Source organism: Sebastes fasciatus, chromosome 19 (genome assembly GCF_043250625.1).
Source record: "Sebastes fasciatus isolate fSebFas1 chromosome 19, fSebFas1.pri, whole genome shotgun sequence".
Classification (NCBI taxonomy): Eukaryota; Metazoa; Chordata; class Actinopteri; order Perciformes; family Sebastidae; genus Sebastes; species Sebastes fasciatus.
The window spans coordinates 13812840-14040510 of record NC_133813.1 but is presented as its reverse complement, the minus strand read 5'-3'; the positions used below and the strand labels follow the sequence as shown (position 1 = coordinate 14040510).

General features: G+C 40.8%; 14 protein-coding genes, 3 long non-coding RNA genes and 2 other non-coding genes across 44 annotated transcripts; 13 read left to right on the top strand and 6 right to left on the bottom strand.

Moving 5' to 3' along the window:
• Window positions 1-7790: 7790 nt before the first annotated feature.
• Window positions 7791-27137, top strand: thbs4b (thrombospondin 4b). Its single transcript, XM_074617492.1, has 22 exons — window positions 7791-8090; window positions 12440-12637; window positions 13872-14122; window positions 14210-14312; window positions 14461-14543; window positions 14658-14709; window positions 14814-14965; window positions 16396-16533; window positions 16750-16827; window positions 16937-17089; window positions 17173-17277; window positions 17362-17469; window positions 18371-18530; window positions 20700-20818; window positions 21583-21635; window positions 21729-21922; window positions 23333-23511; window positions 24251-24299; window positions 24380-24576; window positions 24737-24909; window positions 25936-26075; window positions 26359-27137. Exons 1-22 carry the CDS (start codon window positions 8012-8014, stop codon window positions 26415-26417), a joined length of 2823 nt encoding a protein of 940 aa, XP_074473593.1. The 5' UTR covers window positions 7791-8011; the 3' UTR covers window positions 26418-27137.
• A 151-nt stretch (window positions 27138-27288) lies between these two features.
• Window positions 27289-35513, top strand: LOC141757180 (urea transporter 1-like). Of its 3 annotated transcripts, none has more exons than XM_074617495.1 (10): window positions 27289-27581; window positions 31180-31296; window positions 31397-31586; window positions 31757-31885; window positions 32849-32978; window positions 33063-33131; window positions 33251-33398; window positions 33629-33763; window positions 34391-34440; window positions 34546-35513. In XM_074617495.1, exons 2-10 carry the CDS (start codon window positions 31185-31187, stop codon window positions 34780-34782), a joined length of 1200 nt encoding a protein of 399 aa, XP_074473596.1. In that variant the 5' UTR covers window positions 27289-27581; window positions 31180-31184; the 3' UTR covers window positions 34783-35513. The 3 variants fall into 3 exon arrangements, with proteins under 3 accessions (XP_074473596.1, XP_074473595.1, XP_074473594.1); XM_074617494.1 differs by lacking the exon at window positions 27289-27581 and adding an exon at window positions 30068-30978; XM_074617493.1 differs by lacking the exon at window positions 27289-27581 and having other exon boundaries at window positions 31173-31296.
• Window positions 35514-42123: 6610 nt separating this feature from the next.
• LOC141757862 (dnaJ homolog subfamily B member 5) lies at window positions 42124-48559 on the top strand. The gene is made up of 4 exons (XM_074618741.1): window positions 42124-44980; window positions 45718-45976; window positions 46278-46825; window positions 47716-48559. The coding sequence occupies exons 1-4, from the start codon at window positions 44573-44575 to the stop codon at window positions 47947-47949; spliced, it is 1449 nt and encodes a 482-aa protein (XP_074474842.1). The 5' UTR covers window positions 42124-44572; the 3' UTR covers window positions 47950-48559.
• Window positions 48560-51230: 2671 nt separating this feature from the next.
• On the top strand, window positions 51231-53978 carry hwa (huluwa). 2 transcript variants are annotated; one of them, XM_074618740.1, is made up of 4 exons: window positions 51231-51362; window positions 51456-52062; window positions 53252-53447; window positions 53664-53978. In XM_074618740.1, exons 2-4 carry the CDS (start codon window positions 51526-51528, stop codon window positions 53828-53830), a joined length of 900 nt encoding a protein of 299 aa, XP_074474841.1. In that variant the 5' UTR covers window positions 51231-51362; window positions 51456-51525; the 3' UTR covers window positions 53831-53978. The 2 variants fall into 2 exon arrangements, with proteins under 2 accessions (XP_074474841.1, XP_074474840.1); XM_074618739.1 differs by lacking the exon at window positions 51231-51362 and having other exon boundaries at window positions 51383-52062.
• Window positions 53979-56044: 2066 nt separating this feature from the next.
• atp5fa1 (ATP synthase F1 subunit alpha) lies at window positions 56045-62302 on the bottom strand. Its single transcript, XM_074618738.1, has 11 exons — window positions 62144-62302; window positions 60180-60255; window positions 59897-60066; window positions 59054-59227; window positions 58733-58899; window positions 58217-58517; window positions 57849-58073; window positions 57662-57769; window positions 57429-57573; window positions 57173-57323; window positions 56045-56270 (listed from the first exon to the last, which is right to left on the bottom strand). The coding sequence occupies exons 1-11, from the start codon at window positions 62201-62203 to the stop codon at window positions 56192-56194; spliced, it is 1656 nt and encodes a 551-aa protein (XP_074474839.1). The 5' UTR covers window positions 62204-62302; the 3' UTR covers window positions 56045-56191.
• A 1119-nt stretch (window positions 62303-63421) lies between these two features.
• Window positions 63422-76875, top strand: ark2n (arkadia (rnf111) N-terminal like PKA signaling regulator 2n). Of its 6 annotated transcripts, XM_074616724.1 has the most exons (6): window positions 63988-64009; window positions 65249-66133; window positions 71864-72034; window positions 72509-72623; window positions 73424-74921; window positions 74997-76875. In XM_074616724.1, exons 2-5 carry the CDS (start codon window positions 65314-65316, stop codon window positions 73611-73613), a joined length of 1296 nt encoding a protein of 431 aa, XP_074472825.1. In that variant the 5' UTR covers window positions 63988-64009; window positions 65249-65313; the 3' UTR covers window positions 73614-74921; window positions 74997-76875. The 6 variants fall into 6 exon arrangements, with proteins under 6 accessions (XP_074472824.1, XP_074472827.1, XP_074472826.1 ...); XM_074616723.1 differs by lacking the exons at window positions 63988-64009; window positions 74997-76875 and adding an exon at window positions 63422-63625 and having other exon boundaries at window positions 73424-73913; XM_074616729.1 differs by lacking the exons at window positions 63988-64009; window positions 71864-72034; window positions 74997-76875 and adding an exon at window positions 63429-63625 and having other exon boundaries at window positions 65246-66133; window positions 73424-73743.
• Window positions 76876-81844: 4969 nt separating this feature from the next.
• On the top strand, window positions 81845-100481 carry ark2ca (arkadia (RNF111) C-terminal like ring finger ubiquitin ligase 2Ca). 3 transcript variants are annotated; one of them, XM_074617671.1, is made up of 8 exons: window positions 81845-82064; window positions 90854-91154; window positions 93026-93151; window positions 93296-93425; window positions 93704-93808; window positions 94319-94411; window positions 94510-94610; window positions 95743-100481. In XM_074617671.1, the coding sequence occupies exons 1-8, from the start codon at window positions 82004-82006 to the stop codon at window positions 95858-95860; spliced, it is 1035 nt and encodes a 344-aa protein (XP_074473772.1). In that variant the 5' UTR covers window positions 81845-82003; the 3' UTR covers window positions 95861-100481. The 3 variants fall into 3 exon arrangements, with proteins under 3 accessions (XP_074473772.1, XP_074473771.1, XP_074473773.1); XM_074617670.1 differs by having other exon boundaries at window positions 81846-82064; window positions 94316-94411; XM_074617672.1 differs by lacking the exon at window positions 81845-82064 and adding an exon at window positions 82884-85450 and having other exon boundaries at window positions 94316-94411.
• A 1342-nt stretch (window positions 100482-101823) lies between these two features.
• On the bottom strand, window positions 101824-136147 carry loxhd1a (lipoxygenase homology PLAT domains 1a). The gene is made up of 40 exons (XM_074618737.1): window positions 134494-136147; window positions 130712-130826; window positions 128566-128646; window positions 126531-126715; window positions 125100-125198; window positions 124324-124476; window positions 124124-124243; window positions 122831-123081; window positions 122617-122752; window positions 122314-122474; window positions 122133-122219; window positions 121798-121933; window positions 121544-121698; window positions 121297-121457; window positions 120178-120254; window positions 119129-119596; window positions 118871-119031; window positions 118445-118781; window positions 117191-117342; window positions 116621-116754; window positions 116002-116153; window positions 115444-115548; window positions 115237-115365; window positions 114980-115147; window positions 114697-114878; window positions 114442-114558; window positions 113433-113595; window positions 113001-113155; window positions 112666-112875; window positions 111972-112098; window positions 111628-111839; window positions 111321-111506; window positions 110759-110886; window positions 110548-110665; window positions 107888-108065; window positions 104687-104872; window positions 104120-104290; window positions 103167-103296; window positions 102756-102911; window positions 101824-102636 (listed from the first exon to the last, which is right to left on the bottom strand). Exons 1-40 carry the CDS (start codon window positions 135218-135220, stop codon window positions 102156-102158), a joined length of 7350 nt encoding a protein of 2449 aa, XP_074474838.1. The 5' UTR covers window positions 135221-136147; the 3' UTR covers window positions 101824-102155.
• Window positions 136148-138940: 2793 nt separating this feature from the next.
• Window positions 138941-154987, bottom strand: st8sia5 (ST8 alpha-N-acetyl-neuraminide alpha-2,8-sialyltransferase 5). Of its 6 annotated transcripts, none has more exons than XM_074618730.1 (9): window positions 154248-154987; window positions 148147-148254; window positions 147765-147851; window positions 144794-144886; window positions 143640-143798; window positions 142356-142500; window positions 142109-142221; window positions 141260-141352; window positions 138941-141155 (listed from the first exon to the last, which is right to left on the bottom strand). In XM_074618730.1, exons 1-9 carry the CDS (start codon window positions 154391-154393, stop codon window positions 140693-140695), a joined length of 1407 nt encoding a protein of 468 aa, XP_074474831.1. In that variant the 5' UTR covers window positions 154394-154987; the 3' UTR covers window positions 138941-140692. The 6 variants fall into 6 exon arrangements, with proteins under 6 accessions (XP_074474831.1, XP_074474833.1, XP_074474832.1 ...); XM_074618732.1 differs by having other exon boundaries at window positions 143640-143726; XM_074618731.1 differs by lacking the exon at window positions 147765-147851 and having other exon boundaries at window positions 154248-154986.
• A 3688-nt stretch (window positions 154988-158675) lies between these two features.
• Window positions 158676-162125, top strand: rpl37 (ribosomal protein L37). Its single transcript, XM_074618729.1, has 4 exons — window positions 158676-158818; window positions 160171-160306; window positions 160497-160581; window positions 162013-162125. The coding sequence occupies exons 1-4, from the start codon at window positions 158816-158818 to the stop codon at window positions 162080-162082; spliced, it is 294 nt and encodes a 97-aa protein (XP_074474830.1). The 5' UTR covers window positions 158676-158815; the 3' UTR covers window positions 162083-162125.
• Window positions 160013-160092, top strand: LOC141757946 (small nucleolar RNA SNORD72). The gene has a single exon (XR_012591797.1). It is a non-coding gene; the product is annotated as a small nucleolar RNA SNORD72 (small nucleolar RNA).
• On the top strand, window positions 161629-161707 carry LOC141757945 (small nucleolar RNA SNORD72). Its single transcript, XR_012591796.1, has one exon. It is a non-coding gene; the product is annotated as a small nucleolar RNA SNORD72 (small nucleolar RNA).
• A 3626-nt stretch (window positions 162126-165751) lies between the features above and the next one.
• pdcl (phosducin-like) lies at window positions 165752-181063 on the top strand. Of its 2 annotated transcripts, XM_074618727.1 has the most exons (15): window positions 165752-165963; window positions 166051-166134; window positions 167903-168019; window positions 169342-169482; window positions 169575-169718; window positions 170709-170890; window positions 171113-171196; window positions 172050-172296; window positions 172575-172861; window positions 174124-174271; window positions 174528-174863; window positions 176207-176213; window positions 178679-178794; window positions 179430-179485; window positions 179969-180659. In XM_074618727.1, exons 1-15 carry the CDS (start codon window positions 165957-165959, stop codon window positions 180533-180535), a joined length of 2523 nt encoding a protein of 840 aa, XP_074474828.1. In that variant the 5' UTR covers window positions 165752-165956; the 3' UTR covers window positions 180536-180659. The 2 variants fall into 2 exon arrangements, with proteins under 2 accessions (XP_074474828.1, XP_074474827.1); XM_074618726.1 differs by lacking the exons at window positions 165752-165963; window positions 166051-166134; window positions 167903-168019; ... (8 more) ...; window positions 176207-176213; window positions 179430-179485 and adding exons at window positions 176695-176804; window positions 178420-178607 and having other exon boundaries at window positions 178708-178889; window positions 179969-181063.
• A 998-nt stretch (window positions 181064-182061) lies between these two features.
• LOC141757656 (uncharacterized) lies at window positions 182062-184441 on the bottom strand. The gene is made up of 3 exons (XR_012591693.1): window positions 184190-184441; window positions 183150-183224; window positions 182062-182869 (listed from the first exon to the last, which is right to left on the bottom strand). It is a non-coding gene; the product is annotated as an uncharacterized LOC141757656 (long non-coding RNA).
• A 1114-nt stretch (window positions 184442-185555) lies between these two features.
• rpl28 (ribosomal protein L28) lies at window positions 185556-188534 on the bottom strand. 2 transcript variants are annotated; one of them, XM_074618724.1, is made up of 5 exons: window positions 188504-188534; window positions 187788-187875; window positions 186175-186298; window positions 185830-185948; window positions 185556-185693 (listed from the first exon to the last, which is right to left on the bottom strand). In XM_074618724.1, the coding sequence occupies exons 2-5, from the start codon at window positions 187866-187868 to the stop codon at window positions 185604-185606; spliced, it is 414 nt and encodes a 137-aa protein (XP_074474825.1). In that variant the 5' UTR covers window positions 187869-187875; window positions 188504-188534; the 3' UTR covers window positions 185556-185603. The 2 variants fall into 2 exon arrangements, with proteins under 2 accessions (XP_074474825.1, XP_074474826.1); XM_074618725.1 differs by lacking the exon at window positions 188504-188534 and adding an exon at window positions 188421-188445.
• A 276-nt stretch (window positions 188535-188810) lies between these two features.
• LOC141757850 (uncharacterized) lies at window positions 188811-194278 on the top strand. Of its 2 annotated transcripts, none has more exons than XM_074618723.1 (6): window positions 188811-189215; window positions 190867-190981; window positions 191726-191838; window positions 192395-192494; window positions 192761-192882; window positions 193036-194278. In XM_074618723.1, exons 1-6 carry the CDS (start codon window positions 189125-189127, stop codon window positions 193158-193160), a joined length of 666 nt encoding a protein of 221 aa, XP_074474824.1. In that variant the 5' UTR covers window positions 188811-189124; the 3' UTR covers window positions 193161-194278. The 2 variants fall into 2 exon arrangements, with proteins under 2 accessions (XP_074474824.1, XP_074474823.1); XM_074618722.1 differs by having other exon boundaries at window positions 188978-189215; window positions 190867-191020.
• Window positions 189308-190038, top strand: LOC141757853 (uncharacterized). The gene is made up of 3 exons (XR_012591765.1): window positions 189308-189432; window positions 189846-189875; window positions 189909-190038. It is a non-coding gene; the product is annotated as an uncharacterized LOC141757853 (long non-coding RNA).
• LOC141757852 (uncharacterized) lies at window positions 190032-190679 on the top strand. The gene is made up of 4 exons (XR_012591764.1): window positions 190032-190154; window positions 190185-190217; window positions 190425-190487; window positions 190578-190679. It is a non-coding gene; the product is annotated as an uncharacterized LOC141757852 (long non-coding RNA).
• Window positions 194168-213574, bottom strand: sec16a (SEC16 homolog A, endoplasmic reticulum export factor). Of its 8 annotated transcripts, none has more exons than XM_074618718.1 (32): window positions 213478-213574; window positions 207842-211305; window positions 207543-207694; window positions 207289-207383; window positions 206968-207109; window positions 206677-206875; window positions 205441-205624; window positions 205146-205288; window positions 204707-204768; window positions 204011-204149; window positions 203685-203927; window positions 203499-203596; window positions 203278-203359; window positions 203078-203195; window positions 202871-202982; window positions 202645-202750; window positions 202283-202423; window positions 202066-202179; window positions 201129-201330; window positions 200440-200601; window positions 200069-200409; window positions 199884-199940; window positions 199396-199560; window positions 199206-199298; window positions 199010-199066; window positions 198773-198896; window positions 198500-198643; window positions 198224-198306; window positions 197525-197596; window positions 197064-197123; window positions 196193-196285; window positions 194168-195650 (listed from the first exon to the last, which is right to left on the bottom strand). In XM_074618718.1, the coding sequence occupies exons 2-32, from the start codon at window positions 211229-211231 to the stop codon at window positions 195576-195578; spliced, it is 7248 nt and encodes a 2415-aa protein (XP_074474819.1). In that variant the 5' UTR covers window positions 211232-211305; window positions 213478-213574; the 3' UTR covers window positions 194168-195575. The 8 variants fall into 8 exon arrangements, with proteins under 8 accessions (XP_074474819.1, XP_074474821.1, XP_074474814.1 ...); XM_074618720.1 differs by having other exon boundaries at window positions 200069-200601; window positions 207842-208384; window positions 208994-211305; XM_074618713.1 differs by having other exon boundaries at window positions 200069-200601.
• Between the last annotated feature and the right edge of the window lie 14097 nt (window positions 213575-227671).

Below are 227671 nucleotides of genomic sequence, written 5' to 3'. Positions count from 1 at the left end.
AGCTGACGGTGCAATTACAAGTCTACGTTGGTAGAGCACACAAGCACCTGGTTTCCATTCAGACACATCAACACCTAACACACCCACGCGTAAACTATGCCTAGTTACTAGTGCATGTTTTGGCATCACCTTTACACAACAAGGAGTAGGTGAAATGTTAAGGAATAATGACAGAGGAAAAAGATGAGGCTGTTGGTAATATCAGCATTTTCCTCAGATATATTATACAATTATGAAGAAAAGCAATATACGACTAAAATTACAATATAGTCACTTATTACGTACCAAAAATGAACTTCCATGGCCTCCGCCATTTCTGACAAAGTCAACAAACACGTCACAACTCGTGAAATCTGAGCTTTCAGAAACTTTCCACTTACGAGGTTGTGAATACAACAAGAGGGGGGGCGTTCATATGGACTCTTCTGATGAACACGGTAAACACCAGCCCATTTGAAGGCACCAATGGCACCTTTAAGCTTTATCTCCAGCAGCCGCCTGTAACCATGGTAACTGTACACAAAGATGGTGACAGCTGTAGACGTTGTTGACTAAAAACAGACCAACAATAATCAACTGAATGTTCAATTGTTTCTTGCCCCGTCAGATGACATTATTGCTTTGTGGCTGTGTTCCCAGATCTCAGCGACTGCTTTGAAATTAAAGGAAAAGCTATGAAAGTAGACCTGAATTATTCTTTGAGCTGTGAATTTTGGCCTGTTGATTGTCCATGATTCAACCCCCCAAACCGTTATCCTCAGCTTGGGGCAAACAGGCAGTCACAGGTGGCACAGGCTGCTGTAAATCACCATGTTCTCACACACTTATTGCCCCTGTTGCTGTGAACCTGGTGATTACTTCACAGCAGGGGACTGTGTTAAGATCTGTTGACCCTGTAATGTTCTCCCTGAAAAAAAGGGCACAATTACTACAGCGCACAGACTTAAATGCCACATGTGATTTTTTCCAGTGAAACAGCAGACTTCCAGATACAGGAGGAATACGGTGGTCAGCAGGAGTCTGAGCATTTGGTGTTTACGAAAGAGTTTGTAACTGTTGAAGGTAGAGGACACTGATGCAAAATGCGGAATAACTCTGTTCATTTCCCGGACTCCACTCTCTCTGGGAAATGCATTATCTTCCTGCTCCTATACTGCTAGACAGGAAACAGAGTCCTGTTTCAAAGAGTTGGGATATAAGAAAAAAGTTCACTTAAGTTGGCACGGCGTCCGTGCTTTAACATTCAAACAAGGTCACTAATTTGAACCTCCATCTCAAGTAACTTCACTTTAACACATGTAAGCCCACTTCCCCCTCAGGGACCACTTATTATAAGGAATAGTATGTTATAAATCCACATAACAGAATGATGTACTCCCACTCAGACACATAATAACACCCCTACACAAGTAAAGAAACTTTTTTGTTCTTAAATAGTTGCACTCATGCCGAATAAATACATCCATCTCCAATATTTGATGTCTGCTTCAATGAATACAGAATTAATGTTTGAAGGAGGAGATCACCGAGTCTCCTCAGATGTGATTTGACATTCAGTATGAACAATGGATGCCCTGCCGGAAACATTTTCAGATGGAGATTCTTGCATTTTTCATACTCTGTGCCACTCTTGAGAACACTGCATCAATTAGACGCTGTCTGAACAAATGACCCAGTGTGCTCTCTCCCACTATGTGCTGTTTCCCACCGTATGGCGTCCCTTTCTAGCCCAGACACGCTGGGTCTCAACGTGCCAGAACTATGAAGGATTAATGAGAGCACCTGGAGTAAGACTCAATGGAGCACAATGCAGCGCTGTTCGTGCTGTGTAAATAAGATGCTCAGTATAGTGTAGGTGTGTTTTGTCCTCACATCCTGAAGCAATTGTTTGATACATGTTTTTCTATGTAGAATCCTTGTTGTTGTTGAGCCGAGTAAAATGGGAGGAGAGGAGAGGAAACGAGACTAATGCTGTCTGTATGCTTCCTCAGAGCTCCTTCCTCCTCCTCCTTCTGTCCAACGTCACAATTAGGGGGACTGTGTCCAACCATTTCTGTAACTTCCCGAAACCGACATTCACACCCACTTTACACCTTTAAAAAAAGAAGTTTGAGTTTTTAACTCTCTCTAGCTTGTTTTTTTTTCATTCTTGACACGACTATTTCTGCCACTTTTAATGTGACAACCCCTCTTTCTCTCTCTCTCTCTCTCTCTCTCTCTCGCTGTGTATGGCGGGCTGCTATTCACTCTGCCTTCAAATGTGGCTGCTCGGAACAACTATAAACACTTTCTAATGTGGTCAGACAACACATCGTACTAAATAGGTCTTATCATAACCTGTCCTTAAGAGTCTATAGCCATGCTGGCATGTTCCTTAAAGGTACAGTGTAGAATTTGGCGGCATCTAGTGGTGAAGTTGCAGATTGCAACCAACTGAAGCTTCTCCCGTGTGCCAAGCGTGTTGGAGAACTACGGTGGCCAATGCGAAAACTCAAAAGGCCCTATCAAGAGCCAGTGATTAGTCCGTGAAGAGGACCCACTCTGTATGTAACTATAAACTGCTCTTTCTTAGCGGCTCAGTTTTAACGAAAACAACGATTTTTATTTTCAGGTGATTATATACTAAAGAAAACATACTTCTTAATATTATATCCATTTCCATCTAGAGCCAGTTGTTTTAAGAGTAGCGTAGGTCATTTGGAGCAGAGACAGTGTGTGTGTGAACAATGGAAGTGAGTGGTGAAGCAAGAGAGAGCGAGCAGCGACGACGGAAGCGAGTAACCTTATCAAGCCGTTCTGGGCTACTTCAGAAACACGGCGGTGCACCATGGCGGACTCTGTGAAGACCCACTCCAGACATAAATGGCTCATTCTAAGGTAACGAAAACACAATGATTCTTATTTGCAGGTGATTATACACTAAAGAAAACATACTTATTAATATTATATTCCCTTTCTGCCAATAGATCCCCCTAAATGTTACACACTATTCCTATAAGGCAGTAATTGCTTTGAGCTAAAAGATACTGTTAGTATTGCTCGCATTCTCACTGGACAATGTATGCTTCTTAGTTTAGCAGGATTGCTAACATTGGCTAATTAGCACTAAACACAAAGTACAGCTGAGGCTGATGGGAATCTCATTAGTTTTGCCGGTTTTTAGTCATAAACCAAAGTATTGGAAGAATTGGAAAAACAAAGGATCACCAAAGTTATTACAATTCATCCTGAGAGAAAACACAAATGTCTGTCCCAAATTTAGTGGGAATCCATCCAAAACTTGTCAAGACCTTTCACACAAAACCTCATTCTCACGCTAGAGGAAAAGTCAGGGGATCACTAAAGCCATTAGGATTCAACCTCTGGGGAAGATGAATGTCTGTACACAATTTCACGGCAATCCATCCAACAGTTGTTGAGTTATTTCAGTCTGGATCCAAGAGGTGATCCGACATTGCCATCCCTAGAGCCATGCTGCTAGCGTGACTAAAAAAAAAAGTCAAAGGAGAGAAAGAGAAAGGTCAGAAAAATAGGAAAAGGTTGCATTGATGTGAAAAAAGAGAGCTGCATGGCTGACTAGGTGTCAAGTATCTAGAGTGATTTACAGCCGTCTCCATCTACAGTATGAGGTGTGTAGGTGTAGGTGAGACATGCATTGAGATTGACTGAGTGAGTGTGAACACATCCAGCTGGTGAGAGTGACTGAAGGAGCAGCTGGATCGTCTGAGACGGTCTGAGAGTGAACTCACAGTTTACACATGGCAAAACCATCAGTCGCAACTTCAACCGGCGGCTTTGCGGGGGCCTTCATTACGTAGCGAGACACTGAAACCACATTGTTGTTTTAGAAACGATACGTTCCCCCGATCGCACCGAGGCTATTCTGAGAATACCTTTGTGTGCCTATCATCAATCTTCTAGCGTAATAGCCATGTTTTTCCAAGAAGGGTGTCGGGGCTTATGTTACAGCCTCCACAACTGAGATCATTTTGAGTGATTTTACAGACAGATGTGAAGGCGGATGATTCGGTCAGGTAAATGGAATTGAAAGGCTTCATTCGTTTCCTGTTTCCAAAGTTGGTTTTCTGGGGCTTACAAAAATCCAGTTTTTTTATACACAAACCAGACTAAAGTACACATCGGGGGTGTGATGAATAAACACCACAAAAATGCAAGATATTCGCCAAATATTACATGTCTCTGGCTTTTATTGTGAAAGGTAAGAAAAGAAGAAGTGGATCTGGTACGCACCGCTTTTGTCAAGGTTGAAAGGAGTAATAAAGTTTGCCGTCTTTCTCGTAGACTTCTATACAATCAGACTTTTTGCAACCAGAGGAGTCGCCCCCTGCTGGCTTTTAGAAAGAATGCAAGTTTTAGGCACTTCAGCATTGGCTTCACTTTTCAGAAACGTAGTTGCTCATTGGTTCGGAGTACGGAGCCTCAGGGTGGTTGTTTTATAAATAAAAGGTGCAACTCAACCCGGTACGGAAGCTCAGAAAAATCAACCTTGTTACGGAAAAAAAATTGTGCCGCTTTTACGCCACATAATATTTACATTGTGTGAAAGTATTTCTAACAAAAACAACAGTTAAAAAATAAATATGGACGTGCAAATTAATCACACGGAAAAAAAAACGCCCTAAAGGTAAAAGGTCTTAATAGTTAAACTCACATTCAGCTTAAACAAATAAGTTTGCATCAATTTGGTTTGAATACCTCAAGGCCAATAAAAATCTCTAATTGTAATGAGCATTGCCTCATTTCTAAAGATTTTGTGTTCCGTATCAGTTCGGAATAAGTTTTCTGATTAATTTTGGATCTATAACGTTTTGATGTATAATTTGTATTCATGCCCTCTCTGCTGCGTCAGACGATTCCAGGAAACTCGACAGCTTTATCCACCATGACACACCAATTTGGCTCAAGAGTTTGCAGTCTAAATATGCTGCAGGATGTGGGTCCATTTATTAAGCCTCTGCCTTGAGTTCAGAGTCACAGACTGTCTAATACCAAAAATTCAGGCAATTTAATGCTGTAATTTGGGGTTTGGAGTGAGTCCCCTTCGACCAGACAGGGTGGAGGTTTTGATAGATGCTGCAGATTTAATGAGGTGTTGGATCAGACCTCTCTGACTTGCTGACTGGCCGCTGTTACATAACTTGATCAGGTAAGACAGTGCAGAGCTTGTAAGACACTGCGTCCCACAGCGTAATGAGCTCTTAAGCACTCAGCGCCGGAGCAAGGAGACTTATGGTCACCTCCAGCTGTGGTTAGCTGTGTTGTAAAAGCCTATCCATTCCTCAAACACGAGGGCACTGATGTAAGTCGCTTTATGAAAGAACTTCTTGTTAGGAGGAACCTTTATGTGGTGAATGTAATTATTGTCTTTAATACTGGGATATAAAACCTTTTTACTCACACATTCTACATCCGTAAATCATTTTTCAATTATGCCAGAAAATGTCATTGAAGAGACAAATTATATGTTGATGTGTACCATTTCTGTTATATATTTTATGTGTACCAAGAGAATAAAATGGTGTAGAAGTAAGAAAAGGCAAATCCTTTAAGTGACAGCGAGTAAAACTACTCTTAGTAGTATGCTAACATTTCTGCACAGTATACCATTGACAGTTTTGGCGACTGTCATCCTGCATCATCAGGACCCACGTAGGGAAATCAAATTCCAGTATTTGGTGTCACAAAGCTCATGAAGAAATAACTTATTACAAGCATTATTAGTATTATTAGACGGCAAAACGGCCGCATGTTATGAGTAATGACTAACAGGTAGAGATAGGAAGGTACAAAAGCCGCTTTGCGTGCTCCCAGATGATTGGTGCTAACGTCGGGGAGCATATGGACACTGCGTCTTGTACAGTAAATATTTTCTGCGTATTACTGTGGGATGGATAGATAGATATTTTATTTATTCCGAGGGAAATTTTAATGGCCTTAAAGAACTGACAAATCAGGGCTGGCCGATAAAACAATGTAAAAAAAAAATGTTTACTATAAAATCTTCCGCGATAACGATGATACATTTTAGAGATTTATTTTCCATAGAGTTAATTTTTAATCCGTTTACCTACAAAAACACTAGACGGACATCCAATACGTCCACCGTAGCACTACGAGCTGTACTAACGTGGCAAACGGACCTGAGTTCATTTTAACTGACTCAAACAGGTTTGGTGTGAAAGCGCCATAAGGAACTTGAACATGGGTAAGAAAGAAGACAAACACACACTGATGAGAATAAATATAATTGATAAAATATTTGTAGGTCATGTATGTTTCTCCTTTTTTTCTTCCTCGGATTACAACAAAACATCTTCCTTTGTGTAGCTATTAATGTGCCACATGCTTCCTATTATGCACCTTTAATCATTCTTGTTTCTGACCTTTATCTTGTTTTCTTTTTCGGTTCAAAGGTTTTGAAAAATGCTAACAGCCAGACCTCCGCTGAGAGCGCAAACAGCCCTTACTGTCTTTTTATGCTGCATGAAACCACTGCTTCAGGTCGGCCAATGCATATTACTCATTGGTAACACAGCACATTTAGTAGTCATTGTGGGTACAGCAATGCTATAATCTTTTGTGTCCGCTGCCAACGAAGCATACGAAGAGAAGCTGAGTTACGAGTGTGAACGTCAGAGTCTCAGGATTCGCTCATTCTGGTATCACGAATAAAAATAGTCCGGAGATGGTGTCAGAGACATTTGGGTTTTGGTTTTATCTCCCAGCCAGCTGCACCGTTCACTGTCTGACCTCATCAACCGCAGCATGATGTGACTCAGCCCAGGTCCTCCAGCAGACCCATGTGGTCTGGTCCTGACCGCAGCTGCCGACCATGCATGGAGGTCTGTGGGGCTTTCTTGTGATCCAGAACCCAAACGCCTGTAAAGGCTCACTCTGGAAACCAATCAGATGGCAGATAAAACTCTGGGTGTCCTGTTGCCGATTGGATGGAGTCCATATCGGTACACAAAAACATACCGGAGCAGCGGTGTGCAGACTAACCACAAGGAACACCTGCGGTAGACGTATGGAAACTATGACTCATTTGCTGCTGTTTGTTGCTATAGATACGGGTGTTTACACTTTTAAGTGGGAACATCATCTGGCAGCCACTGAAACTTGGCTTTTTATTGAATTAGTGCAACATCATTACAGATTCAGTTTGTTTTTTATGCTCAATCACGGAATAGGGCTTAAAAATGAGATGCAACACGCAAAGAGGAACGGAAAAACAAACATCATTAAGACTCAAGCCTCCTCGTCTCTGCCAAATGTGGCAACTCGCGTGGTGCCAGACTTGCTGACGACCTGGAGGACGTGTGAGCCAGTGGCCTGTCTGAAGCTCTGTTGGCCGGGTTAACGCGGCTTGTTAAGGCGCGGGCTCCAGAGCGCTCATTTCCTGACTTTGCCCGGGGACGGAGGGGGGAAACGAGGGCACGACGGGGAAGGTGTCACATCTGATCCCTGGGAGGAAAGTGAAAGAATCTCTCTGTGTCTCAGACGTGTGAAATTAATACTCAGAGTCTAATTACTGGAAGTGTTCAGTCTAAAAATATTCTGGGCTCAATTGGAGTCGAAACATGACTTCAGTGGCCAAACATGGGTTTCCTAAACTGCATCATTAGCTCCTCATGTACAGCACATTTGTGTAAGAGCCTGTGGGAATTGGTAGCAGCCAGTAGGAGCCAATGCAAAGAGTTCCTCCAGGTCACTCCTTCTCTGCATGGGGCCGTCTGAGGAAGCTTTTAAAAGCAGGTTCTGGACCTGATGCTCCTCCCTCAGTGTGCGATCTTCACATCCACACACCAAAATCAGACAGAAAAACAGTCAGCAGCTCCTACCATGACAGCCTTGTCTCACGTCTGATTCAAAAAGGAGGCACGGACGCAAACGCACCACTCACAGTAGGAGCAGACATACGGGAAACCGCTACTGTTTCACATACTGATAACAGAGAAACTGCTGATCTGGGACCAGCTGGAAGGACAAAATGGGTGTGTGGACGGCCCTGATTCTGGCCTCGCAGCTGCTATTAAAGCTGAGCTTACACGTGGAAGCCCAGGCTTTAGGTGAGTGTTATTTGAAGTGTTTTTAATTTGCTTTTCATATCAATTATTTAAATGTCATTGATTGGCAATAACAGCTATGGTTGCTGCTGGAGATGACAACAGTTCATGAAAGGAAATAATCTTTTTAGGTGTTTAAATTTTAACACACGCACAAAGAGAAGATGTCTTTGATTTCATTTGAATGCCGCCTCTTTCTGACATCCTGGCTGTGATGTAATCCTCCACTTTCATTATCTGTCAAGAAAGATTTAATGGCTCCACCACTGGGTATTTTAACACACTATGTATGAGTCCAATGCATAATGGATAAAGCAGACACTGTGAAAGAGAATATCATATGCATACCCAAAGAACACAAAGGATTAGACGCGGTGCATGATACTCACTGAGGTACGAATAAAATGCTAAATATCCCCGTCAGTTCCAGAAGGGATGAGGCAGGCGAATGCATTTGTGTGTTTGTGACAGGAGGTAGACAAAGATAAAGAATAAAAGTTGAAGTAAAGTCACCCTGCTTTTCATATCTATCCAGCTAGATCTGCTTGATTACTTCAGCCCCGGGAGGTTCAGCTTTCTGGCTCGTATTAATTCAAACAAAGTCCCAGCTAGGTCACACACATGGGAACAATCAGAGGCGATCTGGGCGCAATATTGAACTTCAAGTCACACATACGCACAAACTCTCCTCTCCCTCTCTCTCTCTCTCTCTCTCACAGTCACAAAAATGTGTTCAAGGTCACACACAAACCCGGCGCTGCAGACGACATGTAGAAATATTGATGTTGATAGTTTATCAGCTTCTTTACAAATCACTCCAGTGATAGATGGCATACCTTTCATGCACCCATTAATCCCCACAATCTTTGGGCCATAGCCGCCTGATGTTATGTATAAAACAAGTCCAGTTTAATGGAGTTCATCGTCTATCATTTCCCTTGCAAATGACTCATTGTCTGCATGACTGGAATTGTTCAAAAGCAGAGAGATCAATTTAAAGCTGTAAGACTTTAGTAGCACAAAGCAGCCGCGCTATCTCTGTAAAGGGTTATTGATCAATAAGAGTGTCTCAAGGATGACTTCACCGGGAGCTGAGATTACCGGAATTCGAAACTCACTTTCTACTCTGGGCACAAAGACTCCTTTCCCAGGGACAAAGCTTTAAAGCAGCTTTAATCGATATTTCTATAATAACAATGTATTAAATGACAATGTGAAAGGAGTCGCTCATTGTTGTTTTGAGCCCAACAGAGAATTATCAGCCAAATCTGCAGCTCCACTAGGCTTTACAGAGCTTTATAGTGAGTTTCTGCTCATTGTTTAGCTGTGCAGCTGCAATTTTACTGGTTTATTTCACTCTCACTGCTCTCATAGTGTTCTCATACAACAGTTCGTATGATATCTTGCGAAAAAGTTATTCCTCCTTTTTCAATAGTTTTCCTATGAATGTCCAGCAACACGTGTCAGCTAAAAGACAGGGAATATTGGGCCAACTCAGTCTGAGGACATGAGGACGCATTTCAGGCTTTTCGCGTGTCATTTGTATACCATGCAACAAAACTACCGTAACATCCACAGGTTTAGGCAACAAAACCACTTAGTTAGGTATAGGAAAAACATCATAGTTGGGCTTAAAAATAAGTACGTAAACTAAGTAAAATAGGGAAACGACGTAGCATAAGTATGGAAAACACGTCACAAACGTCACTAAAAACACATCACAAATGTCACTTACAAAACAAAATACTGATCTCGAACACCGGCCTCCTGGTTAAAAGTCCTGTGTTTGTTGCACCCATCCCCCCCCCCCCGCATGCCATAAGCGGTCTTTCTCACTATTTATTCTACGTCACTAACTCTGATCATAGCATATTTACGCAGAGCGTTTACATTGCAATCAGTACAGACTTCATGGCGTACAAATGACACGCCAAATGCAAGAAAGACGTTATTGCAAATGCCTTGCACATAATCTTGGCATGCATTCACTTTTTCACGCGAATGGCCTGATTGGACTTCATCATGTGATCAGAAACACAACTCCAAATGAATGATTACATTGCTCCGTGATGATATGTTTTCTTCACAACTTGTTTTTCGCTGCTCCTAATGCCGGGTACACACTACACGAGAATCAAGCTGACTTTGAGACCGATTTCCTTCCTCTGCACAACGGTCAACAAAGACCAGATGTTTTAGATGCTTCTAAAGATTATCTTTCCAGATATTCCTGTGGTGTGAGGTATTTTAAGAGTGTTTTAAGAGGTTTCAAATCGTAAATATTAAACACTTTTTAAAACCAAGGTGATGGAAGGACAACCACTGTCGTCATGGCGGCCGCGGCTAATGCATGAGCTAATGCAAAACATGAAACATTGAAGTAGTAGTAAGATGGAGCTCAGAAATGGAGGACCAACTGGTCGATGACAAGTGTTTATTAAACATGTCTCCATGACTTCTATTTGTTCAGTACAATGTAGTGCAAAAACTAACATCGTCAATTCTTTCTGTCCGTCGTCAGCCATGTTTGTTTACACTAAAGTAAAGTTTGTAAACTAAAGTTTGATCGCAAGTTATTTTGCGAGATTTCCGTTTTTTTTAGTCGGGACTCTTGTTCATGAATCAATCTCTCAGTGTGTGTGTGCTGTTTTGGACAAATCGCTGCTCTCCACACACAATAGGAACAAAACTGTTACATTTATCATAACATGTCATTATGTGTGAGCTCTCATATTTTCAACATCTGTTAAGATTTTAAAAATCTTCTAGTGTAGGGCAGCCTTTAGTGGCCAAAAAAATCAGTTAATGGAGGTTTAAGTGTTTCTGTCTCAAGTTAAATGGAACTGAGAGAATAATATTATTATTACAATATGTATTTACATGATCTTTAATGGATATGTGTTTATATTAGGCAGTTTACTCATGGCTAAATGTGGAAACGTGACTTCATTGTTTATGTTAATTGCATGCTGATGTTGATTATGTAATTCCGTCATCATTACTAATGGTTGACTACCTCTAAACAGGAAAGTACAATGAATCACAGCTTTCCGCATGCAAGGCCCTCCGATGTGAAGTATTTGTTAAGCAGTAAAATGAAGAATGCCGACCATTTGTACACTTTATAGCACCCTGTAGCCGTGATAGATTTATATGCTGGTGTTAAGGAGAGGACAAGACACCGGATTACTTTATGGCTTTCAGCTGAACTAGTTTTATGAAGCTTGAAATCGGAGGTTAATCGGGGGGTGAAATGAGGCACTTTCTCAGGATGGTGTACGACGACCCTGACCCCCACAAAGCCCTCTGTCCACAAGATTTATGAACAGCGGGGCCTGTGTGCTTTATGTGTGCCTTTGTAGTGTTACAGTAAAAACATGCACTGAGGTTCATTTGTTCTCTTTGTTGTTTTGTTCATTTTTGGACTTTTGTCAATTTAATGGACCGATGAGTCACATTGAGTCAAAAAGAGATCTATTTATTCAGGTGATCTTAGCAATCATGAATACAAAAGATTGGTGAAAGGGATGTTGACAACACTATGTAGCCTTAGCAGGCATTTTTCAGTGGCTGTAGTCACATTTAACTGCAACATTTCGTAAAGCCCCCGTGTTTTGCTTAAACGTGACGGAGGAAACACGAGGAGAGAGTTAAAAGAAGAAAAAAAAAGGAGAGACCTCATCTGGGGATCATGCTTTGCAATCTTGGCTGACGACGGCCAATCTCTGGGAGCATTTGGGAGCAATTTTGCTCCCTCATGACTGTGGGCCTTGCAGACTGCTTTCAGGGTGCTTGTGTATTCATGATGCGTGCAGATGGTGGACTAGAGATTCACCGCACATCCTCTCGTGGGCAGCCCAGCTCCCAAGTCACTTTATTAAAAGGAGGACTCTAACCATGAGTGTACAGCGTCCCTGTGGCTTTTTACACCCACTAAGTCAGTAGATATGTCTAAAGCCTGCCATACCTCTGACAGGGAGAACAATGTGGCTGAAAATGAGAGCTCACATTTTATCTGCCGAGCAGCTATTTGGTGTAGATCTAACAAAAAGAATAACACCATACATCTAACCGTCACAGCACATAACTCTGATTTGCTTCAAAATCCACATCTTTCTGATTTCTCTGAGCCAACTCAGCCTGCCAGGTTTGTGCTGACTGATTGACACAGCGCGTCTCGCAAGAGCAACAAACACTGGGACAACATCATCATCTTCTCCTCGTCGACTCAGGATGTGTTTACTCAGGGATCGGAGCGGCTGCTGGTTGTAAATATTCATATCTCATCATTCCATTACTCATGTGCATTACCGCCTCTCTCTCTCTCTCTCTCATCCCATCCCTGTCAACAGTCTATGATCTGCTCACCTCGCCTGATTGCCTGCCAGACCTGCTGCAGGGGGGTCTGGTGGAGCAAGGGGTGAAGGAGGCTTTCATCCTGACCTCCTTCAAGTTGCAGCCCAGGACCGGAACCAGTGTGTTTACCCTGTACAACCCCAGGGACAACAGCAAATACTTCGAGTTCACTGTGATGGGGAAGCTCAATAGAGGTAGGAGACCATGAAAGAGGCTCTGGTTCAGTTTCAAACTGCACTCATCAACAGGTTTATTTCACAACAATGACCCGCTAGCTGTACATTATCCCGCTTATGACACGGATACTTACTTAAGAAATCAATAATTTGACTCAAAAATGGTCCTCCAGAGTCCAACATCAGAACTGCGTCCATAGCAACGGTTTGCTATACATAGCAACGGTCATCTATAAAGAAATAACAGACTGTAGAACGCAGTGATTAACCAATCAGAATCAAAGCCGTGTAATAATAATGATGAACCCACAGAGAATCATCACAAGACTCTGTAGTTCCTCTCAATTCTGTGGAGCATTTTAGCATTTTTGAGGGTTTTACAGTATTACTTTGCAAATGTAAGCATGCTAACATGCTAAATTAAGTTGTCACTGTGGGGTCATTCCTATGATCCCCCAACCCCATTCTCATTCCCAACTCGTCACATACAGACGCTTGGTCAGGATCCCTTAGCGTTTCTTGGATTTTGGCAACAAAACTACTTGGTTAGGTTTAGGAAAAGATCGGGGTTTGAGTTAAAATAAGTATGTTTTTGACAACCTGGGAATGAGAACGGGCCGATTCCCCAGCTCTATATAGCCAACATGTTCTCATCCCAACTCGTCACATACTGACGCCTTGTCAGACCCTTCGGCGTCACTTTTCAGTCTCAGTAAACACATGCTTAATGTTGTGAATTAAACAAAAACACTTGCTTAGGAGTAGGGAACAAGACCATTTAGTTAGGTTTAGGAAAAAACAACGTGGTTGGGATTCAAATTACTACGTTTTTACAGTGCATATGTGATGAACGAACAGCTGATTGTAAAGTGAAACGTGATGCACGGGACATGAACAGCGGTCTCCTGGATGAAAGCCATGCGTTTGTTGGGCGTTGAACGTAGGGCCATGGGAAAATGAGTCCCTGACAGCATAAAACCTATTGAAAAGTTTACTTAATGTGTGTTAACAAAATATTGAACTGGGGAACATAGATACATGGATACACTCCCATCACTGTCACCGTGTTAGCATGCAGATGTTACCATTTTGCTCAAAGCAAAGCTGTGCATAAGTAGCAAGGCAGTAGACTTAGTCTTGTTGTAATTTGGATGAATCACCCGTTTACAGTAAATCCCTCCTCTTCTATTTCTCGCTATTATCTCTTCCTTGCTACCACTGCTTCCTCTTCCCCTGCTCTGTCCTCTCACAGCTGTGTTACGCTACCTGCGGAGTGACAAGAGGATGAGCTCAGTAACCTTCAACAACCTGGTGCTGGCAGACGGCCAACAACACCGACTGTTGTTCCACCTGAAGGGGATGCAGCAGCAGGGGCCGGGCGGGGTGGAGCTGCATCTGGACTGCAAACTGGTGGAGACGGTCAGGGATCTCCCTGCTGCCTTCCAGGGTCTGCCAGCAGGCTACGGTACGGTGGACCTGAAGACCATGCAAGCCAGAGACCAGGTGACCCACAGTATATCCATACAATAATGAATATGGATCTGGAGGTTTCCAAATGGCTTATTTGTCTTATTTGTTTTATTCCAACAGGAGAGTTTGGACGAGCTCAAACTGGTGGTTGGGGACACGTTTGAGAATGTTGCCTCATTACAAGACTGCCATTTCCAACAAAGAGACTCCGTCCAAACTCTGGGTAAGCAAACATCCACAGAGACGACCAAATGTGTCTCAGGAAAACAATCCTAGCGTTAGGAAAACAACAGTCAGTGTTTGTCAGAGCAGGCTCAGAGAATCCCCCACCTCTGCTTCAGTTTAACTAAATAACAGTCCCTTTCTCTTAGGGGTCAACACGAAGCAGCTGTCCAATCAAATGCTGGAGTTAACGAAGGTGATAAATGACCTGAAAGACGTCCTCATTCAGCAGGTGACTACCACTAACAGCTCCTCTGAGGCCACTTAATCCCTGCTTCCTCCTCCCTCACCTCCCCAACAGCACGCCTGACTGCATATAAACTTCTTTATGTTTGACCTTTTCCAGGTCAAAGAGACCTCATTTCTCAGAAACACCATCTCAGAGTGTCAGGCCTGCGGTAAGATCACGCCCTATAACAGTCATGATACTCCCCAGTTGATGCTTAATGAATACTATTAGATTGTTTAAAAATGAAATGTGTTTTTCTTCTGTTGTTTAAAGGTCTGGGTGGTACCGAGGTGGTGAAACCAAGGTGTGGCCGAGGTGTCTGTTTCCGTGATAATATGTGTATAGAGACAGCGGATGGTGTCGAGTGTGGACCGTGTCCGGATGGGTACACCGGGGATGGTTTCAACTGTGATGATGTGGACGAGGTAAGGCTCAGTGTGTTTCTTTATTTATACTCTTGTGAGAATCAATTGGAGTTGAATTTATAGGGCTATAAATGGTTAAGATTATAGGTTAAAACCTCTTGAACCCGAGTGTACCCGTATCACAACTAACACCAGATTAGGACATGTTAAACATGTAGCAACATATTCATCTTGCATACCCACATAACGGGAAGAAGCCACTTCCATTCTTACCACAACGAAACACAGTTCCAACAACAAGCAACCAAATGAGCACACAGCAAAAACATGCGGTGCATGGTGGTAGGGATTTTGCTACTTCATGCAACCGGAACAAACAATATGTAATTATGGAAGCTAAGACTCCACAGATACCAATGAAGTCGTATCACTCTACGGCCAAAACTCACTGAACCAGCAGCCGAAGAAGAGAAAAATAAACTTCACATTATACATCCAGATATGATTAAAAGTGTACAGCTTTGTTAGGCGTAAATTAAATCTTTCATTTATGCTGTGTTCCAATCTTCATTTACATATACCCAGCAACATATATACTGATGCTTAAATCTCACAAATGTTACCTTTATTATGATACTAAGATTATTCAGATAGACCTTGTAGTTGCAGAAATACACTCTATTCATTTTGAACATGTCGTTTTTGAACCTATACAGACAAAAAATCCTATGAACTCTATATTTATTGCATATTTTGTATTCTGGTTTTGGATCCAAATGAAACACATTGCAAACTAACTAGCTTGTTAAATCCACCCGCACCTCCAGTGTACACTTAAAGGTAGGTGGCAGATGGGGTTCAACAGCCAACATCCATTGTGTGTTCACCCAATTTGATACCAAAAAGATAATTAGCCATGTACAGTAATGGAAGGGTCGGTAATGTGCAAATTACGTTCAATTCCAATGAGGTAAGTGTGGGCCGGAGGCCGTTGTTATGTTCACAAGATGTGTATATTTCCAAACAAAAACTTTGCCATTGTGCAGACAAACAAGTAAACTGGGCCTGCGGTTCGTATTATTTGTTTTGGATGCTCTGTTTTAAATTATTTTGGGGTATTTCGCCTTTATTCAAACGTAGGCAGCAGAGAGCTGACAGGAAATTAGTAGATGAAACTTCAAAGAAGCTAATATGGTATGATGGGGTTCAGGAATAAAAGCCACAGGTAAAAAGGTACAAGTTTGGGAATTCAGTTAAAGTTATGGCATGACTGTTAATGAGGTCCTCATGAGGATGGAAGTACAAGGATGTGTGTGTGTCTTGTCATGTTTGCACTGACCCCTTTTTATGAGGACTGGCCCCTTCAGCATTCTCTTTTTTGCATGAGCAAAAGTGTCATCAAACCTAAAAGCTTTTTGGGGAGAAGCCCCGTGAGAGCCACATACATTTTTCAGCTTCAACAGAGCTCGTGTCCTCTTTCCTTCCTGCAGTGCCAGTTTAACCCCTGCTTCCCTGGAGTGAAGTGCGTGAACACCGCCCCGGGCTTCCGCTGTGACGTCTGTCCGCTGGGCTACAGCGGCCTGGCGGTGGAGGGCGTGGGCATTTTGTACGCCCAGACCAACAAACAGGTAAAAGAGTGGATAGAATATGGAGGACAAAATGAGACTAGAATAAAAAAAAGGCCCTGCTGACCCACATTTATGAGTCTTATAGACACTGATAACGTACATTTAATGGCCTGATAACAGATTAATCTAATTTGAAATCAGAAAAAAAGGAAATAATGTAAATTGTCATAAAAACAAAACTTTGGATGATTTCACATCTTACATTCATTAATTCAGGTCTGTGACGACGTTGACGAATGCAAAGCACCCGACAACGGAGGCTGCACTGCAAACTCAGCCTGTCACAACTCTGTGGTAAGTCCACTGTAGAATATCATCCCACATGGCTACACTCATGTAGGACAATTATTTCATTTGTGTGGCTGCCCAAAGAAACCAGATGTCCTCGTTCGTTCCGGCACAGGGCTCTTACCACTGCGGCAGCTGTAAGACAGGTTTCACAGGAGATCAGGTGAAGGGCTGTAAGCCGGTGTCGAGCTGCAGCAACAGCCTGACCAACCCCTGCGATATCAACGCCCTGTGTAACGTAGAGAGGGATGGGTCGGTCCATTGTCAGGTATTTCACACCTGCACACAAATGATACTGCACATAAGCACAACTCCATATACATGCCGTCTGAGTTTCCTTTGTCTCGTCAGTGTGGAATTGGCTGGGCCGGTAACGGATACCTATGTGGGAAGGACACCGACATCGACGGATACCCAGATGACAAACTCAAATGCAAAGATCTGATCTGTAAAAAGGTAACCGAGGTGTAAATTGTCAGCAAATGCAACTTAAATGCTGTGATAGTCTGGCCTTTTTTTTACTGTAACATCTCTTCACAGGATAACTGCATGTACGTTCCTAACTCCGGTCAAGAGGATGCCGACAGAGACGGTCATGGAGACGCCTGTGACGCCGACGCAGATGGTGACGGTATACCGAACGAGCAGGTCGGTGGAAATATTTTAACAAATGCATGCGAGCACACAACGGCTGCAACTGCTGATTGTTTCCAATCCCTATGTTCATCTGTTGATCATTTTCTAGATTAATCGTTTAGTCTATAAAAGTCAGAAGATAGTGAAACATGTACATCGCAGTTTCCTTAAAGGTGCAGTGTGTAGGATTTGGCAACATCTAGTGGTGAGGTTGCAGATTGCAACCAATTGACTCGTCTCCCGTGTGCCAAGCGTGTAGGAGAACTACGGCGGCCGACACAAAACTGTGAAAATGCGAATGTCCCTACGTAGAGCGAGTGTTTAGTTTGTCCATTCTGGGCTACTGTAGAAACATGGCACGTGAATGGAAAAATGGAGCCATAAAATGGATTTGAATTGAAAAATGGAGTGATAAATTATCGAGTGAGTTGTGATGAAAACAGAGCCATGTTCATTTTCTTACATCTTACATTCATCATTCACAACACAAAATTGCCGTTTTGTCATTTAAGGAAAGTGGCCTCAAGGGTGGAAGTAACAAAATGAATGTATGAATTAATAATGGAAGTGATGTAATGTATGTGAATTGAAAAATAGACGGATAAATTGTCAATTGATTATTAGATAAACCCCATGATGTCTTCAAATTGCTTGTTTTGTCCAACCACCAGCCTAAAACCCAAAGATGTTTAATTTACAATTAGGGTTGTAACGATATGAGATTTTTAGACTACGATAACCGTCTCAGAAAATATCACGGTTTCACAATATCACAGTATACGGTATTACACTATTATTATATTATTATTAGTAGTAGACAGTTTTTTAATCCATAAAAAAAACACATGGAGCCTACACACAAGCTTGTCCACTGAAAATAAATACACTAACATAAATACATGTGCTGTCTTAGGACAACTGCTGGTTGAAGCCCAACGTGGACCAGAAGAACAGCGATAAGGACAGCCACGGTGACGCCTGTGATAACTGCCGCATGGTGGAGAACCCCGACCAGAGGGACACCGACAGCGACGGAAGAGGGGACGCCTGTGACGATGACATGGACGGAGACGGTATGGAGATAAATTACATCACCAACACTGACGCTCAGGCTTATATAACCAGCACTGAAGGCTCTCACTGTTATGACTTATTACTCTGTTCTCTCCTTCACATTGCCACCCCTGCTCTTACATTAAATTACAGACACATTTTACAGTGCACGTCTCTCTAAATCATATTATAGGGGACTGTGTAGTAGTGTGGATGTTTTTATAAGCCACCTGAGGCATAAGAAACAGCACTGCAGAAAAAAAGAAAAGAAAAAGAAAGTGAAGGCCAACAGCAGTGTGACCCCTGAGCGAACACAAGCTTTGATCATTCACCAGCATGATTACACCTCAAAACCCCCACAGGAGAGAAGATAGTTTTCCCTCCGTCGCTGCTGCTTGCCCTTTATGTGTTTGTGGTGCTGCTGCTGCCTCCCTGCGATGAATAAAAAATAGAATCTGAACACTAACTGGTGGTCGCCTACATAGCAAATACAACAGTGCAACCCAGTGGTGGAGTTGAAAATAACAAGCCATATAATTATTCAATTTGATCAAACGGCAGTGTGCACGTCTCAGTTTCTCTATGCATTCATTAATCATATAGAAATTCACTGATTGACTGTGTGAGACATCTCTTTGATTGTTTTTAGAGATCAAAAATTCAAAATACATCAAATCGATTAGGTAAACATTCCATGATGTATCCATGTCATCATCATTCCATATTTGGTAATAATTTCATTGGGCAGTTACATGGTTTCTTTTTATATAAATTTATGTTTACATTACTTATTTTATATTTATGTATGTTAATTAGGGCTGTCAATTGATTAAAATACTAAATCACGCATGATTGTCCATAGTTGATCATGATTATGTGCAAATATGCTGCTTTATGCAAATGTATGTATATTTTTTATTATTGGAAATCAATTAACAACACAAAACAATGATAGATATTGTCCAGAAACCCTCACAGGTACTGCATTTAGCATTAAGAAATATGCTCAAATCATAACATCACAAACTCAAGTCCAACAGGCAACAACAGCTGTCAGTGTGTCAGTGTGCTGACATAACTATGACTTGCCCCAAACTGCATGTGATTATCATAAAGTGGGCATGTCTGTAAAGGGGAGACTCGTGGGTACCCATAGAACCCATTTTCATTCACATACCTTGAGGTCAGAGGTCAAGAGACCACTTTGCAAATGGCCATGCCAGTTGTTCCTTGCCAAAATGTAGCGTAAGTTTGGAGCATTATTTAGCCTCCTGACAAGCTAGTATGACATGGTACCACTGGATTCCTTAGGTTTTGTAGTTTCTAGTTTTCTAGTGAATGCCTTCACTCCAGCTTTAAAACTGAGCCAGCTACAACCTAAAAATCGCAAGTTACATTAATGCATTAAAGAAATTCGCTGCATTAAAACAAATTATTTGTGTTAACGCGTTATTATTGTGTTAACTTTGACAGCCCTAATGTCAATATTCAAGCCCCATATTTTAACGTGCATTATTTTATGTGTTTGATTCTCATTTTGCTTTAACTTGTGTGATTTTCTTTTTTCATATATACATTTTTAAATGAGCATTTTTGAAGGGAACCTGAGACCTAAGATTATCATGTCCAATGACTACTGGCAGAAATTGTTGTGCATATGAGGAATAAAGAAACTGCAGCTAACAATTCTTTTCACTAAAAACAATCTGCCGATTATTCTCTCCATTAATCAACTGGTCTATAAAATGACAAAGAAAATAGTGAAGAATGTCTTAAAGCCCAAGGTGATGTCTTCAAATAGCTTGTTTTTTCCAAAAGCCCAAATATATTCAATTTACTATCACATAAGAGAAAGAAATGAAGCAAATCTCCACAATTAAGAAGCTGGAACTAAAGATTTTTGGGCATTTATGGTGGAAAAATAATTGTGATTAATTATCAAAATTGTTGATCGACTAATTGTCGTAGCTCTAATTGAAAAGTCACTTTGTAATCATAAAAAATGTACTTATATTCTTTGTGAGAGTCCAGAATAAGTGACAATGAAAACCGTATTTATTCTACTACAGTAATTATTTGCTGTCTGTACCTGCACTCATACATGACGATGATCGATATTCACTGCTGAGAAGGAGTCAGACTGACTGCTGAATAACACCAACCATCTTCTCTTGTTGATTGGCGAGCAGGCCTGAAGAACTTTCTGGATAACTGTCAGCGTGTCCAGAACAGAGACCAGCTGGACCGGGACGGAGACGGAGTGGGAGACGCCTGCGACAGCTGCCCCGACACCCCCAACTCAAACCAGGTCAGTCAGAGCCAGACACATGGATGGATGGATGGATGGATGGAATTTTTGGCTACTTGTACTGTATTTGAGTATTTCCACTTTATTCTAACTTATACTTCTATTGCACTACATTTCAGAGGGTAATATTGTACGGCTGCAACTAATGATTATTTTCATTGTCTATTAATCTGTTGATTATTTTCTTGATTAGTCAATTAGTTTGGTCTATAAAGTGTCAGAAAATTGTGAAAAATGGTAAAAAGATGACGTCCTTAAATGTCTTGTTTTGTCCACAACTCAAAGATATTCAGTTTACTGTCATAGAGGAATAAAGAAACCAGGAAATATTCACATTTAAGAAGCTGCAATCAGAGAATTTAAACATTTTTCTTAAAAAAAAAAATACTCAGACCGATTAATCGTTGCAGCTCTAAAATATTGTACTTTTTACTCCACTACATTTATTTGGCAGCTAAAGTTACTAGTTACTTTTGAGATCAAGATTTTACATAAAGATATATGATAAGCTTAAGTAAAAGTATCCAATATTTAACAAAAAAGCAAATACTAGAGAAAAGTCTGGAAAATGAATACAAATTTGTGTAATTCATTTTCTTCTTTCCGCTCCTATTAGTCATCTCACGACCCCCTAGATTTACTGAAGAATGATTTTAAATGCTGGACCTTTACTTGTAATGGAGTTGTTAAATTGGTACTTTTACTACAGTAAAGGATCGGAGTACTTCATGGTGCTTTTAGTGAACTCTCTGCTCTTGTTTCAGTCTGATGTTGACAACGACCTGGTTGGAGACTCCTGCGACACAAACCAAGACAGGTAAATAATATTGTCAGTCTCTCTGTTGTGTTCTTCTACTGTTGTACTACAAGCCTTTATTCACGTCATGTGATCGTGTCACTTCCCCTGTAGTGACGGCGACGGTCACCAGGATACCAAGGATAATTGCCCGTTCGTGATAAACAGCTCCCAGCTGGACACTGACAAAGACGGTCTGGGTGACGAGTGTGACGACGACGACGACAATGATGGGATCCCTGACAGCATACCACCCGGACCAGACAACTGCCGGCTGGTACCAAACCCTGACCAGATTGACGACAACAGTGAGTCTCACAAATACAGAGCACCTCTTCATCTACCACTCACAGTTCACAGTAATGTTCAGATGTGATTGTTGAGATCTTTGGCTGGAAACCAGCAGATGAATTCATCATTTCATCTCCACATCCAACTGTTCCTGACCATTACATGCAATTTTGGGCCCCGGTTTCACACCCACACAGATCAAACTAAAGCAACCCCGAGCACATTAAGCGCCAGTTATGCTGGGTAAAAGTCTGCAGCCGATTGTGACTCATTGTCAGGTTAGTTGCGTAAAATAAAATGGGCTCTAAAGTCAATGGGACTGGAGTGTCAATTAAAATCAAGTGAGGCAAAGTTTTTGTTGACAGTTAAAGGGGACATATCACGCTCATTTCCAGGTTCATACTTGTATTTTGGGTTTCTACTAGAACATGTTTACCTGCTTTAATGCTCGAAAACACGTTATTTTTCTCATTGTGTGTCTAGATATAGTCCAGTCTGCTCTGAATGGCTTGCGAGAAAAATATGGTGCACCTTATATATATATTATATATATTATATATATTCTAATGAGCCTGCATGTGACATAAGAAGGGGAGCCAAATCTGAATGGCTTGTTGAATCATATATTTTCTGATCTAGGCAGCCCACAAAAAAAACAATGATATGTCCCCTTTAAATGATACAAAGTGGAGCCAACAGTTTGGAATATACCAAAAAAAAATGTATTTACCTGTTTTAAAATGTAATCAAGATGCCCACAAGACAGTCACGCATTTGCCAAATTGAGCATAAATAGCACAACATCAAGCTTTTATGCTTAGAACCACAGTCTGTGACCTTTTTGATGTTTTTTGTTGACATTCACAGTCTTAATAGTGTATCATTATGCGTATCAACGTTTTTCCTTCCATTTAATAATCCATATCTTCAGACAGATTCAGAGCTGCACTTGACATACTACAAGAAACAAACACTAGCGAATGTGCTCAAGAAACTACCATACAAATACAGCATTTGTGATTCTGAAAGCGCACTCACACAGCAGGGTGCAGACTAGAGTGAGCTTCAATATAATCCATCTGAATTAAACAAATGCAACATGCCGCCTTGTTCTTTTGCTAAAATGTGAATAGCCTCTTAAGAAAAAGACAGATATGGGATGTTTTATATTCAGGCCTTGCAGCTCTGCAGGGCTTTTTGACATTTTTGTGAAAAGCCGGTCTAAAATCTCCTCATTGTGACAAAGCAGGAAACATGCTGGTTTTAAAAAAGGGACTGAAAGGAGCTGATCACTTTGCATAATTGATGCGACACAATCTTTGCTAGTGTGTGTGTAATCCAAACACCTGTACCTTGATCATGAAGCAATAATTCACCGTCCTTCTTACTTTAATTTAAGTATAAATCCCCTCACCGTTGTCCCTCAGATGATGGAGTTGGAGACGTGTGTGAGTCTGACTTCGACCAGGACAAAATCATTGACAGGATTGACAACTGTCCCGAGAATGCTGAGGTGACCTTGACTGACTTCAGGGCCTATCAGACGGTGGTGCTGGACCCTGAAGGTGACGCACAGATTGACCCCAACTGGGTTGTTTTGAACCAGGTGAGATTACTGAGTGCTGAAACTTCCCTCTTCATGTACAGTGGCTACAAGTTAAAGGTCCCATATCATGCTCATTTTGAGGTTCATACTTGTATTTTGTGTTTCTACTAGAACATGTTTACATGCTTTAATGTTAAAAAAAAACGTTTTTTCCTCATACTGTCTGCTTGAATATACCTGTATTCACCCTCTGTCTGAAACGCTCCGTTTTAGCGCACTTTGACGGAATTGCAACAGAATTGCGTTGCTAGGCAACAGCTTGGGTCCATGTGTACTTCCTGTCAGCCGATGGCATTCACATACACTGCAACAGGAAATGAACTGGGACACATTTAGAGTATTTACGTTTAAAATTGTGTCAAGGGTCTAAATATTGTATATTCGTGACATCACGAATGGGCAGAAATCCTGACAGATGGTTTCAAATGCACAGTGTCTGAATACGGGCTGTGTGTATTTCCCTGTGGATTGAGTGTTTCGATACATTCACAGTATTTATATAGGACTTAAGTCTGCTTTATAATAAAAAAACATGAAAATCTCACTTTTTTATAATATGGGACCTTTAAAGCAGCTATAAGCAATATTTTGTATAATAGCAATGGATCAAATGACAACCGTAGACTGTATAGAAGAAGTGGACGTGGTCATTGGTTTGTGGACTGCCATTTCGAAGCCTCGAGTAATGAATTAGTTTGATCAGACTTCCTTCATTAACAACTCTCTCTTTGTCACACAGGGAATGGAAATTGTTCAGACCATGAATAGTGACCCAGGACTCGCCGTTGGTAAGACGCATTTCCTACAGTCACTAAAATAAACAATGTTCTCGAGAAAAACCGTCACCGATTAAACTTTCTGTTGTCAGGTTACACTGCTTTCAGCGGAGTGGACTTTGAGGGCACGTTTCACGTAAATACAGTGACAGACGACGACTACGCCGGCTTCATCTTTGGCTACCAGGACTCGTCCTCCTTCTACGTGGTGATGTGGAAGCAGACTGAACAGACCTACTGGCAGGCGACACCCTTCAGAGCCGTGGCCGAGCCCGGCATCCAGCTTAAGGTGAAAAGCACAAGTCATGTCTCAGATCCCCAGGCAGCAGATTCACGCTCATCCTATTTTTATCCCTCAACATATTTTCCACATTTCTGCCTTTTCTCTTGTCTGTCTACTTCCACATCCCCCTCATCACTTCTCTCTGTTATCTGTCGCTCTTCATCAGGCTGTGAAGTCTAGAACGGGCCCCGGGGAGCACTTGAGAAACTCGCTGTGGCACACGGGAGACACCAACGACCAGGTGCGTCTGCTGTGGAAGGACCCCAGAAATGTGGGCTGGAAGGACAAGGTGTCCTACCGTTGGTACCTGCAGCACCGCCCACAGGTTGGATACATCAGGTACGACAAAACGTTTCCTAGATATTCAGCATATTGTATATAATATTTGTCTGTTCAATGTGAAGCTACAGCAAACTGGAAACCGAGGGAACCAGTTAGCCTGGCTCTATCTGACGATAACAAAATACAGCTACTAAAGCTCAATAATTAACATGCATCTTGTTTATTGTAACTTATTGTATCTTGTTTAAGAATGTCACGAGAACGGATACTTCAGTACCAAGTCAATGCCAAAATTCTGAAAACGTAAAAGAAATCGTTTTTCTACAGTAGGTTACCGTAGTTACCGTCAGGGCTCGAGTCTAACAGTGTCCCATCATTGATAGAAAACGTGTTTGGGACGCAGTGAACTCACTATCGACGCATCCAGCAACAAATCTGTGTTGAAATCGGCAGGACGAGAGCTAGTTAACGCTATCCGTTAGCACCGTGCAAGACTGTGCTGCTTACCGGCTGCTGAAAGCTTAAAAGTTAACTCGCTCTTCGTGCTGCCGACTTCAACATGGAGGTACCAATGATTTACATTATGATGCATTCAGGCTCTATTCAGTAAAAATAGTATTGGGCCAAGGTAAATTCTAACTTTATGATGATGTGTTCAAATGCAATCTTGTAAAAATTTAATTTCTTGTACAGAATTGGTATATAAAAACAACAATTTACGGGGGATTATGTGCAGGATTTATTTCTCCAATAACTTCCTGGAATCTCGACGGTGACAATAAAACTCCAGGAAGGTCATTTTTACCCTTTATCTTATGTTAAGTTTAAAGAAACTAAATGTTAGGGAGATTTAGAGGTTCTGATGGCCATTTTTTCAACCTTTGGACGGAGTCAGGCTAGCTATTTCCCCGTTTCCACTCATTATGCTAAGCTAAGCTAACTGCCTGCTGGCTTCAAGTACATTAGAGTGGCATCAATCTTCTCATTTAACTCTCGGTAAGAAAGTGAATAAGCGTATTTCCCCAAAGTGTCCCGAGTGGAACACACAATAGAGATTTTAAACAAATCTTGTGTTTTGTTTAGGGCGCGGTTTTATGAAGGAACTGAGCTGGTGGCAGACTCCGGTGTGACTATTGACACGACCATGAGAGGAGGACGACTCGGCGTGTTCTGTTTCTCTCAAGAAAACATCATCTGGTCCAATTTGAAATACCGATGCAATGGTAAGGAGGGAACACTTAATCAAAAATCCACATATTTCATTTTTTTTTTTTATATATTTTGAATTAATGTAATTGCATGCACTTGGAACACTTGTTTGTTTTTAACTGTTGGTTTTTAATACACATCTTCTTTATGCCCTATATAACTCTGAAATCTGAAAAGTGGGACAGTAATACTAACTTAGATTTGATGTTGCTGTTGCATAAACAAGACTACAGCTGTGAACAGAGTTGGTTTAGATTCTGAGCTCGTCTCATGATACCTGACTTCTCACTTCCACAGACACCATCCCAGAGGACTTCCAGGAGTTCAGCACTCAGCACGGTGTTGACTCGCTCTAAAGTTGAGATGAAAACACGACTAAAGACTGCTTCTGTGTGAATGTGTGTGTGTGTGTGTGTGTGTGTGTGTGTGTGTGTGTGTGTGTGTGTGTGTATTTGTCTGTCTGTATATCTGTGTATTGATGTGTACAGTTTCAGTGCATATATGACCACAATCTTCGTACTGTATGTGCATATTATCATGCCTGTTTCCTTTTCCCAATCATGTCTTCCTGTTTATCTCTTAAAGACTCCAGGGGAGCATTTTTTGCTGAACATTATAAGTTATGTTGATTTTTACTGAACATGATGCATCGTGACATAAGAATAAAAGCAATATAAGTAACATAAGATAACAGAATGCAACATAGCATATGGTTTATAATGGATAGTTTCTCAAATATTTTCAAAATAAAGGGACCATCGTTATAAAAACTGTATTTTTTAGCTTATAGAACATGTTCAAACAACTGGAAGGAAAGTTATTGCTTTGGATCAACCTCATACTGATGTTTCCAACATTTTGATCACAAACAGGTTGTATTTGTTTAACTATCAGTGTGGTATTTTTACTCCTTTTGTGGAGAGGAGACCAAGTTTTGTGTGACTCCAATTTCAGACTGTGCCTTGTCTCACCAGCGTAACCATGTTTTCTCTTTCCATCATTTGGTCCTTAACACCTTGATCATTTCATATCTATGTAGTCACGAACCTGGTCAAAATAAAGGGCTTTAAAGTACATTGATGTTTACATGTTTTGATGATAAGCTGTGATCATAAAGCCACACATACTGTGCATGCATAACAAAAACAAACCACTTGAATACATGGAAATGACCTCTCGTAACAATCCCCTACTTCCACATTAGATTTGCTCAGAGGGTGATACTCTAGAAACAAAGGCCTCTGTTTAGCTCGAGCAGGAAATACTTCCCTAATAAGAACATTCTTATCCCTGATTAGCTGCGGAGATGAAAAGAGAGAGACTTTGGTCTGCTTCAGGCAGGGGTCCTCCGCTAAAGAGCCAACAATGAGAGTTTTTTAAGGTTTTAATATAGACAAGAAAAGGCTACGGAACATCATGCAGACTCCTTTACATGTGGCTTTTTTAATCAAGTATGTATGCCTTCTTATGAACTAAGCTGGTAGATAACAGAGCTGTGATTTATCTTCAACTCAGAGAAGGTAAGACATTTATTGTAATATGTATTATATAAGAAGTTAAAGGGGACACATCATGCTCATTTTCAGGTTCATACTTGTATTTTGGGTTTCTAATAGAACATGTTTACATGCTTTAATGTTAAAAAAAAATGTTCATACTGTCTGTCTGAATATACCTGTATTCGCCCTCTGTCTGAAACGCTCTGTTTTAGTGCCTGTCTCTTTAAGACCCCTTCCTGAAAAAGCCCAATCTGCTCTAATTGGCTTGCGAGAAAAATATGGTTGCGCCTTTGCAAAGGTAGTTCTCAAACATATGCTGCGTCTTAATTTGCATACTTCCGTACTTACACTTGCTATCTTGAGTGCATAAGTGTGTTCACACTGAGAAGTATGGCAAAATGCAGCACTGATTTTTAACTTAAATTACCTACTGGTTGATGGATGTATTGGTTGATTGATTTGATATGAAGATGGATGTTCTCGTTTTATCTTTTATTGGAGAATTAAACCCAGAGTTTGGCTGGACTTTGTAAAACTCAGACCATTAGCCAAGGTGCTGCCATCACTCAACAAGCTATCCTAATGAATAAGCACCGACCCTGCACCTGATATTAAAGAGGGAAGTGAGTGACAATCTGCAGTACTGAGAGAGAAAGAAATAAACTCCCAAGGGCCTTATCAAAATGCAAAAAGCAGAGGAAACAACACAAAACAATAATCAAGAAATACAGATTTGCAAGGCCATAACAACCTGATGGTTTGAAGATAACAGTTTCCTGGTCTGAACTACCTCTGGACACGGTTAGATAACAGGTGATTGTTTTATATTTGATCGCACATTCAATCACAAAAGTTACTGCAGAGTTGAGTTCAGCAGCTTCCATATTTGTTGATTCTTAAGAAGTATTGTGGCACAGAGAGAAAGAGGCTCCAGACAGAGCTGAGAGATCAAGAGGTTCAGCGCTCACTCACAAACAGAAACACAGCCTGGCTTTCATGCCGAGAACTTGGACCGGGGATGTTGACGGTAACGGTGGGAAGCTCTCCGGGAAATCTGCTTTGATCGCTCCTTCAAAAAATATATATTTAAATTGAAAGTATAGAAAACGATGCGGCGAACTGACAGTGAAGTTTAGAGTTTAGCTCACACTTCTCTGTTGGAATTGTTTCCACCCGAGGGAGGAAAAGGAATCATGTTCACTTGGTTTGTGTGCAGGGAGGCGACAATAAGATCGGGGAAGAGTGGTTAACATTAATTGACAATATTAGTTTACTGAAAAACCTGTTTTGTATAATTTCCTGTGCTAAAATGCAGAGATGAAAAGAGTACTAGAATACACAAGTAAAAGTAAAATTACTACTAATTAAGTAGAATGTCCAAAATGTCCTCACTTCATCATTTTATCCTGTTAGACATTTGTGAAATTGGCATAATTGGCATAAGAAATCTTTAAAGTTGTAAGACGAAAACACGGACAACTCCCAGACCGGACAACGCCGTGGTAGCGACCTGTCAATCACAAGGTAGCTCCGCCCTAAAGCATCCCCTGCTTTATGGTCTATTTGACTCTAAATTGGACCATAATTTACTAAATGAACATCATGCTGTATTGAAGAAGACTTGAAACTAGCGATTGAGACCATAAACTCATGTTTACAATGTTTACTGAGGTAATAAATCTAGTGAGAAGTAGGGTCCTTTTCTCATAGACTTCTATACAATCAGACTTCTTTTTGCAACCAGAGGAGTCGCCCCCTGCTGGCTATTAGAAAGAATGCAAGTTAAAGGCACTTCAGCATTGGCTTCACTTTTTCAGACCACTGGTTACGTCCACTAAAAGTTCTTGTTTTTGCCACCGACAAGCTCAGATTGTTATTTTAAGTGTCTTAACAACATTATGGAAAGGAAAACCCTACAGAGAAATAAAACATGTGTCTTACCTTCTACTTGATCCGGTCTGTTTGTTATTGTGTCCAAGTCCAAGAAGAAGTGAAATCTGAATATCCGTATACTTCGGCTCAAGGGCGGCCATCTAATTCCAAGAGCTCATCCACATTGTCGAAATCATCTAAATATTCAGCCACGACACTGAAAATAACCAGTGGACAACTCAGCGTCTCTGTCCCAGTATAACCAGTCCAATACGCTTCTCTGTCCCACTGCGCTCCTCAAAGTTTTCAAACATTTCTTTGAGCTGAAGGAGGTCTCTTTAGTCAGAACAGGCCTCTCTCTAACAGCAGACATTTTTGACTAACAATGGCTCTGTTCAATTCAAGTGTTCCAGGTGAGAGTGACAGTGAGTAAACATGCACCAGGTAACCTGAAACATCCAGCAGCTAAATGGAATCCAGCCATCATTCATTTATTATTTACACCTGGTGCTTTTCCTACTGCTTTTCCTACTGTTCTGCTGTTTAGGCCTCACTGAAGGTAAGAGCTCCTCGGTGAACGCAGAGCCGTGAGACACACACTGTTACAGCCTCTGTCTGCTCTCATATGAAGGCTCATCTGTCGCCATATCATGCCATATGCCGGTTTTACGCACGACGCAGTGTGTTCCTGGCGCATACCTGGGAATAACGTCATGTAGTCTCGCGCGTCTTGCTGACTATCTCATATTTGCAGCTCATTCAGGGAACACAGGGAGAGAGGGAGGAGGTGAAGACAGCAGGGCAGCAGGCAGTAACAAAGTCTGCTGCTGCATTCAATAGAGAGAACTCTGATTGCTCTATAAGATATACAGTAGGGGAGACCGGGGATGGTTTAAAGTGATGGGAAATCCGGCTCTTTTTAGTGAGCCAGATCATTTGGCTCAGCTCACCAAGAAGAGCCGGCTCTTTCGGCTCCCAAACGGCTCTTCGTTTTACTACTTCTGCCTTTTATAATTCAGCCAAATTTAGCGCAGTTTTAACCTATGATTACTATGTGTGCACATGTATCACTTAAATTATTCAATATAATTATACTAAACCTTATAATTTCCAGAATACCATAATTTTACATGCTGCTTCGTTTCCGACTGTCACTCATCTTGTCTGCTATTCGCGCACCGCACTCCTCTCTCTCTTTCTCTCCTCCTCTCCCTCCTGCTCTGTACCTGTACACCGTCAGCGCAGTCACAGTCAGTGCATGGAGTGCCCGTGCGGCGGAGAAGATCATCCTATCATTCGGCCTTGAATTAATATTTTTTTTAAAAACGGCTCTCGGACGGGAGCCGGCTCCCATTGTTCACTTAAAAGGGCCGGCTCTTTGAAGATTGCCGGATGATCCGGGTACTTTATCACTCGGCAGTCGAGCCATTTTGGCATCATGCGCCACTGAGCAACTCATAGGAATGAACGGGGGCTGCCTCCAACGCTGTATCCAGTTCTTTTTATACATCCATGCTGTGCACCTGTTGGTGACGCACAAACTTGGGTGCGTTTGATTTGGGTCACTCAGCGTGCCGGATGGTGCATCAACAATAGATCACTGCTTAATTATGCAAACTTTTTTGCAAACAACTTTTTCGTGTGACTTAGTACAATTTATGATAAAAAAAAATACACTTTTTTACAGTTATGAGAGTAAATGCAATACCGCTGCTAAAATGACAACTGTGATCAACTCTAATGACAGAAAGTATGGACAACAGCTACCAGCCTCCACACGAAGAACCTCCAGCTCGTTCCTTTCTCGTCAGAGGTGTTGGGCTTTTCACCGGGGACATGCATCTCTGTGGACAGTGGGTGAAAAGTAGGTGATGAGCTTATAGAATTTCACATGGGTTCAGTTTAAGCCTTTTTTTTTGTAATTTAGACGATGAGAAATCAAAAACACTACGCTTCAATGACAGGACAGGCTGTGGTAATCCAGCTGCTGGACTGGATTTTCCGAGGGGTGGCCCAGGTCATGTTCGTCAACAACCCTCTCAGTGGGCTCCTCATCACGGCCGGCCTCTTCCTGCAGAACCCTTGGTGGGCTCTGAACGGTCTGCTGGGTACCTTTGTCTCCACTGGGTCCGCCATATTGCTGGGACAAAACAGGTTAGATAGCATCTCCTTATCTGACTTCATCTTTAAAAAAAACTTCCTGCCATTAAGCCATTATCCACTTCTATTCCCTGGGGCTACACTTGCTTTAGCTCTCACACTGAGCTATTTTCATTCTGTTTCTTGTTTAAGTGTGTTTTGCACATCTGTCACATTCACTGCAGGGAGGCCATATCAGCGGGTTTATATGGCTACAATGGAACGTTGGTCGGCATACTGATGGCTGTTTTCTCCGCCAGAGGAAGCTGGTACTGGTGGCTGTTATTGCCAAATATGTTCATGTCCATGTTGTGGTAAGTGTTCCCTTGAAATGCATTTGATTGCACACACTTTACCACCTGGGCTGAAATGACAACTGACTAATTAAAGGAACAGTGTGTAGCATTTTGGGGGATCTGTTGGCAGAAATGGAACATAATATTAACAAGTATGTTTTCTTTGTTGTATATAATCAGCAAAAAATATGAGTCGTTGTTTTTGTTACCTTAGAATGAGTCGTTTATATCTACACACGGAGCCGGCAGCCATGTTTCTACAGTAGCCCAGAACGGACAAACCAAACACTGGCTCTAGATAGGGACATTCGCGTTTTCACGTTTTTGCGTCGGCCACCGTACTTCTCCTACACCAATCCGGTCTCACTCCCAACTCGTCAAATACCGTCGCTTGGTCATGTATCGGAGACCGATGCATGGGGAACCCCTCTTGCGTTACTTTTTGACAGACCAGGGACGGCGTGTCAATATACGCTTGTTACATGCATAGTATCCTTCAAAATAAACTTCTGTTTTCACAGGAAGTTAGGTTTAGGCAACACAACCACTTAGGTAGGGTTATGAAACAGTCAAAATAAGTTACTTTTAATAACTTAAATTACTTTTAGTTTCACACGCGACACGAACAGCGGTATCCTGGTTGAAAGTCGGCAGTATTTGACGAGTTAGGATTGTTGCAATCTGCAACCTCACTGTCGTCAGATCCTACACACTGCACCTTTTTTTTACGAGTTGGTTGAAAACGTCATTTCCGACTGACTCATTTTAAAACCAGAATCCTGAATTTCCAGACATTTTGTCTCGTAAAAAGACAATTTTTCCAGTAGAAATGGATCGTTTCATGAGCCATAAACTAGCTTATTAAGCTGCACAAGAGTTCAAGTTCTAAACATGATCAATCTAGGTGGGATCATAATGTCAGCATGTTACAGTTCTGCCTTTCCGCCCAATCAGTAATTCATTTCCTGCTTCTGTTCACAGCCCGGTGGTCTCAAGTGCTTTGTCCTCAGTTGCCAGTAAATGGGACGTGCCGATCTTCACCCTGCCTTTTAATATTTTGGTGTGTCTACATGTTGCAGCTACAGGAGCCAATCACCCTTACTTTCCAGCGGTACGGTACAGCCCTGCTATACAAACAAATGTGCACATACACAGTGATTAATGAAAATGTAACCTACTTTTTCTTCAATTTCAGGTGGACATGCGGCCAAATGACCATCTGCACCCTCCTAATGGCTCCATGGAAAGCCTCGATATCTCTCAAGTATAACAGGATTTTTTTTAATTTTTAAATCTACACACAATAAAGTAGCTATATTTCACTTATGTCATCATTTTTTAAATTGTTTAAAATGTAAGTAAATGGAGGTTTTCCATTTGCAGCTATTCCTGTCAGTGCCGGTTGGTGTTGGCCAGGTGTATGGCTGCGACAGTCCTTGGACAGGAGGTCTCATCCTTCTGGCCCTGCTGCTTTCCTCACCAACTATCTGTTTCCATGCCATGTGGGGCTCTGCTGCTGGCATGCTGTCTGGTAAAAAGATTCTCCCATTTGCATAGAAATACGCATAATGTGTCTGCTGAGGCTACAGCAGGAGCTGTGGCTCTTCAAAGGGCACCAGAATGAGTCATGTTTTCTCAAATAATGCTGTATAGTCTGTCTGTGTGTTGACTTTGAGTTTTCAAATCTGACACAATTGTTTGCTGTTAAATAATGAATCTCATGGTGAATATTGAGCTCGTCTCTGATGTGTGGTGGTGCAGGATTTGCTCTCGCAGCTCCTCACAAGGACATTTACTCGGGGCTGTGGGGATATAACAGCGCTCTTTCCTGCATTGCCATCGGAGGGGTCTTCTATGTCCTAACATGGCAAACCCATCTACTGGCTCTAATATGTGGTAAGATTGACCAACAGCATTATTACTGTCCTCCTTCAGGTAGCCGCACAGAAAATGCTTTTCATTAAAAAATTAGGGCTGTCAATCAATTAAAATATTTAATTGCGATTAATCGCATGATGGTCCATAGTTAATCGTGATTAATTGCAAATGAATCACATTTTTATCTGTTCAAAATGTACCTTAAAGGGAGATTTGTCAAGTATTTAATACTCTTATCAGCATGGGAGTGGGCAAATATGCCCAACAGGCAACAACAGCTGTCAGTGTGTCAGTGTGCTGACTTGTCTATGACTTGCCCCAAACTGCATGTGGTTATCATAAAGTGGGCGTGTCTGTAAAGGGGAGACTCGTGGGTACCCATAGAACCCATTTTCATTCACATATCTTGAGGTCAGAGGTCAAGGGACCCCTTTGAAAATGGCCATGCCAGTTTTTCCTCGCCAAAATTTAGCATAGGTTTGGGGCGTAATTTAGCCACCTTCCCGACTAGTACTAGAAGCTAGTATGACATGGTCGGTACCAACAAATTCCTGAGGTTTTTCTAGTTTCATATGATGCCAGGATCTTCACTCTAGCTTTATTATCACGCGTTATTATCATTAACTTTGAAATGTTTCCTTCCAGCACTTTTCTGCGCATACATGACTGCAGCGATCTCCAAACTGATGTCTGTGGTAAGTAAGAAACTTTCCTCGCAAGTCAAACTCTATAATCTGAACACCCAAATATCCCTCATATCATGTGTCACGCTCCCCCTCTCCTATGACATCCCCTTTCAGCTCGCATTACCGGCCTGCACGTGGCCTTTCTGCCTGTCCACTCTCATCTTCCTCCTCATTTCCACTGAGATCACAGCCATCTGCAGACTGCCTCTGTCTGCGGTCTCCTACCCCGAGGAGAACCGGCGCTACCGGAGACAATTAAAGGCCTCGGAGGAAGCTCAGCATAGTCAGCAGAGCAGTGGCCAAGAAGAGGCCATGCTGAAGGATGGAGGGCCAGTCGGTAGTGGATCATAGGGGGGCTGCAGTGGATCTGAGATGCTCTAACCTCTCCGAGTGTTAAATATAAGTATGTTTATATACAGTCTTGGTATTCTTATATAGAATGGCTGGCATTGTAGTGAGAAATATTTTCTAAATGGCAAACATTTTTTATGCAGTGTAGCTCTTCTAAACAGCAGAGGGCAGCACTTCCCAAGGAAACACTGACTTTTCATTGTACCTGTTTACAGTATCTTTACTGTTATGATGTTTCACAGTTTTTCTGTGATTGTGCTTTACAGTGCAATACTGCAACTGTGTTTTAAATGTAAATATACTATGTATAGCCTACTATTATACACTGTAAGAGCCATGTTGTATTATTTACAGTTTTTTGTATTTGATTCTCATTGCAGAAGTACATTGTGTTGTGCCATTGCAAATGTTTAATAAGCATTAGAAGGTAATTAGTCATGTCGTAGAATGGGCTTTAATGCATTTTATGTGTGTTTTGCCGTATTGAGACTTGTGCTCTTCCAGTCTAGTCCTGCTGTTGGACAGTTTGGACGTGTCCCTTTAAGTTTGATTAGTGCAAGTTGGGCTTCGATGGAGCAGGATGGGGAGCAACTGTTTTTCTGACCGCAGATTATAGACTGTATTTCAGTTATTTTCAGCAGAATTGGTCAGTGTTTGATAGTCCATCGTTGCATATGGATATAGTTTTGTTTATTTTTCCCGTTACAGAATAAACTACTTTTCGCTCACAATACGAGCCTCATAATTGGATAGCTGAACAAGGAGAGTGAGTATCTGCAGAAGGCACGTGGAAGCTGCACATGGTAGTCTACATGAGTCAGAACCCTTTACATCCTGCAAGAAGTGGCGAGGACGGTTCATAACAAGCTGCCACTGCTATACATTCACTAATAATGATTACTGCATGTTTAAACACAGGTTTACTGTATTTAATATATACGAATATTTTACTATATGCCATTTCATAAAAGAGGTATTAGTTTGAGTACAGTGAATAAAACAGCTATGTATTGTCAACAAATTTGTACAGATTAAATAAACGTAGTCACAAAAAACGCATTTAAGACAGTGGCTTTAAGGAATAACCACACATACACCAACATGAGCACATGTGCATCATTTAAATGCCATAAACTAGCAAAAACAAACATTAATCTCCATCCAAGGTGGTATGATAATGGGATTCATCTTGTGGTAGCTAAGCGGTAAAAATATAGAGGGACAATGTGAGAATGTGAGATGATCAGGGGGTTATGTTTAAATCAACAGGTATAGGGTAACAAATTAAAAGGACTGATATATGTAATGTATCTACTGTAATAAATGATAAAATGACCAAGATACTGTATGTCATCATAGATTAAGGAAACAAGCTAAATTGAAATACAGACAACAATGCTACAGCCAGTATGTTCTCCTTTAAAATTTCCATTACGGTCCGGAACGTCTGTTTTTGTTTTGGTCGGTTCGATCCTGTCCACTGCCCATTTCGACCATGGCCATATATGAAACAAATCGGCGTACAAACAGCCACGGAAGCAAGCTAACGAACTGGACCAACACAGATGACAACATTAGATTCTACCAGACCTAAAAAGCCTCAACACATCTCTCTGTGGTCCGTGTGCAGCTGGTTATCAAGGCAGCGAGTATTTGAGACACACAGCCGGTGAAGTGATTCTGACTACTGCTGGCCAGAGGTTGTGTCTAGAAGGTAACCCTCAAATTGTGAAAACTAGATTATTTTTTTAAAGCCTGAAAACAGAGCCGTAAGGAGGTGCAGAAGTCTAGTTTTCCCTACATTAAAATATGCTGAAAGGTTATTATGGAATTTTTGCCCAATGATGCCAAAAATCATTCTGCTTACCGCAGCTTTAATGTGGTCCCCAGGTAGATTACCTGGTTGCTATGGCACCAACTAATGGGGATCATTAATAAAATAAAATCAGATGTCAGCATAACATTAAAATTAGCAAAAGCAGTAATGTCACTAATTATAGCAGTAGTGGTAATAGCACAAGTAACTACAGTATCAGTTAAAAACAATGCAAGTAGTAACAAGATTAGTGGTTTCAGTAGTCGCATGTAAATCTAATACTGAGGAAATACACAGCACATTTGAATGTAGGAATGTGATTATGTATATCAGCTTTGTCTGCAATAATATACATTAAATGTAATGTAGTCTTGTGTTACAAAGCAGAGAGGAACAGTCTTTCCTCCTGTCTAAACAGCACAGTTATAGTGGTTGCTGTGAGTTGATATAAAATGCGGCGGAGCATCTCATCAGTGCAGACAGCGAGCTGTAGGGGAGGTTTCATAAAGTGCTCCCCCAGCAAAAACACTCTTTTTCTCTGCCAGCCCATAATCCATCACTGCTGTCTGCACTACAATCGGTCCGATCGTTTTCTCTTATCGTTTTCTCTTTACCTCTCCTTTGGTGCTTCTCCCTCGGTCTGACATGTTTTTAAAAACCCCTTTCTGCTTATCTACTTCTTCTTGCCCTGTCCTCAGATGCCCTCTGCTGCCATTATCTGTCCCCTGTCCTCATTTCCCCTTTTGAGGACAACCTTTCTGCTCTTTCCCCCTCAAGCAAGAAGATTTCTTTGTGAAAAGAAGCCACCAGCTGATATAAGGAGCTCTGTCTGGGTCTCTGTCTGCATCGTTCATGAGTAAACCTTTCTGGGTATTTATTGCCATCTGCCTGTCTGTGTATCTGGTGCACCAACATGGCTTCAGTCTAGCCGACGCCACACGTAAGAGACAGTCATACTCCCAGACATGTGTGGGTGTGCGGTACATCGGGGGAGAAGGTGCGAGACGAGGGCAGGGGGAGAAAGTGAAAATGAGAACATCTCATTTTCTTGGCTGGTGATAAAATATGACTTGTTATGACAGTTTCTTGAATGTCTAATGTGCATTTTTTCTCTCTCTCGCTCTGCATTTGAACCCACTAACTCCTCAAATCAAACCGTTTAATATTCTAAAAGTCATTACAGAGGGAAACTTTCCTCTGTATATTTTCTCTAATGCACCGCGCCTGTAGGTCAGAGTGACCTTAGTCAGTGGATTTCTCTGTGGCCTTTTACACAACGTTGATTCATCCGGCAACCTTTGAAGGACAGGATAAGTGCTGGCAGTGGGATGGTGTGAGATGAGGTTGGTGTCACTTCCCCCGTGTTCACAGCAGAGTGATTCACCTTCCAGAGTCCCCTGCAGGCAAGCAGCTCCTCTACTGCTCCCACAAAACATCACAGAGAAGAGAGAGACGGGGTTGAAACCTCAACACACGGTCACGTACAAGATGCAGAGAAAAGAAATAGCATCTGTGTCTCTGTACTGGCTGCTTGTCTGCTCCGGTGTCTGTCAGTTAAGGACAGCAAGTCTCACATAACAAGGTAGGCCAAAGTGTTTTATAAGTGTTGTTGAAAACGGTTCATTATCAACAGAATAACAACAGCATGAGTGGCACAAGAACAGGGTGAGAAGACCTAGAGTTTATACTAACAATATGGGGATGTCCAACCTCTGAATACAGACTATTTCAACCATTGCTAGTAAATTAAATCCCTTACTTTCACAAGTTCCGTTACTAAATGAGTGTACCAATGTGGGACTATGCCTATAAGAAAAAATAATGATTGTAGTTTTACTGCTATATTTAATGATGGCACATCAAACCACACATTATCCAAGTGAGAATAGCAGCTGTCATATTTAGATCTAGTTTCTCTGGGAGGCTCTATACAGCCAACGCGCTGTCATCCCAGCTCATCATATACTGACAATGCACTGAAGCACAGCGGCGCTTTGAGCTACGTGCTAAAGCATACTAACATGTTCACAATGACAACACTAATGTACACTATCGATGAAAAAACAGGGGATCACAAAAATCAGTATCCTCTGGGCTCCGTGAATATCTGCACCAAATTTCACGGCAATCACTCCAATAGTTGTTGGGATATTTCGGTCTGAGTGACAGACCGACACTGTCATCCCTAAAGTCATGCCACTCACAAGGCTAAAAATCCATATATTTAATACATAGGTCTGCTTGGAACTTCCTAAACTTCCTAAAATCATGGCTAAAGCTTGTCTCTTTCTGGAGGCTTTTCATTTATTTACTTATTTATATTTCTTTTAGTTGGCATGCATGCATCCATGTAGGTGAGTCTGCATGTATTTGATTTTGATTTGATAGGGACGATTCAATTTAACATAGTTCCAATGCAGGGCATGAAACTGATGAGTGACTGACTGAGAGTTTAGAGCTAGTTTTCAACTCTTGTCCCTAGTTGGGCTTTACATTGTAATTAACATATACAGCGTTCTATATGATAAAACCACAATACACTGCAAATATGGAAATACAATAAAATACATATCATACAATACACATAGTCTACCACAATGCACTACAGTATACACCAATACACCTTGGTTATTTACAGTACAATTTGTTAAAAATGGATACAGCTCTGTTTTTCTTTTAGCCAGCACTTTATATCTGGAATTAATCTGATTTCAATGTGTTCCAGAGTTGACAGCCCTTTATGGAGAAAGCTGATTGTCCAAATGTAGTTCTACGATGTGGTATTTTACAGTTGCCATTCACCATGCTCCTATAGTTTCTCTATTACTATCTTGTCTTTGGATATATCTGGGGGCAAAAAAGGCTCTGGGGCTGGACTGTTAACACATTTTAAAACTAATTTGAGGAAACGAAATTGAGTGGGTATGTAATGCCTGATTAATTTGAAACAATTAAGGTTGATCTTAACCGTTTTCATATCAAATCTGAGCTCCGGATCCAAAAGCACTAAAAAGTTGAATTCACTGACCTCCTTTATTTCTTCATTCAGTATCTTAATTTGAATGGATTTGTGTTTTCACACCTCCCTGTTGCTGTTGTATATATGGGCATAGTATGCATCGGGATAAGCAGACAATAAGGGGAATATCCTACTGACTTGTGTTCCATATTATTTTAAAAAAAGATTGCTCTTGCTCACTACCACAATTTATTGATCATACTAAAGTTTCGGTTCCTCTAACATTTTACACAATTCATACAACACTGATCTTAAATATATAATGTTCCGCCCACTCTGTGTGCACAGGTTTGGGACAATTATACTCTCAGTGATTGACAGCAACATGTATATAACCTGCCACATTATGTTCCACATAAAAGAAAAGAAAACATGTTTCTATGAAGCCCATAATGCTTTATAAATACACTTATAATGTGTTAAAGTCTGCCCATAGCACTGTATAATTATAGTTAAAAGCACTCATAAATATTCATTTGAGTATTAGCATAACCACCGATAATGTCAGCTGCACAGCGATAGTGGCTGTTCATTGCATCTACTACTGAGTATGTGAGAAGACCAAGCAACACCAAGAGAACAGTAGGCTGCATGTCAGCGGCCCACCATCTCGCCGCCTAACAATAACAGTGTCGGTGCTGCTCGCCACTTTAATTGGTATAATTTTCTCTGAGACTGACAGGCAACTTTGTAGATGTGTTTCTACGAGAGGGAGACAGCGTGAATGTGTGAAAATCAGGCCAAACACACAGACTGTTCCCGTGGGCAGGGAGAGAATGAGCGCTGTGAAAGAGGCTGTTGTGATTCACTCTCTAGCTCGCTCAATCTGTGAATAGTATGTAAGAGCTGCTATCTCCTGCATGACGCTCCGGGCTCAACATGTTCAAACCAAATTTGTCTGCCGTTTCCTGTAAGACGAAAGGAGAATCCCCAGGAAACTCCATCATCTATTGGATGTGTGAAGCATCACAGAGGAGGAAGCACACCATGTATGTACGCTCCCTGTGATGGCTACACTGCCGGCTGTAGATTCCACTCTGTGTCATAATCCTGGTAGTATGATCTCTAAATAGAAATATTTTTGACACTCCTTTTCAAGCGGCATTCAAGTAGATGACTTCATTTCATCAAAAGCGTGGCTTTCATGTGTAGTGATGAGTAGTCAATGTGGGTCTGTGAGATATTTTTAGATTTGTTTGATCACAGGAGCCCCGATAAAAAAGACTTTCCAAAATTTCTTCTCTTATCTTTACAAAGTGTCTTCCTCGTTAGGGACTGTACATAAATTATTAGGGGGGGAGGGGGGGTAAAAAAAAGGGGAGGGATTATGTAATTTTTCTTTGGCTGAAAGGAGGGTTTTCTGTTGGTTTTGGGAGCACTGGGAAGGGTCTATAGTTGTTGTTGTTTTTTTTACTTGCCCTAAATTATATCTTATTCCATCGTTTTCTTGTGAGTTTTACTGAAAAAAAGGCATCAAATTATTTAAGTCCAAAAAATGCGTTTTGTGTGCACCATGGACATCGTTCATGGTTATAACTACGAAACTTAATGCACTGTAATTCATATATATATATATATATAACTACGAAACGTAATGCACTGTAATTCATATGAATTACAGTGCATTACGTTTCGTAGTTATAACTATTACATGTATTTTTAAGGCCAACCATATAACTATATAACTATATATATATATATATATATATATTATATGAATAGATTACGTGGGATATATACATATGTATATATCCCACGTAATCTATTCATATATAATCCATGTAATCGTGAACCAGGAAGTTTAAAGAGCGACAAATGCCACGTAGGGAAGTGGTCGGGGTGGATGGGTGGGTCAAAAAATACCGGACTTTCCAGCCCATTCTCATTTCAAGGGCGTCAAATACTGAGGCTTTGTCATGGCCTTTGTCAATGTTCCACCGGCGGCGTTCCATTAACTATAATGTAAACCCATCCGCAGCAACAGTAAACGCTGCGAGAAAGGGCGCCGGGAATGTGGTGACGTAGTTAAAGAGAGAAAAGACACACTAAGGGTGGGGAGGTGGATGGGTCCAACAAACACAAGGCTTTCATCAAGGAGACCGCTGTTCGTGACCCGTTCATAACGTTACAATTAGCTGTTCTTTCGGGTCCCGTTCAGTTTCATTTTCACTTTACAAATGTTGTATTTTTAAGGCCAACCATGCAGTTTTTTCCTAAACCTAACAAAGTAGTTTTGTTGCCTAAATCTAACCAAGTTGATCTTTTGGTAAACCTAACTAAGTAGTTTTATTTTGAAAACACTGGGGCAGAAATTGACACATGTTGCTGGACATAGTATCGTAGGAAAACATACAAAAAATGAGGAATAACTTTTCGTAAGAAATCCTACGAACCGTTGTATGAGGATACATTGAACTATACCGTATAACTGCTAGTAGAACAATCTTAATAACTAATAGGGATTAAACATTATCTATATACCAACAGTTCACTTCACTTCATTCTGCATCATAACAGAACTCCGGTAAAGTTCAATGTATCATAAAGTGTTATCCTATGATATAACAACCCAACCTATTCTACTGATGGCTGAGGCCCTGCTCACTTATTCAGTGGTAACTGTTCATTTAGTAGCTGTTGAATTGTTCAATGTTCTGCCAACAGGAAGAAAATTTGTTATGTTTTTGCCAATTGCTAATTCCGCCCCTAGAGTGTTATTCGCGCTTTGTAAAGAGCATTGTTCCATTAACATATTTTACTTTAAAACAGGGCCAAGTTATTAGCTTTTAAAAAAAAGTCAAATATAAGGTTCAACCCATCTCCCTACCCCAATCATTTCTGTACAATCTCGTATTATTATGGACTCCGAAAATGTTAGTTATTGTTTCTGGCAAGGCAATCAGCCTCCAGTCAGTCCTCCTGTCAGTCAACACGATTTTAAGGTGATATCTTGATTTTTCACAGGAGCAAGATGTGTGAACACTCACCAAACAGCACAAGGTTTTTAACACATTCCAATTACATAACGCGAAGCTGCCCTTCTTTCCACCGCTGTTGGCTATTAACTGGCTCATTTGCATTTGGCTCGCATTCATTGTCTGTGGCACTAAACATAATTGCTATGCAGAACTACGGGGGCGGACGCAGTTACATGCACACCTGCACAATCTAATGGACAATAAATACAGCCTGTGCAAAGCTTTTTGACATTTTCAGTGAGAACAGTTTGGCTCCAATTTAAATTCGAACACATTTAGAGTGTCAATCAATGGAAACTTTTAAAGTTGTTATTTGCTGCACTTTTGTTTTGGATTATGCTTAATTATGAGGAACACTTTTATTTTCAACACCACCCCTTATTTATATTAGGGAAGTGGAAATACAATGCATCAAGGTCTTATCTTTTGCTGTGCTATTCAGTGGTTGTTAAGTACAATACTTTGGAGGTACTTGTACTTTTCTTGAGTATTTCATTTTGTTACTAATATATACTTCTATTCCACTACATTTCAGAGGGAAATGTTAATTTGACTCCACTACATTTAATTGACAGTTACTGGTCAGATTAAGATTTCACACTAAAAAAAACTGTGAAAAGCTTATAAAATACTAGTGAAACCAGGCATGAGTCAATAGCAGTTCTACCAAAGACAAAATTCTTCTCTCTCAAATAGTAAAGCAGAACTTTTCTTTGTTTTGTCATTCTTTCCTACAACATAATTAATCTCAGCCCTCAGACTTATCTTGTGAAACGTTACTTACACATCTGATACATCCCTATTAACAATCTAACAATGTCATACGTAATAATATATCAGTTACTGGGCTATTTATCAGCAGAATGACCACTTTTACTTTTGATACTTTAAAGGTATAGTGCGAAGGATTTGGCGGCAGCTAGTGGTGTGGTTGCATAATGCAACCAACTGAGTACCCCTCCACTATTTCCTCCCTTTCCAAGACTGCGGTAACGTGAGCCGCCGAGTGCAAAACTGTGGTAACGCCGTTCACCTCGCTCAGAGGCCATCCGTACCATAATAACACCACTTTAGGAGCAACGGAAGTTAGATGGCGGCTGGCGGTACCACGGTTTTGCACTCTCCGGCTCACGTTACAGCAGTTTCACAAGTGTGTCGGAGAACTACGGTGGCCTTCAGGTAACGTAAAAACGTGAAAGGCTCTCTCTAGAGCCAGTGTTTGGTTTGTCTGTTCTAGGCTACTGTAGAAACATGGCAGAGAAACATGGCGGACTACAAATAAATAAAAGGTACAACAAAATGTGGAATTCATAAAAATGCGTACAATTTCATAAGTTCCTAAATTTCACACACTTTCCTCATTGCATCTTCGCTGAAATACGAGAAGCAACACGACTGCATCACCTAAAAAACACATTCTCTCTCTGACTTATTTTGGACAAGACCTGGCCAAGACGGTCAGCAGCAAGAACACAAAGTTGCAGACACAAATAGAGACCAAATACAATTCACAAACACTAAAAGCACTCAAATTTGCATTAAAAAAGAACTATCTAAAGACAAACGGGGGACAAAAAGGAACTTTTCTGTGAGTCAGCTGTACAACAAGGGGGCTAAAAACATTGGCATGCCATAGAGTCTGTTTCTAAAGCCTTCATTTGAGATTTAAAAATGTTTAATGATACCAGCTCCTTGATTTGTAGGTCATTTTGGAGCAAATTCCAGGCTGAGGGTGCACAATATGCAAGTTCAGATGTAGGAAATGGACCTAAGGAGTCATTTGAGGACAAGGGGCTCCATCACTGAGCAGGTGACTGTTTGTCTACTCTGCAGGATATAATATTAGAGCTGCATCATGTCTGGTTTCTTCTCTCTCTTCAGTCTGTGTCGTGACTGCCTTTTCGGCTCTGCCTTCAAGATCTCCGGAAGCGAGTCTCAAGATGGAGAGAGAGGCTGTAACATCCGCATGGAGCACCAATGAGCTTCTCAGCGAGGACACCGGCATCCCCTGATGCGCATCGAGGAAATGGGCGGACCCGGGGAAAGCTCGGTCACGCTGCGTGGGAGGAGGAGAGAGAGAGGATAGTAGAGGAGCTGCCGCGGTGCTATTTAACAGAGAACCGGAGAGCAGCAAGACAACAGACAGTAGCAGCAGCAGCAGCAAGGAGCAACCGGAGCAGTTTCAGCACCAGGACAGCGACTAGTAGCCCAACAACACTCACTACTCTCTACTCTACTTCACTCTACTCTACTCTACCTACCAGCACCAGCAGCACCATGGTTCTCATCTGGACTCAGTTCGGTGTTAAGCACAAGAATGTTAATGTCAAGTGCAAAGTGCGAGTTATGCACAGAGGGGACAGCTCCGGATCAGCATCATCAGCTGTAAGTACACTTTTATATTTATTTATGTTTTATTTATGTTTGTATTTATTTGTATTTTTATTTTATATATATATATATTCTTTTTTTTTTCTTTTTTTTTATACTTGTTCTGTCCTTTGTTAAATCATCAAATACTCAAATTATTAAATACCACATACTGCTAGAATAATGTAAAATATTATATTATATAGTATATATATATATATTTTTATAAAATACAAATATATATACATACATTTTTTTTTACTTGTTCTGTCCTTTGTTAAATCATTAAATACTCAAATGATTAAATACCACATACTGCTAGAATAATTTATAATATAATAGTAGACAATCTGCTGTTGCTGTGGGTTCATTCAAAATGCCAAGAGTCGCTGATTCCCATTCAGCCAATCAGCTGCAGAGACTCTGGGTCGTTGGGGGGGAAATCGTTTCCCCCTCACGACTTGTGCACCAGCTTATAAAATACATAAGCTGCTGCACAGCAGCACTGAGATAGCCTACGGGTGTTTTCCCCTGGGGGGCTGATTTTCTGCATATTAATATAGATATTGATGTGCAGCAGGATGGCCAATACATGAGCCATCCTGTTTTGTATTCTAGGGGGGTGAATATTTAAATTTGCATGCTCATTAGTTATTCATCATCAGCCTTCTTGCAGCATGCACCATTGCCATATGCAAAAAAAAAAAAAGTACATTCTTTGACCAGGTTTTTTATTGTTCTTGTCTCTACAGGATAGCGCCAAGTCTGAGCAGGAAACGCCCTGCCTGGCCATCAAACCCACCGGCAAGGACTTCTACAAAGTCCTGGGCGTCTCCTCCGACTCCAACGAAGACGAGATCAAGAAGGCCTACAGGAAGATGGCTCTCAAGTTCCACCCGGACAAGAACAGCGACGCGGACGCAGAAGACAAGTTCAAAGAGATCGCAGAGGCCTACGAGATCCTGACTGACCCCAAAAAGAGGAGCATCTATGACCAGTTTGGAGAAGAAGGTGAGAGGAACTGACTGATCTGGTTAATTCCTGTAGGATAGGCTGGTGCATTAACTATTCATGCCTTCATTAAGGCTAAATACTGATGTGCACTATTAAACTAGATCAACATTTGCAGCTTAGACAGCTGTGGGGTTGATAAATTATTCAGCAATGTAGAGTTTTCCTGAAAACTCCTAAATAGCTGATGTTTAGTAAACCTTCTAGAGGGAGAATTTGCATGAAGAAGCACCAATATTAGAATAAGCAGCAGATTTGAATGCATTTTAATGAACTCTTTCTGTTTTCTTTGTTTTTATAGGTCTTAAAAATGGTATGTCAATGGCGGGCCAAGGCAACGCTTTCCGCAATAACTTCCACACCGACCCCCACGCCACCTTCTCCTCCTTCTTCCACGGCTCCGACCACTTTGACATCTTCTCCGGCAACGACGCCGACGTCGAAGAAGACCTCTTCAACCCCTTCAGGCGCTTCCCCTTCAGCCACGTGGGCGGGTTCTCCGAGGGCGGCTTGCGGAGGGGCCAGCGGCGGCTGCAGGGCGACGAGGTGGTGCACGACCTGCTGGTGACCCTGGAGGATGTGATGCAGGGCTGCACCAAGCACGTCAAAATCACCCGCAGCCGCCTCAACCCGGACAGCCGAAGCCTGCGCTCCGAGGAGAAGGTGCTGAACGTGGTGGTGAAGAAAGGCTGGAAAGCGGGGACCAAGATCACCTTCCCCAGGGAGGGAGACGAGACGCCCGACAACACCCCGGCGGACGTCACCTTCATTCTCAGGGACCAGGAGCACACGCAGTACAAGAGGGACGGCTCCAACATCGTCTTCACCGCCAAGATCACCCTCAAGGAGGTGAGTTTGGTGCATTTACTACGTTAAAGGTCTCCCACAGAGGCCATCATATCTATTATGAAACATATGGTGGGGCTATAAGTAGATATACTATGTAATTGCCAGCAGCTTACACCTACTCAGAGAAACGCCAACATCCACCCACCACTTATTATCCTTTACATAACGAGAATGATGCATTCTCTGTCATACCAGAGAGAATCGATTACTGAAAGGCATCAATGAGCCGGAAGGTATGAAATCTGCCAAATTCAGGGATATCTTTGCTTATAGTGTATAGGAGGGAACATGGCGTTCTGTTGGAACATCTGAGACCCCCAGATTACAATGAGCTGACAGACCCCCGCTAACAGAACAGCAGCAGCAGCCTGCCAACGCCTCCGTTACCTCATCAGCCCCTGTAGAGCGAGAGAAAGCAGCAGCTAAATATAGCCTCGGCGCTGACAGCCCCCACGAATCACACTTCACTCTTCCCTCTCAGCCACTATGTGTGTGCTGCAGACCTCTACGAGCTTTTCTGGCTCGCCCCGTCTCTGGCTCCCACTTCTAGCAGCCCACACACAGATTAGCAGGGTAGCAGTCACACAGAGTGGCATTTCAAAGAGCTCCCTCCATCTTCAGTCACTGAAGCACTTAACTCCCACACACGGCCTGTAAATAGAGCGGCGAATATAACGTCTGTAACACCGGTTTTTGTTGCATAACACAGAAAGACAGACGCTCCATATTTATCTGTTATGTAGCTTGACACTTTTAAAAGATCGGGCATTTAATTGATTTTTTCAAGTGTGCCTAATTCCAGTCATAAGCCACACCGGAAGCATTATGGAACTTGTTCTATTTATAACTGGTCCACAGAACTAATCTTTTTCTTCCTTTTTCTTCTCCAGGCTCTCTGCGGCTGCACAGTTAACGTCCCAACACTCGACAACCGGATGATGCCTCTACCATGCAGCGATGTTATCAAACCAGGTGCCGTGCGGCGGCTTCGTGGCGAAGGTCTGCCCATGCCCAAGAGCCCGTCCCAACGTGGCGACTTGGTGGTGGAGTTCCAGGTGCTCTTCCCCGACAGGATCCCGCCACAGTCCCGCGAGATCATCAAGCACAGCCTGGCCCAGTGCTAGCCTGCCTTTTCTGACTGACACAGCTTCACCATGTGTGTATGTTGTTATCAATTCACAAACACAGCCTTGCCCAAGGTGCTAATATCACAACCAATCACAACCTCTTATTGTGGTTGGAAATGGCAAGCTTAAGCGGGTTGTAGTTCGGCGAGGAGACGACTTTTCTGCAGGCATGACGCACAACAACCATAATGCCACCTGAGCAGAGAGTTTCAGAGCTGATGAATGGCGTCTTTAGTATCTGAGGGCGTCCATTGCCTTTCTCTTGAATGAAAAGGTTATCTGTACTGTTATACTTGCAAACCTACAGCAAGTTATCAGTGTGCTATTCAAGTCTGTATAGACTTTCTTAAACCTTAATGGTAGTGTGAAGAAACAACTTTCTCATAGTTATATGGTGCTCATATGACTGATCTTTTGCATTGATTTATTACAATAGCAAATTTTACTTGTGTACAAGGATCTACTTTGTGTACAAAATGCAACAATATTGTCTCTAAGAGAGATTCATCTGTCAAATGTTCTATTGAATTATTTGAAATGTTTGTATTATATTCTGCGACGAGCCAGCAGCTGATGTATTTATTACCTGCCATGTTTGGAAAGCATGAAAAATAAAGAAAAAAAAAACATACTTTGACTTCTCTTCTTTGTGATAAACATGTACATTGTAGGGGACCAACACCAAATAACCCTCCATTACTCACAGACTATTTGAACAGTAATGACAATAATTTGAACCATGAACAGATACAGGTGTCTGCTAACAATTTATCACATTTTTTTAGAGTCCATCCCAAACGCGAAAGCAATTTTGTTAAATGTACAAGGAGTGCATCTTCCTTAAATTCTGCCTACCATGGACAGTTGGGACACCTTGTTCTGTGCTCAAAAAAGGTCCCATATTGTAAAAAGTGAGGTTTTTTATTATTATTATAAAGCAGGTTTAAGTGCTATATAAATACTTTGAAAGTATCGAAATGCTCAATCCACGGAGAAATACAGACAGCCCGTATTCAGAAACTGTAACTTTGAAACAAGCCGTCAGGATTTCTGTCCATTTGTGATGTCACAAATATACAATATATAAACCATTTCACAGTTTTAAACATAAACATGCTAAATGTGTTTATTTCCAGTTGCAGTGTATGTGAATGACATCAGCTTACAGGAAGTTAACATGAACCCAAGCTGCTGCCTAGCAACGCAATTCCGTTGCAATTCCGTTGAAATGCGCTAAAACGGAGCGTTTCAGAAAGAGGGTAAATACAGGCATACTTCAGGCACACAGTGTGAGGAAAATAAAGGGTTTTCACAGCATGTAATCATGTTCTAAACACAAAATACAAGTATATGAACCTGGAAATGAGCATGATATGGGACCTTTAAATCTAAATTTAAACACTTTATAGCCTATTTACAATATCATGAAAAGAGAACATTTGTAAAAAATATGATATTTTCATAAATTACTGAGATATTGAATTTGGCAAAAAGGGACTGGCTGCCACTTGAGTAAACATTTACTCAGTGGGTCTTATTCAATTAGGAAAAGTGTTTGTCTTGATCTCGACTGCTTTTTGTTAATTTGTAAGAAGGTAGGAACTACAAGACTGTCCCAACCGTCCGAGAGAGAGCAGACACATTTTGGACTCATGCTAGCTACCAACAAAACTTCTGAGAGCTAACACTAGCATCAGTTGATCGGCCAGAAAATAGGCTTTCCAACAATGTGTTTTTGTGTGATAAAAATAACAAAAGAGCCCAAAGTTGAATTACACTCTGTAGATTTCAAACTGTATGGAAGACGGAAGCTGCCAAAAATAAAGTAATAAATTAATAAATATGTCATTAAATGTATTAAAGCTTCAGTAGGCAGAAGTTTTTGGCATCATTGGGCAAAAATTCCATAATAACCTTTCAGCATATTGTAATTCAAGTACAAAACTAGACTTCGGCACCTCCTCATGGCTCTGTTTTCAGGCTTTAAAAAAATCTAGCCTGTGATGGGAGACTTTGACCAATCACAGGTCATTTCAGAGAGAGAGAGCGTTCCTATTGGCTTTGCTGCGGCTGGTGGGCGGTGCTTGGTATTTCCTCAACAGATCTCAACATGGCTGCCAGGTCACAAACTTTCTCATTTTACAGCTAAACAGTACACTACAAGATGTTTCTGAAAACATTTGAGGAGAGAAATAGGCATTAAAGTAACAGAATATTGATTCATATTTGATTCAGATTGGTTGTTTTCCTCCGGTCTGTGAAATCCTACAGATGCCATTAGGAGCACCAGAGGACACAGAGGCACATGATTTTTTTCAGATTACCTCTCTCATGCACTACTGTCAGGATATAGTGACCGTTTTATAAAAAATAACTTTTTTAATCATATTTGCTCCACTGCTTTTTTTATGGTTTTATTGTTTATACTTATTTTATTTATCATCAACATTATGGTATTTATTATACTCTATTTTGTTTAATCAACATTTCATTCCTGATCATCATTATCTCTTTTATTCTATTTTATTTTTATTAAATTTCATTATTTTAATACAATCTCCTTATTTTGTGTAGTTTCATAATTTTTATTTATTTATTTTTATTGTTATTTTTATTTCCTTGTATTGTATTTATCTTTTATTATCTTCAATAGACATCTTTTATTGCCTTCTTATTCAATGAACTTTTATATTGGTTGTTTTGGTGTGCATTAGTCTTTAAATCCATTTTTAACACTCTACATTTTTGTCAATTGTCTGTACAGCACTTTGAATTGCATTTGACATGTTTGAAAGGTGCTATAAATAAAGTTTGATTGATTGCAGCTTAAATACATTTTAAAATTAATAAAAATAAATAAATGCATAAATAAATAAATAAATAAAGGAATTAACACAAAGATAAATAGATAACTAAAAGAGCAAATTATAACAGAAATATCAATTTATGTCACATTTTATCAATTAATTAATGGCTAAATTTATTTTTAATATTATTTATTTTTGCTACATTTAGAGACATATTTATTTATTTATTTATTAATTGAGTCATTTATTTATTTTATTGTATTTTGGCAGGTTCCATCCTCCATAAGTATGAGCATGGTGAATGGCATAGTTGCTTTCTAACTTGCTAAAAAAGGCTCTTATCACCACTGCAGGGCTGTAAGAGTCTGGCCACATGCTGCCATCCAGCGGTGATTGGCTGCAACTACATCACCAAACATCCTGCACATAATAGGACACACCTGTTGATCTGTAATCTATATGTGGCTGCCAGCTGAGTGCACCTATAGTTGCATGCATAGTGTGTCTCAGATCAAGCCTTTGCTTTGTTAACACTGACTGAGTCTAACATGATGAAGACAAGGGAGGTGAAAGACAACACATCCACTAGGAGACAGTGTGCATGTGAGGATCAGGCTGGCATGTTGCTATTAGATCAAAAAACACAAAGTATAGTCCACATTGATTGACTCACCTGTGCACTTGTGTGCTCTGCAGAGACGAGGTGAAATCTCAACTGAGATCAGCAATTCTCCAAAATCCTCCCATCCATGTCCTCTGGGATGAAATGTCTGGGATAAGTCAGAGCACACCATCCGGTGTGACTGAGGGTTATCCAGTGACCAGCCTGACTTTAGTGGTCCTGTTGCTGATCCCCTGTGTGGTCATCCTGCTCCTGCTCAACTGCCTGTTCCTGGGCTACAAGTTCCTGATCCTGTCCAAGAAGAGGGGCAACAAGAGGGAGGAGGACGCAGGACTGCAGAGAGAGGTCAGGAGGGGGTCAGACGTGGTTTTCCCCTCGCTGCAGGACGGAGACAGGAGGAGAGCCTACATGTCTCTGTCTGAGCCTGTCCTGCACCATCCTGTCACCTCCTCCAGGGCTTCATCCAGGGACGAGCTGGATCACAGGATCCGGCTCCTGAGGCCAGATGGTGCCACCGGATCAGGGTACCTGAGGGCACCGAGCACCATCCGGGTTGCCTCCTCCTCCTCTCCGAGACTCGACCTGCGCTCTGGGTGGTGCAAAAGCGCACCGGTTTTACCGCAGAGCAGTGATTCAGATGCTGAAACCAGAGTGAACCTAGTTCCGCCAAACTCTCCATGGGTGAGTGGTCCACAATAACTCAACAGAACCAGGTAGTGAGTCCAGGGAACAAGAACATATGCAGGAAACACAACCTAAACATGCATAACACAAAAATATTCACATTTTGTCAATGCTGCAGGCCAGTGATGCACAATTCTTGTTAATTGTATTCAAACAGCATGGCCGGATTAATATACTTGAGGGTCCTGGGGCAAAAATTAACTGCTGGGCTCCATATTAAAAAAATCAACAAAACAGTTTTAAGTGAAATTATAGAGAATAAATAAATACAGGCCTAGCGTATATTGCAGGAAGTTTGTGTAAAAATTAGAGATTTGGAGGAATTTTGAGCAGATTATTTCCTGAGAATATCACATCAGAGATGAGATTTCCTGGTATTTTTTTTAGAAACTTTTAATACAATTCACTGTATTTTTTTAGTTTTAACAATCAATCATATTTTTTTTATAAATTCAGTGTTTTCTTCTCCCTGTCGCTTGGCCATTGTTCTTTTCTAATGCGGGACGAGGCTGTGCTATTTTATATAATAATCCAAACTTTAAAAATAACAATTTAATTTAGTTTTCTTGACAGAAATGAATGAAATGCTGAGATGTGGGCAAATTGTATATTTTAAAAAGTGGTCTTACACTCCTTGAAATCAAGAAGGCCCGCGACCACCCGTGAATCCGGGATCCCCAGGTTGGGAACCACTGCTTTACACAACAACAGCAGCAGGAAAAAACAACTTTGAGTTCTGTCCGAGGCTATATGTTCTCAGTATATGAGGATATGTATTTGATTTGTGTCTTTTATTTTATTTTATTTTATTTTATTTATTTATTTTATTTTATTTATTTTGTATTTGATTTGTATGTTATGATTTTGTAGATATTGTTATTATTATTTTATATTTATTATTTTCCATATAGGAGTTATTTGATTTGTTGACGAAAATGTGAAAATGTTCATGTAAAAAATCAATAAAATACTAATTACAAAAAACAACAACAGGAAATGTAAAAGCTTTCATTAACTTGCAGCTTAAGTCAATATCATATTACGATAATCAGCAAGACACCTGTACAAAATTGTCCGATTATTACTTTAAAAATAACAAAAAACAAAATATCTAACCTCCAGTATGAAGCCTAAACTTCAATTTCAAAGTGTGAGGTCTAAAAAAAAATTATTTTGTTCACAACAGGAGACAGAACATGTGGGTCATCTTCATCGGAGCAGTACTTACGGGATGCAAACAGATGTGGATCCAGGTGTTGCGGTGCTTGTGTTTGACAAAGTGGACATGGAGTGCGACTTCACCAACCAGCCTTCAGAGGCGTCCTATCTCAACACGTCTGCAGTGGGTCCTGGACTGGACAGCGACTTTGGTGCAAGTGCAGGTAAACTTCAGTCTCCTTCAGACTTCTGCAAATCATTTTCATCTGCTTCTTTGTAGGCAAATAATTCTGGAAATGTCCACGTTAGACATTCATGCACACTTACATTTGTTATTATAGCACTGGATTAATAAAAAAAAACAGATCTAGTCAAGTACACTTATGTAGTATGTAGCTGCAATATTATATAAAGAAAATGTTGACATGGTTTGTGTTCAGGTGTCTCCCTGCGGATCCTGTCAGCAGACAGTGACGGTCTGTCCAACGGCGTCCTGGCTTCAGCCCTGGAGTGGGATTATTACGACCCCTGCTACGTCAGACAGAACAATGTACCCAAACAGAAACACCACAGACCTGCAGTGCACACCAAACAGTACTGGGTGTAACATGTTCCAGCTGTCAGTGGGATCTTTTTAATGTTTATTTATTTAATTAATTAATTATTTATTTTATTTAAATTAAATGTTTTAGTCTTCAGTTTATCTCACTAATAATCACTAAGTGAACACCTGTTTTTTGATAAGAATGTCACTCTGCCAATGAAATTGTTCAAGTTTTGAAATATTGACTATATACGCCTTCACTTTAGTTATTAGGAAATATTTACTTCTTCACTTGTGTAAATCTAAATTAGTCACCATTTCATGTTAACAGGGCTGTTCAGCCAGATTTCATAAACATTCACACTAAGATTTATATTCACTGCTATTGATTTAAATGTTTTGATTCACTCTGAGTAATAAAGACTAATTTAGAATTAAGTGCTTCTTCATGCAAATTACAGAGAATAGAAAAAAAACATTTATGGGGTTCAACTAGGGCTGTCAAAATATAATTTTCACTTCACGGTTATCGTGGCCACAAGAATTCACGATATTATTGTGATATCTATTGAAAATTTGAAAAAAACAAAATGCTATCAGTCAAATTCATCTTTAACTTTGTTTATTGTGCATTTTCTCTCTTTATTGGCAAATTTATTACACTGAAAATACGAGTATAGGGAGGTGGAAAGAGAGTCTGTAACCATAACTGTAAATATAAAATGATTTAAGAGGACCCGGATTATTTACTATTATACTGTTAACATATCAATTTAAATTTTAAATATCACGGTTATCGTTAATAAAAGTATATCGCAACACCCCTAGGTTCAAGCAATATTACTTTTTTTTTTTTTTTTAAACTGCCTGTTGGTACTGGCCTCTACCATCAAACATATTCATAAGTTAATCAATACATCTTAATAGGATTTCTTTTTTTATTTAGACACCTGCCATGTGCTACTCCTCACCAGCAGAGGATACTGTCGTTTCAGTGTTTGGTGGGTTTAAGCTTCTGCATTACATTTCTACCCTGTAAAATACACGGTATAAACAGACAAAGATGCAAGTAGATTCGGGGCTGCAACTACCACTTTCATTGTCGATTAGCTGTTTGGTTTATAGTATGTCAGAAAATGATGAAAAATATGTGGATCAGTGTTTCCCAAAGCCCAAGATGACGTCCTCAAATGTCTTGTTTTGTTCACAAATCAAAGATTTTCAGTTTACTGTCATAGAGGAGTAAAGAAACCAGAAAATATTCATATTCAAGAAGCTGGAATCAGAATTTTGACTTTTCTTTTTCTTAAACTACTCAAACTGATTAATCATCTATCAAAATAGTTGGCGATAAATTTAATAGTTGACAATCGATTAATCGTATCTGTAAAGTAGATAACTGATGATATTGAACCTTTACTGTAGGCTTGTGGCGTATTAAGAGAGGTAACCTGATTTAATGCTTGATGGTTGCTTGTCATAAATACAATATAGAGAAAAAGTAAGAATCAGGATGCCTTAGACAAGCCATTTTAAAATAATAAAAAAAAACACTAAGACAGTCTTCCTTTGATTTGTTGACCATCACAACTCACAAATTGGAACGTGGAAGAGTTTTGAGCCATAAAAGCAACTTATAGCAACCTCGGGAGAGGATGGGAGAGAACCCACTTAAAGATGGTGAGTCACTCCATCAGTTACATGCGTCACCTAAATGTGACTGATCTGTGGGATTAGCCAAGTATAATGACCCAAAGGCTCGTCATCTCTATCGTCATGCAGTACTGCAGCCATTCCTACATTTCAGTCCATTATGTAAATCAATTGGTAAAGACAAATAAGAGAATTAAGTCACCAGCTCTCAAACTGTGCACATGCTGCACTCTCATGCTGCATATAAAAACAAGTTACTTTGAAGATTTCAAGGATGATTTCATAGATTAGCACTTTAATAATGATGTTAAAGGCAAAGAATGCAGAGTTACAATCATCATAAAGGAATAGGATCTGATGATCTACATTGCTTTCATCAAAGGCAGAAAAGACACCAACTGAAACAGCAGCGCACATCTGCTTCTTAATTGCTCTGCTCAACAAATGAGAGGCAGGATTTTAAGAAACAAATAGTCTAGAGGTGTGGCTGTGCACTAGATCAGCATTTCTACTGTTATAGGATCAGTTGAACCTGTAAATTGTGACAACATAATAGTTGCCCCATCAAGGTAAACAGGAAGTGACCCAACAACAGCGCTCCGAACACAAAAAGAGGCGATCGAGTCAACTAGTTGGAATACTTTATTCTCTGTTATGAGATATCTGTACATTAAAGATCAAGTGCCACTTTTGTTTTTTGTAAGTTCATAGAAAGTATAACTGACGTTGCACTATGTGAACATGAAAACAACCAGAACAAGAAGCATCCCTTTACTCAAAGCTGGAGAGGAAATCCAACACTAATTTCTTGAGTGTAGCATCAGATGCTTCAGAGATTTGGCCATCAGTCCTGCAATCAAGAAGAGATCGGTTACAAAACGTATAGAACGTACATTATAATGCTGTTGGTCAGAATAGGGTTGGGTATCATTTGTTTTTCTTCCGATACCGGTGCTAAAACGATGCTTATAAAACCTGCCTGAACCGATATAAAAAATAATAATAATGCACAAAACTACGTTTGTTTGTTTTTTTCCAAGATATCAATTATTATAAATATGAAATAAATACAAAATTCACATAATAAATAACACCTAACCTAACTACAATAATTTAACACTGGATAACATTTAGAGTACTAATAACAGCAAAATAATTTGGTACTCTAGGAACTCCAAATTCAAACTTCAGCAACTCTTTTGCAGAAATATTATCATATTTGCTTCCTCCGACGAAATACGACACGTCTCCTGACTAATTACTAATTACAGAAAACCCTCTCAACCCTTTTGTGTGCGGCAAGACAGAGAGCAAACACAGTCAAAATGTTGTTTTTGAAAGGCTAAACGCCAACAGATATGGGCTGAAGCAGAATATTCCATTAGATAAAAACATGTGAATTAAGGAAATGATTACATCTATATTTTTACTTTCGAGTGAAATACAGTCTCACTTTTAGACCTTTTAGCTTTAGGCATTTTAACCATGTTTGAACTTTAAGATAGCTACAAGATGACTGAACGCTACCTGCTGTCGCTGCAAGCGAGTGCAATGTTGTTAACTAGCGATGGCACCTGATGTGCGGCAACGCTTCTGTTGCTTGTAATGTTCGTTTCGGAGAGCCAGATGGGGCTCAGGCATTTAAGTGGCACTGAAATGAGGCACCAAAATCCGCGTTGCCATTCGGTCCGGTAGATCAGTGGTCAAATAGGCTTCGGTACCCAACCCTAGTCAAGAAGCTCTTTAACTTACCTAATAGCCCCCAGCAGGTCTTGGTGCTGGCTCAGGACATGCTGCAGGAAGGCCTTCTCGAACCTGGTGATCTTGCTAGGCTCCATCTTGTCCAGGTGTCCCCTCACACCTGCATAAATGACTGTTACCTGTTCTTCAATAGCCATTGGACCTGAAACGTGAAAGCATACAATCACAATACATAAGGAAACTGTAGAATGGATACATTTTCTGAGAGAGATGCCTACTGAGGGGGGAATTTAACGTAAATACTCACAGTACTGTCCCTGTTTGAGGAGCTCGGTCAGACGAACACCACGGTTCAGCAGCTGCTGAGTGGCAGCGTCCAGATCAGAACCAAACTGAGCGAAGGCAGCCACCTCACGGTACTGGGCCAGCTCCAGCTTCATGGTACCAGCCACCTGGTGATGGGCAGAAATCAAGGAGTCAGAATCAAAGACATTCATTGTGATAAAAGCTGTGAGACGGGTGATTACAAGAAAGGCTAACCTGCTTCATGGCCTTGGTCTGGGCGGCAGATCCGACACGTGACACAGACAGACCGACGTTGATGGCAGGACGAATACCTTTGTAGAACAGCTCAGTCTCCAAGAAGATCTGAGAAGAGAAAGTAGCGTTTAATAACTGGGTTCATTCATAACTTGGGATGAAGCAAGTCAACGAGTCGCACAGTCACCTGTCCGTCTGTGATGGAGATGACATTAGTTGGAATGTAGGCCGACACGTCACCGGCCTGTGTCTCGATAACAGGAAGGGCTGTGAGGGAGCCGCCGCCAAAGTTGTCGTTCATCTTAGCGGCTCTCTCGAGCAGACGGGAATGCAAGTAGAAGACGTCTCCTGGGTAAGCCTCACGACCCGGGGGACGACGGAGCAGCAGGGACATCTGACGGTAGGCGACAGCCTGCAGAAAGAAAACACACAAGGTTGTTGTTTATCTGATGTATATATATACTGTACATGTAGCAGCGTCATCATGCAGAAACCAACGTCAGGTCACGTAACTGGCTTTCTCTGTGTTAAACAATCCGATTAAATGAAACTCACCTGCTTGGACAGATCGTCGTAGATGATGAGGGCGTGCTTGCCGTTGTCTCTGAAGTACTCTCCCATGGAGCAGCCGGAGTAGGGAGCCAGGTACTGCAGCGGAGCGGCATCAGAGGCGGTGGCAGACACCACGATGGTGTACTTCATGGCGTCGGCATCGGTCAGCCTCTTCACCAGCTGAGCCACCGTGGATCTCTTCTGGCCGATAGCGACGTAGATGCAGTACAGCTTCTTCTTCTCGTCGGTTCCTTCGTTGAAGCGCTTCTGGTTGATGATTGTGTCGATGGCAATTGCGGTTTTGCTGCAACACAAATTTAAAAGACTAAGTTCTTGTGCTCATGTGTTAATATTCAAACTTCTGCCCGACAACCGTTATCATGATGTATTGCAATACTGTATATTTGCCGCCCCTTGTCAGCACTTCCACTGCTGTAACAGCATTTCAATGGCACCAGTAGGAATAACATCAAATGCTGCCCTGTGTTCAAGTATTCACTTTGAGGAGAATCCTCTCACCCAGTCTGCCTGTCACCAATGATGAGCTCACGCTGTCCACGGCCGATGGGGACCAAACTGTCCACGGCTTTGATGCCAGTCTGCATTGGCTCCCTCACAGAGATACGGGGGATGATACCTGGGGCCTTCAGACCCACACGCCTGCGGATGCTGGAGCCAAGGGGGCCCTGTAGGGAAAATAGTGGATCAAAAAGTACTATCAACTAGTGCAACTGGTGGTGCTATCTTGTAAATAATGTGATTAATTGTGTTTAAGTAAAGCACTTTGTGTTAACGATAGAAATACTGATTATTATTATTATTATTATCATCATCATTTACCTTTCCATCGATAGCATTTCCCAGAGCATCAACGACGCGGCCCAGGAGCTCTAAACCAACAGGTACATCTACAATAGCACCTGTTCTCTTGACAATGTCGCCTTCCTTGATCAGCTTGTCGTTACCAAACACCACAACACCAACATTGTCAGGCTCCAAGTTCAGAGACATGCCCTGGATAAGAGAGGAAACAACTGTTACTTACAAATTATTTAGAGGCTGGTTAAAGTGAAATGCAAAGCAGCGTCTGCCTTTTTTGTAGCCCAAGCTAAGTTACTGTGAGGGATTAACGGTGCTGGAAATCCATTTATCTTTGTTTTGACTTTGCTAAATTACCTCAACTTCACTGTCGTCATTGCAGCGTGCAGGTTTTGGTTGCTTAGTAACGGTAGGCTCCGCCAGTAGCGCAACCTCCCAAGCACCTTGGATAAAAGGATGAAAGCGGCACAGCTGCCGGTTTCCACAAGTTTTTTTGACTCGGCGTCTGTACGGTCCATTACGCAGTCTAATATGTCTAGCGCTTTTATTGTGAAAGGTAAGAATGGAAGGAGTGGATCAGCCTGCGCTGCCTTTGTCAAGGTTGAAAGGAGTAATAAAGTTTGCGGTTCGGACTACGGAGCCTCCGTGTTGTTGTGCCTTAGTGTATGTCTTGAATATGTCCATTCCGCACAATGTGATTGGTTGATGCCTTTATTCACAGTGCGAAAGCTCAGAAAATCGGCCTTGTTCCGAACAGAATTGTCTCTTTTTCGCCTCTTTAAAGTGAAAGTATTCATGACAACAGTTCAAAAAAATATATTAGTGTGCAAATTAATCGCAAGAAAAAAACATCATCAGTCTTACCTTCAGACCGGAGGAGAACTCCACCATCTCCTCAGCCTGCACGTTCCTCAGACCGTACACTCTGGCAATACCGTCACCGATGGACAGCACGCGACCAGTCTCCTCCAGGTCAGCTCTGATGTCAGCTCCCATGATCTTCTCCTCCAGAATGGAGGACACCTCGGCTGTGCCTTTAATGTTAGTAAAGATGCACTAATTAACAACTTTGGAAACACTGTTGGGTATTAATTTATTTATTTTAAACTCACGCAGAAGGCCAATACAGGTTTCCTGAAACACTCACCTGTTTTCTGCAGCCATGGACGGGCGGTGTGTATATTGTTGACTCCTACACATGCTGCAGCAACGTTCTTCGATACCTTTAAAACAAGACAATGGGTACAAGTACAGAAATCAATTTTATACAAACCAAATAAGTGGAGCATTTTCAATTTAATCACTCGTTTAAAATCAGCAAAATCAAATATAAAATGAGTCGCAAATATATTAGGTACATCCAGTTCAAACTAATGCAACAGCCCTGCAATAAGTCTTCCTGTCATAAAGGTTATGATGTATGGGGGGACGCAACCTGCCAAAATCAAAAATAAATGAATAAATAAGTCATGAAATGCAGCAAAAATAATATTAAAAATGATTGTAGCGGTTAGTTAAGCGATAAAATATGACAGAAATTGATATTTCTGCTTCAATTTGCTTCTTTATTTGTATATCTTTGTATTAAATCCCTTATTTATTTATTTACTCTTCTGTTTAATATTCTTTTATTTATTTATGCATTTATTTGTATTAATTATTTAATTTATGTATCTATTGTTGCATTTATTATTTATTTTATATTTATTGTATTTATTTATGTTTTTCTGCACGATTTCCCCTTTGTATTTCACCCCTTATTCATTTCCTCAAATTGACTTATTTCTGCATTCTTTTCTTTACACATTTCTTAATGCATTACTTGCTGAGTTGTGCTGTTGAATTTAATTGCATTATTATCAAAACACAGCAAAGAGATGAGAAGAAAATATAACAAAATAAAGAATACTAATAGACTTTCCCAGTGACTCGTCATAGTGCTAAGAAAACTAACCCAATTAATATTTATTAGGACACTATGTCCTATCTGGATAGAAAACAGAGCTGCAACTTAAAAAAAACAGGTTATAAATCTTATCATGCAGCAGACAGAATATTTTTTCATCCAGATTGGTAGAACAGTCTTTGGGGATTTTGGAAACACTTTCTGGGTTTTTCAGAAGAAGGAGAAACATATGCATATATAATATTAGTACATGAGAGGCACAAATCCAGGAGTTGATAGGAGGCATTATCAACTCACACTTCATTGTAAATTACTATTAGCAACTAAAACCTTTATTAGGACATTCTGCAGGACAGATAATAATGCACACAGTGCCCTTTCATAGACTAAGCTACTGGAGTTACCCTGCACTATACTCATTTATAACAGTCTCTTCTGCACTATATTCACTTTTTTAATAGTCCTGTATCAAAGCTGTCACCCTGCACTATATTCAGTTTTAACAGTTTTCTTCATCTCCTTGTATTTTTATATCTGGTATATTTTTTTGTACTTTGCACTACTAACTTTTTTACTGCCTTTTTACTAACATGTTTTGCACTATGGAACTGGATGCTGGAAACTTGAATTTCCCTCAGGATCAATAAAGTTACTATCTATCTATCTATTTATCTATTTATCTATCTATCTATTTATCTATTTATCTATTTATCTATTTATCTATCTACAACATGAGTCTACAGGGTGTACATTTGAGAAGGGCCCCTGCAGGTCATACAAGCTGCAGGGTCACAGGACAGTCCTCAACAATCACAGAAAAAGTATAATATCCATCCAAATGTCTCCCCTTGGAAACAACCATGTTTAGACCTGACATAATGCATTTTGCAATGAAAGCTAGTAAGAAAGCTAAAGTAAGACAAACCTGACCTTCAATACAACTTTACATTCATCATTACTGCACTTAAGCTTTTGCATTAACACATAGCTCAGGGATTAACTGTGTAGTCTAATCAGCCTTTATAACGCACAGTACTAGCTGGTGCGTTGCTGTCTGTCAGCTGCTGAAGTTCAGAGACAGGCGGAGTGAAGGGCCCGGTGTCCTCCGGTGCAAAGACAGACAGCACCGCCATGACTTCTTATCGGAGTAAATGCGTCATTTTTCGACATGAATATAAACACCAAAAGTAGTTAGAGTTGCTTACAAGTCCAGCCCGTCGAGGCAGAGTGCGGGCAAGAGCCGCTGCGACGCGTACTGACAGCATGTCTGTGGTGTCCTGGGTCTGTTGTCCTGCTCCCGGAGCCGAGAGAGAGAAGGAGGATGGCGGCGGACACGGCAACCGATGATGTAGAAAGGTCACAGTGACCCGGAAGCACTTCAAAGTAAACTACTTATTGTTTTTATTTTTATTATTGTTTTTTTAATTGTCTTTTTACAAAATATAATGGTGTGTATATATATATACCAATATCAATTACCACCAATTTTTTTTGGTGACTATATATATATATAAATATATAATGGTGTGTATATTTATATCATGTTTATTATTTTATTTTTGTTTATAGCTAGTTTTATCTATTCTTTTGTTATTATACTGTTTGTCTTGCACCAACAAAGCCAAAGAAAATTCCTAGTGTATACCTCTTACACCTGGCAATAAACACCATTCTGATTCAGATATATATACACCATTATATTTTGAAAAAAAAAATTTTTGGTGACTATATATATGTATATAGTCGTTTATATATATATATATATATATATCGCTTGAAATAATTGTATAATAAATAATTTAATTAAAGTTGCACCAAAAATACAGATTATGGCTATGGTTTATGGTAGAAACATACAGTAATGGGTGCCATCAGGGTGATCCAGGCATTTTTTTTATTATTATTACTATCTTGGTTATCCCCAATAAAGTGACACACACATACATACACATATATATAAAAATAGAAGAAAAAATAATAATAATAATGATATTAATGAATAAATAAATTAAATACAGCAGGCTAGCATAACATTTAAATACTCAAGTAAAGTACCTCAGAGTTGTACTGTGCTTGAATAAATGTACTTAGTTACTTCCCACCACTAATGGTCAGATTCACGCCTCTATAACTGTATTGTGGACATTACGATTTATTTATTTCTCATAAAATGTCCACATTTTCTCGTATAAGGTGCCTTGCATTAACATTGCTTGAAATTGAATTAATATATATATTAATATATATATGTATTTTTTTTATTTTATTAATATCTGTTGTTGTTGAGTTGTTAAACACTGTGCTTGAGTAAATGTACTTAGTTACAACTGTATTGTGGGAGACATGATATCCTGCGGTATAATTCCCCCATCCTGTAGTACCACTAGTATCCGACCCACAGGGTGCGCTCGACTATGAAGATAACACCGGAAGTGACGCATGCAGCTTTGTGAAAAAGACGGACTGGCTGATGGAGACATTTTAAAATAAACACACAGCTAACGGCTAACGGCTAACAGGGAGCTCCGCTGAGGTGCGAGCGCACTGCGCCAAAAGCACGTTATTACTACAAGTTAGTAAAGAAAGTAAAGTATATTTAACAGTTCACGCATCGTCAATCAAAGAGGCTACAAAATACCGAAGATGTTGAAAAGTCTGGGAGAAGAAGAATAGAAGTAACCGCCGCGGTAAGTTGTAAACTAGCTTAGCCGATTTAAACATGCTAATGTGGCTAACTGCTTTGACTGAGCAGTTAGCCGTTAGCAAGGACTATTGAAGGAGGTTAGGACACGTGTCATAGCTGTGGGGTTTATTACGCATGCGCAGTAGAATCTCGTCCGCAGCTTTAGTTACACTGCGCATGCTCAATACCCCACACGTCCAAGCCTCCTTTTCATAAGCCTTTGCTAGCTGACGTTAGCTAGCTGACATTATCCTGCTTGTGACGCCCCTGGGTGGCTAGATCTAGATACGGCTTTCCATTTATAGGATCTTGTGAAGCAGCTGTCCTGCAACCTGAACATTTACCCATGACTTGTCGCCTTCTTGTCGCCAAGTTTCTGCAGAAGAGTGTAAGGTTATGACCGAGGTTAGCTTCACTACGCAGCTACAAAAGTAGTGTCTGGATCCTGGAGCCTGTGTTAGCTTCAGCTAGCTGGCCACAGACACAACTAACTATTAATTCAGTCACCTATTAATGTCTCATAGTGCACACACTTGGTTTAATGTGGCTAACAGACCTTTATTAAATCATTATCAGGCTGTTTTTAGTCGTAAAAGTAGAATAAAATCTAAATATTCATTGCTCTTAGAAGCTAAGATTAATGGTAATTTCTTACCAGCTAATGTTAATTTCTGGCCAAATTGTTGCATCAATTTTAATGCGATTATTTATTGTTTTTTTGCCATGTGAACACTCCAGTAGTTATGCAACATGTTAACACAGTACTAAATGCACAGAATAAGTTAAAACAGCGTTTTATGTGAGTTTGTAAAGGAGGGAAAATTGTTTGAATATGCCAGCATTGTTTACCATTAATTAATGTCTCATAGTGCACATACTTGGTTTAATGTGGCTGAGGAGGTTTAACAGACCTTTTATGAAATCATTATCAGGCTGTTTTGAGATGTAAAAGTAGAATAAAAATCAAAATAAATGTAACATTCATTGCTCTTAGAAGCTAGCTTAATGGTAATTTCTGGCCAAATTGTTGCATAAAATATAATGCGATTATTTATTGTTTCTTGCTATGTGAACAGTCCAGTAGTTATGCAACTACAATTGTTTACCAATAAGATAAGATGAACCTTTATTAATCCCCAGAGGGAAATTAAGGTGTCAAAGAAGCAACATCAGCAAACAGAGTGAAACACAGGAGAGGTAAAGGTATACAACAATTATAAAAACAATAATAGAGATATAAAAGATAAGTGAATGGGTGAACATAGTGTGTACAGTCCGTCAATAAATAAATGTAGTATGTACATATTGTGTATTGCTATGTGAGCAGTCCAGTAGTTTTGCAACATGTTAACACAGTACAAAATACACAGAATAAGTTTAAAACAGCGAGTTTGTAAAGGAGGGAAAATAGTTTGAATAGGCTAGCATTGTTTACCATTATAGTTGAACAGGCGATCTACATGTTAAAATAGAAATATTTCATTTTGGGGGCATTGTGATAATAATTCTGAATGCCTACTGTTTTAATAAAACTCTTAAATATTACCTATGCTGTCAGACATACAGCCTCTTGCACTAATGCACAGATTTCAGACTGTGAATCAGTGATATGTTTTTCTTCCAGCAGGTGAGCTCCTGTCCAGGCACATTGGTCCATGTTTGTTGGACCTTTGGGCTGTGGGCTCAACTAGCATGAAGATGGCTGACTCAGACAAGGCAGAGGAATTTGTGGATGCTGAGTGCCCCCCAGAGTGCCTTGATGAAGCACAATCAGCCACAGCCGATGAGCATCTGAAAACAGAGACCACCACCAGTACCAGCTCACCACCGAGGGAAAGGGAGGAAGACAGCCCCTTGAATACAGAGGGAGAGCAGAGTCTCCTCTCCATGCCATGCCTGATGAAGGAGCTCCGCCGAGACTCCCCAGAGTCCCAGCATGCCTCTACAGGGAGTGACAAGCCTGCATCTCGTCATATCTATGAGAGTGACTCCTCAAACCCCTGCATGCTTTCCCCGTCATCCAGCGGCCACCTTGCTGACTCAGACACACTCTCCTCAGGGGAAGAAGGTGCTGTTCCTCCCATAGGAAAAGAGGAAGAGGGCGACATGGAAGCTGCAAATGATGCTGGGCAGGCAGCAGGAAGGCAATCATCTGCTACGGCTGCAGGGGGGAGGAAGTCTCGGCGGTCACGCTCAGAGAGCGAGATGCCGCCCAATGCAATGGCTGCAAAGAAAAACCGCTGCCAGCCCGCCTTGGTAGCAGCAGGAGGGCAGGAAAAACAAACCAATGGCAAGCTGGCAAAAGTGAAAGGTCACCGGAGCCAGAAACACAAGGAGCGAATGCGTTTGCTGAGGCAAAAACGGGAGGCAGCAGCACGGAAGAAGTACAACTTGCTGCAGGACAGCAGTACGAGTGACAGCGAGCTCACGTGCGACTCCAGCACAAGCTCTTCTGAGGACGACGATGATGACACTTCAGGAGGTAGCAAGACAATCAAGACAGATATTTCAGGTAACATCCAGTGTTCACAGCACATGCTTATAGCACAGTACTACTACCAGTGTGTAGTAGTACAGGGTAACAGTAACAGCCACTTAGATATCCAATGTAAAACACTGCATCACAGTGATAGAAAAACATATAGGTCTACAGTGTATGATAATCAAAGATGACTATCCATCAGAGTCAAACACATTGCCACATATAGTAAGAACATGTTATGGGGCTGTACAAAACATTTGCAATATCAGATCAGTACAAGCACTGCTTTGTTTGTGTTTTTATCAATCACTTTCTTTTTTCTTTTTTATTTCCTCACTCATCATCTCTCTTCATTCACCTTGTTTTTAGATACATAGACTGTGTGTTTAGGAGGGCCTATGGCCAATCAGTTGTAGTAATATAATATATGTTTTATTAGAACTTTGTCTCATTGTTTGCATGCTGTGGAAGTCTAGTGAACATTCTTCAACTCATGGAGTGATAATGTTAATCTAACCTATATTGCGAGCTCTGCAATTCAACCAGTGAGCCATTTATATCCTCAGCCTTTGCTGTAAATAGACAATGAATGGTGTATGATCACACTGCTGTTAGTCTGAGTTGCAAGACTCTGCAGTTACTATTCAGCGTTGGTGTGCTGGTAGAAATCTGGCATCTTATATATGCAAATTTAGACTCAAAATCATCTTTAATGTGCCATTTTGATAGAATGCGTGAAATGAAAATTTAAATTTAAAGACGTATATTTAGTGAATGTCTATAGCACCCAAAGACTAGGCATTGAGTGCTTTTCTGCAGCTTTTGAATATTCCCTAAGGCACACCAAGCCGACATCAAAGAACTAGCGGCGATGAAGGCCAACTGTTGCGTCGCCTTCAACATGCTGAATCGGCCAAAAATCCTCAGACACGGGCAGACTAGAGTCGACGGTGCGGAAGACATTGCAAAAACTAGGCCGACAGACGCTCACCGACGGCCCCAAACTGTCCGATGGCCGACCGTCGGTTTGGTGTGTCAGGACCTTTTAAGATTACAAGAAATTCAAAACAACAAACTTTCCTTAAAAATATAAGCACTGTTACTTATGTCTATAATACACGTCACTCTGTCTACACAAGAGGCTTTTTAGAATTGCAAACAGGTGGTTCTCTTCTTTATAATGGGTACTGTAGCACTTTTTGACATGTCACATAGCTCTTGTGTCATCGACTAGAACATATTAATGCATATAAAGCTCTGACTGAGGATGGCTGTATGCTGAAATCTAAGAAGTGTATAATACGAATATACACTGACAGTATTGTCTGCCCATTGGCCCATGTTTGTTCCTTTAGTTAATCTAATGTTTCCTGATGATTGGAGAACTCTCTTGGGCGAGTTGAGTTCTCCATAAGTAGCTACTAGCTGGGTGGTATTTATTTACAGGCCTGCTGCTTCTGTTGGAAGTCACTCCATTTACTTTAGGCTGATCTGTTCACTGTGATTGCATTTCCTAGAATATAATATTTTGGGTTGGTTCTGATAGACAGTGTTTCTTTTCTGTTAAATTCAGAATTAGCTGGTGGTGTGTCAAAGTTTTTAGTTTAATACATTGTTGTTTTGATCACTCAGTGTGTTTCCAGAGTGGAACTAGTTAACCTAGTCTTAGATTTTAGTCCAGGAGCACTATAGAGGTATTATACAAAGTGCCTATCTTGGCTGGTACTAACCCTGCCGCATATTTTACAGATGATTGAGGTTTTAGCTGAAAATGTAGTTAGACATAACTGTTGCCCTTCATCATAGGTTTGTAATGAATTTGCCTCAAATGGGTGTTTACCTCAAAGTCTCTCCAGGTAACACATTTTCCTAACCACGGTCACTGAATCAGTCGCCCGAGACATCCAGTTATCTCCCTCTAGGGATCCGTACTACATGAACTGTTTTCAACCATTTTTACATCCCGCACACAGATTTGAGTGCTTCAACTGCATGATGTAGTCCATCAGCATGAAAGAGTCGATCTGCACGTAACCAAAAACCAAACTGTCATTTTCTCTTTAATACAAAAGTCCACCTCCGAAGCATGAACGTGCTACTGTATTTTCTTATGGCTTGGCCTCAATGTCTTTAAAGCTGGCTTCAGACGTGCAACGGAGAGATCCAGAGTGGGCGCCCAGATTCATGGGCTGCTGGACACCAGTTCGTGGGACAGGAACGGCATCGGCAGCGTTCTGGAGGAGGCCATGACGCGATTTGCCGTGATGCAGCGCCAGACCGAGGAGCGCTTCCGCATCTGGATGGAAAAGCTTGCACACCTCGACTCGGACAACGACTCGTCCAAACGCTCAAGTGACGCCGTAGAGGGGCAGCAGCATGCAGTACGCCCATCCCCGCCCAGTTCCTTTTTGCCATCGTCAGAGTCCTCTGAGACTATGGCTGCCTACATGTTGGCACGAGAGAACAACAGTCTCACCTCCACCCCTATGAACAACAACAACAACATCCTACCTGAAGTGGCCACTCAGAATGGAAATCTAGGTGTTCCAGACCCCGGTCTCTTGAATGTTTAGATTTCACTTCTACATACTCTGAGCTTACCAAGTGTAGAACTAGTTGATGCAGAACGCATGGCAATGGGTATTAATAGGTAAATGATGCGAGGTCACTAAACGGATACACCATCAACAGCAGCTGGGCCTGAGCTGGTCATTTGAACACGACTCTGTGCTGACCTGAGGCCCAGCGCATCTGCTGGCACTGAATCACTGTGAGATTTGACATTCAGAATAATTCAACTCGCCCGTTTGATTTCTGCAGCATCTGTGACACGGACACGGGGCATATCTCAAGAGTCAGGACTCTTATTGTATTGCTTATCCTATGGCTCGTTTGTTTATGTGTACCAGCTGTACACAAACGCAGAGAAGCTGATTATGTCATTCACACAGTAACAGACTGTGCATTACAGCACCTGGACAGCCATCAGGACAGTGCCAGGTGGGGTGCTGCTGCTTAATAGCATGTGCCTTGTCATTCTGACTTCATGCTGGGAATGATAGCTAGAGCATCATACTACTATTTCTTTAGAAATTAGGTTCAACTAGGGCTGCAACTAACAATTATTTTCATTGTCGATTAATCTTATTTTCTTGATTAATCGATTAGTTGTTTGGTTTAGAAAATGTCAGAAAATGGTGAAAAATGTCAATCAGTGTTTCCCAAAGCCCAAGATGACGTCCTCGAATGTCTTGTTTTGTCCGCAACTCAAAGATATTCAGTTTACTGTCATAGAGGGGTAAAGAAACCAGAAAATATTCACATTTAAGAAACTGGAATCAGAGAATGTCTCTGAAAAAAATCACTCAAACCGATTAATCGACTATCAAAATATTTGGCGATTAATTTAATAGTTGACAACTAATCGATTAATTGTTGCAGCTCTAGTTTCAACACTACATTACCCTTCTTTCTCCTGAACTATGTTTTGTTTTTTTTAATCTTGTGGCAACCTTTATTTTGGTGGTATAGCTTTACTAACATCAAAACATTTACATAACAATATAGATTTGCCTATAAATATAAACACAATATACTAACCCACACGATTTCTTGCTTTTTAAAATCCTATGATTAGATTAGATGTGTTTACATTTTGTAATTTGCCTCTCTGTTACATTTGCTGCTATTGCTGCCTTTGTGCAGTAACAAGAAACTAGTGAGGGAGGAGTGACTCCCAATGTTTATTTTTAGTATCCTATGTATAGATTATGGACATCATATAAGGCATGGGTTCCTATGTTGTGGCTATTAGCTGCGATGTCAAGGGCCTCAAATCTTCATTCGTATAATGTGCTGCCTTCAAATGAAACTCGTGAGCTTGTGTTTACAACAGGGGAAGTCGTGTACGCAGTGTGCTTGCCGTTCAAGTGGTTAAGTTGTGAGAACACCGCTGCTAAGCAACTGCAATATTAACCTTACTGTTGGCATCTAGAAGCCACAGAGGCTAACAATTTAGCAGGCTAGCAAGTGGGTAACATAATGTAGGAAATGCAAAGGCATAATGACAGAGGAAAAAGATGAGGCCGTTGGCAATATCAACATTTTCCTCAGACATATTATATAATTACGAAGAAAAACAATTTACGACTAAAAGTACAATATATTAACTTATTATGTACCGAAAAATTTACTTCCATGGCCTCCGCCATTTCTGACAACGTCAACAAACACGTCACACCCCGCGAACTCGGAGCTTTCAGAAACTTTTGACTTACAAGGTCGTGAATACCACAAGAGGGGGGCGTTCCCCTCGTGAACACGGTAAACACGACCCCATTTGAAGGCACCAAAAGTAAAATTTTTAATTTGCACTGGTCTGCCAGCTTGGCCTGTGTCTCCAAAAGGCGCCGCCGCGTGTTCCCGCAGCTTGACTTTAAACTGAAAACCCAGGCGTCAAACTAACAATTATACCGCAGTAGTCCAGCTGCAGTATGGTGCATGGCAATGTTTACTGATTTCCTAAAAACGGACTGATCCGAGTGATCAAGTGGCCTTCTCTGGTTCAGATCCTGTGGTCTTTGAGGTGGAAGCACTCCTCCTTAACCCTCTTTTCACTTTTACTGACGTAGAAGATCATTGTGTCACGGTTCTCAACACTGTCTAACCATCACAGACATTGATGAAGGAATCTTTGGCCTAATCATATTTATAGTTAGGATGAGTTAAAAAAAACAAAAAAAAAAACATTTTCTGTATGTGTATGTGTCGCCCCTATGACTGATGAAGCTGGAGGCATCGTTTCCCCACCTGTTTGCATGTGGTTATATTAGTATATAGAATGTGCAAGGCCAAATTAGTTTTCATCAGCAGCATGTGTGCAAGGTATAGCTTTGCTTATGCTGATAAATGGTGACTGACAGAACATTTTCTATTTAGTTGTTTTCTCTTGTTGGCCTAATGGTTTTGTTTCAAACTGTGTGGTGTTTTTGGTGCATAATTACTTACATTTGGGTTTAAATGAATCCAACAACTGCTGTCCTGCTTTTGTTAGAACTGAAAATTACCCTTTAAATCAACTGTTTTTGTCGACATGGTAAAGGGAGCCAAACTGTGTGCATTAAAAACAAACACTAAGGACACTCTATTGTTTACCAAAGAGACTCTCCTGGTTTACATTAGTCCTTTTTCTATCTTTAATACACGGCGTTTACATCGGCACGTCCTCGGTTTCTCTGGTAACCCTGGTACCTGCCTGTTTCAGCCCAATCAGCTATTCATAGGCTAGTACATGCTGTCCAGACGAAATCCCCTCACACACACCCACGGATACGTCTGGATGATAGCAGTGTGTTTGTGTGTGTCTCTCTCCCAGGGACTCCTTTTACAGGGTAGAACAAAGATACATGTCCCCGCTCTTCCTCAGAGTTATTCTTCTGTTGTCTGGCTGTTATTATCCCACTACATTTCATTCACTGAGTAAGATCATTTTGAAGTGTTTTGTAATGACTGTATTCTTGTGTAGTTTTTATGTGAATGGCTGTTATTTTAAAAGCAATAAATGGAGAGAAAATAAATGCTAAAGGTTTATTTATTTATTTACTCTTATAATATAAAAAAAAAAAACAGGGTGTTATCTTGTGTATATTGTAGACGCACGCTGCAGCGAGCAGGACTACGGATGCAGTGTCCAGTCTCAAACAAATCCTACGATTCCAAAGCATGATTTGAATAATGAAGTGTTTTCTTTGTGTTCCGCAGACGGGCTTCCAGTAGTGGGTCACTATGATATTTCAGACACTGATTCTAACCAGGAGAGTATGAGTGTGGATACAGTCCGACCCACGGTGATAAAGCATGAGCTAAAAACACACAGAGGCCAGGATATGGCAGCTCACTCTGGGTGTATAAGAGCTCTGTGCTCTATCTCAGGTCAGTTACAAACCCGCTGAATCCAAACTGATAATTTCCACTCCTCTCAGAGAAGACAGGACAGTTAGAGGCATGGGTGGCAACTTGCTATGTGGGGAAATGCTCTTATTAGTCGCAGCAAGATGCCCTTTTTTTTGTTTTTGGAAGTACTGCCTTCAACCCACACACCACTGGCTTGCATTGGGCGCTATAAAACTCTCTCGCTGCCTTGCTTCAAGACAAAAGACCCTTTACGACTGACTAGCCGACATTGTCAAAAATATAAAGTCCACAGTTTCTGTTTTGTCCCAGTGTGTCGCTCCATGCTATCCAGTCAGCTTTTCAAAACACACAGAGTGTCAGATTCATCACTGTCTTTCTTCTTGTCTGTGTCAAAGCAGCTGCAGTCTTTATGTGTCAGCGAGGCCTGCAGCTCTCTACCGCTCTGGGGTCCTCCTCACAATGTGTGACTCTGTTCCTCTTTATTTGTTTCAGGCCACGTGGAGGCAGCGCTGTCGCACAAGGAAAGTTCTCAACACAACAAGGGCCAGATTAACATTGCTTCCTCCGACAGCGAGGTGGAAATAGTCGGAGTGCAAGAGAAAGCACGGTAAATACTTTCAGTGGGATGACTTTTAAATAGGGCTGTCAATCGATTAAAAATATTCAATCGCACATTTATTATCTGTTCAAAATGGACCTTAAAGGGAGATTTGTCAAGTATGTAATACTCTTATCAACATGGGAGTGGGCACATATGCTTGCTTTATGCTAATGTATGTATATATTTATTATTGGAAATCAATTACCAACACAAAATAATGATAAATATTGTCCAGAAACCCTCACAGGTACTGCATTTAGCATAACAAATATGCTCAAATCATAACATGGCAAACTGCAGCCCAGCAGGCAACAACAGCTGTCAGTGTGTCAGTGTGATGACTTGACTATGACTTGCCCTAAAACTGTATATGATTATCATAAAGTGGGCAAGTATGTAAATGGGAGACTTGTGGGTGCCCATAGAAACCATTGTCATTCACATATCTTGAGGTCAGAGGTCAAGGGACTTCTTTGAAAATGGCCATGCCAGTTTTTCCTTGCCAAAATTTAGCGCAAGTTTGGAGCATTATTTAACCTCCTTCCTGACAAGCTAGTATGACATGGTTGGTACCAATGGATTCATTAGGTTTTTTCTAGTTTCCTATGATGCCAGTATCTTCACTCTAGCTTTTAAACTGAGTGGCTAAAACTTCCAAAAGATCAATTGTGTTAATAAGTTGAAGAAATTAGTGATGTAACTTTGACAGTCCTACTTTTAAATTAAAAAAACAAATATTATTTGTACTTGAATTGTTTTAACAAATTACTTCAACTTCTTAAATTTCTTTTGTTTTCTAAATCCAGATGTGCCCACCCATGCGGAGGGGTCATAAAGAGTCTGTCCACCTGGAAGGAGAACTCAGTGGAGCAGTTAAACAGCACAAATCAACCCCAGCTCTGGACTACTGTTTCCCCTCAGCCCAACTGGGCGTCCCCTCCTGAAGTGGTGGACCTCACACTGGACGAGGACGCCGGACACAAATACCTACTTTAAAACAACTTGTACACACTGAAGACTCCTCATATCTCCCTCTCACTACTCCTCCTCCTCCTCATCCCTCTTGCCTTGCCTCCATGTTACGGCTGAAATCCTTCCCATAGTTGCGGCCTCGCCTGTAAGCGCTCGTGGACACTTCCCCGCTCCGGAGCACTGTTTGTTTTTAACTTTATTGTTTAAACAATCATTATGTATCGAAGCCATTCTACTGACGTGATTCCCTGATCTTGGCTCTGAATTTAGTTGTAATAAAATGGCACGGCACTTCAAGTGCAGGTGGACTGATTTATCTGTTAATGATAGCAATATCCTACCTTCATTTAATACCTCAGTTACCCCTCGATAACGGACGTAGGTTGGCATTTTGTGCAAGCTGTATCGTGAAAACGTCAAAGTTGCTGCTCAAGAGCAGGTCGGTATCACGACACGGCTGTTGACCTGCTTCACTACAGAATCTGAACGTGCAGATTTTCAGATTCGGCATTTTTTTTTTTTATCTGTAGTCACCTGGGGTCAAGGCAGCTGGTACACTTTCTGTTGTAGAGTAGACCACCAAAGTTTGCCGGTCTAGGGTCATTTTTGTTTTCAAAAGTCTCACCACTGGTTTCACATTTAGTTCAGTCTGCATTGCTAGCTTTGCTTCACTATACTATGTGCCGCTATAGGTCCAGCCTATGCTCTGGTGCTGTCAGGAAGGGGTTTGGTTTATCTTAAAGGAAATGGTTTGACCTTTTGGGAAATTACCGCTCATTCGCTTTCTTGCCAAGAGTTAGACGAGAAGATTGATACCACCTTTTTGGTCAAGAGTGGTATCGATTTTCTCATCTAGCATCAACTCTTCTAGAACTGCAGCTGACGACTATTTTCATTGTTGAATAATCGGTCTATTATTTTCTCGATCAATTTGATTAGTTGTTTGTCTATAAAATGACGACCCAAAATGTGTTTCCCAAAGCCCAAGATGACATTCAGTTTACTGTCATAGGAGGAAAGAAACCAGAAAATATTCACATTTAAGAAGCTGGAATCAGAAGTTTGACTTTTTTCTTAAAAAAATACTTAAACAAATGAATTGAATATCAAAATAGTTGGTGACAACTAATCAATTAATCTTTGCAGCTCTAAAACTCTTCACCAGAAAGCGAACAGAGTGCTGCAGGGATGACGTATTTTTTATTGGCTAACCAGGAAGTTAGCATCCACCTGGTTCCCTCAACAAAAAGCCAATGGGATTTTTCCATTGGCTTTTGGATTATTGCAGAAAATAAACACTGGCAAACAAACGTTAAGATAATCTTTTGAAGCGTGAATGCAATCGGCACAAGTAAAAAGCTAACGTCAGGTTACAAAAGAACTACACCACGGTCACATGAGCGCGAGTATACACAACGAGGCTGTAAAGGAGGACGAGTTTGCGTGATGACGTTTAGTAGTCTCATTTAGCTGCTTGTTAGCAACCGCCTTTTTTAAAGACACACAAATGCTTCAAAATTCACAAGTGGGATATTTACTGACGTATTTTACATCATAGAACAAAACGTTAAAACCTCTTCAGCTTGTATTGACCACAGACCTTATTTCAGGCATCTAACTAAAAACCCATTCAAAAAAAAACATTGACTTCCAGACGAGGGAACCAGAAGTGCTAAAACTCATTTCCGGGTTTTAGGACTCATTCCTGTAGCACTCTATAAGTGTATTTCCCAAAATATCTTTTGATTAAAATCCAAGGCTTTAGTTTGTTACAACCATATTACAATCATTTTTTTTCTTTTTCGTGACAACACAAAAAAAAACGCAGGTTAAACTCAGACTCTGAAGGAAAAAATACAAACACTACAAAATCTGACTCATTTCAACCACAGCGTGACTCTATATATATATATATATATATATATATGTGGCGGTGTATTGGCAATAGACATTCTGTGTCTTTTGTTTTTAAAACATATATTTTATGTTGGACGCCGCAGAGTCTGAGTAGTGTCCCGGGTGACGTAGTCCTCAGTGAATGTATGACCCTGCAGTGCTGACTTGGGTGCACATATTGTTTGCATGCGTATCTTTCACGAGTGGATGCAAACACCTTTAAAAACCTCTGGGGACCCCTTTTACTATAACAACTGAAGAAAATGTATCTACCATTGAATACTGCAAAGCGAGAATGGCCTGAATGCCTTGAAAAGTGCACTATTTTCTTTTAGAATCGTATATTCTTTTACCTTACAAAGCAGTGGATTTTGCTATCTCAACAATACATATTTTAATAATAGATGTGAATTTTAGCACACAGACACACATAAAAAAGGTATAAGTGGTGTTGAGTTTGTACCCACATGTCGGGGCGTTTATAGAAGAACCTTTTACTGTATGAACTGTTTTTACCCTGATGATCCTCAGGGCTGCTTGCTCTCTCTCGCTCTCTCCCTGTGGTCTTATTCTTGTCTTCATGCAGTACTTCAGTTAGGCTGGTCAATTTGTATCCAACTTCACACACTGTTTTAACAGATTTATTTTATTTCATATTGAATAACATCTACTTTCCTTAAGTGATGCTTGAGAATTGTAGAATCAAATTATTTTACTTCTGCTGGTCACAGAAGGGAAGGGAATATCCTAAATATGAGGAACTAAACCAAAGTCTAAATGGAATTTATGTTTTTTTTCTTTTTCTGGATTTGAAACTTGCTTCGTTTTTTTTTTTTATTTGCTCTGTAAGTCTAAATCTTTTCATTTGGAAGTCAATGCATTTGTTGTGAAATGAGGTGACTTGAATTCTGTTTCAAACTCAAGATCCAGTTTAGTATAATGTGATATTTTTGTTTTTCCTTTGGCCAGTTCTTTCCACTAGCAGCTACCACTGTAATGACGATTCTTTTACCAGACCACTTCTGCTTTGCAAAATCCATTTTTGCTATTGTTCTCTTAGAATTATTATGAAATGTTAGTAAGACTCCTGTCTTTTAGTGATAGAGGTTTGGTAGAACATTACGGCGGCGATGCTCGACTATGGTTGCACATAGCATGTTTGGTCACATCTTTAACCTCAAAGTCAGATTATTATCCTCATTACCAGTAATTTTTAGTTTTGCTCTTCTGTTCTTATTGTTTTTATTTTACTGTCAGTATTTTAAATTAACAAAAAAAAAAAAGGTGTTTTATTTTGTTGCTTCTGCAAGTCCTTGACTTCCTTGAAATTATGTCTGTAGAACAAAAAGAAACTATTTTAAAACTAAATAAATAGAGCGTTATTTAATGAGCCTGTTGTACAGCAGTTTTATTTCCTTGTCTGTAGAAAACACAGATTCAAGCAGGACGTGTAGTCTTTGTTCTGTGACTGTGTTGGGATGTCTAGTGTCACTTAGGGAAGGAACATTTTCTTGTTTCATGTAGTCTGATTAATCAATGTCTACTTGTAAAAGTGGCTGTCAAAAGAAGTCTAATTGGGACTGAAGTCTATGAACTGAAGACGGGGACGTTTGTTACATGTTTTTCATCCTTTCAGACAACTTTAGCAAACAATGTTACTTAAATATTACCTCAACTTTAAATATTATAATAAGGGCAGCACACTGATAAATGTATCTAAATTAGGGCTGTCAATTTATTAAAATATTTAATTGAGATTAATCGCATGATGGTCTGTAGTTAATCCTGATTATTTGCAAATTGATCGCACATTTTTGTATCTGTTCAAAATGTACCTTAAAGGGAGATTTGTCAAGTATTTAATACTCTTATCGACATGGGAGTGGGCAAATATGCTGCTTTATGCAAATGTATGTAGATATTTATTATTGGAAATTAATTAACACAAAACAATGACAAATATTGTCCAGAAACCTTCACAGGTACTGCATTTAGTATTAAAAATATGCTCAAATCATAACATGGCAAACTGCAGCCCAACAGACAACAGCTGTCAGTGTGCTGACTTGCCCTCAAACTGCATGTGATTATCATAAAGTGGGCATGTCTGTAAAGGGGAGACTCGTGGGTACCCATAGAACCCATTTACATTCACATATCTTGAGGTCAGGTCAAGGGACCCCTTTGAAAATGGCCATGCCAGTTTTTCCTCGCCAAAATTTAGGGTAAATTTGGAGCGTTATTTAACCTCCTTTGTGACAAGCTAGTATGACATGGTTCGTACCAATGGATTCTTTGGGTTTTCTAGTTTTCAGTATCTTCACTAACCCTACCCTAACCCACAAGATGAAAAAACTGAGCCCCCCCCTACAACCTAAAAATAGCAAGTTGCGTTAATGGGTTTAAGAAATTAGCGGCGTTAAAACAAATTGGACAGCCCTAATCTAAAAGGCCAAAGTCCTGTCCATCAAAAAAGTGTGTTGCACAAGTATGTTCTTGTTTTTTGTGTGTACGAGTGAGAATAATAGCACATCACAGGTACAATACTTAATGACACGTCTCATTGTTTTCTTTCATCCTGTTGCCAAAGAGTCTAGACAAATGCCTCGGCGCGAACAATACAACGTCACCCTCACCCCACAGACGTGTCATGCCAGGTCAGAGGTCACACTGCGACACCTGCCGCTAGGGGGACATATGGAGTTCACATAGAGAGGACAATGAGGGAGTGGAGGATTGCAGTCTGCGGGGCCCTGCTCCTGAAACCAAAGGAGCCCTTTAGCCAGCTCCTTTCACTCTCGGGGCCAGAACATCAGCTGTATGCTAATTTGTACAGGGCAGTGGAGGCCTCACAGAGCAGCGAGTGTGCTGGCTCCCTCTCAAGAGACAGACATAAGTGTCCTTCCTCTTGCAGATGTCTTTTTAGTCTGAGTGACGCAGCTTTAGATTCTGTGTTGTACGAGTGCTGTTCCGGGTTTATTCAAAATGATAGCTCACTTGTTAGTGACTGCTCCAGCCACCACCAGAGGGCTTTACACCAGCAAACATAAAGCATGTGACGACTTCTAAGTTTTACTTGCATGCTCTGTTAGAAATAATTCACAATTTTAGAGCTGCAATGATTAAATCGATTATTTGTCAACTAATAAATTAATTATCATACTATTTTGATAATCGATTTGAGTCATTTAAGGAAAAAAAGTCTAAATTCTTTGATTCCAGCTTCTTAAATATGAATATTTTCTAGTTTCTTTACTCCTCTATGACAGTAAACTGAATTTTTTTTGAGTTGTGGACAAAACAAGACATTTGATGACGTCATCTTGGGCTTTGGGAAACACTGATCGCCATTTTTCTCCATTTTATAGACCAAACAACTAATCGATTAATGGTGAAAATAATATACAGATTAATCGACAATTAAAATAATCGTTTAATTCCAACTTCCTTCCATCATGGATCGTAATAATTTCTGTTGATTTGTAAACCAATTTATTAGTGGATCGACAGAAAAATAATCTGCAACTATTTTGATATATTATTAGCTAAAAAAATCTTGTTTTTCTTCCAAGAGAAATAATGAAAAAAAAGCTGAATATTCTCTGATTCAAGCTTTGTAAATGAGAGTATTTGCTGATTTTCTTTGTCATATATCATTGTAAATATCATATATTTAGGTTTTGGACTTTTGGTGGAACAATACAAGACATTTGAAGATATTACCTTGGCCTCTGGGAAGTGGTGATGGCCATTTTTCACTACTTTGTTTTTTACATTTTATATAAATTATTTATTGGAATCAATGATAAAAAAATATTTGTTAGTTGCAGCTCTGAAAATAATGCTAATTTTTCAAACATTGCATTGCTACAGTTTTCATTTTATATATTATAAAAGTTTGGTAGTATAAAGTGAGTACTGAAGTTCTGTTATTAGTGAGCAAAGGGTTTGACCTGCACTGAGAGTAAAGCATTGTGAGAGGCTCTTTGTGTAGCACGGCAGGCTTAAAGCATTAAGATGGTGGGAAGTGGAAGACGAGGACATATGGGACTAAGAGTTTTGTGACCCCTTCAGCCTCCCCATGCCCATCTGTTCCGTCACCCTTCAGGCTTAACACTGAAGGCAGAGACGTTTCCAGGACACACACACACACACACACACACACACACTTCTGAGCATTTCTGCTCTAGGAAAATCTGAATCTTACTTAATGTTCTGTAGCAGATTATTCAGCTACATTTCCCTGATGTGCTGTGTTTGAACAATAATAAGATTAAACTTAATTTAATTCTATTACACACAGGCTATGTAGTCTGTGCTCATGTGTTAGGACTGAAAGGGAGTGTCAGTTGTCCAATGTCCTTATAGGAAAAGGGAAATTAAACCAGTGAGGATATTTAGTTGCAGTTACATTGAAGTTAAATTGAATCTTCTTGTAAGGTCTCCATAAATGTGGCTTTGTGTATGGATTGAAAACACCTGTGTGACCTTAAATCTTACATAATGCATTATATTATATATGTTTTGTATGTAAAAATAAAGATAACTGGCACGGCAAATAAATGTAGGCCAAATGGAGTGGCAGTATAAACAAACTGTTGTACTTAAGTACAGTAGTTGAGTGAATGTGCTTATAGTTACTTTCCACCACAGCGTATTCAATTATTTCATCTTATTGTTCCTGCTTTTGAGACCCAGTGGATCATCTGTCCCAACTAGGACTCGTCAGTGAGAAGTAGCGGTGCAACAGTTCAACAAGTCCACTTTTCAGTTTGTATTGTGGTTTTTGGGTCACGGTTTCAGTTCGGTTTGTTTTGCACATTAGGGAGAAGATAAATAGATAGATTGATAGTAATTAATGATATTTCCATATTATGTGAAGCCAAAACACTGACTTTATAGATGAAAACGCTGAAAACACTGGCGAGATAGCTTACATATGAATTGAATGATGAACTGCTGTGAACTTATCTTGTATGTTTTTTTTGTTTCTTTTTCTTTTCTTTTCTTTTCTTGCTATGGACCCTCTTGTGTGTCTGAAATAAAGTTTGAATTGAATTAATGGATTATGAAAATAGATGTCAATTTAATAGTTGACAACTAATCAATTAATTGCTGCAGCTCTAATAAATCGATCATATGTGTTGTATATAAAAATCAAGGTAAATGTTTCCCTCAGAGTTGATTGGGAAGTTGCTGAATATGTTACAGATTAAGCTACTGAATTAAAAGCTATAAATATATGTTCTTGCCTTCTTCTTTACCATCATCGTTTAGCAACTTCTTTAAATCTAATTCTCAAATTCATTCACATAATACTAGACACGTTAATCATCTTCACCTGCCTTTATGGAACAAATATGGAACACTAAAATACACGTTATCAAGAGCTCGTTATCCTTAGAACATTTTAAAAGGAAATTATCATCACATTTAATTCATGATGTCTAATTATCTTTTGATATGTTTAGATATAGTTTCTTTTTTTCTGTACTTTTTCTTTTGTATGTATTTCATTGTTTTTATTGGATTGCTTTCCACTGTTTGGTTAGGATTTTTCTGCACATTTTGTGTACTTCTTGTTTAATTTTTGTTGTATTTTTAAAATTATGTTAGTTTAGATCTTTCTTCCTTTTTTTGTTCTTGGGGTTGGGGGGGAGGTCCTTTGTATAAGCCTGTGGCTTCTTGGCCTCTCCTGACTCATTTCTTGTTTTGTTTTTTTCATTGACTGGGTTTTGTGCAGTTTTATATATGTGCAAATAAATAAATAAAAAATAAATAAATATATTTAGATATATTTTATTTTTTTCTGTACTGTTTTTTGTATGTATTTCATTGTTTTTATTGGATTGTTTCCCACTGTTTGGTTAAGTTTTTCTGCACATTTTGTGTACTTCTTGTTGTAGTTTAACTTTTGTTGTATTTTTTTAAATTATGTTAGTTTAGATCTTTCTTCCTTTTTCTCTTGGGGTTGGGGGGGAGGTCCTTTGTATAAGCCTGTGGCTTCTTGACCTCTCCTGACACATTTCTTGTTTTGTTTTTTTCATTGACTGGGTTTTGTGCAGTTTTATGTATGTGCAAATAAATAAATAAATACTGGAAAATATTTAATCTCCATTTTTAATTCCTTTTGAAAAGCAGTGCATGCCAAATTGTAAATAATTAGTAATGTGGCTCGCTGGGGGTGAAATCTAACCAGCAGATGTCTATTTGAGTACAGTACCTTATCTGGGCTGCTGGATTGAGGATTCAGTCATGGAGGGGGCGGGGCTTATCCACAAACCCCGCCCCCTCTCCGCCCAGGCGCTCCTCCCATTGGTGGAGCCGTAGAATCCTAGTCGGAGGGCGTCCTGTGATTGGCTGCCCGGCTCCGTGTGTTGCTCGCAGTGCAGCCTGTCTGTTTGAATGTGCTGTGTGGGGACTGGAGGGGGGACTGACTGGAGGTGGGACCATTTCCATGGAACCATCTGTCTCACTGGCTGCGTCCACACACACAACAAAGAAAGAAAGGACCCAGGATGGTGTTAGTACATGTTGGATATCTGGTTCTCCCCGTCTTCGGCTCAGTTAGAAACAGAGGTATGGACTCATCTCGATATTCTTTTAATCCTAATAACCCTAACAACATTTCTTCTTTTCTTTTTTTTAAAAAAAAAAATCCTTTTAAAATGATGTAAACAAGAGCTGACAACCTTGCTAGCAAAAAAAAAAATTAGGATGTTAAAGGCCCCCTTTAACCGAAATGACCAGCAGCTGTCAAACCTCTTTTTTCTTTTTATCCTCAGCTGTGCTATAGCGTCGTCTGGTTTATATATCTCTCACTGTGCGTTAGCTAAAGCTAAAGCTGAACAAAAACCAGTAGCTTCATCACTAGCTCAAGCTCCAGCTAATAATATCCACAAGCTTTTGTTGTCATTAAGCATGAATCTGATAACATGACAAGGGATGTTTGTCCCCTTTGTGTGCAACATGGCATGGAGTCTTGTTGATTTTCCCTGCTCTCATTTTTACCCCTAAATTACAATATAAGTGATCTCACATTACAGATAGTGTAATGGCCGTATAGCTCACAATAATGGTATAAAATGGTGCCTTAAACCAAATCAAAAAAATGAAACCTACAAAATTTGCCTAAACATAAGCAAAAAATATGAATATAATCACACGCTGATAATTTGGGATAATCATCCTCCATTTTCAGCAAGGCTATGCTGTGTTGATTATGCAATAATAATAATAATAGTAGTGGTAATAACTTGATTGTTAAGCCTACATATGCAAAGTAGCACCAATGATTTCATTGTGCTTTTATTTGTGTTTCTTTTTTCCTGTTCCATAGTATCGAGGCTGGCTCTACATTCCGCATTTCTCAGACCTTTGTCCCCCTCCATTGTGTAGCTAACTGATCATCTGCTGCTGTCTGCCGTAGCCTCTGCCTGTTCTCTGCATCTAGCTGTATTGTGAACCCCCCTTCTTCCTCATTTCCTCTTTCCATCTGAAGACGACATTGGCATTAAAAAAAAACCTGAGTTCCCACTCATACCTACCGTATCCTTCTGTGTAACAGACTAAAGAATAACACCTTTCTGTAGAAAAAGTCTTTTATTTTTTTTAAAAAACTGTCATGTTGCTTCTTCAGTGAATAACCCATTGTAGCATTTAGACCTTACTACAAAACTGTCATTGTGATTCTCCCATTCAGTGTGGATAGACTACATTCTGCTGTAAATTTCTGTAAAGTGGATACATTTTGATCCTCCCCCCGCCCCCTTTCGATTACGATTACAGCCCAGGCTTGATCAAACTACATTTTTGTCTCCATCCCCCCTATTTTGCGAATGTGCATAGAGTGAGTGCTGCAAGAATGAGTCCGAAACAACCCGGGAAGGAGTTAGCATTTTAGCACTTCCGGTTCACTCGTCCGGAAGTCAATGTTTTTTTAGTTAAACGTCTGGAATAACACGAGCTGAAGAGATTTTAACGTTTTTTAAAATATCCCACTTGCTAAAAGGGATGCACCGATCCGACTTTTTCAGTCCCGATACCGATTACCGATCCGATACCAGTGTTTAAGTGTTTTATGACTCACTGTGTGGAAGTGACTGGGATCATTCTTTTATTTGTAAGGAAACATCGGGCTTGACTTAAACATTACCTTCCTAACTTTGTAAAACAACATGTGACAAATACATATATAAATTAATATATTACACGGCTGTGTTGAATACTCAATTCTGATTGGTCAATCACGGCGTTCTGCGGTCTGTAATTTCTCTATAACAGACCGTTGCTATGTATAGCAGACCGTTGCTATGGGCGCAGTTCGGACTCTGTCGGACTGTTTTTGTGTCAAAATATTGATTTCTTAAGTAAGTAGCCGTGTAATAAGCGGGATAAGCGAGCCGATCATTGTCGTGAAAGAATCCCCTTCAGGGCGACGAGAGTAGCAACAAATTGCTCAGAAAACAAATACAGGAATTAAAATTCCAGTATTTAGTATATAAACATAGAACTGAATTGAATAGATCGGCTTCATCGTCTCCGATACCCGATCCAGCTATTTGACTCCAGTCCAGTATCGGTATCAGTGCGTCACTACTTGCGAATTTTGAAGCTTTTACATATTAGTGGTTGCTAACAAGTGGCTAAATTACACTAGTGCGCCTTTAAAAGTGGTGTTCCATTTGTGGAGATTATTTAACAGAACAAAACGTGTAAGTATCATAAACGTTTGTTTGCCACGGAGCTTATTTTCTACAATAACCCAATGGGAAGATCCCATTGGCTTTTTGTCGAGGGAACCAGGGCGATGCTAACTTCCTGGTTGGGCCTACAAAAACACGTCATCCCTGCAGCACTCACAGCTTTTGTATGATCATCTTTTTCTAAATAATTTGACCCCGCTATCCTATCATTCACCAATTGGCCAATACCTGTAAAATCACAGCAATTTGTGTGATGTTATTTCCACCTTTAATGGTCCGCTGCAGCTGTTATAGTGGCATCCAAACGGCATAATCCCATCCATGTGTGAAAGCCTTTTGTTCCCGCTAGCTGAATTGATTTAGTCGGTCACAATAAATTGACGAGACTCCGGTCTAACTCATCTCGCCATTTGAAAACCCCCCCACTATCAATCACAGCCCTCTCCCCCCCCTCCAGAATGCTATCCATTTTACAGGGATGTGTATATCCTGCACTGCTGTAGATCTCCTTTTAGAATGAAAATGTCTTTTTATTCTTTGGTTGTGGTTTTCTCTACCTTATGTTCTTGTATTAGATCCTAATGCATGGTCATTTTATACTTTTTGTTTTTCCACATTGAACAGCAGATTCCAATGTAAACTTTGTGTAGAGATGTCCCTGCTATACTGAAATGTGCTGTAAGCATACACATCTACTCATTGGATGCTGCTTCTGTTCTGTTAACCCTACAGAGAGCATGGTCGGGCCTTGCCTTTGGTCTTTATTTGCATGGTATTATTATGGTTATGTAGGGTTTATTACTCTTATTATTACTATTATCACACAGTGCCACACATACTAATATTTTCCAATAAAGACTGTAGTTTTCTTTCTAACCTTCAGTGTGCTTTTTGCTGATTTCCATGTGTTCCTCCTCCCCTCCTCCCTCCACACTGTGCTGTCACTGAGACGGTCCCCCTCACTCTTCTCTATGTGCTCTCATTTCTCAGCTGTCTTTGACAGAGTTTCTTCTCAAGTCGCTGCTCTGCTTACTTTGTAGTAGGGGCAACTAAATTTCTAAAAAAAAAAAAAGCATGTTTTTGCTGAAACACACCGGCATTGATATTTTAATGTTACACGCTGTCATTTCCTCCTAATCCATACACTGTTGTTTCTAAAACAAAAGCACAGCCTCCCTCACATCCACTCATTGGTGCTCATTGGTGATGAGATAACATTGGAACAACTTTGGGTCGATATGGATCAAATCCTCTGTCTAGGTATATATCATTTTGTATTTTGATGTCAATATATGATGACAGTCTGTCAAAAATCAAAACTACAGTGTATTTTTTTTGGCTAATCCAGCAAAAATCCCCCAAAAAAAATCCAATATTGATTTGCAGCATTGCCTAAAATGGTCTAATACACCCAAAGATATTAAACTGTTGCACACCACGGTATATAAATGACAAATGAATCGTCTCATGGTATATATCGTGATATCGCCCAACTCTCCCTCGAGGTATTGACTGCTTGGTTTCTTAATACAAAAAGACCTCTCATTACAAATACATCAAACTAGGGATGCACCGATACCGGATCGGATATCGAGCCGGTACTGACTCAAATAGCTGGATCAGGTATTGGTGACAATGGGGCCGATCTATTCAATTCACTGTTTATATTCTACATACATTATATACTTGAATTTTAATTTCTGTTTAAGTTTTGACCAATTTTTTGCTGCTTTAAAAAGGTTTACACTTGAATTGTAATTCCTGTTAATTTTGAAGATTTTTTTACGTTACATTTTTTAAGTTGCTGGTGTACGATTTATTTTTTTAATAATAGCTAAATAACAATTTCAGTAGCTTTATGTATTGTAATGTATTTTTTTGTTACATTTTGTTTTTACAAAGTTAGGAAAGCCTGTTGTTTTACACACAAATAATGATCCCAGTCACCTCCACACAGTGAGGCACACAGCTTATTAATTAAACACTGGTATCGGATCGGTACTCGGTATCGGCCGATACCCCAAACCCCAGATGTCGCTATTGGTATCAGTGCATCCCTACATTAAACACTGGGTTACATTTTTCTGTAGGGTTGCACAGGTCTGTCCTGTGTGTTATTAAAGGAATAGTTCAACATTTTTGTGAAACCCTCGTATACGCTTTCTGGCAGAGATTTAGATGATTTAAACTAAACATGAAGCTCCAGATGAACTTTTACTTTTACTTACATTGGTTGCACTGGTGTGCTTTTTTCATTTAGGTGCACCTAAACAATGTTACCGCGCAAAATAAAAAACAAGTGTTTTGTCAGTTCCCATAGGCCAACACGAGGGATGTCAAGATACCAGAAATTTAGTAGTTGATACCAATACAAGTGAAATTCCACAATTCTCTACCAATACGATACCATGGCAAAAACAAAAGTAAACCATTACACACTTGTAAAGCTATATTTTGCCGCACGAGAGAAATGAATTCGGCGCCATATTCAGGATTAGACCTTTTACCGGGGAGACAGTCGGTGGAGCGGTTACTTCTACCGAACATGTCGGTTCTGCGCTGGGCCGTTCAGGGACGGCGCAAAAACAATCAATGGTTCTCTTTTGGTTTTATGGTTGTGATTTGGTTGAGAGTACAGGTCACAGTTTGACACACACACACACCCAGACAGACCTGTTAAATGTGTTAAATGACCTGTTAGATGCCAACGAAAATATTTAGTCGCACTCTGGAGCCCTGAGCTCGGGCCAGCAGCCGATTAGCTTAGCTTAGCACAGAGACTGAAAACGGGGAGAAACATCTAGACAGGTTCTGTCTAAAAGGTAACAAAGACCACCTGACCCACCAGCACCTATAAAGCTCACTAATTAACGCGTTATATCCTGTTTGTCTCATTTGTGCAAAAGTGTAAAAATGTCAATTTGCAGCTGTATGTTGGGTGGATATGTGCCAGACTATTTCTTGGCTGTGCAATAGTTGCCAAGAAATAGTCTGGCGCATAACCAACCGTAATCTCTTTATGGATTAACCAAAGGACAGATATGAGAGTGGTATGGATCTATCTTTGAGAATGTCCTACAATCAATTGATTATTTAATGAGAAATCAATTTGGTTCAATCTCCAAATGGCAACTATTTATCTGTGAAGTGTTATATCTTTTTTCTGTATCCTCGCTCATCCACTCCTTTTATTATTTATAGTAGCAGACCTTGACACAGTTATACAAATAAAATCACAGACAGAAGCACGTTGCTACTCAGGTTTAAAAATGAATTCCTACAATGATCCAGCTTGTGGTAACAGCACAAGTGCAAAGATGGCTTTTGATTATTTATTGCAGGAAGTCAGTAATATCATTAAATCACAAAAGTTCTGAATGTTTATATTAGACCTACAAAATAATTTGTTTTTAAATTCTAATTTTTCCTTAAATTCTTTTTAACAGGCTCTCTCGGTTTAAGAGTTGCCATTTGCTTCTGTGGAAACTTTATAAGGGCAGCACAGGCTCTGGTGTCATTAACTCAGCAATTTAAAGAGTTTTAAAGCCTGGCACTTCTTACTGTCACGTTCCAGCCACTTGAGCCTTACATCTGTTCACAGTGTCTGAAATAGTCAGAGTTATTTATGTGCTGACACAAGGTGTGTCTTGTCTCAGACACCCACCATGTGTGCTCGGCAACTTTCTCCTCCGACTACAGCAACAGACCTTTAAATAACTCAACAGCTGTAATGCATAAGTTATGTCACAGTATAGCTGCAACATTAATATCAGATGCTTTGTCTTCCACCCCTGCACCTACCTTTGTCCTTATATGACGTATGATGTTTGGGCATCAAGGTCAGTGAGTGCTGTGCAAGCATGTAAGAGCCATTTGTGTGCAGATTTTTACAGTCCAGCTGTGCAACATAAAAGCTGATTTCACTCATTAGTCCTTCACTCTGATTGGGAGTGTGCCAATCAGTGATTATCAGCTGGTTGTGGTTTCAATGAAACACTGCATACACGAGACTCACAATGAGGCGTCACATGATGGAAGACCACCGCACCAGGCAGAAGACTAAGGATTATGTTAGAGGGGAGGTGCGATTGTAAAGCTGCAGTGATGGGAAGCAGGAGGTGGGGGGGAGGGAGAGAGAGAGAGAGACAGGTTTGATGTCAGACTGCTGCAGTCGCGGCTGGGCAGGGCTTACGGGCTGTCACTCAGGCAGGGACACCATGCCGCAGCAGCCACACCGTGGGGGAGGGGCTGCCTGTGCAGCAGCTCAGGGGTGAGGAGAGGTGGATGGGAGTGGACGAGTGTGTGTGTGTGTGTGTGTGTTGCATACGTGTGTGTAGATGGGTGGGGGTCTGTTCTGCACCAATCAGGCATTTTTTTATATCTGCAAGTCAAAGTCGAAAGCACAGATGTAACAATAACAACATCTGGGCTGTCGGCTGGCAGCGGCACTGCAATATGTCAAATATTAATGTCAGCGGTTTCGTGCTGGTGAAAGAGGCCCAGAAGACAAATAATTTGATATTTACTTGAAGCTTCACTTCTTTGAGTCCAGTTCTTACCGGGTCACAGGCTTCATACAAAAGTGATGATGTTCAGCCCCTTTACCAATCCAAACCAAACCAGCAGTCTGCCATTTCTGCTCTACTTCCTCAGCCAAATGTTGTTTTCAGATTGCTCATGGCTCCTCTCAGGGTTCACCGGCTTGCTTATGTCCTGAGGCTATATGCAGCAGAGCAAAACAACAGCCATGCAAATATGTCATATTAACAATAATTAAAATGAATTGTTTGACATTTTGGGGGAATATGCTTATTTGCACATTCTTGTCTGTTAGATATAAGGCTAAATCTTAGTTTAGTTTAGATTAGACAAGGAAACAGCTAGCCTGGCTCTGTCCAAAAGTAATGAAAGCTCACTAATTAACATGTTACATCTTGTGTTTTTAATATATACAAAAACCGAAGTGATATGTCTTGGATGGGACCAGTAATAACCACCAATTAAACAAGCAAAATACAACATGTTTATTAGTGACAGAGCCATGCATTTCCAGTTTCCAGTCTTTATGCTAAACTAAGCCAGGGGTGTCCAAGCTTTTTCCCTTCGGAGGACCAAAACTGAAACTTAACGGTGGGTCACAGGCCAAAAGCAAACATTTATTGTATTTTATTGTGTTGTTAAGATGCAAACTAGTACTAGGATCCCAAGTTCCCTTTAATTGAAATGCCTTTTGTCTCTGCCTCTCCGTTTTTTTCTTACCTCACTCGTGCCAAACTGACTTCATGCATGTCATTCAGATTATGAAAAATAATAATAATAGAGATGCGATATATTTAAATAGCATTTTTACCTCACAAAAAAATAAAACATATCATAATTTTTTTCAGTAGAAACATCTGGCAGCCGAATTTGAACCTTATGCCGGGCTGACTTTGGGCAGAACAGAACAGTATTGATCTTCTATTTTACCTCTCAGAGAGAGAGAAAGGACATAAGCATATTCCCAAATTGTTGTATTATTCCTTTAAACAAATCAAATAAAAATATATGTATTGAAGGGATATTGTGTTCACATAAAAAAAAAAAATGTTAGTCTTGAAAATGTGTTAATTAGATCTCGGCTCAGTGGCCCATCTACTGTTAATTAGATTTGTCAGCCATCGCCAAATACTGTATATCCCAAAGCATTTACTAATAGCCAAATCATCTCCCCTCTTCATATTAGACATACATTGTCCCTCCATATTACTGTTTAACAAGTCCAGCTTTAATCTGCCCCACTCAGCTAGATGACACAACAGTAGACGACACAATTATTTCTTCCAATCATGCAAACGCACGATACTCCGCTACTTCATTATACACAGTGCACAGACCGTCCTCCAGACCAGACCTTTCTGTCTGCTTCCTGTTCCAGAGAGCTAGAAAGCTGTAATGGGTAACTGTTTGTCCCCCACCTCGCCCTCCTTCCAGCCCTCCTCTCTCTGAGCTCGGGAGTAATTTGTATTGATTGTTTTGTGCAACTTGATAGCGAGGGTGATTCAGTGGGACTACCACACAATCTCATCTCGTCTCCTCCGCCTCTGATAGGATGGGTGGGGGGAGGGTAGAAATGGAGGCGGATAATCTTTTCAGTTGCTGTGGAAGGGGTTTAACAAATGAGAAATCTACAGTTTAAATATATGTTCCTTCAAAACGTCAGACATAAAACAGAGGCTGAATCTGTTAAATTGACTAGCAGTGGACCGCAGACAACCCTCGGTGCTGTAGATCTTCTTGGAATCACACCAGGCTGTTAGTGAAGATCCATCCTTCCTGCTGGCTGCTCTATGGCAAGTGGAGAGGCAGGCCACTAGGTGCAATCTGTGTGGGTTTAGATGGCGCTCCACAGGGGTCTCAATGTCTGCGTCCTCCATCTGCTGTTTTGTCTCTCTTGTCTTGTCTCTTCCTGTGTCACATCCCTCCTATTTTTATGTTATCTCCGTGTGATTGGTTGTTAAATGTTTGTGTGTGGGTGTGTGTGTGTGTGAGAAAGCCAGAATGTGCTTATTTTTGTGTGTCAATATGTACTCTTCACTGTCTGGGTCTCTCTGTGGTGTCTCGTCTAAAGTGACCCCCGGCTTATCCGGCTCAAATCTGATCACATGCATTTATTTCCCGTAGGAGCACACTTCACCAGGCATCAACACAGCCATGCTACCTCCTGCCGACACTTTCACCTGGGCGCTCCCCAGGCGCCCATCTCAGCAGAGTTCCCTCTAGGACACGCCAGCCAGCCGCCTCAGACCGGCCTGGCCACCCACCTGACCCCGGCACACCACCCGCCCCTCACTGCCCTGCCTGCACCCCCTCAGTTCCAGGATGTGCCGGGGCCTCCATTCCTACCTCAGGCCTTACACCAGCAATACCTCATCCAGCAGCAGCTTCTTGAAGCGCAGCACCGCAGGATTCTCCCGCACTCCAGGTACAATCACATGCAAATACAGATACACGTGAACAGAAGTCAGACATTTTTATCAGCCTTTTATCTTTCAGCCGATTAGAATCTTGTTAGGCTATTTAATAGGCATTATCAGTCGCTATAAGCCCCATAGATGTGGGTCAATAGGGGCCTACTACACCCACTAATAGGTTTTATCATCTATCACCAAAAATAGGTATAAAAGAACACAACAGCGACCTCTAGCGACCGTAATAATTATGACAGGAGCAGAAGCAGAAGCCACAAACCACAGAGTTTCCACCCAGAAGACCGGAGTTCACACCCCATGTGAAACCAACAATGCGTAGTTTTTTTTGCGTTCGTAAGATACAGTATTTAAACACAATGTTTTTCCCTAAACTCAACTAAGTGTTGTTGTTTTTTTGCCTAAACCTAAAGAAGTTGTAGTTTTGTTGCCTAAATCTTTTTGTCTTTTTGCCTAAACCTAAAGAAGATGTAGTTTTGTTGCCTAAACCTAAGAAAGTTGTAGTTTTATTGCTTTAACCTAAAGAAGTTGTAGTTTTGTTACCTAAACCCAAAGAAGTTGTAGCTTTATTGCCTAAATGTTCTTGTTTTTTTGCCTAAACCTAAAGAAGTTGTAGTTTTATTGCTTTAACCTAAAGAAGTTGAAGTTTTGTTACCTAAACCTAAAGAAGTTGTAGTTTTATTGCCTAAATCTTTTTGTTTTTTTGCCTAAACCTAAAGAAGTTATAGTTTTGTTACCTAAACCTAAAGAAGTTGTAGTTTTATTGCCTAAATCTTTTTGTTTTTTTGCCTAAACCTAAAGAATTTGTAGTTTTGTTGCCTAAACCTAAGAAAGTTGTAGTTTTATTGCTTTAACCTAAAGAAGTTGTAGTTTTGTTACCTAAACCCAAAGAAGTTGTAGCTTTATTGCCTAAATGTTTTTGTTTTTTTGCCTAAACCTAAAGAAGTTGTAGTTTTATTGCTTTAACCTAAAGAAGTTGAAGTTTTGTTACCTAAACCTAAAGAAGTTGTAGCTTTATTGCCTAAATGTTTTTGTTTTTTTGCCTAAACCTAAAGAAGTTGTAGTTTTATTGCTTTAACCTAAAGAAGTTGAAGTTTTGTTACCTAAACCTAAAGAAGTTGTAGTTTTATTGCCTAAATCTTTTTGTTTTTTTGCCTAAACCTAAAGAAGTTATAGTTTTGTTACCTAAACCTAAAGAAGTTGTAGTTTTATTGCCTAAATCTTTTTGTTTTTTTGCCTAAACCTAAAGAATTTGTAGTTTTGTTGCCTAAACCTAAGAAAGTTGTAGTTTTATTGCTTTAACCTAAAGAAGTTGTAGTTTTATTACCTAAACCCAAAGAAGTTGTAGCTTTATTGCCTAAATGTTTTTGTTTTTTTGCCTAAACCTAAAGAAGTTGTAGTTTTATTGCTTTAACCTAAAGAAGTTGAAGTTTTGTTACCTAAACCTAAAGAAGTTGTAGCTTTATTGCCTAAATGTTTTTGTTTTTTTGCCTAAACCTAAAGAAGTTGTAGTTTTATTGCTTTAACCTAAAGAAGTTGAAGTTTTGTTACCTAAACCTAAAGAAGTTGTAGTTTTATTGCCTAAATCTTTTTGTTTTTTTGCCTAAACCTAAAGAATTTGTAGTTTTGTTGCCTAAACCTAAAGAAGCCTTTTTGTTTTTGTTCAAAATGTAATGTTTCATTCAGTTTTCATTCATGTTACAATGTGTTGCTTTTAAGTTTAACTTTTACTTTCACAATGTAGTAGGCGTAGTAGGCCCCTAATGACCCACAGCTATGGTGCTTAAAGTGACTGATAACACCAATTTAATGGCCTGATAACAGTCGCATGGGGTGTATCTTTATATATCTTTATATCTCATTGCAGAAGAACCCAGGAGCGTATTCCCCTGAACCCTCACCGACTGCGCGCAGGCTACGAGTTCTCCCCTCCCCTCCACGTCCCCCAGCCAATGACACAGCAGCAGCGGTACCTGGCCGAAGGCACCGACTGGTGAGTCACCGTGGGAGATTAACGAGGGTCCTGTAGAGTCGAGAAACGATCCCGCCCTTTCATCTCTGAGCCCATCTGTCCGTCTGTCACATTGCCTGGCATGGGTGATGATGTTGATTTAGTCGCCTGTCTGTGTGCCTGCAGGGATCTCAGTGTTGATGCGGGCCTCCCCCACCACCAGTACCAGCTCCAGCAGCTTCCGCAGCACTATCAGCATTACCTGGCCTCGCCTCGAATGCACCACTTCCCCAGGAACACATCCTCTGCACAAGTGGTATGCTGGTCGCCCTGCTGTTTTTTTAATCTGAATTTTATTAACATCATTATTTGTGTTCCAAAGATATCTTGCTCTATATGTGAAGGTTTTTTTCTCTATTGATTTGATGCCCTTCAACCAACTGGAAATAGAAACAGTTTTGTTGTTTGTGTCACCTTCAGTATTCTCCAAAAACCTTGTTCTTTTATTTCCAACAATGCATCAAAACAACGGAGAAAAAACTGTTTGAATTCTATTATATTGCTGCAATATGATGAAGAGTTCTCTTCTGTTAGGTTGTGCATGAAATCAGAAACTACCCGTACCCCCAGCTGCACCTGTTGGCGCTGCAAAGTCTGAATCCTTCGAGGCACGCCACCGCCGTGCGAGAAAGCTACGAGGTAAACCTGTCTCTATAAATACATTTTACATGCACTTCCACCCGTCCGTCTATCAAAGCCAGGACTCTCTTGTCTACTACTCTATTCTAGTCGCAAAAACAATCTCACCTCAAGCTCCATTTAGTAGCTGTTCTGGTGCTTTTGATCATATCACATGATCTTCTTCAGCAGATGGAGTTTGCTCAGTTGTCATGGAATTGTAGATGTTGCAAAAACGTGCACTTTAAAGCAGCAGTAGGCAGAACGTTTTTGGCGTCATTGGGCAAAAATGCCATAACAACCTTTCAGCGTATTGTAATTCAAGTGCTCCAATTCTACCTACTGCTGCTTTAAGGACTTCTTGTCCATATTGGCTTAACATTTGAGTTCATTCTTGACCTTGAAATCATCAGTTTTCCAAAACAATCTCATCTTGAGTTTCATGATGTAGCTGTTCTCTTATTATATTTGTATTACTATTATATATTCTTCTTCTTTATACTCAACTGTATACGCACTTTCCCTCAGGAGCTGTTGCAGCTGGAGGACCGGCTGGGGAGTGTCAATAGAGGAGCTGTCCAGACAACCATAGAGAGATTCACCTTTCCACACAAATACAAGAAGGTGAGGCAGATAACTGGATGTTAATAACACACTATTGACACTATTGACCCTTTCTGACCCCTACCATTTGTCTGTTTGTAATCTGATCCTGCTAACAGAGGAAGCCCCTGCATCTGAAGATTGGGGAGGAGGAGGAAACGGATGTGGATGAGAAATGTACCATCTGCTTGTCCATGCTGGAGGACAAAGAGGACGTCAGGTCAGGAATGATTCCAATCTACTTTTTTACACAAAAACATCACTTTTGTTTAAAGGACATTTTAAAAAAGCTTGAAAATAAAAGTTTGGCATTTTGGAAAATATGCTTGATGGTTGAGAGTTAGATGAGAAGATTGATACCACTCCAAACAAAGAGAGTGGTATCGATCTTCTCATCTATGCTCCGTTAGAAAGCAAACATACATTTATACTCCTTTAAATATATAGATGAATTTTGTATAGGGCTGATCTGTTGCCATGGTAATTGAAAAAAAAAAAAAATAGCCCATGAAATAAGGAATAATCCCACAACATTATTCATTAGACTTATTCAACACTAATTATTTATTAGTTATTCTCGAATGGATGTTGCTGTTGTTGTGTGTAGAGGTGTGTGCACAATAGTAGATGGAGACAGAACATGTCATCCTGCTGCGCTTCATCACGCCTCGAAGCCCAAAAAATTGGTATTCGGGACAGTCCTAATATTTAAAATAACAAGTTACAGACTTCTCAACTCAGCGAACCCTCTGCTGTTAAATCAATTTGTCAGCAAATGCTAAATATATTATCACAAACCATTAAACTAATATCCAAATCCTCCCTCTGGCTCACAGTAGACATAAAGGGTCACTCCATATTACACCACGTCCAGCTTTAATCTGCCTGACTCAGCTTGTAGCAGTTGTCACAACAATAGATAAGATAATCAGTAGGCGGATTTTGTTACTGTTACTGACAGGACCCGGCTAACTGTTTCCACCCTTGTGCTAAGCTAAGCAAACCCGGTGCAGACTCTATTGCTTCATATTTAAGGAGTGCTATCGGTCTTCTCATATATTTTCCAAAATGTTGAACTATTCCTTTAAGCAATTGACATGCGCACGTGCACCTACACATGCATTTCAAACTAAGTTGGGGTGTGAAATCCAGGGGATAACAAAATGAGTAAAGAGGGTCCGTTTACAGCAGCTGTCTGAGAGGCAGACAGGATTGATGACTCGACAGAAGTCGTCTCTGAATGCCTGAATGAACAAAATTAACTCCCTGCTGCTTCCAGACGTACTTTGCAAGCACATAACCGTATTGCTTTGTGAATCAAAACTGACCCCGTGTCTCTCTCTGTCCTCCAGGAGATTGCCCTGCATGCACCTCTTCCACCAGGGCTGCGTGGACCAATGGCTGGCCACCAGCAGGAAGTGTCCGATCTGTCGAGTTGACATCGAAACACAGCTGAACCCTGACAGCTGATGAGATTTCAACCCCCCACTCCTTGTCAATCACCCTTGTGTGGTTCCTGCTTTCTTCCACCCCCACTCCCCCATCCCCCTTCCCTCCTGTTGGGTGCTTTGCCAAATGTCTCCAGACTTCATGTGACATCACCACCCTTCTGACTCCCGCTTTACTGAGCCAAGCCAGGAAAACTAACTGCACGAGAGGCCGCAAAGGACTCTCTTTATATAGAAGCACATCCCTTCTGGAGGCAAAAGACACGCAGACACACACACATACTCATGTACACAGGGTTTACTTGTAGCTTGCTGGTCGTAAGTGGGGTGTTGTTGCTGTTGTGGTGTTGTGCTGTAGGTAGCCCCGGGCTGTGTAGCATGTCCTCAAAGCCATGACTTAATGTCCTGAAGAGTGGAGAACACATAACCCCACACTGAGCTGGCTACTTTCTCTCTTTTTCTCTCTCTCTATCTTTCTATATATAAAAAATATATATATATTTCTCTCTTTTCAAACACACTTCAATCAAAAATGAATATTCTGCCACTTCGAGAAAGCTTAACAAATGCTCTGATGCCATGTTTACCTAAAGATCATTTGTGGTCGTAGTAGAGTAGCAGTAACCAACAAGTGATATCTGGTGTCGCCTTCTTAGGCGGGGACAAGCACCAGGAGTGTTTTAATTCTATCATGCAGCTTTGACATTTTGCAATACAGTTGTACATTTACCTTGGGTTGGTGTCATGTGAGATGGTGTCGTGTGAGTAGGTCTCTTTCACCGCCCGTGGGAGCCCAGTGATCGAGTCGTTGTGTATTTTAAAAAATAGGTAGAAAGTGTTTTTCTTTTTTTACCAAAATGCATTTTTGTCACAGTGTAGCTTGAACCTGACGCGCAGGTTCATGTGTGTGTGTGTGTGTGTGTGTGTGTGTGTGCTCTGCCCTGCTGTGCGTCTGACTTAAAGAATGTGTCTAACAAATGTGTGGATGTTAAGAAGAGTGCGTGTGTGTTTCAAGGGGTTTGAGGCATCACCTAGATGTTAACTCACTGTAGGTTAACAGCATGGCCACTGGAGTGCTTATACAACACAAAGCCAAAAAAAAAAAACAGGGATGAAAAAAAAGGAAACTGCAGAACGAGTGAGGTGGGAGGAAGACTTCTAGCTGCCCTTGTACCTGTATCTTCATCTGGCGCAGGGCCAGTGGCAGAACAGTGTGTACTAAAAATGCATGTTTCATTGTTGACTTGGGCTGTTAGCTTTGGTAGCGTTTCTTCAATTTAAAAAGGTACAGAGATGGCTTTGCATGACTTAGTTGATCTGAGCTGTGACTATCTTCTCAGCACTAACAAACAACAAAAAAAAAAGCGGTGTCAGTGGCTGCTCCCCTGACTTTGTAGCGCGTGTTCATCCTGTCCCCTTTGGTGGCAACGATGGGATTCCTCTGTTTGATGTTTACCTTATTGCCTAAAGAACAAGCACATGTGACAATAGTTATAGCAACAAAAAGGTTTTATCCTTGGTATTGCATTTGCGTTGGTTTATATTTAGGTATAGATTCATGCAGTGTTTCAGCAGAGAGAGGAGCTTGCGTATTGATCTTGTGTATTTGTGTGACAGACCTCCCCTCGTGGTTGCTATGCTGGTTGCTATGCTGTATTGCTAGAACATGTAGAACGTGGTGAGACGGAGGCAGCCTCCCTCTCGCAGTGCACACAGACACAACAGCAGGAAAATAATCAGGCTGTTAAGACTCGGCCTGACCAGTTTTCACTTCTTTTCTTTTCCCTTTGTGTCGTCTTCAGTTCTACAGGATGCCTTTAGGACCCTCACTGTCCTATGCACTGTGATAATAAAGGATAAGCCCAGAGACTCTTTTTAGCCTCGTGGGTTAAGGATCAATTAACTCAGATTACTTTCTCACTTGTCTTGTGCACTGCCAGTGTCGACACTGCCTCCTCCTGTAGTGGAGTCATCTGTGATGAAGTTTTCATAGTTTACACAGGGTGTTGTCAGTTGAGATGCCTTAAGTATTTAACAATCATAATTTATTACTAACTGTAGATATTGTGGGTATGTATTTAATTTTATATAGTTTTTTTGGGGGGTGAGGGCAATTGAATCATAATTTATTTATTTAGAAATAACACAAAAATGCTATGAAAAAAACTATTACCTCATTTTTGCATTGTTTTAAATGGGAATGCTTTGCATGCAGTTGTACTTTTTGGAACACTAAAGTTAAAGAAAAAAAAAGAGCCCTGCTGTTTGATCTCCACAAGCTGGCTGTGCAAAGTTTACTGTCCAAGGCTGAGCTACTGAGCCCGCTCTCCGTCTCTCTCTCTCTCTCTTAGTCTTTCTCTCTCTTAGTCTTTCTCTCTCTCTTTAGCCTCATTTCCACCTGGTAATTTTAGTCCCGGGACTACTCTTCAAATTACTAAAAGGTTCCTTTAGCCCATTTTGTCTGTACTACCCCCCGACCACGGCCTTTTTGGGGGGTAAAATGTCCCTGCAAAATGTCCTGGGACTGAATTTAGACCCTGGTCCCTGCGGTCAAAACGCAATGAGTTCCTAAAAAGGTTCCTAGTTCCGGGGGGAAATTATTGCGGTCGAAAAGGGGCTTCTCTCTCAAGCCTTATTTCCACCAAGAAGTTCTTGGTAATTTTAGTCCAGAGACTACTTTTCCAGGAACAAAAAGGTTCCTTCAGCCCATTGTTATCTATACTACCCCACGACCATGGCCTTTTTGGGGGGGAAATGTCCCCAAAAAATGTCCCGGGACTTAATTTAGACCCTGATCCCTGCGGTCGAAACACAATGAGTTCCTCAAAAGGTTCCTAGTTCCAGGGGAAATTTCCTGTGGTGGAAAAGGGGATTCTCTCTCCATCTCTCTCTGTCTTTCAGTCTCTCTCTCTCTCTCTCTATCCCCATTTCCACCAAGAAGTTCCTGGTAATTTTAGTCCCGGGACTACTTTTCAAGGAACTAAAAGGTTCCTTCAGCTCATTGTAGTCTGTACTACCCACCAATCAGGGACTTAATTTAGACCCTGGTCCCTGCGGTCGAATGGCAAAGAGTTCCTCAAAAGGTTCCTAGTTCTGGGGGAAAGTTCCTGCGGTCGAAAAGGGGCTTCTCTCTCTCTTAGTCGGCTTCTCTCTTTTTTGGGGGGTAAAATGTCCCAAGTAAATGTCCCGGGACTTAATTTAGACACTGGTCCCTGTGGTCGAAACACAATGAGTTCCTCAAAAGGTTTCTAGCTCTGAGGGGAAATTTCATGTGGTGGAAAAGGGGCTTCTCTCTCTTAATCGGTTTCTCTCTCTCTCTCTCTCTCTCTCTCTCTCTCTCTCTCTCATGTGGTGCTGTGGATCTTGGTTACATTCCATTCAATGCAATTTCTCTGATCCCCCAAGCTGTGATGTAGTGGACAAACTGCAATGAAGTGATTTTTGTTTTTGTTTTGCACTCACTTGTTTGAATATGGGAACCCTCTCACTGGCAAAAAAAAAGTTTAGTTTAGATAATTTAATATTACCACTAAGGACTCTGGCTTTTGTTTTTTTTTATGCTCTGCTTCTCACAATGCACTATGGGTCTTAATAACGATCATCTGTGAAGCATGTTCCTTCGCTTTAACTCTTTGTATCGATCTTTTAATTTTCATCTCTGTGGTGTTTCTCTTCAGTTTGTAGACTTAAGCATAACAAGTGCCTCGCTTTAAGTGTTAGGAGATATTTCCATATTACTGAAACCATTAATAACAATCAATCCATGAAGCCACCATGCCTTATTGGTTGCATAATTAATTAAAAGAGTGAGTCGTGAAGGAGCTAAGACAACATTTGACAGGTGTCTACAAAAGCCATTATCCTCGAAATTGAAGTCCAAACTAGCTGTTGGTCTTTCAAACTGGAGCGTTACATTTTGTGGAAATAGTTCTGACTATAAAGAGGCATGTTTCACTGTGGGCTTTACAAATACTTCAGTAATCCTTCTTTGATTCTGTTTATCGCTGACTCCCCATTTCTTTTTTTTTATTTTACCGTCCATCTCTCCTCTCAGAATCTATCCTGTTTCCTTTCACAGTCTAAAAGGAAAGCACGGATTTAAAAGCACAACCTTTTCTAAAAATGCATGTTTTCTCAGGTTTCAATATAGTCTCAATGGTTTAAAAGTATATGGTGAAAATATATACAAAGAATATATCAGAAAAAAAAATAATTTTGTTGCTGTTTGACACTGAAAAAACAAAAACTGAAGAGAAAATATCCCAAAAAGTGCCAGTGAAAGGGCTGCCGCCATCCTTGTATGAAACTCTGCTGTTTAGCTGTGACTGCGCAATGTTTTTCAATATAGGATATTTTATCTGAAAATAGAACTATTTATCATTAATATTAAAGCAATAGCGCATTAATGGTGATGAGTGTGTTGATGAAGAAATGGATGAGCATATTATGGGTAAATGTTAGATTCACATGTGGTGGAATTTTGTACTTTATTTATTATTACTACTAATAATAATGATAATGATTTCAAAAGTTGCATTGCTAAACCCAAACTGTTTTGTTTTTTAATTTTAATTTTATTTCATGGCTTGTATATTATCCTTTTGTATGTGCTCTTTTTGTAATAAATTGGATAAAATGGACAAGTGGTTGTTTTATGTCTTATATTCTGGTATAACATGCATGGTCTCAATAACTTTCCCCCGGATGATAAAATGTGGTTCTAATTTGACATTTGGACACTTAAGAAGCTGTTATTTGGTAAAATAAGAAAAAAGTAAAAATACAGCAATCATTATTCTTCACTTGTACATCAGGTAGAAATATCGAAATGTACTGAGCATCAATTTATACACATTTTTGTAAAATGTTGCTTGATATATTTGGTAACTTAAGTATTGCCACTAGACTTTAAACCAGCAGTTATTGATTTTTTTCCCCACATTGACATATTATCTCCTTATAAATTTGTTAGGGCTAATGTGTTAGCTAACAGTTCCATTTTTACACACCCAACAGACACAGAGCATCATTAGCATTCATTTGGAGTTGAATGCTAATTTCATATAGCTCAGTTTTGGTCTGTTTTTAGGGGAAATATCTCTTTAGCTGCTAAATACTCCACTTTTGTATTTCACCAGCTAGTCACTAACGGTGTCTGTCAGCCATTTGGTGCAGTGCAGGTAGTGTAAAGGGGGTTTATCAGAGCTGAAAACAGCTGTCTGCTGTTGGAAACAGACTGATGAGAGTGGTGGAAGTAAACCGAAACATTAAAAGCTGCAGGCTGTGAACCAAAACATTGAGTTTAAAGATGCTAAAAAGCTCCATTGAGCTGCAATGAACTGCAGAGCCAGTTGAAAATTCTCTGTGGGTTCGTCACGATGAGTGACCATTCCACATAAAAACATAGTCTTTATACAATAGTTAATACAAAAGTATTGATCAGTGCACCTTTAAAGGTGGTAAATGCGAGATTGGGAGCATTTCTATTGCTTCCACACGGCTCTCAATATGGCGATGGCTGAGTCGGAGCTAACGGCGCTAACAGTGAAAACTACAACTGCTGATAGAGCTAACAGTGTTAAGTTTGGGGGGAATCGTAGGGTGGGTGCTACGCTTCCGCAATAGCACCGTCGGTCGAGATGGCTGTAACCGCCGTATGAGAGCAGTACAGAGCTGTGGCCGTGAGCTAGCCAGTGGGGCACGCTCAAAAGCACGAACATGCACTAAAAGGCACGCAGGGCCGGCCCGACTATGTCAACAAAGCACAGAGAAGCTCAAATTACAACACACACAGAGGGAGAGATACTTCATTCTCTGCTCAGGTAGACATTACTCCACTATATCTTCACATGGACAATAGTTGTTTGTGGCTATATTAATGCTCTGGATATCGTATAGAGCACCTTTAAAATATAGCTCTGTAGGTTTGGATGTTGTTTACATGAACCCACCAGTGAGTCAAACGGGTTGAACGCTGTATTGAGTATTGCAAAATAGTTTAATGTTTTATAAAACCTTAATTATAACAAAGCAACTGAACAAACCATCCCTGACATATGAAACTTAAAAAGAATGGCACATTCAGTTTCCTGATCTAAGAAGATGTTGTCACAGTATTTCATTGTAGGCTATATCCCCAGGTAGTATTAAATATCTAACTATAATATAATAATAATAAAAAAAACTACAGTATGAATGTAAAAATCTGTCTCAGTTCCTGAGATATAAAACTTGCCAGAGCAGAATCTCTTTGGTCATTACTTTTAAACATGAGGGGAGATCTCTGCAATGGAAGTTTGTGTAAATAAATAGTTCATCTAGTATTTCGGGTAGAGGACCCTGGCGATCTGCCCGTCAGCCCTCTTAATGTCCAGCCACTTCCCACACAGGAAGATGGTGGTGACGCCATTGGCTGTGTTAGTGACTTCCACGCGGTCCAGCAGCCAGCCCGGGCTCAGACCAGAGTTGTCGTGCTCCACCCGAACTTTCTGCAGCTCGCCCATGTCCAGCATTTCCAGCAGGAAGCGGTCCGTCTGCTCGCGTTCGAAAAGGTTACGAAACTTCTGCCGCAGTTGCCGACGACCCGAATCTCCATTGGAGCCGTAGATGGCAATATAAACATTGGCGTCTGTACCTGCTCCCTTCTCATCGCCCGTGATGACGATGATCTCATACTTGACAGGCACCAGGCTTCGGGCTTTACTGGCGAAGCTCTCGATGGCCTTCGTGCACTCGAAGGTCAAGAAATCATCCCTCTTTGGAGAGAGAGGGATGAGGGCATTGCAACTGAAGATGTACCTGAGGTGATGATACAGAGGAGAAAGAATATGATTTATTAACAACAAATGGTATGAGCAAAATGAATGACTTCCACATGGATGTAGACGTGGGTCACTGAGCAGTAACTGATGTCTTACTTGTTTCCCAGTTCCCTTTCAGTGACAACGACCTCCGCCACGTGCCAGTTAACCTCCCCCTTTACTTTCTTTCCATCCTTGGGTGTGTGGCCGAGGCAGATACCAGCAATGTCCCCCAGATTCTTGGACGAAAACTCAAACCTGTCAACATTTCCTCTAAGAAGAGAGGGAAATAAGCACGCCAGAGTGAGTAGCTTTTTCGCTTAAATTGGCCCACATACTTTAAATTCATGTCACTGCCACTTTGTTCTGGATGGTGTAATGTCATTCATAGTGGATTGCAGCATTGGTCTGAGCTCAAGTGCTCGGTGCTGCTGGGATTATCATAATAAGTGTAAAGGCATGGAGAAAGCACATTCTTCATGTAAACAAGTTGCAGCCCATTAAGTTAATCTTGCACCAAGTACCTACCGCAAGAACCTCTTCTTCTTTGAGGAGTTCTCCATTACAAATTCTTTTGATCGGCCCTTCCTCCCCTCGAGCACAATCCAGGCATTTTCTTTGGTTTCAGTGTCTCCAGTTGTGATACAAATTTCGTACTCTATAGAGAAAACATGGACGGTAAAAGTAAATGGTCTCAGTTGTCCACAAACATACATCGTTTCCACACAGAATATAAAGCATACATAAAGATGCCTTAGCACTGAAATATAAGTTATTATTTAAAATTATTACACGGCTGTGTTGAATACTCGATTACGATTGGTCAATCACGGCATTCTGCGGTCTGTAATTTCTGTATAACAGACCGTTGCTATGTATAGCAGACCGTTGCTATGGGCGCAGCTCTGATGCCGGACTCTGGCGGACCGTTTTTGTGTCAAAATATTGATTTCTTCGGTAAGTAGCCGTGTAATAAATGGGATAATGTACAGCTAGCGGGTCATTGTTGTGAAAGAATCCCCTTCAGGTCGATGAGAGACCCCTACGTCGGGGATTCTAGGCCGGTATTATGCAAATGTGTTACTTGGTGACATCACCACATTACGGAAGAAAAGGCAGGACTTCAAGCAAGGCGTTTCAGGCAGTTCAGGAGCGGTGTTTCTGTGGAGAGTAACTCTCTTTGGTGTGGACCTTGGACTTTGTAACTTAGCAGATCTTTTTATGCACAAAAAACACACTGAAGAAAAGGGAAGAAGCATAATAGGTCCTCTTTAAAACAATGTTTGTCTTTTTGGCTGCACTATAAACAGATACATTAATTTTATTACTGACACAGTCGCTTCTCAAGGAGTGTTTGCAGCCTCTAGAATTCTGGGACCTGTAGTATTAATCCACACTTGTAAACGCAGGTGTCGCCACGTCAACCAGGACTGAAATTTAAGGATTACAACATTAAAATGTGTCGTATATGCTGGATTTACTCGTCTTCTCGTTGAGGTCCAAGTAGTCGTTGTTAGCGCACGCCAGTTCTCTCATTATCTGTCCATCATCGTCGTTCTTGGCAAGCCAGCGGTCACAGGGGAAACGAAAGGTTTTGTCCATGGTCTCATCCTTCACATCAATATAGTCCAAGTGCCATCCTGCAGCGGGACCTGTGAGTAATGGGATCAGGAAACAAAAAAAGACAGTGAGTAAAAACGCTGTCAAGAATGATGAAACTAAATGGATGCAGGAATCTTTCAGGCCAACGAGTAAAAAGCTGCGTCACTGCTTCAGGTTCCCTCAAAGCCAGACAGTGATGTAACAGTCTGTTGGCGTTGGACTGCAGCTCCATTAAGCCATCAACTGTTCAGGTTTCATTAATATCAGAGTGGTGACTCAGACATCTTCTGTGATGTCAGACTACAAAATCTGTGGCCAGATTCATCTTCGGTTCAGTGAACTTCAGTAAACTTCATTTATAGCACTTTTCACAAAGCCAGTGACAAAGAGCAGATTTAATCAGCCCACCACGCAGGCACAGTCTATCTGTTTATCTGAGGGCTAACCTGAGTTGTCGTGCCAGACTCGCACTTTGGAGAGCTCTCCCATGCTGAGGATATCCGAGAAGCGAAAGGTGTCCACCTGCTTGCGCTCAAACTTGTTGGACTTGCTGCACTCTTTCAGTGCCAGCGTCCCCGTGTCTCCGTTCTCTCCGAAGAGGATGATCCACACGTTGGCATCAGTGCCTGCCCCTGAGGAGACAGGAGAGAGCCAACCATTTAGAAACATTTATCTGAATTTCTGCTTCCCCTCGAACAACAATATGTTGGATCAAACAAAGAAAAATGTGATGAACTGTGAGCTTGGCAATATACTGTCAATTAAAGGTGTCATGTGTATGATCTGGTGGCATCTAGCGGTGAGGTCGCAGATTGCAACTAACTGAAACTTCTCCTGTGTGCCAAGCGTGTAGAGAACTACGATGACCGTCGCGAAAATGTCAAAACGTGAATGTCTATCTAGAGCCACTGTTTGGTTTGTCCATTCTGGGCTACTATAGAAACATGGCGTGAAGAAGATCCTCTCTATATGTAGATATAAACGGCTCATTCTAAAGTAACGAAAACACAACGACTCTTATTATCAGGTGATTTATACACTAAAAAAACATACTTAGAAATATTATATTCCATTTCTGTCAATTGATCCCCCTTAATGTAACACATGGTTCCTGTAAAGGTGAATACGGAATTGTGAAATATTAACTACAAAGAAATGCACTTGATGTTATGAATTGAAGTGCTTGCACTTTGTTGTAGATCTTTTAAACTGCAATGCAGCTCAACTAGTTGCAGAGATTTCTTGAATTGCCAATAGATCCTGAGATTGCAAAGCCCTGAGGAAACTGATCAGCTAACAACCAGCCACGCTATGCAAAGAGTAAAATGAGCAGCAGAGAAAGCTGCGTTCTCAGACTCAGACATCTATAATCCCTCTGTGCTTTATTATTTTATTACAGAGCGTTAGACACTGAGTGAATGTGTATTAGGCGATGGTGAGCCCAAAACTCACTCAGTCTGCAGCATTTTTTTCAGCGTCCTAGTTCTACACACGTGTCTGTACACTAAAACTAGAAATCTGATATTGTAATTAACAGCCCTGTAGTTTTAATGAGCAATACGCGTGTTCGCAAAATTTAGAAGGTTGCTGTTACCTTTTCTTTTCATACACCTCCCTACATAATTGTCATTCAGTGTCTCTTCACACTATACATGCAGATCATCCCATAATGATCCCAAAGGAGACTATTACCTTATGGACAGCATCGCCTATGTGATATTGTCTGTCTGTGTGTCTGTGTGTGTGTGTGTGTGTGTGTGTGTGTGTGTGTGTGTGTGTGTGTGTGTATGTGTCTATCAGACTGGCTCATTATTCCTCCCAGAGCCTCAGTGGTGGTGCAGCAGAGCTACATTTTAGCTTCCAGTAACAGCCAAGGGCAGAGAGCAGCCCTTTGAAGTCGGCTCAGACTTCTCGCCACGCTATCGTATTGATCAGCAGCACTACTGAGCTATAGAAAATGCCGCATGAAGAAAAGAGGGAGCAAAGCCGCGTGGACGGCTTCAGAAGAGGATTTCTTTCATTACCACGTCGGAGTAAAACATGAATTATTCCAGCTCCGCTCCTCCTGGAAAACACAAACCTCTGCACAAGGGTGGGTCAAATGAGGATGAGGAGCTACGCACATATCCATGAACTCAGCCTTGAGCTTTGGATAGTGGTTCAAAGAATGAGATTCCAAACATAAGCAGCCTCTACAAGGTTGTAGCGCTAATTTGGCATTACAGGGTGAGGAGTTCACTCATCTGAGAAATATAAAGCCACCATCCACTTTGAACACCATTTAAGCACCTGCGGGTTACCCTCAAGTGTCTTATTTTGAAAGAGTTCAGAAAACAATCAAGAGAGGAGACGGCGAGGTGGACCCAGGACACGACTTGACAGACGAAAACCCTCATCTGACATTTGAGTCCTTCAGGATTCCCTAGGAAGAGCTGGAAGCTGTTACTGATGAAAGAGGATGTCTGAGCTGCTCTGCTCAGTCTGGATGTGACCTGATGCTGACCCACAGATGAAAGGATGGATAGATGATGTTGGTACGTCTAATAAGTGGACTTGTTGCGGACGCCCTCATCTGTTGAATATATTCAAACTCTTCAGTTCCTCTTCCTCACAGACCCTTTAGATCAGTGGTTTCCAACCACAGACTGTAGATAAGAAGTGGACGTAGTCAGCGTGACGTCACTCATTAGTTTGTGGACTGCCTTGAGTTCATCATTTTGGCCGCCGCCAACCAGAAGTGACACGAGAGGGTGGAGCTAAGTACAACCGAACGCTGAATAAGACATTTTTAGGTGACCAAAATGTTATAATTAACTTTCATGAACTGAAAACAAACTGTGAAATGGTTAAAGTCCTAAGACAAAAACATGGACAACTCCCAGACCGGACAACACTGTGGTAGCAACCTGTCAATCACAAGGTAGCCCCGCCCTAAAGCACACCCTGCTTTACGGTCTATTTGACTCTAAATGGGACCATAATTTACTAAATGAACATCATGCTGTATTGAAGAAGACTTGAAACTATCGATTGAGACCATAAACTCATGTTTACAATGTTTACTGAGGTAATAAATCAAGTGAGAAGTAGGCTCATTCCCTCATTCCCCCTGCTGGCTGTTAGAAAGAATGCAGGTTAAGCCTTCACTTCCGCATTGGCTTCAATTCTCCGACCCCGAGGTAGCCCACTGTTTCCAACCTGTGGGTCGGGACCCTCCAAGGGGTCATTAGATAATTAACAGTAAAGGAAAGCAGAAAACTTTCGCTGCACAAAAATATTTTATATTTAGACTTTTTTCCCCCTAATCTTTGATTTTTGCTTGTGAATTACTCAATAATTTTACATCTTTAGGCTGCTAAAAAAATCTTAATAAAACTAAACAACAAACACATGCAACCTGTTATAAGTCTTTGTTTTAAAAAGATTGAAAATCACTGCTTTGCAGTATGTCTGTCTGATAATGTAAACTAAATATATGCCCAAGTTTCACATGAAGGTTTGCAATAACTGCCATGTACTCATTTTCATAGGGATAGTGAAAGAAAAAGCTCCTTCTCTGACTGCAGCAGGACAGGTCGCTGCACATTCACGGTTTTCAATGGGTAATAAACTTAACAAAACATTTTTTACGAGTATGAAGGACTTACCTGCACTATCACTGGTCTTGACCTGGACTATATAAGAGGTGATCTCCACCATCACCTCCTCGTCTACCACAGCAGCCATCTCGCAGATCATCGTTCTCTTGGGTCCATGTGTCCTGGAGAGCCACTCCTCATAGGTGAACACAGACACCTCCTCTGTGGTCAGGTTACGCATGATCACCTGGATGCACAGAGTTAGCTCTTCAAAACATAATAATCATCATTCAGAATCCTGACATTAGTGAAATAAAAAGTATGACACCAAAAGTGTATGAATGCACATGTTTTCTATGATTAAGTCACGTCAGCTTTTGTGCAATAAATATGGATCCATTCCAAACAAGAATACCTTATCAGTAGAAGAAAGACACCTTTAAAAGGGCAGATTTAACCAATGATTGGTCATACTATGGAAACTAATGTGTTATGAACACAAACACTGCCTCACCCAGGATGTCTGATCGCTAGTCCTGGGAAACTTATTATTAGACAAAGACTCAGCTCAGGCAGCCACCCTCCTATTACCTCTCCACTCTGCATATTTATTTGGGCAGATTACTATGCTGGCAGTCCGCCCGGTGCACTGTTGTGTCCATTTCAATACATGGACCCGGCGATCCATAAAGGCAGCACATCTGCTTGTGATGCTGAACACACAGGGCTCTGTGCAGGGTCAAGTCAAGGAGATGTTCGCAGTCGCTGAGTCCCAGGCACGGACGGACAGGGCTTGGTATTGTTCCTGACTGCTCTGCTGCTCCGCAGGCATGGTGACTTTACCAGAGGAGACATTTGCATAGGAAATGTGTTCGGTTTCATCAAAGCATTTGGCCTGAGACATCAGACTGGATTTGGAGGTGAGCAGTGATGTTGTCCTCACAGGGTCACCCAAAGAGAAAAAAAGTACTGAACCATTTTTGTTGATTATATTGCTGGAGTATGCATTAAAATATGGTGATATGTGAAATTCACACTTAAAGGAATTCAATGTTTTCTCTCTACTGAAAACACACACAGCGCTCATTACTGCATGTGTGTGTGTGTGTGTGTGTGTGTGTGTGTGTGTGACGCCAGAAACAACAGCATGGTGAATAGAATTGGGTCAATATGCTCACTCTAGGAACCTGGAGCCCTGCTGTGTGTGTGTCTGTGTCTTTGTGGGTGGGTGAATCATTGACCATTCTCCTGCAGGCAGGGATAGATGTGTGTGAGTGTGTGTGTGAACTGTGTGATATAATAGATTGAATGATCCTGTGACCTACAGCATACACTGCCAGCGTAAAAAAACCACAAACCTGTGAGTGCTTTGTACTATTGATTTTGGAAGAACTGTTCTGCTTTTTATGCCCCTGGTTTTTATGTTTTATGGATGAGATCTGCAGTGTCCTCTTCATATCCAATCAGCCCTTAACAAGAATAGAGGAAACCTGTGCATGATCAGTTTATTCTGGAGACTCAAACCTGCTTAGAGCTTTCCTTTTGCTGTAATCTTTGACAATTTTCTTTGCATGCAAATGTCTCCTGAACACACACGTCTATTTTTCCTGGTTAGTTGAAAGAGAACTCCACTGATTTAGAATTGCACTACTATAGAATAGTCAAAATTAACTGTCCAGAGATATTGTCTTTCTTATTTCACGCATTGTTCTTCTTTGTCAATACCTGGTGCCTGCCTTAGCCACAATGCAGCTTGTCCGCTGACAGTTTGGTCGGAGATTCGGGTGTATTATGCTAGTAGCGGCTGATATATAACCTTTGTTACACTGAAACACCTGAGAAGACATCATTTGAAACTGTTTGGAAAAGCGCAGGCACTTTAAAAAAAATACTTGGCAGGTGATTGGATGACCCATCTGTCAATCAAACTCTTGCCGAAGCCAGTTGGGAGAAGAGCGAAAACATCTTTTCTATCTCGTAAAGCCTTCAGTGTCGTTCTTTGCTCGTCTTTCAATGAAGAAATACTCTCTCGGTATTCTGTCGTCACGGCCTGCTAACTCCGCCTCCCATCCCTCGCTCCAGCCTCGGTCTGGGTCTCATTCACATGAACAGAGGAAGGGAAATAACTCTGGATTCAGCTATTAGTGCATTTTACAACTTTTAGGGCCTAATGATTTAAATAAGGGCTATTAGAGTGTTCGTACTGGGAAGTTGATTCACCTAAAAAAAAAATATTCGCTGAGCTATAGACGTCTCTTTCCCAATGTAAGTCTATGGGAAAAAGTATTTTTGGGCCCAATGGCATCAAGTGACGGACACGGAAGTTGTAGTACCACCGTTTGGCCACTACGAAAATTGTCATACATTTTTGGCTCGCCCGTAGCTCCTCACAGGACGCTGATTGGTCCGTGCTCTGGCTTGCCAGAAACAAACGCATTACTTGAAGCCTGACAAGATGGATTTTCATGTGATGCTCCAATTCTCGCGTGATCTCGTGACATTATGCTGCTATGTAAGGTAAACTAATATAGCCTCTAGCCTCAAGCAGAGCTGAGCAGAGGGCCACAGAGGTCCGGTTGGTAAGCTTGTTACTTTCTAACTCCACACCCCCAGATTTGTTGTTATTTGGAGCCACAAACATTTTTCACAGATTCAGTACTACTCCTAAAGACCTGTAAACAGCTTTTGATGTGTAAAATTGGTGGAGTTCTCCTTTAAGATGAGCCCACCTGATCCAGAAACCAGTCAGGTCGACTGCCGGAGCCATCAATACGAAGCCTCATTTTCCTCAGCGGAGCAATGTCATCGATCTCCATGTTGAAAGTGTCCTCCTGACCGCGCTCGAACCTGTTGTCCACCACACAAACAACACAGAGTTAATCATCTTCAGCATAATTAAATTAAATTAAATCAAATTTTCCGACGTCCATGTGTGACTACCTGTCCTCATTCTTCTGCAGCAGCATCTCCTCTGTGGTGCCGTTGGCTCCAAACACAGACATGAAGATCAGGGTGTCTGTTCCTGCGTTCTGCACGTCTCCTGTTACCACGGTCACCTCGTAAATAATCTGACATGAAATCATATTATATTAGACATTTCACTCATAATATTTTCTTCACATACTGTGCCCATCTCCCACAAGCAGTATTACCTCTAAAGCATCATTAGACAAGGATATAGTTATATTTTTTGCAATCATGAGGTTGACAGCGATGCTGTAAACATCCATAAAATAATAGTGAATAGTATATGGAAAGTGTGTTACAGTTAAAACAGCCAGGATATGAGGAGGGACTCAAATTAATTTAAAATCCCATCTAAACCAAGAGATTTACCAGATTTGAAGGTATTAAGTGGAAATAATTTTCACCATTTCCCTAAAGTAAATAGCTCTATTGGATTCATTAGTAACATGATAGAAATTGACTCATCATCACTCGTCTGTTGCAGTAATTTGATTTAACTGTGATGTTTGTTCTCAGCCCTGAGACATTTACATACCTGCTGGGAGATGGAAATGGCCTCTGCATCCAGCACGTTGAATACTCTAGAAGTCAAACCATCTCCTCGATCTTTGGCCAGCCAGCACTTGCAAGCAAATATATATTTGACCCCTTTGGTTGGCACAGCAACAGACAGCTCATCAACCAGCCAGCAGCTCTCAGGAGTGGCCCCATCATGACCGAGCTGCAGGGAGGACGAGAAACAATCACTTCAAGCAACGTGGGTGTATTTCTCTGCGTGTTCATGTGTGTGTGTGTGTGTGTGTGTGTGGATGCTGCACTGAAACTCTAAAAGCTTCCCTCACCTCGACTTTTTTGATCTCCCCCACATCTGACCCGTAGGTTGACTGAAAGCTCTCCAGAGAGCCGGCCTCAAAGCCCTTCCTGTCGTCCGGCAGGTCCAGCCACAACCTCTCTGTCTGGGCGTGATTGGCCCCGATAATGATCACATAAGCCCTGCTGGTGGTGCTCGCATCCCGCTCCAGTCCAGTACAGATGGTGACGTGGTATGGTATGACTGTACAGGAAGGGGCACAGCACTTATTCATTCACAGAGATTGTGTAAAGATGTCTGTGTTAGAATATTAATGACAAACATTCACAGAGCAGAGGATGAACCCAGCAACACAATGCTGGAGAGTTTTCTTACTCGGGAGCTCAATTTCTTCCTCCTTCTTCTTTTTGCTTTTTTTGTTCATGTTGCTGTCGACACTCTTCACCGTCAGGGCCGAGTTCTTCTTTTTACTGTTTAGGCTCTCTCTAACTCCTTCATAACCCTGAAACAACACAACACACACAGACACACAATGATGCAGACAAACCCATGCTAGTTGCAGCCGCAAGGAATTGTGGCCCGCTGCCTGCTGTCTCGCCACGCTCCCATCCAGCCACCTCCCCTTGCTCTGCCTCTTTTTCTCCAGTCACCAGCTCCCCACTAACCTCTGCCACCACCAGCTGGATTCTTTCCCCACATCCATCTTCATTCCCTGCTTCCAGACAATAAACCTTAATCCTTATCACTTCACTACACTCACTAACTACATCGTAACAGCTGCAGAATGATGTTCAACTGTAATTTGTCGATGCTGTGAGCACCCCAAACAACTGTCACTGTAATAGGGTGGAAACCAACAACCTGAGAAGGCGATAACTTAAATCCTCAGCACATAAATCTACAGTAGGCTAAAATGAGGCGTCAGTGAAAAAAATCTGTCTTTTTGTAATCTGGGTGAGCTGATCCAAAAGGAACCTTACTATTTATATTCTCTTTTCTACTATATATCTCTTTCCCTATTCGTACAGATGACTTTAAGGCACCTCCCACACACTATCACACACGCTACCTTCACATAGAAGACTCTTTCAATGCGACGGTCCTCCCTCTTCCTGGACAGCCAACGTTCACATAAGAAGAGAAAGACCTCTTCCGTATCCACGTCAAAAACCTCCACCTGGTCCAAGTACCAGTCGGCACTCATCATACTGTTATCATGGCGGATTTTTATCCTGAAAACCTGGCCGAGGTCGACGGCCTCTATAGTGAACTTATCCACCTGGGGAGATAAGACGGGACAATTGGTGAAATAACAACACAAGTATAATCATGTAGTTTTATATATTTTCTGTAATTCAGGATTAATTATCACTTCATTGGATAACACACAAAATGCTTTCTTACAGATCCCCGTTCAAACTTGTTGCTGTTCGTCTCCGACTTGCTGAGTTTCCTCTCCCCGGTGTCCCCCAGGTCCCCGTAAATTGTGAGGAAGACGTTGGCGTCGGTGCCGCCTCCGTACACATCACCTGTCATCACTGACACTTTGTATGTGTGAGCTGCAATGGGGGACGATGATCACAGACAAGGGGGGGACACAGGGGATCGGTTGGAGTGCAATTGGCAGAAAATAGAGTGAAAAGAAAGCAATTTTCCATCACTGTTAGGTGCCACTGAAATAACAGAGGGATTCTCAGGGATTAGAGAGGACCTGAAGTGAAAAGTGTCTTGTTTCAGTGCTCAGAAAAGGTGGGGAAAGACAGGACCACCTGCACATATATTCTGCATGTGTGTGTGTATAAGTGCAGTATTGTTTGTCTGCATGTGTTTGCATACCCTCCAGGGCATCCTCCACCTCCACTTCGGTGACTTTTAGGCTTCCGTCTCGTGAAAGTTTCTCAGTGATGATGTCAGAGGGCACCAGCTCTCCCACTGTTTCTCCATCACCCTCCGACTTGGCGAGCCAGTCCTCACACGGGAAGATGACAGTCTCTGAACCCTACAGAGAGAGAGAGAGAGAGAGAGAGAGAGAGAGAGAGAGAGAGAGAGAGAGAGGCTATTCCATTTGTGTGTTAGAGAAGAATCGGTAAACACAGTGTCTCGTCTCTGTCTGAGCCTCTGAAATCACAATGCTGGACTACCCTCATCCGTCTGTGAGGAGAACATCTCCACCTACTGACCAAAAATAGAGCTTGTGTGTCACCAGTAGATGTGAGAAGTAAGATGTTGACAAAGACAATGCAAGTTCTCTATGGCAAATACTTGTAAAGCATTAAGGTACAAGTACTGAAATCAATATCAGCTGTTTTTTGAAATACTTGTACTTCAATTAGCATTTATTGCTATTTTATACTTCTACTCCACTACAATTCAGAGGCAAATGTTTACATTTTTACTCCACTACATCTATTTGACATCTTTAATTACTAGTTACTTAACAGATTAAGATTTTCCATACAAAACATATAATCATGTTATAAAATATGATGCATTGCAGGGTTTCAACGAGCCTTTTGCAAGCCCGGCGGCCCACTGGGCCTGAGATGACTCCCCGTCGGGCCAAAGCATCGGGGAATTATGTATTTTTAAGATTCTTTTTTCTTTTTTTTAAAAACTAAAATGTGTCATACAGGTAGCGAACTCCTCTAAGGAATAACTCAGGACTCAGGACTTGAGTATAAAGCCTTGAGACTTGGACTTGGTTCACCTCCGGTATAACATTCACTGGGGCCACTTTTAATAAGTACATTTTGCAAATAATGCGTACATTAATTCAAGTGCCATTTTCAATGTAGGTCTTTTACTTGTAATGGAGTATTTATATTTTGCACTAGTGCTGCAGTACCTTTCCCTTCCTGAGCAGACGTCTGATCTCCACTCTGTCCAGATGCCAGCCTGGGTTGACCCCGCGGTTGTCATGACCGATACGGATCTTTTCAATCACATCCCCCACATCTTCAAGCTGCACAGAGAGCAGAAAAACATCACTAAATGAATATTGTATCCAGTATTTACTATAGTAAATACACTGATGGTCTTGCTGTTCTTTACTGCTTCTTTTACTTATTTATCTATTTATGACTGTACACTGTTATTATACCTCAACAATAAACATGTCCTCAGCTCCCCTCTCAAAGTACATCCTCCTCTCCCTCTTGTTGACACACAGAGACTTCTGCTGGGTGCACACTGCATCTCGCCCGTACAGGACAATGAAGACATCTGCATCTGTTCCGGCTCCGAACACGTCACTCGTGGAAGTTTTAATCTCGTAAGGAACAACTAAAAAAATTAAAACAAATGAAAAAACATAACCAATTGTGTGCATCAAATGACAAATATCAGTGTGATGTGACCTAGGCTGTCACGCAGTGATGATTTACATGGTGTGTAATGCTCCGTCTGAAGAGAATTAGGGAAAAGGTCCCTGACGATGGCGCCGTCATCCTCCCCTTTATCCAGCCAACGACCGCAGGGGAAGTGCAGCTTCAGTCCCAGAGATGGGGCGTCAATCTCCACCCAGTCAAGGAACCAGCCTGCTGATCCTCCGCCTTAAACATTAACACAAATTATTGTGATCACACATGTAGACTAATTTTGCATGATTCACTGCACAGGCTGGGAATCTGTCCTACTGTACCGCGGTTGTCGTGTCCAACGCGCAGCTTCTTCAGCGGTCCGATGTCCACGGCTTCCACAATGAACTCATCGATCATACCCCGCTCAAACTTATTCCTATGAGTCTTTGAAGCCTTCAGGTTAATTGTTCCTGCAGATGCACACATCATAAAGTAATTTAAAATACAAATGCACACAGATATAAATTCAGTATAGTCTGAAATATTACCTGTGTCATCCTTGGTGCCGTACAGGATCATAAAAACGTTAGCATCAGTTCCTGCATACTTTTTGTCACCAGTTTTGATCCTCATTGTGTAGGTTGTTGACATTGCTGTAATAATAAAAAAACAGAATAAATTAAATATTAGGCAATCTTGTGAGTATTAAAAACGTAATGTCTTCTCCAGAGGTCACTAAATAAAGTTCAGGGCACATTTTACCACCAAATAAGACCCTGGTCGGGGGTTGTACTTTCTGAAAGAACAAAAACTTCCAGGGTGTTTTTTTTCATCATGTTTTTTTGCAAACTGCAAGCTACAGAGTGTGTTTACCCCTGCAACCACCAGCAGCCCTCGTTCCATGTCATGTTCCTTTTTCAAATGTCAGCGGACTAATTTGCGAGCGGTGGAAACACAGACAACTATGGGCTGAAGGAACCTTTCAGCTCCTTGAAAAGTAGCTCCGAGGACTAAAATTACCGGGACCTTCTTGGTGGAAACCCAGCTTTTGATTCTTCAGCACAGTGTTTCTCTCTTTCTCAGGGCAGCCATAATGTTGCTTTCACCTTTCTGTTCCAGGCCAAGTGTGGCATCAGAGTCTTCCTCATCATCATCGTCCCCTTTCTTCATAAAGGCCTCGTCCACAGGAACTAGCTCCCTGGCGAGCTGTCCATCATCCTCATCAATGGCCAGCCAGCGTTTACAGGGAAAAAAATACCTAAAACACAATATATGATAAATATATAATGTGTGCAGTGTACAGTCTGCATAGTAGCAATACAATAATCTCTGTTTGGGACTGGCAAATGTTCTTGTGTCCAAAAAAATCAAATGGCCATCTCTATTTAGATTGATCCCAAGTCTCCAGACAGGCTGTTGCTTAACCAGAATATTTCAGAGGAACCATTTCACACCACACGGTGGAGCTCTACAGACATTTAATGTGCAATGCTTCTGCCTGGTATGCAGGATGATGCTGTTTTGTGAAACCTGGGGCAATGATTTGGTGTCTAGAATGACTCAGCAATATGTAAATAATTTCTTATCTCTGAAATAAATGATTAACTATATTTATTGTAATGAATCGGTTAAATTATTCAAGGGATTTTTGTGAAGATGCAGTTACACATCTGAATTTAAGTGCTGATGGATCTCTGCTGTCTCTCTAGCATCGTCATGGCTTACGTGGTGTCATCTTTGTTGTCTACGATTTCCACTCTGTCCAAAAACCAGCCGGCGCTGGCCTGACTGTTGTCGTGTCGGATCCTCAGCTTCTTCAGGGTCCCCAAGTCGACAGCTGTGATGTTGAAAATGTCCTCCTGGGTCACACGAGAACAAACCAGCGACACAAGGGTCAAGAAATGTCACAGGTCTCAGCTTAGCAGAGAACCTCATTACTTATTTATATGATCTGTATTTAACGTGCAAGGCAACTTAGACCAACATTTGTTTGACAATAGAGGCAGGAAAACAGTATCAATTATAGCAATCATGACCATGCAGCAGGTCAAACAAACACATCTACAATACATTATGAACAGTGGAAGAATGAAGCCTCTGTTTTCACCCTGATCCACTCTTTATAAGCTAAGTGTCTCATAATTAACAAACAGATATGAGAGGTATGAATCTTCTCATCTAATTCTCTGCAAGAAAGTGAATAAGCATATTTTCCAAGAGTTTATATTAATTCTCAGATTATCACAGAAAAAAATAATATCTAGCACATCTAGAACTGACAGAAACAAAGCTCACCTGGCCTTTCTCAAATTTGTTCAGGTTGTTTGCCTTCCTGAGCCGTCGCTCCCCCGTGTCGCCGGTCTCTCCGTAGACGTTGACGTAAACATTGGCGTCAGTCCCAGCCCCCCACATAGTCCCAGTAAACACATGAACCTCATATGAGTTCACTGGGAGGAAAACACAGTTACAAAGTGAACATCATGACTGATATTTTAACGTTGCACTTGATTTACCTAGTGCAGTGGTTCCCAACCTGGGGTCTGGGCCCCCTGTATAAATGTATAAATAAAATCATAATAACACACTTACTGGATAATTATGCAAAAGTCTGTATATAAAACTATTTAAAAATATATATTTTTTTGCTACTTAGAAGCTAAATCTTACAAAATATTCTGCTTCAGTCCATATCTGTTGGCATTTAGCCTTTCAATAACAACATTTTCACTGCAGTCAAAAACCTTTATGATGTTGCAGCTTTTCTTACATACAAGTAAGGGGGCTTCAAGGACAATAGGTTGGGAACCACTGACCTAATGCAACACTAATTCAAAATGTCCCAATGAAGGGGAGACACCCCAGTCAAAAATATCGTTTATCATGCACTGGTCAATTTTGAGATTTTGGGTTATCTTACTTCCACAACATCCAAAGAAGAAAGAAGAAAACATCCAAAATACACATATAGGTGTTTATTTTACTTCACTATACATATTTGCGTCTGCAGATTTATCCTAAATTCACCAAAAGTTAGCATTAGATGATGCTTCATTTGCATATTTATAACATTTCAGAAAATTTGTAATACAAAAAAATATTGTCTTAATGTGAGTAATCAACTGGGGAAGTTTCATGTTGATATATATTAGTTAGATTTTTTTACCCTATTTACCTGTAGTGTCTTGCAAAATGTATGCAATTTAACAATACATATCTTTAAAGGTTGTTTTCTCAAAATGAGGTTTTTCTCTCAGACTCTGAGCCAGAAATCTCCACTTCAGCAGCACTTACATCCACCAAACTCTCCAGTTTCATTACTACCTAGTATATTCAGAAGGTTTTTACTGAGGGGTTTGTTCATATATTATTCATAGCCTGAATAATAGAACATTTTATAGCTGTTGACAGTATTTACTGATTTATGGGGTGATAAAAATAGATATCCAAAATTCCCTCAGTAAACCGTTGACCCTAATATGTCAAGAAAATGAAACAATATTTTGTAACCTCAAATGTTCATATTTCACATCACATTCATGCTCTACTTACCCTCCAGCTCTTCGTTGTCCTCAGTCAGCAGCTCAACCACAATCTCCCCATCCTCCTCATCCCTGGCCAGCCAGCGGTTACAGAGGAAATTAAACGCCTCCACCACTTCCTGCAGCTCCTCAATTATCTCCATCTCCACCTCTTCTTCTTTCTTCTTCTTCTTCTTGTCCTTCTTCTTGTCTTTCTTGGTGTCCTCCTTCTTCACCACCTCGATCTGCACCATAGCCATCGTCAGCCTCTTGATGTCCACCGTCTCCAGGAACCAGCCGTCACCGATGCCTTTCCCGTCGTGGTAGATGCGTATCTTGTAGATCTTACCGACATCCTGAGCCTCAATCTGGGTTATAGGTGTGAAACGGCGGTTAAAAGCAGGAACTTAAATCTCCTGCATACATTGACATAACAGGACACAGGCTTCATACAGACCCTGAAGATCTCAGTGGTGCCACGCTCAAAATTGTTGGAGCGACTCTTGAGAGCGATGACTTCAGTTTTTCCTTCATCTCCGTAGATCTGACAGAAGACATTTGCGTTGGTGCCGCCTGCACGCACATCCCCTGTGACCACTGTTACTTCAAAGTTGATCACTGTTAGAGAAGGAGAGGCAGAGCAAATAATCACTGTTACTGTGTTTAAAATGATGAATTCTGACTGTACAGTACTTTCAATGTTGTTGTTATTTACATCGTTCGATGTCCAGGATCTCACTGGGATAGATCTCAACCTCCACTTTCCCATCAGCCTCGTCTTTGCAGAGCCAGCGGTGGCTCGGGAACATGTACTGCATTCCATGAACTGGCACAGAGATCTGCACGCTGTCCAGAAACCACCCGGCGCGCAAGCCCTCATTGGTGTGACCAATCAGGAGACGGCTGATCTGTAAAAAACGGAGGACATAAGATATACAGATAAACTGTGTTCTCTGTGAAGTGTGTCTCACGTCTGAAGAACTTGCCTGTCCGATGTCAAAGGTGTCAATGGTAAAGATGTCGGTCTGTCCCGTCTCAAAGTAGTTCCTGAGGTCGTTGTCGGAGACTGCCAGTATCATCTTGCTAGTGTCACCCTTCTCACCGTACAGCTTGACAAACACCCTGGAGTCCGAGCTGGCCCCGTTCACACTGCCTGTCTTGATTGCTACGTGGTAGCTTACATCTTGGGAGGATGGACGGACGGGAATTAATGTAATTTACACAAGCATTAATACGATTTGTCGTCCTTTTTTTAGTTTGCTTAACCTATCCTTGGTTTAAAAGGATAGTCTGGGTGTTTTGAAGTGTGGTTGTATGAGGTACTTATCCATAGTCAGTGTATTACATACGGTAGAAGGCGGTCAGCAGACAGGAGTTACCGCATGGCAGCAAAGCAATGTACTGCTGTTGACGGGGGCAGCAGGAAAATGTATTTTAGTCACCTAAAAGAAAGGCCCACCTAAATAAATGATCAGTTCAAATGTACGCTATATTTAGAATATTTTCACCACTTTACCTTGCCATCAGACAGCCCTTTCAGCTTAAACTGAAATTGATTCTTTTAGGTGGCTAAAATAAGATAAGCCCCGTCCACAGCAGTACATTGCTTTGGTTACGTGCAGTAACTCCTGTCTGCTTCTCCAAACTGGTGGCGTACCAACCTTCATCTACTGTAGGTAATACACTTACTATGGATGATTACCTCATACAACCCAACTTCAAAACACCCAAACTATCCCTTTAAAATGTTATTTATTTACTCACTAAAGAGTTGCACGCCATCTCCAGCTGGGACTAACTCGCGGACGATCTGTCCATCATCTTCATTACGGTCCAACCACCTGAAGAAAAAACAGACAAATTGAATCCTACAGCAGTAAACAAAGGATGAGATCAACTCTCCCACCGAACCTCCTAGAATATTTAAATGTGTGTAAAGAAGAATTTATAACTTATAAACATGGAAACATATTCAGTTTACACAAGGAATAAGGGAGAAAAGGTCAGACCCAAATATTAAAATACATTGGCTGGAGCTATGCATTATAACAATTGCATTTGTCAGGTCTTGCCAAGTTTATACTTAATGCATGAGCTTCCATTTAAAATCACATTTTCACATTTTACGTAGCCAAAGATTATTTATCATTGTGAGGATATTAAATCACCATTAGCCTTAAGATTAATGTGATTAATCTGAAAAAGATCAAACAGAACATAACCACTACAAGCAACACAAAACAAACAACTGTTCTACATTGTTTTGCATTGGAAGCTACCAAACCTTTCCCTTTTAACAGGACAGACAGACAGACAGACAGAGAGACAGAGATGTAACACTGCACCTCCGCCTTGCGGTTTGGCTCCAGTTACTGAAGGAGAGAGCTGGCTCACCACTGTGCATTTAGTTCCCATTTGTAGTGGCAAACTCATCCATCAGCTGCCTAACTACTTAAACGCTTGCCACTGGAGAACTAGTAAACGGAAGCGTGGACGATTTATGAGGCTTCCAGCAGTTTGGTGTTTTGGTGGGTTAGACTTAAATAATTAAGAAGAAAATTTTACATTTATTTGTTTTCTTGCCAAGAGTGAGATTAGAAGATCAAAACCACTCTCATATCTGTACGGTAAATAAGAAGCTACAGCCAGAAGCTTGGAATAAAGACTGGAGGCCTTCCTGCAAAAACACAATTTACCATTTTCCCCTATGTAGACATAAATGACTCATTCTAAGCCAACGAAAACACAATGATTCTTAGTTTCTGGTTATTATGCACTAATGAACACATAGTTATTAATATTATTGATTTATTTCTGCAAATAGATCCCCCAAAATTTTACACACTGTTCTTTTAAGTCACGTGTAAAGTACTATTTCCTTGCCTGAAACAGGGGAAATCAATGGCCACAGACTCTGGCTGGCCCTCCTCCCGGACCAACACCTTATCGAGGAACCAACCACAGCCTCCACCGCGACCATCATGGCCGACACGTACTTTGCACACCTGGCCCAAGGACACGGACTCTATGAGAAACTCATCGTGCTGAAGGAAAACAGAGAGAGAACCGGTTAAAGGTGTTTGCAGTGCATTTCCCAGATTTATTTCATTTGTATTAATAATGTACTCACATTGCCCTTTTCAAATTTGTTGACATTGTTCTTGCTCATAAACATGAGTCTCTCCCCCGTGTCGCCCAGGTCACCGATAACGTTGAGGAAGACGCTGGCGTCGGTGCCACTGCCACCGACGTTGCCAGTGCAGATAGTAACACGATACTTTATTACTGAAAAACAGAGATGGACACACGTTATATTCCATAAAGCACCTACATTCATACTGGGAATTGTGGGTATCCAGGAGCATTTTTGTGTGAGTTTCTTACAGGGCAACGGCTCATCGATGAGCGCTCCGGTAGCTGGAAGCTCTCTGACAATCTCATTGTCATCTTCGTTGATGTCCAACCAACGGCCACATTCAAAAGAATATTCCTCCATCGTCAGGGTTTTGAGCAAAGTGACCTGCAGAAAGTCACAGCCATATGTGTCATCATCTTCATCTCTGGTTTATGATCGAACCTTCAGACAAATGAAGACTGAAGCTTCTCTACTTCTGAGATCAGGTGCAACATTAAACTCTAAGTCAGTGTCTAATTTAGTGCTAAGAGGGGATTTAACAGCTTACACTGACACATCAGGCAGACAGATCGATGGGTCTCACCTTCGCTAAATGCCAGCCAGCAAATGGGTGTCTCTTCTCGTGCCAGATGCGCACTTTCAGCAGTTTTCCCATGTCTGGCATTTCAATCTACAGTGAAAATAACAACAGGTACTTAAAACAATCTTAGGATCAGTGTGAGAAGTGGAAGACGCTGTGATGTGCTCAGTTTAGCAGATGATACCATGAATTTATCAAGCTGGCCCTGTTCAAAACTGTCCGAGTTGTTTTCCAGTCTGATCTCATCGGACTTGCCCTTCTCTCCATAGATCTGCAGAAACACCTGGGCGTCTGTCCCTGCCCCCTTCACATCTGATGTCAAAATCCACAGGGACCATGGGTACTCTGGAGCAGAAGAAGAGTAATCAGAAGCCAACGTGTTTTCAGATTCAGATATAATTCAATAAAATGCAACTTGAATTCTGTTTTGGTATAGAGAAAATGAGTGATTTGCTTTTCTTTCAACGAGGAGAGATCTGCCACCCACTCTTCTGTTTTTTCTGCCTGAGAGAGACCATCTCGTACAGCTCCCTCTCAATCAGTCCGTCCCCCTCGTCCTCATCCAGCCACATCCCGCACTGGAAAGTCTGCTCGATGCCCGTGAATGGACAGTATATTACCACCTAGAGGGGAAAACGGGTGTTTGGTGGGTGAATGACACTTTGAGAATCCCTCTGTTACCAAAAGCAGAGGTGCAGTACCTTTTCACAGTACCATCCAGCACCAACAGCGCCGTTGTCGTGCCCGATGGTCACCCTGCTGAGCGGGCTGATCAGGTCACAAATCTCCGCGTTGAAAATGTCGATGAGACCGCGCTCGAAAGCGCCACCCTCCAGGAATACTTTGCCGCTGTTCTTTAATCCCTTGGAGCCGTGCATGACGATATGGATCTTGGAGTTGGTGCCTGCACCCCTCACATCTCCGGTCATCACTTGCACATTATATACAATTCCTAAGTAGATGCAGGAAAATACCCAATTTGAGATGTGATAATAGCCCGTGAACTTGTTAAATTTCATCATTTTTTTCCTAAGAAATCAGCATATATATCCTTGGTGTTTGTTTTGGCTTGTCTGGTTGTTTGGTCAACTTTGTAATTCCCAAAAAGAAGATATTTAAACGGACAGTGTGTAGGATTTGGCGGCATCTAGTGGTGTGGTTGCAGATTTGGGGTGTAGTGACGTGAGGAAATTTTCCCACCTGTTAATAAATTTGTGACAACACCGGTGGTACACCGGACATTTCACAAGAAAAGATGAGTCAATATGTGTAGAGCGCTTATTTTGATCTTTAACGTTATGTGGTGGTGTGTCTGTCCTCTCCGGTCGAGCTTTCAGTTTGTAGCGTCCGTCATCCGACTACGATGATATGATGATAACATGGCACAAAAATGAACTAAATGGGTTTTATTTCTGTAAAAAAAAGCAAAACGACGGTGGAGGTACGTAATGTAATCGGTGTGTGCCCGAACACCGTGTAACACAGACTACCGCGGCAAGCCTATTGCGGGCTGCAACCAACTGAGTACCCCTCCGCTCACTCCTCCCTTTCCAAGACTGTGGTAATGTGAGCTGCTTAGTGTAAAACCGTGGTAACGTTCACCTTGCTCAGAGGCCATCCTTACCATAATAACACCACTTTAGGAGCAACGGAAGTCAGACGGCAGCTGGCGGTACCACGGTTTTGCACTCTGCAGTTCAAGTTACCTCAGTTTCATAAGAGTGTCAGAACTATGGTGGCCATCAGGTAACATAAAAACGTGAAAGGCTCTCTCTCGCTACTGTAGAAACATAGCGAAGCAACATGAAGACACCGTGAAGAGGACCTGCTCCCTATGTAGATATAAACGGCTCATTCTAAGCTAACGAAAACACAACGATTCGTTACGAATATTATCTTCCATTTCTGCAAAATGATCCCCGAAATGCTACACACTGGTTCTTTACGTTTTATTTATTTTTCTGCAGTGATTTAGTGGCTTGTGTTGTTCTCACCCATTGGTTGCACGGATCCAACCAACACATCTCTCTGTATTTTGCCATCACATTCGTCCATGGCAAACCAACGATTAACTGGGAACTCGTACACTTCTTTATTCCCCATGTCATCAATCGCTACCTGGAGAGACATGTTAGAGTGTTTTTATGCATGTGTGCACATCTGTAAATATTATGCACGTGTACCAGATTTAAACATGCCTTATCTAGAAACCATCCAGCCGATGAACCTCTGTTGTTGTGGCCGATGGTGATCTTCCTCAGCCTTCCCAGGTTTGGCGCCTCTATCGTAAACTTGTCCTCTGACCCGCGCTCAAAGTTGTCTTTGTCGCTGTCCAGCCGTCTCTCTCCTTTCATAATAAACAAAGCATTTTGGAACGGGAGTCAAACACATTGGAATCACAGTGAAGACGTAGCTACAGTCATTACTGTAATAATACACATACAACAGTATGTATCACGGCTATTGGTGTTAAATAAGAGCCTCTTGTGTCTAGCGTTGAAATGATGGATTACTTAATTGGCTAATATTTTGATATTCAATTGTTACATTTACAGGTTCCAGCTTCACAAATGTGAGGATTTACCACTTTTCTCTGTTTATATCATTGTAAATTTAATATCTTTTGGACTGTTTCGCTCTGTAAATCAGACAAAATCATCGACTAGTATAAAATATGGACGTATATCTCCGTGACGTCACCCAAAGGTTTCTGAAGTTGTGAAGCACAAAGTGTTCGGCTCCAGCCATCGCCATCATGACAGTGACGACGCAGCCTAACTCCCAGCTAATCCAAAAATGGGCAAAGAGGTGGATCGTCGGTGGAGCTGAGGCGGGTGAGGCTGGGTGACGCAGCAGAGCAGACAGCTAGCTTTATTTCTGCTGTAAAGTCAGGCATTTTAACATGAGGGTCTATGGAGATTGACTCGCTTTTGGAGCCAGCCTTTGTGAAAAACAACAAAAAATCTCTACCTGTGTCACCATTCTCTCCAAAGATGTTTAGGAAGACATGAGCATCAGTTCCACTTCCCTTCATGTCAGCAGTGAAGACACTCACTATGTATTTATTTACTGCAAAACAGGAAATCAAGGATACAGTTATTTATATAAACAATGCAGAAAGGCTAACAGTAGAGCTGCTAGATTAACTAATCGATTAATCGGTTGGAGTAAAAACAAAAGTTACATTTCTCTGATTCCAGTTTCTTAAATGTGCATATTTTTCTGGTTTCTTTACTTCTCTATGTTGATGAGTTGTGGACAAAACAAGACATTCGAGGACGTCATCTTGGGATTTGGGAAACACTGATCGATTAATCGTGAAAATAATCGACAGATTAATCGACGATGACAATAATCATTATTTGCAGCCCTATAGTTCACAGTGCAGTAAATGATGATTATCAGTATCTGTCAGAACCAATTTTCTAATTAGTAGCACTATTTAATCAGAATTAGTTGGACTTTTCTATTGTTATTAGGCAGGTAACTTACAAATCCACACTGAGATGGTTTCCAGGTTAAATATTCATAACAGTGTGTGTGTGTGTGTGTGTGTGTGTGTGTGTGTGTGTGTGAGTAACAGCCATCTTATTCTGACCACTCCCTCACAGCACGGTGTCCTCATGTCTTTATCTGAGCCTTGGCTTCACAGCGCTCTGCTTGACTGGCTGCAGGTGCTGAGATGTTAGATCACATTGCAACAGAGGACACATGGGCTGGTTTACCTGAGGATTATACTCGGTTGGAATTCAATTACAAAATGAAACCGTAGAGGCTCTCAGGCACCTTTGTGTACAAGTGGCCAGACACATTGTCGGGTTTCAACTAAAAGATGTTTTTCTGTTAATTTGTCGTGGCTATACATTTCTAATTTGGAAAAGAGTACCCGTCTAATAGTGCACCTTTTTTGTGTTGTTAAATCACTTCTTAAAACCCATTTTTATAGACTTGATTTGTATTTGTATTGTTTTATTTCTTTTATTTGTATTTATTTAATTGATATGATTTTATTGTTTCTATCTGTGTTTAAATTTTACCTTAGTTTTTTGTTTGGCTTTCTGTTGGCTTGTATCCTGCTTGCTTTGTCTGTCAAAGCACTTAGTAAGCTCTGTTTTTAAAGGTGGTATATAAATAAAGTTATTATTATTAATATATATTGATTCTAAGGAGAAAGTGACATTAGCATAAGTATTAGAGATCTTGGTTTGACTGGCAAAGATTATGTATATTGTATTTTATCTTAAACTGTAGTCTTTCGGGTGAAATGTTCAAACCCAGTGGTTGCTCTGCAATGTAGTGGAGGTATTTGGAATTTTAATCAACTGTTATTTCATTTCAACCTTTGTGAACCTTCGTGTCGGTCTGCTTTGTGTGCTGCATGTTTGTCCCAGAGTGACCTACATTTCGGGACGTCCATGGGGTTCATGCTGCCCAGCAGGTCCCTGACAAACAGGTTGTCAGCCTCCTCCCGACTCAGCCAGTTGTTGCAGGCGAAGTAGAAGCGCAGATGGGGCCGGTTCATGTCGGTCACAACGACCCTGTCCAAGAACCAGCTGGCGTTCATCCCCGTGTTGTCGTGCTCGATCCTGGGGAGTCATAGTGTGATATGAATTCACCCTGCAGGCAATCACAAATGAGTTTTCCATATCACATGCACCAATGCCTATTTCGTTTTTAGTTTGTTTGAATTTCTGCAGTGGTAAATACCAAACAATGGAGACTATTTTGTTGTTCAACTGTTTTCCAGGATGCGTAAGAACCCTGAAATTGTTTAGACATATTTGGATTAAACAACTTTTAAAGCACAAGAGACACCATGTGATTCACACACAAATGTTCCTGAGCTGGATTCAAACCAGATTTGATATTCATTCGATTTTTTTGTTGCAAAAATCATTTCGGAGTAGTTTGATGCCAAAAATGGGCTTCTGCCAGCATTCACACAATAAAGAGAAAAAAACGGCCAAACAGGAGAATAATAGAAGCTTGCCTGCTCTCGCACAATTAATCCAGACAGTTCCAAGAGTACCAGCTGTGCTTGGACCCCTAATAATGCACTCAATTTATGAGTAACTGCTACGCCAAATGTAGAAATACAAGCATTACATTGCGCCTATAAACTGTCCTGTGTGTCTAATTTGTTTGAGGATCACTGCTGTTTATAGTAGAAAAGTCTCCAGTACTATCCAGCATTAGAAATGGTACGTTTCTAGGTTAGTAGTCTGAATTGCACTTGAGGAGTGAACAGCCTTGGTATCCCCTTGTCTGATTTTATAACATCTAGCTACTACTATATTGTTGAAATAGAATTTGAATAAATTGAGAGCAGTGGTGGAAAGTACATTTACTCAAGTAATGTACTTAAGTACAATTTTGACGTACTTTACTTGAGTATTTCCATTTCCACTACATTTATTTGACAGCTTTAGTCACTAGTTGCTTTGAGGATTCAGATTAATAAAATATAAATCAACTAATAAATCGAATAAATTATGATGTATTATTATAGATTAAGCTAATGCAGCAGTATATAAAATAATTAAAAATAGTCCATCTTTATCAGCTACAACATTAATGTGATGAACACATTAATGCATCAATAATTATAATCCAGTTATATAATATATATTATTCTAAAATGGGCCATTCTGCATAATTAATACTTTTACATTTGGCGCTTACTTGTAACAGAGTATTTATACACTGTAGTATTGCTACTTTTTACTGAAGTAAAAGATCTGAGAACTTCTTCCACCCCTGATGAATAGATTCACGCTCTTCTGGCATCGTTGACAACAATATTGTAGAAGCAATCTTAATCTTGGATGCAGTAGTTTGACAATCGCAACTCAAGGTCTACTCCATTTCTGGAATCTTGATCAGTAGATGTAGTTTGCTCAGTTATCATGGAGATGGTCAGCAGTATCAGTTGTAAAAGAGCAAAAAATATGCTAGAAATTGTACTTTGAGTTGGGATTGTTTTGACAAAACATTGTAAAACATGCTGGGGGGGAAAAGCAACACTTCCATAGTTCTGAATTTTCGGAAGAATCTCTACTTTTTGCAATCTCTGACTAACTGTATCCTGCCGCCTCGTTTCACTGTTCATGTGTGGCGGCTGTGATGTAACTCAGCCTCCTCTGGAGTAAGACACTAACTCCCAACAGATGGGGCTTAACCTTCTGTCACTGGGTGAAATCCTTTGATGGCCAGCGCCACAGCTGGAAAATAAGTGAGAAATGTTCCTGTGTGATCCTCTCTGTAAGCTGCTGTTATCCTGCGCGAGGTATACTCAAGCATAAACCGTGATGTTGTCAGTGACCCGTAGCTGTGTATTCTGGGTATATACTGTAGTATATATATTTATATATGAGTTAATGCAAATCGCAGTGAGCGCTGTGGGCTTTTCTGTCACATTAAATCTGCTGTACAGTACCTGAGCTTCTTGATAGGCCCCACGTTGTGTGTTTTGACACGGAAAACATCCGTCTTATTCTTCTCAAATGCAGTTCTGCTTCTGTAAATTGAGGAAACATGGAAAATGTGAGAATTTGGGAGAGTATGTATGTGGAGTGTATGTGTGTGTGTGAGACAAAGAAAGAGAGAGATGCTCTATTTGGGGTTGAAGAAACACAGTCAACTGAACTGAACTCTGGGACAGTAAATTACATCTCCTGACTGATTCGGCTTAGGGAACTCTGGTGGTCTCATGGCAGTTGTATAATGTAAAACCTCCTGAGGTTTGGCCACTTCAACGCTTTCCTCCTCCTAATCACGTACTTCTACCCCTCACAGAGCTGAGCTGTGTGCAAAGAGGACCCCCCTCTGCCAACCACAGCGAATCAGACACCCTCTTTTTCCATTAACAGAGAATACCTGCCTTTGTCTCTGACCCACATCTCCATCTGTGCTCATCTCCCTGCAATATTCAAACCACAGGCAATGCCAAAGCGCGCATAATTAAAGTGGACAGTGTTTATAAAACAACTGCCAACAATTAAAAATACTCCATATAAATACATGCCCTCGTTCTCTGTTTCCGTGTGAAATCACCTGTAAGACACTGATGGGGAGAGATTGATTATGTGGAAAAGCAAACCCAACGCAAACTTTGGAATTCATGCAATTTGAATTTGTTATAATCACAATGAATTTCCAAAGAGTTGCATCTTTAATCTGCTCCGATCTGCAATCGGGCAAATATATTTATAGACATAGAAACCCTCCCTTACCTGTATCATGTTATAAAGTTTTAATCATTACACAATACAGGCAGGACCTAATATATATCGGAGTAAGGTGAAACTCCTAACTATGCAATATGTTTATTATAAGCGACTCATCAACATCCATGTATGGTATTTCTGCTGAGTAACACTATGGCCACGCAGCATGGAGATACTGAATACATAGCATGTTGATGCTGTCGGACGTGGTTGAAAGAGACCACCACAAGGTGTGGATGACATGGTCCAGTGTGGCTTTCAATAAGTTGGTATATCCTATACGCTGGACAGGTAAGCCTATCTGTCAATGAATGTGTGCAGAGATAAAGGGAGCCTGCTGCTGATAAGATCCCCTGAGAGTCATTTGATCATCCACAGAAATGACATCGTGGTCTTCTTTCATTTGCATATGAATGGAAAAGAAGACCGGCCATGTCACATAGTTCCTCCTTACTCCAGATATTCTGTGTCCGACGTTTTGAACGACTGTATAGAGGAGAGATTCCTGCACCGCAACCGAGCCTTCATGAACATGCTCTGACATCAACGGATTTTTTTACGTTTCAGGTTAATGCCGTTTTTGACAAACAGGTCATGATTCATGGGCTCCACGGGATGCTGAGCAGGAATGCCCCCCCATACAGTGTTATATACACAATACAACTCAACACAAGGACAGAATCATAACCATCCTTTAGCAGACTGATTAGAAAATACCTCTTTTCTGTGCTGAAGGATCAGAAAGGAATAGACAAGGTTAAAAGTTAACAGCTGACATTGAAAAAGTATTAAACTAGATAAGCTTATTAATTATATAAACTGAAACAGAATCCAATTGACTCTAAGCGACACATAAAACCTGATATGATAAGTGAAATAAAAAGTCAGAGCAGAGTGAGTCACTGAGACCTGATTTAGACCCAACTCCAATCCAGCCCCTACACCCTCTCCCTACCCACTTCCACTCAGTAGCTAGGCGTGGAAGTGGGTTATGAAACCCTCTAACTGCAGGTCTGCAACGACGCCGACCATCAGCCCTTAATGGCGACGTAAAACGCTGTTTTGTGTTCATCATGAAACACGCTTTGTACAAAAATGTAAGTTACACGCGACTACGGGTACAAACAAAAAAATAACAGCTCAAACTAAAATTTACATTTAATATTGTCATACAGATGTTACGAACTTAAAGGTTATGTTGTATACGTAGGATCAAATATACCCTTGTGTAGTCTCCCTCCGTCACAGAGTGGGAGGGTGTAGTGGCCGGATTGAAACTGGGCCTTAGAGTCTTACATATTTAATCAAAGCATGTTATAACTCAATGACATCAACACAAACCCTTTTTCAACTCACTTGCTCGCCAGGTGAACCTTGGGCGTGACGCCAAAGTCTCCAAAAAGGGTGACAAACACATTAGCATCTGTCCCGGCTCCCTTTACATCACCAGTAATAGTGACCACCTCATACACTGAAAGAGGGAGGAGAGTGGAGATTAGACAGAGAAAGGAGAGAAGGAAATGTGTGCCCCATTGCCCACGTTGCAATAAACATCACAAGTCTGAAATAATGAAAGCACGTACAGGGAATAAATTCTACGAGGTCTATCAAAGGACTTAGTAAAGGTTGAATAAAAGGACAAACACAAAGTCACATCCTCAGACAGTGTCCAATAATCTATAAACATCAGGGAGCATTATGTTTCCTTCCATGCACCGATGCCAGGGAATTCAATGCGGCGAATCTGCAGCGAATCCATGTCTGGTGTGATACACCAGCCAAGCCTCTCTCACATTTCACAAATGTGTCTCGTCGTCTGATCAAGCCACTGAGTTGACGGGAAGGTAAACAGGATGAAACTCAAGTTTGTGTCATTTAAGGTGTTTGAGAAGAAGAGTGGACACACACATATCTGAGGTCACAGCCTGTTTGAACATTTGGATGTCTGACGGTCCAGACTGAAATGTCTCAACATCTACTGGATGGATTGCCATGATATTTGGTTGAGACATTGATGGATCCCAGAGGATGAAGCCTACTGACTTTGTTGATCCGCTGACTTTTCCTCAAGCGCCATATTTGTGTTTGTTAGTGAAATATCTCAACAACTATTGGATGGATTGTCAGGAAATTGGGCAAATGCATTCAATTTGTGTATTTTATAGTTTAATTACTTTGGTTTATGACTACATACCTGCAAAACTAATGACATTCCCATTAGCCTCAGGTATACTTTGTGTTTAGTGCTAACTGGTGAAAAGATGGGGAACATATTACTATAACTTTTGGGACCTAATGCCTAATGATTTAAATAAGGGCTATTCAGTCTTTTTTTCTGGCAACAAACAGTTAGTCTTATAAGATGATGTGGGTAGCCTATGCATGTGGCTATTTTTACTTACAAACATGCACCGTGGTCTGTATATAATCACATGCGAGTTGCTTTTCACTCAACTTTTGTCACCATGAATCCAATGAGCTGATTACTTCTATTTCCCAACAAAACACATACAAAGAATCTGTATTTCTTTGGAGAGGATTTTGAAAGTAACACCTGTGAAACAGTCTGTGTTTAAGTTACGGTAACAACATTAAATCTTCAGTAGGAGATTAGTCGGCGATTGGCTGTTGCTGTGACAATAGCTGGGCCTATACAGTGGTAATTCTATAGTCCTGCTGCATTACTGCACGCAAGTGCAAACTCCTCTCTCCTATGGTGTTGTAAGATAGACTGGAAGGTATGGGACACTGTCTAGGGAGAATAAAGTGGTGTCCAAGTCTGAACAGATGTAGACTGTGTTGAAAAGTTAGTGTGGATTGAAGGAGTAAATATGTTGAAATAATTTTAGATTCATTAAAAACATCCATCAAGGAATGCATAAAGAAAGTAGAAGTAGAGGATAAATTGAGACATGCAGAAGAAGCAGAGACAGACAGATTACCTAAAAACAACCAGGAATGGAGAGGCAGAGACCTGATAAAGACCAATTTGACCAAAGTCGATCCGATAGGGACATGGATATCTAATTAACAGTGAGCAGAGCTATTAAAGCCGGATTAAAGAGAAAGAGAGACACCTGATAAAATCAGATTGACACTGAGCCTCGATTAACTCCTTGGTGAGCCAGTGAAGTAAGAAAGACCTGTACGCAGCAGGCATGCATCACTGCTACTGATGCTAAATAATGATACTTAATGCTCCTTTCATAATCGGCACAAGGATCAGAAGCTGAAAGCACATTCGCTTTAGTCAACTACTTAATGGTAGCAATTATCTGGCAGTCAAAATGCTCGAAAATACACCAAAATGTCACATTTACAGCACTCTCTCTGTCAACATGATGGGGAAAAGACATAAAAAAAGCTTTTAAGTTCAGACGGTTTTATGTGCAATTTTCTCATTCAGAACACATTTGAATACAGCTGAGTGCTGCACTCTCCAAACGCTCCTTTATGGTAACCTTGTGTCATAAGAGGTCTCATAATATGTTTCCCAAGATAAAAACTTTGATGCCAGAGATGTTTGCTTTAGTTCCTTCATTTAGGCAAAAAAAGCACTTTGGTTAAGATTAAGGAAAGAGTATGGTTTCGGTTTAATGTTAATGCTGAAAACACTTCCTGTCTCGTGCTTCAACTCAAGGTTGACTCCTTCAATATAAGACCACAATCTTTCTAAGCAATCTTTAAGCAAACCATAAAAATCGACATCATCCCATAGTAGCAATGAGAGGATATTCTATTGCAAGAAAAACAAATAGAATAGAAAAGTTGGAAAAAAAATTTTTGATACGAGTATGAACATTTTGCGACTTTGCTGATTAAAAACATTTCCTATGTTATGTTATCAAGTGGGATTATTTTTCTCTCAAAAAGCATTTACTGTTGCAAATTAGTAGTATAAATGCATAACTTATTTATGGGCATGATTTGAGTGTGGAGTGTAACAGAATAGTCTAAACTCAAAGGTCCACTGACTGGCTTTTGCAGGGGCTTTCAACTGCAAAATGCTTTTGAAAGATCAGGAAAAGGTCTTAAGTAGACATTTGAGTTAAAAGCAGGGTCGGTGATCTTGAGAAACTATAAGAGTACACTCGATTTTTTTTAAATGATCCAACTGAAAAACCGAGCCCAGTGTTGCCACGTCTTTTCCAATGAAAATAGCTAGCATCACTAGCTCTAAAAGTCTAGCGAGTAAGTCTAGCGAGAAAGTCACCAAGAATCAACACTGACAGTCCGTCTCTTTAGGCCTCCCGCCAAATCCATAAATTATCATAATGAAGGTAAACAACCAACATAGCTGTTGATAGTATTCACAGCTGTCAAGTTAGCAGCTTGTGGAATGACTCTGGTGACGCGCAATGAGTGGACGGGCAGAGTGCACACAGGCAGGTGGGTTTATTACAGTCCTGCGACCACCACAGATACCGCATTTTTTTCTTTTTTTGTCAGAGCATTTGATTTATTAATTGCTGTCGGGATGTAATGAGAATTTCAACTAATATAACATTAAAAAAAAATTCTAAAATCTTAACCAATCCTACCTTTAAGATTTTTCATTTTTCATTGGTTGATTATCTAACTCTTAGGCAACTGAGTTGCTCAGAATCAAAGTCATTTTAGTAAAAATAATTTTGTATTTACCAGGTTTGTCTTTTCTAGTCTACTCAATATTGTCACGTAAACAAATAGGTGTCAAGATTTTCATCATTCAGGTTGTAATATCTTATTTTACTTATACAATAAATCACCCTGTGGTCTCCCAAATAAACTATTTTGCAGCCTCCTGCAGGATCTAGTTCCCCCCCCTGTGTGAAAACCTCTGATGTGCTTTAAGACAGCTCCTCTGGCTCCCGGCCCTGCCTCTGGCCGCCGGTGGTTCTCCCAGCCCCGGAGACTGGGACGGCACCCAGCACCTGTCTGCCCCCGAGCTTCTGTTTGGCTCCATTCATGTGGAACATAACTGAGCTTTCACCCAAGAACAATCACAGAGAGATTCCCCCGGGGTGCTGCTGCTCCAAGCTCAAGGGAACCTGTATTCAAGACTTGACCAGTTGGGACACTCCAACAGGTAAATACATACGTCAAGTCACTGAGACTGTAATACAACATGTGTGTGCTCTACAATGTCGTATCCTTACCTTTCTTTTTGTAGTACTCATCCTCGTATCCATCAGATGAGTCTGTGTGGTAGTCCAGCAGCTCTTTCTGGTACATCGCACCATAGTCCACCTGTTTATTTTTGGCTTTTTTCCCCTTTTTCTTTTTATCTTCGTCACTGTCCGCCGATCCTTTCTTTGCCTTCTTCTTTTTCTTTTTCTTTGAGTCCTCCTCCTCTTCCTGCTCCTCAATCAAAGGCTCCTCATCATCATCATTGTGAGACTTCTTCTTCTTCTTTCCATCTTTCGACTTCTTATCCTTGGATCCCATCTCCTCCTCTTCCTCTGGATTCTCTGTGGAGGATTTCTTCTTCTTTTTCTTCTTTTCCTCCTTCGCTCCCTCAGTCACTTCCTCTTTGAGCTTCTCTGATTTATCCTTTTTTGAATTGGTCGTGGGGTCATTGTTGTTCTGTTCACCCTCCTCTGCTTCATTTTCAATCACAGCACCAGCATCATCATCTGGTTTCTTTTTCTTCTTCTTCTCTTTTACTTTGTCTCCCTCTTTTTTCTTCTTCTCTTTCTCTGGGGCCTCCTGATTCTCAGAGCTCTCTGCGCTCTTGTGTTTCTTCCGACTCTTATCTCCTTTTGTGGTGTCCCCCCGGGTTACACCATCACTCTTCTCCTTTAATTTTGGCTCTGTTTCCTCCACTTCGTCATCGACCTCTTCGGTTTCTTCTGAAGCTGTGGATTTTTTCTGTTTCGACGGCATCTTTTATTCATCCACTTCCCTGGCCTTTAGTTTCGTAAGTGCTGCCTTGAGTTTCTAATGGTGTAAGACAATTCATTTGACCCTTGGCTGCAGAGAGGTTGTGGGATCGTGGGGTTCAGAGCAGCGTGGGTGTGTGCTGCTGCAGGTAGACAGACTCAGGACAGGCAGAGGATGCAACGGCTACCTGGACGTCTCCTACCTAGGCAGTATATGGCCATATGACTAACACACACTACTCATGAAAAATTACTGTCACCTCAGCACTCACGTGACCCACGGGAGAAAGCCCTGTGAAAAAGGAGCCTTGCACAGAGAACTTATCCTCTCTGCCACGGCACTCTCCATTATTCATGGTGTTAGGATCGCTTTACGTGCCGGGGGCGTCTCGCTTTTACCTGCAGTCACACGCACACAGACAGATAGACAGACAGACACATGCATTAACACATACACCAACTCACCCTCCCTTACAACTACTCCTCTCTGTTTATTCTGGTAGAACAACGTGTACCAATGTGTATGAATCACATTTAAATAAAAGAAACGCATGACTGGCAACATATTGACCGTATCTTAAGATTTACCATATATGAGTAACGTTAGCTAAACATCCATTTAGCAATGATTTATTTCTTTCATGGCTGCTTTCAGCAAACTTAAAGGGACTGTTTGTAAGAATCAGAAATTGCTTGTTAACAGCGACACCTGTGGCCGTTAAGTCAACGAAAGTCAGCGTCCTGTTGCTTGCGCGCGCGCACTTGTGCTCGCTCTACATAGACATGAACGAGTATTGATCAACACAGTGAGGCGACACACGTCAGCTAAAACCACAATATCACTCTATATTTCACCTGCTTGGCAGTAATGTTAGCTGACCAGACGAAGGTCTCTCCATGAATCAATGCTGATCCTAGTGTTGGTTTTTCCTGCCTCAGCCTTCCAACCGTGGTCAAAAGGAACAGGGAAGACAACGGAGTTTTGGTTCGAGACGATAACGTTTCTCTCTGCGGAGCCCCGTCACTTCACAAGACACGGGAAACCTCTGTTGGTCTGGAGGAGCTGCAGCAGTTATTTCTGCACAAATGTCCACTAGATATTCACTAGATATGCACAAATTCACTAGATATTCTCAGACCTAAACTAAATCTTCTGTTTATGTAAGAGTTTAAGAGCGAGATTGGATCTGCACTGTCCTCCGTCATCTGCACAATAATGTTTTTACATCCATATTGTGTCCCCCAAAATATGATTTAACCAGATTTATTGAGACAAGATTATAAATTTCTCACTGAAGTAAGTAACCAGAACTTTAATATTTTGGACATTTCATTCCTAATGTAGATTTAAATGTAGGACTAGTCAAGGTGCCAAGTAAAAAATATACATCAAACTTCCCTCCCATCATTTGTTCAGAGGAAAATAATGCTTTTGAGTAACTTCAGTCTTTAGCAAGACTGTTTTTATAATTGCACAAATTCCTCTATGCTAATTATTGTTGCAGTTCTTCTATCACACTGGTGTACAACATCTGCACCTATGAGCCAAATCCCATTAGTCTTATTGCTGCCACCTGACACCTGATAGGCATCAAGGGGAAGGGCAGAGTTTGGTCATATTGATCTTTCAACATCAGATTACCCAACCTACGGATGACAGCAGGGAGTCAAACCTCATTTGACCCAGTGCAGTGACATAAAAGACCAAATGCTGCATTAATCTTAACTAATCACGTCTATAACATTCATGTAATAAGGTTTTATAATTTTGAATGTCCTGCAGAGCACCAATATATATAGGCCGGCAGCATGTTTTTGCCTTACTTTTCCCTTGTATTTTAGAACTGCATGTAAATAATAACACTATAAAGTTACCTGAACTTGCTTGTGGTAACTTGTTTATGTCTTGGGAGCCAAATTGTAGCTTTTTCATGTATTTTTCAACAACAACCTCACTTTAATGGTGGTGGTGACAGTGATTTAGACACTCTCCATCATATTATGCCATTCCTGTCATTGATATTTGAACCATTTATCCATTACTTTTTGGCTACCTATTTCAACATTACTTTTATATTCTAAAATGGAACATTTTGCCTTATGGGTACTTTTATGTTTTGTACTTCAAGTATATTTTGATGTTGATATGTTTGTACTGTAACTGAATGCATGACTTTTTCTTGAGTATTTCTACACTGTGGTGTTGCTACTAAAGTATAATCTGGATTATTTTAAAAGCAATCCTTTAATTTTATTCTATAGGGATAGCAAAACAATATACTTATTTATTCCCTCAACATTGTAATAGTGTTTTACGCCACCAACAAATAATAACAAAATAAACAACAATTTCATTTTGGGACAGTTAAAAAAAGAAATGTGTCTGGAGCTCTGCCCCTGAAACACTTTTCTAGTTAAAGATGATTTTTTTTTTGTGGCATTTTTGCCTTTATAGGACATACGACAGTGTAGAGGCAGACTGGAAATGAGGGAGAGAGAGAGAGAGAGAGAGAGAGGAGTATGAGATGCAGCAAATTACTTGAGCTACAATCTATCAGCATACCCTGCAGAAATTGAGGGTATGCCTAACTGTCTTAAATCCATCTAATATCTAAAATCTGTCTTAAATATTAAGCCAGCTGTCATCATAAAACTTCAATTGCTTCTCAGATGTTTCTTATTATCTATCTATCCAATTTCTAAATTGATTAATTCACCTTTCTTGTGCTTGTCGACAGGGTAGAAATTGAAGACCTCTACAGCTGCAGCACATCTCAGATATGATCTCATCTGTTGTATTCCCTGCCCATCCTCTGCTGAGTCAGTCAGTGAGAGGACACTGACACCGACCGCTGCTTAATAATTGAGGTGTTGACAAAACCAGAGGTTAACTGGTCTGAAATGAGACGGTTATATTAGCATTAGTGTCTTCTGTTGCCTCAACAAGCACAACATGTCAGGAAATGTTGTAAATCATGCAACATATGAATGCTTGTTATTATTTGTGGCAAATTATTGTTAGGGCTGTCAATCCATTCAAATATTTAATCGCGATTAATCTCATGATTGTCCATAATTAATCGCAATTAATCACAAATTAATCTCACATCTTTTATCTGCTCTAAATGTACCTTAAAGGGAGATTTGATTCAAGTACTCTTATTAACATGGGGGTGGGCAAATATGCTGCTTTATACAAATGTATGTATATATTTATTATTGGAAATCAATTAAAAACACAAAACAATGACAAATATTGTCCAGAAACCCTCACAGGTACTGCATTTAGCATTAAAAATATGCTCAAATCATAACAAACTGCAGCCCAACAGGCAACAACAGCTGTCAGTGTGTCAGTGTGCTGACTCGACTATGACTTGCCCCAAAACTGCATGTGATTATCATAAAGTGGGCATGTCTGTAAAGGGGAGACTCGTGGGTACCCATAGAACCCATTTTCATTCACATATTTGGAGGTCAGAGGTCAAGGGACCCCTTTGAAAATGGTCATGACAGTTTTTCCTCGCCAAAATTTAGCATAACAACCTAAAAATCCAGTTGCGTTAATGCGTTAAAGAAATTAGTGCGGTTAAAACAAATTTGTTTCGCGTTAACATTGACAGCCCTAATCATTTTAATATATAACGAATGAGTGCAGCAGTGTGCTCCGCTATCCCTACTCACAAATGTACACACACAATAATAATTAACCCATAAACATAAGTGAGAAAATCCAAACAAGTTTATTTACAAACACAATACCATTAAAAAGAATGATCCAGAGTCAGTTAAGAAGCACTGTGTTATATATTACCTCCCTTCAGCACACAGACCAGTTCCCTTCCTTTTCCACTCTCGATTCAGTTTTGTCTGTGCAACAATTTAGTGGTCGAGCCAAAAACATTTTTGGTGTGGTCTCTAGTGCATAAACACACAAAGAGTCTGTATAAATGATGAAAGAAACAACATGAATCTTATTAGCAACCTTCAATTACAAAGGAAGTAATGGAGAATTGCACAACAGAGCATGAACAGAGGAGTGACAAAATACTATCTTACAGTCTCCTTTTTGAAGTGTACAACAAAATAAACAGTAAAAACAGCTTTCCTAGTTCGTAAATGCACGATGCTTTCTAGAGTGCACGGGGAGGTGAAACAATACAGTAGTAATAAAAGTGTTCACAAAAGGGCAGCAACCACCTTCGTGCATCTTTAATCAATGAGAACCGCATCCACTATTATACAATTCAACGAATCCATTCATCTTCCTGTGAAACAGTTCGTGAATACATCTCCAACAGCACTGTGAGTTCCAGTGGAGGCTTTAAGTGTAAACATATTTCAGTGATCATTGAAGCAGGCACACACAAAGCCAAGTATAGAGTAAAGTCATGCAGAGCGTTACATGATTATGAGTGGACTTTACAGGGAGTAAGACTTTGCTGATTCCAATAGAATATACGCTGAGAACCGCACATGGATTTCTACACCTTAGAGAGTCTTAAATCTCCTCTGATTTAAGGGAAAAACTAAGATTTAATTTGATGTTTTGTAGATAAGCAAAACACATGGGTGCATTGCATATCATATAGAGGGGTTTGATATCTCATAAGGCAGCATGGCTTAAGACATGAATGACAACGAGAGGCTGGGTCGCTCAACATGAGTACTGTGAGTACTATGTTGCTCTACAAATTGGATGTCTTTGAAAGTCAAAGTTTTGCTCAGGTGGTGTCAAAATATTCATCTGGCTTTTGTCCAAAACCATGACAAGCCAAAAAAAACAAAACATCCTCGCCTCTTCTCGTGTACACTTTTTTTCACCGGAAATATCAGAGGATTTTTTTGAATTGGGAGAAAGTAGGCCACTGAAAACAGGCCATTTCCATAGTGTTTTTAAAATATTCACCCCGTGAATATGGTGAATAGGAAATACATTACAAAAGTAGACAATTAGATGATCTTTTTTTTTTTTTTAAATATTAGTTTAATACCAAGGTTCAGATTTTGTTTTGCACAAACATTAAAAGCTGTCACACCCACAGAGTGTCCAAAATAAAGAGAGAAGACTAGGGGAATGACTGAGGGGGTACAAAGACCACCACTGCGGCCCATTTCAGCGTAAATACCTGTGCAACGTTGAGTAGAAAACAACACCTCTGTACAGCAGAGCCACTAGAAAAACTTCACAGAAACGACATCACTATGAGGACCACTTTTCACATTAAAAACAAGCATCCTATGGTTAGAGAGTCGGAGGTAACCATAGTGATTTGATTGGCTAAGTGAACAATTCAAGGTACACGTCGAAAAGAGAAGTATGTTGGCAATTAAAGCAAGCGACCTTCACTGTGTCTTGTGGAATAAGTGAGAGCAAAGAAGTGTACGCTCTGAAGGCCAACAAGTGTCTCATTGACTGAAATAAAACACAACCTGAACTAAAAGGTAAACCACGTTAAAGCAGAGGAGTGAGGGATCACGTGCACGGCGCCGTGTGTACGTTGATGATTCCGCGAGTATGCATGTGCATGAAGTTGAAAATTTCATGGGGCATCGCGTGGAAGCCCGGTCGTGGCTTGACGTTGTCATAGTAATGGTGGGTGATGAAGATGCCAGAGGGGTTCATGGGAAACGCCCAAAAACCGTAGAGGTGGACCTCCTCGCACATCTCCATGGCGGCGGTCACGAGCATCAGGCCGCTGCTGACCCGTTTGGCCCGGACGCCTTGTACCGCCCAGAAACGCTGCACGTTGAGCAGGTACTGCGGGTGGAAGAAGTACACGCCTCTCTGGGAGTCAAAGTCATCCAGCATGTACTTGACTCTGAACGATACGTCAGTGTTGCGGGTGTTGTAGAAGGCGGGAAGCACCACCGAGGAGTTCTCGTAGTTCTGGAGGACGTCGTAAAACGGTCGCCGCCATTTCTCCAGCTTCTGAAATCTGCAGACGAAGTGAAACATAAAGATGTGAAAAGCCAAAAGACAAGGAGACAGACTAAGAGAGAGAGAGGCCTGATTTCTCGCTCAGACACGTATTTACAGTACCTCTCTGTAATAATGCTCGGATTTATTGTCACCAGATCTGTTTTAGTGCCAACATCAGCTGAGTACTTCTCATTGATGGGTGGGATGTTGCACCTGTGGAAAATAAAGTACAAATCCACTGATAAAGGAGTTTAAAAACATTTGGTTTGACTTGATACAAACTCGACATGCTGGTGAGCTGCACACAAATGGAAGGAGTCTCTGTCTGTATGTATGTGTGTCCTACTAGATTCTCGACAACGGTTCATCCGATCGACTTCACAGTTGGCGGTTGTATTGATGAGAACCAAAGGAAGTGCAGTGTCAAGTGTGAAGTTGTTTGGATGAGGGGTTCTTGAGAAAGCTGCAAGCAGAAATACTCTATAGGCCAAGGGTAAAAGGTAAATTCTATTTTCCCATGTTTTTGTGTCTAAGTGATTAATAGGGACAACATTTTCTGAATTTGGTCCAGTATTGAGGGAGAGCGCTGTAGACGGCAGCTGGTCACGGGCAAAAACAAGCACTTTTAGTGGACGTAACGTTAACGTTTAGCTTCATTAGCTAGCTATAGCTGATAAAATCGGCCAGCAACATCTTTTTTAGCCGACAAAAATGGCCGTCGCCGGCCAGAAAAAAGACGCCTGCTTTTATCTTCCTATGTTTGAAATCAGGGTTTCAATATTACTAAGAATTTCAAAAGGTAAATCTGCCATCATCATTGTAAACTGTCTACTGTGTGAGAAAAGAAAACTATCAAAAGTTCAAGTGTAATGTTGATAAGTCTTTTTGTGTGATTGCATGCTCTGTTGGCAGTCCAAGTTTTATTCATATACAACCATAACAAACACCGAAGGATTATATCCCGTATACCTAAACACAAAATCTGCCGAGTCTATTTCCTTCCCACATTTGGTGTTCTTGATGATGCCACCGTTTCCAATAACAGCACATCTCTTGTACTGGGATTTGGAGTACGGCATATCCTGGATGAAACAGACGTTTCGTTAAATTCAGACAGACGGCGTTGAAATTAAATAGATCTTATCACAGTGGCATCAGACCATATCAAGTCTGCCTCTATAGTCAATAGAGGAACATAAACAGCTGTTGGACTCACATCAGGGAACATCTTGAAGACTTCAGTGGTGATGGGAAGAATACCACTGGTGTCCACCTCGTACCTCAGCTTGGTCCCTGCAGGAGTATTCCTCTTGGTGGTGAACAGAAAGGACGGAGCATTACAGCAGCGAGCAAGAGACATCCTTCACGGAGACAACAAAGAAAGGACAGGAGTTAGTTTATAAGACTTCAATCAAGACCAGAACTAGCTTAATCCTTGTGTTGTGTTGATTTTGGCTTGACCTCCTTGTTTGGGGTCTCACGGACCCTGATTCTGTAATATTAATAGAAAAATCAACCCATTTTTTAGCGCTGAATATATATATTTTCTCTTTTCTTCTGATCTTATTAAAAACCAATATGTTATGTAAAGAAGTATAGAAATAGTGACCCATCCCTTTGCCACAAACTGGGCTTTCACATGTGACAAAATGCGGAAATGATCATAAAGCATTATTGTTATTACACCAAATAAAGACATTTTTCATGTTTAATATGTTAAAGGGACATTAACAAATATGGATTATTTTTGTTTGCCGAAACATCATTTACAGATGAAGAAAATGTACAGTATGTTATTCTACATAATGACGCTTCTTAAGTTTTGGGTGAACTCCCTGTTTGACCTCTTATGAACAAACTGTTATAAAACTCCAATAACAGAAATCAGAATAGACGTATACAGGATGTGGAGGGGTAGTCCTGCATATCACAGATATAGTGAATATGGAAATCCACAGCTTTACAGTTGGCGTCTCTGATTATTTGGCAAACTTCTGAAACATATCCTCAGTTCAAATGAGCAATTGTCCAAGATTTAAAGGGGCAGTGTGTAGGATTTGGCGACATCTAGTGGTGTGGCTAAAGTGACTAACTATAGTGGTTTTGATACTAAAAATAAAGTGATGCCAAGGGGCGTGATAAAGCGGCATTATGTAACGAATTGGGATGAGAACATGTTGCGCTCAGCGGCCATCCTTACCATAATAACACTACTATAGGAGCAACGGAAGTCAGACGGCAGCTGGCGGTACTGCAGTTCTGCACTCCGCGACTCACACAGTTTCACAAGCGTGTCGGAGATATCGAAGATATGAAGGACTCATTCTAAGCTAACGGAAAGACGATTCGTAGTTTCAAGTGATTATAATGGAAACATACTTATGAATATTATATTCCATTTCTGCTAATAAATACCCGAAATGTTACACACTGCTCCTTTAAAAAAAACATCTAGACATTCAGTTGTACATTTCCTCTGCGGAGACGGAGTAGTGCTTACTTGAAGTTGTTGCTCTCCTCCTTGTTCTGCGACCACCTACACACCTGCAGGTTCCGCCATCTCTCAAACAGCTCTGAGGTTTTCACCCTGGCAGACAGGCAGAGAGACTTGTGGAATGAGGAAGGATACCCATGGCCATGTATTTTCCGATTAAAGTTTCTACAAGGGTAGTAAATTGAAGAAACATCATAAAAACGACTCAAAAAGACAAACAAGGGAAGGGGATGCAGAAGAAATTGCAGAGGTTACTCTGACCGACGCCGCTGGATCTCGACTTCCTGATAAAAAGACAGTGGCTTGCTCATCGAGCATGTCTGTAAATAGCTGTCCTTGAACTATCATTTCTTCCTTTGAGGTGATTGGGAGATGTGATTTGCTCTGGGAGGCAGGGTGGCACCATTACTCCGACTGTCTGGCAGCGTGACAGCAGTCATTCTCTGCCTCATGGCCCTTCATCAATGCGTTTGACATTAAAGTTTGGCAGCCCGAGGGACACGCACAAAAGGTCACTGGACAATGTTCACATTCACACAAAGAGGAAATGTGCTGCTCAAATTGCAGCATGCACAACCGGTTCATTGAGGAGTATAATGAATCTGGGCATTCATCTACTCCATAATGTGTTATTTATAGTGTGCTGCAGTTAAACTGGCAATAAGAGATGAGAGTGACCACTTTCAGCTGTAAAATGTTGGCGGTAAAATGCATGTCGTGTGGCAAGTTGTTCTCGCCTTTTGTTTTTATATATTGTGGGGATTTGCAGTGGGCAACTTGCTGTTTATTAGATACTAATAGTCTCTGTCACTTGATCACTTAGTGATTATTAAAAAAAAACAGAGCTAAATAATTTATTCATATGCTCAAGAGTCATCAAATCCATTTGGCTGAACTCTCAGAGTCATGGGAAATGTGTGCATCGTTGGTGTGGAGGTCACACTGACAATATATTTGGTTGCTATTTAGGATTGAAGTTAATATTTCCTCAAATCTGAAAGATATTCAGGGAATTCATACATCATAAATCAATCAGGTGTTGACTTTTCTCCCGACTTACCTGACAGGAGCTTGAGGATCACCTTAGGAGGAAAAAAAATGTTATGCTAAATAAGGTAGTCTACAACTCGTGTGGGCTATACGTCATAATGAACACTCACATTGTCAAGACTTTGACGTCAATAATCTCCTGTCTGAGCTCCCTGCATGCAGTGGAGTTGAATTCATATGAGCCATCGTAGTTTTCCAGATACCTGGAGGGATAGACACAGTCATCCTCGGCCTAAACCTCAAGAGAATCAACAGAATTTACAAAAAGAAAAAAAAAAACTGTGGAGATAAAATGCAATATATAAAACTGTGTGTTGCAAGGACACAATAAAAGGAAATTAGCTTACATTTACTACAAAAATGTCTTTATGAAATACTAAAAATATCAGTGTGGCATTGCGGGATGACAAATGACAGAAGTGATGCAACTGATTTTAGGCGTCACAGACAGGAGAGTCACATATACACGGTTTACTGGACACTTGCACCAGATTCTGTTACATCTTAGTCTAAACCAACGTGAGACACTAACTAAGAAAAGTAATACCTCTCATATTTTCACTTATTTAATTGGTTATGATGAGAACTTGCATGGGTTAAGATTGGTATCCTTTGATTAAAATGTGTAAATATGCTGTAGATTAATTTAAGAGGAGAAACAATAAAGGGAGGTTGATTCCAGTGCATAGCTTGTTAAAAAGGTTAGTTAGCTGTAGCAGTGCAGTGTCTGGCAGATATCAGTATGAGAGTCTTTACTTTTGTGTGAGTTTATACGATTTATATAATCAACTACATAAAGTAATGTTGAATGTCAATAACCAATAAGATTTAATAACTACAGCTAAAGAATTTGATTAATCTATTTTACACATAGAACAATCATTACATTGAAATGGCAACATTAACCAAACAAAAATCATCAGGTGTGACTGTTTTTTGGGGCGATTTGACAAAATGCTTCAGCAGAGGAAGTTGAAAGGATTGTAAAATTTATATCAACGTGTTACAGTAATAAGTATCTGTGCACTGATGCCTGATTTCTTGCAGAACAATGTTGTATTTACTTACAATCAGACTGCAGTCTGGATAAAATGTGTGTGAAACAACGTTCTTTGTTTTTTATGTATACAAGGTGTTATTATCATGTTGGGCCAGAGGGATTTAAAGATTTTTATTAGGCTGCAAAGATTAACCAAAAACAACAAATCTATTTTTCATAACTGCACTTTGCATTTCTGGAGTGGATGTGAATGTGAAGTTACTTATTGTATGTTAAAGGCAGACTATGTAACTTTTTGAAAGAATAAAATAACACATCCTTCCTCTTACAAATGAAATGTTGAATTCATAAGCAATAAAACAAACCTTTGTTTAATTACAGTTAGGAATTTTTGGTGTTTACTGACTTTATGACTCTCTTTGTGCTCCCGCTACACTACAGTTTAGAGTGTCACAGATAAACCACGTGTAGCCACAGAGGCCGCTGTTCTGCAAAAGTCACATAGTTGGGCTGATCATTTTCTTAGCGGATGCAAAATGTTACTTGATTTTCTCAGAATTCTGAAGACAGTTCAAATTGATTTTCTTTTTTATCATTTTGTATCGCCAATTGATTTAAACCAAGTGTTTAACTCAACTGTAGCATTAGGCCTCTTTCTGCTACGTCAAGTTAAAGCAAAAGATTTAATTTAATTACAACAATAAGTGCTTCAAAATATAACCTTGACTTGAAAACCTTGAAAAGGCCTTTGAAATGTTTTCAACTTGCATGCAAATACAACATTGTTTCTGTCTATCTTTGGTACACAGGCATGAGGCAATAAACAGGCACTAAAATATGATAATGGACATTGAGTTTCAGCCAAAAGTTTTTTTTATCCAATTGTCAATAGTCTCATCCCCAAAGGGTTTCTCTCTTTAGCCCTGATCTATAATTTTCCTTTTAGGTTTGGGCAGATGGCCACAGAACTGACAGTCACCTCTCTCTGTAAATAAACCTGTTTTATATATAATCTATAAAGCTAATTTTACTTTTCTATTTAACTTTTATCATCTACAGTAATCATAGATTCAAAATATACCACTTCGTAATATATTTTTTGATGCTTGACTGAGACAAGATTAAACGCCAAAACGGCAGCAATTGCAATATGTATTTTGTAAGAGTGAATGTTGTTTTACGTCACATCAGATAGATAAGATGGAAGATGGATAATATTGCAGAATATTACCTTTGGCTGTGGAGGTAAATGAGGCGAGTTTTAAAAAAATAAATAAATAAGAAGAAGAAAAGAACGCAGCGAGCAATACAATGGAGGGATGCATTAAAGGAACAAGATGCTCGGATGAAATCGTAAGGAACGATGAAACTGGTTGTCTACATCCACCTGATGATGCAGTGTATTTCTATAATAATATCTGGCACTCGAATAGGGCTATTCATGCTTGTTTTGGCTAAGATGATGAAACCTTTGCAAGTGTTCTCTGTTCAGATCTAAAAGAAGCAAGACAGATGAATTTCATCTCATGTTTTTAAGGTCAATGCTGGTTCAAAAACCAATCCAGAAAGACTAATTGCTCGGTGCAATTTGGATTTGGAGCTGAAACAAATCTGGCACCTTTCTGTCTTATCGTCACGAGGAAAGTAAAGTGGAAAAGGGGGGTAAATCCAGGTCGCAGAGAGAGACAATGCAGATGTGAGAAGGGGAGATAGGGGGGGGGGAGCAGAGAGAAGTGTCCACACTATGTACATGGCATACACACAGAGCTGTGCAGAACACATGAGACACAGATTGAGGAGGAGGACAAGGCATTCGGAGATGGGTGCTGGATGGGACACAGACGTACGAGGAGAAGCCAGTACATCAACAGGAGACCGTGGTTCAACCAGCTTCTGAAGGGGGAGGGGGGATGGGGGATCTGGGGTCGAGGTGGACGGGATCAGACAACATGCAAGAGCAAATCTGAAGTGCAACCACCACTGAAAAAATATGAGAGTTTATACCTTTCAGAGTAATGAAAAAGAAAGAGGCATTCTTGGGTTTCTGTGAAAATACTAAAAATGCCTTCAGACTGTCCTACCTTTTTTTTTTCTTCTTAATATCGGCTAGGCAGGGTGTGACTATTACGGAGATCTGAGAATCTGGCTGAAAATTCTGACGGAAACATCTGTCAACATGCAGACAGGTTAAGTTAGAGTTAATTATGTGTTGTAGTCCTGCACCCTGCTAACTTCCTACACCTGCAGAGTTTCCAAAACAATAGAGCAAAAGAAGTGTACATGTGCTGCAGCTTGTATATTCTCTCTAAAGCATCTGCTGTTAGCACGTAACAGCGGCCCAGTCCACACATGCAGGGCTGGGTCGTCACTATGTGATGTATTGAAACTTCTCTATATCTCTGTCTCTGTCTTACACTCTCTTTTCTCAGAGGTGTTGTGCAGTAAGTCACGATGGAAAGGTACCTTTTCCTTCCATTTCTGGCCGGCTTCAGAGATCCATCATCCGAGAAATTAACGGGACCGGTCCAATTTCCTGTCTCGTCCCCTTTGAGTCGGCTAAACTGTTGCGCACTAGTAAAAAAAGTTTATTTGTCAGTTTATTTGGGATTTATTGTCCTCACTGTGCAAAAGTCAAACACAACCAACTCAAAGCTGCACATTCACACATATGTACATTATTAAGGGGGGGGCAACTTTTTGGCACAAGAAAAACAAGTCAAAGTATGACACCAAACATGGTTAGAATGGGTTTTCGGTTAATGACGTCATGGTTTGAATGGTTCCTTTATGCTCTGCTGGGCTGTCGCCACTAACCCGAGTGTGACTCAAACATTCACACTCTGCAATATCGGCCTGCAGGAGTGTTAGACGTTTAGTTAAAATATGTGGAAGTCCCAGTGATTTAAGAGAGGAATAATAGTCGTTGCCAATAAAAGTCAAATTACTGCTGAGGAAGAGATGCCAAGATTTTAACGATTTGGACCATATTTTCAGCCAGATATTACTAATAAAGGTGGTGTCCTCCGGGATTATCTCGACTTGAAGACAACAGATTTATAACACAAACGTGTCTGTGTCTAATGAAAACATGCTATTGGCTGCTTTATTGGAAATGTAGCATCCAGTGTTTTTTAAATTCGACCCACACTAGAGACTAAAAGTCAGGATATCGTCACTATAACATCACAGTGGATTCATCAGAGGAGGCCATTTGGTGCAGGAGGTTCATGTTGGTGTGCTTTCTAACAAATTTTAGAGAGATGAAGGACATCAGAGTTGTATTTTCTGAAATGCCCCAAAATCTTTTAGGTTTTTAAAACACCTTTGTGTAATTTCCCCTCAGCCTCTCTGACTGCACCGGCAAACGAGCGGAGCAAAAGTCCTATTACTGGGGAAATAGACAAAATAGCATCACAAAAATAGGTTTCAAGATTAGTATTGCTGTTTACGCTAAGTTCCTACCCTATACCTAAAGAAAATAGTTAATATTTGTTGTGTTATGGCTTCAGAATGATGAAGACAGTTGGAGAACAATCAGATACTAAATAGGATGTAGGCTCTACAGGATGACTTTCTTCTTTGGTGACTATCATGTTTTTCCCAAACAGATTTTTAGCCATTCTATTATCTCAAATGGTTAGACAAATAGTGCATCTAGCTGACATAATGTTTAAAATGTCTTGCTTCGCCCCTGGTTCACAGCACACTAATCTTTTTGGTCTCCTCCAGGGAGAAAAAGGGGAAAACTTAAACAATATCAGGGATGAATTGATGTGAATTAAAGGATGGTTGGTGATATACTTTTCTTTTCGTTGTTGTCAACAAATCCCATGAAAAGACCAACAACAATGCATCTCTTAATACTTTCTGAGCTCTCCAGCCTGTCTGTGGCTCTCAGCCCCATGTCCATCGGTTCCTATGAGACATCAATGTATAGAGTTTTATTCTACAAAAGGCTCAGTCATTTCCTAAAATGGCATTTCCAGTTGCATATAACCACTTAGGCTAAGGTTGCCCTTCAATTTTGAACAAAGAATTCCCTTATGCGTTGCTAGAAGGTCCTTAGCAACCATTTTCCTCCCCATTTTACCCTTTTCTAAGGGTCTTTTAAAAGTTCAATAATTTGTGTAGCATGAGACAATGGCTGAATTTATGGTGATTGAAGTATAGATTCTTAAATATCTCTACCAGACTTGAACCAGACCTTGAACACCACACTAGGAGGAATCATGCCAAATGTTGTGGTCGTGAGTTTTTTTGGTGCGTGGGACTTTCGAGTCGGTTGTGCTGTCAAGTAACGATAAAGGATGATAATGTGAGTGACGCATAACCATGGTAACTGAAGTGCATATTATGATAGTAACGACAGTGAGAGCCGTAGTCTAAACACTTTGGGCAAGGAGATGACCTAAGACGATTTATGCAACGCTCCTGAATGAAGCTAAGGGAAATGTTTTGCCAAAGGGACAAACTTAAGTTTAAAAGATTAGATTATGCAACCGGGGCACTGGACACTGTACTGTACAGCAATCATCACTCAAACAGGACTAAATTGAGTGTTGGCTCGTATTAACAGCATGAGGACGTGTCCTGCTATACGTGGGGCTTGACAAAAAAATATACATCAGTGTAATGAGGGAAAATGGTGTGTCTCATTTATGTATTTTACTTGTTTTTTGGACAACAATGGAGGACTATGGAACCAAGGATCACACTTTGGATACACCTGAGGCCAATTAATTTTTTGGGTTTTGGTATTTCATGGGATTTGTTGACAGTAAGGATCCTTTAAAAATCTAATATTAACATATTAAAGGTTAAGAGTTCTTCAACTGTGAACAGACTATTCACATCCAAACATCAGTGGGCATACACAACTTCTCCCATTACCCACTGATTATTATGCAAGGATTCATGTGTGAGTCATTTCTGTGCTCCGTGGGCGTTGTGTGCTAAATTCAGCAGGGAAACTGAACCCTAAGAGCCTTTCTGGGTGCATTATGTGATCGAGCATTCATCATCGGGGACTCATGTCAATACCGATCTTCATTCTCTTAGTGCCACTTCAACACCTCAATAACACTCTGCTGCAGAACTGAACAAGTTAAAATCAGAGAGATATATGTGCCTCGGTGTGCCTGTGTGCTGTTATACAGAAACGCTAATTAGTCGCTTATCAGTAATCTTAATCATAACCAAAACACTATGAAAGCTTGGCTTGATCGATAACACATATACTGCATAATAAAGATATCTTTTGTGGCTACCAATAAAACCCTAATCAATCTCATGTCTGACGCACGGATCAATCCAGTCCCTTCAATTCAAACATAAAGAGTCCATTTATCTCCCACTGACTCAATTATGAGTCCAGTTCAGACAGTAATCTGAGCATTAGGTCGGACAAACAACAAGCACAAAGTTGCTCTGCTGCGCTAATGTGCTCTGATTCTGCCCGCGGGCCTTGTTAATGGGACTTGAAAGCAGGAAGGACTTTTATATATATTGGATTCTGTGACTTGGCCTGTTTTTTAGGGTCGGCCTGGCACGTCGACTCAGATGTCCATTTATTGTGGCCAGGGGTATTTCCTGTAACGACTAAGGGCTCCTTAAGATGGACACTTAATTGTCTTTATCAAAACAGGAAATGCAACGCTTATATTTATGCAAACAGATGTGAGCTCCTCTCTGCATTATAAGTATCAGATACGTTTTCAATAAGTGTTGCTATATTTTGTATATTGATAAGTTAGCTATTGTATAGTTTTTTGCACATTATCTTTGTCTTTTTGCTAAGCTGCTGTATCTATCTATCTATTTTTAACAGGGAACCACTCCTGTAAATGGTGTGTCTTATAAATTATGAACTAGCAGTTGCTAGAATCTTTATATCCATGTACAGCCCTGAAAAAGAAACACAGAAAGCTCCTCAGAACCGTGGAGGCACAACCCAAATACATAATGCATCAAGAAGGGCTCAAGTCACATGTACAAAAACTAGACTATTTACTCAGTAAAGCCAACCAGTTTTTTTTTTTATAACAAATGTCACGTTTATGTCATTTATCAAGCAAAAATGCCAACCATTTGCTGGTTTCAGCTTCTCAAAACTTTGAGAATTTTCTGCTTTTCTCTGCTTTATATAATTGTATATTGAGTTTCTTTTTATTCTTGGACTGTTGGTCAGACAAACTATCAATTCAAAGATGTCACCTTGACCTCTGGAAAACTGTGAGGGGTATTTTTAACGTATTTTTTCTGATATTTTTTATAAAATGGTCGACAGATTAGCTGACAATTAAGATAATTATAATTTTTTGGGATGGTACCTAACCAACCCGCTCCAGCCTGGGGCCTCTGGTGCTATACTCTTTCTAGCTGAGAGTGTTTTTAGATAACGCCCTCCTTCAAGTCAAATGGAGGTGAAGTATTTATATGTCTTCGTTTACAAAAAGTGTGTCACTCACTGCAATCTGCCATTTTACGATCCTACATTCTCCGCTACTTCATCTTAATGTGAGTGAAGGCGGGCAGCGAGCTGATTCATGTGACACCACAATGTGACTCCATGGAAACTCAATGGCCAGAATAACCAAGTGCGACAATGTTCATGACTTAAGTTTGACTTTAATGGGCGTCCTCGTACAGTTAGAGGAGAGCCCGTTGCCCTTTCGGTCATGTGGTGATGGACGTATACAAAGTGAGCTGGTGTAAGATCGATGAAACCTAAGCTTTCTGAAGCACCCAAATGTCTCCCCTGCTGCCGCTAGACGCCTCTGGTTTTTCACTGTGATGCCCTGACACACTATAGAGCGCATGATAAACACCTCGCCAGCACGTTGTGATGCTCGGGTTTAGCAGTAAAAAGAGGCAGGGCGTGGTCGAACCCATGTGGACAACCTGGCTGTTTACGCTTGGAGAGATGTCATAAGATGACGTCTTCTCCCTCTCTCTCTGCATCACACACACACACACATGCAAACACAGTCGTTTCATCACTCCCTCTCGTCGTCGCCTCCTTCCCCCTCTCTCTCTCTCTCTCTCGCTTTCCCCCACTTGCACTGAGGTGTGTGTGCAGACAGACTGTAGCAAAATGGCTGCCGCTGCATGAGCCCACTGGTTTCTGTTGCGTGGCTTGTTCCCCCCTCTCTCTCCCAGAGGGGCACAGGCGGAGGAAGGTGTGCGTCGGGGTCTGAATTCATGCATCCCACCGCAGAGGTCGGGATGCCATGAATCCACTATCGTCAGACCAGCCCAGCAGGGTGGCAGGGGAGGGGTTATAGCTGTGGGACGCTCTCAGATTGCAGCACATATATGTTTGCTTTTGAGGTTAACATGATATGTGCTGTCTGTAAAATATCTGGAGGTGGGGGGAAATCGTTCAGATTTTTTGTTTGGAGTGAGTGTTCCTTGTAACCACCTAAAGATAAAAACATCCCGGCTTCTCAGCATCTGCTCGTCTCACACTGAAATTTGTCTCAGAATGTAAAAAAAAAAAAGAAAAAGGGGGATTTTAGTGGATAAATTGGTCTTTAGATGAGTGAAAAAGTGGACTTCCAACCTGCTCAAGAACCCATATTAGCAGGGAGACAGATACTGTTGCAGAGGTATTATAAAACAGGGCTCTGCAGTGGCTGTGTGTGTGTGTGTGTGCAGCCTGCATGGTGAGAAATGATTTATTTAACAGAGACCAAATAAGAAATACACATCATCTTTATCATGTTGATATCTGTACTCATCATCATCAGCTCCAATAGTTGCATTGTGATATATAAATCTGATGCCTCTGTAAGATGTAGGCTACCACCAGTCAAGAAGGCTGAAATCAAATAAACATCTTTGGGGTTTGGGGGTGGGGGGGGAGGATATAAAGAAACAGGGGAGACCATTACCATACACAGCTGGAGCACTGTGTATGGTATGAATGGGATGCTTCGTTCTCAGAAAAATATCAAAAATCATAAATCCAATGGAAATTGTTTTCTATATGCCACTGGGAGAAAAAAAGATGGATGGTTAATTGCTATTGTTCTTTTCAGCCATGAAAGCTTGTCCTGTATCATCCAGACTACTCCCATTTAAACAGTTTATCATTCATTATTGATGTTTATCACCATTCAGTCATTAACTGAAGTCTCACACAATGAATGCATGCTTCTTTTTTTTTAAGGCTGAATGTTATCCTTATACAGTGTCTTGTTATTATTATTATTATTATTATTAACAGCAATAAGGCCTGTAATGGAAATTCTGTCCATATTCCAAGATGACTCCTATAATGAACGTTGAAATAAGGACTGTCTGAGTAAAACAACTAATTTTCTCACAGTTCCCCGTTGTAGATTTCTATATAATCACATTGTAATAATCTCCTGCAGTGCACTCTTCTGCAGACTTTGTGTGACTCTGTATAACCTCTTGTTGCAAGAATAAAATACAACAAAGACATTTCATCTGCTTGATAATCCTTATTTCAATGTTCATTATAGGACTCATCTTGGAATATTGACAGAATTTCCATTACAGGCCTCATGATAAAACAGAGATAATAATCCAACACTTACCTCTTAATGTAGTTTTTTCCATAGAGAATCTGTTGCAATAGTGTGACGAGTCCAAATGCGCAAATGAATATAAAACAAAGGGATCTATTGCCGAGGATGTCTTTGCCCGACGACGGGTCGGCATATCCCATTCTGCGGCGCAGCATCCAGGTCTTGGGGGTGACACCCGGTTAGGTGTCTCTGTCCTCTGCTGCATTCAGGACCAGGACCAGGACCAGGAGGAGCGCAGCAGAGGTCGAGTACCAGCCGGACAAAACATTGTCCATCACACCATCTCTAGGCTGTTTGACCGCTCAGCATCATTGCTGCCAAATGATAAAACATTGCACTGCAAAATCATGAATCCAATTCTGACAAAATAAGTATTATTATCTTTATGTATTTTAGTGTAAAAAACATGCATGAAATTCTAGAATTTGTTGTCGACGTTCTAGAATTTATGTCGACGTTCTAGAATTTGTTGTCGACGTTCTAGAATTTGTGTCGACGCCTCGACGAGGTGCAGTCAGTCGCTCGGTTGGATGGATGCAAAGTACAATGCAGATTATCCAAATGACGCGCGTAAAAGGGTTATTTCTCTCGAATTAATCTCCAAATATTAAATCAGATAAAAAGCAATGGTTTCTTTTTTTTAAATTGAGCTATACTGGTGCGAGCTGAAAGAAAGAAAGAAAAAAAACACACACATCCTCCATGCTTCATCTCAAATCTGAGCAAAAGTGCGTGACTGAAATGTAAAAGGAGGAGGAGGAGGAGGAGGAAGAGGATGCGCCTTTTCTCAGCCTGTATGGCAGCGAGCCAGCTGGGGGCGTTTCATTCAGATGCTCCTCACTCACACTGCCAAAAACCCCAAGGTCATCATGGTCTCCTTTAAGGATGCTCCTCCTGCATGTGCTCTCTCTTAAAATAGCCTATTATGAATTCACCTGATTCACCTGACCTCCTTTCCTTACATAGGCTGGTAAACATGTATAGCCTATATCAGAACCTGTCACTAAACTGTATATTACATCATCTAAGATTATACATTGAATTATAATTTTCTTCAAAGCTGATGCTGACCTGAACAACATCATCATTATGATGGGGAAAGCATTTATATTTAAAGCTATAAAAAGACAGCAATTAAACACTGAACGTTTCAAAATGTTTTTGAAACATCAGTGGGTTCTGGAGAAGGATGATAATAGAAATAAAGAACAGAATATAATTTGTGAGCGTGGGTACTTTGAGTCAGGGTGAGGATTGGAGTTAAACAAAATTAGTAAATAAATAATGTCGATAAAGGTCAACTAAAGAGATGTAAATATGTCCTTTTTTTCTATATAATAGAATAGATAATTGTGTAAGCGAATGTGTCTAAGTGGATATGTATATGAATGCGTGTGTAGACATATGTATATACTGTATGTATATATATATATATATATATATTTATATATGAGGTTGGTTGTATGTATATGAATATGAATATGTATGTATATGAATATGAACTTATCTCTTGACACTGCACTATTACAACGGGTAGTACTTTTTTTTTCTTTTCTTTATCTTATGTTTCTTTTTTTTGTTTCTATATGTTGTTGCTGCTGTCTGTATGTCCCTTTACAAGTATGTGTATGTATTCTTTGCGTGCTTTTTATTCATTGCAGTTCATGTCAAAGTGATGGACAAAATGACAAAAGAAATTATGCATGATATCTTCTCTCTAATGGCTATATTCAACTTCAAACTGAGTTCCAATACCCATACCATACTATTCAGTATGCCAGAAAAGGATTTAGTATGTCCCAATAAATAGTATGTCAAATGCAGTATGCCAAAACAACATTTTGCATGATATCTGGCTATTCTGACCCACAATCCCCTGTGCAGCGGATATATGAGTAAGAGAGTCAAAGTTCAAGGTGCAATGTTATGACGAAGTAGTATGTATACTGCATGCAACAATACATACTTTGTAAGGGCAGCTGCAGTACGTACTAAAAGTAAAAAGAAAAGTGATTTGGAACGTACCCAATGTCTCCCACCACTGTTTTAGAGCCTGGGGGACAATTTAAAACCTTAACAGCAATATTGTGGCAAGCTAAACCCTGACAGCAGCACCTCCTCACAGCCAAACTCCTGACAGAAGTCAGTGGATTTTACAGCGCTGCGCCTGGTGCTGATAACTGCATTAGTGCCATTGATTTCTGCCGGTGTCCACTTTGACAGCAGTTTGAATGTGTCATCAAAGTCCAGTCTGGGCTGCTTCAGCAGTATGCATTAACACCTTTAAAGCTGCATACACTTGAAATGTGGGAATTTTAAGATTATAGGCTATTTTGCACCTCAAGGAGTGATCAGCGAGCGCGTTTACAAATCTGTTGAGTCTGACACATATTAGTAGTGTCACTTTATAATCTGCATCATTGAACCATCTAGACGTCAGATGGAAACACCAAAATCTGAATTATTTTTATATGATGAGTAAGTTTTCGCCATCCATTAATTTATTTTCAGCCACATAGCCAATCTGGGTCCACGTCATATAGAGACAGCAGGTTGAGCAGAGAAGCCCAGACTTCTTCCTTTCAAGCCAAGGCCCTCAGGACCTGCAGCACTCCCATATGTAGTCCCTCCAGCATGTTCTGGGTCTGCCCTAGAGCTCCTCCTAGTTGAACATGCACAGAATATCTCCAAAAGGAAGCATGCAATAGACTTCAACTACTCCTCTCGACACAAAGAAGAGACCTGACACCCTGCAAAGGAAGCTCATTTCTGCCTTGTATCTGCAGTCTTATTCTTTATGTCACTACCACAGAGCTTGTCATCATCACAGGCTGTTAGGGCCTACTGACACCTGCTTCCTCCCACTCTCTGTGTAGTACTGCACTGAGCTATGATGATGACAATTTAGCAAACTCAAGGCGTGAGACATGACCAAAAGGCACAGAAAAAAATAGACTTTGCACCATATAAGTGAAATATCAACTGAAATACTATCAGTCTTAAAACTATATGTTGAAATGAAGGTTATGATAATGTAGGACCGAGCCTACCTACACAACACCAATCCACCTTTGAATCTTATGCTCCATTCTTAAGCCACATTTATTCCCCTTTTTAATATATTGCATAAGAACATACAGTAGTTAACGCTGCTGTTTGACTCGGTTGTACCTGGGAAACAAAGCGGTGATCTTCCGGTCACCTTCCATCTGGTTGAGCATCTCTTACTCTCAGCCAGTCTCGGCTCCTCCTGTGGCATTTTATCAGATGATGAACACCTACTTCAAAACCCAACTGGGAGATTTTTATCTGAAGGAAACAAGCTCCAAAAGAAGAACATAATAAAGTTGTATAAGCACTTTTTTGTTGTCTTTTAGTATAAGCTGAAACTGGTGGTTCTATGTGTAGCTGTTAGTCATGAAGGGAAGGTGCTTCATGTCTTGTTTCTTTTCTTTCAGTTCATCCAAATGACACAAAAAGCATTTTCTTATTTGCATCTGAACTCATGAACAACATAACTTGAACCCAGGGGGGCAGCAACACCATTCCAAAATGACAGGGATCCACCATATTACAATAGTACCATGGCTTGACCTTCATCAGTGCTGGGTTACAAATGCTGCACCTTTTAAAAAAAAAATGTTGTTTACACTGGGTTGTACATATCTATTTTTAATTTTGTTCAACATTATGATTAATCTCATATTTATTTTTTATTTTTTTATTATTTTATATGTGGTGAGGTTCAGTGTAATAAAAATAGCGGAAGCCTATTTTTTGGAAAAGAGAGTGTCCTAAAATTTTCTTTTCAGTTGTCTATTTATTTTCTGCCTCGCAAACAACAAAATCCAGAATAAATACATATATATATACATATATATATTCAAGATTCAAGATTCAAGATTCAAGAATTATATTTGCCATTTGCACCTAAGTACATTGGAATTCTGAGCAGGTTACAACCAAGTCAGCTTTAAGAAAAGAAAAAAGGTAGAAAAGGCACAAGGTAATTACAGTACAAAATAAGTAGCACATTCAACTCAACACAATAAATAAATAAATTATTAAAATATAAAACGCCCTCAGTGTAATCAATAAATAAACTAAACTACACTCTGCATAGGAACGATATACCCCCAGAATAAAAATATACAGTATATGCTCCATGACCATGTTAAAAGAACTTTTAGCTCCCATCAAAATATTTAAAAAAAGAAATAATTAATATATTTCAGACAATTACACAGTGGAAGGCAGCATATTGCACAGCATTACAGTCCATTCAGCTCAGTTCATTATATATAATATATAATATATAATATATAATATATAATATATAATATATATATACATATATATATATGACATTGGTTTATGTTGTTAAGATGCTGTGTAAATGCGTCAAATAAAGACATAAGCAGGGAAATTAATGTGTCTTTTCACTAAACATTTAGCATATTAGCAAAAATGCTATCTGGGGGGACACATTTCTGTGTTACACCGGAAGCAGCTCGGATCTAATTTCATGCGGCGCAGGCTCCCCTTCCGGTCTCTTTTCCCTTAGCCACCGGACGAAAATGGTAAGCAGTAACGCTGGCACACAGAAATCTCTTAACATCTGTGCAATGTATCGTTTATCTTACACGGGCTGTTGCTGTTTCGATGTCGGATAAACACCTTAACCATTTGGGTGAAGTATTTTGTGAGATGAAGTTTTATTTTTAATAAAATGAAGGTTTGCTGCTGCATCCATCCAGCGTTCAGTAGCTGCTGTTAGCATTGAGGTTCAGAATGGGCCTCAAGTTAGCCGGAGAAATACCAGATAACGTTGATATTACTCTGACTATAGTCGGTTAGATTTGGTAGGTTACTAGAAATGAATTAGTTTTATTATTGTCTTGTTATGGTAGCAAGCTAAATGGCTTACTAGCCGGCTAGTCGCTTCATGCAGCATTGAATGTGCTTCCTCTGACTGTACACACACCGTGGCAGAAGCAGACCTGCAGACGCTTTTATGTAGCTGTGGAGAGGGAATTGGACGTTTTGGGAGCTTTATACTAACTCAGGGGTCTAGTAGCAACCTTTACTATCAAAAGTCATTTTAGGCAAATAAAAGAAATCTGTCTGGAGATGCAAAACATTTGATCATTGTGATGAAGGCAACACAGTTTATAGTCTAAGTATATAGTATATAAGTCTAATGCAGTGAGGGGCCAAAGAGCAAATGTACTAGGGAGTATTAGGGCCACATTGAGGGAAAAAACATCTGAGATTTACAGAATAAAGTCATATTACGAGAAAAAAAAGTTGTAATATTACAAGAATAAAGTCATAACTTTACAAGAATAAAAGTCGTAATATTACAAGAATAAAGTCATTATAAGAAAAAAGTTGTAATATTACGAGAATAAAAGTCGTAATAGTATGAGAATAGATTCATAACTTAACGAGAGAAAAAGAAAATAACACGTACAATTACTTTATAATATTATGACTTTATTCTCATATTGCAACTTTTTTCTTGTAAACCTTTGACTTTATTCTCGTAATATTAAGACTTCATTCTCGAAATCTCCGATTTAATACTCCATCGTACCATAAACCTACAACAATGATAAATAAAAATCCACTGGAGAGGGCCTAAAGAGCCGCAGGTTGCTGACCCCTGTACTAACTTGCATATGTCAAGTTTTACTAACACTTAGGATCATCACTTAGTGATCAATATTGCATCCCTAACACCCAACATCAAGTGGTGATAGCTGCCTCTTTGAGTCTTGTCAGTGATGTTTCCAAACACAAATGTCTGAACATATGATTTTCTGTGATTCATTTTTTTGTTCTGAGACAAGACTTGTCAGAGCTTTGACCTCTAATGAAGTCTTTTTAGGATTTGTTTCTGACCTCTTCTCTAATATTCTTGTAATCGTAGACGAAGGGAACTTCCTCATTCGGTAAGCGCCGGAACAAGACGCACACCTTGTGCCGTCGTTGTGGGTCCAAGGCCTACCACCTGCAGAAGTCCTCCTGTGGCAAGTGTGGCTACCCCGAGAAGCGCAAGAGAAAGTGTAAGTCACCTAAAGACCTGTTTTGATACTTAGACCATCCTTTAACTCAAAACATAACATACAAGTGTGCTGTTGACTGAAATAGGCATGTAAACATGCAAAGGAGTACTTGTTTAATAGAGGTATACAAGCAGCTCTACATTGACACGAATGGCCAAGTTGCCTTGATTCATACTGATTGTTTTTGTAGACAACTGGAGCGCCAAGGCCAAGAGGAGGAACACCACTGGAACCGGCCGTCTGAGACACCTGAAGGTCGTCTACCGCAGATTCAGGTAAGATCTTAACATGTAATATACTCAGTTAAAGGCTGGCCCACACAGCTTGATTCTCATGTAGTGTACCCGGCATAAGATAACAGAGCAGAACTTAAAGTGTTTCTAGAGGAGCTGCTATGAAAATGTTTGCCGTCTGTGCTTCGGTTCAGCCTTAATATTTTTTTTTGTATGTCGGAAAGGTATCGGTAATACAAACAATGAAATGTCCTCTTGATGCTGAGACTTTGAAACATAAACCAAAGCTCACAGTGAAAATGTTTGCTTGAATTCACTCCTAAAACCATTAGACACGATAAACACTTTCTAAAGTAAACCTGATTTGGAGTAAATGATTTTGATTCATCAACTTGAACTACAAACACTGGATATGCTATTGAGTTGTGTTGACATATTCCCAGCACAGAATATAAGCAAGATTCCTGCATCTTACTTTTAACTGCCAAGAGAGCTGATACTAGCATATTTGGTGGTTATATTGATTTCAGGCCGTGATGTGAAATGCTTAAAAGTAATGTAAGACAAGCATGTTTATAAAAATGCCAGATTATATTACCACATGATAATCAGCGTTGTTGACATTGCATCATGAAAAATATGGCGAATCTGCAAACAAACATGGGTGTAAACAACATTAAAGAAATGTTTATGAAAACCACAAAACCTGACATTGCCTAACATGGCTTTTTACCGGGAGACTAAACATGAAGCTGTAAACTACATATCTGCGGCAACTAACATGGCCTGTCAACAATGAAAGTGTGCCTCAATTAGACAATTTCTTTTCTTGCTTGCTCATTTTTGCAATAAGGGTATTTTCATATTTTCACCACCAGGTGTAGGAGTTAAGTCTCTCACAGGTCTATTCACTTCCACTCAATCAGAAAGGGGGGCGGGTAGACACGTTTGTATCTGTAATGTGCCTCCAGTGGAAGAGAGTCTGGTGTATTTTAGTAACAGTGCAGTTTTTTTCATGTTATTTGCTGGCTGTTTTGTGAGATTCTGTTAACAACCCATCTATGGTCCTGTTATAAGACTTGTCAATGCTGCTTACCGATGATGGTGAAAAATAAATGTCTGAACAAATGACTTCGGTATGATATCAGTATTTTCTCTGAGGTAAGCATCATTGCTAAGGAGGGCTCATTAGACGATGGTGTCTCTTAAAGTGGAGCGTTGAGACAACATCTGTTTGATTCTAATTCATAATAACTATTTAAGATGGCGGTCATACTGTAGGATTTACTATCATAACTATTATCCCATCGTGCCACATGATTTAAAATTTGTCAACCTTAATTTCTTTTATCAGCTTTTTTAATAAGTAAGATATGTATTTTGGGAGGAATATTAAATATAGTGACTTGACTTTTTTTTCACATTAATGACATTTTTCTGCATCGACCTCACTTTTTTTCTGCTTTTTTCCAGGAATGGTTTCAGGGAAGGTACCACCCCAAAACCCAGACGTGCTGCAGTGGCCGCCTCCAGCTCATCCTAAATGACACACTTTTGGTTAAATAAATGTGATGTTAACAAAAGGAGTTTAAGTATGGTCTCTTGATCTTTGAGCCTTAGACAGAAGTCATGATTGATGTCATCAACAGATTAAATACAGTGTTAAGACTTTATTCCAACTTGGTTCATCTGTGCAAATCTCTAGTAAAAAGTAATTTTTTTTAATGTCACACCTAAACACAATCCTGAAATAAATGGTGTTTTTGGAAACATGAACTTTGGTTTTGTTGTGGGATCTTAACTGTTTGAGTTAAAAATACAAACTACTATACTTGGAATGAATGAACAAATCTGCTAAATGACTAGATTAACATGTGGAAACAAACTTTTTAGATATTTTTGGGAGAAATATTCTTGCAATCACTCACCTTAAAGCTTCTGAACACCCACAGGTGTTTTCAGTTAATCTGGCTGATTGGACCTCTTCTCAGGACTTTGGGTGTGTACAGACTAATGGAGGGACGTCTTCCTGAGTCTCCTGTTGGCTTTGTGGCACCTGTTAGGGCGGGACAAATTACAACTTGATCATTATTATTGGTAGATGAAAAAATAGTGATTGAATTCCCCTCAAAGCTCTGTCCCACCTTCAACCTGAACAGAGGTATAATCAACCAGAAGAACTGAAATCACCTGTGTGGGTGTTCAGAGACTTTAAAAACTTACACCAGACTTATTTTGGATAAAAGAAGAAGCTGTTACTCCCAAGAAAAATATTTTAATCTTTCCCTTTTTCTATTAGTCAAATCAGGTGGTTTGAATATTAAGTATTAATACAGAATCAAGACTGATAATTATTTGGATTTAATTAAAAATAAAGATCCAGCAGACTAACTGTTCTCATGGTAGAGTTGGGTCCATTATCAATGCTAATGTTCATTTATCAAAAACACCTTTTGATGCTAACGGTTGAACACATATTAAGAACTGATTCAACACAATTTTTATGTCAGAGAAAAGCATGTAGGAAGTGTGACACATTTCATGCACAGTTTGGAAAGATGACCTCACTGAAAGCAAGTCAGTTGTATTTGTATAGCCCCAATTCCACAAATCACTTTGGCTTGTATTGCCTTTATTAGTGCAGCTGGAGAATGATAGCAAAGGGGGGAGAGAGGGGGGACTTTACAATCTGTACAGTTACGACACCCTCTGTCCTTTACAGCACGACCCTCGCATCGGATGAGGAAAAACTTAACCCCAAAAAAAAATTTCAACAGGGAAAAATGGAAGAAAACTCAGGAAAAGTGACACCATACAGCAAATGTACTGTATATTGACTAAAATGGTGCTTTTGTTTTTGCTAATGGGAAACCTAAATAACAGAGATAAGCAGTATGTTTGCAGTCTAGTTTGTGACGATGTGAAATAAATTATTAACTTTGAGTGCTGAATTAAAAACAGTTTCACTACCAGATTTGAGCTGAACAGAACATGTTCTTAACATTCTGGAGATGATTTACACCAATTCCTTTATTGAGAGCAAGATCATCGAGATCAGTGGTTCCTAAAGTGGGGTCTGGGGACCCACAGGGGTCCTTGAGTGGGTTCAAGGGGGTCCTCAACAAAAAGGACTCATTTATTTTTACTATAATTCCATCCATAAGCAACACAATGACAGCATGTATGACCATTTTGGTCATGGATTAAATATACTTTATGTAATAACACATCATCTAAATGAAAAAATCGAATCGAACGAATCTGAACCAGGCGGCCCTGCAACATACACATCCTTTTACAGGTCCTCAGGCGAGTTGTTGTCTCCTTCGCTTAGTAAAAAGTCCAGCTGGAGAATAAACTGCAGTCTGCAGCTTTAATAGCAGAGCAGCACTTTCCAAGCATCTTCAACAACAAAACAAGTCTAAATATTTAGCAAGAGCCAAACAATGCCGAGATCACTCAGATGACGACCGGAGACAAGTCGGTTTACAAATGAGCTAAACAGTGCCACGGTGAAGAAAAGCAGCAGTCAAGGGCGGTGGACATTTTGGAGGATCAAGTAAAGAGGCCTGCCTCAAGATTCAAGCTGAAGTTGGTGAGGAAGAAGGATATTGTTCCTAAACAGGGTCATCCTCATGTTCCCAGGGTCCTCATTGTAAGTGATCAGTATCAGCTATCTTTGGTTAAAAATCCATTGAGCCACTGTGGAGATATTACTGTCTAAAGTAAGAAAAAAAACTGTCTTGCCTGCAAATTTTTAGGTTGTAGGTTTTAAGGAGTATAACATCAGTCGGCTATAAGGTGGGTGATTTCAACATATTGACCCGGGGAAACAAACATTGAACATTTGACCGAGGGAAAAACATTGCTGAGAACATAAGATCTTTAAAAGGTCTCTTTGATGTGTCGTAAGAGGATATTGAGCTAACATGCATCAAAGAAGAGCACGGATACATTTGAGTCATTGAATTATCCCTGTCCCAAGAATTTGTGATGTTTTTTGTTCTAAAACAATAAAGCCTTTGTCACTGAACTGAAAGATTAAGCCTTCAAGGGTTTTCAGAGCTGTGTTTTTCCCCATGATCCCAGTAACTGCTATTACACTGTCAACATTTGATTTGTTGGTGGATCTGGCAACTCAAACACTACTTGCAAACACTACTTGCTTGTCTTGTTTGTGGTATCTGTGAATCGGCTCCCCTGAATATCCAATTCCAAAGAAAAAAGCCAATTCCCGAACACATTTATCACCTCTGCATTGTGTCAAGGTTGTTATTGACCGAAACGTCAACCAGCAAGTCTAACATGATTTGCAACCACACGCTGCAGAGGTGTTCATGTGTTCATGGCTTCAATCACAGGTGAGCCTGCGGGGGTTTCCCATCATTAACAGCGGCAGTATTTCTCAACAATAACAATAACTTCCTGATACTGCCGCAGGGTTTCTCCTCCACGCTGCCAAAACTACTCTCAACCTCTGTGATATTCTACTTCTGCCAGTTTCACTACAGCTTATCTGTCCTTTTTTTTTACCTCTAGTTCTAGGTTTAGTACATATTTGCACACATTCTTTGCCATATTTTAATATTATAATGAAAAAGGAATATGTACATGTTTTCCTGTTTGAATAAAAACACTGATGAGTGATTTAATTTCATAATAATACTTCCTGCTTTTGGGCACACCCTCTGGGTTTCCTGCTCTCGAGGGTCAGAGGTGACATCATCCATAACATCCACTCAGTCCTGACAGACATCCTCTACTTTGACTTTGTGACCTTTTACTGCTTCTGTCTTCCTACTCTGTAAATCCAGTGTCTTTAGTGTCTTTAGTGTGAGTGATACATGTCAAGTAAACATTAGAGAGCTGGGATGTGCAGCTCAGCGACTGTGGTGCCTCTTGTTGTTGAGGAACATTGTTGAAAAACTTCAGTCTGCTTTGGTTTTAATGCTACAATTGATATTTTCCACATACTGTACATAACACTCCTGTCTATTCTAGCCTTGTTGTCCTTCTTCCTATAGCTGTTATTTCTGTGTAAGTACACTGAGAGAGGTGCATAAAACCAAATTCCTTGTAATTGTGGCGAATAAATCTGATTCTGATTCTAAGATAAAAAAGCACGTAGTTGCAGTGAGACTTTAAGGACCAGCAGAGGGTGATATAGAAGAGTAAACCCGCAGTTGGCTGAAGCCTCCAACCCACTTTCCCTCTCTTTCCGTGGGACGGCAGGTACAGAGGCGCAGTGCGGCGGGGCTGCAGCACTCTCACACAGGAGTGTGCTGCTGCTGCTGCTAATCCACTACTCCCACTCTCTGTCTGCCAACAGCTGGCTCTCCTCCTCTCTCTGGATTTTGTACACTCTTCTCACAGTTTCATGAGTTGGAATGACATTCTCCTGAACTGAGGCTGCTGTAATGAGATGTGAGTATTGTTGCTGGTGTTGTCTGCTGTGTTTTTACCTCTCTGATCCTGAACATAAAACTGATTTTGAAACTGTTTTTGTTGAAGCCTCTGTCCTAGGATCAGTGTGTGCTCTGCTCTTGCTGTTGCGGGAGCCTGAATGCCGGGCTGATGAGGTTACCTCCAACACAGGTAGGTGAGAGGTCACTGGGATGTTGTTATGCCTGCATTGTAATAGCTGTTTGCTGCCACGGGTCAGATGAGGGGAACATATATGAAGAAGGATGTGTTTTTCTTCTCCCTGTGGCTTTTATCAAGGCTTCCTCTTTACTGCAGCCTTCTAGACATTCCCGTAACCCTGATAACAAAGGCAGGCCCTGGCAAGTCTGCTCCTGGCACAAAAGCAGGATGCATTCGTGAGAAGAGGCAATACAAAGAAAGATGATTTAGCGTCATGATTTACAACTTCTCAAGTAGATTATAATGAGGACAAAGTAGCAGCAAGAGGCCTAATTATGATTTTTCCCCTGAATCATATCAACTTGTTGCAGTGAGATCATTTTATTTATCTAATAAAAGGAGTATTTGATATTTTAGTTCCCTAAAAGATACAATTTCAAGACTCAGCGCCTATCAGATTCATGATTGGATGCATGCCTTCCTAGCAGTGAAGCCCCCAGACAGACTTTTCCTGCCAGACCTGTAGAAAACCCAAACATGCAGTCTGACCTCTACGGCTTCACACACCCCCTATACCATCCTGCCCCTCGGGCCAACGTTATCAGCTCTCACACACTGTGAACAAAAAGTTCCACCACCTTTTTTTCCTTTCTTTTTCTGAATGAGATGCTGTGTCATTGTGGAAGTAAAGGACCACACAGGACGTTGTTTTTTTTTGACAAATTGAGTCACAGGAGAGTAAACTGTTGACTCAGTGACAGTGATTTATGTAAATCTATGGTTCAATAAGCTGTGTTGCGTGTGAGATTTAAACTCACTGTGACCTATGAAATCAGATAGTGCCTGTGTAGTTTACATAGCAGTCAGATGAGGTTGCTGATATGTTGGGTGTGCAGCTAGGAGATGGAGAAGGATGGGGCCTAAGTGGGCAGAAAGAGGCATGTTTGTGCATGTGCAGGGAGAGTTTTGGCGTATAAATGATCTGCAGTAATGGGGGTTTTTGTCAGTGGAGCCTGCTCTCTACCTGGATGTGTTATCGTCCATCGCACGGTTCAAATATTTGTATTGCTTCACCCTGACATATTTCTATAATATTATGAACTTGTAATAATCCATGCATAAATTTTAGGATGAAGGAATGTGTGATGAAAACAGAGCTGTAATTTAAGAGGATTTAGTTTCTCATATCTTGTCAGTATATCTGTTTAGACATTCTCTCCCATCCTCCTGGTTCTGTGTGTAAGCACAACGGCCTTTTCATGTGGCTCACTTGATTTTTTCCCACACTTATTTGAACTTCATCTCTTTCCCTAAGATTTGTACCAAATTAAATAGTTCTTTCAGGGAAAATTTTAAGAAATAACAGCTCTGTATAACAGTCTTTCCGAGTATGACATTTGGGGCCTATTACACCTCTTTCCAGCTGAAATAAACGTTATTCAAGATGCTGACATATTTTGATAAAATTCCTGAATAACAAGTGGTGCACTGGGAGCAGGCGGGATTCAATTAAATGAGCTCACTTTAATGGCAGATGTTTTTTTAATGAAAGTGGGTCCTGGCGGCTCACTCTGACTTCCCGTCCGGCCTAAAAGACAAATGTTTCCAGAAGTGACCAAGCTTGTGCTAACACAGATGTTTTGTATAAATCACTGTTCAGGAAGTAACGGTGTCAAGTCAATATTTTATCTCACAATGTCGCAGCGTCATATATGATCTGCCTGTCTGAGTTTATGTCTCACAGTCTTTGACATGAGTTCTCTTTCTTGTTTTCCCACAGTGAACCCCTGCTGTTATTTCCCCTGTCAGCACCGGGGAGTGTGTGTAAGGTTCGGTGAGGTCAAGTATGAGTGTGACTGCACTAATACCGGCTACAGCGGAGACAACTGCACTGTCCGTGAGTCCAGTTATGTCCTCATATCCTCCCTTAATATTGCACGTTTTCAAGAATTTGATTTTATTCGTTTGTACACAAAACGGAAAGGATTAGATGTCAGGCTTTTGGAAAAGGCTTTTTCATTTTGTTGTTGTTAAATCAGGAAATAGAGCAACATAGCTCCTGGCTCTCAGAGTTAGGACTTCTTGTCTAGACCCAAATATTTGGAAACACAGAGACCAGCTGGATCCGAGCTGCTTCTGCTGGTCTCTTTATTGAACCGCCTACTAACTCTGCCTCTCATTAACAAAGACCCCTCACATACTGTTGTCCTTAATCAGATGTGATGTGTTTGGATGACAGCTATGCAGTTACATCCCACTCACCAGGCATATTAATAATTAACGCTTTGATTGTGCAAAGAGAAAAAAGAAAAGAAGAGTGGGAGGAGAAGGAAGGAAAAGTCAAACAGGAAAAGGGGAAATAATGGGATTGAGTGATAACATTTACTTAAAGGTCCCATATTGGGAGATTTTCATGTCTTTTTTATTATTATTATAAAGCAGGTTTAAGTACTGTATAAATACTCTGAAAGTATTGAAATGCTCAATCCATGGAGAAATGCACACAGCCTGTATTCAGAAACTGTAACTTTAAAACAAGCTGTCAGGATTTCTGTCCATTTGTGATGTCACAAATCTACAATATATAGACAATTTCACAGTTTTAAATGTAAACTCAAAAAAACGTATATTGCCAAGAAGTGTAAGTCAATTGTTCGTTGCATCAGCGCCCAGCAGCAAAGCTACGCTTCCGCCATTTTGGACTGAAAGCGACTACCAGACGGCAGTAAAACGTTTGCCTAAAAAGTGCCGTACAAAAGTAAAACTAAATTATTTCTATTCTATTGTCATATTCTACCAAAATGGCCTGTGTTGAACAATAAAATATTATAAATATAATTAGCGTGTTCAGTCCAAAATGGCAGCAGAGTTTAGTCCCTTTGCTTCTATACTCTTTGGTAAACATGCTAAATGTGTCCTGGTTTATTTCTAGTTGCAGTGTATATGAATGACATCAGCTGACAGGAAGTAAACATGGACCCAAGCTGTTGCCTAGTAACGCATTTCCGTTGAAATGCACTAAAACGGACGCTTCAGATAGAGGGTAACTACAGTATAGGCATATTCAGGCAGACAGTGTGAGGAACATAAAGGGGGTTGTTGAACATTACAGTATGTAAACATGGCTTCTTCATCCTGAGTGAATTTCCATTTTGGATTCCCAGCGGCGCTGACTTCCAGTAAGAACAGATTGTTTTTTCATGTGTCCTCCCATCACAGCGGAGTTCTGGAGCAGAGTGCGTCAGTTCATCAAGCCAAGCCCAGATGTGGCAAATTACATTCTCACCCATTTCCGCATCATCTGGGACATCATCAACTACACCTTCCTACGGGACGTCCTCATGCGGCTGGTTCTAACAGGTGCAGAGTCAGCTGTTCATTCACTCAATGAAATTCATTAATGGCTGTCGCATATTCAATGTGTCTAATAACTTATTCTCTTTTATGAACAGCGAGGTCCAATTTAATACCCAACCCTCCAACCTTCAACTCAAAGTATGGTTACCTCAGCTGGGAGTCCTACTATAATCTGAGCTACTACACCCGGATTCTGCCCCCAGTGCCAGAGGACTGCCCCACGATTCTGGGGGTCAAAGGTTAGCCACTCATTTATTTTTATTTAGGTATCGATACAAGTATTGTTTTGGTATCCTATTTTTGCGATCAAATTTTATTGGTTTTAAAAATATGCATTGGAAATTATTTTTTAAAAATGACATATTTCAAAATAAAACATGAATTAAAAACAATATATAAAATAAATAAAATAAATAAACAAAATATTTATAAATAAATGGAATCAAAATAATATTAGAATATTTAAATAATAATAATAATATATTAATAATAATGATAAAAAATACCCCCAAAATAAATAATAATAATAACAATAATAATAATACATATTTCGATATCTGTACCAAAACCCAAGTATTGTATTGGAAGTAACATGTATTAGTACTAAAAACACTCAAATACTACCCAGCCCTACCTTTTCATAGTAATGATACATATGCACAATATATGTTGTATATTATTAGGCAGTTTAAACTAGTTTAATAGATCAATTTGTATTTTATAAGATGATCTTATGTTTTTGATAAAAAATCATTGATTGAAATCATAATAATAATAATAATAATAATAATAATAATAATAATTATAATAGATAACATTAAAATAAATCTAATAAACATATTAGCTGTGTGGACAGTAGTGTAGTAAAACGTACAATATTTCCTTCTTCTTAAAATGTCGTACAGTAGAAGCAGCATAAAATAGAAATACTCAGGTAAACTATGAATACCTTAAAATTAAATTGATATACAGTACTTGAGCAAATGTAGTTACTTTCCACCAATGTATAATTTTGGTATTTCATTATGAGGTGCAAATGCGTGACGGCATCAGTAATATCTAATGCAGAAAATGTATTTTGCGCACCACAGCACGATATGCATGCAGATTACTGACCTTGGATGGATCAGAAGTGCAGTGTGTTGTGTTCACTGACGCACTGTTTCAGTGTTATGACTAGAGGCGTGGTGTATCTGTGTTGTGTTTGACGCCGTGGTGTTTCTGTGCAGGCGAGGCTGGGCTGCCTGACCCTGAACTGCTGTTTGAGAGGCTGCTGAAGAGAAGAACGTTCAGACCCGACCCCCAGGGCTCCAACCTCATGTTCGCCTTCTTCGCACAGCACTTCACCCACCAGTTCTTTAAGACCTACAATCGTATGGGTGTTGGCTTCACTAAGGCTCTAGCGCACGGGGTCAGTCCCTTTACAGCTTCTGTCCTTTTAGTAATCACAAACTTTATTTGGATAGAACTCTTCTCACTTGTGCTTTCCTTGAATTTAACTTTGGGGTTATGGTTGGTCTGGGGAATTTATATTTTTAAGGGAGGCTATGTGGTCAAGAGCTTTGCATTCATGCTTTGAATGAATGAATAAATTAATGTCTTTATTTATTTCCTCTCATTCTCTCACTTGCAGGTGGATGCAGGGCACATTTATGGAGACAACCTGCAACGTCAGCTCCATCTCAGGCTTCACAAAGACGGAAAACTCAAGTATCAGGTGAAAGAATCAAAACTGTGAATTGAGGAAACATAATGCACAAAGATGTATCTCGACACGGAACAAGGGCAGAGTGAGAGTGTCTTCAGCCAAAATGTTACTCACTAACAGTGCTGTCCATATTTAATCATTTCATTGAATCTGCTTGTGTTGTCTTCATCATTAAAGGGACAGTGTGTAGGATTTAGTGGCATCTAGTGGTGTGGTTGCAGATTGCAACCAACCGAGTACCTCTCCGCTCACTCCTCCCTTTCCAAGACCGCGGTAACATGAGCCTCCGAGTTTAAAACTGTGGTAACGCCGTCCAACTCGCTCAGATTTGGCAGCATCTAGTGGTGTGGCTAAAGTGACTAACTATAGTGGATTTGATACCAAAAATAAAGTGATTCCAAGGGGCGTGATAAAGCGGCGTTATGTGACGAATTGAGATGAGTACATGTTGCGCTCAGAGGCCAACCTTACCTTAATAACACTACTTTAGGAGCAACGGAAGTCAAACAGCGGCTGGCGTTACCACGGTTTTACACTCTGCGCTTCACGTTACCGTAGTTTCACAAGCATGTCGGAGAATTACAGTGGCTTTCAAGTCACGTAAAAAACGTGAAAGTCTCTCTCTAGAGCCATAATCGGGTGATTATACACTAATGAAAACATAGTTTTGAATATTATATTCCATTTCTGCATATAGATCCCCCCAAATGTTACACACTGTGAGAAGCATCTGCCAAATATCATATTCCTGTTGCTGCAGGAATATGGAGTACTCAGTTCTATACTGTCAGATAAAGTGAAGATGGTTGGGAAAGACAGATTGTGCATTGAGTTGTAATGTATTATCATTATTACTTTTCAGTTAGTTGACGGCGAGATGTACCCTCCCTCTGTAGTTGATGCACCCATTAAGATGAGCTACCCACCTGGGATCCCTCCGGAGGGTATGATGGCTATTGGTCAGGAACATTTTGGACTCCTCCCTGGTTTGGGAATGTTCGCCACGCTGTGGCTGAGGGAGCATAACCGAGTGTGTGACATCCTGAAGGCCGAGCATCCCACCTGGGATGATGAGCAGCTTTTCCAGACCACACGCTTCATCATCATTGGTGAGCTGGACAGAATTATGAAGGAATAGTTGAGAACATGTTAAGAAATACTTCCTGTTCCTTAACTATTATTAATACGTCGAACTATTCCTATAATGCATTTATAATTGTAACTTTTTAATTGTGTTTGTCTAGTGCTGGTGTACTTTTTAACAACAGTTCTAAGCTCATGGATGATCATTTTATTGGAGTCAACTTGAGTTTGAACCTGTTGAGTCATGATTTAATGCCTTAATTAATCTATCTGCCGTCTTTGTGTCTGTGCATGTTTCTCTCAGGTGAGACAATAAGAATAGTGATAGAGGAGTACGTGCAGCACCTCAGTGGATACCTGCTGCAGTTGAAGTTTGATCCCACCCTGCTCTTTAACACCAACTTCCAGTATGGCAACCGTATCGCTCTGGAGTTCAGCCAGCTCTACCACTGGCACCCGTTGATGCCAGACAGCTTCTTCATTAACGGAGATGAACTGTCGTACCCGCAGTTCATCTTCAACACGTCTGTTCTCACAAACTACGGCATTGAGAAGCTGGTGGACGCCTTCTCCCGGCAAGCTGCTGGCCAGGTAACAATCCAAAGAACATCATAAATTTGCAGCGATAAATACATTTGTTTTTTTAATGTACAGTTGTTTGTAATTTGGAATGGTATAATCTGCTACCTTCAAATATCCATGTAAAGTATTTTTTGGCATTCGTACTTCACGTCTTCCTGTTTTGCTGGATTTGTATCCTGTAAGTGATTACAAGACAATTAATGAGGGTAATGTTTTGGTACAGATGTGTGACTAACTGAGGGTGGTTGGGAGTTTTATATTTATATTAATGCTTTATCTTGGGCTGAACCCAAAGTACACCTTTTAATAAGGAGGGAAGACAATGTGACAACCGTCGTAGCTACAAGATTTATATGCTTAACACAAACAAACATTGTTTTTGGGTTGCCTGCCACATAAGGAGATGACTGTACCAGCCCGTTCTCATTCCCATGGCGTCAAATACCAATGTTTTGTCATGGCCGTTGGCATTCGATACCGTGCGACGCTTAAGAAGACACCCTTTAGCAGCAGTATGTTTTTTTCCTAAACCTAACTAAATGGTTTCGTTGCATAAACCTAAGCAAGTGTTTTTGTTAAATTCATAACATTAAGCATGTGTTTACTGCGACCGAAAAGTGGCGCTGAGGGGTCTGACAAAGTGTCAGTATGTGACGAGTTGGAATGAGAATGGGTTAGTATGTACTGGCTGAAAAAAAAGTTTGTTAATAGCGTCACCCGATTTGACTGTTATCGGCTCATTAAATGTGCGTTATCAGTCGTTATAAGACTCATAGATGTGGGTGAGTAGAGGCCTGCTACACCTTCTACGCTGTAAAAGTGAAAACGGATCTTAAAAGCAACGTGGTCTTCTTTAGTTTTAGGCAAAAAAAACACTTAGTTAACTTTAGGGAAAAAGATTATGTTTTGGTTTCGCTGTCGACTTTCGGTGATCACCCATGTGAATCAATGATAAAACCTACTAGTCGGTGTAGTAGGCCCCTTTTGACCCACATCTATGACACTTATACCGACTGATAACGCCTATTTAATGACCTAATAACAGTCTAACCGGCTGGTAAAATTACAGTCTTCACATAGATCATTACATTTACTAGCCTACATTAGCATACACTTTTGACATTTAATCACAGGTAATCACATACAACCCAGCCGCCTCCAGAAAAATAACAGCACATCCAAATGAGCTGCTTAGCACTTTATATAACGTAAAGATATTGTAATTTTTTTTTAAATATTAGATGCTTTATTCTCAAACTTTTGTCCTACAGATCGGCGGTGGCCATAACATCAATGCTGTGGTAACCAAAGTGGCTGTCGGGGCCATAAAGGAGTCCCGCCAACTGCGCATGCAGCCCTTCAACCAGTACAGGAAGTTTTTTAACCTCAAGCCGTACTCATCGTTCAAACAATTCACTGGTAAGAAAAACAGCTCTGTGTGCAGACCACGCAACACAAAGTGCAACCTTCAGAGCATGTGATATTTCACTTTTACAACTCCGTGAGAGCAGCCGAGCACACATTCTTGAAATAAACGGCATCCACTCCCTTCGAAGGCATTTTCTTAAAGACTATTCCCAATTGCTATCATTGTCTATTGTCTGCAAAGTTAGAGATGATGCATTGTATTGTAGATATTTTATTAACTGTGCAATACTTGATTACCATTTTGCAGATAATGAGGAGATAGCCCGCGAGCTTGAGGAATTCTACGGTGACATTGATGCTGTTGAATTTTACCCTGGTTTACTGTTGGAGGGAACACGACAGGGGGCCATATTTGGAGAGAGCATGATAGAGATGGGCGCCCCCTTCTCCCTTAAAGGCCTCCTGGGAAACCCTATATGTTCTCCAGATTACTGGAAGCCCAGCACCTTCGGAGGCAAAGTCGGCTTTGACATAGTGAAATCTGCCACGCTGAAGAAGCTGGTCTGTCTGAACACCAGGACGTGTCCCTATGTGGCGTTCAGAGTACCAACAGAGGAGCAATCACAAAGTGGGAATGATGACAGTAAAGTAAGGACTGATGAGCTGTGACTCTTTGCAGACAGCAGAAGGTTATGGTTTGAGATGAATGTAAACAAGATGTTTGTGTGTGTGGAGAATGTACAGTAATGGTTGTTTGAACAGCACTGGAGAATCATACCGGACTCAGAGCTCAGTATGAGAACTCACCTCTTCCTTAACTTGCTCACACTCATGAACAAACACATCAGTGACGACATAAACATGTACATTTTGCTAAATGCTTTGTGCCTGAAGACTGAAATACCATCATGTTTACACTATCCAGTAATAAAGGTCTGTTAGATTTATTTTAAAGGAAATGATTGCACTGCAATATTAACATTCATTGAAATAAAACTATAGACACAACGTGGATTATTGTTCCATTCACTTAAATTGGCAGTGATTAAAAATCTTTGTCTTGACTATCCATTGTTTTGTACCTCTCATGAGACTCTATTCCCACCCACTGCTTCTTGTGAATCCTGTGTTTCTTTTGGCTTGAGGCTGAATACTGATGGGAACATGAGAAAGACTCACAGGGTGTAAGTTGCACAGAAAGGTTTAAAAAACACATAAGACTGTTACATTGACTCTTAGAGCATTTAGGTAAATTAGTATACATGTGAGATTATTCATGTCAGGGACCAGCCAGAAAATAAATCCACACACATTAGATTCACATGTGCTATCTGTCTTTTTTTAATTATTTAAATTCTGTCGTGATTTGTATTAACAAAAGGGAGAGTGAACATATAATTATACTATTGGATTCATGGTACCTTTTGTGGAAAACATTTTTCAAAAAAAGGAGTAATGATGACGTAAAAATGTCTCACCTTGCATTTTGATGAGCTGGCCAGCAGTAGTTGTAATTTTTATTTAATTTCATTTGAAAATTGATTTCGAACATGTAGAATACAAAAAAAAAGAAAAGAAAAATAAAGAAAAAAAATGATCATACCAACAAGTGGACAGTCAGAAACAAGTAGTATTTTAGATACAATGAAAAGCATAAGAAAAATAAATTGTCAAACACTTGATGCCTTGATTTACATATTCGAAAAGGAGTGAGTCAATTATTAATTATTAACCAGCTTCCTTATTGAGCCATACATATACTCTAATTAAATTTTCCTCAATTTGTCTAACTCTAATTATTATTATTTATAATTATTCTAACTATAATTATTACCTTTAATCTGTGTCATACAGAAATATAAATTACTGATATAATTATCCTTATTATCAATCCAGAATACCAATTAATTACTTAATAGTAATAGCAGCAGTAGTAGTAGTAGTAGTATATATATTATTATATTTTATAGCCATACTGCCCTCTAGTTGTGAAGTTGTGAACTGCATAATAACACTTCCAGCATCTTCCAACATGTCTACGTCATTGGGATAAACCATGGTAGCGTGTTACCTTTACGTGCTCTCAGTAAAAGTCGAAACGTATGGTACAATCACTTCAGAATGTGACCCAATTAAATATCATACTTGGAAACACAACTTTGAATGGCAATAATAATAGTAATATAATAATAATAATAATAATGAACTGTGAAGCTCAACACTTTTGAGTAGCTATGTCTGTAAATTGAGTTATTTGATAGGCCTACTAACTAAAAAGTGCAAATATGTGCATCTGGAGCAATATTTGTGTCTACAATGTTTAAAAAAGCATCAAAGATTGAGCCATAATAATTATTGACGCAGTTTCTGGTATGTCCATCTCATTAATATTGCCTAAATCTTAACCCGTGTCGCTAAATATCGCTTGGTTTATTATGATTACGATATTTTTGGTGAACCATGAAGGCATCATACTCCGGGAGGCTGAGTGGTTTGAGGCAGCAGCTAAACTAAACTAGCAGATTAGCTGGAGCTGTGAGCAGTGGGAGATATTTTACTAACAGTTGCTGGTCTTAAAATCAAGGTAAGACTAAAACCAATCATTCACAAGTACTTTGACTTTCTGTATGTGGTGTATAATGTTGGAGAGATTCATCTACACTCGGTTTATGGCTCGCTAATGTGAACGATTGTCACAGGAAGTCGGTGTAAGAAATGCTAGCACTAATGCTAGCTCACTTTCACAAACCGTGTCCTGCTTCATGAACGAGATAATAGGATTGTCTCTATCCTCTCTGCAGCAGCGTTTAGATACCTGAGGAAACGGCAATAACAGTTTGATAACCTTATAAGTAGTTAACTGTTATTGGTTTAGCTGTCACACCTATAGGGATTCACAGGCACTTCAGGTGTTGGCTGTAGGCCTTCGCTCTTACAATAGCAACAATATTATATAAAAGAGATGTAGTTAGGCTGATTTCCTCTCTAGGGAGGGAGGGGACAAATGAGGACGGTCTGCAGGACAGATAATAATGCAAACTGCACTTTCATAGACTAAACTACTGGAGTTACCCTGCACTACATTCACATTTTAACAGTCTCTTCTGCACTATATTCACATTTTAACAGTCTCTTCTGCACTACATTCACATTTTAACAGTCTCTTCTGCACTACATTCACATTTTAACAGTCTCTTCTGCACTACATTCACATTTTAACAGTCTCTTCTGCACTACATTCACATTTTAACAGTCTCTTCTGCACTACATTCACATTTTAACAGTCTCTTCTGCACTACATTCACATTTTAACAGTCTATTCTGCACTATGTTCACTTTTTAACAGTCTATTCTGCACTATATTCACATTTTAACAGTCTCTTCTGCACTACATTCACATTTTAACAGTCTATTCTGCACTATATTCACTTTTTAACAGTCTCTTCTGCACTATATTCACATTTTAACAGTCTCTTCTGCACTACATTCACATTTTAACAGTCTCTTCTGCACTATATATACATATATAAATAGATATCTATCTAATATTCTCTTCTATTTTGACCACTGTCAAATGGGTGGGATTTATAAGCCTGGGTCTCCTTCCATCTGTGCACATTAGTTGGCTTACATACAGTTCAGTGCATCACTAAAGGCCTCTCAGCCCAAGTTTTTGTTGACACACTTACTTAGTATAAGCTCTGTACAGTGTAGATGTCCCATTTTTTTTCTTAAATAAGCCCTTTCTATCCGACCTATGGCTGTCAATCTGGATTATTATGCTCCACTGACTGATGTGCTTCTGCCATACTATTGTGTGATACAACTGTTGTTAATCTGTAGAGGTTTTATCTATTAAACATAAAGCAGTATTGTCTCACTGTCAACTGCAATGCAAATTATTTGTCAACTTACCCAACAAAATGCAGGTCGGCGTGCTTATTTAAACACAAGCTGTGTGTGAATTTAAGCTATAAGTGTACTAGATTACTTCATATTGATGTTGTTCAATACGGACTTCCTTCTACGTGCAGTACAAAGATGAAGAATGAGCTCTCAGTCATGTTAATAAGAAGAATAAACAGAAACATAATGATACCATTGCATGTGAAAGCATTAAGCGTAGCGTTGTGTCCTGTACAAAGCTGTAGTAGTGAGTTGCATTTGTATCTTAACAAATTGATAACTGCTGCCCTCAGGTGAGCCGTTGTCATGACGACTCTGGATGACAGAATTCTGGGAGAGAAGCTGCAGTACTACTACAGCAGTAGTGAGGATGAAGGCAGCGAAAACGAGGATGAGGATGGGGAGAACAAGACCATCCGGGACGGTACCGTCAATGAGCCTGAGATAGACTACAGCGCTGACGGAAGTGCTGTCAACACAGGTATTAATACAAACACACACACACACACACACAGAATTCTAATAAGACCACTATGCATATATGAAGTACAGTGATAGTGACTTGTGCTATGCTGTCTCAGGACCAAAGGGTGTCATCAATGACTGGAGGAAGTTCAAGCAGCTGGAGGTGGAGCAGAAACAAGAGCAGAAGAGAGAGATGGAAAGACTGATCAAGAAGCTGTCGATGACCTGCCGCTCTGACCTTGACCTGGAAAAAGACAAAGAGAAACAGAAAGAGCTGGCTGACAAAATCAAAGGCAAAGTAAGTAGGATGAGGACAAAATACATACATGGGGAAAGAAGCGCTTGTAAAATCTTGTTCCTCACTCCATCCTGTCAGTACCTGGGTGACTCCCTCTTGAAACTGTGCCACACTTGCTAATGGGACACTTGCTGTGGGAAAAGGCTTAATACAGGCAAGGATATTAATTAAGGACAACCTGATTAACATCGTGGAATCCCTGCACCTTCATCCTCTAATTTGTGACTAATTATAGATCAGTAAACTTAGTGACATACTTGGTTTCACTGCCTACAATTTGAGATATATAAACGTATCTTATGTCCTGAGAAACATGTTTATCCTTGTCGTTGAGTGAATTTAACAGTCCAGAGTAAAAATTGGATTCATCGGAGCATCTGATAAAAGAAGTGGCCCGTGAGATTGCCCTTTTAAAGGAAAATTTCAACTTTGTGAGAGAGAGAGAGAGAGAGAGAAGTGTAAAACAGCAGTTAAAGGTTCTTTATTTGTCATATTTCAATTCCAGCAAAGCAGTCGCTGGCATTGAAAATCTTTAGTCTGAGGTTCCTTCAACAATGCTCATAAAATATGTATGTATAAAAGGGGGAAATCGCAAAGCAGAATGATAATCTAAGGTATAAAATAGTGCAGTTAAAATACAGGGCTTAAATACAAACATAAGTAAATTTAAAATAGTAATGTAAATGTAGATTTGTAATTTAGTTGAAGACAGTATTTCAGACGGGAAAACTGAATGTAAACCGGATGTAGTATGTATATGCAGGATGAGAAGTACTATATGTACACATAGGTGTAAACAGGAATGTAGTGTGTAATAATGAGAAGTACTAAAAATATATATACAGAGGTGTAAACGTGAATGTAGTATGTATAGAGAAGTAATAAAGGTAAATTCACCATCTTATGGGGTGGCTATGTATTGGACTATTTTTTGGCTGGGACTTGTAACTTCCTGGACTCTCTGCTGGTTGCCTGGCAACTAGTCCTGGCCAGGAATTATAATTTAATTCTCAGCAAGAAAGCATATTTCTGTTCCTTTTACTAACTGTATGTGTTTTTCTTCTTCGTTCACCCTACAGATGACCATGCAAGAGTACAACATGCTCCAGGAAGAAGAGGACGACGAAGACTTCCTCCAGCATTACCGTATGCAGCGCATCGAAGAGATGCGCCGCCAGTTCTGCCGCGGCAAACGCTTTGCGCAGGTCTACGAGCTTATCAGCGGAGAGGACTTCCTGGAGGCTTTGGACGAGGAGGATCAAAGCACACTGGTCATGATCCACATCTACGAGGTCGACATCCCGGGCTGCGAGGCCATGAGCGGCAGCCTGATGTGTCTGGCTCAGGAATACCCGCTGGTGAAGTTCTGCAGCGTGCGCAGCTCGGCCATCAGCACCAGCGCACTGTTCAGAGACAGTGCTCTGCCCGCTCTGCTGGTTTACAAAGGAGGGGACCTGATCGGCAACTTCGTGCGGGTCACAGACCAGCTCGGGGAAGACTTCTTCGCCGTAGACGTGGAGGCGCTGCTGCAGGAGTACGGCCTGCTGCCGGACAAGGCCCCCATGGTCTCGAAGACGATTCGCAACGGAGCCATCGTACAGAACACTGTGATGAGCGATGATGACTCTGACCTTGATATCGACTAGAGCCATAATATCTAACATGCATTATATTGCTTGGGAATCAGTCTGCATGGACTTTAGATAATTTTTATGTATGTGGACCCCCCGTAGTGAATGACGGACTGAGCCAGGATTGCCATGTTACTACTCTCACAGCATCATAAGACCAGCATTGAAGCAGAACCAAAAGTAAATGCACACAAAAAACATCACGGCCCAGTGAGTTTCATCATGACATCAATCCATGGTAAACATAAGTTATAATTAATAATTAAAGTACATTTTTGTTACATTAATATCGAGGAGTGAAAATGATGTAGATTGTTAGTTTAAATGTTTTATTTGAGCTGTGATTGTCAACTATTTATTTGTTGTGTTAAAAAACACATTCCCTTGTTTTGTTTCATGTGCATCGTCAATTTAATGCGTCTCACTCTGTAGAATACGAATCCTGCAGCCCGAAACTGACTTTTAGTTAATTTTATAACTTTTATATGTGCTGTACCATTTCAAATAGTGGGAAAGAATAAACACATGTTTCGTCTCACTGTTGTCTGCCTGTTCTATTTTTATTTATTAGAGTTGTCCAAGGTAGGGATGATGGACAATAAAACAAAAAGGACTGATTATGGGTAGTGTGTAAGGCTTGTAGTAACGAACCCACAGATAACTGTCACCCAACTCTGCATTTCCCTGCAGCTCCACAGAACATTTTAGCATCTTTAAGCTCATGTGATTTTAGTTTTCCAACCCACAAAATCTGCTCTTATCAACGTCATTTCTAGCAGAGTTTTCAGTGGAAAAAAACTGATAAACCCGCTGTATGCTACCTGCTCAGCACTAAACAGAAGAGAGACACAGTTAGAAACTAGCTGGGGAACATAGTGGAAGAGCCAGATATTTTGTATCTATTTAATCTTTATTTAAACACGCAAGTCAATTAAGAACAAATTCTTATTTACAATGGAGGTCTGGATATTTTCCTCAGGAGTTGCTAAAACGGAATTATTGGTATTTAAGTTGATGCTAATGTTGCTCCTTATGTTGGATGTTTAAATATAACTGTTTGCCAACATGTTCACCAAAACAACTTTTATAAGGTCACAGATCAGCTCAGATGAATAGTACTTACAGACGACGTTCTGACTTGTCAAACACAGGTGTAATTAATGCTATTAATTTGCTGAAACAGAGCCAGCGTTAAAGTTATTAGTTCCGCCTGTGCTTTTCCTGCTAGAGCAAGTTGAAATATCAACTGTGGGAAAAAAAAAAAGGTCTAACCCATGATTATTCCTCCAGGAAGCCAAACTACTCGATGTTTCTCAGTATTTATAGCTGAACAGTTGAAATAAGTCTGAATTACGTGGAAAAATAACAATAAACGTCACAGTTTTGTTAACATCTTTTTAGCCAAAAGTTGAGTTTCTTATGTTATTATCCTATGGACCTTTTTCAGAAGCAGACATTTGGACTTGTCAGAGTAGGAAAAGCACAGGTGAAACTGATAACATTAACGATGGCTCCCATTAAGCTATTCCATTGAATGCGCTTTTCCAACTATGACATGTCGAAATGTCTGCTGTGAAAAAGGTGTACTATCACCACTATCATAACAACAAAAATGTGACAGAATTGCCCACATAACCTGTTCAACCTGCTATAATTCAGCTTCCTCTGTGGTGATACACAAGCATCAACAGGCTGCTTTACACTCCAGTAAATTCCCCAGATGTGATTTGTCTAACACAGACTGTGGATAGGTTAACTCATCCAATCCTTTCAACTCAATATGCCCTTTTCACAGCATGTCATTGCAGGGTAAACACAGGTGTAATTAAGAACATTCATCCATTAAGGTGGGCCAGGTTCCCTAGTATTGTGTGTGCTGGCTCACTGGAATGGCAGTGACACACCAAATAGAACAATTAATGTTATTAATGACACCTGTGTAATTTACCTTGTTTACCCTGCAATGACTGTGTGAAAATGAGCTGCTGTGAAAAGGGCCTATAATCACTCTGAACATGAAGAGCCAAGGCCAGAGCTAATCCCTGCAACCATATCAAAACTCACTATTCAATTATTTAAAAAAAATTACAGTTTGCACTTATCCCCATTGGCCACAAGATAACAACTTGTATGACAATTGAGCGACACAGACAACAGCTCAAGTTTGTGTGTAGCTCTTCAGTGGACACCCAGGCTAATGTAGCCTCATCATCATCATCAGCAGCAGGGTGAGGCAGGGTAACGCCAGCAGCAGGAGGGCTGTTCCTTCATGGAGGGGAGCCGCTGAACCGTGCAGGTCATGTCCACAAAAGGCATGCTCCAACAAGAGATGGGTGTCTGCACTGATGCCTGCCAGGAAGGGAGAAATACTGTCACATACATAACCTGCGTGCAACATACTATATTGTCCTGCTAGAAGGCTCATTTGTGTGCAGAGTTGATTAACATTTCATTGACCCTCTGGTGCTTACATGACCCCGTAAGCCTAACTGCAGCCTACATGGCCGTGGAATCAATGCCAACTAATTCTATGGGCTCTGCCACAACAACACGCTCAATGCAGTGAATCTGCTGGAAGCTTTGAAGTGTTGTAGTTAGCCTGAAGAGACCAGGGTGTTGTGATACACACCGTGTTCTGACCATTCGTCCCACAGATGCCGGGCATCCTCATTGTGATGGTCACGGTGTTCATGATGATCTGGGTCTGAATTAATCACTAAACACACACACACAAAAAAAATCATGAATAAATGTCCTCTTGGCGAGGTCAAACAACTAAAAAAGAGAAAGCTGTATAAGAACATGAATGAATGGAGACAGCATGGAAAGGATTAAGAGAAAACAGACAGATGAGAGTAAGGGAAAGAGCAGGCAGCTGTTTTAAAAACACAACATTTCTAAAGACTAATATGCATTTCAGTAGACGTCCCACAATGTAGTAGTATACACCCTGTGTCTTGAGATTAAGCTCCAATTCAACACAATAAATATGTGTACCAGTGTGCAATGGATCATAATATCCAGAGTAAGAGTAAAATGATAATTAGAAAAAATAAATATAAGGGAAGAAATAAAAAAAAAAAATTAAAATCTTAAATATTTTCTTTTGCCATTTCATGTGTGGATGAACCTGTCAAAGAATATTAAATACAACATGTTGTAATAATAATAATCATAATAATCATAATACATTTTGTATTTATATGATTTACACAAAACTAATAACTGCTTTTTTAAAAAATTTGTCCAAGCCTCATATTATTTAAGTTTGTTTTCTATAAATATGGTGAGTCTGAGGAATCCTCTGAATATTTTTTATTTTAATTTCTTTATCGTAAAGTTTCTTTTGCCATTTCATGTGTGGATGAACCTGTCTAAGAATATTAAATACAACATGTAATAATAATAATAATAAATGTATTTATAGGATTTACACAAAACCAATAAGTCTAAGCCAATGAGTCTTGAGGAATCTTCTGAATATTTTTCTTATTTACATTTTTAATATTATTAAAATATTACTCTGAATACTGTTGAATATCTCAGTTTCTAAGTGGGCTCTATGTTGCACCCTTAAATAACTTTCCAGTATAATTATTTTTCTGTTAAAGCTTCTTTTACTCATATTTGTATTTATACTGTATGCATAGATGGTAAAGGACTCGGTACCATTTGAGTGATGCAAGAGCATCCGTTTGAGTTCCCTGAGGGCTTGTGTGAGGTTTTCCAGCTGGTCATGAAGGTGGATGTTCTCCTCTATCAGTGCATGAATTGTATCCTGTAGTTCAAAGCTCCGACTTTGCAGGACCAGCAGAGCCAAGGGCATGAAGAAAAGCACCGGCCTTAGTCCCCTCATAGCGACCACGGCCTCTATCACATCCTCACAGACGCCAAGCCATCCCTCTCATAGGTACGTTCCAGTCCTCTGTGGAAGAGATTCACTGCACAAATGATTGCTTCAGTCTAGTTTTACCAGCTTTAACTCAAGGGGAGGTGACAACCGTTTATTTCTTTCCACAGCCATGGATGGAAAAGCTGCCAGTGGGCTTGCTTTCAAATCTATCCAATGTTTTACACATCAGTGCTCACTGTGACAAAAGTAACAGGGACCCCGTTTGCATCAGGACAACCTACTGCAAATGAAATTTCATGTTGTAAACATATGCTGTGTAAACAAATATGTGTTCAATTCTGCAGGAATTTACGTAAGATACAAAAACGTGGGTAAAAAGGGAAGCAATGTGCCAGCTGGGTGCACAGATAATCAATGCATTGCAGACAGACAGACACAGACAGACACTCTCCTGGTGTTTGATTAGTTGCAGCTCATTTCTGTCACAGCATGCACATAATCACTGGGACATCAAATCAGTGAGGTCAAGAGGACAGTACACAGAAAAACATTGTTGCCATTACAGTATATTCCCTCAATACAGGTTGGTCTGGTGCTGAGATAATTTAGTAAAGGGTTCAACAAACAAAAGTCAGTAAAACGAAGTGCCCACCTATTTCTAGCCACAGCAACTAAACTATTTACATCAGGTTTGGGGATGTTTAGTGCACAGGAAATAGCACATGCCTCAAAATCAAGTCAACAAAATTACTAGTAACATTTACCAGGTTTCCTGTTTTTATAAGACGTGCTGCTTATAAAAGGCATTTACTTTCTGCTCAAATGCTGTACTTTTGTGCTTTATATCCAAAAACTGCTCGATTAAATTACCATGTGTGAGAAAAACAAGCTGGAGGAAAACAAATCCGTCAGCCTCCTTGGGATGCATCCTTTTCTCAGTTGGACTAATTATGGATCTATATTTGTTTAACCCTGACTTAATCCTTAATTGATCAGATTGTGGTTGCTCTTGCCAGGAAGTTTTGCTCATTTACACTCTCCCAATGACAATTATGCATTAAAAAATACTTTGGAATAATTTGATTCTTACCATACCAAATGACAGATATCTGCAAAACCCTGCGTATTAGAAACCACAGGTGTAATTAAGATCCAGGGGCAACTTAAGACAAGACAATGTGGTGATTTTTTCCAAACAAAAACTTTTATTTAGTCATCATGTGTATCAGTTTATGCTGTCTTGGCAGCCCTGGTGCGCTTCTTCTTGACCACAACAGGCTTCTGGCTCTTCAGAATGGCACTGGCACGACGCAGGGCAGCCTGCGGAAACAAATGACTCAAATTATGTTCCTGAAAGCTTTGTTATACAAACTACAAATATAAAAGGGACCATCATACAAACCAACGTGGTAATACATTTGAGATTTTGCAGTAAAAAATGACAAGTTAAACTCACCATGCGCAGGTCCTTCCTGTACTTGTTCTTGCGAATGATGTGCCTCAGGCTGTTGAGGGTTGCGCGAGAGTTCTTGTTGATGGTGATCTTCTCGTAAGAGCTGGCAGGCTTGTGCTGGCCTGTTACACAAAAAAACAAAGTAGACATTCTAATGTTACCACATCGGATGTAAAAATACAAAATCAATAAAAAACCTGAGACTGCAAAAACTCAGAGGTTTTGTAAACCTGCTCTACATCTGTGCTAATCTGCATCACGTTTCTTGTCCTTACAGTTCAGTGCTTGTTAGCTGATTCCAGGAATCCGATGCGAGTGTGGACAAAGCTATTTGACAGAAATGTTTACCTGCACGCTTCTTCAGCACGACGACGACTCCCTTGCCATCGGCAGCGGGCTGCACACCTACAGTCTTCTTGTGCACCAAACCATTGAAGCGGAAGGAGTTCCTTGACTTCAGGTTGTTGGGCTCCTGTCACATAAATGGAATTTAATCAGAAAACCCCACAGGACAGCTTGCGTTGGTAACGTCAAAGAAACATTTGCATATTTGTTTCACCACTAAGAACAGTCCCATCATATCCTGTTAACTATTGAATTCAGTTTATTTTTATATAGCATCAAATCATAACAGACGTTAATCTTGAGACGCTTTTCACACAGGGCAGGTCTAGACCGTACTCTATAGACTAATCTAGTTACAGGGTCCACACTAGGGCTGCAACAAACGATTACTTTCACTGTCAATTTGTCGATTATTTTCTCAATTAATCAATTCATGTTTGGTCTATAAAATGTCAGAAGATGGTGAAAAAATGTCTATCACACCACATCCTTTGCCGTCAGGGCTCCCAAACTCTGGACTGCACTTCCTATAGAGATACAATCATCTAACTCTTTATCCACTTTTAAAAACAATTTTTTTTAGGATAGCATTTCTATAAGGAGACGGGTATAAATATATGTATGTATACATCCGTTTCTGGACGCATTTATACACATTTATGTATATATACTGTATATTTGTTTTACCACTTCTATTATTATGATACGTTCTGTTTTAGCAGTTACCATATTTGTTTTACTTTATTTATCTGCTTTTATTGTCTTGTGAAGCACTTTGTAACATCTGTTTTGAGAAGTGCTATATAAATAAATGCATTATTATTATTATAAAAACCCTGGTTAAAACTCATGATAAGTTGGGGACACAGGTGTGGACAGTCAGGTGGTCTGAGCAGAGACAGGTAGTGTGTGGACAGTCAGGTGGTCTGAGCAGAGACAGGTAGTGTGTGGACGGTCAGGTGTGGTCTGAGCAGAGACAGGTAGTGTGTGGACAGTCAGGTGTGGTCTGAGCAGAGACAGGTAGTGTGTGGACAGTCAGGTGGTCTGAGCAGAGACAGGTAGTGTGTGGACGGTCAGGTGTGGTCTGAGCAGAGACAGGTAGTGTGTGAACAGTCAGGTGTGGTCTGAGCAGAGACAGGTAGTGTGTGGACAGTCAGGTGGTCTGAGCAGAGACAGGTAGTGTGTGGACGGTCAGGTGGTCTGAGCAGAGACAGGTAGTGTGTGGACAGTCAGGTGTGGTCTGAGCAGAGACAGGTAGTGTGTGTGGACAGTCAGGTGGTCTGAGCAGAGACAGGTAGTGTGTGGACAGTCAGGTGGTCTGAGCAGAGACAGGTAGTGTGTGGACGGTCAGGTGTGGTCTGAGCAGAGACAGGTAGTGTGTGGACAGTCAGGTGGTCTGAGCAGAGACAGGTAGTGTGTGGACAGTCAGGTGGTCTGAGCAGAGACAGGTAGTGTGTGGACAGTCAGGTGGTCTGAGCAGAGACAGGTAGTGTGTGGACAGTCAGGTGGTCTGAGCAGAGACAGGTAGTGTGTGGACAGTCAGGTGGTCTGAGCAGAGACAGGTAGTGTGTGGACAGTCAGGTGGTCTGAGCAGAGACAGGTACAGGTGTACTCACAGTGCTGTAGGTCTGTCCGTTCCTCTTGATGAGGAAGCTGGAGCAGTTCCTGATGACCATCCACTGTAAATGGGCAGACATGATGAACCTGAACAAAGAACAAAACACATGGGGAGTGTTACTGAAATAACTCATGAGCAGCTGAAGGAAACTTTAAACAGCAGTTATTTGTTGATTTAATTTATTATTACTCTCGTATTTTTTTATTATTGTTTTTTTTAACTCTATTCTTTCTTTTTGTCATTATTTATTTTCTTAATTTTATTTAAATTTTGAATGTTGGGGTTGTTTTCTTTAGTGTATTTGATGGGTTTGTCTGTAAGCTCATCTACTTAAAAGTTGGTTTATAGACTATTTACTTATAATTACGAAAAGTGGATTGCAACTAAGGTCAGCTCAAGGAAGCCAATGTTTAAGAAGTATAACATAATAGTGTAAATTAAACGTTTACACTCAAAACACAGCAGATGTTGCACTGAAGCTCAGTTAGCTCAAGCTAAAGCCAGCTCAGCTCCACGACGAGGCCTAACACAGACGACGTATTCACACATATATCTCTCCATTCCTACACTATAAAGAGACTTTTCTTGTCACATAGGTTGTACAACAAACCCCACAACCATAATACCTTACTTTTTGAGACTAAATACAAGCAGGGAGACACAATAAAGACGTTTTAGTGAGCTGCTTTTAGGTTCCCGAAGCGACCACGTTACCTTTTAGCGGAGGAAGAGGACCGGAGAGACCGGAAACCGCTTTACACCACCTCTGTCACAGATCACTCCGCAGCTACAGATACTTTTTTATAAACAATCTATCATCAAAAACACATTTTAAAACATTTAAAAAAAACACTGAGTCATAATTAACGTTACAGTAGTGGTGTTATTTGTATTACAACGTTATATCACATATTTTGATAGTGGTATTATTGAGTACTAGTTATCCACTAGCCCCGGCGGAGGAACACGTCCCCGTTGGGTTGCGCTAGGTAAAAGTATAACGTCATTGATGCGCGCCTTGTGTTTACAGACAGCCGTCAAAATATTCAATTTCCACAAATGTCAGCTGTTTTTAGCCTTAAACATGGGAGTATTATGTTAGATTATAACATGAGTGCATGTGTGGGGCACGCACAGAGTAAATGATACGATTTTTTTAGTAAATATCTCTATTTTTGGACACATATTTAGTGTATTAGTGTTTGAATGTAAGCTGTGAACCAAAACAAAAAGTTGTCAGAGGTCAAAGTCTTCTGTAAAAACTGCTCGTTGCAAAGCTACAGTGTGGTGTTAACATGGCACCTGTAGGGAGTGTCTTAATGTGAGAAGTCCACCATGGGTGAAGCAGAAGATCTGGAGACACTTGGTGAGAAACTGTACTCTCTGATTTACCCCAAACACAGAGAGCATGCTGGGAAACTCACAGGTGAGCACAGGTGACCTGCATGGCGCTTTGTTTGTTTTGTGACATTATACGATAATACTTTATCGTCAGACAGGTCTGAAATTTGTTTTGCATCACAGCAGCTCCATTTGCAACATCACAAAAAGGACAAAGACAAGAACAGAAGACGATATTCACGTTTTGAACACAAACAAAAAGGTCTCTTTAGGTTTAGGCAACAAAACTACAACTTGTTTAGGTTTAGGCAATAAAACTACAACAACTTGTTTAGGCAACAAAACTGCAACTTGTTTAAAATGGTAAAATGGTAAATGGACTTGGACTTATATAGCGCTTTTCTAGTCTTCCGACCACTCAAAGCACTTTACACTACATGTCAGTATTCACCCATTCACACACTGATGGCAGAGGCTACTAAGGTGCCAACTTTTGCCCATCAGGATTTAATCTAAATACTCATTCACACACCGATGGCTATGCCTCCGGGAGCAATTTGGGGTTAAGTGTCTTGCTCAAGGACACATCAACATGTGACCCGGAGCAGCCGGGGATCGAACCACCGACCTTCCGATTGGTGGACAACCTGCTCTACCCTCTGAGCCACAGCCGCCCGTTTAGGTTTAGGCAATAAAACTACAACAACTTGTTTAGGTTTAGGCAACACAACTACAACTTGTTTAGGTTTAGGCAATAAAACTACAACAACTTGTTTAGGTTTAGGCAACAAAACTACAACTTGTTTAGGTTTAGGCAACAAAACTGCAACTTGTTTAGGTTTAGGCAACAAAACTGCAACTTGTTTAGGTTTAGGCAATAAAACTACAACAACTTGTTTAGGTTTAGGCAACACAACTACAACTTGTTTAGGTTTAGGCAATAAAACTGCAACTTGTTTAGGTTTAGGCAACAAAACTGCAACTTGTTTAGGTTTAGGCAATAAAACTACAACAACTTGTTTAGGTTTAGGCAACACAACTACAACTTGTTTAGGTTTAGGCAATAAAACTACAACAACTTGTTTAGGTTTAGGCAACAAAACTACAACTTGTTTAGGTTTAGGCAACAAAACTGCAACTTGTTTAGGTTTAGGCAACAAAACTGCAACTTGTTTAGGCAATACAACTACAACAACTTGTTTAGGTTCAGGCATCAAAACTACAACTTGTTTAGGTTCAGGCAACAAAACTACAACTTGTTTAGGTTTAGGCAACAAAACTACAACTTGTTTAGGTTTAGGCAATACAACTACAACAACTTGTTTAGGTTCAGGCAACAAAACTACAACTTCTTTAGGTTTAGGCAACAAAACTACAACTTCTTTAGGCTTAGGCAACAAAACTACAACTTCTTTAGGTTTAGGCAACAAAACTACAACTTCTTTAGGTTTAGCAACAAAACTACAACTTCTTCATCATACATTTGATCTGGGATTAGACTCCATATTTAGTTTAAGGATTGACTGGTGTACAAAAGAGTGCTTCAGTCTAACCTTATTAAATCGTGGAACCCTGTATCTCTGATTTGATGGTAACAATTAATATTCACTGTTCAAAACATGGTTGGAGTCAGAGACCCCAGACCCCATTGTAATAAAAGTGTTGGTGTGTGTTGGTATAACAGCAACTTTGACATAAAACCAAAGGTCCCAAGCCTGCCTGTCTGTGTGTTGCAGGTATGCTGCTGGAGCTGCCAGGTCCTGTCCTGAGTCAGATGCTGCAGGACAAGGCCACGCTGACTGCAGCCGTGGAGAAAGCCCTGCGAGCCCTGCAGCTGGCACAGGAGCCCAGGTATCCAGTCCATCATCCTGAACAGGCTGGTCTTAGACTGTACGTGGCTACTCATAAGTCATCATCTCTGAGCCAGATGTTTCCTATAGGAGAGGAGTGAGGTAGTGTTTAGATGCAGAAGGGCTCATTCACACTGCAGGAACTCTGCTCTGGTTTTAGGCTCCTCGTCCTAGAGACCATTTAGAGCGTCAGTAAGGGTGTTTTCACGCATAGTCCTTTTTAAATGAACCAAAATCAGTCCTCAGTGGACGAAAAAGGGGACCAACAGAAAAGGGACTCGGTTCTTTATGCATTCACATTGTCAGTTCATATGAACGAGGTCTCAGTTCTGTTTCTTGTCCATTTCAGCTCTAATGGGGCCTCAGTCCTCTTGCTGTTCACACTATAGTTTCTCTGGAGCTCAGACCCACATCATTTTTTTACTTGGACGCGACACTTGCCGCGCGGTCCACATGAAATCAATTCATTAAGCCCATAAACATCGGAGTGGTGTATATGGAAAATTCAGCGCTTTCGTCAAGTGTAAGTAATGTAACGGAGACTATTCTACTATTAAATAGTGTGAGCAAGTCTCAAGTCTCAATTCTTCATAAGGGGAAGTTTTGCCCAAGAAGGCCTAAACTTGGCTATTTACAACCAAGTTTAGGTGTATTATTTTGGGAACAGTTAATAGATGTGTGAATTTATGTGAGTGTCAAAAACCTTTCAAAGTGTGCATTTTCATTTAACTGCACCTCTTTGCAGCAAGGTATCAAGTAAGGACGAGGATGACGTGTCTGTGTCCTCTGACTCTCTGGGGGAGCAGCTGTTTGAACTGGTGGATGTTTACAACACCGGCCAATCACAGAAAATCACAGGTATGCAACCAGTCCTGTGACTCAACACACACCTGATATTATGCAGTAAGATACCACTTTTAGACATGAAGCAACATCAACATGTCAGCATGGTCATTGTGAGCATGTTGCCATGCTTGTGTCGGCATTTAATGCTGCTCAAAGCATTGCTGTGCTGTACCCAAGTACAGACTCACAGAGGCTGTGGACTCTTAGTCTCTATCATTTATATGCAAATACATTTATGAGTAACTATGGTGTAATGCATTACTATACTATGATTGTTTTTACTCTTTAAAGACATACTGTACTATATATTTTTATATTTTTTATGGCATTTTATGACATACTATGCTATGACTTTTTTATGATATTTTATGACACTATACTGTGACTTTTTTTTTTTTTTACGTTGTAATGACATACTGTACTATGATGCTTTTTTAAAAAAAAAATTATGATATTTTATGACACACTATACTGTAACTTTTTAAATTTTTAATGACAATGTACTATGATATTTTTTATGATTTTTTTTTTGTGACATACTGTAATATGATTTGCTGTTCTTCAACAGGAATGCTTCTGGAGCAGCACAAAAAAGCAGTTTTAAACCTTCTGTCAGATCCAAAACTGCTGGAAGAGCAGGTGAACTTCGCCCTGAAGACACTTAAGGAGTATGTGACTTATTATTATTACTCGGAGTTCAAGTCTACAAAATAAAACATAAAAAAATAACAAATAAGCCCATTTCACAGCAGCCATATTGACATGTAAATGCAGGCTGAGCACAGGTGTAATTGATAAAAATTAATTATGGTCCCGTTATACTTGGTGCGTCATAGCCAGTCCAGTGAACCAGCATGGACAAGGGGCCTATATTCATTGATAAATTACAGTTAAACCACTTCTTTGAAATAATGCTCCTGCTGCCTCCCTTCAGGCAGAACATGGAGGAGACGGACATTAGTGACACGTCGGACGCTGACGACACAGAGAGGCTGGGAGAGAAGATCTTCTCACTGGTGGAAGAGCTGGATCCACTTCATGCAAACGACATCACAGGTGATCTGATACTCTGTCTGTCTCTCTCTTCCACATGTACTATCTTCTTTATCATTTTTGTTATGGTATAAGGCTATTAAGTTGTAGATAGAGACTAAATGTTTATAGCACTAATGGTATCTTGGTTATGTTCTTGTGCATCTCTTTGTGCAGGTATGCTGCTGGAGATGGAGCCAGCTGCTCTCCAACAGCTGCTCAGTGACCACAACATGCTGGAGGTCGCTGTTCAGAAAGCACAAGCAGTACTGGACTCTCAGAATCGAACTCTCTCTACCTAATCAGAAGAGGACATTTTTACACACACAGAATGACATTATAAATGAACTCAGATAATATAATGCTGGGAAGAGCTGGCACTTCTCTCCAGGAGATCATGGTAAAACAAGTTACCTACTGTATATACGCAGCTATTTTTGTTTTATACTGATTGTCGGGTGGACTGTGGAGACTCTATGTTTGACTGGACTTACTGTAAATAATTGAAGAGTCTATTAAGCCCAGACTGACATTGCCCCTTTCTAATACGGGTGCTCACTTTGCTAGCACGTGATTGTCTTTCTCAGATTTATGGACTGAGCATAAATGTCTAATGAAAAACATTTATCCATCAATATTGCTGAACTTCCACAACAAGACATCCGAATCATTGTTGCTTGATGAAAATGTTTACAGTTAAGAGAGGATCTAAGTGTTGCCAACAGTCATGCTATGACAATTTAATTTTGTTTTTGTACTGTACATAATGATGTAAGTGGAAGTTTGTAAAAATGTCTTTGCTAACAGAAAATACAGCAGATTATATATAAGCAAAATACTAACTTCAAATATCTCAACAAAGGTCACATACATTTCATTTGCATGCATATTAGGTAGAAATGAAATGCTAACCTATAAATCCCCTCCATCAGCATCCTCCAGATCACAACATCATCGATTACATGATATCTGAATTTGTAATACACTGAGGGGAAAATGTTTGTGCTTGGATTTCCTCACTAGCACCATAGATTTTTCTTGATTTGTCTCTCCCACACACGACTGTAATTTTATTTCTTGTTATATCTCTGTCAGCTTTGATATTATTGATCATATTGGAGCTATTTCCCAACATATCTATATTACTAGTCGTGTTCAGCTCCACATATTTGCTGGCAGGTAGACGTTCCTCCTCAGGTACACATGCTTGCCATTCAAGATTTAACACATTTCTAATATTTAATTTAATGTCACTTTATTTTAAAACACAAATAATAATGCAATAATGAATAAAACCAATAGACATGTCTTTCAAAGTGCTACAGAGCGCAAAAAATAACTTTATTACTTTTTCACCTTTTGTATTTACGTTTTTTTATGTAAAGAATTTTACATGAAGAATCCTAAAACATTGGGGGGGGGGGAAACAATTCTTTCACTGAAACAAAAGGGGACCTTTTAAAATCATAACCGGATGTCTAAAAAAAAAAAATCATTGAAACATTTGGGATGACAAAATTCAAAATCAAATCAGTAAATTAAAATGACAAGAAACATATTTTGAGTACAATTAACTTAACAATTCAGATAAAGATTTATTTGTCTGCAGAAGCGGCCGATACAAACGATCAGAAAGTGAATCCACGTCATCTCTGGTGAATCATAAATGCAATTCTTCAAAGCTAATCAGAAAAAATTAGTTGCTCTCCACACACACACACGCACACACACACACACCTGTATGCCTACAGCTCATAAATACAATCAATCTGATATACAAATATTTGGATAGATTTATTTTTAGCGACATTTAAAACAGTTTTAATCCCAATTCCTGCTGTTCTGAAGACCGCCCCTCGTTTCAGTGATATTGTCACGTTTCTCAAGAGGAGAAACTGAAGCCTAACTTGGACGAAAGACCCCGACACGTCTTTTAAAGTCAAGAGTTGTTGATGGGCAGGAGGACATTGAAATAAATATCTGAAACGAGCAGCATCCTAACACTGCAGACTCTCTCCAACTCTCAGGTTGTGAAGCCGGTACGAGTCTCTTTCCTTTACTGGAGGGCGACAGAGGAAAAGCAAACAACACAGCAGACGATGCACTATTGACACGATTCATTCTCACACAAAAATGCCGTCTCCAGTTGACAGAAGAACACTGAAGACAAGTCCACAGTATGAAATTAAAAAGGTGCCACTTTCTTTCTATCCATCACACATACATTCAACCAATCAAACTTGGACATTTGGACTTTAGACACAAAGGGAAACTTAAAACAGGATCTGGGATGATCATTCTGTTAACAGTGTTAGATCTGAAGCTGGACAGCTTATAGGAGCAACATATTTATTGTACATGAACACAGTTTGTGTATGAATTCATCTGTTGATAAACGTTTACGTGCATGTGTGTTAAAACCCATTACACAACTGTCTGTTTTTCTGTTTTGGATGCAGGAAAAAAGCCCTTCAAGAAAACGCCGTGCCTGTTTAAAAATACACCATTAGTGAACCGAAAGGAAAAAGATGACAGAGTGGTTAAGCTGTGGGACAAAGACCAACATGATGATGATGGAGACGGTGATTATGCTCTTCTTAGGTGCGGGTAAAAAGAAGGGTCCTTTAGGCAGTGAGCAGTATGTCCATGTGCTTCGTTTACTTCCAGGTAGGATATCCAACAAGTCTGTTTACACAATCTCTCTGCAAGATGATGTTTTATTTCAACACTGGGTACTGGCGCTGACCGCCCAGACGTCCAGAGCGGTGTCCGCCTCCCGATGGTGCACTCGTCTGGGAAAAGGGGTAAAAACAAGGAACGATTATGAAGTGAAAAAGAAGACAAATGAGTGAGCTCTCTTTTTTTAAAGGGGCTCCATTATGCTTTTGTGTTTTTCCCCTTTCCTTTAGCGTGTTATATAGTTTTTTTTGTGCATGCAAAATGTCTCCAGAGTTACAAAGTCGAGACCAAAGGGAGTTACTCTCCCTCACAGAAATACTGCTCCTGAGCTGCCTGAAATGCCATGATTGAAATACTGCCTTTTCTTCTGTAACGTGGTGATGTCACCACGTAACACATTTGCATAACATGCCGTCAAACAAAGCAAGTTAGAGCAGAGCTGAAGTGGAGTGCAAAGAGTTTGATTTGGTTGGCCAATCATAACAGTGGGCCAGCTGACCAATCAGAGCAAACGGGGCTTTTTGGGGGGGTGGGGGGGGTGAAAAGAGGTGCTGTGAGAAAAGTAAAGCATTTTTTTAACATTAAAGCATGTAAACATGTTCTAGTAGAAACCCAAAATACAAATAAGCATCATAGGTCCTCTTTAAATCCTCACCTGTGCAAACTGTGCAGGGTTATAAAAGGTGACGCCTCCAGCAGGTGCAGGTGCAGGTGCAGGTGCAGGCGCAGTTACCTGGGCAGGATGACTCTGCAGAGAACAAACAAGAGTTACTACAGTGTGTGCAGCGTCACTATCCCATTACTTCTATGGGCGCAGGTGGTGAGGAAGACGCACTCCCAGTGGCACACTGTGGTTTGACAACATTATAACAGAAGCCAAGGAAAAGTAGTGGCAAAGAGGAGGACTGGCGTCAGTCACAGTGAGGCGGCATTACAAACCACGGTTTCACTTGTTTTTAGTAACCATGCAAGCTTTATGACGGGTTATTGAAGCTGTGCGTTGTCATGACAACAAGCAAGGGAGTCGTGCCTGTCTCCAGCACGCTTCACTCTGATCTATGCTAGAACCAGACACAAAGTACAGCTGAGGCTGATGGGAAGGAATATACTGTATGTCATATTTGTAACCAAAGTATAAGTGTTTGACTTTTTTTGACCTTATGGTGGCGCTAGATGCAAAGTGAAGGGATCACCGGAGTTCCTTCAGATAGTTGATGAGATATTTCAGTCTGGACCAAAGAGGTGGAGCGACAGACTGACGATCAGTCATGCTGCTAGCGTGGCTACAAATAAGGAACTTCAGTTAGTTGATAATTTGCCGGGTTTGGTTGTTCATGACAGATACAGAGTGAAGGTAGAAGCGCTGGAGACAGCAGGCAGGTGAGCAGGCAGACGTCCTGGGTTAGATGGCCGGTGGGTGAATGTGAATGGTGAAGCGTGCTACTAGTGATGCGGTGAGCGAGGCGAGGTGGGTGAGTGGCAGGCGGTGGGTGAGAGTGGACCAGTCGAGGTCCAGCTAGAGGTACCTGGTTTAAATGCTGACTCACTTCGCGTGATAAAGAACTCATTGAGCTAGAACGTGAGAGCTAAAGACAGCAGAAGGGAAATAAACAGTAGACAACAAAAAATCCCATATTAATAATCTCTCATGCATTTGGAATAACTCTGTTCCCACTATCCACCAGTTCAGAATGAAAATAAATAAATTCAGCGGTATAACAGACATGGAGAGAATTAGATTAAAACAGCAAATGGAACACAGATTTTTTACATTTTTATCAAGGCTGCGCATTTAGCATGATTATGGGGAAAGATTTTTAAATTGACATGCATGCATTCCCATGTTCTTTCACCCTCACACTTTAACTTCATACAAATAAGCACACTGCACGCACTGGCTGTTAGGGTGTCGAGCATCATGGTTCAGTGGTGGCATGATGGTACTATGGTGGGTACAGTAGCAGCTGAAAGGTGAAGTTAGTCTTACCTCCCCGGACTGTGAGCCATCAGGCACGGGAGGACCTTCTGGTGCCGGTGGTAACAACGTTGGGTTGAACATCTGAACGGATTCATTACAGTGAAACAGAAGGGAATGTGGATGAGTAGAGCTTCACTGGCTAAATAAACTCTAATCTGCCATCTTGACATGTTATAAAAGCTCTCGAACAGAGCTCCTTATAGAAAGTTGAGCATTTTGGGAAATACCATGTCAAAATACAATTTCTTAAAGATTATTGTTTGTTTGTTTTTTGCCTTTAATGATAGTGACAGTGTTATGTCATAGCTATGGAAGGGAGAGAGAGGGGATGACATGCAGCAAAGGGCCACAGGTCGGATTCAAACCCCAGGCTGCTGCGGTAAAGACTCAGCCTTTGTACATGGGGCGCCCGCTCTACCAGCTGAGCTACCGGTGTGCCCCCAAAATACCATTTTAAATTAAATATTGTGGTGCTGCAGAAATGTCCTGGCCTACACATCATATTCTACAGACTTAAAAAAAACTCTTTGTTTTGTACAGATCCCTGAAAAAAAATCACACTATAATTATTTTAATATGTTTTTCAGTGAAAATGAGAATGATGATGTAAAAATGATCATTCCCTCTGAAATTGTAAATCAAATCACAATTGCAACATCATGCAGCCCTAACATAAATTCAGGTTCACCAGTAAAGAGAAATAGCTACCTGTGGAGCAGCGCTGGTGTTTGGTGAATTTTGCTCCTGATTTCCTCCTTCGCTGCCTTCTAGAGGCTGTTGATCGTCAGGAGCTAAACCAGGGAGGAGAAAAATATTTCATTACTTCAATCCTTAAATTGCACAGTGGCTCCTCCTTCCAAAACCAAGCATCTGCATCCATCCTGCACCATCAGGGGTACCTCGCTTGTGAATATACTGTTACACATATAAACTAAAAGGTTATTTTACAATCATCATTTTAATTCATTTTGACACATGACGCACCTGAACTAGGCACAAATAGGTTAGCGGGCATGGGCATCGGTGCCAAAGGAGCGAAGAGGTCTGCAGGAGCCGGGGCTAGTCCGCCCGGTTTAGCCATTCTGCTGGGGTTCAGAACATCCACGTATCTGCTCTTCGTCTTCGTGCCTGAGGAGAAAGAAACACATCAGAGTGGCCAGAAACAGAGCAAACAGGTGTGTTAGACAATCATATGTGGTGTCTCCTTGACTGATTTCTCAACAACGTGTAAATCAACTGTCAAAAGTCTCATCTCACCTGCCCTCCTGGAGAACATGTTGACAGGAGGACCACCACCACTCGGGGGTCCGGCGGGCCCTCCAGGGCCAGGCATCTGAGGCATCATGGAGAAGCCAGGGGGAGGTGGTGGAAGGGGCTTACGCTAAAGAAAATACAGCACAATATCAACTGGATGATCTATAAAGCTTTTAACAAAGCCAGTCTGTTTAAAACATATGAATCTGTCTTGTAGGCCAATTTCACAACATTACTGACCTCCTCTTCAGGCTCGTTCAAGTCGATCCACTTCTGCTTCTTTTCATCCCACACAATCTGACAATAAAGAACACAGGGCTCTTATTAGCACTGGTCATATGTAGTACATGTACATAAACAAAGCCGTGCAATAATGTGAAACTGAATACAGAAGAATGCTAAAATAAGATCTGCACATATAACAGCTAAAACTTACAGATTTGTTTTTGTCATCTGGCAAGTGAGCCTCATTCTTCCCCTTCCTATAGAGCCAGTTTAGCCAGCCACCACCTCCTCCACCACCACCACCCTGCGTGAAAGAAAGGAAAAGAGCACTGGTGATCACTAACGGACGCTGTAGGAGCACCGGCTGAAGATACGAACGGTTATTATGTCTGAATATGAACCTTTTTCGGGGAGTCTTTCTTGACTTTCTTGGCCTCTTCTTTGCGGGGCTGTTCGGGAATCGAAGGCGGAGGCGGGGAGGCCTGCATCGCGGTCGAGTTGCTTCGCTCTCGTCCGATAGAGTGAGTGGAAGATTCAGAGGTGGTGCGAGAGCGACGTCCTGGAGCCTGTAGACCAGAAAATACTGCTTAGAATAATATATATAATACTGTATATATATATATATACACCTTTCTTTTGAGCCTCATTTAGAAAGACTTCTGAGTCCAGCAATGTTAAAGTGCAATGATAAATTGATAGACTCTCTTAACATTGTAGAGATTCAATACATTTTCTGGAAACTAAGCCAAGTTAAAATACCATGTACGATTACCTTTTTTTTTGTCTGAGCAAAAACAACCTGCTCCATATCAGCTCTGAAAACAAGTGCAAATACCTAAAAGCCCTGGACAGATTAAAGCAGCAGTTTATACGTGACACACAAACGCACCATATGCATTGAAGATTGTGAAGTAGTCCTTGATCTCCTCCCAGGACCCTGTGGTGCCTGAAAAGACAATGTAGTGACTGTTTTCTATACAATTTACACGACACAAAAGCAACTTCTAAGGACAACGAATTGTGACTTTGCTGAAAGAAAGAATAATAATTTATTTTAGATATTCAGATACTGACCATGTGAGCCATGTGGTCATAGAAGTCCATCTGTGGTGTGAAGGAGCTCCTGGGTGGGGAGGCTGATATGGGCTGAGCAGGGTGCATCTCTGGTGGGGCGTGGGACATGTGCTCTACCGGTGGCATGTGCCCGGGAGAAGGGGGCATATGATGGGTCATGTGATGGGGCATGTGCTGAGGCATCTGGGGTGGCGGGTGGTTCACCTGTACGGGTGAATGCGGCACCTGAGGGGCGGGCATGTGTGGCGACATTTGGCCCATTTGAGGAGGTGGAGGACCCGGCTGCTGATGGGCTCCCGGGTACATCTCCGTTTGCTCAAGTTGAGGTTGGAAGGGAGGAGGTTGGAAGGGAGGAGGTTGGAAGGGAGGAGGGGCGAAGGGAGGAGGGGCGAAGCCAGGATCCTGTGGAGGGTAGCCGGAAACGGGCATCTGGCCTGGTGGTCCACTGGGGGGAACTGGGTAGAACTGGGGAACATCACTGGAGAGTAAAGGCTGAGGAGGGGCCATCCCGTCTTGGAGGATAGAGGTGGGTGCTGAGAGAAAGTAGAAAACATGATGCAGTTTGAATCTGGCTCTTAGTAAAAAGAGGTTAAAGGTGCTAAATGCGAGATTGGGAGCATTTCTATTGCCTCCGGACGGCTCTCAACATGTCTTCGTATCTAAGAGTGCTAACAAAGTTAACAGTGAAAACAAAGGCAACACTGCTGACAGAGCTAACAGTATAAACCGGGGGGGAACCGCTACGCTTCCGCGACGACGGCGTTATCAGCTGAAACCGTTGAATTAGCACAGTGCAGAGCAGTGGCCGTGAGCTAGCCAGTGAGGCGCGCTTACATCCACTAACATACACTAAAAGGCACGTACAGCCGGCCCGGCTATGTCAATAAAGCATGGAAAAGCTGGATTACAACACACACAGAGGGAGGGGGACTTCACTCTCTGCTCAGGTAGACGTTACTCCTCTATATCTTTACAAAGCAAATAATTGTTTGATGCTATATTAATGCTCTGGATATCGTATAGAGCACAAGAAACACAACACAAACACATTTACACACACCTGGAGGCATCAGCTGTACTGCCTGCGGTGGAGGCCCGGGCAGTAATGAGCTCATCAGAGGGTTGTCAGGGGCGGGGCCATCCATCTCCACAGGCATGCTGTAAGGTTCAGGTGGACTGGGCTGGTCCAGGTCAGAGCTGGGGCTGCTGCAGTCGTACTGGGTAGGACTCGCTCTTTCTTCATTGTATGTAATCACCCCCGTCTAAAAAAAATAAACAAATAAAAACATCAAACATTTGTTACATGGGAACAAATTACAGAAAATGATTCAAATACCAGAAATGTAAGTTTCAATTCTACAACATCAAATAAAATATCTGAATTTTCAAATACAACCATCTACGAAAACAGATTAAAGAGGACCTGTTTTGCTTATTTTCAGGTGCGTACTTGTATTTAGGGTTTCACCTAGAACATGTTTACATGCTTTAATGTTCAAAAGCCCAGTCTGCTGTGATTGGTCAGCTGGCCTACTGTTGTGATTGGTTAAGCGAAACAAACTCTTTGGACTCCGTTTCAGTTCCACTCTAACTAGCTTTGCTTGAGGGCGTGCCAAACTATCCGTTATGCAAATATGTTACTTGGTGAAATCACCATGTTACAAAAGAAAAGGCGGGACTTCAAAGCAAGGTGTTTCAGGAGCAGTGTTTCTGTGGGGGAGAGTAACTCCCTTTGGCGCCGTCGACTTTGGGTTTTGTAACTTTGCAAACCTTTTACATCCACAAAAAACCATTGACACACTAAAGGAAAGGGGAAAAACACAAAAGCATAATAGGTCCCCTTTAATTCCTAGCCTTCAACTATGGTTACAATCAAGTCCAATTTGCATATTGGAAATGCCTATAATCCAAAATAAAACAAAATGCCTCACTTAGAAAATCCTTTGTGTAAATAAAAACTAGCACAAATAACTACAAACACGTTTCCTCCTACTCACCCTCATCTGTCCATCCAGCTGTCTGAGGTGGATCAGCCATTCAGGCTCATTGAACAACTCCTGCTCCGGCTTCTCCTTCAGTTGTGGATCAAAGAATCGCAGCTTTTCCGACATCTGTGAACAAACAGCATCAAATTACATTTATTTATATAAACTGCTGTGTATCTGAAGATCTGAGGTACAGCGGGGAAAGACCAAGAGGAGAGTGAGTGCATACCTGTATAATTTGGCTTATGAAAACAGGAGAGTAATAGGAGGGCTGCATGAGGACATTCCTAGAAATAACTTCACAGTAGTGGAAGGCCTGAGCACTCAGACCTGCTTCAGCCAAGCGGCATGCATAGATCAACTTGAACACCTAATAAGAGACAATAAAGAGCAGAGAACTGTGTTATTCCTCAGTAGTATCATTTCAAAATCATGTGCTATGTCATACAGTTAGGGAAATGTGATCACTTCTTTAGTAGTCTGCACAGACCTATTTAATATAGGACAATCAATGATTAAGTTTTTAGGACACCTCTGTAAAGACACAAAGCTGTGTGTGATTCATTTATCTGTAAATACCAAAAGATGTACCTGGAAATTGGGTAGCAAGATCGACTGGGAGCCCAGAGATTGAGCGTACTCGTAGGCCTCAGTCCTCTGGATAGCTTCATTAGTCGCACATTGGTAAAAGGACAAACTGAAGTGAAGAGACAAAGATAAGGTTATTCATGTGTGGCATATTATGTGCAAACTGTATTGTGGTCTAACAAGGTGCCTTACTAAAAGGTGTGTGTGTGTGTGCCTCTGTCTCTCTCACCTGTGGTTGGAGCCGATCAGAACCATCTTGGCGCTCTTCTTCGTGAAAACTCCCAGACCGACTTGGGCCATCAAGTAGCAGAAATGTGCGGCATCGATCAGCCCCTTGGAAGCTGCAGACAGAATGTGATGTAATGTGTTTGTTGTGGTGAAGAATGAAAAACCTTGTTAGTTCAGTTTAATGAAAGACTTTTTGATGCAGTCCTACCGAGAGTGTCGCCCATGGTGGTGATCGTGCGAGTGTCCAGGTCCAGGGTGTGTGTGAGGTTAGACAGCACCATGGCCAGGTGAGGGCGCCAGTCACCCCACTTCTCCTCTCCGCAGCACTGCATGAATACAACAAATATCTCAACTAAAGTGGCGATAAAGTCACACTGGAAAAACACAGTCTATGTAAGAAATACTCACAGTGGCTGAAGCAGGCATCCTCCCTGACATCAGCTGGTACACTGTCTGCAGAGGGTCATTGATAGGCAAACTGTTGGCAAACCTAAACAACAAAGAGACAAAATAAATATTACATCTTTCACAATCCATAGTCCGTTTGGCTAGTCCGAATCAGAGTGAAACTTTTTCGTTTTCTATTCAGTGTGCTTCGGTTTCAAGTTTAGGGTTCACTGGTGCTTTACCTTGTCATGACACGTGCATGCGTCCTGTTGTCCATCTTACTGGCCAACAGCAGGGCGTGGCCCCAGAGTCCTCCCTTCATAGCTGCTTCTAGGGCGTCCTATTCCACAGACAAAGTGGAACTTCAGATTTCACAATACACGAGTTTAATGACTGTAATGCAGTTAAAGAGAGGATTTCTTTTTTACCTTCTTGCGGCCGAACAGCAGCAGCTCCCTAAAGCGTTCTGTCTCCTTGCCGAGGTTCTCTGGGACAGTCATGAAGGTGTCAGACAGGAGGGAGAGCGGTCCAGCTCCTGGCTCTTCCTCAGCTCGTGCCAGCGGCTCGTTGTTAAAATCAATCAGGTTGGCTTCATTAGGACTTTTTCCCGGCAGCCAGACGGAGCGATGCTCCTTCAGCAAGAGGTCAGCGATGTCCGTGCCGACCACAGTCTTAAGAAACACGAGTGTGACAGTGAGAAAAATACACAAAGTCACATTCGTACTTTGACATACTCTCAGTTGCACAGTCTTACCCCGTTCTGTCTACAGAGCAGCATGATGAATTCCCAGAGCAGGCGGGCAGAGTCCCGGTCCAAGAGGTTGTTGTCACGAGAACTCTCCAGCGCTTTGTTCTGGGAGAACTTTATCACGTCCACCTTGTGGGTCTCCTCCCTGATGGACAGGATGCAAGATGGGTTAGCAGCACAACACAAGATTTAAATTGGTGCTTTTGTGTGATTCTTTGTGGAGAAACTCAGCTTCACAGACCTGTCTCTTCAATCAATTAATCGTTTAGTCAACAAAATCGTATGAGTGTTAGTCGACTAAGAATTCCTTTGGCCGAGGACAGCTCTACTTATCAAAAAATCCCATGAAAAGACCGAACCCAACAATGAATTGAATGTTAAAAGTATTGTCTGTGTAGCCAAAGCACCAACAAATACACGATCTGCTCAGGTTTGCTAATACTTAAAAAATAAGAAAAGATACTATATAGTCTCAACCTGATTTTTAAGATTCATGCTTTCAGGAGGAGCCAATGGACTTTGTGCAGAGAGACGCAGACAGACGAGGGAAGTCAGAAAATAATAACTAATGCATTGTTGCTTTTAGTCTTTTCATGGGATTTGTTGACAATCACAAAAATATAGAACTTTGCCAGCCTTGTCCTTTAAAGGTCAGTGACTGAAAGCCATTTGTGATGGATGAAAAGGGCAGAATGCACTTACTTAACAAGAGGTCCGGGGAAAGCTCGTAGTTCTGCCTGATCCGGGGTGTCCTGCAGCATGGTCTGCAAATACAGAAAAATACTACTTTATACGGCCTTAACATGGTGTAACTGTCATGTGCATGTTCTCTAACAAAAAAGAACAAAATGCACAAGGAAAGCTGCCATATTCTGACTTTTTCCAGTTGGGTTGAGGAACATATTGAACATATTCTCAAGAGCTAAATTTGACTGATAAGTTTATGGGTTACAGGTTTTTTTTAGTACTTTTCTTCCTTTAAAAAAAGCACTAGAGTGTATCTGAGAGAACGGTCGAAACAGTAACATTACCACCCTGTGCTTAAATCCCTTCCTGCTGTCACTAGCTCTTCCCAGAGTAAACACAATGGACCAAAACGTCCCACAGTAAGGTGCTGAAATACAATCAGTTAAAAAAATACCTCCATGTTGTAGATGTCAACGAGAGCAGGCTGTCCAGCTGAGGGCAGATTGGGCAGAACTTGGACCAGATGACCACCGGGTCCGAAGCGGGCACAGCGGTGGGGTATGCTGTACTTCTCTGGGGTTGCAGGACGAGGAGGAGCTGGAGGGAAAACATCAGTCAGACTAAGAGCAGGTGGACTAAAGAAGGAAATCTAGTGGTTTAATTAGTATTCAGCTGAACTCTGGTTCAGGTTAAAGCATTACCATTCTCTAAACGCCAGCTTCTTTTGAGTCGAAGGACTCTGTACTTACGTTGCTCAGGGGCGATCCAGGTGCTGTCTGCGGTGTACTCAGAGGGATAAAGGTACCCGCTGTAGTTCTGGGTAGCATCAGTCTGGTTCGGGTACTGTCCATAGGAGTAGTCCACAGCCAGAGTGGATGATGTGTTGTCATAGACTGCTGACACCAAGTCAGGCTGGCTTCTGTATACCTGGCTCTGCAGGGCGTGATGACAAACAGAGTTAATTATCAAACAGGAAGAGAAACGAAACGCCCACACACTGTAAGCTGCACACATTTTCAAGAACAACAACAAACAGTTAATGAGCTTAAAAACTAATTTAAAACTAATACTGCCAAGTCAGTATTCACATCTTAAGCCCGAAAGTTACCGGGATGATGCTGAGAACATTATGCAAGTCACGATAGTGTAAGTGCGGAGTAAAAAGTACAGCCCTGTTAAGCATTTAGAGTGAGAGTGGAAGGAAGTTAGTTTGCACATACTTTTCACTCAAGGTGTCATGAGCCTTACAAAATAGAAACATGTGATGTAGCCATTATCAGCTATCCTGCTTTCCTACATATAAGCTACGAGTTTCCACATAGTAAAAATGTCAAGAAATTGTTGAATGAAGGAGCTAAGAACCAGGAATGATCATGAGACTGCTTAAAAGCATAGCTAATAGTAAAGAGAAGATGCTTCAGGGGAAGTCATGGGAAGTTGGCTGCACTGTTTAGAAGTGATGGTAAAACAGAAGAGCCCCACTCAAAGCAATATTTCCACATTTTGAAAAAATACACTTATTCGCTGTCTTGCTGAGGGAGAGATGAAAAGATCAATATCACTCTGATGTCTATGATTATGAATATATGAAGATGTTTCCAGTCTTTATGTTAAGCGAAGCTAACCAGCTGTTCCCTGTAGCTTTGCATTTAGCGATTCAATCTTCTCGCTCTCCAATTCTATGCAAGAAAGTGAATAATCGTACAGTACTTTAGGAAAAGCTGTGACAGAATTGCTTTTGTCGCTTGTAGAAATGAACCTTAAAATAAACCAAGAGAAGATGAAGAGCTTGTTACGACTTTAGGAGCCACATACTGAATGTTAAACACATTCCCACTTTTTTTCCCAGATCATTTTTGATGTTTAGAAACACAAGTACAGCTCACAGATTGAGCCACAAGTCACTCATCCTTTTGAGTCCCTGTATTGTATAATAGCATCAGGTAAAAACACAGATGCATACAAGAAAAAATCTGCACATTTACCTGTTGTGATCGGGAGCTGAAGCTGCTTCGTCTGCTGTGGTGGCTGTGAGAGCTGTGCACGCTGTGTGCCGACTGCTCGCTGTGGACGCTGCGTCGGTCAAAGTCATCGACGTACGGTTCTCCGCGCCGGCGGTAATCGTCGTCGAAGCTGGCATCGTAACCGGGATAGTACCGCCACTGATCGTCATAGCCCTCTTTCCTGTGAGTAGAGTGTGTGTTTGTCTTTCATCTGACAGATTGCACTGTAATGCATTAATCAATAGCAACACATGTACACAAATGGTTTTCTACCTGGCAGGAGGAGGATACGGCTGTTGCGGCTGTTGAGTATAGTAGTTAGGGTCTCTGGCTCTGTAGCTGTCATCATAATTAGCCCAGTAGGCCTGATCATAGTAGCTTCTGTAGCGCGGGTCATACTGTCCATAGTTGTATCCTTCCCACAGAAAATATGGAGAGTGGGAGCGTGAGATTTATATAAAAAAAAAAACATTATATACACAGAACAATTTTGAGAATTAATAATTTTACAATAAATTCAGTGAACAAGAAGGGGAAAATGCATTCATACTCATACTAGTAAGTAATCACAGCTTTCAACTCTGTGACTCGTACCTGCGTAATCATAGTGCTTGGCGTAATCTGCATAATATTCAGGATAGGCACTTTGGTTTGCTCTGTGGTAATCTTCAGGGTTAGCATAGCCTTGCCTATGGGAGAAATGGGAGATTTACAGGTCAAGTGCGAGAACCATCTAAATATACTCAAACTAACCATGAGGGATTCCTTACCTAGATCTCAATATTCTAACAAACTGACTGTACTGACTTGAAAATGATGGTGTAGGACAGAGAAGCAGTTTCACAGACCTGGATGAGGGCCTGTCAGAGTACTGACTAGTTCTGGAGCTGGGTCGTTCTGGCTGAGGCTCTCTGTACTGGTAGTTTGGATCACGATACGCCGGGGTCTGTCCATCATATTGGCCATACCAAGGATTTGTTGTGCCCCTGTATGGACCCTCCTGAAAGATAAAGGCAATAATTCCTGTTACAATAATTACATTCCACGGCAGCCGTTGTTCTTCTTGTGCATTTTTGCAATGTACATCTTTACAAAAGCGTGGCACAAGCTAGAATACAAAAAAGAAAAAAAAGGACTTCCCACATACTTGATAATATTGCTGCGCTCTAGGATCCCCAGGTGGAGGTGGAGGCGGGTACTGGCCAGGTGGATATGGTGCTCTGCTATTTGGGTATTCTCCATAATTACCATAATAGCCACCATACATCTGTCCCGGCGCTGGAGGAGTGGGCCCGTAGCCTTGCTGGCTGCCTGCAGAGGAGGGTGGTCGAGGGGGTTGTTGAGGAGCTCCTGGAGGTACTGGTCCTTGAGGCCCAGGAGGGTATGCAGGAGCAGCAGCAGCAGGAGGAAGAGGAGCAGTCCCCGCAGCAGGAGGCCCCGGTGCTGGAGGTGGATACTGGTCACGGGAGGGTTGTGCTCCACTCACCGGAACAGAAGGAGCATTATTTTGTCCCTGCGGTGCAGCCTGAGAATCTAATGTCTTAGGAGGTTCCGCTAGCGGTGGCTGGATGTTTGCGGCTGCTTGGGAGGCTGCTGGTGGTACCTGTGGGGTAGACGAAGAGGCCGGGGTCGGGACAGGGACAGGGACATTCCCTCTCGCTCTCACCCCCTGCTGAGCATCTTTGGTGACCTGTAGGTAAAATCCATTACTAGACTGTGGAGACTCGTGCAGAGAGGAAGGATGGCCAGATGCTTGGCTTTGGGCTTGTGATTGGTGCATAGAAAAATCAAGCAGTTCATAATTTGATGGCTGATTGTGATTAGAGACAGGAGCGGTCGCGAGAGAAGAAGCCTGTGGAATCACTTGGAGAGCAGAGTGGCTCTCTCCACCCATTGATTGGCCCCTTGAAAGAGGAGGGCGGACCGGCTGAGACTGCGGCGGAGCTGTGATAGCTGATGTTGCCGCTTCTGCGCTGTCTCGGGTCAGATTGAGCGGGCCCTGGTTAGAGGGTGAAGAACTGAAGCTTATAGGTCCAGGAGCGAATGCTGGATTCTGATTAGAGGTTACTGGAGGTGGTTGGGAGGTACTGGCGCCCTGTCCCTGTGCGAGCGGTCTCACAGGGGGGGTAGTTTCCCTAAGGCTACTTTGACTGGGTGCTTGAGCAGGGAAACTGGGGGGAATCACACTGTAATTGGACACTGGCGGGGCAATCAAAACAGGCTGGTGGAGCGAGTCGGACACAAGGAGAGACGCATAGCCCAGGTTGCCTTGAGGGTCAGTCGGCTCGGCCTCACTCACCTTTGGTGGGTTCTCTAGGTTCTCTGAGTGTTGCTGTGGCTGGATTCTCTGGGAGGGCTGCAGGTCCAGTGGGCCATCCTCTGGAGGTTGGATGATGTCAGCCCTGGGCTGTCGTAAAGGGGCAAGAACTGTCGGGGCAGCGGGGGCTAGGAGGATGTTAGCGCCCAAGCTCGTAGGGTCATGCTGAGCCCACAGAGTAGTGGCGGGACTCTCACAGGGACGACTGGCCCCAAAAGCACGGGACGAAGGTCGGGAGTGAGAGTGAACCACTGGGTGTGGCAGATGAGGAACACCACCTCCAGCCCCAGCAGGCAGCAGGTGTCCCGCGCCATAAATATTTTCCATATTATCTGGCGGCTGCTCCAGGTTGCCAGGTGCAGAATCTGTACCCCCTTCCGCTACCATTTTAGCCCTGTCAACTTCAGCAGGACGCACTCCAACCCCATGTGAGCGCACTGGCTCAAAAGAGCTGTTAGCACTGGCCTGAAAGATACCAGTCGGTTTGGGAGGGCTAGGCGTGGGAGGCCACATCTGCTCCAGGGAGCTCTGTTGGGCGCCCATATCTCCAGCTGGAGAAGTGTCGATCTGTTCAAAGTAGCCTCCAGTGGCAGCAGACAGGTTAGCATCATCGGTGAGACGCGGACTTTCCTGCTGAATAAAGGTGCCCACTACTCCTTGATGCCGACGAGCGCCACTTCCACTTCCGTGGCTCATATTGCTATAGTTGGATGACACACTGGCAGATCTAATTGGTCTTGGAACAGAATCGGGAGTCTCTAGGTTAGGCCCGGTTTCAAACTGGTCTGCTCCGTGGGCTGCAGGTGCAGCAGGGCTGCCGTGAATGTCACTGGGTAATACTTCCTGGTTCGGGACACACTCCAAATTCTCCACATGGTCGTAGTGGGAATCAGGGGGCTTCTGGGGACTTGCCTGTGGTGCGTGGTTGCCATCGTTCATGTATGGTAGGTGTGAATGATCTTGCAGAGAAGGTCCTTGGTAATCCAAAGGAGCATCACCGTGGCCACTGTGGGGTGGCGGGTTGCTGTGATGCTGAAAGGATCCAGGAATACCATTCACTGCTTTATTTCTCTCTCCAGCCAGTGTTTCTTCATTTTCCACATCATTGTCTTTAAAGAACATTGAGAGTGTACCAGACTCCTGAGCGTATGGGACTGGGGCAGCGGCAGAGCTAGGCCCAGGCCCAGGCCCGGGCCCAGTGTTGGACGCATGTTGCGATCCAGCAGAGTCAAGCCGGGGCTGAGGATGGGCTAGGCCAGTCCCCATTTGGTGGTAGCCTGAGTCCTGTGGGGGCACGTTGAACCACGAGTCCTGGGGGGCAGAGCTCTGACTGAAGTAGCTCTGAGTTTGGAAGTGGGAATTATGCTGCTGGGGTGCATTTGGGTCGGGCCATTGTGAACTGGGGGCATTTACAGGGTTCTGGGGAGGAAGAGGAGCCTGAACCGGGGGATGTCCAGGTTGTGATGGAGGGGTGGGGGTGTTGTGATGGGGCGATGGGGTGTGGGAGGGGTACATCTGGGTCTGCGGGGGTAAATTAAAAGGCTGTGACGGAGGGTCACTAGTAGGCTGGAAATAGTTCTGAACTGATGGAGGGCGACTTCCGTGATCAGGGGCCCACTGGGAATAGGAGGCGGCGGGAGGCACAGGCTGGAAGGACATGGGCTGAGGAGGAGGATGTCCTTGAAATTCCTGGTTAAAAGGTGTCTGACCCGGTGCTGAGGCTGAGACCACAGGTGGTGGCTCTGTGGCCATGGATGGCGTCTGTTCTGTTGAGTTAAAATAGCCCTGTTCACTATGCGAGGATGCATATCCTGCGGGACCGGGTGCTGGGTAACCACCAGGGGATGCTGCACCGTGAGGGTTGAACAGTGTCACCCCTGGGAGAGAGGATGGCGGGGGACCAGAGAGAACAGCTGGGACATCCTCCAGTGTCTGTGGTTGTGGAGGCAGCCCTGAGCCAGCTTGAGAGTACATGGCGTTAGGCGGGGCTTGCATTGGTGGAGGGTTGCTGTTGGGTATTGTTGGGAGACCACCTGCAGCCATAGGAGGAGGAGGAGCTCTAACAAAAGCAAAAGGGTCCATCATGGGTTGGGTAGCGGGCGGCATTGCGGCAGCAGCCGCTGCTGTATGCTTGTGAGGCCTGGTCCTGCGGAACATATTGGGCCCGGAAGGAGGTGGGCCAGAAGCTCCTGGAGGTCCGGTCCGAGGAGGGGGCTGCATGGCTGCAGAGCTAACAGGTCCGAGGACCGGGTCACTCTAGTAGATGTCACTGAAGAGAGTGAAGTCAGGCAAAGCTGGGTAAAGACAAGGAAAGAGGGAGTGGTTAACAAAAAGCTACACATGCCTCTCTGATGGACTTAACCACACCTTTATTTATGTCCTGGTCTGTGATCTTATTTAAACAAATGGTACAACGTGGCAGTTTCTACATCAGCTCTTAGATGTCATGACGAATAATACAGCGCTCTATTGAGTAAAACACAATTGACTGATGGTTATGAATGCCAACTTTGATTACATCATGCACTCTTGAGTATAATGGTTTTACTTTTAGAGCTTGGTGCTTATCTTACTCAAACAGTTTTAAGAAGCACGATCATAGAAAACAGATGCAAACATTTGTTTTATTCTGTAGGGGAATAGGCATAAAACTAGGAGTGTAAGAAAATATTGAAGAAATTGAATATCGTGATATGTTTTGTGATACTGTATTGATTTTTAAAAACACTGTATTGATTTTTAATTAATAGTTTAAAATGCAAAGATTAACTCAGTCAATACTTTATTTAATTTGCAAAAAGATGCGTCCTCTCAATGTGTGTGCCGTCTCCAAGTATTGCTATGATGATGGATGTTACAGAGACTGTGATATATGCAGATCCCACTGTTCTGATTGAATAAAAAAAGTTAACTTTAATCAGATTTTATCCATATGGTGGTGTGTTCTTTATGCTATGACAGTTTTCCTAAAATTTGATTTAATAAATCACAATATATCAGCTTGCTTACTGTATCGCAATCTATTGAATCGTAACCCCTGTATCGTGACACGTATCGTATTGCCAGATTCTTGCAAATACACAGCCCTATATAAAAAAAATCTGTTATATGAAAATTAAACGTCAATTAAGGCAACAACACTGAAACAAGTGAAGCTACTTATCAATGTCATTTTTCAATAGCAGAGGAAAATAAGCACCTGCTTTTGGAATCACAGACAGCTTTTTTTTGTCAGAAGGTCAAATCTGGTGGCTTCTACAAACTATTGACATATAACATAGTAGCCATTGTAATTATAGTTATTCACTGGGGTTTTGGAAATGATGAAAACAGCTAGCTAACCTGTTAAAATAAAGAGGAAACTGATGTTAGGATTGAACTTTCTAAACAGGAACTCACTGATGTAGCTAGTAGTGTCACAAATAAGTCCTGCAGCTTTATTGCTTTTGTTGGTAACGCTAGTTGTTGCCCTGATGAGGATATTATATCTCGTTTCAAATATGTTTATTAGGAAGCATGTGCATGTCAGTGATACAGACTTCTGTGGGGTGTTTATCATGCCTCATTTGTTATATAGATCAACAAAAACAGACAATACTAGGAACTAAGGGCAAACAAAAAATGGAGACAAATACAAAGAACATAAGTAGTTAAAGGAAATAAATAAATAAACCACAGATGACACCCTAAGGCACACAAATCAGGGAGACTATCATATCATATCATATCTATCAGCTATCATATAGTACACAGTGCATCTGTCAGTGGGAAGTTCAGAGGAGCTAGCACAGACTGACATTGAGCATTTGAAATGATAGTGCAGCTTTATTGCTTTTGTTGGTAACACTAGTTGTTGGTTAATAAAGATCCCACAAATACAAAACACAAGACCGACTGAACTATGCCCTGATGAGACTATCACATCTATCAGATACCATATAGTACACAGTGCATCTGTCAGTGGGGAGCCCAGGGGAGCTAGCACAGACTGACATTTGATAAATGATAGAAATGGGAGATGATCAACAACAGAAAGAGCTAGGAAACTGATCTTGGCCAGATGATCTCCACACCCCAGATCTCTCTCTCTCAAGTGACCCGGGTTATACATTCACCTAGAACCGTTAAGCTAAGCTAACGTTAGCTGGCCAGACTAGACAGTCAACATGGAACAAAACAAAGACACTATCAGCTCCTGATTATCAGCCACTCTTGTTGAGCTCTAACCGGGTAGCTCACACTTTAATTGACGACACTAATTGACACATTAAGCTGCCTACTCTGACTGCTCAGCTAGCATTAGCATAGTTAGCTTGCTAACTAGCCTATGCTAACTTACAGATGGTGTAACAGTTTGACGCCTTGTTGTTTATATACACCGGATCAGAGTAAAGCAGTGATAACGATGGTATGTATTCACTCTTACCCGATGTCGGACATGTGTACAAATAGAAATGTATTCTTACAAATGTGCAGGAGAGTGAGTCTGACACACCGCCACCATCTTCAGTGAACACATCCTACTAGGCTACGTGTACATGCAGCGTCACAGGCCAAACAACCGTGACGTCACCGCGGGGGGCGGGGCTTGTTTAAAGGTAAATTCTGTATATCTGAATTTATCTGCATCCAAGAATTGATTTATGTGAATGTAATTCCAGTACATTAGCACATCTACAGAAACAAATGATTTTGTCCCGGTTAGCCAGACAAACTGGAATCTGAATTAATAATAATAATAATAATAATAATAATAATAATAATCATCTTTATTTGTATATCACCTTTAATCCTGTTACCTTCAAATTTACTAACATCTTTTATCCTTGGGGTCAATTTGACCCCAGCAATTTAAACCTCCAGAAAATGATAATAATTAAAATTGTTACCCAAGTTTATGTGTCAGGTACTTTATGTTTGTTTGTTGACTACCTAAATAGCCCTTTAAATAAAATCAATATCTTCACGGGAACCATATTTTAGCCGCCCCCAAAGTGTGGGGAAATATCAAAGTTCTCGCGAGAATGATGTTGCTATCAGTGGTTCTCGCACTACTACAGTTATGGTTATGTTAGGTTAGGGCCCTAAAGCTTTTTGAAGATTATAAAGTTGCATGTTATAGTGACCTCAATATCATCCAAAACAAATGTGTGTAAAATGTTGATATTTCTTATATGTTTTATACAGCTAAAACAGCCTGGGGTCAAATTGACCACAAAGAACACCGATGCGTACAGCATGTGTACAGGACATTGAAAACATATAATCATTTTAATTTTATGTTTACCCAGTTGTCCCCATTAAATTAGGAAAAGTCATTAAATATGAAGCAAAAAAAATGATGTCAATCATTTATTTAGAGACGTTAAACATTGAATGGGGTCAAATCGACCCCAAAGATAATAGGAGGGTTAAGAACTTTAAACATGCACTATCTGAAACCATCTTGGACTTTAACCACTGGCGCACTTTACACTTACTTTACACTATACAATCCTATATGCCACTTTATAGACTGCACATTTGTACATATTACATTTATTTATTGTACATACTACATTTATTTATTGACGGACTGTACACACTATGTTCACCCATTCACTCTGTATCTTTTATATCTCTATTATTGTTTTTATAATTTTTGTATACCTTTACCGCTCCTGTGTTTCATTCTGTTTGCTGATGTTGCTGCTTTGACACCTGAATTTCCCTCCGGGGATTAATAAAGGTTCATCTTATCTTATTTTATCTTATCTTATAGTTTCAAAGTGCTTGCACAGATACAATGAAATAGAGACAAAATAAAAACAATAATAAAAAAACTAAACATAAAGACCAAATAATGAGAAAACTAAAACATAAAGTAATATGAATACAATAAAAACAAATAACTACAAATATATTATTATATGTGATATTTGTATGAGATAACAGTATGCAACTAAAACAAAATTCAAAAGTATTTATAAAAGAACAGTACAAATAACATAATTTTACATTATAAAGCCAAGATGCATGTGTATGTGCAACAATAGATTATAGCATACTACTTATGCAATGCATATAGTCATAAAAATAAGCCAAAAGTCAAAGAACCAGAAACATTAAGAGAGCAGGAAATGTGGACTTAGCATTCATCCACTAGGTGGTGCTCTGATTACATCTACATATTAAACACTATTCAGTGAAGGTAAGCCCTGTTAACCACATTGGGGAAAAATATTTAGACAACTAAGCACTGGATAGAATGAAGCAGTGTATTAAAATACTACCTGTCCCTCTTTACATCAAAGAATTTAATGTTTTGTAAAATTTAAATTAGAAACTCTTTGGCTATGATTCACTGATAAAGATTAAAGCAACAGGCTTATTTCAATGTATCAGCAAGACATGCATTTTTCTTGAATGTATGACTAAATATAAAAAAAAAAAAATTATAGTTATTAATACAGATGTTTGGGAGCCTTAATCAATACTGATAAGTTATAATATTTCAATCAAGTATATGCATGTCAAAATGACTGATTCTTTAAGTATGTAGCCAACAACTATGCTCAGAAATCTTTTAAACATTCACTGATAATAAATACATGTTCCACCTTAGTAATATTTATCAATGTTTCCATGCAACCACCAGACCTGTCATGAGCAATCTACATGAGAAAATTCCTGAAAGTCATCCCCTGTTTCAAAGGAAATGTAAAAGTCCACCTGGAAAAGTTATAGTCAAATAGCACAAATGATAGAAACCACACACTCTCACTGCAGAGTTCAAACACCCACGATAAACACCGATTCATGTCTTGTTCACACACCTCCTTTTCCTCTACTTTCGCTCAGACTTGTTAACCGAAACCTGCCCTCCCACCAGACTGTGTCTGGAGACTACGGGGCCCAGGCAGGTTGGAACAGACCCTCACGTTTAAAAACCCCTGGCATGGTCCTCTCTGTGCAGGATGAGTGTGTGTTGAGTAATCTGTGTGAAGCCTAGTAGCTGGTGATAATAGTGTCTCTCATGATAATAGGTCAGACATGTAATGAATCCTGTTGATGTATTACTAAATTCATTGTTTCATGTTATTTCAGCTAAAGTTGAACATAATTTTAACACAGGATTTATTGATAACTGCACTATACTGTATAATGACTGTGCAATATCATTATCATTATTACTACTCAGGTGTAATTCATACTGTGCAATATTTTCAGGTGGAATTTCATTTCATTCTCACTGTGCAATATCATTTTCTACTTGTGCAATTTTGTTAATAGTCTGTTTATTGTCAATACTGTATATACTGCTCCTATTTTTATACTTCTATTTAAATGGTTCATATTTTGTAACACTTTGTTTAGCTCTTTTTTTTACTGTGTTGGCTGATGCATCTTGTTTCTTGCACTATCCCCTTTGCTGCTGTACACTGCAAATTTCCCCACTGCGGGACTAATAAAGGAATATCTTATCTTATCTTATCTTAATAATCAGACATACAGTCACAATTATAACACACTATAATGAACATAATTGCTGACAACAAACCCTTAAAATGTCGTTATATCTGCTACATTGTAGTGTATTATGAACATCTATTAAATGTTTGCATAGTGCTTATAAAATGCTAAAGGGGGGATAAAGTGAAGTAAAAGGTATAGCCACATAACTCAGGATGTATTGCTGTAAAGGAAGTTGCGTTTTAGGTTTTACATGCAGGCTCAGTATGTACACACTCCCACCCACTCACTCATCTGCACCCCCGCCTATAGATGCACACCATAACCACACACAATTTGCAACAGGCACTTCAATACAGTTGTCCACGGCCAATCAGCGATGTCTGTGGCCTACATCACTTCCTGTGGGTACACAGTGTATGTGACCCTGACAGTGTTTGTCCTCAGAGACTCTATGTACCCTGTCATTAAGGTCGACGTGTTTATAGGCGAGCCAGGAGAGTGGTTAATGTTTGGTTAACCACTGTCTAAACTCCTGATAAGCCTCTGCATATCACCCGGGGCCCTGTGGTTTCTTAGTGGCACAGAGGGTTCTCTGAACAATATCCCCAGAGTGAGTTCATCCTCGCTGAGGCACGTATATGCTCGTAATCAGCGGTCACGTTTGGCAGGTGTTTGATGACTGAGATACGAGCTCAGCACAGAGATAATGTTTTTGAATAGTCAGAGAAGGGAATAACAAATATTTAGGTCCCATCCTCTTTGTCTTTCTCACACACAGTTGTGGTTAATAGAGTGATGGAAAAGATTGCGTGGGCAGGTGTGGGCCTGGTTTCACACCACAGGATGCAAAGATTAGAGTGATGGTAGTCGAACATCTCCTATCAGAGAATCTCTCACATCCCTTCATGATAAACCGGTCAAGTTGCTGCCATGAGAAACCCACCCTGCCGTCGTACTGCTGCGTTATTGTTTGCACGGATGCAGTCTTTTAAAAGGAAGCAGAATGAAACAGAATTACTGAAGGTATCCCAGTTGCCTTAAAATATCTTATACATAGTACTTAACACATATTTGCACATTCATTTTAAGTGTGGCTACTTAACCCTTGAAAAGCAGTGGTGGAAGAAGTATTTGTTTTTTCCCACACAACAAGCACTGTATAAAAAAAAAATACTCCATTACAAGTAAATTTATCTTGACATTAAAGATCATTCTGATTCTGATTGTAGTGGCAAAGAAAACACAGCTGTCACTAATAACATTTCAGGAAGCCAGTGTGAGCCAGCATGTACAAGGAACTGGCACACCTAAATCCAATGCAGTCATTACTGAGACGATTAAATACACCTGTGTTTTTGCTGTTCCACATAAAGGATGCTGTCATGTGAGTGAACCGAGAGGAATGGTCAGCCAGCAGTGAACAGCCTTCAGGATCCAGATGGGGGCGTCGTTGCTCAGGTGAGTTATCATAAGACAATGGTGAATCAGCTGACTTGCCAATAGACACAGGTGAAAAGTTGTGATTCAGAATTAGTTTTGCCTTTCATTATGAGGTATTTAATGTTGGATTTTAAGAGAAAGACGTTCAAGAGTTGTAAGAATTTTTTTTTTATTTTAATGTGTTTATCCATCGAGTTCCTGTTTTTGTGTTAAGTGTGTATATTAGGAAAAAGACGTAGTGAGAGCGAAATTAAATGACAGATTGCAGGGCATTTATTAGATTTAATGGTCCTGTATTACATTTAACCATCAATTAGGACTGGATGCCATTATCGAATTATAAAATGAGGGATCATTTTGTTTTCATGTTGATTAAAGCGAGAGTTATGGGAGGAGACGATGGAGGTGGAAAGTAATGTTTTTACAAGTGGAAGATGGATTGTTTTACAAGCAAGGGAGTGCAGACGTCACATCTGTTCCTGCCACTCCCCAGCGGGCCTGAGAGCATGGGAACCTTCAGCAGCTCCAATGGCTGCAACAGGCTTCGCAAGAGTGCAATTCATTTATCAATGTAAAAGGTAAAAGAAGCCATTCATGGATCTGAATGCATTGTATTTGAGGGGGAAGTATACTAAGCAGAGTTCAAATCTTGTTCCACCCGTCATCCAGTTGTGAGATAAAATAAACTCTGCACGATTAGTCTTTGGGTACGGCAATGAAAATAAAAGCATCTGTTGTCAGTATGTCATGCTTGCGGCGTGTTCCGTCTATGTTAATACATCCAATAAAAGCATCTCCTGAATCCGGGGCTTCCTGTCTGTGGCTTGTGGCGTGCACGGTGCTCCGTCTGCCAAAGAGGGTTTTGGGTTTCCCTCGCTGTCTTATCCTGCGTCGGCCCCCCAGAATGGTGACCACCACACTTTAATAAGCATTTCACAGGGGTCAATTCTCCTTTCTCCACGGCGTCAGCTGGGTCGCCCCATTCACCCTCTTCACCCCTTCCTCACCCAGGCTCCCCCATTGGCATGTGTTCAGCCCGGCGTTGTTTACTGGACGGAGCATTTAGAGGGGTTAGCGTTTCACCATGGCAGCTGTTGGCACCATGTGCCTCCCCTTCGGGCGGCTGGTCGACAGCACGCAGGCCACTGCTTCACACACCCTCCAGCATCCCCCTGAGGACCCTCCCCTCCCTCCTCTCGTCCCTCGCTTGGCCTTGGTTGAAACCAGTAGCCTCGATAGGATATCATATACCAGTTTAATGTGAAGACACAGTTCTGGCTTTAATTGATGGCTCCCGGTTGGCACTCACAGACTGCAGCCAGTGTAGCCTGAGCTTGAAGAGGTAAATTCAGTGTCAACAAGGAGCGTCCACATTCTACTGTATACATCTGACATGTATAGACTTTTATTCATTCCAGCACGAATGTCATGTCTGTCATTGGCAGGATTAATGGCTCCTGTCACTGCATTTTCCATGTCACCTCTGTCATTGATTGGCCTGACAACTGTAACGACCAGCAGGCCTCATGGAAAAAGACGATGTGAAGTTTCAGCTCAAGATTGCACATGGCAGACTCTGTTTTTAGCCATGATAGCAGCACGGTTACCTTGCAACGGCAGCTGGATTCTCACAATGTCATAAGATCACATGAAAATCGATGTTGTCAGGCTTCAAGTAATGCGTTTCTTTTCTTGATGGAAAAGATGATTTTGCTCTTCTTCCGAGTCCGACTGACTTTGTTTATATAAATACTGTATATATCTATAATTAAACAAATAACGATGCATTCGAATACTGATTACCATGGCGATGGTTGACGCTTCGTAGCATTTGAGTCAGCCTTTATAGTCTGTACTGACTGTTATGTAAGTAGAATAAAAGGGAAGAAAGATGTCGGAGGGTAGGTCGATGGGTCTAATGTCCTGATGTTGTCTTGTTTCTGTACGTATTTTACTTAGTTTATGAACTTATTTCAAGCCAACCATGATGTTTTTTCTAAACCTAACTACGTGGCTTTGTTACCTTAACCTAACAGAGTTTTTTTGTTGCCCCCTGCTGGTACTGCACCTTCATACATGCGTGTACTATTCACACGTCTGCAAGGCAAATAGGGGACTGACACGCTATCCTCTGGTGGACGGATGGGTCTATTACACGCTTTGGTGTGACATCGGGTTGAAATATCTCAACAACTATTGTATTGCCATGACATTTTGTATAAACATTCAAGTTCCCAAGAAGAAAAATCCTTATAACGTTAGTTATCCCCTGACTTTTCCTCTAGCGCCACCAGCCCAGTCTTTAGTGTCATGTCTCCACAACTACTGTATTTGATGGACTGCTTTGAAATTTAGTACTGACATCCAGTGTGCTCATAAGAAATGTCCTAATGACATTGGTGAACCCCTGACTGTACCTGTAGTTTTCCTGTTAGCATGCTAACACGCTAAACTAAGATGTTACCATCTACAGCACTACTGTAGTACAGCAGAACAGGGCCGCTAGCATGGCTGTAGACTTGTTTAGGAATAAGAAAGAGATGGGATAAGTAAATAATGACAAGGGAGGAATAAAAGAACTGTGAAAAGTTCAGCACAAAATGTGCTCAGATGATAAAATGAGAATGGAGGTAGAGGGAATATGAGTGGAGAGAGTGAAGTAATATGCTACTTTGTGAAGCTGTAGAGTGGAAAGAGGAAAGAATGTCACTTATCTCTGTGACATTTAGTCCCTGCGAATCAGACATGGCTCGCTAATCAGCCAATAAACCAGTCAGCAATTTCTGGCGGACTCGTTGTCGCCTTCTGCTGTGATTCAAGGTGACATGCAAGAGAGGCACACTGACAATTCTCTTAAATATAGACCCACTTGAAGACATACTCTGAGATCCTAACATATTAGTGACCCCATCATGAGTATATCTCTGTGATTGGCAGATGGGCTGTGTTTTTGTAGAGACGGGGGAGATTGTGAATGTCAGTAATCTCATCCCACCCTGCACCAGAGAGTCTAGTGAGTCTTGGGAGAGTGGTGTAGAGAAGCAAGGTCAGGGTGACAGTTGTCGGACCCCCATCCATACCATTTGGATGGAAAGTGATACCACAGACAGCTGAGGCAGCTTCTGTCAGTCTCGGGGTTAATTTGGAGCGTCTTAACATTCACTTTGCTCTGGACGGATTTGTAATGAACGTGGAACTGAGGGGTAAATGGAAATCTCAGCATCTGTGTCTCTTTACCTCACCCACTGCTCTGTCTCACGCACAATTACAGTCAACATCTCGAGGCCACAGAGCAGATTCTTGAGGTCGTTTTGTAACCACAGAGTCATGCGGTGCCCATAACTCTTTCAATCACATTCACTGTGGAAAGGCCCGTCACCCTCCTGCATACATCCCGCCCCACCCACCCACGCACTCCTGGGGCCCGGATCATGAGCCCCCTTGGTGAATGTTTTCCTGCTTCGCCACAGTCAGGCTTCATATCAGGAGGGTCCCTAAAATAAACAGCAGGGAAATGGGATGAAGCTGTCTGGACACCAGATATTCAATCTCCAAATGGGGACCCAGCAAAGTTCCACACACGCCTTCAGCGCCAGTGTGTGGATTCAGGGATGTTCAGAGGGGATGGATCGAGCAGCAGCGTGATAATGGGTGATATGTAGTGTACAGTGCATGTACTGTTTCCCTGAAGAGGATGTTCTCTTTGTAATAAACAAGGTCATATGTTCTATTTTCTTCAGTTTTAATGACATTGTTGTTGGTCATCCCCTCACTTTTCCTCTGGCAACAAGATGAGGTTGACATTTTTGTTTAGAGGGGAACTCCACAGATGTCACACATCAAAGACTATGTACAGGTCTTGAGGAGTTTGGATTTGTGGCTGCAGAAGGAGCTGTGCAAAGTCTGGTAAATGTCCTCATGTGATGTCACTTGCTGTCAATGTTGTTTGGAGCTGTAGACTACAAGTTAAAAAATGAAAAAACGAAAAGTAGAGAGAAAGAAGTGAGCTTCTCAGACTTCTGTAGCCTGTTCCTCAGCGCTACTTGAGGCTAAAAGCCCTGACACCCCAAGCCGGCGGTCCGCCGGTGGTGAGCGTCTGTCGGCCTAGTTTTTGCGGTGTCTACCACACCGTTGGCTCTCTGCCCATGCCGAAGTTTTTTCAGCATGTTGAATCAGCAGCGGTGCCCATCGGTGAGAGAAATCACTCTGATTGTCAGTTCAGCTTAAACATATCAGTGCACGAGAAGAGAAACGGACGCGTGGAAAGCAAGCCAACGAGTAAAGTCAAGAGTAAAAACACAGAAGGCTCTTCTCATTTTTCATCTTCATCTCATCCGATCATTCAAATACACGGATATTTTCACAGCGTCATGGTCATCTGGAATGAAGCTAAGTGGTGAGTGAGAGTGGTGTGAAAATGGTCGGCAAACGCCACTCTGCTTCATGTATGTATCATAAAGACGGCTTGTATACCCGCCGTCCTCGGTCCTCCGGTTTCCCTTTTTGAATGACAAATACAGACTTACGCCACCTGCTGGTAGGGAGAGTTATTTCATCTCACACAGGCGCAGAACGTCCGTGGCAGTTGGCCGACAGCTGTAGTCTTAGCGGTGTGTTAGAGTGCAACTTTTTGGCCAAGACAAAGACGCCGTGAGTCACTCAAAGAGGCTACACCTTCAATTATGCCAAACTTTAAGCATTTATATAATTTAATCGAGTGAGTTATAAAAATTAGCTATAGAGACCAAACCGTTTTTTGTACTAGGCTGCAAACATGTTTATATTTCTGCTGTAAAGTCGGGCATTTTAACATGGGGGTCTATGGGGATTGACTCGCTTTTGGAGCCTCTAGTGGCTATTTGAAGAACGGCAGTTTTTGGCACTTCCGAGTTGGCTTCATTTCTCAGGTTGCTGGTTAAGAATAGTGCAATATCTCTGGTTCTGCTGCATTGATTTTGATATTATTTTGTTAAAGCTTTCATCGAGAGTCCGACAATGTTATAGGAGTAATATAATCAGTGGAGTACTTTTTTAAAGAGTGAAAAGTCTTGACAATTATTGGATGGATTGCTATGGCATTTGGTACAGATATCCATGGTTCTCAGACGATGAATCTTCATGGATCTCTGACAATGCATTCATTGAATTTGGTGATCCCTCTGTACTCACCAAGTTAATTGCTGAAATCTGGGAAAGCGGCAACATTATAAAGAAGCCAGAGGGGGCAAGAAACATGAGTAGTCAAACAATCATACAGGTTTCAAACAATGTTAGCCAAACTGTGCTTTGGGGTTAGAGAAGACAAATGTGAACTGTAAAATTTTCACCCAGGAAGTCCTGGTTCAACTTTGACCTACTGTACTTGCCATAGGTGTCCTCACATACAGTTTTCTTGTGCAATAAGGGATATTTCGGTTGCATTAACTTTCAGTTTTACCGTCAAACAAAATTCATAAATCAGGGTAAACTGTTGTCTTGTTAGCAACCTGCCTAATCATTTCTTTCCCTCTCGAACCTCGTTGTTGCCCACCTTGTTCCAAGATCTCATTTAATCCAGTGAGTACAATGATATCTTAACTAACAGAAACGATTGCCAAAAATGCAAAGTAATAAACCAGAATTGTCCTTTAATGATGGAATTTACCATCCTCATTTGGCTGACTGCATGAACCCTCTCTTTGTACCCCAAAACTTGGCCTGCTCTCAAAAGAGAGAGAGAGAACGCATACTGACATCCATTAGTGTCCATTAGTACCGACATCGGTGATGTACACGAAAGAGGGAGATCATTACTCACCGTCACTGCTCTCTAAAGTGTCGGAAGAACACCAACATCCAGTTAGTTATGACAGAAAAGAAAACTCTTTCAAGACTAATACACAGTCCAGCTGTGGCGTTACTTAACCATCACAACCATTCTAGTTGTGGAGATTTTAAGTTTAGTTTTTAGTATTTCCTTCTCCCTCGTCTCACATGAGCATAATATTTGAATTCACACTCAAATGTTTGCAGATAACTCACTTAATAACGTTAACCAGGCTACAGGGGCTGGTCCCTGAACCCCACTTGTCTTCGGAGCCACAGAGGGAGGAAGAATAATGGTGGTGGAGGTGAGGAGGGACGGGGGAAGTTGAATCTAAAGTCTTTCTCTCCGCTTGCCTCTTGTTTACATTCCCCCCCTCAAACCCCCTAACCAGAGCTCCAGCGCCTAATCGCATCAGTAAATTCCCCGGCTGAACAAATATCTTCTCTCATGGTGAATATTCTCACTCTTTGTGTTCACACACACACACATTAGAGCTTCCAGGCACACAGTTCCAGTTAGTTGTCCTAGCTGTGTCTTGTCTTTGAATACTTTAGTTTGCATGATTGAGACTTTGGTTTACCTCCTCTCTCCGCTGTGGACTGGCAGCACGTCAGCAGAAAATGAGTGTTGAGGTCACATTCTCACCTCCCTCTTTCGTTTTCTATTTTCTGTCACTTCTGTCTTTCTCCTAATTTCTTTCAACTGATCGGACACAAGTCAGACCCAGTTACAGACTGGCTGCACTAGAAGGGACCAGGGTTTAGTGTGATGGGTTGTAGGGGCCTGTGGGTTCAGCAGGATAACGAGTATCTTTGTTCCAGTGTTGCAGCATTTGGCTGGCATGAGGGACACACACCGACACACTGCCCAGAGAGAGACCTTGGGGCAGGACAGGGAGGTGGATATGAAAGGCTGGGTGGACGGACAGACAGGGATGGCTATGGGCCTCCAACTGGGTGACCCTGACCCGTTCGTGCAGCTATTATGGATCGGATCAGTGGGCCTCTAAAGGCCAACTGTGTGGCCTGCTGCACTGCTCCAGCACTCAGCCAAAACCAGGCAATGTTCCTGTCTAAAGGCTTTGAACGTCTGCTTAGTGGGGCAGCAAATCTAATTTATGGTCTTTTTTGGTGATTTGCTGATACAGTTCATTTCTGTATTTGGGACGTGTGTGATTGTCAGTGGTGGAAGGTAACAAAGTCCATTTAAGCCAAGTTCACACATGACTTTCAAAGTTGTCCGATCGCTGTACTGTTCACACCACACAACTTGCTGTCACAACGTTTTTGGCATCATCGGGAAAATAATCCTTCCTTACCATTGGGCAATAATAACCTTTCAGCATATTGTAATTCAAGTGTTCTGATAGAAAACTAGACTTCTGCACCTCCTCATGGCTCTGTTTTCAGGCTTTAAAAAATCTAGCCTCGTGATGGGAGACTTTGGCCAATCACAGGTCATTTCAGAGAGAGAGAGCGTTCCTATTGAGCGTTCCTATTGGCTGTGCTCTGGCTGGTGGGCGGTGCTTGGTATTTCTTCAACTGATCTCAACATGGCTGCCAGGTCACAAACTTTCTCATAGTACACTACAAGATGTTTCTGAAAACATTTGAGGAGAGAAATAGGCATTACAGTAACAGAATATTGATTCATATTTGATCAGCGCTGCCTAGTTTAACCGTTTGGTCGGAGTTCGCGAGTGATTGACAACTTCTCAGACACATTAACTGGACAGCACCGGAGGACACAGAGACACATAATTTTTTTTCAGATTACCTGTCTTATGCACTACTGTCAGGATATAGCGACCGATTTATAAAAATAACTTTTTTTAATATTTGCTCCATTTCTACCCACTGCAGCTTTAAGTACAAATTCGAGGCCATTTTATGCACCATTATAACTTTTTGCTCCACTATATCTGACAGCAGTTACTTTACAGATTACAGTTTTTCCTTTCTGTCCAGTGAAAAATCTCCAAATTTGGTGATTTTAATTTTGGATTTTGGTTAAAATTGAAGGATGATGTGTTCCTTTATAGGTTGAAAAAAATCTCCTACTTCTTAAGCTAAATACACGATTAAAATTCCCTTTGGATCAGCTGGAAAATGCATCATCACAAAGCTGTAAACGAGGGCAGTTTTTCTGAGGTCATGAAAAGTCAACCATTTGTCTGCATAATAAATCCTTTACCTTTTTTAATTTTGCTAATACGCCTAATACCTGGATACTTTTACTTGAATGCATGACTTTTACATGTAGTGGAGTATTTTCACAGTGTAGTATTAGTACTTTTACTGAAGTAAAGGATCTGAATACTTGTTCAACCAGTTGTGATTGTGCTTCTGCAGTTGTCTTTTCTGTCACAAGGTTGTGAATGAGAGCCCATTTCCTGCACTGTTCTCACTCTGGGCTATATAGGTGGGGGAAGGACCCCCCAAAAAAACGTCTTTGTGTGTGTGTGTGTGTGTGTGTGTGTGTGTGTGTGGGTGGGTATGTCTGCCTTGTCTACGACAGCACGGAGCCGGGTCCTTCCTGCGTCCCATTGTTCCTTCGTCAAACACACAGATACATACACATGCATGTAGCCGATTAATATTTAAAATGATACTACAGCATACAACTGCATATAAGACCAAGCTCTACTCATTTATTGTTATTTATACTGTTATTATTGTTATTTATACTGTTATTATATTTGCATACATCACATTAAAAGATATGCAACAATAAACATCAGTGATAAACGGGGTCCTATACTGTGGTCTCATAATGTCACCTTGATGATAAGCTCCGTCTTCATGTGCTGACCTGCTACTGGGGGATTAGATGTGATGCACATTTCGAGCTGTAATACTCTTTTCTCATTATTACCATCAGTGTCTGGGCATGTTTGACATTAGCATGACTTCCATACATATGAGAGGCTCGTCTAAAAACTGAATGTGACGGCCATCAGAGGAAGGTGTTAATTGGGACACCTGAGGACCTCTGTTCTCTGATCCAGGGCCGTAGAGAGAAAACGTACCGAGGCTTCACACCACAGGAGGAGGTGTTTGGGAGGGGGGTCAGTGTTCCTCTTGTGAAGTGATGCGCTTTTCCACTCACTTATCTTCAAATAACCAACAGAGGGTTTGTTTTCCAACAAACAGCAGCCAATTCAGTGCAAGCCCTTTAGTAAATACTGGGCCATCAGATTGGCAGAGACAAAGGTGTGAAGTACGTTTAGCAGCAGCAGATTAGGCACAAAGACTTTCTTTTCACTGTTTGGTTGTAAATCGATGCGATTGGTGAATTTTATAACCTTTAATTTATAAAAATCAGTAGCTGTTACAAAACATGGAACTTCTGCAACCAAAACATAATTTTAACGAAAATAAATAAATTAAATAAATTAAATAAATTAAATAAATAAAATAAATAAAATAAATAAAATAAATAAAATAAATAAAATAAATAAAATAAAATAAATAAATTAAATAAATTAAATTAAATAAATTAAATAAATAAATAAATTGTACACCTAAAGAACATTTAATTATGCAAGCACTGATAACTGTCCTGGATTTATCTTAATATTAAGTGTTTTTATTTTGTCCTTTACATTTCAAGAATCTTTTGACCATGTTCGAGTAATATACCTCTCATATGACATTGCTTTTTTGGTCAAAATTGAATATATTAAAGCTTATAATGTTACATCTCCTTTACTATTTTCCCCTAAGCCTTATCTCAATATTCATATTCCCTATAGATAAATAGATATTCAGTTTACTGTCATAGAGGAGTAAAGAAACCAGAAAATATTCACATTTAAGAAGCTAGAATCAGAGACTTTTCTCATTTTTTTTCTTAAAAAATTGCTCAAACCGATTAATCGATTATCAAAATAGCTGGTGATTAATTTAATAGTTGACAACTAATCGATTAATCGTTGCAGCCCTAATACAAGATGAGTC

What these genes read in the sequence shown, in the direction of transcription:
- thbs4b (XM_074617492.1), top strand. Translation starts at nt 8,012, where the DNA reads ATGGGTGTGTGGACGGCCCTGATTCTGGCCTCGCAGCTGCTATTAAAG. An exon ending in CGTGGAAGCCCAGGCTTTAG is followed by an intron (nt 8,091 to 12,439) that starts GTGAGTGTTATT and finishes CCCTGTCAACAG; the next exon opens with TCTATGATCTGCTCACCTCG. An exon ending in ACACCCCCAACTCAAACCAG is followed by an intron (nt 20,819 to 21,582) that starts GTCAGTCAGAGC and finishes CTCTTGTTTCAG; the next exon opens with TCTGATGTTGACAACGACCT.
- LOC141757180 (XM_074617493.1), top strand. Translation starts at nt 31,173, where the DNA reads ATGACAGAAAGTATGGACAACAGCTACCAGCCTCCACACGAAGAACCT. An exon ending in ATATTGCTGGGACAAAACAG is followed by an intron (nt 31,587 to 31,756) that starts GTTAGATAGCAT and finishes CATTCACTGCAG; the next exon opens with GGAGGCCATATCAGCGGGTT. An exon ending in TGCTGCTGGCATGCTGTCTG is followed by an intron (nt 33,399 to 33,628) that starts GTAAAAAGATTC and finishes GTGGTGGTGCAG; the next exon opens with GATTTGCTCTCGCAGCTCCT.
- LOC141757862 (XM_074618741.1), top strand. Translation starts at nt 44,573, where the DNA reads ATGAGCTTCTCAGCGAGGACACCGGCATCCCCTGATGCGCATCGAGGA. An exon ending in CCGGATCAGCATCATCAGCT is followed by an intron (nt 44,981 to 45,717) that starts GTAAGTACACTT and finishes TTGTCTCTACAG; the next exon opens with GATAGCGCCAAGTCTGAGCA. An exon ending in CCAAGATCACCCTCAAGGAG is followed by an intron (nt 46,826 to 47,715) that starts GTGAGTTTGGTG and finishes TTTCTTCTCCAG; the next exon opens with GCTCTCTGCGGCTGCACAGT.
- hwa (XM_074618740.1), top strand. Translation starts at nt 51,526, where the DNA reads ATGTCTGGGATAAGTCAGAGCACACCATCCGGTGTGACTGAGGGTTAT. An exon ending in TTCCGCCAAACTCTCCATGG is followed by an intron (nt 52,063 to 53,251) that starts GTGAGTGGTCCA and finishes TGTTCACAACAG; the next exon opens with GAGACAGAACATGTGGGTCA. An exon ending in CGACTTTGGTGCAAGTGCAG is followed by an intron (nt 53,448 to 53,663) that starts GTAAACTTCAGT and finishes GTTTGTGTTCAG; the next exon opens with GTGTCTCCCTGCGGATCCTG.
- atp5fa1 (XM_074618738.1), bottom strand. Translation starts at nt 62,203, where the DNA reads ATGCTGTCAGTACGCGTCGCAGCGGCTCTTGCCCGCACTCTGCCTCGA. An exon ending in TGCCTCGACGGGCTGGACTT is followed by an intron (nt 60,256 to 62,143) that starts GTAAGCAACTCT and finishes CTTGTTTTAAAG; the next exon opens with GTATCGAAGAACGTTGCTGC. An exon ending in TCCATGGCTGCAGAAAACAG is followed by an intron (nt 60,067 to 60,179) that starts GTGAGTGTTTCA and finishes CTAACATTAAAG; the next exon opens with GCACAGCCGAGGTGTCCTCC.
- ark2n (XM_074616724.1), top strand. Translation starts at nt 65,314, where the DNA reads ATGAAGATGGCTGACTCAGACAAGGCAGAGGAATTTGTGGATGCTGAG. An exon ending in AGCTCTGTGCTCTATCTCAG is followed by an intron (nt 72,035 to 72,508) that starts GTCAGTTACAAA and finishes TATTTGTTTCAG; the next exon opens with GCCACGTGGAGGCAGCGCTG. An exon ending in GGAGTGCAAGAGAAAGCACG is followed by an intron (nt 72,624 to 73,423) that starts GTAAATACTTTC and finishes TTCTAAATCCAG; the next exon opens with ATGTGCCCACCCATGCGGAG.
- ark2ca (XM_074617670.1), top strand. Translation starts at nt 82,004, where the DNA reads ATGGTGTTAGTACATGTTGGATATCTGGTTCTCCCCGTCTTCGGCTCA. An exon ending in CCGTGCGAGAAAGCTACGAG is followed by an intron (nt 93,809 to 94,315) that starts GTAAACCTGTCT and finishes ACTTTCCCTCAG; the next exon opens with GAGCTGTTGCAGCTGGAGGA. An exon ending in GAGGACAAAGAGGACGTCAG is followed by an intron (nt 94,611 to 95,742) that starts GTCAGGAATGAT and finishes TCTGTCCTCCAG; the next exon opens with GAGATTGCCCTGCATGCACC.
- loxhd1a (XM_074618737.1), bottom strand. Translation starts at nt 135,220, where the DNA reads ATGCCGTCGAAACAGAAAAAATCCACAGCTTCAGAAGAAACCGAAGAG. An exon ending in GCACCACTGAGATCTTCAGG is followed by an intron (nt 118,782 to 118,870) that starts GTCTGTATGAAG and finishes CCTATAACCCAG; the next exon opens with ATTGAGGCTCAGGATGTCGG. An exon ending in GACGGAGCATTACACACCAT is followed by an intron (nt 114,879 to 114,979) that starts GTAAATCATCAC and finishes TAATTTTTTTAG; the next exon opens with TTGTTCCTTACGAGATTAAA.
- st8sia5 (XM_074618730.1), bottom strand. Translation starts at nt 154,393, where the DNA reads ATGCTGCGCCGCAGAATGGGATATGCCGACCCGTCGTCGGGCAAAGAC. An exon ending in ATTAAGAAGAAAAAAAAAAG is followed by an intron (nt 144,887 to 147,764) that starts GTAGGACAGTCT and finishes CTATCCCTCCAG; the next exon opens with GTATCTGGAAAACTACGATG. An exon ending in GAGGAGAGCAACAACTTCAA is followed by an intron (nt 142,501 to 143,639) that starts GTAAGCACTACT and finishes GTCTCCGTGAAG; the next exon opens with GATGTCTCTTGCTCGCTGCT.
- rpl37 (XM_074618729.1), top strand. An exon ending in CGAGAAGCGCAAGAGAAAGT is followed by an intron (nt 160,307 to 160,496) that starts GTAAGTCACCTA and finishes TTGTTTTTGTAG; the next exon opens with ACAACTGGAGCGCCAAGGCC. An exon ending in GTCGTCTACCGCAGATTCAG is followed by an intron (nt 160,582 to 162,012) that starts GTAAGATCTTAA and finishes GCTTTTTTCCAG; the next exon opens with GAATGGTTTCAGGGAAGGTA.
- pdcl (XM_074618727.1), top strand. An exon ending in CCCGGCAAGCTGCTGGCCAG is followed by an intron (nt 172,862 to 174,123) that starts GTAACAATCCAA and finishes TTTGTCCTACAG; the next exon opens with ATCGGCGGTGGCCATAACAT. An exon ending in ATCGTTCAAACAATTCACTG is followed by an intron (nt 174,272 to 174,527) that starts GTAAGAAAAACA and finishes ACCATTTTGCAG; the next exon opens with ATAATGAGGAGATAGCCCGC.
- rpl28 (XM_074618724.1), bottom strand. Translation starts at nt 187,868, where the DNA reads ATGTCTGCCCATTTACAGTGGATGGTCATCAGGAACTGCTCCAGCTTC. An exon ending in CGTGCTGAAGAAGCGTGCAG is followed by an intron (nt 185,949 to 186,174) that starts GTAAACATTTCT and finishes TTTGTGTAACAG; the next exon opens with GCCAGCACAAGCCTGCCAGC. An exon ending in ACAGGAAGGACCTGCGCATG is followed by an intron (nt 185,694 to 185,829) that starts GTGAGTTTAACT and finishes TTGTTTCCGCAG; the next exon opens with GCTGCCCTGCGTCGTGCCAG.
- LOC141757850 (XM_074618722.1), top strand. Translation starts at nt 189,125, where the DNA reads ATGGGTGAAGCAGAAGATCTGGAGACACTTGGTGAGAAACTGTACTCT. An exon ending in GAACAGGCTGGTCTTAGACT is followed by an intron (nt 191,021 to 191,725) that starts GTACGTGGCTAC and finishes ACCTCTTTGCAG; the next exon opens with CAAGGTATCAAGTAAGGACG. An exon ending in GCCCTGAAGACACTTAAGGA is followed by an intron (nt 192,495 to 192,760) that starts GTATGTGACTTA and finishes GCCTCCCTTCAG; the next exon opens with GCAGAACATGGAGGAGACGG.
- sec16a (XM_074618713.1), bottom strand. Translation starts at nt 211,231, where the DNA reads ATGCAGCCCCCTCCTCGGACCGGACCTCCAGGAGCTTCTGGCCCACCT. An exon ending in GAGCGCAGCAATATTATCAA is followed by an intron (nt 207,695 to 207,841) that starts GTATGTGGGAAG and finishes TTTATCTTTCAG; the next exon opens with GAGGGTCCATACAGGGGCAC. An exon ending in CAGATGACAAAAACAAATCT is followed by an intron (nt 199,067 to 199,205) that starts GTAAGTTTTAGC and finishes CTTTATTGTCAG; the next exon opens with ATTGTGTGGGATGAAAAGAA.